This window comes from Harmonia axyridis, chromosome X, assembly GCF_914767665.1.
Source record: "Harmonia axyridis chromosome X, icHarAxyr1.1, whole genome shotgun sequence".
Taxonomy (NCBI): Eukaryota; Metazoa; Arthropoda; class Insecta; order Coleoptera; family Coccinellidae; genus Harmonia; species Harmonia axyridis.
The window spans coordinates 4667169-4955526 of NC_059508.1; the positions used below are offsets into that span (position 1 = coordinate 4667169).

The window sequence follows — 288358 nt, forward strand, 5'->3', positions numbered from 1 at the left end:
CAAAACTTCAAAAATTGAAATCATTCGGTGGATTTCTTGAAGAGTTATTCAACTAAAAAAAATTCACTCATAAGGGAATGTTTATTGATCACCCTGTATGACCGTGTCAAGGATTGATTTAGAATTTTTATAATGAATTGATTCTGTGTTGTTCCGAAAACGGAAAAAAATCATAATGTTCACGTACAGGGTGATCCAATATTCACGAAAATAGGAAAAGTCTGAAATTTTCCTAGTCCGGGTCTGATTTACTCGAATTCAGAAATATTGAAGGAAGGCGATAGGAAAGGGTGACAAAACTTCAAAATTTGAAATTATTCGGTCGATTAGTTAAAGAGTTATTCAACAGTGAAATTTCACTCGTAAGATGAACATCACCCTGTATATCCCAAACGAAGGCACTCAGGCGATTGAAACCTCTAGATACGGGTTCTCCATGATGTCCTTAATTCATGGTATTCGTTTGTCGCATTCTTCCCGGGACACCCTGTATAATGTTGTCTTTGTTTGATTAAAATCTAGATGAAATACTCAAATAAACTAATAGATGAGTATTCGAAATTGATACAATGAAGTTTCACTATTTATTGGATCGAAAGCAATAACAATAACACAAACTGAACCATATTCAATATTGTGTCAATGACATTTTCAATACCTACTAACCCGAATTCTCCTATTCAAAATATTACTGAATGAGCCATTACCAACTTAATTGCGATTTTCCACAGCCAACCGGGATGTTAATAATTCCTGAACGGACTTATAAGATACATTTTCGATTTTCGATAGCTGTCCGATTTGGAAGTTTTTTTTTTAATGACAAGTATTTTTCTCCTGAACGTTAGAGCCTAAACCGTATGCGCATAAAAACCTCTATTTTATAAATACCGGGTGTAGCCTTATTTTTTTCAACATTCCCTTATTTAATTCACTTCATTATCTTCCTTATTAGGTACCTACTCGAGAAACACCATTTTATATAGCATAACATGATTTTAAGGAAAATGAAGATCCAAATTTATCATTCTTCTCAAATTTTCTATATGATTCCTCATATACTATCCACCCAAAATTTTGTATGAAGATTAAAATGATTCTACATATACAAGAAAAATCTCAATATGATTTTTCCAATTCATTTCCCAATATTCTTGTTGAATTTTTTATGGTTCAGATGATGTGATCTCGCACAAAGCTTGAAATTGTTATTTCATAGAAACATCTGAAGTCTCAATTGCGTCACTCCCAAATTCCACTCAATTAACGAGCGCTCAAAAGCTCTTTACCCCAAGTCAGTCCATTTCTCGATTTTTTTCTTCGTTCATTGGGGTGTAAAAAATGTATGGATGATAAATAATTCGAAAATTATCGGTTTTGTGGGAAGGTACCTTTTCGACATATCCATAACCCATATTTATCGAACTGATATGTATATTATATGTTAGTTTTGATTTATTAGATGTCCTTTCTGATAACATTTTGTCACTCAAAGTGAGTTACGAGTATTTCGATTGATTGACTTCTGTGTTAGCATACCTGTCTAATATTTGTCCAATTACTCTCGAGAATTGTCAACTTTAAATCGGCATCATGATGTTATTGATTTTAACATGTGCGCATGGATTCTTGAACTCAATTTTATACAGGTCCTTTGACAGATTTCAATTAATTATTCACAATGATTTGTCAGAATTCTTTGAGAACTGAAGTTGAAACAAACTCCTCAAAGATGTCACAGTTGTTAATATCCTCTTACATAAGAATTGGCACTGAAACCAACATCAGAAACAAGTTGCCAGTATTTTTTACTTTTATGGAATTTTCGTCATATCAATTGGGATAATATTGATGTATTTTATAAAAAAATCGTCCTAGATATTCCCAATGGTTTTTTTCCCAAATTTCATGAGTATAGTAAAATTGGAAGAAATTCGATATCTCAGAATTTATTTGTCAGTGTTCACTGAGATTCTGTTCATTTATAGAGTTCATCGCTAAAATAACGAATTTTACAACAATTCAGCAACTTTTCATCTGTCATTTTCATTGTCAGTATTACTAGTCTTTGCCTTCATTACCCCCAAATTTTCTTCCTAAAGCCTTCTTTTGAGGTCTGCAAAAAGCCAGATCTGGAGAATAAGCGATCGTTCAATTTGACCATGGTTTTCATCGAATTGAGAAATGGGGCATTGTCAATACACGAAAGTCGTTTGTATTCACTTTTCAAAAAACAACAAATGTAGTGTCACTTAAGCATTCAATACCTCGATCCATACTTGACTCTATGTGGGAGACGTCAAAACTCTATCTCAATTTTTATAAACAGTTTAAGACTGAATTAACAGGCCAATTGAAAAGTCCTCGGTCTACCATAGTAAAACACATTTTTTTGGCATAATTCGATTTTATTATTCAACATAGTTGCCTTCGAGTGCGATACAGCGATTATAGCGATTTTCCAACTTTTCGGTACTATTTTTATACTACGATTTGTCTTTCGCTTCAAAATAGGCCTCAGTTTCGGCGATTACTTCTTCATTGGCGCTAAATTTCTTTCCAGCGAGCATTCTTTTGAGGTCTGAGAACTGGGGGCCAGATCTGGCGAATACGGTGGATGCAGAAGCAATTCGAAGCACAATTCATACAATTTTGCTATTGTTTTCACGGCGCATTGTCTTGATGAAACGGCACCTTTTTTTTCTTCAAATGGGGCCGTTTTCTAACGATTTCATCCTTTAAAAGATCCAATAACGCTATATAATAATCACTGTTGATGGTCTGGCCCTTTTGGAGGTAATCAATGAATATTATACCTTGCGCATCCCAGAATACTGATGCCATAACCTTGCCAGCTGACTGTTGTGTGTTTCCTCGCTTTGGATTCTGTTCATTGTGTGCAGTCCATTCAGCTGACTGTCGATTGGACTCTGGAGGGAAATGATGGAGCTATGTTTCATCCAATGCCACATCTCGCAAAAATTCAAAAATTTCGATTTTGCACTTAAACAGCTTCAAACACTGCTCAGAATCATGAACAGGTTGTTTTCCTAATGCAGATCCCGGAAAATCTTCATCAAGCCTTCTTCAACTGTATTTTGTTCCTTCAAAAAGCAATATTTTATCAACACACGTAATTCTTTTTTTTTAATCTTTTTACGAATAACAACGCAATATCATACAAACTGATGGTCAGACTGCTGTCAAATTTTGACACGTATCGTTTGAAGGTTGGTACTAACTAAAATAATATGGATTTAATACTAGCACCCCCATCTGTGAATCAGACCAGGGACTTTTCAATTGGCCTAATTTCTGGATGATTGCTGATTTGGAGTCAAAAAACTGAACAATAACCTATTAATTTCTGTAGAATTTTCACATACCTACATATATATTTTTTTCTTACGATGCTATGGAGCTCAATTCTCATCGTAAGTGTTCACTCCATGAAATCAGGACCAGGATTCTTTCAAACTTGATGTATTTCAGAAATAAGTAAATATTCTTCATATTTACGATCGTTCGAAGAAATATCCACATTTATGTCCTCTAATTAATAATGGTCGAAGTGAATGTTTATCGAAACACAAATTAACTATGCCGAAGGAATGATCTTAAGATTCATTCCGGTAAATTCACATCTATTGAGAAAATTGATGCTTTCCAAGTTATCATTATTACACTATTGTGGATAATAATTAAAGATTCTCGGTTCATTCAGTATTATGAAATAAGTAAGTATAACGAGTTATGAAATTCAATTTCCAATCCAAATATGCCATAAACGGTGACATGTCAATTACACCCGTATACCATATTTGAATACCATGAAAGAAAGTTGTGATGAAATTGTTTTTGGTGGCCCGTTTTGGTGAAGTCATTGCAACATAATCCGTACATTGATGTAGAACTAATCGATGGACATTTTGGGGCATTTTTTATACCACTAAATTTCTAGACGTTATAATTCTTGCTCCAAGTTTTCAAACTTCATAATCTCTCGAACATAAAATATGAAGCAGTGTAAATTGTAAAAATAACTTTGTAAAAAGTTTCCAGTCATAAATTAATATTTAAATTCTGATTCTCATCAGTAATAGGCCAATTGAAAAGTCCCCGGACTACCATAGTAAAACACATTTTTTTGGCAAAATTCGATTTTATTATTCAACATAGTTGCCTTCTAGGGCGATACAGCGATTATAGCAATCTTCCAACTTTTCAATACCATTTTTGTAGAACGATTTGTCTTTCGTTTCAAAATAGGCCTCAGTTTCGGCGATTACTTCTTCATTGTCGCTGAATTTCTTTCCAGCGAGCATTCTTTTGAGGTCTGAGAACAGGAAATGTCTCTAGGGGCCAGATCTGGCGAATACGTTGGATGCAGAAGCAATTCGAAGCCCAATTCATGCAATTTTGTCATTGTTTTCATTGACATGGCGCATTGTCTTGATGGAACAGCACCTTTTTTTCTTCGAATGGGGCTGTTTTTTAACGATTTCATCCTTTAAACGATCCAATAACGCTAGATAATAATCGCTGTTAATGGTCTGGCCCTTTTGGAGGTAATCAATAAATATTATACCTTGCGCATCCCAGAATATTGATGCCATAGCCTTGCCAGCTGACTGTTGTGTTTTTCCTCGCTTTGGATGCGATACATCCTGTGCAGTCCACTCAGCTGACTGTAGATTGGACTCCGGAGTGAAATGATGGAGCCATTCTTCATCCATTGTCACATATCGACGCAAAAATTCGGGTTTATTGCACATAAACACCTTCTAACCTTCTAACGCACTGCTCAGAATTATTTACATGTTGTTGCTTCTGATCGATTGTGAGCTCGCGCGGAACCCATTTTGCACACAGCTTTCTCATGTACAAATATTCGTGAATGATATTATGATGTACACGTTCAGATGATATCTTCACAATGTCTGCTCTCTCGATCAACTTCACTTTACGGTCATTAATAATTATTTTATGAATTTTTTTTTATTTTTTCGTCGGTGACAGCCTGTTATGGGCGTCCATCAAGCCAATATTTTGCTTCAACTGTATTTTTTCCCTTCAAAAAGCAATATTTTATCAGCACACGAAATTCTTTTTTTTCATCTTTTTTTAAATAACAAAAGTAGCTACACTCACAACGCAATATCTCACAAACTAATAGTCGGACTGCTGTCAAATTTTCACACGTATCGTTTGAAAATTGGTACTCACTAAAATCCATATGGATTTAATACTAGCATCGCCATCTGTGCATCAGACCGGGGACTTCAATTGGCCTAATACATCGAGATAGGATATTCTATCTCGATGGCCTAATATAATCGATGGACATTTAGGGATATTTCTAGACCTTTTAATTCTTGTTCAAAGTTTTCAAACTTCACAATCTCCAAAACATGAAATATGAAGCAGTGTTAATTGAAAATTGAAAAAAGTTTGTAGAAAGTTTCCAGTCATAAATTAATAGTTAAATCCTGGTTCTCATCAGTAGAACTGATTATTTTTACTTTTGGTTTTTTATTTCTAACTTTGAAATTGTACGAGACAAAAAATTTCGAACCCCATTGAAATTCTCACAGTTTTGAAATGTGCGAAACCAAAAATCGGAAAGAAAACACACAAATTTTGCACTATGATTTATTATCTAGCTCAAGAGAAAAATCCAAAAAATTAAGAAAGAAAAAATTTAAATAAATTCATTTATCACGAATTTGGTTACTTATAAACATAAAATAATGAATATTCATTGCTTTGATGATACTAAATACAAAATTTCCGCTGAAAGATTGAACTTCAGTGTAAAATTTGAATTGGATTCGAATTTTTTTCTCCTCCTTTGATTTCCTGAGATGAAAGAAGAAAAAGTTGATGCTATTCAGATTTTGAACGTGTGGATTTCTTGAATATAGCGATAAAAATTTCACCCAAAGTATTCCATTTCATGATTTTTATCTGATATCATGTGAAAATTGTTAATTTTCATGGTAGCTACTCTCTAATGTATATAAATAAAATAAAAAATGGTTCGCTCATTATTTGGACGTCTGGGAGAGTGAAAGCATTTCCATTGAATGAAATTAATTTTAACAGATCATCTGAGAAAAATAATCATTTGTATGCGAGTTTAATATATTCGAGTTTTACTAGAACAGGTGAAATTTCACTGGTACAAAACAACAATATGTGCACGATTCACAAACCGACTTATTTTTGAATACGAAAGTGCTTCAGATATAAATTAATCATGTTAATTAATGGTCCGATATTATGAATAGGAATTCACACTTCCGTTGTCTGAAGGCTGAGGTGAGAACACTCTCTTATTTCAATAGTAATCTGAATCGAAATTCTTCTTATTAGTCTCGAACTACTATATGATTCCGAAGATTATACACATAAATAAAAGAATTCACCTCGATTATCACCGAAAAAAATTATTCTGGAGTAGGTCAAATGTTATACTAGATATTAACTTTGGTCTAGGTATTATTTTGTAACCTTTGAAATCGTTGAACATCAAGGAAACCTTTAGATTGGTCACTTTGAGTTCACTCCTTCCAATAATAAAAGGTTGAAATTATGTAGTAGGTATGTAATATTTCTTATTTAAGTAAACATGTATAGAACGATCTCAGACCTCAGATCTCAGGGTGTTTCATCATGAACTGGAAAACCTATATAGTTGCATAGATAACACCGGTAAAATCATTTATTGCCTTATGGCGTATACCTCGTTTTCGAAGCATAAGCGAGATACAGGGTGTTCAACGTCATTTCGTAGCTACATTCTATTGAGTGTGGTCAAGTATGTAACGGGTATTTTTTTTTCGAGGCTTTAAGTTGGCATTACTGTTCAAGATGGCGACCGATTTAACAGCTGTCAAGTGATTTATTCTCAGTTTGGTTTGGCAATTCATCATGAATAGACTCACGCCAGAACAACTCTTGCAAATAGTGCAAGTTTATTCCGAAAATAATGGTTCTGTGCGGAATACGTATCGCGCACTACGTCCATTTTATTTTGTTTAGCGATTAAGCGCACTTCTGGTTGAATGGCTACGTCAACAAACAAAACTGCCGCATTTGGAGTGAAACTTATCCTCAAGTGTATGTTGAAACACCGTTACATCCAGAAAAACTGACTGTTTGGTGCGCTTTATGGGCTGGTGGAATCATTGGTCTGTACTTCTTCAAAAACGATGATGTCCAGAACTTTACAGTCAATGGTGATCGGTATAGAGCCATGATTACTAACTTTTTCATTCCTGAATTGAACAACTATGATGTCCAGGAGCTGTAGTTCCAACAGGACGGCGCAACATGTCACACAGCTCGTGCCACAATCGATTTATTAAAAGACACGTTTGGTGACCGCCTAATTTCACGTTTTGGACCTGTGAATTGGCCTCCAAGTTCTTGTGATTTAACACCGTTAGACTACTTTCCGTGGGGCTATGTAAAGTCATTGGTCTATGCGGATAAGCCACAAACCCTTGACCATTTGGAAGACAACATTCACCGTGTTATTGCCGATATACGGCCGCAAATGTTGGAAAAAGTCATCAAAAATTGGACGTCCAGATTGGACTACATCCGAGCCAGCCGTGGCGATCATATGCCAGAAATCATATTTAAAATGTAATGCCACAAGATTATCTTGCGGATAAATAAAATTCATGTCAATCGAATAATCCATCGTTGTTTTATTGCAATTTAAAGTTCTATAGCTCTAAAAAAAACATTTGAAGTCGCGATTTCTTGTCACATCAGAGTAGTTTTGAGTGCTCAATTCAGAAAAAGTGAAGAAAAAATTCAAAATGGCAGAAAACCTGGAATGTTCGTGATTTTTTTTGTTTTCAAATTGAATTACATCTTTTGAATGAACTCAATTTTCTTAAAATTTCTTAGAAAACATTTTTTCATAAATCGAACAGAAAAAAAGGAAATTTCACCCAAAATTTTTGAAATGATTCAGGAATTTACTTTTTTTATACCTAAAACGAATATGAAAACAGGAAAATATGAAACGGTTCCTTTATCAAAGGATTAGATCAAATTTACATTCCATAGGTAATACCTCAAGGTCGAGAGTTTGACTCTCAGCAGAGATACATTGAGATTGCAGTAAAATTTTTATTGTAATAAATTTTTATTATCATCTGAAATGTTTCGACAGTCCAATTTCAAAATTTTGGTCCTCATATCCCATCCAATTTTTTTTCGTTTATGTCAGACGACCGAAGGAGAAATTTGGATGGCTTCAATGAAGGAACCGTTTGGTATTTTTCGATTCTTTTGTCATATTCGCGTTATGTCTAATGAATAGTACAATCGTCAAACATTTCATCAATTTCGGGTGTTTTTATTTTTCGCTGTAGACATGTAAAAAAATTTGTTGTACGATTTATGAAAAAAATTTTTCACAGAAATTCTTATGAAAGTTGAATTCATTTATTACTCATAAGACAAAAATAATTCCCGGTGTCATCTACACGACTATATCTATATGTTTGTCTAGTTTATGATGGAACACCCTGTATATATATATGTTAATTTTCCCGATCTTGGCTTCCATTAATTGGTATTGGATCACTCATTAGAGATAAGTTGGATTATATTCTATTGTCGAACACAAATTACTTTCATACTCCAGTTCATATAAATATATTCGGTGAAACTATACGTTGAGATCACTAAAAGAGAAAGTATTCAAATTCTGGAGGCTAATTATATTTGTTGAAAATCATGTTCCAGAATGATTGGAGAAATTTAGGGAAGGTGAATCATTTTGAATTTCATTCAGTATTTATTTCATATTTCTTATGTGCGGGATTTTTTAATTGCGTTTGACGTTGTTTCGACATCAATGTTATCATCTTCAGAAACGAAAGATCAAACAAAATGTCTAAAAATATCAGGGGCCGAAGATAAAGACCAAGTTCGTTAATTTTGAAATCCGTTGAATGGTCCAGGAGTTATCACTAATATAAAATTTTGTTTTTTGAATAACTGAAAAATAATCGAGCTGATTGAACTGAAATTTAGAAATCAGTTGCAAACTTGTGAACTAATGTTCATTAGTGTTTCATGAGATTCTTGTCATTGAAATTTTGTAATATTTTATGGCTTTTTAGAAACAGATAAACAGTTTTAGCGCATGATTAGCAGCAATAGATTCATCGATTTTATCCTTTTACGACCCACATATTCTTTATTGTAGCACTTCGCTCATTAAGTCCTGGGCATAACGTAGTCGCTTACATGTACAGGTGTCCCAAATTCGATACTCACTGAATGCATCTCGAAAACTATGAGACTTGGAGAAAAAATGTTCAAGGAGCCCCGAGCTCTTTTTTCGAAATATTAAGATATCAGAAAAAAAGTCATAGATATCTCGGTTCGTTCTCGAATTACAGGGCGTTTTTAAAAAATGACTGTTTCAAATATTTCGCTATATCTTGGTTTCTGTTCGAGATAATTAAATAATTCTTAAACGTTTTTTCAGTAGTTTTAATGGTTTATAAGATACTAATAGCAGATGAGAGAAATTAATTACCGTTTTAGAGATATAGAGAAAAGTTGGTGTTTCTAAAATGGGATACCCTATATTTTTCAACGGAGTTTTTTAGCCGCAAATTTGTAAAAAGTATATTCCGTTATCGGTTTTTCTAGAATGTCGTCCGTTTCGAAGATATTGAGTTTTTCGACCCTATACGTATATAAATATTCTTCATTTATTTCGAGATTCAATTAAATTTGTGTTCATTGCATGATTGTAGTCCAGTCATATATGGTGTTCCATTCAAAAAACACCAACACACCTCTATATCTCTGAATCCATAATTAATTTCTAATTGAATGGGAACACCCTATATATAACTATAAATAACGACGGACAAAAAATGAATTAAATCTCGGAATAAATGAAAAATATGTATTCTTTATATAAGGAGTCTCATCAAGAAAATAAACTCAAAAAACTCAATAGTATGACATTTTTCTAATACCCATATCAGGTAGGTTCTCGACAAAAAAACTGCTTTGAAATATATAGGGTGTTCCATTAAAAAAGCGCCAACTCTTCCTATATCTCAAAAATGAGAATTTATTTCTATGATTTGTTATGGGTGTTATGGGTGTATAAATCATAAAAATTATCCACTGAAAAAAACGTTTCAAAGTTTCCCAATATCTCGAACAGAAACCAAAATGTAGTGAAAGATTTGAAAGAGTCATTTTTCAGAAACGCCCTGTGACTCGACAATGAATGAAGATATCTATGATCTGCTTTCTGATATCTTATAATTTCGGAAAGATTGAAGATTGTTTCTCTAAGTCTTATGGTTCTCCGAATGCTTTCAGTGTGCAGCGAATTTGGGACAATGATTTGTCTTTGTTTCCGATATAGGTTTGAACATAGGCAACCACTTCTTCATTAGAACCGAATTTTTTTTCCTGAAGCACCTTTTAATGGAGCAGATTATTAATAACACTTATCAAACCATTGCTTTGCTGGCACAGTAGTTTTTCTCTTCAAAAAACACGAAACTCGTTATTACCCATTTTTCAAACAACAATAAATGTAGCGTCCGTTATCCCCCAATATCTCCATCCTGACTCAACTTTCATATTCCAAAATTATGGCACTGGGAGTGCCATCATGAGAAGTTCAAAGATGTTTTTCAATTAGCCTCATATCAATGATAATTGATAAGTAGTTGCCATAATCATAGAAAACGTCTACTCCAATTGTTATTAATTGGAAAAAAACTACCGATTGAATTCACAGTCCACATGTTGTCATATGGTATTCAGCGACACAAATACTCTGTGAAGATGAAATAATTAAAGCAATGAATTAAGAATTTCCATCTTTCGAATTGGTGAATCCAGGTTACTTTCTACTATTCTTTCTGCTCGCTGTACAAATGTTATTCAATGTCTATTAATTGATGGTCGCATAATCCAAGCAACACATAAATCACAATAACGTTATCCTCAACTACACTAGTGCTTTAGACACAAGTGACCAGTTGGTGGGTGATGATTGTAGAAATTTTGCAATAACCTAGAAACCCAATGACTCATTCATAACTCTGGGGCTCAATGAGATAAACACTACAAATTTTACATTATGGTTTATTACATCCTTATGGAAAATTTAAATTATTATAAAAGCTAGGAGAAAAATTATAAAAAAAGTGTTTGGAAGATGGTAGACTCGAACCCAGGTATTTCGGGTCAAAGTTTGACCAAATCAAGTCAAAATTTTATTTGAAATATTATTTGAAAAAAAAAAGTTGAGGGATGTGGAGCTTAAATTAAAAAAAAGCATAGGGAGACCTGCTTTTGAAATTAAAAATCCATGAATTCCTGAATTTCCCTTGGTAATAATCAGTAAAAGAATAATGGTCTGATTACTTTCTAATCACAAATTGTGAATTTGTGATAAGCACAACCAATTCTAGTTTCAGCCACATCGCTGTATAGGCAATCAAATTACCTTTCATTTGATGTATCACAATCCATATATTCCAATTTTAAAAAATTAATTAGAGGGGTGCCACCCTCAGATGGTTTTTTCGGAACAATATCGTCATAGGAATTAGTCCTCCCTAATATAGAACTTGAAAACTATTTTTGGATTCTTCAAAACTCTTCACTCTCATCACCTTTTGCCGATAAGTTCAATATTATATTATTTTGATTTTGGAAATTTTAACTGCGTTGTGCACAGAACATAAATAACTTTCAATTTAACCAACACTCGCCATTTCTTGCCTATTCAAAAAATGTTGGGGGTGGATACCCCCTTCATGGGGGTGGTTTTTTCGAAACAAAATCATGATGTAAATTCGTCCCTCGCAACACAGAATTCAACCAGTTTTTTAAAATCTTCGAAAATTCTTCGTTTCTGAGTTTTGGGGGCGGGTCAAATTTTCTTTGAGACATCCTGTATACCTAAATACACATATACTATACAGGGTGAGTCTTTGACTTGTACATATATTTCAACTGAAGGTTCCTGAAACACTTTTTCGTCTACCATTTTTTCCGATTCGCCTCGGTTAAAAAGATACAGGCTGTTAAAAATCCATAAGAATATCTAATTTTCAGTTATATCTCGCAAATGTGTATATATAGTAGCCATATGGGAAGTTGTGAATTCGAGTGCTCCATATTATTTCGTGAATTAAAGACGCAATATATTTTAAATATTGGCGAAATTATAAAAGGATAAATACAAGTAGAAAGTTCATATTTGGCTGAGTGATTTTCAAATCAATTTAATTTTTTTTCGCGTGTATTTGCGATTATTTGAGTGGAAATTTATCATTCATTCCGGGATATCCTGATTATCACACGACATCTGGAGGTATCACAAGCAAGAGTTATAAAGCGTAACATACACGTCGAGATATCGAAAAAGGAGGATGGCAGTAAATGAGGAACTAGCGAGGTTTTTAAAGACTGAATTTGCCAATCAAACCATCATTATCAAGGAGGAACTTGCGAAATTAAGAGAAGAAATAAAGCAGGTGGGGATAGACACGGGTGAAAGATTGGAAAACTGTGAACAAAGACTCTCCAGAGTAGAAAGCGAGATATTGGAGATAAAGAGAAGATCGTTGAAGAATAATATCATCATCTCTGGATTGGAACCCGATAGTTCCAATTTGGTAAAGTGCGTTGTCTCCAAACTGAATGCCATTTTGAATATCAATCTGCTAGAAACAGAAGTTAATAATATATATAGATTGGGAAAAACTAAACCAGTGGTAAAAATCGAATTTGTATCCTTCCTGGCCAAGTCTAAGGTTATAAAGAATCGACACAAATTAAAGGGATCCCGTATTTTCATAAACGAAGACCTTTGTGAAGAAGATCGTGACGATTTCAAAATACTGCGCCAACAACTGAACTTGGCAAGAGCGAACAATCAGAGGGCATACATCTGGCAAAAGCTCCTTGTCGTAAATGGTGAGAAATTTTCTGTGCAGCAACTTAAGACTCAAACTGTATTGGAACTACAGACTCATATTGAAGAAAATCCATCTAGCATACCAACTGATTTAGTAAGCAGCGCACCTAATAGTCCGGCCCCCATATCCCGTATTACACAGATGTTAACTGAACACGAACACTTGACAGTGGAAGAGGACTCTAAGATCAGCAAGGAGATTTCAACGATAAATCAGGTGCTGGAAAGGACCAAGGAGTGGGAAATAAAGAGCAGAACGAGATCACAGTCTTCGGGGAGTAGTAGTGCCAGGAGAGAGCAAAAACTGGTAACAACAGAACCAAAGCAGTCATCAGGTAGTGGAGTTGCCAAGAAAGAACAAAAAGCTGATAACAGTGGAAAGAAAGGAAAGAAGGGTGGTTAGAAAAGCTAAGGTAAACTACTCTTTATTCATCTATTTTAAGTTTTAATTGTATATACATGGATCAATTCTTGAGGGATTTTGAGGGGGAAACACATGAAGCAGAATATATAGATTATGTTGGGGATCTCAAACATTATAACATAGAATCAAAATTTAAAATCATTCACAATAATATCAGAAGTATCGACAGGAATTTTGACGAGTTCAAATTAATGTTGAGAACATATACAGATGATTTTCATGTGATTGTTTTAACGGAAACATTTATGATAGATAACGTGGATCTTTATAAAATCGAAGGATACACATACATGTATAATTATGGAACTTTCAACAAAAATGACGGGGTTGTGATATATATCAGGAACGATTTGATGTTTAACGGCAAGATAATAAGTATAGGAGAAATTAAAGCGGTGGAACTAGACCTTGTATTCGAAATGAAAAAACTTAAAATAACAGGAATCTATCGTTCTCCAAAAGGATGTCCAAAAAAGTTCAATAGAGACTTAGCTGAATACATTGGAACAACAACAAGTAATGATAGTACGTGGGATTATCATTTAATGGTAGGAGATATTAACATTGATCTTTTATCGAATAATGAAATAGTTGATGAATACATGAATGTCTTCAGTTTTTTTGGATATAAATCCTATATAAATAATGTAACTAGGCCTTCTAGTGGTAGTTGCCTTGACCATATATTTCTGAGATGTCGCCAATCTGTTGTAAATCAGAATAGATCGTTTATTATTCGTACGGACATCACTGATCATTATACAATTAGTTTATGCCTCAACCTGAAAGAAAAACCTCCCGAAAAAGTTATTAAATATAAAACTTATATTGATTATCAGAAATTAAAAAATGATTTAAAGGAAATTGATTGGCACGAATTGATGAAAAATAAAGATGTAGACTCATTCGCAGAATTGTTTATTGATTTATTAAAATATTACACACAGAAACATACAACAAAAATTGAGTTGAGCCATAGGAAATCTGGGAGAAGCAACTGGATCACTCAGGGATTACTAAGAGCCATAAACAGAAAAAACTATTTATACAAGGAAATGATGAAATATCAATACAATACTGAGTTGAAACAACAATATACAAGATACAGAAATATTTTACACAAGTTGATCAGGAATGCTAAAAGAGATTACATGAACACCTTTGTCACGAAATACACTTCAGCAACAAAATCACTTTGGTCTTACGTGGATAACCTCTGCGGTAGATCCAAACCTGCAACAGAAATAAAATCTATCATTAATAATGAAGGACAGGAAGTAACAAACACGGAACAAATTGTAGAGGAATTCGGAAGATATTACAACGAAGTAGGTAAAAAGCTAGCAGATAATATACCTTATAGTTTAGAAAAGAAAGAGGGTGAAATTTTTTGTAATGAGACATTTTTTCTATTCCCAACAAGTCCAAATGAAGTGAAAGAAGTGATACAAAAACAAAAAAACGGAGGATCTCCTGGCGTTGATGGAATTAGATCAGAACTGCTGAAGAATATTCAAGAAGAAATTGTTGAACCCCTTGTATTAATGACGAATATGTGTTTCGAGTCAGCTAGGTTTCCTAGAATTTTCAAAGTGGGGGTTATCAAACCAATTTTTAAATCAGGAGAAAAGGACAAGATGACAAATTATAGACCGATATGTCTTATATCGAATGTAGCCAAAATTTTAGAGAAATTATTGAAGATCAGAATTGTCAAGTTCCTAGAAAAAAATAAAATTATATCTGAACACCAGTACGGTTTCAGAGAAGGTAAATCGACTGAAGATGCGATTAGGAGAATGATAGCGAGGATATACGGTTGGTTAGATGGTAGAAAAACTGGTCTGTGTGTCTTTGTAGACCTTGAAAAGGCCTTCGATACTGTTTCACACAAAAAACTTTTAGATAAACTCTACCGAAACGGATTCCGGGGTAAATCATATGAATTATTGAAAAGCTATTTAACTGATAGAGTCCAATTTGTAAAAATAAAGGATTATTCTAGTAAGGTGAGGAACATCAAATGTGGAGTACCCCAAGGAACAGTGATGGGACCGATATTGTTCTTAGTTTATATGAATGGTTTATTACAAATGGAGAAGAAAGGTGAGGTTATCAGTTTTGCGGATGACACTGCCATATTGTACGAGGGAAATTCTTGGCAAGAACTGAAATCTGAGTCTGAAAAAGACCTTTTCAAAATAAAACAGTGGTTTGAGATGAATGAATTAACAATGAACGTGAAAAAAACAAAGTACTTACCGTTTACTTCCTATGAGTCAGGTCTTCCGTACTTGGGTCCTCTGAAAGTCAACGATTGCACAATCATACCCGAAACTGACTCCATCAAGTATCTCGGCATTACCATCGATAGACATCTAAAATGGAACTTACATATAGACAATTTGGTAAGAAAACTTAGATGCCTTCTATCAAAGTTTAGATACCTTAAAAAGTATTTGGAAATAGAAAGGCTAATGCAGATATATAATGCTCTATGCCAATCGCTGATAAAGTATGGAATTATTGCCTGGGGTGGAGCATACGAATGTCATATAAAAAGAGTAGAAGTGGTCCAGAAATGGTTGCTCCGTGTAATCTACGGAAAGCCCCATTTGTTTCCTTCAGACGAATTATACTTCTTATCGCGGGCAATGAATCCTCAACAGTTATTTGTATCCCAGATATTAACGGCCATCTGTTCTAGAAGAATACAACTCACATTAAGACAAACCGATTGCAGTTATGAAACAAGAAGTAAGATAATTCACGTGATTCCTAGAGCAGAAAAGCGAATTGGACAAAGATGCTTCACATACCTGGCTCCACGCATTTATAGTATGATCCCGAAGAACCTGAAAGACATAGGACACAATAAAAAACAACAAATTATGATAAGGAAATGGATTTTTGAAAAAGGAAGAAAATATATTCAATCCATAATCAATGGTTGAATCATGGATGAAACCTCATATCCAAGAATTCCTGCCTACCTTAGATCGGCCTCTAGATGATGCACCGGTAATCCTCAACTGCATGTCACCAAGGTTACAACACTAAAGAGTCATCACTGAGTTCTCGACACTTCAAGTTATCCTCATTTTGATATGATTCGATCAATTCCATTATTTATTCAGTTTTTATTCAGAATTAGATTTATTTCAAATGTGGCTATTGTAATATTGTTCATATGTTAATTGTATATCGCGTACAGGCTTCAGCCTCTGCGATTTATGTTTATGTCACAATAAACTATTATTTATTTATTTTTTATTTAAATGGAAGAAAATGATTTTCAAAATATAGTTTTTTATTGATGTGATGAATGTTTTCCGAACATAAGATTCCATCAAAGTCCGGTCAACTCCAGAGTGGCCGCTATACTGAGTGAGAAAAAAAATTGTAGGGGAAAAGGTGTTTCTTTTGATCACAGGAAGTTTCGTTTGAGGCATTTGTGCAAGTCGAAGACTCACCCTGTATACTATATAAAGGATATTGCTGAATTGGAGGTATAAAGAAAGTCAGAGATTTCTTGAATAATTTTGAGAAAAAAGTCCTATAAATGCTTTGTTTTCGATATACCGGGTGTTTCTTGTAATCCTAATTTTTTGTGATGATTTAACCAGTTTATCGAATTTTCATTATTCTTCGCTATAGAGAGGATAAATGAGTAACTTATAATTAATTTATTCATTCACAGCTGACTAACTAAATCTTCATACTAATTTGGAATTTTCTGGGGATTACTAAAGAATTGTTTTAATTTTTTTCTCGAAATCGATAGCAGATAATACAAAACTACAAGAAAACAAAAAGTGTAGCTAGTACTGTTCCAGAAAGGTATCTCCCTGAATATTTGCATTCAAAATTAGCATATCACAGGATGAAATATAAATTGGAATATTTGTATGCCAATTTGGAATGCGATATCTTGTGAAAAGAAGGTGCTATATGAGAAAAAAACCTGAAAAAAACCAAACTTTAACACCCCGCATCTCGAAAACAAAGCGTTTGAGGTCCCATGTTTATAGGACTTTTTTCATCTTAAACTAATTCGAAGAATCTGTCATTTTCGTTTGTAAAGGGTGTTTTTTTAGAGCTATAGAACTTTAAAGCTAGCGGTGTTAAATCACAAGATCTTGGAGGCCAATTCACAGGTCCAAAACGTGAAATTAGGCGGTCACCAAACGTGTCTTTCAATGAATCGATTGTGGCACGAGCTGTGTGACATGTTGCGCCGTCTTGTTGGAACCACAGCTCCTGGACATCATGGTAGTTCAATTCAGGAATGAGAAAGTTAGTAATCATGGCTCTATACCGATCACCATTGACTGTAACGTTCTGGCCATCATCGTTTTTGAAGAAGTACGGACCAATGATTCCACCAGCCCATAAAGCGCACCAAACAGTCAGTTTTTCTGGATGTAACGGTGTTTCGACATACACTTGAGGATTAGCTTCACTCCAAATGCGGCAGTTTTGTTTGTTGACGTAGCCATTCAACCAAAAGTTTGCTTCATCGCTAAACAAAATAAAATGGACGTAGTGCGCGATACTTATTCCGCACAGAACCATTATTTTCGAAATAAAATTGCACTATTTACAAGCGTTGTTCAGGCGTGAGTCTATTCATGATGAATTGCCAAACCAAACTGAGAATAAATCACTTGACAGCTGTTAAATCGGTCGCCATCTTGAACAGTAATGCCAATTTAAAAATATATACCTCGAAAAAAAACACCCGTTACCTTCAAATTAGGAATACCTTGTATGCAGATGCAGGTATGTGGTCTACAACGGCGCAATTGGTACATGAATAAACAAGCTATATTTTTGTATTTGCAGCTTGTATTTTTGAGCTGGAGCAACAGCTCGTTACAATTCAGCATTCACTGATTTGTTTCTATTTGAAAACAATAATAAAATTCTTCATACACTCCCACCCAGAAACGACCAATTCGAACCGGTAAACATTCTGAATTAATCAAAACGTTTCTCGAACTAATCGAGATGAACAATAATCTATTATTATCCCAAATTTGACCGGACAAAAAATTCCGCAAGACAAATTTGATAGTTGCCTTGAAATGAATCAACAACAGAGTCCGTTGGTGTGGTCAGACAGTCATCTGCGGTATGGTAAGAGGTAAGGTAAGGCATGCCACGGTTTCGAGGCTATTCATAATAATAGAGTATTGTTCGGGTTTAGTGACACTTTCTCTTATCCGGGTGCACGGATATGGGTACCAGATTTTGTAGAGTGAAAGCGACGAGTGTATTCAACTTGACGTCATTTGGTTCCGCTTAGAACCTACGCTCACGTTCGTCTACATAGGGCTGGGCTGGGAGAATAAGAACAATCGGGAGATAGATCTCTAAATTTCATACATTCAACGGTTTATAAAATAGCACTTGTTTAGTTTTACTCATTAAAATTTCATAAGCCAACTGTTTCACCTCTATACTTAACTGGCAAATTGAAAAGTCCCCGCTCTACCATAGTGACACACATTTTTTCGGCAAAATTCGATTTTATTATTCAACATAGTTGCCTTCGAGGGCGATACAGCGATTATAGCGTTCTTCAAACTTTTCGATACCATTTTTGTAGTACGATTTGTCTTTCGCTTCAAAATAGGCCTTAGTTTCGATTACTTCTTCATTGGTGCTAAATTCATTTCTAGCGAGCATTCTTTTGAGGTCTGAGAACAGGAAAAAGTCGCTGGGGGCCAGATCTGGCGAATACGGTGGATGCAGAAGCAATTCTAAGTCCAATTCATGCAATTTTGCCCTTGTTTTCATTGATTTGTGACACGGCGCATTGTCTTGATGAAACAGGACCTTTTTTTCTTCAAATGAGGCCGGTTTTTAACGATTTCATCCTTTGAACGATCCAATAACGGTAATAATAGCTGTTGATGGCAGGCCCTAGCGGATTCCACATCATCAATCTGGGGTCTTCTAGCAGATTTTTTTCAACCAGCACCAATCCTTTCTAGTCTTTGACAAGCGACAGTTGCATAATGGTTTACCTTTAAAAAATAATTAATATTAAACCAAACCATAATTAATATTATTCTGAAAATAATCCCTATTCATAAATTTGACTTCTTGGAGGTTAAAGCGATGAAAGACTCAGAAGAGACAGAATTGAATTGGAACACAGGTATCATCCGTGAGTTCGAGAAATATAGAAATCGTGACAAAAATACACAACAGGCCAATTGAAAAGTCCCCGGTCTACCATAGTAAAAGATTTTTTTGGCAAAATTCGATTTTATTATTCAACATAGTTGCCTAATGCCTTCGAAGGCGATACAGCGATCTTTCAACTTTTCGATACCATTTTTGTAGTACCTACGATTTGTCTTTCACTTCAAAATAGGTCTCGGTTACGGCGATTACTTCTTCATTGGCGCTAAATTTCTTTTGAGGTCTGAAACAGGAAAAAGTCGCTGGGGGCCAGATCTGGCGAATACGGTGGATGCAGAAGCAATTCGAAGCCCAATTCATACAATTTTGCCATTGTTTTCATTGATTTGTGACACGGCGCATTGTCTTGATGAAACAGTACTATTTTTTCTTCGAATGGGGCAATTTTTTAACGATTTCATCCTTTAAACGATACAATAATGCTATATAATAATCGCTGTTGATGGTCTGGCCCTTTTGGAGGTAATAAATGAATTTTATACCTTGCGCATCCCAGAATACTGATGCCATAACCTTGCTAGCTGACTGTTGTGTTTTCCTCGCTTTGGATTATGTTCATCGTGTGCAGTCCACTCAGCTCAAGGGTGGTCCTAGCCTTAAATTTGATAGAATTTTTGATAGAATGATTTCGTACATTGTCTGCTTGAATAGCATATTAAGTGTTAGCTGATTCCATTTTGGGGGGTCATGACCCCCTTGAACACCCCCTGGGACCGCGCTTGACTCAGCTGACTGTCGATTGGACTCCGGAGTGAAATAATAGAGCCATGTTTCATCTATTGTCACATATCGACGCAAAAATTCAGGTTTATTGCACTTGAGCAGCTTCAAACACTGCTCAAAATCATCAACACGTTGTTGCTTTTGATCGATTGTGAGCTCGCGCGGCACCCATTTTACACACAACTTTCTGATTTACAAATATTCGTGAATGGTATGATGTACCTACACGTTCAGATGATATCCTTACAATGTCTGCTATCTCGATCAACTTCACTTTATGGTCATTCAAAATTATTTTGGGAAATTTTTTGGTTTTTTCGTCGGTGACAGCTTTTTTTGGGCGTCCACTGCGTTCGCCGTCTTCGGTGCTCATTTCACCACGTTTAAACTTAGAATACCATTCAATGATGATTGATTTTCCTGGTGCAGCTCCCGGAAACTCTTCATCAAGCCAATATTTTGCTTCAACTGAATTTTTTCCCTTCAAAAAGCAATATTTTATCAGCACACGAAATTCTTTTTTTCCATCATTTTTCAAATAACAAAAGTAGCTACACTCACAACAGAATATCTCTCAAACTAATGGTCGGACTGCTGTCAAATTTTGACACATATCGTTTGAAGACTGGTACTAACTAAAAATCATATGGATTTAATACTAGCACCGCCATCTGTGCATCAGACTGGGGACTTTTCAATTGGCCCAATATAATGTTCCTGAATTGGAGGTACTAAGTAAAATGAAAGATTTCTAAGATAATTTGAAAAGAAAAAGTCCTCTTAATATGGTCCCGCAAACGCTTTGCTTTCGAGATGTTGAAATTCGGTTTTTTTTTCAAGTTTTTTTCTCATAGCACCTTCCCTTCACAACAGTGGCCGTTCCTCAACTCCAGAACTTTTTTTTGTGAACCACTGTTAGTTTAGGGTGTTTATAGGACTTTTTTTCTCAAAATGATCCGAGGAATCTGTCATTTTCATTTTTTTCTTTCGTGTGCCGAAAGACTTTACATGATTTGTGTGAAGAAAAATTTTGCGTCATGATAAGACTTGAAAGAGTATTTCACAGCAAACTCATAAAGACTCTAAAGTCTAGTCATAGATTATTCTTATTCCTTTAGTTCGTTAATGTATTTTGAATCTTTATCATTCTGAAAACTGAATGAATGAAATACAATATTCTACATTAACTGGAGCAGTTAAATGAGAGAAACTCAATAAGTTGGATAAGTTACTATATCGAACTGCATAAAAAGTAGGTGAAGTAAATTCATACCGTACATTTTTGAAGATTAAGAAGAGATTTATTAACTAAGCATTTGTTCCTAACGTTCTCACTAGTTAATTAGTGGATGGTACATTGTTATGGTCCAAATAATACCAATTTTGATTCACTGTATGAAATTTAGTTTATCTTGAATCATTTGATACGTTTCTTATTACAATGATAAGTGATCGACATCGATATGGTCACTTGGTTCTTCAATTCATTGAAGATTAATTCTAGTAGATCTTCAGGTCTAGACTAATTCACAATTCTAAAATTCATAAATCATTCAAAAAATTGCAAATGTATAGTCAGAATACCAGCTATTTTCAATTTTCATTCGATATAAAATTGTCTCACTGTAAGGCTCTGTGAAACATTATTTGTGCAAAAGTCCAACCGTTTCCATTCATGCATATATAAAATATATTGCATCATATAGTCTGCAGAAGATTAAGGAAATGATTTGATCTCATTCGGGATGAAGACATTTTTGCATTTCAGAATATCCAGTGGTGTATATAAGTTTCATGTGAATTCGGTACTGTGCGCACCCCTACTTAAAGAAATCCTGGATCTGCCACTGCTGAGAACTTCCTTGTAAAATAGCCCTAACTTTTGCTATTCTCATCTGATTCTGATTAAATCTGGTGTGGGTATTAGGCTAGTAGTCTAGTATAAAATCCACAGCTTTTCTAGATGAAGGGTCCACGTTGAGCATGAACATTGTTATGGATATTCTGATCGAATAGTACGTGGTTCCATGAAGTTTGGCTCTTTCAGGTGCCTCGCTCATTCTCAACCGGAAAATAAATTGGGATCTCAATATTTCGCTTTCTATTAGAATAATCAAATAAAATTTCGTAGGCATTCAAGCTTTTTCGATCATAAACTCTTCATGCGTATATTGGGTATTCTCGGAAGATAATAGTGACCAAACTGAAATTAACCTACTGCGGAGTGATAACTTTTTAGGGGCGAAGGAATAGGAAGCAAAGTGCCATCTATACCCATTAGCATAATCGGAAAATAAAGATAACTTTTCGGTACCTTCAAACTCATTACATGCTGTCTCAACATTATTCATTGTACATTTTGTTTCAAACTTATTGAAATCAAGCTGAGTGCTCTGGAGGTGTTTTCTTTCCTTTTCTTTGGAGCTCATCATTAAGATGTACGCTTTTATGGCCAATAAACCCATATAATAAACGTAATAACACATTTTATGTAGGTACAACAAATAAAATTTTTAGCATTTCGTTGCATGAGGATATGCACCCACATAAGTTATTTCAGTTAAATATTTGCAGCAATAAATTATTGATGATATAATGAGAAGAACGAAAAAATTTTAATTATATCCTATATACATATACTTTTGAAAAAATTAAACAAAAATAATAATATCAAACCTAATTTTTGTCTTATAGAATCTTTTACCAAAAATTTATCAGAATAGGTATACCTATCATATAAAACAAGTAAATATGTTAAAAGCACCCCGGAGATTTATAAAAATTTTTGGCTGAAAATTTCTGAAATTATATTCATTTTCATGTTTTTTTTTATGATATTTTTATAAGGTGATATTCGATACATAAGTGGAAAAGTAAGCTTTTAGAAGCATATATTGAGGGTTAATATACCCTAGAAGCAGTTATTTAAATACTGAAAACAATTGATTCAAATATTTACTTCGGAAATCCAAAAAATTTCAAAGGAACCGAAAAAACAATACAATTCATTTGGTTTTGGATAATTAATAAATCAAAAACACATTTGCGCATGCGCAATATTATTGAATAATATTGTTCAAATAATAAAAAAATATTATCACGATAATAAATGCAATGAAAGACAAATACAATCTATATATCTCAGTATTCATCTTCAATTTGAAAAAAATTTAGTTTCCACATTTTCCTAACCTCAATAGGAAAGTAATCAAACAAACGCGTTCAGTTTTTTATACCCTGCACGTATGGAATATTTCATGCAATCAAAACAATACTTTTATGCAGTTTTACGCGCATCTTTGATACTAAATAAATAAGTGGTCTTGAAATTTTATCACAATATTAAGCGTCAGTATAATTTGGCACTAATTCTGAAATGTTGCACCAGAAATAGAATAGATTTAACGCATTTTATTTTGCAATATACATAGATCGTGTTGTAATGTGAATAACAAAACTCAATCCAATGAATAAGTTATGAACTGGGGACTACTGATCATATATTTGACCAATTAACAGTTTTATTTCTTTCTGAATTACAATATGATCCTACGAAAGCATTTCTCTCAACAATTAATCTCGAAATTTTCTGATAAAGTTTTGCCTAGAGTGCTTGTCAGATTAAATTCATCTCAAAAACTTGAGGAAGCATATAAAGCAGTAAGAGCAAAATGTGAATGTAAGTACTATTAAGTTAATTTACTGGATATATATACGGATATCCAATTCTGAGCCTTATGAGGTTACCATTACCACAACGTTAAATATGTATCTCAAATTTTCTCTATAGCTAAGAAGCTGCCCAAAGATGTTAATTCGAGTGCTGTTTTTGCCTGCAATGAACTTGATTTAAAGGAAGTGAAAGTGTATGGATTTGACTACGACTACACTTTAGCCTGCTATAAACCTTCACTTGACTATCTTCTATATAACTTAGGAAGGCAAACTTTGATAGAACACTATAAAGTAAGTAAATGGAAGGTTTGAATTATGAAAACATTTTTATTATGGTATATAGCTGATCAGTCAAAGGAGAAACCATTCAGTCAGAAATTAAAATCTGCCTTTCAATACTTATGCAACAGATGATGGTAATGATTCTTGAAAAAAGTCAGTTTCTTATAATTGTCCATAATTATTCCAATTATTATACCAGTCAAAAATTCCAGAAAATTTTTAACATAAAAGTTTCCATTAACCATATAGGTACGTTTCTTAGGTATGTATCGATTTAGCTTCCATCTTTCACTGATTCCAGTATCATATATCCCTAAATTAATTCAGATCCAACACTAGGATTTCATCAAATTTGTAATTCAATATATTTGACATGAATGCATTAATTGCAATGAAAATAGCAATAAACATATTATAACTCAATCATATTTTGATCTGATAATATCATCCTTAGTAACCAACAAAGATCTTTGAACTGATTCCTAGATCTTAGGAACAGAATTAATCGTTATAAAATTGTTTCAGTATCCCAAAGAAATTGCAAATCTTGAATACAAACCAGGTTTTGCAGTTAGGGGCCTTCACTATGATATTCAAAAGGGAGTCCTAATAAAATTGGATTCTTTCCTACAGATCCAATTTGGAGCTGTATATAGAGGACTTAAGCCATTATCTAACGAAGAAGTCCTTCAGCTATACAAAAATCGAATATTACCAATTGCTTATGTGGAAGGAAATCGTAATTCTTCGGTGAGGAAAAGCGGGAAAACAAATTGGTTAGGAATTTAAAATTACTTCAAATTACAGGATGGCCAATCTCAAATGATCCAATTAGCTGATCTTTTTTCTGTGCCAGAAATGTGTCTCATTTGTGATGTTACAGACTATTTTGAAAGAAATCATATAGATTATCACCCTGAAATTTTATTCAGAGATGTGAAGGTAAGCAACACTAAAAAATCACTTATTATTTATCCTTTCCTGCATACATCAGAGAGACAATTTCTCTGACATACAGACGAAGAAGAAGAAGAGCTTTGTTGAAATCATAGACCTAATATCCATATTAGGTCTATGGTTGAAATCAATGAATAAAGGTTAGTTTTTTATAACCACAAAAAAATACAATTGTCTTCAGTAGTTTTTATCTTATATTCAGTTTAAGAAATAATAAGAACAAAAAAATAGATATGATCATCCCTTTATTTAGGTTGTCTCAATCCCCGGATACAGTCACTCTGCAAATCACAGCCAAATACATAAAACTGAAAGACTTAGAGTTGATCGTTGAGGGTGAAGAGATATTTTTTTATTGTAAACCGTATCATTTGAAATTGCACCTACCTGGGTCTCTAGACAGTGAAATATTGAATTCTAAATACGATGTAGACTCTGGACTCTTAACATTCGAAATGAGGAAAACTACACCAGGGGAGAATTTCAAAAATTTAGACCTCATTACACGACTATTAGCTCCAGTAGAAGAAAAAAAGAAAACCGATAAGATATTGATATTGGATGATGAACATAATGTTTTGTGGGAGGATACTCCGGAAACTTCATTTGAATATGGCTTCGCCATGAAAGGATTATATGATTTTCATCGTGTAATTGATGAATATGGTGATATCATCAAAGTTGACCCTAGAAAGATAGATATAGAAGAACGTTTCAAGTTAATGAGATTAGAAGAATGCCAAAAATTTAATGCTGATCATTACATAGCTGATTTTGTGGAAGAGGAATCACTTATTCAGGAACTTGTAGATCTAGAGTCTCCTTGGAGTTCCAAATCAAAAAGCTCTTTGGAATTTGACGATTCAGAAATTGAAATATTGAAAAATTTATCTAACAAGAACTACAATCTTTCAGAAGAACAAAGAAAATATTGTTACTACAGCCTCATTGATATTTTATTTGCATATTGCTATGATTCCCGAACCACATCTTTTGAGGGAAATTCAGAATCCGGATGGACTATTCTTGAGATATCTGCTTCTCTTAGATGGCTTATTGGTTTTAAAGATGCAAAAAGCACTCTTTTGAGCGCTTATAGACGAAGTTTGATATATCCATTATACCGCAATTTTAACTTGTGCAATAAAATACTTTCAGATTTGAAGACTATTCTTGCCTTAGGAGTAAAGGGCATTGTGAAATGTTTTTTGGAAATTTACAACATTTTTCTTTCTGGCGATGAGTGTCGCTACATTCTAAATGACATTTTCATAAAAGATTATTTGGTGTATATGGCAAAATGGAGTGAAGAAGAGTGGAATAATGTAGTGAAAGAAGTTTCAGATATAGTGATCGATAAAAAGGATTTGAATATGTCCCTTTATGAGATTGAGAGAGATTTTTTGACTAAAGTGTTACAAGTTAATGAATTAGATTCTGATGATGAAGTCGAAAATGAAGAGGAAATCACAAAGGACTTAGAAAAAATATTCACGGAGAAATTAGTGTTGGTTGAAAAGGAACTTGAATTACAGAAAAATCCAACTTCCACAAAGTAATGATAATGATGAGTTTGTTGATTCCTGATTTCTAAAATTTTCATTGAATATAGAATGCATATTACAGAAAAAGTTTTTTTTTTGTCATTCTTACTTTCAATCCCATTGATAATGATAATTAGCAAAGTTTATGTAATCAATATTAACAAAAAGGTTATTCCAATAAGAAACCTGTTATCAAAACTTCTCTGAAAATTTTTTACTGAATTAGGAATGGTGCTAGTAGTTTTATTTTATCTTCACTGCACCAAATTACAAACCTAAAAGATACGTGTTCTTTGAGACCTGGAGTTTGATAATGTCAGGTGTATCACACCTTATAGAAAGTAGTTTTTTTTTTAAAAAGAAAAGTTAACATTTTCAACTTTGAGCATGTATTAGTAACAAGTACTCAATTTTTTGTGAGTATCTGTATGATACTATGCATTTATCTTTAATTTGTTTATTCATAGGCTTCTATCAGATTTTCTCATCCTGTGATGCATTCTATTGTCTCTCAAAATGTGTCTGAATACATTGAAGCTCATGATTTGAAACCTCTTTTTGCCAGACTGAAAGAAGCTGATAAAAAGCTATTTTTAGTGACTAACAGCCCTTACAAATTTGTGTGAGTACATTACAACATAAAGTTTGTTTAATTTAATTTATTTGAGGATTTTGTCATTTTCTAGAAATAAAGGAATGGAGCACTTAGTAGGTTATAATTGGAAGGACTATTTTGATGTGGTTATAGTGCAAGCTAGAAAACCAAAATTCTTCACAGATATATCCAGGCCTATCAGAGTTTTCGATGAACAAAGTGGAATGCACATATGGGATAAAGTAAATAAATTGGAGAAAGGTGTCATATATTATGAGGTGACTAGTTAAATATATTTCGACCAAATATCAATATCATTTTGTATATTCCTTTGAACGTAATATTCATATGTTATGCTTATCATAATTTCTTGCACACTGAATATTGATTAGCACCTCTCTGTTGTAACTGTTTAATTGTGTTTTCAGGGAACTGTTAAACAGCTTCAAGAACTCACAGGTTGGAGAGGTCATCAAGTTCTTTATTTCGGTGATCATCCTTATAGTGATTTGGCAGACGTTACTCTTGAACATGGATGGAGGACTGGAGCAATCATAAACGAACTAACGGTGAGTTATATGAAACTGAACAGAGGAATTTTTATAGATGTTCGAAGGGAATACTTAATTTTTTTTTTTATTTCAGCATGAAATAGCTACACTGAATAATCCACAATTCAAGAAAGATGCGAATTGGCTTCAAATGTTAACTCAACTCATTGAAGATCATCAAGATTACGAAGGGCCAGAAGCAGAAGTAATTTTATCGAAATGGATGCAGGAAAGAGACAAACTAAGGTATGTTTTCGGGTTTAGTAAAGCAGCTTTCTCGTAAACTATGCATCTTTTCGAAAAAGTAACATTTCAAAAACTCCTATCATAAATAACAAAATTATTTTTATCTTCAAAGACCAATTATTTACTTATTAGTTATTCCTTTTTATGAGCTTCCGACATATTTATGTACATCTCTCATGTAACTTCATACTTTGACTTTCCATTATATTCAATAAAATTCATGATAATTTTTGTCCATAGGAATAATATCAAGTGTGTATTCAACGAACAATTTGGCAGTGTATTTCGAACCTACCACAATCCAACATATTTTTCAAGAAGACTATTTAGATTTGCAGATATATATACATCGAATATAAGCAATTTAATGAATTACTCAGTAAATCACACCTTTTACCCAAGGAGAGGTGTGATGCCACATGAATACATTTCCTACTTTGTTTAGTAGTCCATTATTTAATTTTTAATTATTTCACTTATATTAAGTATTTTTTTTATCTTAAAATGATCATTTCAACAGTGCAATGATTGAGTTATCTGAACCACTATCCCTTGAACACAATCACGATAAAATTAAAAAACTCAGGGATTCAAAAATGGACTGAAATATTCCATGAAGTCTTTTTATTTAGCCAGTTTTGTTCTTGAACGGTGTTGATTTCTTATTATTCGTTTCATGAATAATAATTATTATTGAGTTTATTTTAAAGCTTAAATGGAATTATTGTTAAAACTTCTATTGTATGAAGGTCAGGAATTGTTTTCTTTTAAAAATCCATACCTCCATAATATCAGAAAATATTTTCAGATTCTACTTTATCCATTTATATGGGTGAATAACATTTGAATAGAAATATTTTGGCTGTGTATTTTATTGAGTGTCCAAAGAAAATGTGACAATAATATATAGTTGGTACTTAAAAGTGAAAAATGTAGACGATATCTTTACATACCTAGAAGTTAAAATTAATAAATTGCAAGCTAAAGAAAACAAATGAGGTTCAAGCTGTGACAATTTTTGTAGGGGACAATATGAAATTCTATATAATTATAAAAGCTTTAGTTGGTCCTGCATAATGAAATGTAGATGAAGATTAATTATTTCTCAATATTACTAATTATGTGATAAATAGCTAGTTTCAAATGTTACTTATATTATATTTTGCTGAAATAATTGCCCTTAAGATTTTAATTATATCAATTATTTGGATTAACACAAGAATTTATAGGCAGTAAAATGATTTGAATTTATCAAGAGTCTTTTGGAGTCACATTGTAGTCTAATGAATCGTTTAGAGTCTTAATTTAGTGATATGTACCACATTTTATTATTATTGAACAGAAGTATTCAAGTAATGGAAAACATTTAAAAAAACTGATATACAATAATGTAGTTGAATATGATTCTTTAAATTTATGTAAAATATTGTATCAATAAACATATCTTGAAGAATGATAATAACTCTACTTAATGTGAATTCATTGGGTAATCAATTTTATTCAAATTATACATTGAAGATGTTTTCTCTGTATAATGGTATATATATGACGTGAATTTTTCCCTAAGAAATATCTCTAATTTTGAGTGGGATTTTATAAGAACTCCTTTGTTCGGCAAAAAATTATTACTGTTCATTAATCATTATTAACGATTTTTCCATAACAATTTCGAATCAAGTTAGATTTTGGATGATTTTTAAAAATTTTAATTGATTTTTTATTGTCAATTATAATCAAAAAATGGTATCTGGCATAGGATTTCTCAATTTCAAAGGAAAATCACACCAAAAAAATATTCAAAATGTCACCATTTATTCACAGCAAAAATACATTCAATAAAGAATCAAAAAGGTACACTACCATCATCGGTGGCAATTTCCCAAATTTTTTCCTTGTTTTTTTTGCAAAAACGAGGCTATTAAACCTTTGGGTGTTTTGGTGACAGAAAATTTTCGCTTAAATATAAAGAATTGCCTTGACCATCGGCACTCAAGTTTCTCCTTAAAATGTAATTATAAAATATTTTGGATACATTTTCTAGGCGAAAATGTTTGTCCCAGGCAACTTAAAAACTTGATATGAAAAAATTTTAAGACAAAAGCTTTCTGCTATCAATTTCTTCCTACAAAAACTCAAAATTTCTTGGGATTATTTGAGAGAAAAAATGTTCACGAATCACTTTCGAAAGTTAACATCATGACGAATTGTCCAAGCTGAATACCTATCTGCAATCAGTTTCTTCCTAAAACAGACATTTTGTAGAAAAATAATGCAAAATTTAACATCTAATTGTGTTGAACTACAACACATTTAAGCTGTTCATTTCTCCGTTTTTGAATGTCAATCAGAAACAAATGGATCTAATGACAAAAATAAATATAAAATGACAGGAGATGTGAGAATCTGTGGTTGAATATTTCTATGAATTTATTAGTTATCAAAAAATCCACCTAAAAAGCGATCGCCACGCCATATATTACTCATTACATTAGAACCATTGGCTTTAAGTGTCGAACATTTCACAGTTGATTTTAAAATTCTGGGCCAATGTTGTCTAATAATCCGTAGCCGTATTAACACCCTGATGCCCCGATGGTCTTTTCTGATCATATCTCTTACACTCATTTGAGGTTTTGAGGATGTCATTTATGTTTCGTGGATGTTTAATACACTCTCATCCAAAGATTAAGGATCTTGCTCTCATCATAATCAATTTAATAACGAATAGTAATTAGGTCTGCTACGACCACAACTCTCCCAACTGGTTAGAATTTTGAATTTTTATGTCATTACTATTTCAAAACAAAAATCCTATCGTTAATTCCATGATTTATTCATTTAGTTCTAAATTATTATTGGATGACCCCTGTATACGGTTGAAAACTTTTTGGTCACCCCAAATTTATTCATGAGGTTTGGTCGCCACCCAAACAAGCGATCGCAGCGCCATATTTCCAGTTCATTTTGTCCAACTTTTGCGGAAAAAGGCTGAACTAACGTAAGAATTGCCTACTAATTTGCAGCCTCGGAAATTTCATGGGTATAGACCTAGGAAATTTTTTGAACTTGTTTTTTGTGGTGGATTTTAATTTTTAGGAATTCTTTTGTACGACAAAATATGATTCAACAAATATTTATGTTAGGTTTTTTTTATTTTCATCGTCCAGAGACAAATGAAAATTGAAGAAATATGATACAATTCGGTTGAATTTTTTGATTAAAATTTCACCAATAAAGAGTATGGTTTCATTCATTTTCATTTTGATCATAGTATCCTATGTGAATTTACAATATGAATGATAGCCTAATTTTTGTTTTCTTCCTGATATTGGTTTTCCTTTGCATTGGAAGTCAATGTAGTTGTTTTCTTTTACCTGAGAATTACAATTACAGAATTTCCTCAATTATATTAATTCAATAGAAGACTGATTCTTCTTCAGATTTCAACTGTTCTGCTCAACTGGAGGATTCGTATCTACGAGAACCCTCTAACGCCAATGGTATTTCAATTTTTGAGGAAAATATCAAATTTAATTGTTTACAAAAAATGTATAAACTTAATTTCTCAGAATCCTAAAAACATCCAGAATTCCATATTATTTCGAAAATTTTCAAATGTTTTAATCGTTGAAAATGTGTTATCATATTTCGCCGTTCCTAAGAAAAAATCGATATTCCTCACAAAAAAACCAGTTAAAAAAAATTCGAGAAACTTCCTAGGTCTAGACCCATGAAATTTTCCAGCCTTCAAATTAGTAGGTGATGAAGTTGGACAAATTGAACTGAAAATTTGGCGCTGCGATCGCTTGTCTCGAATGCGACAAAAAATTCGAAAAATGTGAGTTGTCCGAAAAGTTTTCAACTAAAAAAAAATTTCAAGTTTAAAGGGTCGACTAATAAACATATTCAATTTAATAATGACATGCACGATACACCCCCTCATAATTGAGGAAATGGTAGAAATCCAGGGTAACATGAATATTTAACTCCTAATGAAACTCCATCATCAAGGTTCATTATCATCAGTAGTTACAGAAGACGACCAATACCAATACGAATTATAGGGAGAACACCACTGTTTTATAATTATCATGCTCGCTTTACGATCACTTGAACGTAATTTAAAATAAATAAAACACATATGCTTATCAGCGTTTTTATTATTATTTTCCTAAATTATATATACAAGAATATTTACAAGGAGAAATATACAGGATAGATAAATTTAAATTATTAATTAAAAATTAGTACCTGATCTCTGGGATCGTAATTTAAAATAAGGTTCGCTAATCGTTACTTAAAGCTAAAGGTTTCAATGTATTGAGTAATATACAATGGCAAATGGCATGGCGATCGCTTTTAAGCGGATATTTTGGTAACTAAATAAATTCATAGAAATATTCAACCATAGATTTTCTTATGACCTGTCATTTTGTATTTATCATACCGTAATTTCTGCTCAAAATTGAAAAGAAAGAGGGACACGCATCAGATGCAATGTGAAATATTTGTTGAAATTGTTATGAATAAAATAATTATTCGTAATAATATGTTTGGATGTCATATCTGTCATTCGTCTTTGTGAGAGCAAATGGTATAAAAAAAACTCTTACTTAATATTGAATACCGTGCCCAGTGTTGAAAGTTGACACTATTATAAACAAATGGCGATTACTATCCTCAATTTTGAAATTTTCATTAAGTGTCCGTACTAGACTTAAGATTTGCAAATTTAACATGCTTTTAGGGATTTCATCTCTGCATCAATTGAATATGAAATATTTTATCTGTAAATTAAGACTTCATAAATGACCATTATTTCCTCTGATAGTATCTTAAGATTTTAAAAAATATGTGAAAAAAATGGCCTCTAATTCATACAGGTATTCAATCGATATTATATATTGACACACCCCTATAATAAACATTATCATTTCAGGGTAGAATGGGTAGAAATAATAGAGCCCAAAACTGGGGAACATATGTATGCCAATTTAGCTACAGGAGAATGTGTTTGGGACCCACCTGAAGGAGTACCTGTTAAACGTACAGATTCAAATCAATGGTGGGAACTCTTTGATCAAAATACTGCTAGGTTCTATTACTATAATGCCACAACACAACGTACTGTATGGCACAAGCCTACTAACTGCGATATTATACCATTGGCTAAGCTTCAAACTCTGAAACATAACACAGATTGTACTCCGACACAAACTAGTAATCAGTCTACCCAAACAGGTCAGTGGCTAGTATTAAGTAAAGCAGCATATTTTATTGATTTCAATCCCAAATTATTAAAATTCATCCTGTGTCTTGTCGAAAGTCAATGGATTTTTAGATGATTTTTTTATATTTAACGTATTCTTTCATAAATACAATAATTCACTGAGTTTAAAAACTTTTGGTGGGTGTTATTCAGTCATAAAGATTTACATAAATAGGAAAAAAGAAATTGAACTATTTTAGTTTGATTAGATTTCGTTTTTTATGATGATTTATAATTCATATTCTCATTAAACTACTTGCATTAGGATTATCTTCTTTGAATTGGAACATTTAGAACCCTTTGAAAATTTCACAATATTCTTTATAAAAGTGAAAGAATATATGAACTAATTTTTCCACCAATGACTTCCTAATTATTTTCTTCATTTTATATTACTGTAGTGACTATAATTCCAAAATATAAATCTAAAATTATATCACAAACGATGAGAAATTATGTCAATTTCAGCTGAATGAAATCATGAACTATGAACAATTTTTTTACTGAAAGAAATTTATTTCTGGTCTGAAACCTGTAATTCGTTAATGTGATGTTTTGATTTTATATTATGGTGAATTATCTTGAATATTTTTTTAGGCAAGGGTCAGATGCTGAGCTTGTCTGCTAGCACTCCTCAACTTAGAAGAAAGTCTAGTGATCTATGCAGAAGTAGTAGTTTTAGTCAACATGGAGCTGAAGCACCTCTTTATTCCAATTGGCATGATTCTCATCTACTCCCCCTTGAACATTTCTTGTTGAACAATAGTCGTGATTCTGATAGTGAACATTCTGATAGCGGAAGTGAATCTCTAACAGGTCATGAGCCGGATAATGAAGATTCTGATCAATCGGAAGGCAGCTATTTACCTCATAGATTATCTCATCGCCCTGTAGAATATTTGAATCTCCCAACAGGTGGGTGGCTACAGAATTTTCAAATTCACTGCTCTAAGTTATTAATGCATGACTTAACAACCATTTTAAATAGTTAATTTTTGTTGGATCTCGGACAATAACTACTTTCTTCAGTTATAGTTCCAACATTCCAACAGTCATATATTGTAATGAAAAGAAATATCCATTTGTATTTCATGAGCACAAGATTGCTTCATAATAAGTGAATGCGTTAATTTCTTGAAGTCTATTTGACGTTATTTGATACTTCAACCTTAATTTTCTCAACTAGCTTCAAGTGAACCACGAAATAAAGAAACAGATACCAAAGACAGCAGACTTCCAGCTCCAGCCTTGAAACCATCTGCTGAGCCCCCTTTGCAACCAGAAAGAGAAGCTGATATGGAAAAATTTGCTGCTGATAATCTGAATCTTGGGGGAAGGGGTCTCTTCAGACGAAAGGCCAGTGTTCGTGATCTTCTCAGCTGGTCGGAAAGGAGTCTTCAGAGACCCTTGCTGGCATCCAGTAAACCAGTTGCAAGACAAGCATTAGAGATGTTCAGACAAGTGCAAATGTACATGGGGGATCGGAAGGCAAGGCCTGGAACTTCCCTGAATTCTCTAGTTATGGATATATTGGGAACAGCGCATGCACAACCACTACTTCGAGATGAACTTTTTGTGCAGTTATGCAGGCAAACTACGGATAATCAAAGGCGCGAATCGTTGCTAAGGGGGTGGGAACTTTTAACTATTGCATTATCTTTTGTACCTCCAAGCCCGGTGTTCCAACCAGCTTTGCTTGGTTACCTGAATCGCCACAGAGATCCTTCCTTCTCAAGAGTTTTTCCTGATGTCAATAGGTGGCCTATTCATGTTCAGGTAAGATCAACTTCTATCTGTTTATAATTAATATAATTTTTGAGCGCTATTAGGATAATTGAAAAGTCCCCGGTCTGATGCTCAGATGGCGGTGCTAGTATTAAGTCCATATGATTTTTTTAGTTAGTACCAACCTTCAAACGATACGTGTCAAAATTTGACATCAGTCCTACCATTAGTTTATGAGATATTGCGTTGTGAGTGTAGCTACTTTTGTTATTTGAAAAAAGACTGAAAAAAAGAATTTCGTGTGGAGAAAAAATATTGCTTTTTGAAGGGAAAAAATACAGTTGAAGCAAAATCTTGGCTTGATGAAGAATTTCCCTGGTCTGCACCAGGAAAATCAACCATCATTGATTGGTATTCTAAGTTGAAACATGTTGAAATGAGCACCGAAGACGGCGAACGCAGTGGACGCCCAAAGGAGGCTGTCACCGACAAAAAATTCCAAAAAGTTGAATGACTGTAAACTGAAGTTTATCAAGATAGCAGACATTGTGAAGATTTCATCTGAATGTGTACATCATATCATTCACGAATATTTGTACATGAGAAAGCTGTGTGCAAAATGGGTGCCGCGCGAGTTCACAATCGATCAAAAGCAACAACGTGTTAATGATTCAAAGCAGTGTTTGAAGCTGTTCAGTGCAATAAACCTGAATTTTTGCGTCGATATGTGACAAGGGATGAAACATGGCTAAATAATTTATCTCCGGAGTCCGATAGGCAGTCAGCTGAGTAGACTGCACACGATGAACCGAATCCAAAGCAAGGAAAAACACAACAGTCAGCTGTCAAGGTTATGGCATCAGTACTATGGGATGCGCAACGTATAATATTCATTGAGAACCTCCTGCCTGACTGAAGGGCCTGACCATCAACAGCGATTATTATATACCGTTATTGGATCGTTCAAAGGATGAAATCGTTAAAAACCGGCCTCATTTGAAGAAAAAAAGTTCCTGTTTCATCAAGACAATGCGCCGTGCCACAAATCAATGAAAACAATAACAAAATTGCATGAATTGGGGTTCGAATTGCTTCTGCATCCACCGTATTTGCCAGATCTGGCCCCCAGCGACTTTTTCCTGTTTCAGACCTCAAAAAAAATCTAGCGCCAATGAAGAAGTAATCGCCCTAACTGAGACCTATTTTGAAGCGAAAGACAAATCGTACTACAAAAATGGTATCGAAAAGTTGAAAGATCGCTGTATCGCCTTCGAAGGCAACTAGGTTGAATAATAAAATCGAATTTTGCCAAAAAAAATCTTTTACTATGATGGTAGACCGGGGATTTTTCAATTGGCCTGTTATGTATTTTTGTCACGATTTCTATATTTCTCGAACTCACGGATGATACCTGTGTTCAATTCTGTCTCTTCTGAGTCTTTCATCACTTTAACCTCAAAAGGTCAAATTTATGGATAGGGATTATTTTCAGAATAATATTAATTATGGTTTGGTTTAATATTAATTATTTTTAAAGGTAAACCATTATGCAACTGTCGCTTGTCAAAGACTAGAAAGGATTGGTGCTGGTGGAAAAAAATCTGCTAGAAGACCCCAGATTGATGATGTGGAATCCGCTAGAAAGCAAATATTTCAAGCAAGTTTGTTTGGTAATACTTTGAGGGAAGTTCTGCAACTTCAAGCTAGTCGTTGGCCGAACAGAAGACTTCCCTGGCCTCAAGTTGAGCTTTCTCAACAAGTACTTCGTCTGCAAGGATTAAGTACTGAAGGTAATACAATATTACAAAATTTCTGATGAATCACATTAAAATTCCTTATTGGAGGCTTGAACAAAAAACATTTTTTCACAATTCCAAAAAAAATTAGTATAATTCATGAAATGTAAAAATCGCATTTTTTTTCGTTCTGTATTTTCCGGAAGTCACAGACTCACACAGTGAGGAATTGCGGTTTTTCCTCATTTAAGGTTCTTCCTCGATAACTCTTAAAATATTCATTTTAGGTATAGGGTTTGCTTAAGTAACCCCCACTATTTTTGTACGCGGAATTGACTGAAATAATAAAAAATATAGGTTTTAATTCGAAAATCTTGAGTTTTGATGAATTTTAGTTATCCAAGTTCATGATCTTCTTCTAAACACCGTGTAGATTTTTGGTCCAAGCAGCAAACAGTCTTATAATACTACTTATTTGCAGAATCGAAAAAGGAAAAAAATTAGGAAAAAAACCTTTTCTGCCGAAATATTCAAAAAAATGTGAGTCCTCATCGTCACCATTTTTTTCGTAAGAATTCCATTAACTCATGAATCGTTGAGTCCATAACTTGGGTAAAAACCCAAGTTATGACATATTGCCGAAATTGGCATCAAAATTGCTATCTAATGATGCAATAATATACTGGGTGTACCATTTGAAATAAGGAAGTAGTAGTCTGTTTACGGTATAACCGGAAGTTGTAGAGATTTGAAATATTTTAGGGAGAAAGATCATTGTCTCAAACCCCAATATGCAAATTGTCAGCTCAAAATTATGATTAGTTTTCCATAAACGTTTAATAGGCCATCCTGGTGAATCACCCTGTATAAGTGTACAGGTATAGCTAATGCTTAAAAAAACTAATGTAAATGCTTGAATGATGAAGTGTAAATTTTTCGTTCAAGGTATATTTCGTGTCTCAGCTGATGTTGACGAAGTGAACAGACTGAAAGCTCAGATGGACCGATGGGAACTGTGCGAACCTAGCGATGCTCATGTTCCGGCAAATCTGTTGAAGCTCTGGCTGAGAGAATTGTATGAGCCTCTAATACCCGATTCTCTTTATCCAGAGTGTGTAGCTGAACCAATGACACCACGCAGAGCTTGTGATCTAGTATTACGTTTACCAACATTGCACAGATTAGTATTGTGTTATCTGATAAGATTTCTTCAAACTTTTAACAAGCCAGATGTTATACAGCATACTAAGATGGATGCTTCCAATTTGGCCATGGTTTTCGCTCCAAATTGTCTGCGTTGTATGGCGAGTGATCCACGCACTATGTTCGATAATGCAAGAAAAGAAATGACTTTTATGAGATATCTAATACAAGAACTTGATACCGAGTGTGTGAGAGATATGATGTGACCTATACTTGTATATAACGTATTTATATAATGAAGCAGTACATTTTGTATAATGCAATAGAAATTATAGGTTTCATTAATCAATAAGGGTTGAAAGTGTTATTGATTTTTCACTTTCTTTTCATTGTAGATAAGCAATTATAAGCAGGTTTTTGAAGATTTCTTGTTTGGGTTCGAAAATTTTTAAGCTCAAAACGATAAATGCAATCTTGTATTCTAATTTTTAGGATTTCATCCATCATAAATTTCGACAATTCAATTAATGAGATACACCCTTTAGGTGTATGTATTGTTGCCAATATTGACATTTCTAATTTGTTGCCAAAGTGCCAATAATTTGCACATAATTTTTAAATTGTCTAGAAAAACTTATGAATCATTTGCTGGTTTATTACAAAATACAAATGATTCTTTACTGGACCTTTAACAGTTCATATTGAACAGAAGTAATAGAAGATATATCGCCACAAGTATTTCCAGCAATATTATTTATTAAACTTGAATGATATATTCAAGGTGACTCGACTAATATCAGAAAAACATTTAGATAGTACGATTTTAGTTTCAGGTGGAAAATTTTGCATCATTTTTACTTTGACAGTGGTATGTATACGTTCCTTACCAAAAAACAAAAAAAATTTCACAAATTGACCAAATATCGAAAAACCGCATGTAATGGAAATTTAAAACACATTTTCTATGTGAGCTGAAGAGGCTATTAAGACTTGTACATACTGAAGTTGAAATATACTAGCATTTTTTGAAGCAGTTATCACCTCCCATCTCAAGGTTTTTTGAGCCATCTTGTAGAAGGAATAAAATGTTCAAAATTTAAAAGAGAATTATATAGATTTCAAAATATGTGACTATTAGAGGAACATGGTGTTTCTATCAATACACCAAAAGAACCAAATAATCGATATTGTTTCTTCATGCAATTATTCCAAAGCTTATACAATATTCATTTAGAGGTAATTTGTATTGCGTACAGGCTGAATTGTAGAACAAATTATAATTTTTTTCCTGAATTTGTGAGCAAGTTCTTATATTTCATTAATATTGTTGAATTTTCACAGGTTATTTTATCTGTTTTGTTTTAATAATTATATGACAAAGAATATTTCGAAATTTTTTCATAAATGCTACATATTTCAACAATTTTCAGTCGTAATAGTTTTAGTAATAAATAATTGAATTTTTCTAAATTCCACGAATTAGATTTTTATTCATTGTTCTCTTTACAATTTGTCAGATTTTCGAGAATTCTATGAGGAACAGGCTTGATGAATGTTTTAAATATTTGGAAAACTACCTTAAAAATATCGCAATGCTTCAATTTTTCTCATGAGCCCTATTTGATCTGATGCAACTCCTTTATAATCTCACATATCATGGCGAAGTTTGTTTAGAAAATTTTCTGCTTCATTAATGCAGATCTATTATCAATTCAACGTCTATTTTTGAGACGCCAATTGAAGATTTGGAGTAAATTTACCATTGTCATCATTTTTAGTATGTGAATATCAACTGAAATTTTTCCTTTAAACATTATAGCTTTCCACAATATACATATAAACTTTATTAAAAACTGACAATATATTTGCTTATTATTTTATATTCATTTGTATTATAGATTTGTATATTTTCATAGTAAACTTTTCAGATTTTATTTAATGATGATATAAAGAGGGCTTTCTCTTTGTTGAGTATTATGGAAAATTAACTAGTCCTAGTTATTACTTATAAAAAATTGAACTGTCAATCTTTTTAGGTTTATATGTTGTTTTAATTACGAATAAATCTCGATGAAAATTATTATATTCGTTTATTTTACTAAGCTAAAAACAACTGTGTCCACAGGTTGTGTTGCACTTCGATAATTGGTTCCAAATTCAAAAGAAATTGCATTAAAATGATATAATTATTTCGCCTCCTCTCCAATTATATTTGAATGCTGTAATTTCACATTTCATTCATTTACTGATTGGCTATCATTAAAAACTAATGATTTTCTTCATTTTATCATCTAGTTTTGACTGGAGAATCTATTTGTTGTGTCTTTGAATCATATTTTTTTCTTTCCACAGTTGTTGGGAAATTTTTAAATCCAATAAAACCTTCTATTTCAACTCTGAATCTACCCCAGAAATAAATTGATATCAACCAATGATTTTCATTAAAATCAGTAGGAATGGTACTAAAGTTACTAAAAAGTACTAAGAAGGCAGTGGTTTCAAAATTAACAAATTTCGGAATGCTAATAGTGGTAAGATGAAATAAGTTTATAGATTCATCAAGTAACTTTATAAAGTAATAAAATAATGTTGTTGCCCTGTATTCAGAACCAAAAATTTCTTCGGAAACCGGGAAATGATAATTCAAATGAGAAAGGGCTCCCTCTAGCATTGTGCTGTGGAAATATTAATTGCAATCAACTTTATAGGAAATAAATATTTGATATATTGGCAATTGACTTTCAATAATATACTTTCAGTTTGTTGATTTTTTTAATATTTAATGTTATTTCACTTTAGTTGGTATCTTTTTTAGTTTGAATATCAGGAGGTTCTCATGTTACGTAGTTCAAATGAAAACTTCATCCTCTAGTTGCCAAAATTTGCCAAAAAGAAAACATTTATCTGTTATCTCTCCTTTCGCGTGTAGCAGTTGCAAATCTGATAAGAAAATATTTTTTGGAAACAGTTTGTTCAATTCAATTTGTATCTCTGAAAAATCAATTTTTTTCCCCTCAGTTCTAAGTCTATTATAATTTTACAAAATATTGATTTTTCCGGTTAACCTAACTTTTGCACACGTGTGATTTTTCTTCTACGATTTCTTTGTTATCAATAGCAAGGTAAATGATAATGTTTCCTTTAATCAACTTTGGTTAATCCATTTATAATTACTGACCGGAAGTAGTGTAAATTCAATCGATTCACTCTCGTGTTAACACAATTATTCTCATTTTCCTGCACTTGCGAAAAGGTGTTTTTCATTTAGTGTTTGTAGTTTCATCAAACGGTAATTTACAAATATATTTTTGATTATGCCATAAATTATCCAGAACTCTTATAAAAATATTCAGACTTGTGTTATAAACAAAAGTGTGGTTTTCTTCCTATGACTATTTTGCGACACAATGTCTTAATGACTTAGTCTAATTTGCCGCATTCAATATTTTTTTCATCCTTTCACATAATTTGAAAAATTCGGATATTGAAATTTTGAATTCAAGATAAAAAATAATATTGCTTTGCCATTTAGGTATTTTATCAAGAAATTATTGTATTAATTTTATTCTTACATACAATATCGAATTTAATTTCAGATGGGTGACTCAAAGACAATTTCACTTGAAGATGGTATGTCTGCAGAAGAGATGATTTCCACAGGAAATGGTTTGACTTACAAGTGAGTAGAATGAAAATTTAATGATTTCTAGATTTTCTAAATGCGCGTTTTTCAGTGATTTCATCATATTACCAGGATTCATAGACTTTGCCCCAGATCAAGTTGTAAGTAATTCTTAAACATTGAATTATATAAATTGAAATATCACAAATGTATTAGTGTAACATTAATACTTATTCAGTTTTTTCGCATTTTTAAGTAGAATTTTTATCATGCTTTCCAGGAACTTACTTCTCCCTTGACTAGAAAAATTAATTTAAAAACTCCCCTTGTGTCATCCCCAATGGATACTGTTACAGAGGCAGATATGGCTATTGCTATGGCAGTAAGTATTATTTTGAGTAGCTGAATGCATCTAAGTCAATATTCATTTAAAAAATTTCAGTTGTGTGGAGGTATTGGAATAATACATCACAACTGCCTCCCAACCTATCAAGCAAATGAAGTATTGAAAGTGAAGAAATACAAGCATGGGTTTATTCATGATCCTGTAGTGTTGTGTCCTACAAATACGGTAAGTATAATGTTTGCTCTGCTTTTGAATATATTCTCACAAGGAAGTAATGAAAGGTTGCAGATGTGCTCCTAGTGAAAAAAGAAAAAGGTTTTTGTGGTATTCCAATAACGGAAGATGGAAAGCTAGGTGGTAAACTTGTAGGAATAGTAACATCAAGAGATATTGATTTTGTTGACGAAGAAAATGGAGATGGGATTAAGCTGGAAACTGTAAGTACTTCTTCGAAAAACCAGGTGAGGGCTTTTTTCTTGACTTGATTTCGTTCATTTTCAGATTATGACTAAATTGGATAACTTGGTAACTGCACAAGCTGGTGTTACTCTGTCTGAAGCAAATGCTATATTAGAGAAAAGCAAGAAAGGCAAATTACCGATAGTAAACTCTTTGGGGAATTTGGTCGCTTTGATGGCTAGGACAGACTTGAAAAAAGCAAGAAGTTATCCTATTGCTTCGAAAGATGATAACAAACAATTAATAGTTGGTGCTGCCATTGGCACTAGAGAAGAAGACAAACATAGATTGAGTCTGTTGGTACATGCTGGTGTTGATGTTGTGGTACTTGACTCCTCTCAAGGAAATTCAACATACCAGATAGAAATGATTAAATTCATTAAAAAAACTTATCCAAATTTACAGGTTGTTGGTGGAAATGGTAATTGTTCTGTTCGTGAAGGCAAATAAGATAGCTAACAATTTTTTTACAGTTGTTACGATTAAACAAGCTAAAAATCTGATTGATGTTGGAGTAGATGCTTTAAGAGTAGGTATGGGAAGTGGTAGTATTTGTATCACCCAGGAAGTTATGGCAGTTGGTAGGCCTCAGGCTACAGCAGTTTTCAAGGTGTCTCAGTATGCTAAGCAATTTGGGGTACCTGTAATTGCAGATGGAGGAATTGCTTCAATAGGACACATAATTAAGGCATTAGCTCTTGGAGCATCAACAGGTAATTTATATAAATTTAATTGATTAGTTAGGTATATATCAATTCCTTTTTTTTATAGTAATGATGGGTTCTCTACTTGCTGGAACTTCGGAGGCCCCTGGTGAATATTTCTTCTCTGATGGCGTGAGACTGAAGAAATACAGGGGTATGGGTAGTATTGAAGCTATGGATAGGAGAGATGCTATGGGTTCAGCAATGAACAGATATTTCCACAAGTAAGTAGAGATTTCTGCTTTTTAACAACACTTTCTACTTAGATATCAATCAAAAATTTTTCTTTCAGTGAAGTCGATAAAATGAAAGTTGCCCAAGGAGTAAGTGGAAGTATTGTAGACAAGGGTTCTGTGCTTAGATTCGTACCATATTTGCAGTGTGGTATAAGACATAGTTGCCAAGATATTGGCACAAGATCCCTGCATGGTCTTAGGTAAGTTTATAACTCTGAGCATCAAATCTATGAAGTCTAAAAAATTTTTTTTTTTTAGAAAAATGATGTATGACAAAGAACTAAGATTTGAGCTCAGGACTGAATCAGCTCAGTTGGAAGGAAATGTACATGGATTGTTCTCATATGAGAAGAGATTATTCTGAGGAACAATACATTCCATATAGATGGAGTTGGTCATTTTTCATTAATCTCGTTTGTCAAGTACCATGACATGAAATATCGAAATTATCTAATTTTCTAGGAATTCATTTTGAAATTCACGCGACGAAATTAATTGTCAACTTACAAAATTTTAAATTAAGTTTTTCAATTATTAAGTCCTTTTAGGAAGGTAATAATATCTCTGTTTTCAAAAAGAAGTTTTGTAACTAAAGGGTCGTCATATACATTATTACCTTTATCTGCATTAATTTTGATTTCTATATTCAAAGTAATTTTTGTTTCTTGGCCGTGAAGTGAGTTGGAAGTAATAATGCCTTCCTTATGCATTTTTTTTTCATATGATATAGATTTCAGTAGTTGATAATTAGGTCAAAAGTTGTCCAGTATAAATGGATTATAAGCTAGATCTTTGAAATCTTGCTGGACACAATTTGCCCGTGTTGAATCGAGGTAGCATTATGTTCCTTATCGTAAGTGTAGCTTCTGTGTCTGTTTATAGGTCTCTAAATTCTTGTATAAGAAGTTTAGTTAGAGGCTACTGCCTTAGTAAGTAACCAATAATTTCCCAAATAACCATTGTAATGTTGAAAGATTTGGGAAAAACTGTATTTTGCATATATTGAAGGTAATAAGTGATGTAAGCAATTTGATATCTTTTTTGATCAACCTTTTTTAAATTAAGATGGAATTTCAAAATATTGCTGGATACTCTTGGTTTTATATTTTAGAAATCTCTATATTTCGAATACTAAGCATTATCCGACAGGATATTTATGTGGAAATATTTTATTGTTATATTATAATTGAAAGTCCTTATTGGAGAATATGAATTATAGTTTTTGGTATTGTATGATGAGATTTTTCGTGAGAAAAGATTTGGAAAATTATTTTACGTGATATTTTCACATGTTATTTAATTGCAATTATTATTAATTGAACCATCACATATATTGTATAATTAAAACTTCAATTGTAAATACTGAATAAAAGCAAATATTTTTGTATAAACCAACTGAATTGTGCCACTACTGAAATTTGAGATATTTTTATATTAGGTTTATTGATGAAATTATTCCATATCGAAATAAAGTACAGCAGTTATAATATGTTTTTTTTTTAATTCACATTGCTATAACATTTTTCCTAGGAAACATTTCCCTATAAAAATAGAATTTTTGTTTTGAAGTTATTGATATTTCAATGGAAGGACCATCTATAGGTATCAAGTATCAATTTGAAAATATAAATTGAATAATTGATTTATTTTCACGAAAAAAGAGAGAAATTTGTCATCTGCACTAATATAAAATCTAAACTGTATTCAGTTTTTCAATAGAAGAACCAATTTCGAAGATTCAATATTTCTATTATATTTGTTAGGACGAAATATTGAACACCGTATCTTTCAAAGTGACCTCATTAGGAACCGGAAACGTTCATAACATCCGCCAATATATTTATTCAGATGGCGTTACGAGAAGTGAAGCGCCATGGAGCAGAATACATTCTGGCATCACCCCTATGAATTGCTCACTCACACTGCAATATCGATTTTACTTTGGATACCAATCTAACCATATCAAACAAAAAAAAAATATTTTACAATGGAATGGACCATATTTGCCAACCACCTTTTTTCTCGTATTTCCCAAATACATAGTTAATTGCTATTTCTTGAGCCGTTTTCCAATTATACAGTTCAGATTATTGATTCGAAATTACCAATTAAATTTGAAATAGAGTTGATACGATATATAATGCTATGGAAACAAGACACTGATTTTGGAATTCAGAATTGGGTTTGTTTGTTTTATTCTCTTGCTTCTATAGCATTTTATTGTGTTCAAAATCCATTGGAAATTTTGGTTCAATAATAAGTAGCACACGGCACCCGAAAATAATGATAAATTATATTTTTAGAAATAGCAGTAGAAAAAATTATTCCAACCGATTCGAAAATATATATGTATATGGTGCATTTGAAGAACATTGTCAATTTTACAAAATGGTTTATTCCCTTCTCGAAAAATATTCCAAATCTTTCGGAACGAATGATCCCGATTTCGAATCCCGACATTGGATGCTCGACATATTTTTTTATACAGATATTTATTATATTCATTCACATATCAAGATGCAACATAAAATCTATAAAATAATAACCATACTCAAAAACAAGAGTTAAGCACATATATATTCAAGAAACATAAATAAAACTATAATTAAATCTACCGAATAATGACCGTACTCATAAACAGGAGTTAAGTACAAATAATAAGTACAAAAAGAGTTATTATAACTTACCTTCTAAGTGCCAGAGGGTTCCGGCTAACAAAAGATACAAAGCCAACGGCTAATGTTGACAAAAGTAAATAATTATTTCATTAATATTCAATTAAACATTAATATTTAATTGTGTATTTGACTTGATCCTGCTAGATCTGTAAACTGCAAGAAATAACTTCATATTTTCATTGACCGGGGAGTCCCTGAAATGTAAGGCACTGCTACCAACCGAAAATACATTTTGTCTTGATGTGCGTGTTATATGTGAGGTACGATGGAGATTTGAATGTGCTTATTTCATTATTATTTTTAAAATTTTTTAAACATTTACGTGGCCGCACTGATAAAAATCTGGACATTAGGACTTTGAGTCGTGACGCAAGAATTTTAAGCTAAAATCGAGACTTTCCCCATTAGAAATGAGCTGGATGGCATATGTGGAAATAAAGGATACTGTTTTAAATTTATAAAAATTTTTGCCATGATTTAAAAATTTTTCAGGCAAAGTCTAATGGGAATTTTTATTTCAAAGATATTTCAAAGTAGATATTGGTTTAAGGTATTTCAATAATAATTGTATTTCATTAATCTTATCGACTTCAGAATTTACAGATTATCTTGAATTTATCTGGGACCCGCATAATAATGCATTATTTTCCAGATCGACTGCTAGAAGTTATTGCTCTCCACATATTAATTCGACGATAACACGAGAATCGAGTCGATATTTAATTTTATTCTCAAGAAAATAGAAAACCTAAAATGTTTAATCCCAAAATGGTGAATGCGCCAGCCTTGGACAGTCTGCCGACATATTGAATACAATAGTTTCTCATAGATGGCGCAACGTACATCAATTACATACAATGACTATATTGCCATAGTCATAGTCACTGTACAATTACATTCAAAGAATAATATCATGAAAGAAGAAAAAATCTTTACACAATAATAATGTAGTCATTGTAATATAAAGAATGCACTATGTACCTATACAGGGTGTTTCACGAATAACTGTACAGGCTGTAGGACATTCTTCGGAGTCTGTAATCTCTGAAACAGTAGGGGAAAGTCGGGTAGTACGGGACACCTAAGCTTTTTAATTTTTTTGAGGAAAAGTACATACAAAAAAATTGGCATAACTAGATCATCCCAAGAAAAGGAGAATCAATATTTTAAATGAAATAATTTTTAAGAAATGACTCCAATCCAGTTTTCAATGCATAACAAAACGCCACATTTTTTGAGACTCTTAATTGTGGAGGGTAGCATGGGACAGGTAATCAAAGAAGAAAATGTATCAAATAACTTTATTGAAAGAAGCAATTTAACTGGGATAATCTTTACAAAAGTCGCATGTATAAAAAGATGACTTCAAATCGAGGTCTGCGCAGTCTTCATGTGCCCATTCTTTACATTTCTGACATTGTATCCAATCTTCTTCAAAATTTTCCTGGCAAATTAAGCAAGAATAATCTTTATTTGAACTATCATTATTGTTGTTCATATCATTTTCTTTATTCAGTGTTGTGCTTTTATTCATCATTTTTGTTGTTTTATTTTTAGCTGTAATTCCATCGAATTTTACTTTTTTTGATACTTTTTTAATTTCGGCTTCTTTAGATCGCACCTCTCTTCTAAAGAATTTTTGTAAGGGGTAGATGTAAGAATTTCACTCCTTTGGGCTTTCCTTCTTCTCTTGTCCAATCTTCTCTTGCTACAGCCCGGAATAGGTCAATCTATTATCCATATCTTTGACATGTTCAACAAGAAGGTTTTCATATTTCAAAGGAAACGTGGCATCATACCTTCCAATTTTAGGTTTTGAATGTATTTCCAAACCATTGTTTATAGCTGTAACTCGTCTGTGTAAGGTAGATTTTGATACATCAAACCTTTTAGCTGCATCTCTTATCGCGTGGTGCTCTTCTGTTACATATTTTATAGCCCGAATGAGGTTTTCTTCAGTCCAGGAACCACGATCAGTCGTCCTGCCCTTGAATTTTGGTATTCTGTAAAAAAAATACAAAACTAAACATTATTTAAATTGTCCCAAGGTACCCGAATTCAATATGTCCCAGGTTACCCGAAATGCAAACAATCGTTAGGGCAGTGACGACTTCTAACCACTCGATTTTTTGGCGGATTTTAAATACAAATCGATTTTAGAATCCCTAAATTATAATCTCCATAAGGTAGAAACACATTAGCTTACCTGACCAGCTCCTAACACACACCAAAAGTTTACACTGAACGATCAAAATTGCGGGGAAAATGTAAAAATATTGTTAACGTCACACTCGCTTGCCCCAGCTACACCAACTGTCTGAGACTTGTTTTTCAATAGTAAACTTACATCCCGCCAAGCACAGATTGTACTATAGGACCTAAGAACGTAAAAAAATTTGAATGTCCCGCGATACCCGATGTCCCGGGGTACCCGACTCTCCCCTATTCATAATATCTGCGTAGTATATTCCTTCAAGAGATTAGTCTGTTTTATGTGATCATTATGATGATTATTATGATCAACATAGCTTTAGAACGGCCTCTAAGATTAAGATTTAAGACGTATTTATGGATATTCATGAAAACTTCACGAAATGAGTGATTGCCCAATAACATTCATCGTAATTTTACATACATCTTTGATTTCTCTCCATTTCTTGATAAGTAGGTACTTGAGCATTCAATTTCATGTATTTGTGTTGCCACGTTCCCGAAAAATGATTTTTTTTTAATTTTCGTTGATTTTTTGGCTGTAAAATGGGAGGATCATTTTTTCAAGCTAGGAAGATAAATGCGCTAAAATAAGCGATTTTTTTTGTAAAATTCCATGCGAATATTTCTTATGGTTTACGAAAGGTACTTGGATTTAAGGGATTACCTACCTATTACTTCCAATAAAAACTTTTAAAATAGTTCGAGGAAAAAACAATCTTACCAGAAATTTTCACTATGTTTACCTACATTTTGATATACAGGGTGATTCACCACGAAGGCCTATTAGACGTTCATGGAAAACTAATAATAATTTTGTGCTCAAAATTTTAAAATTGGGTTTGAGACAATGATCTTTTTCCCTAAAATGTTTTCTGATCTCTACAACTTCAGGTTATACCGGAAACAGACTACTACTTGCTTATTTCAGAAGGCACACCCAGTATATTATTTCATGCTTAGATAGTTTTTTTGATTTAAATTTCAGCAATATGCCATACCTTGGGTATAAGCTCAACGGTTCATAGGGCGTGCTTATGAAAAAAAATATGGCGACGAGTACACACATTTTTTTTGAATATGTCTACAAAAAACGTTTTTTTCCGAAAAAACCTTTTTCGATTCTGCAAATACACAGTATTATAAGACTGTTTGCGGTTTGAAATAAAAATGTAGAGGGTTTTTATCAGGAGATGAACGAAGATGAACTTGGACAACCGTCCAAGTTCATGATCACCAAGTTCATATTCATCAAAACTCAAGATTTTCGAATTAGAACCCATAATTTTTATCATTTCAGTCAATTATATGTATAAAAAGATCGGGGTTACTTGAGCAAACCCTATACCTACCTAAAATGAATGCTTCTAGTGTTACAGAGGAAGAACTATAAATGAGGAAAAACCGAAATAGAAATTAATATTATAAGTTACCGTTTCAGAGATGAAGAGCAATGTTGGTGTTCCAATGGGACACCCTATATATTTTTCAACGCAGTTTTTTGTCCGCAGATTTGTCGTTATAGGTTTTTCAAAAATTTTATCTGTTTCAAATATATTGAGTTTTTTGACTTTATTATTTTGATGGGACACCTTATATATATAAATATTTTTCATTTATTTTGAGAATTAATTCATTATTTGTTTTTTAGTATTAAATATTATATTTTACGCATGACACATCTTAGAAATCAATAACCGTTTCATAGATAAAGAGAGTCGTTGTTTTTTAAATGGGAGACCCAACTTAACTTAAAACTTGACTAAAATCATACAAGGGAAATAAAATGAATTAGATCTCGAAATAAATGAAATCTGTTGTCTGTTTCGAAGATATTGAGTTTTTCGACTTTATTTTTTTAATGAGACACCTCATATATAAATATTTTTCATTTATTTCGAGCTTCAATTCATTTTGTATCCATCGTCATATTTTAAATGCAGTTATACATATATAGGGTGTTCCCATTTAATTAGAAATTTATTATCTATTCAGAGATACAGTTGCTGTTTTTTTAATGGGTTTTCAAATATAAATGGATTACAATACTGCAATGAACACAAAATGAATTAAATCTCCAAATAAATGGAAAATATTTATATATAGGTGTCCCATAACAATTCAGACGAAAAATTCAATATCTTCGAAACGGATGACATTTTTGAAAAAGCGATTACGGAATACTTTTAGACAAATCTGCGGTTAAAAAAACAGCTTTGAAAAATATAGGCTGTCCCATTAATGAAACACCAATTTTGCTCTATATCTCTACAACAATACCTGATTAATATCTATGATCTGCTATGACTCTCATATAAATCATAAGGACTACTGAAAAAACGTTTTAAAATTTTTTGAATTTATTGCACAGAAACCAAGATATAGCGAAATATTTGTAACAGTCATTTTTCAGAAATACCCTGTAAACTCGAGAACGAATCGAGATATCTATGATCTGCTTTTTGATATATTATTATTTCAAAAAAAGAGATCAGGGGTCCTTGAAGTTTTTTTCTCTAAGTCTCGAAAACTGTAGGTACAGTTTTCGAGATGTTTTCAGTGAGCATCGAATTTGGCACACCCTGTACATTGACTACCTTGACAAAGGTGATCTCCTTTTTATATGAGTACAGTACAATTCAGTTTGACACAAAAGGTTAGGTGCATATCTAGCAAGTTCCGCGGTAATTTTTCATGAACCTTTCTTTTTTCATTATTTGAGATATTCTATGAGATATAGGAGAAAATAATGAACCATGGTGTACAAGTTGTAGAGTCTTTGTTTTTATTCGATTTTTGTATTCAACACTTATCATCACAAAGAAAATTTTATGGTGGTTTCCAATTTTTTGTTTCAACCATTAGATACAATTAAATATTAGATATGTACGACTTTTGTAACGTTCGAATTAAAATATACTGCGCGAAGATGTGCAAATGATCGAGCGCAAGTTTCTAATAACCAGAATGAAATCTTTCATCTTGGTTCATTATTATATTGAGAAGTATTCTTGTGTCTTGAAATGAATACAGATTGGAAATTTTTCTTGACCAAAAGTGTGGGGTTTGATTAAGTGGCGTACCCAGACATAAGCCTGGGGAGGGGGGTTATAAAGAAAACAAAATTTCAAATTTTCCTTCTTTTGAAGAAGTTTTCCAAAGAATTTTGCTTACTCATAATAAGATTGTGATATATGAGGTTGTTACATATAATGGATATTCCTCCTGGGATATATCATCCTAAAACCATGAATAGACTCACGCCTGAACAACGCTTGCAAATAGTGCAATTTTATTTCGAAAATAATGGTTCTGTGCGGAATACGTATTGCGCACTACGTCCATTAGCAATAAAGCGCACTTCTGGTTGAATGATTACGTCAACAAACAAAACTGCCGCATTTGGAGTGAAGCTAATCCTCAAGTGTATGTCGAAACACCGTTACATCCAGAAAAACGGACTGTTTGGTGCGCTTTATGGGCTGGTGGAATCATTGGTCCGTACTTCTTCAAAAACGATGATGGCCAGAACGTTACAGTCAATGGTGATCGGTATACAGCCATAATTACTAACTTTTTCATTCCTGAATTGAACAACCATGATGTCCAGGAGCTGTGGTTCCAACAAGACGGCGCAACATGTCACACAGCTCGTGTCACAATCGATTTATTGAAAGACACGTTTGGTGACCGCCTAATTTCACGTTTTGGACCTGTGAATTGGCCTCCAAGATCTTGTGATTTGACACCGCTGGACTACTTTCTGTGGGGCTGTGTAAAGTCATTGGTCTATGCGGATAAGCCACAAACCCTTGACCATTTGGAAGACAACATTCGCCGTGTTATTGCCGATATACGGCCACAAATGTTGGAAAAAGTAATCGAAAATTGGACGTCCAGATTGGAATACATCCGAGCTAGCCGTGGCGGTCATATGCCAGAAATCATATTTAAAATGTAATGCCACAAGATTATCTTGCGGATAAATAAAATTCATGTCAATCGAATAATCCAACGTTGTTTTATTGCAATTTAAAGTTCTATAGCTCTAAAAAAAACACCCTTTACAACATAAATCGAGGAAAACTCCTATAACTAAAAAATTATTGAAGTTAGAACAATAATCATTGGAGAATACTATAGCATTAGTGTTCCTCGCAAAATCCAACTCAATAATTGAAAAATAGGGTTCTACATTGAAGAATGAAATTATGTTCACAATTTTCGACACAATATTGGAAACACAAATAGACCTAGTTCTCGAAAAACGTCTAATAGGACCTGGAACTTGGAACACCCTATATAAAAAATAAAATTTCTGAAAGAGGTGGCTTTCCAGACTGAAAATATTGCTTGATCAATGTTTCTTTCAGACAATTTTTCCCCAGGGCGGCAAAGTTGTCGACTGTTTTACAAAAACATTAACTTGAAAAAAATCATCAAAACATTTCATTGATGACAGGAAGTTATTAAGGAAAATAATGAAATGTAAGTCAATTCTGAGAAAAAAAAAATTTTTATTTACAAGAGTGCTATTTTATTAGGTTTCTTTCTACCATTTGAATTTATAACTTTATCTAGGTAATCTTCATCTGGAGTTTCAATACTTTGAGCATACAATGTATTACATTCTGTTTTTTAGTATTCGTCGTACTGAATGATATTTCCACGGATGCAGTCATTGACGTAACTAGAGTTGTTGATTTTGAAAAAGCAAAATCTTTAAATTTTTTATGAATTTTTGTTTTGTTTGTTACTTCTAATTTTTTTCATTTCTTATAATCAATGGTTATGTCCCCAATAACCCACCCTCGTTACGATTATGCATGCAGACGTTACTGGGATAACGAGAATTATTTCACACATCCGCTTCCGAAATCTTCGAAATCGGATTATCATCCATCCTCACCAAATCAGTATTGAGCATTACCTGAATGAAAAATTTAATTGATTTCATGTCTGTTATTACAAAATCTGCATTGAGACTATTGATACTTGAGAGAAGGGAATTCGATACAGAATTTCTTGATTTAATCTTATGTAGAGTCATAAATGATTGGAAGGTTTCAAATTTGCTTGAAAAAGTCATAACAGTTTCAATCGGTTTAGCATTAAATCTGTCATCTAATTTATTGACTACGCTGTCACAGTACGTTTCGAGACCTTTAATGTTAATGAATGCATCTTTAATTCAATAGACTTTTTGAGATTTGAGATTCCAACCACAATTACAATTTTTGATTTATGGTTTTTTGTAAGGGGCTTCTCTCATCATGCTTTGCGCTATATTTTAGTGCAATTTCGTTATTGTAATTGACGGATTCACTTTGGTCAGGCACAAATCTTTTCTTTGCAAATCATTGCTGAGATACGAGAGTTCATTCAGCACCTCATTCATCACATCGCAGGTGACAATGAAAGTTTCACTTTTGATTTCAAACAAAATGCCTCCTGCAAGCGATGACAAATCTGATCCTTAAGGAAGGTGCAGAAATGGACTTCTGACGTTGATAGCATTCACCATCTAATTTTTATTCATTTGAGATTTTCAAGATAGGATCAGTCAAAACGGATTGAATTTCGTGCAGAATATTTTTTTTTTGGTGGCTTGGTGAGCAGCTTCAGTGTATAAAGAACCCTCTAATTTTTTATTTTTATTAGTGAAGGAAGCTGCAGTTAATGCCAATAAATGCTCTCGACAATGCATATAGACTAGAGCATACATTTTCTAATTTTTTCAGAAAGTTTTCTTCTTACTCCACCTACATTTGAATTTTTTGTTGTGAAGTAGAACAACCATCGAACGCCGTGACTGAATCTGAGCGCACTCGATTTTCCCCCTGGGGGACACTCAGTGTTCCCAACCTTTTGAAATGAAAATTACATCAATGCGCAAAAAAATTAACGCACATTCTGAAAATCTCAATTTTAATGAAAGTTAACTCTACATTGACTTTATAACTTATTTTTTATGTTCTCTCGGGAAGTTTTTGAACGAAATAAGACACATTAAATTAAATGGAAGAAAAATTCAGGATTTCACCGAAATTTATGTGAAAGAAGAGAAATAAACAATTTTCAAAATACTGGAATGCTGATAAGTGATTTAATACTTGGTATTTCCACCCCTTGCGTTAATTACAGCTCGGCAACGACGGTTCATACTCAAAATGAGTGATCTTAAAATGTTCTGATCTAATCCTTCCCAGATTTCTCTGAGTTGGATTCCTAAGTCATTAAGAGTAGCTGGATGATTTTCTGAACTTCTCAGCCTTCTATTGAGGTTATCCCAAACCTGCTCAATCGGATTGAGATCTGGACTTCTTGCTGGCCATTCCATTCGAGAGACTTCAACCTCTTCAAGGTACTCCTGAACGATGCGCGCATGATGGGGTCTGGCATTATCGTTCATAAAAATGAAATTTTCACCAATGTATGAGGCAAATGGCACTACATGCTCTTCAAGAATGTTCCTTATATACCTATCAGCATTCATAGCTCCATTATCAACGACCACTAGGTCTGTGCGAGCAGTCAAAGATATTCCACCCCATACCATCATCGAAACCAGTAGTATTCAGGAAATTGCACTGAGCATATCTTTCATGTGGACGTCTGTATACAAGGGAACGTCGATCACAATGGTAGAGGCAGAATCTGGACTCATCTGTGAAGAGAACTCTTTCCCAATCAGCCTCTTCCCAATGGATATGCTCTCTCGCAAAATCCAAACGAGCCCTTCGATGGGCTGGGGTAAGAGCTGGGCCTCTTGCCGCGACACGAGGCCTTAAATCATATTCTCTGAGGCGATTTCTTATTGTCTGAGTACTAATTTGCACCCCATGAGTGTTTGCTCAAGCTGATTTTGAAGGAGGCGAGCGGTTGCAAACCGTTGTCTCAACGAAGAAACTCCCAAGTAACGTTCTTGAATGGCAGTTGTTAGCCGTGGTCTACCCTATCCTGGTCTTCGGACATTCATACCTGTCTCCCTGAATCGCTGCAACATTCTGGACACACTTGTATGGGAAACTACAAACCTTTCTGCAATTTTTGTGTATGTCCACCCTTCTTCTCGCAAAATTACCGCTTGGGCACATTCCTCTTGGGTCAAATTGCGTGTTTCGCGTTACATAGCGATCGAGTGTAGAAAATCAAACGAAATAAAAACTATTGATCACTAGAATTGATCGAGAACAACTGATTTCAGAATGGAGCCAATACATTCAAAATCTGATAATCTCATCTTTTTTTATTCCTGCTGGGAAAAAACATATGTATTGAAGAAAAACATTGAAAGTGGATAACATATGCATGCATAATTCTGATAAAAATAATTATCATTGAGAACACCTTCAGTTGTAGAATAAATTTGAGATTTCCATAATGTGCGTTAATTTTTTTGCGCAGTGTATTTTACAACAAACAATTTCCGAAACCCTAATATTGATAATAAATACCGAATTACTTATTAGCAAGGTATAAACACAAACAACGAATAAACCGTGTTTTTTGATGTGACATAACGAAAAAATGAGCTATTTCAAATGAAATTGTTGAAATTTACAGAAAAAAAGTCCAAAAATCACTATTACAGATTACAGAAACCCAACCTCTTGGTTGACAAGAAAATGTGAAACGAAATATAGATAAATGTAAGGATGTTTGATGTTATATATGTGATCAAATCACATTAGAAGTTAATTGACAGAAATGAAAAACTGAAATTTGAATTGTAGAAATAATTGGTTTTGAAGATTGGATGAATAATTAACGTTGAAGTTTGTTCTTTAATTTTCAGGTATGATTTATAATTATAATAATATAATAAACTTTAATTTTCAGAGAAACACTTCTGTTAGTTATTCTGGAACAGTTTTTTGGGATATTAACATTATAAAACAACATTCTTATTAATATCATTAGAATGGACAAGGTACCGTTTGATTTCAAGGTATGTGTGGAAGATTCAAAAACAAATGTTCTCTGCATAACATAGATTGGAACAACTGATGGCCCTACTTATTCGATTCCTGATATGTATCAAAAAGCAAGTTTACATAAAGAAGTAATCAAAACTTCAGCATATAATAAAGTTAAAAGTTCGATTTCCAAAGGAACCAAGGATCAATTTAATTGAGGATTCGGCTGCTACCTATATTTGGATGAAGGTGGTAATCTCCAGTTTGAAGATATCTTCTAAGAAGAAACTCTTGAAGATCAGTTGAATATTGGTGATCTTGTGAATGCCTCTAATCATCCACAAATGAAAGCGTTAAAAAAATTATTCGGAGAGAATGGAGGTCGAACTGCAGTTAGAAAAATAGGCGAAATAGCAGATAAATTCGCAATCGAAAAATTTAATGAGAGAATTTCGAGCGCAGATGAATGGATAACTATCGAGAAAGAATGCGAGCGATTTCACATATTATCATGGGGATGAAAAAAAATTTAGATCCCGAAATCATTTATGGATAAAGGTGCTATGGATTGGTAGGGTTTTACACTAATGAAACAAACCATTGAATCAAAATGGGAAATATGGAGAGAGAGTTTTTGTAAAACATTCACAGGTAAAGGTTGGACTTCTATAAGATTTGCGTTCTCATTCAAATACCAACAGGGCTCTTTATTAGAATACGCGATAAAAAAAGAAAAACTTCTGCTAGAAGCAAAAAAGTATTGATAGTGGAACATTGATAGATCTGATTGCAACAGGTTTGCCAAATCTTGTTATCAACATGATTGATAGAGGAAATTTAGAAAAAAGTAGAAGATCTTTATGATGAAATAGGAAACTTAGAACATTTGGTATAAGTATAAAAAAAATTTTGAAAAGAAAAATTACAAATATTACTCTAACAAAGAAAATATAGTGAAGTAAACTTTTATTCGTAAAAATAAAGGTAAAGGAATACGTTTTCATCCTACAGCAGAATGCTAGTTCAAAAAAAAAGAAGAAAGAATGCAATACGTTAATAATTCAACATTAGACGTAGAATTTAATACCACAAATCCAAAAAACTACTCGTAACATTGAATGACACGTTGGAAGTATCCGCTATTTATGATACAGGATCAAATGTTTCTTTAATAAATTCGAAACTCATACATCTAAAATCAAATGGGAGATGTAAGGAGACCGTTGTTTTATATGTGATCAAATCACAGTAGATGTCAAATTGACAGAAATATAAAAAACCGAAATATAAATTGTAGAAAGTAGAAAAAATTGGTTTTGAAGATTAGGTGAATAATCTTAATATAATAACGTTGATTCTTGTTTCTTTAATTTTCATGAATGATTTATAATTGAAAAATTGTGTTATTACATTGTATTTTCTTTGAGAAAATAAAATAAACTTTAATTTTCTGAGAAACACTTCTGTTAGTTATTCTGGAACAGTTTGTTGGGATATTAATATTATATGAATATAGGGATCTTATTACGTATTAGTGTGGATACCAGGAGTTTTATACATCTCTAATGTAATAGAATTTTATCTTGAAAATTTCTCCAATTCAGCGATTAAAAAAAATCCCTCTTAGCTTTTGGGTGCCAAAATTCCCTAAAAATGGAAAATTCCCTGTAGTTGGGAACTCTAGGGGCACCTGAACAACTACAGGGGAGGCACTATCACCTCAGAAACTCAACTGAAAGAACAACTGTTTTCACCTTTGGATCCAGAAATCAGAAATATATGCCAAGTACAGCCCTGACTTGATCGGGACAAAAAGAAGAAATTGGAATATTCACATAGAAATAGCGCAACGCAATGAACCTGTCTTATTATCCGCCTTTTTCAGGAATAAATATAAAAGATAAAGAGCCATGTTTCTGATTAGAGAATTTTATTAAAAGGGCGTACAATTCTAAAAAGCACGTGCTGCGCGCGTCCAAAGGGGCAGTCAAAATACAAGTAGGAGGGGGTTGGCTCCGACTCCTCTCCTGTCAGCCGAGTCAGTCGCTAACGTGTTGCTATTGAAAGATGTGTGACGTTTGAATTTTTGTGTGAAAAGGTCGCGAATATTTTGGAAATACTTCAAGTGGTGAGTGAATTTTTTTCACTGGTTTCATCCCCCTAGTAGTTTTCATAAGAAATCTGGTGCACAACATTTCAAGGGTTGTCACTGAAAAAAAAAATTCAAAACAAAAACTAGAATATGTTGTTATTGTTCAACTTGAATGCTTTGAAAAATTTTCAACATAAAAAATTTCCACGTAGAGATAAATAAAACATTGTTAATTTTTGTTTTTACTTTTTTCCATATCAATTGTCAAAGGTTTCGAAATTGAATTTATTTAGCCATTGCAATAAATTATTTTGATGATGAACATCTTATAATACTAGTATTATAAGTGCTCTTATTTCAATTATATAATTCAAGATATTTTTACTGCTTTTTTGAATGAGTTAATTTAATATTTGTTCACTGTAACCAAATATCACTCATACAGCATATTCAATGAATGATCTCCTATTTATAAACAAAAATGAATTGACATATTTAATCTCGAAGAAATAGCCGACAAAAACATCGAAATGATTACTTTTAGCGGACGTATACTCGGAATATTCAAATATTCACATTAAAGTCATCTAGTCTATCCAAAAACACGCTTCGGCCAGATATCGAGTTATATTTCACTAAAAATTAACATATTAAATAAAAATACGACATTATTTATAAGTCCAGGTTTCGCTGAATTCCAAAGTAAATATTTCGGGTTCGCGGTTGAATTCAAAGCATTTCAATGTCCGAAGAATTCTAAAGCCAGAAACGGTTTCTTCTTCTTGTATATCTCGTGCTCTTTAGCAACATTTCTTATTGTCACAGATATTCCTGATTTATTCCTTAATGTTATCTGATCAGGAAACACAATCTTTTCTTCGTTTTAAAGCTGAATTAACTGATAAGCGTTCAATTCACAAACATCGCATTCATTCAGAGTATGAATATTTCTAAATTTCTGGCATAATTTCAATTGATAATTGTTGCATCTTTCACCCTGTTATTTTTATCTATTCATATTTTCACTGTCAAGTTTCATTATTGATAAAATTCCATTCATTCTTTAAAATTGACCAAAGGAAAAATTCTAACACTACTAAATCTGGAGACCTTTGTGGCCAACGAATATTTTAATTATCTGAAGTTCACAGATTATCGAGATAGGCACTTGGATCATTCTGATATATCATGATCCTTGATCGAATTCTGCGCTATTTATTTTTATAATATTGCAGTGAGTTTTTGATTTTCAGTTAGAAAAATGGAAAACTCCGCCTATGTACCCAATTCTGCACATCTGAATTCTCCAGCTTTAGTTGTATTTTCACAAGCAGGAGGTTTACAAGATGCATTAAGGATACAGAGGCCTTTCAATTCACAGGTGAGTGAAAAAATTGGAATTGTAGCGATTAAGATTCTTTTAAATGTTGGGTGTATGCAACAATTTCAAGTAGAAGAAGGATAATACATTCATGCCCTTCTTCTGCTTTCAAACTTTCATATAAGATTACATGTATTTCGCTATTTTTCATCTCTTTCCTAGAATCACAATTGGAATTGTTTTAGCTTTCTGTTTCAGTTCGTCTGAACAGAAGATATTCGAAGTGATTCTTAATAGTTTGTCTAGTGATTTTTAATCTTAAAATTGTATGATTCTCAATCTTAAAGTTATGATATGCATGCAGGAGCAGAAATTATTTTAGAGCCAGCTCCTCGCTTTGAATTTCGTTCCAAGACTGATTCAAGATTTCGAACCCTTTCTGACTCGGTTCGAAACGGAATACCTAGATGTTGAACCAAATTGACAGAGTTTTCGTGACGTTAAAAAAATGTTTGTTTTCAGTTCACGATGTCAGACGCAACTAAAAACCTCCACAGACCGTTCGACGCTACAAGTTTTGGTCTTCGTCACATGGAAGCTTACAGCGGTTTGCCTGCACACATTCTGAACCATCTGCAGCCTCAATTTCTGCATCCCGGCCTGTCTTTAGGCTCCAGTGCTTTTCGGCCACTCGGTGACTTCAAGAACTTTCCTTCACCTTCGGCTTTTGCGCCACCAAAGTGTTTGAAAATCGAGACTAGTAGTGAAAATCAAATCGGTCGCGGTATTTTTTCACCTTCTGATGAAAGGTTCTTGGGTCCTAGCCCAAGGGCTGATTCATGTTCTCCTGCAAGTGCTTCTTTGTCCCCTCAGCCTCAGTCTCAGGTCAAAGAGGAGAGTATGGATGCACATATGTCGGAAGATGGTGAAGGTCATCGTGGAAATGGAACCGACAACGATTCACCCGGTATCATTGAGGAGAACAGGGGCTTCAGAAGTGAGTGCTTTTTATGTTATCTCGAGTTGATTGTGTGATTGGTAAAGAAAACATGATATAATTTACCAGAACTAGTTTGTCATTTCATCAAAGTCTGTTGGGGAGCACCCTGTAGCTTTTTGGTTTCCTTATATTCAATAATAAACCTTTGGAATCGGTCAGGAAAAAAAATTAACCCATCCTGAAAATTTCACAGTTTACTTCTTGGACTGTTTTTAACGCCTTGGTCCACCAAGGTTCAAAATCTTATCGATATTTGATTAGAAGCTGTATAAAAACAAAATACAAACTAAGTAATTCCTAAAATTCTTTAGGACATTAAGTCATGAAATTGAAAAAAGATAATGAACCTTGAGCTTGATATGCTTTTATAGCAAAATCATGCTTCTAACTGTTTCGGAGTTGAAAAAATTTGAATATTAGGGACAAAAAACCTGGGTTAAAATCCTCCGGTTTAATATTAGTTATGGAGTTATAAGTTGGTAAAAAAAGAACGTTTTTTCATATAAACTGAGAGAAATCGATTTTCGGAAAGAAAGAACAAAGTTAAATCACAATATCCATTATCCTTATTCATATTTCCAAGTTAAGAACACTCCTTGATAAAAAAAGCAATATATCTGAACCAAATTTCAAATATTCATCAGAAAATATATCACAACTTCACAGAAATTTGTAACTTTTCAAAATTCGTTCTTCCCTTATTTTAATTCAGGATTGAGGAAACGAAATTAAAAGAAATAACGAAACGTTGAGTAAAGTTTGTACTTTTTGAGATAACCATATGGATTTTATTATTTACCCATCTCTCTAGCCGTCGCTTGTGAAAATGATAAAAGTTTAGTTTACGATTATTTTTGAGCGTTTGTTTTCTGAACCGATTTCTTTGTTATTTCGTCAAATTGTCTGTAAAATTTTCGAATTTTAAGCCGAATTTAACAGTATCAAACGATTAGATCTGATTCCATCCTAGAATTCGATTCTGTCCGTCCGTCGAACGTAAGGACGTGGAAACATTTGCAGGATAGGTTTGGATCTTAGTGAACCATGAAGAAAATTCAAAAAGAATACTGGAAAAAAAATAACCAATATAATAATAAGATTTTCTCAATATATACATAGATAACCATATGAGTTTTGAACAACGATTATCATATACGAAAAAATATATCGTTAATTTTTTTTAAAAAATAACTTCAAAATGAACCTGATCATTTGAATTACATTTGTGTGTGACAATAAATTCATGATTCATATTAAAAAAAAATAATTCTAACAATAACCATGCTTTTGCATGGTAGACAACTGGAATGGAAAATCGATAGTCAACTTGCCTGGTGTTGAGTCGGAGAATGATAATTTGATTTCCAGTATCGAATTAGGGTGTTCAGTTGTCTATAAAGTGACAACTTGAAATGTATGTCATTTGCAGGGTCACTTTCACATAGGGTGCAGAATGAATTAGGAGTGTTAAATCTACTATATTTTACCGAATTGGGAACTATTCATTCAGTTTTTCGCAAGAACAGGGTGAATCAGATGTTAGAAGTTGCAGCTTACTCATTTTTTTATGGGAGTGACCGAAGCTCGAAAGATTCCATAATAATAACTTTTTTGCTCAACCGAAATTTTTTAGAGTCGTTTCTTTTGACATATACATGTTTATTTGCCTAGAAATCTCAACAATGATAAAAATTATTTCATCAAATAAAGAAAATATAATTGTCGAAAGTACAATTCAAGAAAATAACTGATGAATCAAATTAGTAAAGTAACAAAAGAATTCTATTTGTATGATATTATTTTTATATACACTGTTTCCGTAAAGTAAGGAACAAATTCATTTTTAGCTAAACAGACCTTTTAAGAAATAATCCTGAAACACATCGATTTTTGATTTTAATTTACCGTATTTTAAAAAAATGATCTAATATACAGGGTGAATTACTTTCGAGTAATGACGTCACCGTCATTTTTTTTAAATGAAACACCCCCATTTTCTCTCAATTTTCCGATTACTCTAGCTGAGCTGATTCCAAAAATGTATCACATGTTGATTCCAATTGGTACAGGGTGGACAAAAATACAATAGTTTTGTGTGTGCTCATAAGTAACGCGTAACATTCTTTATTAGTTGAATTAACAATATTATCAACAATACTTATTGTCTAGCGCCAATTGGTTTGAAGGTAACACCCTGTAGTTTGCTACATTTTTAGATTAATAAGAATGAGCTGTTTCCAAATATGTTTGGTACTTGACAGACAGAATATGAAAGAAATTATTTCTTATCTATTTAAAAAAAAACATAGTCGTCTAGTTTTTTGTGAAATGTCATTATTTGTTTAGTAATTTATTGGTGTTCAATGACAGTTTAGTACTACAATATTTTTGGTATTCGTGAATGTTTCAATTATTGCTTAGATTTAATTTATTATTTTTGTCCACCCTGTACCAATTGGAATAAACATGTGATACATTTTTGGAATCAGCTCAGCTAGAGTAATCGGAAAATTGAGACAAAATGGGAGTGTTCCATTCAAAAAAAAATACGGGGACATCATTATTCGAAAGTAATTCACCCTTTATATTAGATTATTATTTTGAAATACGGTAAATTGAAATAAAAAATCGACGTGTTTCAGGATTATTTATTAAAATGGTCTGTTTAGCTAAAAATGAATTTGTTCCATACTTTACGGACATAAGGTATACTGTGATGGCTCATTCAGACTGAGCTTTCTCAAAATGCTCATCTTCTAGATGAGAAAAATTCAATTTTTCCAAGCGTAATAGACGGGATGATATTTTCGATAACTTATAATTTTTTTCATTTTTTTTCATTATGATTCCATTAGGGAATAGCCTAATAGTTTGACACCTGGAAAATCTTCACAAATTCTTTTTTAAAAATTCGATATTATTATAGAAGTTATTATATAATTTGGCTGAACTTTGTGTTAACATAGAGGGAATTGTAAAAATGCATCTTATCAGAAAGAAATTTTGTGCCCAAATAATTTCTGCTTTTTCAATGAATTAATGATATTTTACATCAAAATTGATAAACATAGATATGTTATTAGTTGTCATTTTGACATTTTACGCATAAATGAAGTAGAAAATCATAGAGAAACCACGTTTATGATAGGTACAACAGGTAAATCGTATTCATTCAACTAAATAGTGCTTTTCTGGAATTTTTTGATATCTGAAAAAAAAATTGGATTATTTCAGATAACGCAACCCCTATTTTCTGACTCTTCCAATGATTGAAATTCACCGTCGTCGAAGGAAGAAACTGAACCGTTAAGAAATCCGCTTACAAATGTCTCATTCCTCGTTCAAGTGACAGTTTTATGAATAACCGAAAAATCCTACCGGTTAAGCCGCAATCCACACTTAGGTGGAAGTTTCCCAAACATGGGAAAAATCACATTTTCGCACTCAGACGAAATCTGGATGAGAGAATCCCCCTAGGCGAGAAGAACCGTTGCCAGATTGACGAATGTAATTGAAACGACTGAGTTTGCACCACACAGCGGTCCCCAAAATTAGAACAGAATGAAGATATTAACGTCTTTCGAATAAATGAAAATATTGTTAAAGGAATAAGAAAAGCACTCCCGTGAAGTTAAAAGCTTTATTTGCGCGCTTGGTGAAATTCGTATTAAATCGAAAATAAAATGATAGTTAGTCTATTTACACTTAATTCTATTTACACTTCTCCTTTATATTTTACAATTTCAATAACTGTTAACTGTTAATAACTGTTATTACAAATGTAAATTGTTAACTGTTGATAACAGTTATGAAAATTGTAAAATCTAAAGAAGCTATTTTACAATTTGAATAACTGTTAATAACAGTTATTGAAAATGTAAAATCTCAAGAAGCTACTGTGTAGCGAAAAAATTGTAATTTGAAGAATTTGAAAGGGGAAATAGAATAGTTGTCATTTTGTTTTTGATTTGAAATGAAGTTGATTAAATATTGTCATTCATATTAATTCTCTCATAAAATTTCTCATGAAAAATCAAATCGTCATTTAACAACGAAGTAATAGATTTCTTCTTGATCGTATCGATAATTTTGGACATTATTCAAATTATTTCATTTTTCCAATATGTTTTTCCATAATTCTATCAAACTGATATATGGTTAAATTACTTAATTGATCTGTGAAGTCACATGGCATGAAAATATTACTTGTTATTTTCAACAAAGTTAGGATTTTAGTTTCATTGATGCAAAGTTGTTTTAACATAGTGTTTATCTTTATGTATTCACGAATTTGGTTGCTTTCTCTTTCGATATGAACAGACTTATCCTTGCATTTCTTTTGAACCCTAATTTTCCTGTCGGGGGGAAAAGTTTGGGAAACCCTGTACAAAATTATGCAAGTCGGGAGCGGTGGTAAGTTGACAAAACAGGAGAATTTATCATTTACTCTAAAAATGCATACCTAACCAACCGTGGCATTCGTTTTGGCAGAAAAGTTTGTCGCATTCACGCATATTTTAATTAAAAATAGGCAAATATTACCACTCTCAGATTTCATTGCGTAAATTCAAGAACTGGATTGAATGGTATTCATTAATCATTTTCGCAAATAGAAAGAGTTTTTATTGTGAATAATTCATGTTGAGGGAAGAACATTTTTGGCGAACTTCTCGCATATTGATGAAATTTTGGACCGAAAATGGTTTTAGGTGATTGCGTTCGACTCATTGATGAAGAATGAGAGGTCAAAAGCAATTCTGTCTGCCCGATCAACCTGGAACGGATAACTGTAGAAACTTGAAATTCTCAGGGTATGTTCTTAACTCAAATGCTGTGGTTAAGTTCGCTCATTGGCGAAATTCGACTAGAGGTTCTAGCTTGAGATTGGGATCCATGAATTTTAAAGGCAGAATTATTCAATTTCAAACGTGTTTTGCTATCGTTATACTGAATATAATATTTTTAACCGCAAAGTTCTACATCAATTAGTTTCGGAGGTATATAAATTTTTTAATATTTCTCTTTGAATATTATACTGATATGATCGGCATTACAACCCAATACAAATAATAATTAGAAAGCCTAGTTGGCTACAAGGCATGCCAGTAATCTCGGGGCCACAGATTCGATTGGGAAGGTGTAGTCTTTTTTTTTACCATTTCACAAGTCGTTATTTACTCAATAATCTTTGGGTTTGGAATGATTTTCGAGATAATGGGTGTTTTTTTGAAAGCTTGAGAACTTAAAATGATAATACAAGACAGAAATATTGTTGAAATAAATTTTAAATATTGAAATCTGGGAGATAATTTCATAGCATTTATTTTTTGAATATGATTTCTGGCATATTAGGCCAATTGAAAAGTCCCCGGTATGATGCACAGATGGCGGTGATAGTATTGAATCCATATGATTTTTTGTCAGTACCAATTTTCGAACGATACGTGTGAAAATTTGACAGCAGTCCGTCCATTAGTGTGCTGATAAGATATTGCTTTTTGAAGAGAAGAAATACAGTTGAAGCAAAATCTTGGATTGATGAAGAGATTCCGGGGTCTGCTCCAGGAAAATCAACCATCATTGATTGGTATGCTAATTTTAAACGTGGTGAAATGAGCGCCGAAGGCGGTGAACGCAGTGGACGCCCAAAGGAGGCTGTCACCGACAAAAAATCAAAAAAGTTCACAAAATAATTTTGAACGACTGTAAAGTGAAGTTGATCGAGATAGCAGACATTGTGTAGATATCATCTAAACGTGTACATCATATCATTCACGAATATTTGTACATGAGAAAGATGTGTGCAAAATGGATGCCGCGCGAGCTCACAATCGATCAAAAGCAACAACGTGTTAATGATTCTGAGCAGTGTTTGAAGCTGTTTAAGTGCAATTAACGTGAATTTTGGCTTCGATTTGTGACATTGGATGAAATATGGCGCCATCATTTGACTCCGGAGTCCAATCGACAGTCAGTTGAGTGGACTGCACACGATGAACCGAATCCAAAGCGAGAAAAACAAAACAATCAGCTGGCAAGGTTACGGCATCAGTATTCTGGGATGTGCAAAGTATAATATTTATTGATTACCTTCAAAAGGACCAGACCATCAACAGTGATTATTATATAGCATTATTGGATCGTTAAAAGGATGAAATGGTTAAAAACCGGCCCCATTTGAAGAAAAAAAGGTGCTGTTTCTTCGAGACAATGTGCCGTGTCACAAATCAATGAAAACAATAGCAAAATTGTATGAATTGGGCTTCGAATTGCTTCTGCATCCACCGTATTCGCCAGATCTGGCCCCCAGCGACTTTTTTCTGTTCTCAGACCTCAAAAAAATGTTCGCTGGAAAGAAATTTAGCGCCAATGAACAAGTAATAGCCAAAACTGAGGCCTATTTCGAAGTGAAAGACAAATCGTACTACAAAAATGGTATCGAAAAGTTGGAAGATCGCTATAATTGCTGTTTCGACCGCGAAGGAAAATATGTTGAATAATAAAATCGAATTTTGGCAAAAAAAATGTGTTTTACTATGGTGGACCGGGGACTTTTCAATTAACCTGTTATGTCCGCCGTGGCTACGAGTTACATAGTCCATTCGACCAGTCCACTTTTTCCAATAAATCTGCCAAACCTTACTGAACAGACATTTCAAAACAGTTTGACATTCTTAACTGGCAAACCATAGACAAAACAACAACCATCGAAAATTCTCATGCAGATCAAAAAAAAAAAACCGTTTAAAAGGAATGATAGACAATTGAGTGTAATTTGCAGTGTTTGATGACAATTATTACCAGGTAACCGATATATCCATTCGAAATAGTCTGGACCAGTGAAATAATTCAGCAACAACCAGAACGGGACTCAAAAACCGATAAACATCCAACTAAAAATGTTCGAACAAACTAAAACTCGCATGCATACAAACCGCTAGAGCCGTTAAAATCACCACCCAAGCTCAATTTCCCTCATAACTCCACGCATTATGTTAGCATTACACAGACAGTTAAAATCTGTTAGTAAAAGCTTACATATGATTTGTTGTTGCGGCTCTTCATGCCGCAAAACACATTCGCATCGAATATTTCCCTGTATATTTCCCTATTTCTGTTTGCATTCCATCCTTATATTTCCTATGGATTGGTCAATTTGGCCAGGAAGTGTGAAATTCTCCTCATTCGTGTGTTACACGTTGTCCCATCTGTAAGGAAAAACGTTTCATTTGCGGGAAATTAGATGCTTAATTGTGTACGATGAAACATCCACATCGAACCCAATCATTTTCTGACTGACGTATACTGTGCGTCTACTCTTCACCTAACTTTACAAGTGTTTCGAAATTGATTTTTGCGCCTAACTGCTGTTTTGATTTTTTTTAAATGGAGGAGAAAAAATATTTGTAATAAAATTTTTGATATTCTCTGATCTTCCTAACTTGTTTTTCCATAGGAAAAATCCGTGAGGCTTCAAAACGATATCTCATATATCATAGTATGGTAAAACACATTTTTTTGACATTTTATTATTCAACTTAGTTGCCTTCGAGGGCGATACAGCGATTATAGCAATCTTCAAACTTTTCGATACCATTTTTGTAGTACAATTTGTCTTTTGTTTCAAAATAGGCCTCAGTTTCAGCGATTACTTCTCCATTTCTTTTGAGGTCTGAAAACAGGAAAAAGTCTCTGGGAGCCAGATCTGGGACCGTATTCTCGACAAGTGATCTGAACACTGAATGAACGTATACGTTTTGAAAGATCACTTGTCGAGAATACGGTCCCTGGCGAATACGGTGGATGCAGAAGCAATTCGAAGCCCAATTCATGCAATTTCGCCATTGTTCATTGATTTGTCATACAAATGTCTTCAAATGGGGCCGTTTTTCAACGATTTCATCCTTTAAACGATCCAATAACGCTATATAATAAGCGCTGTGGATGGTCTGGCCCTTTTGGAGGCAATCAATGAATATTATACCTTGCGCATCACATACTGCTGCCATAACCTTGCCAGCTGACTGTTGTGTTTTTCCTCGCTTTGGATACGGTTCATCGTGTGCATTCCATTGGACCCCGGAGTGGAATGATGGAGCCATGTTTCATCCATTGTCACATATCGACGCAAAAATTAAGGTTTATTGCACTTAAACAGCTTCAAACATTGCTCAGAATCATTAACACGTTGTTGCTTTTGATCGATTGTGAGCACCCATTTCATACATTTCTTTCTCATGTACAAATATTCGTCAATGATATGACGTTCAGATGATATCATCACAATGTAGCAGACATTGATCAACTTCACTTCACGGTCATTCATAATTATTTTGTGAATTTTTTTTATTTTTTCGACAGTGACAGCCTCTTTTGGGCTTCCACTGCGTTCGCCGTCTTCGGTATTCATTTCAGCACGTTTAAACTTAGCATACCAATCAATGATGATTGATTTTTTTGGTGTAGACCCCGGAAACTCTTCATCAAGTCAAGATTTCGCTTCAACTGTATTTTGCCCCTTCAAAAAACAATATTTTATCAGCACACGAAATTATTTTTTTCCATCTTTTTTGAAATACCAAAATTAGCTACACTGACAATGCAATATCTCACCAATTAATGGTCGGACAGCTGTCAATTTTGACACGTATCGTTTAAGGTTGGTACTAACTAAAAATCATATGGATTTAATACTAGACCGGGGACTTTTCAATTGGCCTAATATTGTCATTCTAGTTTCAGAAGAATCATCCTGGTTTGGTAAAACTAAGATCGAAATATCTTTCAGAATTTGGTTTGGTTCAATCTTTCAGAATGTATTCCTGTTCTGATTTATTTCAACTGTTTCATAATCGAATGGGACACCCTGTATGCATTATCCGAGTTCGAGGACAGAACATTCGAGGTTAATCGAAGTGAATAAACGCAGGCTGATACACGATTCAATAAAGCCATTTGGTGTTGTTGATCCTCACCTCCATATGAATGCAGACATCGTAGGTCCACCATAAAATAGTGGAATTCAGTAACCATAACAACGTGTTTTATGGCCTGTTCCCATCACTCCAACCCTATTAACGAATTTTTGCAAAATGGAATGTTTTGGGACTTTATCGAGAAAGCTCAACGTCAATTATTTTTATGCGTCCATAATTCCTTCAATGATGACAGCCATTCGTAGAAATACTTATGGGACTCTATAGGAGACAACAATGACCGAAAAAACTTTATGTTTAATATTTTTCTTTTGAAGAAAAGTGCAACTTTTGTTTTTATTCACTCTTAATTTAAGCTGACAGAGGCACAGCAAACACTGGGAGTAATAATAAATAGATACATTTCTATAGTATTTGCCTGATAGTTCAAGCAAAACAGCAGGCTCTCATTTTGTGGAACTGTCTGTATTTTAGAATTTCGAGCCGAGGATGGTCTTGAATAATCAGGTTAAAATCTCTGATGTAAGATTCGACGTCAATATCAAATTTGTAATAATTATTGAAAAAAATGCCCAACCGATCTAACCTAAATTTATAAAGCAGTTGCAAAATAGTGAAACTGATTTTCATGCGAGTTTTGTGAGGTTCGTAGATATTATTGGGCGACTGAACAATTTTTCTGGTAGGAATTGGTGTCTCAGAATCTATCCGTTTGATTCCACTGACATATGGTGTTCATAAAGTTTATTGAAAAAAAAACAGCTCTTACACCTAGAAAAAAATATGATAACCTTCTGAAACACAGAATATCTTTCGAAGAATGTCAATTTTTTTCTGTTATAAAAATAACATCTTCGATCGTACCTTTTAAGGTACGAGAGAAAGCAAGAAGATACAACAAAGACGTGATTCAATAAAAAGAATGATTTTAGTGAACAGACAAATTTCAATGCCCTTATGTCCATAGTATAACAACAACAAATGTCTTTATTTCAAATCACTTTACCCACAGCAATACTTAGGCTCTATGAAATGAAACAGTGTCAAAATACATATTCAAAAAAACAATTCTCATCATACAAACTCTGAAATATAATAAGGTTCCAATTCTATTAGGTATTTAAATGAATGTTTCTTAAATGATTTTGTTTCCTTAATGGCCTTCAATGATGTGGGCGAATTTTTATAAAACTTCAAACATCTGTATTCCAGTTGTTTTTGTGTGGTTGTTAGATTACACTTAGGGTGCTTAAAATCGAAGGATTTTGAGTAGCTGTGCTCAATTTCGAATTTTTGGAAAGAAAGTGGATTTTTGTGGAGAAATAGGAGACATTCTTGAATATATACAGCATATATTGTCAGCAGTCCAATTTTCTTGAATATTCCTCTGCAGGATTCTTTTCATTTCAATTTTTCAATATTTATTTTCAAAGAATGTTAATGCCCACAATGACACTTTGTTGCACGTCATTTCATTTTTTCATGGCACGTCTCAGACGAGGTAGTTTAAAATTCAGATTTGTGTTCAGAAGACTGAGTTTTCTACGTTTATTGAAACAAGGACCTACAAAAGTTATTTCGTGAAAAATTAAATAGATACGAATTTTTGCAGCTTTCAATATAGGTATTTTATTTTGTATATAGAATTTGCGTTTAAATTTTACCTTATTAGTTTTCGTTGATCAATGATTCAGATAGTATCTACAATTTCAATTCAGTAATTCACTTCATATTTCATTGTTGCCGTTGAAGGAGTGGAAAAAATGAAATATTAAAAATTTCTTTTAGAAAAACCATTGTAAAGCATCCCGGTCCCCCTCCTATGTTGTTGATAGAGATAAAACGATTACAATTCATAGTAATGTTTAAAACGAAATGAACAATTGCGATTTAAAGGGAGAATATTCTGATTCGGTATTCAAACGTTGTCTGTACTTGTTAGTAGCGTCGCAACGCAAAAGTTGAACGGCGCGTTGTGCCTACAATGTGACCGGCTGCAACACGTAATCACTAATTGCATTCTGATGGATACGTGGTCTCCACTCTTTTGCAAATGTTACGGTCGAAACCAACTACATACCGCAATTAAATGACTTAATTTCATGACAGAAAATCCATGATGGGACAGGAAGAAGTGATTTCGGTGAATTATTTCCGAAAACGAGTAAAAATTAATTATACGTCTATCAGACCAATTGAAAAGTCCCCGGTCTGATGCACAGATGGCGGTGCTAGTATTACATCCATATGATTTTTAGTTAGTACCAACTTTCAAACGATACGTGTCAAAATTTGACAGCATTCCGACCATTAGTTTGTGAGATATTGCGTTGTGAGAGTAGCTACTTTTGGAATTTGAAAAAAGAAGAAAAAAATTCATGGAATCGTGGATATTCCTTAATAACAATTAGTAGAAGAATTACGTCTGCAGTTACTCTTTGATCACAAATTGTAAATTATTTGCTGATTGTTCAATAAAAAACGGCACGAGGTGAGAAATATCAAATTAAAAAAAGCACAGGATAAATTGCTTTTGAAATAAAAAATTGACTAGTGTGAGGTTTTCCTCAATAATTCTTCGTACAAGAATTATTGACAAGTTACGTTACTTTGTTTGCACTCTGTATTTATTGTTTTTTAATAATTAGAGATATTCTACGAATAAATAATAATAATTCATAATGTAAAGTTTGCAATGTTTTATTGTGATGCATTCCTTGACAAAGATTATCAAAAATTGAACGATAAAATTCCCCTGATCAAGATGTCCAAACTGAACTGATTCACCGCAACTGTTAATTTCTAGAAAGGTGTAAATTGCAGTTCCTAGCGGGGGAAGAAGTCAATAAAATCGAAGGTTGTATACTGACATTTCTAAAGCGTCATTTTCAACGTTAACTATTGCTTTTTGGGCAGACTTCCGGAACAGGTATTGTAAAACTGGATGCCTTTGAAAATACAACAATTGAGTGACCAGATGGAAGCTTCAGGTGGTTGAAAACTGATTTCAATGAAGACCAGACTCTCAATTCCAGATTATATTATTACTTTGAGGAGAAGCATTGAAGTAAGAAATCGATCCATAATAATACTATACAAAATGGATAAGTAGATTATGGAATTACGTTAATTCATTTTGTAAGTTTATCTGGTGAACTTGAATGAAAAAATATGATTGAAAGTTTCAATAATAATATATTTTCATCAAAATATAAATTTAATTACTTTTTAGCAATATTATTCTTATTGAACTAGCAAATACAAAGATCATGAGTTGTATGAAAACTTCCAAATAATCAGCGATATAATTTTTAATTATTTCATTTTGAAGGGTGGTCATTGATTTCCGTGATTTTCGCAATTAAAATTTTCGATACAAACAAATTTTTTTTGAGGAGAAACTATCAATAAAACTTCATACTATATCCATAGTGAATAATTTCAGCATGAAATGTAAAATAACTTGGCAAAGGAAATAATTATTCAAAAAATTGAGCTCATCAATAAATCTGAATGTTTTTGTCTCTCCCTTCACTTCAATTTGGATAAATAGTTCCAGATATTAGGAACAGGTGCATCCACATGTTCTAGCGGAAGAACAATACTGGAGTGTTTACACAAAAACGTTCAGACAAAACCCATCTCTTCACAATTTGTAAATACTCGCTTCAGTGTTTGTTAATTCGGCTCTTGCATAAACAGACGAAACTTTGATGGCTTTCTGGAGAGAATGTTTCATTTTTCGCTATTTATTGCTATTATATTATGACTAATACTGTAAGATTTTCATTTTTCCTGGTTTAAATCCTATGGTCTTGGACTTCAATAGTTATTTTTGATCCGATATTCGTAAATATGATATTGGATCTAAGCCACAGTTTACGCAAAATTTTGATACTGTATTGAAAAGCAAGGATGGTCTACCATTGTAAAACAAATTTTTTTGTCAAAATTCGATTTTATTATTCAACATAGTTGACTTCGAGGGCGATACAGCGAATATAGCGGTTTTCCAACTTTTCGATACCATTTTTGTAGTACGATTTGTCTTTTAGCTTCAAAATAGGCCTCATTTTCGGCGATTACTTCTTCATTGGCGCTAAATTTCTTTTCAGCGAGCATTCTTTTGGGTCTGAGAACAGGAAAAAGTCGCTGGGGGCCAGATCTGGCGAATACGGTGGATGCAGAAGCAATTCGGAGCCCAATTTATGCAATTTTGCCATTGTTTACATTGATTTGTGACACGGCGTATTGTCAGCACCTTTTTTCCCCAAATGAGGCCGCTTTTTAAAGATTTCGTCCTTTAAACGATCTAATAATCGCTGTTGATGGTCTGGCCTTTTTGGAGGTAATCAATGATCATTATAACAATGTTTGCATTTCCTCGCTTTGGATTCGGTTCATCTTATGCAGTCCACTCAGCTGATTGTCGATTGGACCCCGGAGTGAAATTATGGAGCCATGTTTCATCCATTGTCACATATCGACGCAAAAATTCAAGTATATTGCACTTAAACAGCTTCAAAAACTGCTCAGAATCATTAACACGTTGTTGATTTTGATCGATTGTGAGCTCGCGCGGCACCCATTTTGCACACAGCTTTCTCATGTAAAAATATTCGTGAATGATATGATGTACACGTTCAGATGATATCTTCACAATGTCTGCTATCTCGATCAACTTCACTCTACGGTCATTCAAAATTATTTTGTGAACTTTTTGGATTTTTTGTCATTGACAGCCTCATTTGGGAGTCCACTGCGTTCGCCGTCGTCGGTGCTCATTTCACCACGTTCAAACTTATCTTACTAATCAATGATGGTTGGTTTTCCTGGTGCAGACCCCGGAAACTCTTCATCAAGCCAAGATTCTGCTTCAACTGTATTTTTTCCCCTCAAAAAGCAATATTTTATCAGCATACGAATAGGTAATCAAATAACCTTTCATTTGGTCACAATCCATATATTCCCATTTGAAAAAATTAAGTAGATTGTTGCTTGGCGTAAGGGGTGAGTAATATCAAATTCAAAAAAGCACAGGATAAATTGCTTTTGAAATTAAAAATCGACGGGTTCGAGGATTTTCTCTAATAATTCTTCGTACAAGAATTATTGACGAGTTACGTTAATTTTTTGTCAAGCTGTATAACTACTGTTCGTTTTATACATCAATCAATTGGATGATAATTTTTTTTTGAATTATTGATCAGTGCACAATTGTTATTTCTTTTCAATTACAGAATTACATAACAACTATTTCGGACTTTTCAGATTGAAAAAAATTATCAAACGAATTTTTTGAGGTTCAAAATTGAGAACCTCGTATTGAAGTCCAGTTTTTATATTTGCGAAAAAACAAGGATTGACAATAGTTTTTTCAAACTGCAAATGCATCGTTCAATTTGATTTATATAACGGCTTTGCGATTGAGTCTTTTTGCGTATCACACGATATTTGGGAGGGTTGCAAAGTTAGGTTCGAAATTAAAAATCAGCCCAGTGCAGGAACGTATTTCAAAGGGATGTCAACTTTAGGGATAGGACCGAATTAACTGAACTGAAAATAATTCCTGGACCCAAGTATAAAATTGATTTAAATGGCGTACGAATTCAAAGGATAATAAAAAGTTGTAACGCGGTGGTAAATAAGGATCACACAGTATCAATTAGAGCTCTATTTGTCAAACTTTTACAACACATAAGTGACTTCTGGACACCTGCTTTCCAGTTCAGTGCACTAAATAGTCGTTTGCTATGCTCATTTCAAGTATGCTAGCACAGGGGTAGGCTTTCTTTTCACCCCTCGTCCTTCTCACTGTCTCTTTAACACGCTCCAAACGAGGGTTAATCCTATTTGAGTGATAGCATAAATGAAAGCACGGAAGAAGCACATGCTTCAGTAACATCAGCGATCCCCATCTTTTAGAAAAAATATTATCTTTTATCGAAAATATTTGCAATATTGGAAGCGAGACGAAATTGTATAGATAAATCTTTTTTCATGCATATTCTTCATTTTAATTCTTCAGTTTGTTTTTCCATAATTTCTGTTGACATGTTGATAAATGATGTATTCTACAATACAAATAAGGACAGCAATTAGGCAACCTTTTTATTATTGATTGAAATATGTACTTGGCTACTGCTACTCCAAATTTTTTTAGTTCAATATTAAATTGATTCTCAACAATAATACAATACGTTTTATTCTTAAAAAAATAAAAACTGATTTTCTGAAAGAAAAATTAACAAAATCATCCTTATACTGATAAATTCATGGAGAAATTGAAATTGTAAGAAACAATACTTTATAATGAAATACATAATACAAGGTGTTCCTAAATTGGTAGTAAATAAGCACATACTTCGGTGACATCAGCGATTCCCATCCTTTAGAAAAATATAATCTTTCATCGAAAATATTGCAATATTGAAAGCGAGAGGAAATTGTACAATTAAAGAGTAGAATCTTTAAAAATGTATTCATAAGAGAACAGAGAACTCACAAAATCAGGCAGATTTTTTTTCTGTATATTCCACATTTTAATTCTTAATTTTTTTTCCATGATTTCTGTTGACATGATGATAAATGATGTATTCTACAAAACAAATAAATGAGAGCAATTAGGCAACCTTTATATTATTGATTGAAATTTGTACTTGACTACTGCAACTCTTAATTTTTTTGTTCAATATTGAATTGATTCTGAACAACGAACTAAGAAAAATGAACGAAATAATCCTTATAGTGAAGATATTGAAATTGTAAGGAAAAATACTTTATAATTAAACACATTATACAAGGTGTTCCTGAATTGGTAGTACAAAGGAAAATTAGAAATTTCTTGGATCACTTCAAGAATAAAACTGCTTGCCAGAATAAGAGTTTGAGCGTGAAAATGAATTCTCGGAAGGCCTCTCAAATGCCCGATTTGAAAAGATTTCTTTTGAATATATTCTCCTAACCACTGAAGATATGTAGAGGGAGGGATATAAACCACTATTAAACTCGATAATGTATTTCTTTAATTATCATCAATATCTTTTTGTGAGTTTTATGTTTTGGAATTTCAGATTTAATGTTGATATGAAAACGTTTAGTTGACACGTATTTTTCCATTTACCGTTATCTTATTTTATTCATTTTCTCTTTTATTCAAATATCCAGCACTTCTTCAAGTAGCACCAGCTATTTCACCTAAATTTTTTGAATTATCAGTCCCAAATCGAAGGATGACATATGGGAGTATACATTATCATATAGTCTTACAAGAAAAAAATATTTGTATATTCTCATCATTTTCAATGGAGCTGGCTCACCCAGGCGCTATAAACGATTGTTGTCACTTCTCCTCTGGTAATTATGATGGAATGGTATTAAATTTCGAAGCTTTCATGATCAGCGTAGTAGCTCTGTTAGTTTTAAAAAAAATTTGTCTTTGGAAACATGCTGAGTGAAGACTTATCTGTATTAGATTCCATTGGCAATACGTGTTAGGCTAGAGTTCATATGCTTCTTTTGGTTGTTCCAATGTGAATTCTATTGAAAGTATTCTTGATCACATACACAGAGTGTTCCTAAATTGGAGGTACAAAGGAAAATGAGAGATTCCTTGGATAATTTCAAGAAAAACAATCCTATGAACGTGACCCCGCAAACGCTTTGTTTTCGGGATGCAGGGTGTTTCTTGTAGTCCAACTTATTTATTATCGATTATACCAGTTTATCTAATTTTTATTAATCTTCACTATAGATTGGGTGAATTAGTACCAAAACTTATAATTAAATTATTCATTACAGCTAACTGCATCTTTATAATGATTTGGGTTTTCCTGAGGAATTTTTTTCTCGAAATTGGTAAATTTCGGTTACTAATACCTTTTTAGTTGATTGATTGAAATGAATATGTCATTACTTATTTTATTATTCAGAATACCTTAAAAAAGAGGAATAAACGAAAAACAAAATTGCGTTTAACAATAATCGAAAGAAAGTAAATACAACGTTATCTAAGTTCTCAGAAACTAGAATAATATAGTCATTGTAAAGAAGCCTTGAATCGAAGAGATAGACAACAAGAGTAAGGTTCTCCCTTCTCCCTGCATTTTCATCGGTTAATCAAAACCATTTCATTATGCTAAGAATTTTCATTGACATCGAAGATTGCAATATACATACATACTTTGATCTTTACGCATCAACAACAATGGAGTCAACCCTCTTATATAAGCCAGTAGCAGTAGGGCATTGAAAATATGTGTTGTATTAGTCACTCATCTGTGAATAACTTGCCATCGTCCCATTGAAATCGATAACTGCATTTCAACATGGAAAATTTAACCGATAAATTGTCTCTTCTAAAAGTATTCTTGATGGGAGGAAAACTCTTTGGAAACATATTACAAATTAGTAAGTATGGTTTGTGAAATTTTCATTCCATTTGTTCAATTTATTGACATCCTCATAGATTCGACTTTTGAGGAATTAAAAAAAAAATACGTTCTCTAACATGCATAAAATCTCTAAAAACTCGAATAATTCATACTTTGTGGAAAACTTATGTGCTGAAAATTTTTTATATGTAAAATAATTATTGGAGCAGTTTGAACAGATTTGTTTTCTCTATAAAAGAGTCCTTAGAAATTTCGGGAATTCAAAGCAATATTAAATTTAATCACAAGCAGATTACTACTTAGTAACTATGTAACGAATCAAAAATTATTTATATATTTACAGTTTTGAATGATGAATAAGTTTATAACTTGGATCACAATGATCTCCACAAAGTAAACTATTGAATCAGTAATGAGAACAAACGCTGACGTATATGACTCTGGTTCCAAGTGACGTCACTGACGCTATGTTGCATAAAATTACATTTTTTCGACCTAATAGAGATATTTTTAGAAATCCAGAGTATTTGAAAAATGTGTTAAATAGAATAATGTTGTGGGCAAAAAAGATGAATTTCTGGGCTTTATGAAATAGTCCAATTTATACCATACTTTTTCAGTTCTTTTTCCCGATTCGCTACAGTTGAATGGTTCAGATTTTTTGTACAAGTAGGCTCAAAGCATGCTCAATAAAACAAATGCATAGTAATGTTGGTGAGAGGGTAACCGAATGACGAACTCAAGGTAGTCTGTAGAACCAACTCTGAGAGAGATATTAAATTCAAAAATAAGGTTGACTTTATCCTTGCGAGTAGAAATACAACATAAATAAAGGGAACATGACCATTCATAGATTTATGGGAATATAGTTAACGTTCGGAAAAAATCCAAGACGAATGCCTGACAACGGAAAAAGCAACCAGAGTTCTAGAAACAACCGATCAAAAATGATAAGGTAATAAGGAGAACTCAACCTGATATTTAAATCCATGAATTATTTAGATACATTCTTATTCGATTTGACATATTGATACTACACTTGTTGTTATTAATAGTCACAATTTACACACAATAAGATACCGAACTACCTGTAACGTTTGAATACAATTTATAGTCAAATGAAATCTCTTCTTGACTCAGCAGAAAACTGCAGTTAATCCAGGGACTATCGGCAAATCGAAAATTCCGTTACAAACTTACAACCTGTAACTACATACTCAAGAGGCACAATTACTCACGTTCTTTGCTTTGTACTTGGAGCTGATATTTATTTTATGTTGACTCACTTAACTCTGACTTATCCATTCGTTCTACGACTGTGCGTTGTGCTTCCATAAAAAAACTTTGAAACTTGGAAATATACTCTTTATTTTCATCATTTGGAATAGATAGATAGATGGATAGATAGATATTTATTCTCAAATTTGCTATAAATAACAAAATGAAAACAGGTCATAATTAGGGAAAAAAAATCAACTAAATAATACAACAACAGAAAAGAAGGTATTCTATCCATAAAAAACATATTCTAAATTTTATTTTTACAATACACTTCAAATTCTAATATCGAATATGGTTCACAGTCAATTAAAATTGAAGAAACAGTTTTCTTGAACAAAGTAAAATCAGAAATATCTCTTATTCTTCTAGGAAGATAATTATAAATCTTAATGCCACAATAAAATGTACTATATTCAGTAGCTGACAATTTATGAGGAGGATAAAAGTACTCATACATCCTCCTAGTAGCATTTGTATTCACACATTTAAGAAAATAAAATCTATTTTTACGAAAAAATAACAGAATTCTGTATACATATAAACCTATTGTGGTCATAATATTACATTTTTTGAAAATATTCCGACATAATGATCTATATGTTATCTGATTCATTGTTCTTATAGCTAGTTTCTGTGCTATGAACACTCCCTTAGCTTGAGTACTACCTCCCCAAAAAATTAATCCATACGAGAGTAAAGATTGGAAGTTCGCAAAGTATATAGCTTTCAAACAATCTAGATCAACTTGATTTCTTACCACCTTTAACATGTATATTACTGAATTAAGCCTACTTATGAGGGAGTTACAGTGCATTTCCCAATTCAGATATTTGTCTATTGTAACTCCTAATATATATAATATACAGGGTGGCCATTTGAAAACGAAACAGACGAGATTACAGACGAAATAAAGTTTTTCGATAGAAATGCTCGGACAGGTCGATTTCTGTTTCGAGGGGGACAACTTAAGATGTAGGTTACGGACGCATAGCGCTTCAACCCTTGCTGCTACAACCCCCACCCCCAATTTTTGAATAGGGAAGATGGGGTGAGTGATACCTCAATTTAAAGGTATTTTTATACTGATTTCAGCACAGTAATTGTTTTTTCATTTTATGCATTAGTTCTCGAAATATTCTTAACTAAGTATTTGAAAATGTAGTGGTGTTTTCATGACACTTGTAGTGTTTTGTGAAAAATCGACATTTTGAGCTTCAAAACAACCATGACTGTGGCTTCCTTCCTAACTAACTAACGCATGAATATTTCGAGAACTAATGCATAAAATGAAAAAACAATTACTGTGCTGAAATCAGTATAAAAATACCTTTAAATTGAGGTATTACTCACCCCATCTTCCCTATTCAAAAATTGGGGGTGGGGGTTGTAGCAGCAAGGGTTGAAGCGCTATGCGTCCGTAACCTACATCTTAAGTTGTCCCCCTCGAAACAGAAATCGACCTGTCCGAGCATTTCCATCGAAAAACTTTATTTCGTCTGTAATCTCGTCTGTTTCGTTTTCAAATGGCCACCCTGTATATAATATATATGATATATATAATATATATAATAATAATTAACCTATATGGAATAATTAAAAGAAAATAATTCATACATTACTGAAATGTTTACACGTAATGTGGATAATGTAGAAACTACAATTTGAATGGAAAAAATCACAGAGAAGCACATACACCAGGATAGAAGCTATTGTAAGCTAGTAAGCTAGTTTTGTAGTAGTTGCACATGCTTGAATTGTGATGTTTCACACTCCATGTATGTATCAGATGTTAAACTGACAAATTAAATTGAATATGCTTTTATGAATATCATCTATCTTTACTAATTTTGTTACGTGTAGGCGAGATATTTATTCAACACTTGGGTACAGAACTCGAACGAAAAATCAAAGAAATCTTATATTTCTTTCCGATGAAGGATTTATGAATTGTTATTCAAAGAATTATTTCGATGCCCTATACATTACAGGCCCATTGAAAAGTCTACCATAGTAAAACACATTTTTTTGGCAAAATTCGATTTTATTATTCAACATTTATTCATTTATTTATAAAGGATCAAGAGTTGGGGCAAAGCCTATAAAACTCAAAAAAATTAACATATACATTCTACGCGAAAAATATATGGAAATGAGTTGCCTTCGAGGGCGATACAGCTATTATAGCGATCTTCTAACTTTTCGATACCATTTTTGTAGTACGATTTGTCTTTCGCTTCAAAATAGGCCTTAGAGAACAGGAAAAAGTCGCTGGGGACCAGATCTGGCGAATACGGTAGATGTAGAAGCAATTCGAAGACCAATTCATGCAATTTTGCCATTGTTTACATTGATTTTCGACACGGCATATTGTCTTGATGAAATAGCACCTTTTTTGTCTCACAAACTAATGGTCGGACTGCTGTCAAATTTTGACACGTATCGTTTAAAGATTGGTACTAACTTAAAATCATATGGATTTAATTCTAGCACCGCCAAATGTACATCAGACCGGGGACTTTTCAATTGGCCTAATAGCATGTTGCTACAAAGTTCAAACGAATTATTTTTGGGATATTGAACGAAATCTGCTATCACTTATGATTTCTATATGAAATATTGAATCATTCGTATGAACTGTAATTTAATTAGGCGATTATACCCGAATTGACTTGAAAAGTTTGGCAATAAATGTGTTTAGTAATTCAACCTATTCTGAACGATAATTTTTTGCATTATCAAGACGATTGTAAAAGTTAATTTCGTTTCTCTGAATCGTTTCATCGTTAACAAATTTATGATCACAAGTTAGGATATTTTCGAGCAGTTCATTGAAGGACTCATTCCATGAAAATTGATTTATAGATTACAAGAAATTTCAAGGATATATCTTACTCAATAAAGTAATTTTTTTGTTTTTTTTTCGCTTTCGTATATTTTTTATTTAAGAATATCATTCTAGAATGGTTGTTTTGTTCTTCGTTGAAACACTCGAGGATCTGCATGAAGACAAAATGTCTATTCGCTCATTCTCACGCATAAATGATAATAACATATTCTTCACTCGAAGAAGATCCCTATCCAATTTATTAACAATGGGTTGTAAAACACAATTTAGTTACTTTTAGTAATACGCAACAGAACTTCATTATGTGATTTGGTTGTTAATGAGTGAACGTTTTTTTTTCGTTTTATTCCCTACAGCAATCAATTTTGTTTCTCACCTTATTGACAGTGCTTGGGTGAATTCTTAAAATATGTTTCGATTGTCATATTTTCTATTATGGTCATCATATCATATTGTGTTAGATTTTCAATATTCTAAAATGATTATTTTAACAGAGTATAATAAGTTTTTCTCAACTGCCTATTTATCATTTTGGCACATCGTTCTACAAAACAATTGTTATTTAAATAATATAGTAGTGGAAATGAGAATGATTTTATGTATGAAATGAATTTAGTATGAAATATATGGTTTTCCACCAAGTTACGACCAAGTCGATCACATACAGTTTTTCTCTGTATATACAGGGTGATTCACCGAGACCTATTACGTTTATGAAAAACTATCATAATTTTGTTCTGAAAATTTGCATATTGGGGTTTGAGACAATGATCCCTGTTCCTGAAATATTTTCAGATCTCTACAACTTGCGGTTATACCGGAAACAGACTCCTACTTCCTTATTTCAAATGGCATACCTAGTATATTATTGCATTCTTAGATAGCTTTTTTTGAAGACAATTTCGGCAATATGCCATACCTTGGATAAAAACTCAACGGTTCATGAGTTAATGAGATTCTTATGAAAAAAATGGTGGCGATGAGGACTCACATTTTTTGAATATTTCGGCAGAAAAAGCTCTTTTCAAAAAAAATTTTTTTTTCGATTCTGCAAATACGTTGCATTATAAGACTGTTTGCGGTTTGAACCAAAAATGTACAGGGTGTTGATAGAAAAATCAAGAACTTGGACTACTCAAATTCATCAAAACTCAAGATTTTCAAATTAGAACCTATATTTTTTATTATTTCAGTCGATTCTACGTACAACAATAGTGGGTGTTACTTAAGCAATAAATAATGAAAACAAAATTCATACTATGCTATGAACTATAAACTGAAAATAATTAAATATAACATTATCTGAAAATGATCAGCATATTGAAAAAACAAAGGGCAACTTTAATTTTAATATACCTAAACCGAAAGTTGTAGAGATCTGAAAATATTTTAGGGAGGAAGATCATTGGCTCAAACCCCAATATGCAAATTTTCAGCTCAAAATTATGATTAGTTTTCCATAAACGTCTGATATTCCATCCTGGTGAATCACCCTGTATATTCTAACCACGTTTCAATGTTTTTAAGATTTCCATATGAAAACTTTACCTATTACTCTCAAGAGATCGTCTCAATTAGTTCAACATCCTTGTTAATATTTCTCATGTTGAATATTCTTCTCATTTGTCATTTCCGAGTTATCCGAAAAATTAAATATATACCAAAAGAGGGATAAACACTCATCGGGATGCCTTGAAGAGCGGCTACGTGTCAAAGTAAAGGATTAACAAATTTGAGCCGAAGAAGAGTCGAAGAGTGCTAGAGTGTTTAACAGAGCATGAAGAGCAACATTGCCACTCCACAATTTTTCGTATCGTGATTCCAGAAGATTCCGTATATACCTTTTCATAATTTACACTACACAGCGGTTTGAAATTACAAACAGTAGTGGGAACATGTCAGTATTTCGAAAACAATCCAAACATAAATAAGTTGTCTACTGGTTTGGAGCCCTTGAGAATGCGAGATGCTTCAAGCCGCTTGCTCCTACACGAACACAGCGAGCATTTGGAATAAATTCTAGGCGTTTAAGTTCTGTGTATACGTTCCAAGTCTCATCGTTAAACAGGGTTAATTTTTTTCTGCGTCTTTATACGTATGCGATACTTGGGTATCTCAAACATTTTTGTGTGCTTTTTCCAGTTGTCGTTTAATTTAGAATTTTTAACGATTCTGCTCAGTGATGAAGAATTTGAAGTCAAATATTATTCTGTCCGTCCGTTCGCCATGAACACGACAACTCTAAAACGAAATGTGCTAGTGGCTTGAAATCTTCAGGGTAGATTCAGCATCCGAATATCTCTGATGAATCGTTTTGTTTTTCACTCATTTAATCCATTCGATCGAAGTGGAATTCGAAAAACAGCTTTCTGGCGGAATTTTATGAGTATCGTAGTGTTAGAAGATGAAAAAATAAGTTTTTGTAAAATTTCAATATCTCACAATCTATTTCATTAGATTTCACTATAGAGTTCATCGATATGGTGTCTTATTTATAATAATATAGCTTCTCACAGGGAAAAATAATCAAGTTCTTCTGATGTAAAATCCCCCCCTGAACCTCAGAATATCGTTTCTTATTTTCAATTATAAATAAAAAAAAAAGAAATGAAAATTTTCACATTCTACGTTTTGGAAAATAATATCTATTTACATGAATATTTCCCTCCTGTCAAAAATTCTATGTATATGGAGAACAATTATCGAAAATTACAGCGATAATTGCATTGTAGGAAGCGAAACTGCACTGCGATAATTGTCCTGTTCATAGATGCATAGTTTCTATGCATCTTACACAGTTCGAATCTATGGCAATTCCATTCTACATCAGTTTGACAAGTAATGTGACAGTTTATTCGGGAAATATTCCCCCGAATTACACTCGTGCATCAAAATGACCGGATAATTTCGCATTCCAGCGTGTTTTCTTTGAAAAACTGCATTCGGTCATTTTCATTTTTGGAGAAAGAGCCCTCCACCTTCGGTGTCGGGCTCTTTCTCCAAAAATGAAAATGAACTCATGCAGTTTTTATGACAACACGCTGTCATGCAAAATTATCGGTAATTTTGATGCACTTGTGCAATTACCTACGATAATTGACACATTGACTGAACCTCATTGATACTCCTCCGAGCCAAATTCTCATCATTTGCGGGAGGTTTTAATTTTCTGCTTTAATTTGAGGAAATCTGCGGCTGAGACTCATCATCGATTGCTCTCAAATACCGCTATTAGAGAAAGAACGTGCCGAGAGTGGATTCAACGCTTCAATAAGGTTGATTTTGACGTCGAAGACCAGCGGAAGAGGGAAGGTTTTCGAATTGGAGGCATAACTTGATCAGGACTCATGTCAAACGTAACAAGAATTGGCAGGATCATTGGGAGTGATGCAACAAGCAATTTCAAAACGCCTGAAAGTCATGGGATTCATTCAGAAACAAGGAAATTGGGTGCCGTATGAGCTGAAGAGGAGATATGTTCAACGGCGTTTGTTTGCTTGAGAACAGCAGCTTGCAAGGCAAAGACGAAAGGGATTTCTGCATTGTGATTTGAGACGAAAAATGGGTTCATTACGATAATCCCAAGCTCAGACAATCATGGGGATATCCCGGCCATGCTTCCACGTCGACGGCCAAGCCGAACATACTCAGTATTTGGTGGAACCAGCTCGGCGTAGTGTTTTATGACTGAAACAATCACAGGCAATCGTTATCGAAAGCAATTGATGCGTTTGAGCCGAGCATCGAAAGACAAACGGCCGCAATACAACGAGAGACATGATAAAGTGATTTTACAGCATGACAATGCTCGACCCCTTATTGCGAAAGTGGGCAAGACATACTTGGAAACGTTGAAATGGGAAGTTCTTACCCATCCACCGTATTCTCCAGACGTTACTCATTTGTTTCGATCAATGGCACACGGCCTGGCTGACTAGCACTTCTGGTCTTATGAAGAATTAAAAAATTGTATCGATTCGTGGATCGCTTCAAAAGATGACCAGTTTTTTCAACGCGGGATTCGTACGCTGCCCGAAAGATGGGAGAAAGTAGTGGCCAGCGATGGACAATACTTTGAATCATAAATGTATGAAGAGTTTTTTACAATAAAGCCTCGAATTTCGGAAAAAAACGGCGGAAGCAAAGTTGTACGGCTATGTATAATTTCCAGACAAACAATCCTGAGATCGAATTTCTCCCCAAAATATGTATTTGTCAAAAACATGAAAACAAACCGAATATAGATAAAATCACGAGTCCGTAAGGACGAGTGATTTTATCTATATTCTGTATTTTATTGTTTGAATGTTTTTGCCTCAAATACATCAGTTTGAGTGATGAAAATAAAAAAAATATCTGATAAAATTTGAAGAACGAGTTGTATTTGATTATTTTTTTCAACAATTTAAATGGTCAATATTCTCTTGGGTGATGGCACTGAATCGGTTTGTGTTAATTATTCAATAATGCACTTTGAGCTGTCAATAGTGACGAATTCAAAGTGAAATTTTTACATTTCAATGTAAACAAGGTATATTATCGATGAGGAAGTGGTATTATCAGTATAATCTTGAATGATTGGCTGGAATTATGCATATTTTGACATGAGAAAAAACAAACTTTTTAGTACTTTAATATACTAATTATAGGATTTTTTTTCATACTAGTTGAGTTATTTTGCGATAAGAGGAAAATTAATGAATCATCTTTCAAAAAATTGAGAAATGAGAAAAATGAGATTCATAGTTCTTTTGACCTTTGAAAACATGGATGTGCGAAATGTTTTTCATCCAGAAGACTTCGATACAATATAGGGCGGATTAGTTTTTTCCCAGTGAACACTTTCACCGCGTCCTAAATCATCTGGGAAGCGGATTTTAATGCGAAAACAGGTTGTAGGGAACCTAGGGGAAATTCCGCCTTTAAATTGAAGTTTTCTCTAACACGGCTGCACATATGATTAGACTGTCTATAAGCTCCTTTATGATAAAAAGAGTCTTTTCCAGTGGCTGCACATAATGTGCAATATTAAAGGAGCCGCATAGTTGGGTCGAGCTTACAGGCTTTGAGTCCGCCAAACACGTGTAGATTGTACCGATATGAGCAGAAAAGCCGTATATTTAAATCTACTGAATATGGAACGATGGTGTTTTTCGCTTTTAGCCTCGGTCCCAACATCAGTCGCTCTTCAGATATATAGGAGACATGAATTCAGCGAATTTTCCAATACACAGTTGCCAGATGAAGATGGAACAAAATGTTTTGTTGATTTTCATTCAAAATGTCTCAGTTTTTGGTTTATTGAAACGTTACTCAATCAGTTCCGGACCTGGTCCACTTTTTTGTTGTTAGTATCGAGCTTCAAAAGATGCGTGTTGAAATTTCGAAACGTAGAAATAATACTACAAGATGAGGCAGAATGTGAAACTGTCATTCCATATCTGAATGCAAATTTTCATTACGATTGAATGAAACTTCGATAGGTCCAAGGCCTAAGCAGTAAATATATATTTTCTCTTAACAAAACGTCTTTGTTTATCAACATAGTCACCTTCAAGAGTGGTACATGTATCCAATGAACCTCTGAATTTTCAATACCTTTTCTGTACAAAGATTTGTCTTTGCTCAAGAAATAGGCTTCAACCTTGGCAATCAATTCTTCATTACAGCCAAATTTCTTTTCCCAGATCACCTTTTAACAGTTTATTGTCAATTGTTTTGCTTGCACGATATTTAAGCCTATAGAGCATTTAATTGGCTCACATGAATCAAATTAACGCAAATAATATAATCGAAAATTTCATTCAGATTCCAATCTTCTATGTTGCTTGCTGACACATCTAGTTTGATAAGTTTGAGTTGAAATTCTAAGTTTGGAAAATGTGTTCCAAAGTACGAGCAATGCTGTCCAGTGCCCGATGCTAGTTCTAATACTTTACCTTGACCATCAGTTTTTATACCTCTAAAATATGTATTTCATTTCTATCAACCGAAGGGTAGTTTATTTCCTTAGAACTCATTTTTGATGGTGCCAAATCTGATAATTTTTCTGTTATTGGAGTTTTTTAATTCCAAGGGATTCTTCAGGAATTACTAGCCTAAGGGCCCGTTTCAAAAAGTTTATATTTCATATTTTTGTCGAAATCGATAGCTGAATAAAGATAAAACTTTTTTTTGTTTTTCTTTTTATACCAGTTTATATTTCAGTTGACGTTGAGAGAGATTGAGGTTGAGCTAAGCCGGAGAATAGAGATAATAATAATAAGTGATTAAAACGTTTCGATAAAACATAATAAAATAGCTTGATTCTCGATAAAATGCATATTGAATACCATCAAGACTCAAGAAATATTCGATGTAACCTATATACTGCGCGCATCGTAAGGTTAAGAAAAAGGAAGAATTCATCAGATATTCCAAATTTCCACGTCCAGCAGCAGCATATGCGAGTGGACAGCGGCAAAAGAAAGCATCCACGAAATGCCATCGAGTTTGAGACGACGAATGTAGTACCTTCAAACCGACGACAAATCACACAATTCGTATCTATAAATCAATTAACAGGACTCTACCTGATGGTAGCTGGCTTGGCCGGTTGTTTGGAATTGAGTTCTACCTATCTCCTTGTAAGTTGCCGATGTTGGACTTCCAATAATTCTTGGAAAGGTGCATCATCTTTCCTGCTCTCTTTGAATGCTCCGAATATATAAAACGCATATAAAGAGTTGATTGACTCAAAGGGGCACTCCAAGGTTTTTTTCGATTTATGTCATCAATTTAGGTATTTTTTTCTATTATTGTTCCTCAGAAAACGTTTGAAAATAAATATAATTCGGAACTCGTTCGAAAAAATAAAATTTCATTATGTGTATAATGTTTGATATTGTGTCTTCCTGTTCAAAAATAAAACTACTCTTTTATCAAACACTCGGTGCTTTCCAATTTTCATAATCCACAAATTGTATGACATTTCATGGATATTCAAAATGAATATATCTATGGCAATATGTATTGCCATTGGGATGAAAGGTTGCTTTTAATAAGAAAACCTAAGAATTGAGCCAAAGGAACATTTCATTTTCTTTCAATAGATCTTAGGTTATGCAGGCCATTCCATTTGAAAGAACGCACTTTTTGTCATTTTAGTTTGCCTCGTTGAAGCCTGCGAATTTGAACTACCCTGTATGATTAGAGACGCTTTTTTTACACGTAAATGAAACACGGGAAATTTAAGCTTTCTAGAATTCCATGCACCGAAGTGATGACTGTTTAATTGAAGCTATGTTTTACGTTGAAACAAAAAGTAAATCAATCAGCTACTCGAAAACCTTTAGAGATAGGGACTAGGAGGTCAATACATAAATAATCAAGAGGCTACGACAAAACGAAAGAAGTAATAATATACAGGGTTTTTTCATTTGATTGTTAGTACTTTTTTATATAAGCGACAGCCGGCAATACCGCAGCGCTGAAAATATTTTGAATCGATAGAGCAGTGGTTCCTGACCAAGAAATCTATTTTCAACAAAATCTTCTCCGTAAAAGTCCAGGGTCCCATCGACCGTGGCACATCCTGTATGTCCTAACAATCACTTTATCATTGTATTGCGGCAGTTTGTTTCTCAATACTCGGCTCAAACGCATTAATTGCGTTCTATAACGATCGCTCGTGATTGTTTCACTCGGTTTTAACAACTCATAATACACTATGCCGAGCTGGTGCCACCAAGTACTGAGCATGACCTAACCCATTTTTCGTCTCCTGTCACAATGCGATGCAGATATCCCTTCCGTATTTGCCTTGCAAGCAGCTGTTCACAAGCAAACAAACGCCGTTCAAAATCTCTCGTACGCCACTAAATTAGCTTGTTTCTGAATCATTACCCATGACTTTCAGGCGTTTTGAAATGGCTTGTTGCGTCAATCCTGATGATCCTGCCAATTCTTGTTGCGTTTGACACGACTCTGGATCGAGTAATGCCTCCGATTCTGCATTTTCGAAAACCTTCTATCTTCCACCGCCATGCTGGTCTTCGACGTCAAAATCACCGTTCTTGAAGCGTTGAAACCACTCTCAGCACCTTCTTTCACTAATACCATAGGTATTTGAGATCATTCGATGAGCCTCAGCCGCTGATTCCTTCATATTAAAGTAGAAAATTGAAACTTCCCGCATATGACGAGAATTTGGCCCGTAAGCTGACTTGTTCAATCGAGAATAACTTCATGATGCAGACACAAATCGACTAATATTTCAATGGCGTTATGTTTACAAATGCCTTAGCTTATTGTATGACATCTGCGATCTATTTATTTCGACTACCACTTACCGCTAGAGCGATTTTTTGCAAAATGGTGTACACGTTCATTTGAAAAATTCCCTTTCCAAATCGCTTTGAGAGGAGGAAGGTTCATTAAGGCTTGTTTGATATGGAAGGAAGCAAAATTGACAGATTCTCATAGTTTAATTTTGCGCTATTTTCATGGTAACGGCTTGAACGCAATTCGACAAAGTTGAACAGACACAACTTACTTGCCCAGGATAGGCAAAATTCAAATACCATTTATAATATTTTTTTTTAGAATGACGAAAAGCAACAGTCTCTCAAAAGGTTAAGTGAAATGAAAATGCTGAGACATCAATATCCAGAATAAGAGGATATGCTCTCCTCTCTAATTAAGGATACACTGTTTGTGGAAGGGAAGGGGGAAAAATTTGTCAGTCTCCGTTTGGTTTTTGGCATTCTTTATGCATTTCTTTCTAAAACATTGCTATATTACCATACCAAGCTACCGTCTTACCAGAACTGTATACGAAGATTATATTTATTAGATATATCAGATATATGTAATGAGTGTCCATGAATATTGATGATATTGATGCATTTTGGTAAAAGAAAATTTTCTCCCAGTAGGTCACCTGTTTGGAGGCGGTTTTGGTGGAGGGGGAGGTGGGTATGGTTTCTCCATGCCAGGCCTCCCATCAGCTGCACACGCTCTAGCCAAGACGACCTTTCTCTTCGACCACGGTAAATATTCTTCTAGCACCTAAGTTCACCGTCAAATCATTTTAATGAGAAATTTGAATTTAATTCGAGCGACTTTTGAAACGTTTCTGCTGTATTTTAATTATGTATAATGATGTTATGATTACGTATATGCAGGATGTACATTAATAACTATGCACGAGTGAACCACTATTGGAATATTTGCATGTCTATTAGGATGTGTTCAGTCAAATCATTAGGATGCTAACTAAGAAATTGCTCGTTACATGGATTTTGAATTGAATTTCAATTGAAGTATGGGTACATTTAAGATTTGATTTTTCAAATGTTTATCATTTGAAAGTGATCACAATATGAATACGACAAGCCTAGCTGAATCGTTTATTTCTTAAAAATCAATGTTCTATTCAGCGTAAATTCAACTATTGTATTTACCTATACGATTCATAAAAAAATCTTGGTTTCATACTGGACACTTATACTTATACTTATGATTGAAGTTATTCTTTTCCACTGAATGTTTGAATGAGTTCAATACTGTGTCGACAACGATGTTGTCATCAGTTAGTTCCTGAAGATGAAAACATTGTTATGCAAACGGTATCTTGACTTTTCAGTTGTCCGTATTATATAATGTGGTTTATGGGATCATCAAACTTAAATTATAAAATATTCTTTTGAGAAAGAACAATACAAAATTTGTAAACTTCAAACAATGAAGCACGTGTAGATAAATCTTAGTATTAGCAGAAAAAATGTCAATGTGGCATCATACATTTCAATGTATGATACAAGAGCACATATATAAAAACCTTGGTAAAAACTGTCTCCCGGTATATAGGCGAGCTATATAGCTGCATTTTTAGGTAACCTACTTTATCGATGAACTTTATATGTTCGCATGAAATTCCAGTGAAATCTAACTGATTGGTTCTGAGATATCGAAATTTCACAATTATGTTTTTATCTTCGTCACGAAAATTCTTATGGGCATTCGTTCCGATTTTAGGAACCCGATTTCCAAATGACAGTTTGAGTGGATCGGTATTTTTTTAAAAATTGAGAAAACAATATTTCATATGAGTATAACACCGGAAGTATAACACAGATTTTGCCCGCTAATAAGCTGAAAATGCTGAAAATTTCAAGTCGCCAGCACATTCAGTCTGAAAGATATTGTGTATAGCATTCGAGGCCACTCTCGCTTCAAAATTTGGCAATTTCAGACAGTTTGGCGAAATGATAGATCACCATTATCTTAAAAGAAGTACGTATTATGCTAAGAATCTCTAGGGGGTTACCAAATAACTGTGAAAGTTTAGAGCGGTGGATTGTTTTAGAAAATTAAAGGTCTTACATGTGAACAAAACTTTTAGAAGTAAAGTTATTGGAAAGTTAAGCGCTTCCAAAATGAGTACATTTTTGTACATTTTTTTTTTAAATTACAGAAAACTTGAAAGAATGGATTTTGTGGAATGCTTTACCATTGAATTTTTTTTGTGCAATTTTGAAGGGATGAAACATGCAATCCCTCTTCAATTTTTTTAATAGAACTTTTTAACGAAACAAAATTTCTCAATTGAAAAATATATGTTGAAAAGAACGAACCCTCCTAAATTTTTTGACTCTTGAGATGTGTCAGTAGAAGGGATAGTTTACTAATGAAAAAATAAATTCTATGAATGGAATCGCAAAAACCTAGTAGGTAGCTGTTTGTACAATTTAATTGGTAGAACATGACCATAAAAGTCATTCCTTCAATTTTTCAGCAATTTCAAGAAAAAAAAATTCTTTTGGAAGCTTGTAACTTTTCAAGGAAAGAGCTTTTGGTTACATGAAAGACCTGCTTTAATTTTCGACAAAGATTGAGAACTTTCGCACTCATTTGGTCACAATCTGTATAAATTATGAGAGTTATAAATACATAGACATATTTTCACTGTAACGTAAAACGATCAGTTTTGTAGTTATTTAATCTGGAATATTTAGTCTGATTGAAGTAATTCCGTAGAAATTAATGCAGAAGTATTGGAAAAAACGAACCAAAACGACAATATCGGATAATTGCCGCAATCTTATCGAATTAATCTAAAATTTCTTGGACCTCGAATGTAAAAATCTCATCACTTAAAGCGATCATTGAATACAGTTTCAAATCTGACCGGGTATCCAACCCCTGGTCTGAAAGAAGGGAATTTAATTAAGTGAAATTACCCTGCTTGTACTTTAATTATGTTAGTATCTGAGTTTTTACGGGATGTGTCCCCCAGCCGTTCTCGCTTATTTTCGAGACGATCAAAAGGTGTCGCCCCGGCTGGGGAGCCCTGTAGGGGGCGCAACTTCCGGATGGAAGAGCCTGCCGGTTCCCTCTGAAGTCGGTCTTGACGGAAGAAAGACCAATTAAAGAGATAAGTAGTTGGAAGCAACAATTTAAAAATGTAATAAAACTGCTGCTAGGATAAGAATTTGAGGGTGAAAATGAATCCTCGGAAGGCCTCTCGAATGACCGAGTTGAAAAGATTTCTTTTGAATATATTCTCCTAACCACTGAAGGTACGTAGAGGGAGGGATATGAACCAACATTAAACTCGATAATTTATTTCTTTAATTATCATTAATATCTTTTTTCGAGTTTTATGTTTTGGAATTTCAGATTGAATGTTGATATGAAAACGTTTAGTTGACAACGTATTTTTTCATTTACCGTTATCTTTTTTTTATTCGTTTTCTCTTTTATTCAAATATCCAGCACTTGTTCTAGTAGCACCAGCTATGAACAATATGTTCATTTCACCTGAATTTTTTGAATTATCAGTCCCTTATTATTTTATTCAGATAAATCTCTTAATTGATCGCTATTCACATTGAATGATCCAAATCAAAGGATGACATATGAGAGTATACATAATCATATAGTGTTACGAGAAAAAAATATTTGAATATTCTCATAATTTTCAATGGAGCTATGAAAGATTGTTGTCTCTTCTCCTCTGGAAATCATGATGGGATGGTATTATATTCCGATAGCTTTCATGATCATCGAAGTAGCTCTGTAAGTTTGAGAAAATTTTTGTCTTTGAAAACATGCTGAGTGAAGACTTATCTGTATTTGATTCCATTGGCTAGGGTTCCTATGCTTCTTTTTGTTGGTGCCTTGTGAATTCTATTGAAGGTATTCTTGATCACATAGACAGGGTGTTCCTAAATTGGAGATGCAAAGGAAAATCGGAGATTTTTAGGATAATTTTAAGAAACAAATCCTATAAAAATGGGCCCGCAAACGCTTTGTTTTCAAGATACAGGGTGTTTCTTGTAGTCCTACTTTTTTCTGATAATTATACCAGTTTATCGAATCTTTCTCAATCTTCGGTACAGATTGGGTAAACTTATAATTAATTTATCCATCACAGCTTACGAATATCACATTATAAAAACTTTAATTGGAATATATATGCCAAATTGAGTTGAATATCTTGGGAAGGGAAGGTGCTATGAGAAAAACATTAACTAAAATCAAACTTTAACACCAGGTATCTAGAAAACATTTTTTTCTTAAAATGATCCGAGGAATCTGTCATTCCCGTTTGACCTACACTTTAAGAACACCCTCGAGGTCTCTGTCAGAGTGTCTTGATTATCCACTGTTTTTGTTGTGACTTTGCAAATATTTGTTTCTGCAGGAAGGTTTTGTAATCCTGTGCTATGGTATTCCGACTTTATTTACTTATACCTCCAGAAATAACAAAGCAGCAACTCTTTCAACTTCCATAGTGATTTTTTGAGGGAGAAATACAGTATTGAACAACAACGACTGAGGAACCTCTGAAAATGTGTACTGCAGTTGCAGGCGAAATGTTAGGTAAAAAAACCGATTATACCACGGCTAGAAAAGCCTGAATTTTCCAACCTTTCGAACCATCCGATCGTGAAAGCCTTTAGCATACCAATACAGATCTGTGAATATTTCAGGGAGAAAGATCATTGTCTTAAACCCCAATATGCAAATTTTCAGCTCAAAATTATGATTAGTTTTCGATAAACGTCTTATAGGCCATCTCGGTGAATCACCCTGTATATAAGTCGTATAAAATAAGATCTGTTTTATCAAAAGCTGAAATACAACATAAATATATGTTTCTGTAATTCCTAATTAATTGTAATCGGCGTTTCTAATTTTCTTCGTCAAATCACGAGTAGAAACTAAGCATCTTTTGATATTCGTTTATCCTACAGCAGGAGAATACTATTATTACTACGCTCATGCATTTAATGATTCAGATACTGAATCCGTAAAATAATTAACCATCACCCAAGACCACTCATTTTCAAAATAAACGAATGCATGTAACTGATCGAAATGACAGAACCACCAACACGAATCCAAAGCAGGACAAGAGTGTCTGTCAAAAACTGAAGCTGCATTATCCTGTTTCCCTATTAAATGCATCCCCCGTTTTATCGCTTCAACAACATGTTTTACAACTTGATGCCCCGCGTACACGACTTGTTATCCGTTTAAAAAAGATACGTTTTGTTGCATGTTTCATTAGTAGTATTAGTGGTAGGAAGAATCTTTTAGATGACTGTATCGTTCAGCTTTTGATTGGGTTCGTTCTATATTCGTGAAGGTATAATGATTATTAGACAATCAAATGCACATAGAATGATTATTCATAATACAAATGTGGAGCGTAAATTCAAAATACATAAGGAGACCTGCTTTTGAAATTAGAAATCCATGGATTCGTGGATTGCCCAAATAATAATTAGTAAAAGAATAATGTTCTGATTATAGTTACTCTCTAATGACAAATTGTAAATTATTTTCTAATTTTTCAATAAAATCGGCACAACCAATTCTACTTTTAGCCACATTGCTGAATAGTCAAAATAGTCCAAAGAGTCAAAATACCTTTCATTTGATGTATCACAATCCATATATTTCAATTTTAAAAAATTAATAAGAGGGGTGCACGGCTTAGTGGGTGAGAAATATCAAATTCAAAAAAGCACAGGATAAATTGCTTTTGAAATTGAAAATCGAAAGGGTGCGAGGATTTTCCCTAATAATTCTTCTTACAAGAATTATTGACGAGTTACGTATTTGTTGTACCTATTCATCCGATTTCCATTGATTTTTCAATGTATCCTTCCATTTTACTGATAAATCATGAAAATATACCAAAAAAAACGTTACAAAAATACAAAGAAAATATGACAACTTCGAATGAAAGGTCCAATTTGAAAATACTTTCATATAAAAATGTTCGAAGAATCACATCAATGATATACTAGTCTTTCCTCTTTCCCTATTCAAATTAAAGAAGAGGTTGTTCACCCCCCTTTTAAGGGTTGAATTTGGTGCCGGTTTTATCAAGTGTTTATATCGCTCTCTTGCTTTCTAAAACTTTTGGGCAAAATTGGTGAGACCTGAACTACATTTTTTCAACCCTAAGAAACTCTTTTTGGGAAAATCAAAATGCCGTTAATAGGTCAAAATTGAAATTTTGATAATTTCAACATTGATTTATATCTCGGTCCCTGTTTGTGGTACGATATTGAAATAAAAACATTATAAAGACACTTTTCGTTAGAAATCCAATGGCGTACCATGATTATCTTCAAGAGATTTCATTACAGCGCTATAACATAAAGTTTATAAATACTTGGAAAGAATAACCATTTCTTTTTCGTTTGAAAAATATCAAATATATTATATATCGTCCTAAGATCCATTCAGATATCATGGAAAATATGAAAAAATATTCAACTTTATGTAGCATATTTGATTAAGATGATCTTGATGATTTTTCTCCAAAGATTCAGAAAATAATTTTTGTCAAAAAAGTAATGATCTTGAAGAGAAATCTCGAATGATAGCGTTAACTTCGGATCAGATTTCCAGTAATTTTTTGAGGATAATCAATTAAAAATAATTGAAAATGTCATAACGAACATAACTTGGCTTGAAATTTGACTTGATTTCAAGTTAAGCTCAAGTCAAGTATTTATTTATCAAGTACTTGAATCTTTCAAGAAGTTTTATTGTGTAGTGTCACATCATTAAAAAAAATGATGAAATGAGAAGGAACCTTGCAATAAGCACTTTATTTGTTATACTTATAACTTATTAATATATTTATTTGAACATAATAATAATACATTTAATTACATTATAGAAAGGAATGTCCAATTCAAATAAACAATCAAGAACAGAGGCTCATCCAAAACATTGTATGAATGAACCCAAAATATCAACTTATTTGAAATATAAACATTAATTCACTATTAATCATAACAAAATTAAAAATTATACAAAATAAAGTTTCTTAACATTGAGAAGCCTCCAAGCTTTGTTTGATTTCATAATTTTCCATCCAGGATCTAAGACACATGAGGCATCTTACAGATTTGTCGCCTAACCTATCGCGGGTTTTCGTAACTGTAAGAGCAGCTCTGGAAAATTGTTTTTCAACAGGAGCTGAAGATGCTGGCGTTGATGAAAAACCTTTGACCATTTTGGCCAAGTTTGAAAAGATATTTCGAAAACTACCAAAATCTACCAATAGATTTCATAGAAATGTGAGAAAACTACTAATAAAGTCACACTGGCGAATGCTTCAGTCTCTCGGCGCTCGAGGAATCCCCTTATTTAGTCTAAGCGTGCACGAGATTTCAGAAATATATGCCGTGCGACGCGTGCATATCAATCTGAAGTAATATCAAGTAGCTTGATATCAAGTCAAGCAATAAATATCTAAAAACAAATTAGGTCAATCTCAAGTATATAATTTTTACGAGCTTGATTTTCAAGTCAAGTAGTTGGTTAAAATGTCAAGCTACTTGGCTTGATGAATGTATGCGAAAAATGTAATTGTTTTTATAGATTCCATAATTTGTTTTGTGATCTGTAGGTATGAATTATGTTACATGGGTATATGCAAGCAGCAGTATCAAATAATTTATTCTAATGTTTCCACACTTTGCTGCGCCTTGCAGCAGATATGCAACATAATATATTTTCATTTTAAAAACTTGCCTATTCATATTTTTCATATGAATATACTAGGTACTACATCCATAATCCTATTGAAAAATATGTTTATTTTTTGTATTTGGAAAAATTGCTTAGTGAAAGGTTAATTTGCGTCATAGACTATTCAAGGACGACTATGCCGTCTATGCTAACAATCGTACCTTTTTCGAATATTGACCAAAGCCGTACCTGGGAGATCTCTGACAAACAGACGCAAGGTTACCCTGTAATCGTTCCCTGTTTTATGATGAAGATCGTTCGGAAAGAACCGATGAATAAGTCATTAAAACTTTTACTTTTGAACCTGGCGGTTTTGTGTCGAAGTCAACAGAACGAAATGAATATTTTCAACTTATAGGTCATAATTGTCGTTGACAAAAAAAGTGGTGTAAAGTTAGCACCTGGCCGTCCGCATTTTTACAACAACTTACAGGTCGAGAATGTTGTATTTAATTTACTGCACGTTGTCATGTTTAGCAACAATTTATTGTAAAAAAGCGGGAGCAGACGCGAAACCGAAACAAATGGTTGTCTGCGTAGTGTACTTAATATCACCGGCACAGAGGTTCAATCAAGAGACGATTTATGACCTCTAGCCAACAGGATGCTCAGATGAGAAGCTAGAGCCGAAGTAAATACTTGCGCTCATTTTATTTTCTTTAAATTGTGGCTTTCACTATTGTTGTCACAAGGTCTATAAATACGTTGGTAATTGTGGGGGCTGGGCTTGGAATATGCCAGCAACTTTAGTTGCTTTTGATTTACACATACATATTTAGCTGCCTCAAACTAACATTTCCCTTGACAAATATTATTACTATATCAATCAAAAGGAAACATTTCAATCTCAAAACTGCAATTCAAGAAAATGGCTCACAAATGAAATAAATGAAGCATATATATAAAGACTGAGGTATTTTTTATAATGTTTCTTTATGAGATCCAAAAAAGCCTACCAAATTCATAAACAGAACTAAGGATGCACTTTTCATCGACCTAACCTGAATTTTATGAAAGTCACACTTATTTTTTATAGCTAATGGAGTGAATTCATATTCATTATATGTATATTGAATCATGAAATTCATGATTTGAATTTATCTGGATACCATTAATCTGGAACTTTCTCAAAGTATTGAAGGAACAGGAAGGTCATGTACCTAATAATTTATTTTCCAATGAGAGGTTTACTTTTGAAAAGCCCGCTATCTGGGCGGGTGTCCCTTTTGGAGCTGCCTTCTTTTGATATTTGGCAAATCTAGAGTATTTTTGGGTTGTTTAAAGCACTTTCTGGGCCGGAAATTATGACTGGTGGAAAAATTTGAGCTATTGGGACAAGTTAGTGATGTAAAGAATAGAAAAAAAACTGAGAACATGGCTGCTGTAGACCCTAGTGTTGGAAGAACCCAAGTTTGTCGATTCCTTGTCAATCTTGGGAGTTAGGCATTCTGTAAACGACATACCACCGTATAAAGACTAAGGCCTTAAGGCTTTTAAAGTTCAGTTTCACAAGAATTCAAGCCAGTCGTATCTTCGCTGGTCAGGTCTTTGAAATGCATCAAAATGGTCCAGATTGTCATCGAAAATTCATAATAGGTGATGAGACCTATGACCTTGAAGGCTACATTGATAGGAAGTTGAAATGAAGAATTGTTGCATTTGGGGCTCAGAAAGCCTGTTCATTCTCAACGAGTCACTGTTTGGTGCTGTTTATAGGCTGTTGATGTGATTGGACCTTACTTATTCAGAAATGAGGCTGGTGCAACTGTTACGGTAAATTTACTGCTCTAGCGACCTCTAAGGTGCGAATTGGTTATGAAAAATTTGATGGAAAAGATATGCTGGTGCAACCGTAGCTGTGGCTGATATAGTTTTTTATTGTTAATAACATACTTTCTTCTTTACAATGCAATACTCTCAAAATACATACTTTTTTTCCATATCCTCATGTAACAGGATAATGAAATACATTTTACGTATCTAGAATATTTAATAATGGAAAAACATGATATTGATGAGCATCTTTAGAATTTATATAGAAAACACAAAAGTCTCATTTAAGTATGTTTGAAAATCAATCCTTTGAGATTAGTTTTTCAAATCAATAAAATAACTACCATCTTTGAATATTTATGCAGCTAGCCTATATCTCATAAACGAAGATACTTGAGGCAATTCTAACTCTATCAGTCTATCCAAATTGTCCTGCATTCAAACAGAAAGCATGTGAAGTTATTATAATAAAGTTTATTACATGTGTGTAAGTATTGGGTTTTTGCTCTGAAATCCAACAATTTCGCACCACTCAACCTATTGCAGTGTAACAAGCAGAGAATCTTAGTAGATGACGCTATAAAAACGAAACGTTTATATGAATCTTTATCGGCCTATCTTCCTCAATCTCCTATTTTGCCCCTGCCTGACAACTCAGCTGTAGCAGGTCACTTGAGCTGATTCTGACCCCTACGATTGTAATCGAATAACGAAAATGCATTAACATCAACGCCTGTGTCAACTCTAGACAAGCCCTGTCTACACGCATTCAGCTGCATGGAGAGGAATTAACAGAATTTTTACGCTGTATCCCATTTTCTAATTGGATTTTTCAGTTACAGGTCTGAGCTGAATTTACAGCCAATTACATCAAACCGCTCATAAACAGTTTGGTTCGAACAAATGGGGCCGATAGAAGACAAAACAGCTATAAATAGCTCTGTTAATTCTCAATAATGATATTGGTTAGGGTTTTCCAATGAGAGGTTTCGTTTTGAATAGCACGCTTTCTGGTCAACTGTTATCTTTTGACGTTTGACAAGTGAAAAATGGAACGATGCACGCTTCAACAATACATTGACTACAAAATTGGTTGGGAATTTTGCAGTCACAGTTTGCGAATCTGAAGCCCTTGAAAATCAAAAGACCTTTAATTCAGAGTGGTATAAAACAATTTGTTTGCCTAAAGTTTTCGGTAAATTGGGAGAAATGAATCCAAAACAACGAATTATCTTGCATCATGACAATGCGACCTCACACACATCAAATGCAACGAATGGGTATTTGGACACACAAAAAAATCAAATTAATGGGTCACCCACCTTACAGCCCCGACTTGGCACCGATTGACTTCTACTTCTTTCCTGAAATCAAAAATAAACTTCGTGGACAAAGATTTTCATCGCCCAAAGATGCGGTTGAGGCTTTCAATACGCATGTTTTAAAACTTCCATCTTCTGACTGGAAAAAATATTTATAAAAAGTTTAATGAGTCTTCTTGATGAAGGATATTTAATATAAATCAAATAATTTGACAACTTTGTGTCTAATCCTTCACAATAATATATCTGTATGATATATTCAGTTTATTTTTGTCTTGGAATATATTCCAATTCTAAAAATGACAAATTTAATAATCAACCAAAAGAAAAATTCAAAATGACTAAAACTGTACAAATTGAGTAAACGGTTAATAAATTGAACAACTAAATTAACATAAAGACAGACGTACGTCTGTCTTTATGTTAATTTTGAATTTTTCTTTTGGTTGATTATTAAATTTGTCATTTTTAGAATTGGAATATATTCCAAGACAAAAATAAACTGAATATATCATACAGATATATTATTGTGAAGGATTAGACACAAAGTTGTCAAATTATTTGATTTATAAAAAATATTTAAAAAAACAGTAAAAATATTTCGCATCAAAATCGTTTGTTTATTTTTTGTATTCTCAATAAGTAACCCTCGTTAACACCCAGTATTTCAGTCGAATCTAACAGATAGATTCGGAGCTAGTGAAATTCGATAAAAAAATTACTTCCAATGATGCGATATGATTGGTTTTTACCTCGAACTCTATTCATCAGTGAGTGGAACTCAATTGATTAAAACCTTTGTATGCTTAAAATTCGAGATATTTGGGCAAAATGATAGCTAGCTGAAACAAGTTGATGATGATAAATCATGATGCTGAAAACGTAATCTCATTAGTTTATGCATTAGAGATGTGATGGTTACTGTGAAATTTGCAGCTTTTTCCTGCTGAACTCCATTGGATTAAAACGCCGCCAGAGTGATAGTACATTCACCTTTAATTTGATGGCCAAATTGACGATCTAAATTATGAAGTCGCTTCAGGGAATGATCGTCCTGTTTTTGAGTTGGTGTCTTTAGTGACAGATTCTATTCGCAGCGAGAAACATCTCGGCATTTCTTTTTGCTTCCCAATAGATGGCTCCTTGCAGAGAGAGATGATGCCGACTGTTTTTTCGCATAAATTCTGACACGAACTTTCTCATTGTCATTCGGACAGTTATACATCACGGTTCCACCAGTTGATTTTTTCAACAAAGATTGCTGAACTTCGATGGCCATTGGAAGATAATTTGGAGATGTCTCAATCTGTTCATTTTTTTTCAGCTAACAGTCATTTTTGTCCGTGGGTATAGCTTTTGCTCCTTAATCTCATTTAGGTCAGAGTAAATTTTGATGAAATTATCGTTAAATGGTTAATGGAAATAGAAATAACAGCTCAAGAAACGAAATGAAATGGCTAAATTTCTACAATTTGGATCGGTTGTCTTCAGATTTTTTCTGTTTTCCATTGTGTCATTTTTTTCTTATGAACGCTATATTGGTTTTCCTTATGAGGTGATAAAGAAAAAAATTACGAATTCAATAATGTATCACACTCTACAAAAATATCGAGTCCAGCTACGCAAATTTGAACTTTTTTTTTGTTCAAGTAGTAGGCTGGTCAGAATGGTCAATTTACTTGTTACTTCGTTCAGTTGTTATGTGAAACCATCACTTAATTTTTGTAAAAACCTAAATCCTGTATGATAAGTCCTAATAATTACATAATCATGCTGATACCAACACTCTACATAGCGTACAACTGGCAATGCCTGGAGAAATTGTTCTACATAATATGAAAAACTCAAGTGATGGTTTCACATAACAACTGTCAACAGAGTTTTTGACAATTGTGGCTCCAGCCTACTGCGTATATCATTTATCATGTTGATATAACAATGTATTTTCATAACTCTTTCCATTTGAAATATCAGAATTGTCAAATAACTTTATTGACAGTTGTTATGTGGAACCATCACTTGCGTTTTTTTAATTATGTGAAACAATTTCTCCAGACATTGCCAGTTGTACACTATGTACAGTGTTGGTATCAGCATGATTATTTAATTTATAGGACGTTACTTATCAGACAGGATTTAGGTTTTTACAAAAATTAAGTGATGGTTTCACATAACTACTGAACAAAGTAACATTTTATTTGACAATTCTGGCACCAGCCTACTACTTGAACAAAAAATAAAAAAGGAAGTTCAAATTTGCGTAGCTAGACTCGATATCTTTGTAAAGTGTGACACATTGTTGAATTCGTAATTTTTTTCTTCATCACCTCATAAGGAAAACCAGTATGACGTTCATAAGAAAAAAAAATTGACCATCGCATCTCTGAAACAATGGAAAACAGAAAAAATCTGACGACACCATTAGAGTCTCCATATTGGATAATGGCTGCAAACCTAACTTCGTGAAGTTATCTCCAGAAACAAATGAGTTATACAGAAAAAAAGAAAATCGCGGTTTTTAGTTTTTCCGAGTTATCTCGAGAACCATCGGAGATATTTTAGATCTGTTAACACCAACACACTAAACCCTGAATAGCGCAACTTTTTTGTAATTTAAGCCACCCTCTATTTCTAACGGTTTTCGATATCCCTGTAGTGCCCCTCTAAATAATACTAACCCTTTATATTAAATCACGTTTAGAGTTGACAAAATCTCTTTTTTGGCAATCATCTGCCGATCGTAGAATTTTTTCGATTCAACTGTGAATTTTGAGTCTAATTTTCGAAATTGTATAACTGTGAAATCATAAGGAATAAGACCCTTAAAATTCAATTGAAGGATTCTGAAACCTAGCGTATCAATGTTGATTTTGAATCTCATGCATCTAATTGTAACTTTCCGAGACCCTTCTGAGCCCTTAACTGTGTATAATCAAGAATGAAAATGTGGTTACTGGAAATAGAATCCCCTTCAGAATTGTCAATGAAAAATATAGCGCATAACTCCACTGAAATTCTTCAGTGGCGGACGCTTATCACTTTCATCTGAAGAAGGCAAATACAATTGTGTCGACTTGAAAGGACACAGCAGATTCTTCCTGAAAGATCCTTCCCGTCTTCGAACGCCTTCCCCAGTTTAATTTAATCAGTACTTCAATGAGGTAACTTTCCATTTATTTTTATACTTTCGACTTTCGTCCTCGTGATATTCCACCTCTTCGCTGGTTTTCTCGTTCCCTTTATTTCATTTACTCATTTATAAAATGTTCGTTTAAACTTTGAACTTTGAAATTTAAAGCGTTTGTTTTTCACTAATTGATTAGCAAATTGGAACATTCAACGAGTCTCGAAAGTTACACCGGTCCTTTGAAATCAAATAAAAAATCCGAAGGATCCGGAGAAAATTTTTCGATTGGAAATTGTAAAGGATTTTTCAATAGAAGTTTTCTTTTTTCATTTAAAAAAAAGAATTTATTTTAAAAGAAAACAATGGATGCTTATTTCATTGTAAAAAGAAGGTATTCCAAAGATTACAGCTGAAAAAGTGACAAATTTTTCAAGTGTTGTTTATTCTTCTTCTTCTTCAAGTGCCATATCCGCGGCGGATGTCGGCAACCATCATAGCTATCTTGACTGCTATCTTGTTTATTGACATGGGAAAATAATTCAGTTCAGTTCACATTCGAAAAAAATTGTAATTGTGAATATAGTTGTGAGTATTATTACTACACATTAATACCCATGTTGCATCAAGTGTTGAGCGAGGAATCAATTTCGATGTTTGAGCTTGAGTTCATAAAAATGGATTTTTTAAATGCTCAAAAGTGTAGCCATATGATCAATTGAGTGTCATATAAAAAAGCTTTTTTTTCTGTTACTGACTCATAAACTTATCATTAGTTCATTTCAATTTTCATCTCAATCAAATCTGCACATATTAACAGGAACACAAAATTTTGAACTGATATATTAACGGAAACCTTCCTATATTCGAACCTCATCGTTTGAGACCATTCCCTGCTCAAAATTCGGAAAGTATAGACTTTGTGACGAAATGATACGCACTCTAAAATTAAAAGAAGACACTTGAAATAAATTATGACACAATAGAATACTGTAAACAAACGACAGATGTTTTAGAATATGGAGAACAGTTGAGTCAACGCAAAGTGCTTTTCAAATGTTCGAGTCCTTCACCAAGTATATGATTATATTTACTTTATTTCGTCATTACATAGGCGTACAACTTTGCATGGCCGGGATATCCCCATGATTTCCTGCGCTTGGCATTATCGTAATGAACCCATTTTTCGTCTCCAGTCACAATCCGATGAAGAAATCCCTTACGTCTTTGCCTTGCAAGTAGCTGTTCACAAGCAAACAAACGCCGTTCGACATATCTCGGCTCCAACTCATACACCACCTAATTTCCTAGTTTCAGAATCATTCCCATGACTTTCAGGCTTGAAATGGCTTGTTGCGTTTGACACGAGTCTTGATCAAGGAATGCCTCCAAACCTGCATCTTCGAAAATCTTCTTTCTTTCACCGCTATGCTGGTCTTTGATGTCAAAATCACCGTTCTTGAAGCGCTGAAACCACTCTCGGCACGTACTTTCTTTGAGAGCATTCGACGAGCCTCAGCCGCAGATATCTTTATATTAAAGCAGACAATTGAAACCTCCCGCAAATGACGAGAATTTGGCTGTCAAGCTGACATGTTTAATCGAGAATAATTTTATGATACAGACACAAATCGACTTATATTTCGAGACGTTATTTTTAGAAATACCTAAGTTTATTGTATGACATCTAATATATATTTATTTCGACTACCACTTACCGCTACAGTCATCTTTTGAAAAACGAAGGAAGCAAAGTTGTACACCTAATATATTTCTGGAAATAACTTTGTTTTATTTTATTTTTGTTGATATGTTGATTCAAAGAATTTTTTCAGAATCTACTGATGTTTATTACTAATGGTGTCTATCGTTCATTGATATTTTTTTTTAAAACCATTATCACTCTCGATTCTAGTTGAACGAAGGGCTGGATGCCCTGCATGCTCTTCATAAATATGAAAATGTAATAAATAGAAGTAATAAATCAATTTCTTCCAGCACAGGTATGAGAAATATCCGAACAACCTCACATAGGGAATACTACGATGGTTATTCACCCACATACAAACCCCAAAAAATAACGGAGACCCTCCGTGAAAACATACAAGCTGTCAGGATCATTGTTACCATTAGGGTAGTTCATAATGTTTTCTCGGTGATATTAAAATTTCTCTTGATTGATGAATCCTGGGCCAACAAAACGCGACCGTACAGAAAAGTGGGGTCTCCTGAATAACATTTTATTACGGCCCCTCAACAATCTGCCTAACTGATGGCATTTTTTTTTTGTAGGAGGAAATTTATAAGCTTGCGAGGAAATTGCGGTCTCCTATCTGTTAAAAACTTTGCGGTTAAAGAATAAGTGGCCTTAACTGCCTTTGTTTCGGAAACTGTGGTTTGTTGGACCATCCTGTATTATCCAAACTTTTAAACGGAAGCCATCATTTGGATGGTGGTCCTTTCAACCATACTGTACTACTGTAGATTGTGATTTACTGACAGGAATATACAGTATTGGCAACTATACATCTAGATATTCTATACGAGTGATTGAGACAAAATTCTGTTAGTTGAATAAATATAGTATGATGCGGTCATTGTAACGGGTGTTTTTTTTCGAGGTATATAACTTTTAGTTGGCATTACTGTTCAAGATAGCAACCGATTTAACAGCTGTCAAGTGATTTGTTCTCAGTTTGGTTTGGCAATTCATCATGAATAGACTCACGCCTAAACTACGCTTGCAAATAGTGCAAGTTTATTCCGAAAATAATGGTTCTGTGCGGAATACGTATCGCGCACTACGTCCATTTTATTTTGTTTAGCGATGAAGCGCATTTCTGGTTGAATGGCTACGTCAACAAACAAAACTGCCGCATTTGGAGTGAAGCTAATACTCAAGTGTATGTCGAAACACCGTTACATCCAGAAAAACTGACTGTTTGGTGCGCTTTATGGGCTGGTGGAATCACTTCTTCAAAAACGATGATGGCCAGAACGTTACAGTCACTGGTGATCGGTATAGAGCCATGATTACTAACTTTTTCATTCCTGAATTGAACAACCATGATGTCCAGGAGCTGTGGTTTCAACAAGACGGCGCAACATGTCACACAGCTCGTGCCACAATCGATTTATTGAAAGATACATTTGGTGACCGCCTAATTTCACGTTTTGGACCTGTGAATTGGCCTCCAAGATCTTGTGATTTAACACCGCTAGACTACTTTCTGTGGGGCTATGTGAAGTCATTGGTCTATGCGGATAAGCCACAAACCCTTGACCATTTAGAAGACAACATTCGCCGTGTTATTGCCGATATACGGCCACAAATGTTGGAAAAAGTCATCGAAAATTGGACGTCCAGATTGGACTACATCCGAGCCAGCCGTGGTGGTCATATGCCAGAAATTATATTTTAAATGTAATGCCACAAGATTATCTTGCGGATAAATGGAATTCATGTCAATCGAATAATCCATCGTTGTTTTATTGAAATTTAAATTTCTATAGCTCTAAAAAAAAACACACTTTAGAATTCCCTTTCCAACATCGCTTTGAGGAAAGGGAAGTACTAGTTGATTCTTTTTAAATTTCCTGAAAAAACCATCCGAATTCAGTTTTTAAAAATGGTAAAATCGCTTTTTTACAGCTGCACAAAGTGACAGCCAAACGCTTTAAATTTAAAATGTCCATTGCTATTTTTCCTTTTCAATCAAAGGTAAATTTTGATTTTTTCTTTAAATAAAAGGACGAAATGGTATGTTTTATTTGAATTGGGTATATTATCGATGGTCCATAACAAATGCTTAATATTCGTTTGAAGGAATCATGTTGATCACTATTTTATTCGAGGATAGTATTCAACATTTGAATTTTATTCGAAAATTCTAGATAGTATTCAGCAGAATGAAATAAAAATTGGCATTCTAAAACAATCTTTTAGATTTTTTCTCTTTGATTGGATTTTCTTGGCGAATGCCATTCTATAGGATTTATACCCAAGTTTTTTCAAAATATGTCTAACTGTGCCGTCCGGAATGCTAATTTCTTGAGTAAATTGAGTACAGAAGGCTCATTCGCCTATAAAGGCACATACGTTTAAATCACTTTCGATTCTTTCTTCTTGTGGAGGTCAGGTCTCTGCAAGTGGATTTCATGTGAGACTAAATAGAAAATAAACATGAGAAAGAGGCAACGAGTATGATGCTGACACTAGAGACGAAAATTTGCATTCCTCTCTTTTCTAATTGAAACTATCACTGCCCGGGCTTTGCACACAGATGGCCCCACCAGTGACTCATATAACTATTTTTTCTCCTTAGTACCAAACCAGAAGGGATGAGTATCAAAATTTAGAATAATGGATGTAAACGAGTTATCGATGGAAAAAAATACTGTGCCAGCTAGGCAATGACATGATAATTGTTATTCACACTCTGGTCCATCGACAATAATGGTTAAGGATTCATTAAACCAAGTAGTTTGACATTTTAACTACTTGACTAGAAAATCAAGCTCGTGAATATTACATACTTGAGCTTGAGTTAGATGTTTATTGCTTGACTTGATATCAAGCTACTTGATATTACTTGAGCTTGATATGCACGTGTCGCACGGCATATATTTCTGCAATCTTGCGCGCTTAGACTAAAATAAAGGGATTCATCAAGCGCCGAGAGACTTGAGCATTGGCCAGTGTGACTTCAATAGTAGTTTTCTCATATTTCTATGAAATCTATTGGTAGATTTTGGTAGTTTCAGAAATATCTTTTCAAATTTGGCCAAAATAACAAAGGATTTTTCATCAACAGCAGCACCTTCAGCTCTTGTTGAAAGACAATTTTTCAGAGCTGCTCTTACAGTTACAAAAGCCCGCAACAGGTTAGGCGACAAATCTATAAGATGCTTCATGTGTCTTAGATTCTGGATGGAAAATTATGAAATCGAACAAAGCCTGGAGGTTTCTCAATATTAAAAAACTTCATTTTTTATTATTTTGTTATGATTTATAGTGAGTCAATTTATGTTTCTATTTCAAAAAAGTGGATATTTACGGTTCTTCCATACAATAAGTTTGATGAATAAAAGTTTTTTTTGCAAGGTTCCTTCTCATTTCATCATTTTTTTTTATTGATGTGACACTACACAATAAAACTGCTAAAGATCAATTAGCGTAATATGATCAAGTACTTGATAAATAAATACTTGACTTGACTTGAGATTGAAAACTACTACTTGACTGGAGCTTGACTTAAAATCAAGCCAAGCCGTGAATCCCTAATAATGGTTATAAAATGGTATGCTGACTTAAATTTGACTTTAACGAAGAGTAATTACCGAGGTTGAATCGTTTTTCGAAAGCAAATTCGACAATCTCTACAGAAAAGTATCAAAAACTTAGAGGAACGTTAGAGTACATGTATCACTCCCGAGAGTGATTATCATAGTCACGAAAAAAAAAATAAAAAGTAATGGAAAGGTTTACTTAAACATTACGTCATAAGCGTAGGCAAACCTGACATTTCCTGATATTGCATGCGCACTCAAACGAGCGCCCAAAAGTATTCGATACCGTGACAAACGTACAATTTCTGAGAATACGTATAAAGCAGACAAGGATCACGTAAATCGTCTTGTCAACGAGATTTAATCTGCATATCTTAAACAATAATCCGCAAGGAGTTATACTTGAAGATTCCAATAGGGGATCAACACCCTATTACCACATAATAGTCTGGAGCGTCCCCAACACAGCCCCTGTAATAAGAAGGCATAAGATATGCAAAGAAGTGTGTTTGTTTATACCGTATCTTAGTGGCATATGTAGCCATATGTCAGCCCCTGTGTTATCAAGGCACTTTGGAGCAAATTGCCACTATCCTGCCTCAATTTTCGGGATAAGAACAACGTGAGCCGCAGGCAATCTGTGTAAAAGAGAGCGTGAAAAGATCATCCTTCCGCAAATTCAGACCAAAATTGCCTTCGCGAAATATGTGAGGAGGGGTTACTTTCTCTAGCACTCTTATATATAAGTTTATATTGAAGTGCATAATATGGGCTCATATCATTTTCTGAAAATGCCGCCGAGTAATTTCCTCTCGGAAAATTCGTACTTAGCGTGGAAATTCGAAGCCAGAAACAGGTTCTAAAGGGTCCACAAGAATTTCTTCACAGAATAATCTTTATTTTATTTATATCAAATTTTGGAGTACAGAGTATAACAAAATTACAGTTTTCATTAAATATGCCAGCAAATTTTAACGGTACAGTTTTCCTACATAAACATATACTAACTGACCAAGAAACTGCAACACCCAGAAGGAGCTGTTTAAATTAATTTTTTTTTTTTTTGGTAAAACCAGCTGTTCAAGGAGATCCATAGTCGATGTTGTTAAAATGTCTAGAGCACGTATACGCTAAGTGAATTTGAAAGAGGTCGAAATATAGGTCTACGTGAGGCGGGGTTGTCATTTCGACAAATCGCTAACCGTACAAACAGAAATCCAACTACTGTTATGAGATGTCAAGCGTGGTTTGAATGCCCAAAATCGAATAATAGTATGCACCGGACGTCGAAGGGGCACAAATGAAGCTCAATATCGACCTCTAAAACTTTTAAAGACCGATTTGCGACAACTCGATCTTTGGCTGATGAGTGGTTAGCAGAACAAGGACATCCTGTAACTAACCCAGCGGTTTTCCACCGGATAAGGTCTTTTGGACTGCAGCATTATCGACCCTGTCTTGTGTTATCTCTGACGGTTGAGCTTCGCCGGCAACGATTAAAGTGGTGCAGAGAACGTCAACATTGGAATGTGGAATGGCTTCAGGTCGTCTTTTCTGATGAATCTCGATTCTCCTTGGGTGCACATGATGGCCGAAGAAGGGTAAGACGACGTCGGAGAGAAAGACGTGAACCTCAGTTTGATGTTGAGCGTCATGTACATCGGACAGTAGGCGTTATGGTATGGGGTGCTATCGCACATGCAAGTTTGTTACCTTTAGTATTTATTCGAGGTAACATGACAGCGCAGTGTTAACTTCAAGGAATAGTGGAGCCATGTTCTCCCTTACATTAACCGGCTCGAGAATCCAATATTTCAGTGAGATAATGCCCGACCTTATGTTGCCAGAGTTAGTTTGAACTTTTTCGAAGCGACCCATGTGAATCTTTTGCCATTGCCGCCCAGATCCCCCGATCTTTCGCCCATTGAACATGTTTGGGACATCATGGGTAGAAGGCTTGGAAATTTACCCTAGCCCCCCACGGACTTTGGCGGTTCTGAGACATGAAGTACAGGTAGCTTGGGATAGTATCCCTCAAGAAGAAATAGACCATCTTATTGCATCAATGCCGAGACGTTTTGGGGACTGTGTAGATCATTTACATAATTGCTTTACTATCTATATTTTACCAGTTTCTTTGTCAGTTAGTATATTTTAGTAAATAAAATATTTTCCACAAAGCCAATGATTTTCTATGTACAAAATTTCTTCGCCGAAGTGAATATCAAACAATTGAAAATTCATAACATAAATAACACACACCTAGAAAATTTTATTGATGCTGCGAATGTTGATATGGAAAATAATGAGTCTATTTCTAATTTTTCCCATGTGATCATTAAAGGTCGGTAGAATATATACCTCAAAATGTAAAAATGAAATTGTAATATAATTTATTTAACAATGTTGCGAGAACTCAGGTGTGACCTAAATTGAACATACATGGATTTTAAGTGCGTTACAATATAATTATATGGATAATTCTGTTGAAATTATCTATGATATATTGGCATAGTTATGCTATCCAACCGATAATGAAATTAATTGTATTATGTATGTAACCTAGCGTCAATTGAAGAATTTATATAGGTAGCCCACTTACAACTGTCCAGTTGAGTTTTCTAGGAAAATGCCAAGACAAGACAATTTTTAATTTGCTATCTAAAGCATTAAGTGGTCAGGTTTCTGGACGTTTTTATCTCTTTTTTTTTCAACAGTTATTGTGTCTTTATTCAACATTTTCACTTACATTCAGTAACATTTCAATTGTTATTTCATTAATTTTGAAAAACACTCTCGCAGTTGATAAGTTTGCTGTTAGAGTTGATCCCTCATTGCTGTTTAGAATTTTTATTTCATCCTAGGGATTCACGGCTTGACTTATTATTTAAGCTACTTGGCTCAAGCTCAAGCTCAATAGGCTGGAGCTTGCCTTGAAATCGGCTCAAGTTCAAGTCAAGTAGTTTTTCAATGTTTAGTCAAGTACTTAATAAATGAATACTTGACTTGAAATTGAGCCGATTTCAAGGCAAGCTCCAGCCTATTGAGCTTGAGCTTGAGCCAAGTAGCTTTAATATCAAGCCAAGCCGTGAATCTCTATTCCATCCTGCCTCAGGGGATAATCGTAAATGTCTTCCTCTAAACAAAAATTGACGCCTCGCGTCATTTTCCGAAAAAAAAAATTATATTCACCGAAATATTTGGTTCGACGGTTTAATGTGGACATCCTGAATACAAGACAGACAAACTACATTGTTTTTGCCATTTTCAACCTAAAACCTTAACATTCATTACGAATAAGAATAACGGCAACTAAAGGTCAAATTTACAAAAATTTTACTTACGCGGAAATATTCTTCTTCTTTCTTTTTTTGAAGGCACATTGCCTGTTTAGTTTCAGTTTTTTCCTCATGTATTTGAAATATTCGTCTGCTGGAATACCTCAAAAAAAAAGAAGATATTCAGAGTAATAATATCAGATTGAAAATTTTCCTCCTTGAATATCATCTAAGTTACTCTTTGGTAATTTCATCAGATCATTCACCTCTTTCGGAATATCAGAATGTTATTTTTCTTTTCAGGAATATTATCAAAACACTGCGATTTTCAGATTAACATCCAGTTTATGATGTTTCTAATTAGCATAATGAAATATTCTGATGATCGATCAGCGTCAATCAAAAAATCATTTTTTCTACTGAAGCTCGGAAATTGAACTAAAACAACAAGAAGAAAAATTGGAGAGCTGTAGACTGAATGGGGTTTTTCTGTTAATCCCATCTTTCTGATAATATTCTTTTCAGAAACTCCTCTGGGTTGGATTGACCCTAATAAAAAGTTTCATTTTCTCCTCGAACACTACTGGTCTATCATGAACAACCTTTGTGTTTTATTGCAGACAGGATATGTTATATTGTATGTTCAGTTAACCTAGAGGCGGTACAAGGCGGGGCTTCCTGAAGACGGCGACGCCGCCGCGACGGCTGAGGCGGTCAGAAGACGCCCTAGTTTCCAGATGAAGGCGAATACTAGAAACAGATGTTCATAGACATCTTCTTCTAGGATCGAAGACAAGACACTATTTTACTGGAAGAAAGAAGTAATTGCATTCCGAATGGAATTTTATTACCGTCTATCATTATCATTACGTATATATACATACAGGGTGTTTCCAGAATTGGTATTCTATTTGCTCTTAAAATTATCATCACCCTATGAATTTTTTTTCTTTATTATTATTTAAAATAAAAAAGCAACAAAGGAAGAAGATGTTACATCCCCCTCTGTAGAGTCATTCGACGTTTTGTTTGTTTTATCCTGACTATTAGGCCTTTCCATAATCTATAAAAGGCGATATATCGAGCAGAACTGTCGATTTGATCTGATAACGAAAATAAGAAATGTACTGCATACTTTACAATTGAATCGAACGACCAAACCTGAAGATGGAGATCTGACGATCCAAGACCTGATGACAATGGTAATTTTCACTATACATGTTCAGTTCAGATTTTTATACCTTGAATTTTCCTTTTAAAACACCAACAACTGAGTCGAAAATCTAGACTATCTATTCAACTGGCAAAGAATTGAAGAATCAGTTTGCTGTCATAAGGAGAAATAAGCAATTGCAGTATCTTATAATTAAATTGAAGCAGATGGTTTGTAAGTGTTTATGGTTTCTGAAAAATTCTGCTTGCAAAATACATTTGAGACCATCCTGAATAACTTTAGTTTCTGTGTTCCTCTGTCGATCTGTATATCCGAAAACCATGAAGTAATTTCAAGCTAATAAACACTAATGAGCGCAGTTATTGTTGGTCTTGCCCTTGGTTCTGTCCCTTTAGGATGGACCACGAATACCCAACTTCCTGTTGAATACAGTGTGGGTTATGGTCCACCATTTTCGATGGTCAGGATGCTGTAATCAAAATAAACACAACCAACTTTTATTTTAACATCAGACTTCTATATTAACGCTTGCCATCAATAGTGAATTGTGCAGTCTTGAGTCTGGAATTCATCAATTCTTAGTCTGATCAAATTTAAACCTACTTCTTCAATAACCAGAAGTTTAACTTGGCTATCCAGTATGGTTACCCTTGGTTATCTGCGGTCCAAATTGGTGACATTGAAGGATTTGTTCATGACGTCATTTGATATAACCAAAAATGAGCAAAAGCGCTTGAATGCAGTTGGTTATTGTTAGTAATTACGATGATAACCAGGTTATTCCTTCGAAACCGCTTATGCTTTTTTTCATAATAATTTCAAGGATCTTGTCCCAAAAGAAGCTATAAAGACAACACTTCACAACATGAAGGCAACTCGTATATTGTTAATCTGTCGATTGACTGAATATCCATTTTTTGTCTTCCTTTCAAAATCTCTCATGGAACCTGGCAACTGAAGATTTTGAGCAAGGCAATTGTATACACGAGGAGGCAAAAGCACATGTGACTTATGCCTCGTCATCCAATTCATCACTGATATCGCAACAAATTCACCTCTGATCTGGGTACTATCTTCAATTTGTATAGATGGGATATGCCTATATCATCCTAGGCAAGCGAACCATACGATAGATGAGGCTACACCAATACCAAATAAAGAGTTCTGAGTAGATTTGCATCACAGAAACATTTGAGGTACTTGAACTTCATTATTATCTTCCACAGCTTATTTACCATGTTGTCTACATGTAGATTCCATCTTATAATATATGCCTTGTAAGAATATGCATAGAAATTTGGGCCCTTCTGGATAGGACCTTGAAATGAATATTCGGGTTGGGCATAAAATGTTCCATGAAAATTTCAGCTGAAGCACAAGGAAGCATAGGTCAGAGTATTTTTTTCTCTGGTTTTCCCCATCAGGAATTTTCATTTTAAATATATTCAGTCAGACTTGTCTGATTGAAGCAAAATTATTCATTCCCCATTCTGTTCTGAAAAAGCTTCTGATGGATAAAAGGAATATCTGCCTAATTTGCAAAAACATCGCGGAGTGCACTAAAGAACACACTTCGCTCGACCTTCCTTGTAACAATTCATGAAAATGGAAGGAACAATCTAAAATGTAGATGTACGATTGCACCTGTGGCATCTGAAATCCTCTTTTCAGGAGTTATATCCTCCAACACCATATTTTTCCTGGCTTTGCGCGGAAATAATGCATCCGAGATAAAATATTCTATTCTCATTCTCATTCGCCCCCTTAAAGCGTGTTCTGGCCCTATTATTACAATCGGATGACCCCTTTGCGGGGATAGATTACCTTATCCTTGGGGTGTTTTCGTATCTTTCAACTTGGCAGTTCGAGGCGTTGAATTTTGAACATTCGAAGTGTTGTCCTGATTCATCGTGGGGATTTGTGACACACTACCCCAGATTATGCTAGTGGAAGATACATACCACCCCTCTGTATTGGTGTTTATGTTTCGAGCTTCGACGTAGCACTTAAATCTTTCCGATAGTTTGAGATTTCGTATTACAAACTGCCAATCGTTTTTCTTCAAAAGGAATTCTAATTCGTTTTTCTTTATCGATGCTTATCGCTAAAACTATATATTTTGGCCAAATTTCTACAAGTTTCGAGTTTTCAGTAGTTTCAAGGTACATTTCTATCGATTGAGTTCGTTTATGGGCAAAAACCGCTAGTATGTTCCAGAGTTATGGAATTTTGTTTCTCTAATTCTGTTGTTATTCCGTTCATTCTTCCACATCTTGTAGAACAAAATCGTGCGAGAATATATCAAAAACGCACAGTTTTCATGGTTATATTTTATTATTCTATGTTGGTACTCCGAACTTTCCGCCACGGCTTTAGCTGTCAATTCATCAATTTGCCTTAAAGAAATCAGTTCTGCCAACCAACAATTTTCAATGCAAAAATCACTAAAATATATTTATGGAAATATTTCATTAATTTCAATGAAAATGCAATGAATTAGAGAAAATAATGTATAATACTCGTACAGAAGGCTCATTCTACCACTCGTTCATTCCAAAACTCGCCACTTCGTGGCTCGTTTTTGAATTTTGAACTCGTGGAAGAATATCAATGCCTTCTGCACTTGTATTATAAATAACTATTCTCACTGATTGGAAAATGATCCATCCATGATCATACTGGAATTTAGAAATCAGTTGCAACTAACCAAATATTCATTAAGAATTTCGTGAGAACTGTATGATTTGTAAGATTTCACTGAAGTGAAATTTTGTTGGTATTAGGCCAATTGAAAAGTCCTCGGTCTAATGCACAGATGGCGGTGCTAGTATTATAATCCATATGATTTTCAGTAAGCACCAACCTTCTAACGGTATGTGTCAAAATTTGACAGCTGTCCGACCGATTAGTTTTTGAGATATTGCGTTGTGAGTGAAACTACTCTTGTTATTTGAAAAAAGATGAAAAAACGGAATTTCGTGTGCTGATAAAATATTGCTTTTTGAAGGGAAAAAATGCAGGTCAAGCAAAATCTTGGATTGATGAAGGGTTTTCGGGGCCTGCGCCAGAAAATCTACCATCATTGATAGGTATGCTAAGTTTAAACGTGGTGAAATGAGCACCGAAGCGAAAGCAGTGGACACCCAAAAGAGACTGTCACCGTCACCGAAGAAAAAATCAAAAAAGTTTGCAAAATATTTTTGAATGAACGTAAAGTGAAGTTGATCGATATAGCAGACATTGTGGAGATATCATCTGAACATATAATTCACGAATATTTGTACATGAGAAAGCTGTGTGCAAAATGGGTGCCGCGCGAGTTCACAATCGATCAAAAGCAGCAACGTGTTAATGATTCTGAGCAGAGTTTGAAGCTGTTTAAGTGCAATAAACCTGAATTTTTGCGTCGTTATGTGACAATGGATGAAACATGGCTCCATCATTTCAGTCCAATCGATAGTCAGCTGAGTAGACTGCACATGATGAACCGAATCCAAAGCGAGGAAAAACACAACAGGCAACTGGCAAGGTTATGGCATCTGTATGCTGGGATGAGCAAGGTATAATATTCATTGATTACTTCCAAAAGAGCCAGACCATCAACAGCGATTATTATATATTATTGGATCGTTTAAAGGATAAAATCGTTAAAAAACGGCCCCATTTGAAGAAAAAAAGGTGCTGTGCCATCAAGACAATTAGCCATGTCACAAATCAAAATAATGGCAAAATTGCATGAATTGGGCTTCGAATTGCTTCTGCATCCACCGTTTTCACCAGATTTAGCCCCCATCGACATTTTCCTGTTCTCAGACTTCAAAAGAATGCTCGCTGGAAAGAAATTTAGCGCCAATGAAGAAGTAATCGTCGAAACTGAGGCCTATTTTGAAGCGAAAGACAAATCTTACTACAAAAATGGTATCGAAAAGTTGGAAGATTGCTGAAATCGATGTATCTCCGTCGAAGGCAACTATGTTGAATAATAAAATCGACTTTTGCCAAAAAAATGTGTTTTACTATGGTAGACCGGGGACTTTTCAATTGTCCTGTTATAAGTTATTTCAATCATTGGAATGCCGAAAACCTTCACGGAAGTATACTCAATAATATCCTAAATATTCATGCCAATTGGATAAATGATGTAGTAATGGATAAAGGACATCAGACAGACATATATCACTACAAGATTTTCAGTTTACCTTATGATTATCAGAAAAATGAAGCACTCTAGTTGAAGTACTGGCTTCAACTTGTAGAGTGTGTCTCAAAAAAATCAGATGTTAAGCTAACCTGCAGTAAAATAGGTCTCTCTTGAAAATGAAGGGAATATGAAAGGGATATTGCTAATTTCAGAAATGAATATAATTAATTTTGTGGTGTTTCTGAAATCCAGTAAGAGCTTTGTAGGAATACTCTCACTTTCCTAAACAGAAAAAAAATTGCCAATAAGGGAAAAAAATGAATTGATGGACCGAAAGGAAGAGTTGATGATACTTGGAGAGATGGTGCCAGCTTGTCTGCTTGCACAGACCTAAAGCGACGATCTCTCCTGGGGATGCTGCATAAAGATCAACACCAGACTACTTTACGTGTAGATTCTTTGAATCTAGCGGCCAGTTTTTAACTCATGGCCACGAGTGGGGAATTGAGGCGGTGTTAACATTTGGGCGGTCTTCATGCGCCGAACACGCCTACGCGACCGTTCTTACACCTGTGCCGCAAGGTATATAATACACAATGCATTATATCCGGCAATTACCGAACACCGCAGATACTCCAACTCCTGCAGTTGTTAGTCGGTAGATTGAAACCATCTTAGATATATATCCCCACCGATCAACCTCGGCTATGATTACACGAAGCAATTCTTTATGCTCTTCTTTCCATTTCTGAATATGATAAAAGATGAAATGGTTTTCATTCAATTTATTTTTATCAATTGGAATATTTTTCCCATTAGGATATTTTTCTCACCAGAATATTTTTTTCATCAGAATATTTTTCCAAGAGAATATTTCTTTAAAGAATATTTTTTCAATATAATATTTTTTTCAATGGAATATTTTTTCACCAGGATATTTTCCATATCAGAATATTTTTCTCATCAGAATATTAAGAAAATATTCTGCACATACATCAAAATATCATATTCATCAAGAATAATATCAGAATATTATTTTGCCATTCAGAATATTATTTGTACTTCAGAATACTATCATATATTATTCTATTCATCGAAATATTATTTTGCTCATCACACTGTTATGCTCATTAAAACATGCTATTAATTGAAATATTCTTCTTTATAGAAATATCAAGTATTTTATGAAAATTGATATCAGAATATTATTTTGCTCAGAAGAATTTCTGATGAGGGTAATACCTATAATGCCCTATCTAATTTAATGATATTTATCTCATTGAACAAAAAGAGAAAAAAAAAGCATAGTATGAAGAGTCTATTCTTATAGAATCTTTATAGTATATTTCGTTACATTCCACCTAAAAAAATGAAAAGCAATAGCTTGATTTGAATCAATCAATGAGACCACTGCAAAAATTCAGTGAATATTAGCTGATCTCTCGTAGCAAAACCTCAGTGCTACTGTTCATTTTCTGTCATTGCCTTTATTCATGACGAAATCATGATTAATTTCATGTCAATTTTTACTGATTTATAACAAAATCATACTGAATTTTACAACATAAGAGTACATATTGAAACAAGGATATATAATTTAATGTTTCTAGATCATAATGTCTTATAGTGCTCTCAGTTTCATGTATTAAGAATATAGAATATTGACTACCAATTTCTGAAACACATACCTATATGAACTATAAAGATCGGTTTGGTTTAAGATCATCACAGTCAAATTATAAATATTTCTGTTCTATAAAAAACCTACAAGTACCTATGAGTATAATGAAAACCCGTAGTAGTATCAATGAAATTATTATGGTGCTAGACGTTATAGTATGAACGTAACAATCTATTATTTATCATACTATGAATAGTAAGCTTTTCAGTTCTATGTAATCATGTCATGAAATGGGACATACAGTATCTGTATAACTTTATTGATCTTATACTGTCCGAAGTGTTATAAAACTTTGGACCGAAAATTCTACGCTTCATTGTATTATGTTCTTCTCACACTTCGGTACCATAAAGCTATTTCCACTTCCTCTTTTGTATGATCGACTTGCTTTAGGGGCAATTTTTTCATTGAATGACCAGAGGCCATGTCTGTGAAAAACGATTTGATTAATTTTTGTCTTTAATTTTTGTATGAAATTAAGTATTGAAATCGCTTGTAACAACACAATGATACTTCTATAGCTTGAGAACACGATCCTGGAATAAATTCTGAAGGCAAAAATGAAAAAAAAGAATTCCTTGGAAATTTAACAATTCATAATCATAAAATTGTGGATATGAATTCCCATAACGATATTAGATACAATACTCCCACAAATTCCTAACCCTCACAGTTTCGAAGTTCCCATTGGCTTGAGCTCAAGTCAAGTAGCTAAAAAATCAAGTCAAGCCCAAGTCAAGTAGTAGTTTTTCAATCTCAAATCAAGTATTTATTTATCAAGTACTTGAATCATATCAAGCTACTGGATTTTTGGCAGTTTTATTGTGTAGTGTCACATCAATAAAAAAATTATGAAATGAGAAGGAACCTTGCAAAAAACACTTTTATTTATTAAACTTATTGTAAAGAACCGAAAATATCAACTTTTTTGAAAGAGAAACATAAACTAAATCATTATAAATCATAACAAAATAAAAAATAAAGTTCCTCAATATTGAGAAACCTGCAGGCTTTGTTTGATTTCATAATTTTCCATCCAGGATCTAAGAAACATAAGGCATCTTAAAGATTCATCGCCTAACCTATTTCGGGATTTTGTAACTGTGAGAGCAGCTCTGGAAAATTGTCTTTCAACAGGAGCTGAAGATGCTGGCGTTGAAAAAAAAATTCTTGGCCATTTTGGACAAGTTTGCAGAAGTATTTCTGAAAAATGGCTTGATGAATCCCCATTCGCAACGAATGACTCCAGGTTCGAATCCCGCCGCTAAATATTCTATGAAATTTCTACATTTTCGTTTGTATATTTTTTTCACTCATCAGGATATTTAGCATTGAAGGATGAAATGATAAACATATTTTAAAATTGGTTCTTATACCATAGGTTTTTTTTGGTTGCATGAGAAGTTTCGATGGTTGTTGTCTATAGTTTTAACTGTATAAACTTTAATAAGATTCGGACAGTCAAATCTAAAAATATTGCTGAAGAAATTAGATATTATTTTTCATTCACTAATAACTTTTCGTATCTGCATTAAAATATCAAAACTTTGATTTGATTTGAAATTGTGGTAATTTCTCTATCGAACCCAATTTTTGTGAAAAAAACTGATAGAAATTCCGCATCAAAATTCACTTTATGCCGATATAAACCGAACGTGCGCAGCAATTATTACACGTTTCGTTAGGAAAATTAATTATATCGAGTTTTCCTTTGGCCTTCCCTACTCCTGATTGTAGCGGTCTAGATATGAAATAGCAGAGTATTGATGTGGAATAATAACCCCCAGTTACATGCCGTAATAATTCCCTGGAATGTGCATTCCTCTGCGATGATAAATATAAACGACAATATCTCCTTCAAATAAAAAGACCATTTTGCAAACCCATCCCGCAATATGTTTATATCTTCCGCAATAAGTTAAGAGGGGATATCTGTAATAAAAAGCCTTTCATGGATGTCATTTTTTATTATTTCTAATAATAAACATTTGGAATCGTTCGAGGGAAAAATTTCAACTACCCCGGTATATTCACAGTTTACGTTTTCGATTGTATAGGATACAAAAATCGAATGAAAAAAAAATCTAGCGACACTGACCTTTTCATATGAATGGTGGACATTTAGTGCAAAACAGAAAAGTAAAATCCAAGCTGTGGAAGAGAAGTACCTCAGGGTTAAGGGCAAAGCCAAAATGCATAAAATAAGAAATGATAAAGTACGTCAAGACCTAGAGATAGAACCTTTATAGCAATTAATATATAAATGATAACTGGTGTGGACATTTTAACAAAATCGAAAGACCTATTAAACAAATATGGGAAGCCTAAATACAGAAGAGGAAAAAAGGAGGAAGACCAGAGCAAACGTGGAATAACACAATTACTCAATTATTGTAGTCGGTTTTTGTTTTTTCATGTAAACAATTTTTGTTAGATACTTTAATATTGTAGTCGTTTTTTGCAAGTTTTATAAATTTTACAACAAACCAGCTGTTCGAGTAGATCCAAAGTCGATGTTTGTTGTTGAATTGCATAGAGCACGTGTACGCGGAATTTATCTACAGCAAAGTTAATTTGAAAGAGGTCGAATTATTGGTCTGCGGGAGGCGGGGTTGTCATTTCGAGAAATCGCTAACCGTACGAACAGAAATCCAACTACTGTTATGAGATGTTGTCAAGCGTGGTTTGATAATGCTCAAAATCGAGAAGAGTGGTCACCGGACGTCGAAGGGTCACAAATGAAGTTCAAGATCGATATCTAAGACTTATGGCCATTAGAGACCGATTTGCGACAACTCGATCTTTGGCTGATGAGTGGTTAGGAGAACAAGGCCATCCTGTAACTGTCCGAACGGCTTACCGCCGAAAAAGGTCTGTTGGACTGCAGCATTATCGACCCCATCTTATGTTACCTCTGATGGTTGAGCATCGCCGGCAACGATTACAGTAGCGCAGAGAACGTCAATATTGGAATGTGGAATGGCATCAGGTCGTCTTCTCTGATGAATTTTGATTCTCCTTGGGTATACATGATGGCCGAAAAAGGGTTAGACGACGTCGGGGAGAAAGACTTGAACCTCAGTTTAATGTTGAGCGTCATGTTCTCCGGACAGTAGGCATTATGGTACGAGGTGCTAATGCACATGCAAGTAGGTCACCTTTAGTCTTTATTGGAGGTAACATGACAGCGCTGCGTTACCTTCAATGCCATATGTTCTCCCTTACCTTAACCAGCTCGAGAATCCAATATTTTAGCAAGATCATGCCCGACCTCATTGTGCTAGAGTTAGTTTAAACTTTTTCGAAGCGACCCATGTGAATCTTTTGCCATGGCCGCCCAGATCCCCGGATCTTTCGCCCATAGAGCATGTTTGGGATATCATGAGTAGAAGGCTTAGAAATTTACCCTAGCCCCCAAGGACTTTGGCGGATCTGAGACATGAAATAGCTTGGAATAGTATGCCTCAAGAAGAAATAGACCATCTTATTGCATCAATGCCGAGACGAGTTGGGGAGTGTATAGATAATCGCGGAGGACAAACACATTATTAACAAATTCTTCGAAAAAAAAAATTGTGAACTCTTCGTTTTTTCTCCAAATTTCAATTATTAAGTTCTTTCTATACTATCTTTGTTTCACCAAAAAAAAATTAAAATTTAAACAGCTCCTCCTGGGTGTTGTAGTTTCTTTGTCAGTTAGTATATTTGAGTGTAATAAGTTTTTCAAAAACTTATATTCTCATAACTTTTTTTTTATTTGTATTTCTTTATTCTTCAGAAGAATTGTTGAACTACTCATTGCTGTGATCTATTAATTTTGAAAAAAAAATTATTCAATTTTCATATGTATATTATTCGGAAATCTTCAAACAACATTTTTCAATTGAAAAACGACTGAAATAGTAATCGATGTGTCCACTTGTATTGATCGTAGGTTTCTAAAGATTGGCCCTCACCAAATTCTCCAGAATCCATTTGTCCACTGCAATGCCCGATGCCACCCTTCACAAGTTCATTTTACTCATTTCAGCAATGTTTTGTGAATTTATGTCCCCAAATATTAGGATTTTGTCCTGACAACGAAAAAGGTATATCGTCCTGGTTGACTGCTCCATGCAATAACTGCCGTCTTACTTGCCCAAATAAATAGCAATGATTTAAACAGGTTATTAGTGGTTGGCGGGTCCCTTTTTTCTTCTCCCCCTATTTCCTTGACATTCCAGTTTTATAGGGCTATGATTTGGTATATAAAGTTGCTGGTGAACACTTTTCAGAATGTCAGGTCTGTTGCTTCCGACGAAAAACGTACATGTTCTGAAAATTTAGGTATTTATTTTGTTTATAAGGTTTTCAATTTTTTCGACTTACTGTTGATTTTCTGGTCATCAATGTATTTACATGTACAACTTTGCTGCCGCCGTTTTGCAATAGATGGCTGTAGCGGTAAGTGGTTGTCGAAATAAATAGATCGTAGATATCACACAATAAGCTTAGATATTTGTAAACATAACGCCATCGAAATATTAGTCGATTTGTGTTTGAATCATGAAGTAATTCTCGATTAAACATGTCAGCTCACGAGCCAAATTCTCGTAATTTGCGGGAAGTTTTAATTTTCTGCTTTAATATGAAGAAATCTGCAGCTAAGGCTCATCGAATGCTCTCAAATAACTATGGTGAGGCCGCTATTAGCGAAAGAACGTATCGAGAGTGGTTTCAACGCTTCAAGAACGGTAATTTTGACGTCGAAGACCAGCATGGCGGTGGAAGAGGGAAGGTTTTCGAAGATGCAGAATTGGAGGCATTACTTGATCAAGACTAGTGTCAAACGCAACAAGAATTGACAGGATCATTGGGAGTGACGCAAAAAGCCACTTCAAAACGCCTGAAAATCATGGAAATGATTCAGAAGTTCGAGTTGCAGCCGAGATATGTTGAACGGCGTTTGTTTGCTTGTGAACAGTAACTAGCGAGGCAAAGACGGAAGGGATTTCTGTATAGCATTGTGACTGAACACGAAACATGGGTTCATTGCAATAATCCCAAGCGCAGAAAATCATGGGAATATCCCGACCCTGCTTCCACGTCGACGGCCAAACCGAATATTCACGGTTCCAAGGTCATGCTCAGTATTTGGTGGGACCAGCTCGGCGTAGTGCATTATGAATCTTTAAAACCGACTGAAACAACCACAGCCTTTCGTTATCGAACGCAATTAATGCGTTTGAGACGAGCTTTGCAAGACAAACGGTCGCAATACAACGAGAGATATGATGAAGTGATTTTACGGAATGACAATGCTTGACCCCATGTTGCGGAAGTGGTCAAGACATACTTAGAAACGTTGAAATGGAAAGTTCTACTCCACCCGCCGTATTCTCCGGACGTTGCTTCCTCGGACTATCACTTGTTTCGACCAATGGCACACTGTTGGCTGACCAGCACTTCCAGCACTTAGGAAAGAAGTAAAAAATTGGATCGATTCCTTGATCGCTCCAAAAGATGAACAGTTTTTTCAACGCGGGATTCGTATGCTGCCCGAAAGATGGGAGAAAGTGGTGGCCAGCGATAGACAATACTTTGAATCATAAATGTTCAACCAGTTTTTTACAATGAAGCCTCGAATTTCGGAAAAAACGGCGTAAGCAAAGTTGTACGCCTATGTGATGCGTTGTCAGACATATCATTGAGATTGCTTTCTGTTGACGCTTTTAAAGTTGTTCAGTGATAAAACTAGTTAGATGTTATAGTTTTGTATTAATTCAATCTTTATGTATTCTGAACTATTTTCTTCTTTTATGATTTCTGAAAAAATATACATATTATCTACTATTTCCATAAATAACCATTGTAATCTTTTCCCTTTCTTCCTTAAATCTGAGCACTAAGAAATATCTGACTCACGCTCTGCTAACTAGAAGGAAAGCATTCAAATTCACTCCACAGAATCATAATGATTATGAGGATTAAATTACCTTCGGTCCACTTTTGATGAGTTAATCCAATTCACCACATTCTCCCAAAGCGAATTTTTAATTTTTTATCAACTTGCTCGATCTCAAACGCCCTCAGAGAAGCCACTTTCCTGTTCACTTATCTGTAGCAGGATCAGAAATAATGCCACATTCCTTTCTCTTATCCCTCTACTACTTTTGAATTTAAACTTTCCGCTCCAAAGCTGAATGTAGGGGTGTACTAACAGATTTTTCCTCTATCTCCTTTTCAATCTGATGAATTGGATCCAATATATGGATGCAATAAATCTGGAGGTATTCTACCGAAGGGACGCTGCTTTTATTGCAGTTCTTCGCTGAAAACGAAACAATTTGGAATTTACTATTCGCAGAGGAAGGAGAATGTTAGATTTGTAGTCAGCTCACCTTTTTTTTCATCAAGTTTGAAGTTTGTTTGTCAGGGTACATCAACAAATATTATATTCATTAGTAAAGGGTGTTTTTTTAGAGCTAAAGAACTTTAAATTGCAATAAAACAACGATGGATTATTCGATTGACATGAATTTTATTTATCCGCAAAAAAATCTTGTGGCATTACATTTCAAATATGATTTCTGGCATATGACCGCCACAGCTGGCTCGGATGTAGTCCAATCTGGACGTCCAATTTTCGATGACTTTTTCCAACATTTGTGGCCGTATATCGGCAATAACACGGCGAATGTAGTCTTCCAAATGGTCAAGGGTTTGTGGCTTATCTGCATAGACCAATAACTTTACATAGCCCCACAGAAAGTAGTCTAGCGGTGTTAAATCACAAGATCTTGGAGGCCAATTCACAGGTCCAAAACGTGAAATTAGGCGGTCACCAAACGTGTCTTTCAATAAATCGATTGTGGCACGAGCTGTGTGACATGTTGCTCCGTCTTGTTGGAACCACAGCTCCTGGACATCATGGTTGTTCAATTCAGGAATGAAAAAGTTAGTAATCATGGCTCTATACCGATCACCATTGACTGTAACGTTCTGGCCATCATCGTTTTTGAAGAAGTACGAACCAATGATTCCACCAGCCCATAAAGCGCACCAAACAGTCAGTTTTTCTGGATGTACCGGTGTTTCGACATACACTTGATGATTAGCTTCACTCCAAATGCGGCAGTTTTGTTTGTTGAAGTAGCCAATCAACCAGAAGTGCGCTTCATCGCTAAACAAAATAAAATGGACGTAGTGCGCGATACGTATTCCGCACAGAACCATTATTTTCGAAATAAAATTGCACTATTTGCAAGCGTTGTTTAGGCGTGAGTCTATTCATGATGAATTGCTAAACCAAACTGAGAATAAATCACTTGACAGCTATTAAATTGGTTACCATCTTGAACAGTTATGCCAACTTAATGTTATATACCTCAAAAAAAAAACTCCCTTTATATGTACACCTCAGCAAATAGTGTTGGAAAGTATGGATTCACGGCATGACTTATTCAAGCTACTTGACTTGATATTCAAGCTACCAGACTTGGGCCTGACTCCAAATCAACTCAAGTTCAAGTCACGTAGTAGGTACATCAACAAAAATTATATTCATTAGTGTATGTACACCTTAGCAAATAGTGTTGGAAATTATGGATTCACGGCATGACTTGATATTCAAGCTATTTGACTTGGGCCTGACTCGTAGGCAACTCCAGTTCAAGTTAAGTAGTAGTTTTTCAATGTAAAGTCAAGTATTTAGTTATCGAGTACTTGACATTGAAAAACTATTACTTGACTTGAACTTGAGTTGATTTCAAGTCAAGCCTTAGACAAGTGGCTTGAATATCAAGTCAAGCACAAGTCAAGTAGCTTGAATATCAAGTCAAGTAGCTTGAATATCAAGTCAAGCCCAAGTCAAGTAGTTTGAATATCAAGTCAAACCGTGAATCTCTAGGAAATATTTAATTTCATCAGGTTGTATGGTAGAATCTCTGGTAGGAATTCTTTTTCAGTGTCAAACCATACTCTACCGGTACTCCGGTACACATTCTTTGTATCTACATCTCTAATAAGATCTAGTGTTTCTTCATCTGCCTGAGGTGGGAGGAGAGTTAGTAGATATTGACTGAAGTGGTATTGGGCTTTTGTAATGTAGACATAATATACCAAGGAAGGTATCAAGCTCTTGATATAGTTTAAGAATGAAAACTTTTCAAGCATATCAGTCTTGACTGGACTAGAGATAATCATTCAAATCTCCGAAACTATTGTTTGTTAAAGTTAAAGAGAACTGTATTTAAAATTAGAGATACAAATTACCGTTTATACGTAATTAATTTGTTAAACTCGTACTCATGTGAAAGTAAGTGTTGGTTATTGTGATTTCAATTCCCCAATTTCCCTCATCCCTATTCATTAAATGAATGAAGTTTGCATTTTGATATTTCAATGGAGAGTGACGCATCCAACGACGCTGCTGACGTGTGGTAAATCACGTTGACTTGTCAACCGTTCACTTGATGGATGCCGAATGCTAAAACCGACGCCAGTGACTGGCGCCCTGATTATGTATATTCCAAATCAGTGTAAACTACCCAAATTAATAGGTCATACTTTGTGGGAGGATTTTAGGTACACCGGTTTGTTTGTTTGTTTCGCATGGGGGATCTATTTGTCTATTTGCCCGTACGTGAATTATGACCCCAGTGTCCTAGACTGAAATTGATTCTCTATGAAAACGAAAACATCATTGCCAACGTTGCACTTTATACGATGCCAGTAAATTTTGTATAGAAGTGTTTTTCTTGTTCACTCAATGGAAAATTTGAATCTGTTTGATATTTTGCTTTACTCACTTGGCAAGGGGATATTCTTTAATGAAGTATGTACTTTAATATTGATTATTATTTTTGGTCGGAAAGCGAAAGTAGACCAGCCAATTTTTTTGGCCTTATATGAAAAATTATGCATTTGCGCATTATTGATAAGCTGTCCTAATGCGCAGTGTTCATGTGGTCAATTTCCAAAAGTTACAGGCCAATTTTTTTGGCCGCTCTCGTAACAAAAATGTGTTTGCACAAGGTAATGCACGGTGGTGAATGAAATAGTCGAAAGTATTAGCAGCCAATTTTGGCCGCACTATCTAGGAAAGAGCTTTTGCTTATCATCAGTGCGTATTGTCGAATATACCGGCCAATTTTTTGGCATTACTGTGATAAAATATGCACCTGTGCATTACTAATACGTTATATTAGGGTACTTGATTCTTCTTTGAATTTCAAGGTCCACATGGAAAATTTACGTTTGAAATTGAAGTCGAGGCATGATATCCTTCAAAACTTAGCTGGTTCTTCATGGGGTGCTGATGCCAGCACTCTTCGTACGGCAGCTTTGGCCTTGGTTTTTTCTGCTGCTGAATAATGTTCTTCTGTTTGGTTAAACAGTGCTTATGTTCATAAAATTGATGCACAGCTTAACGCTTCTATGGGAATGATCAGTGGAACTATTAGATCTACACCTCTACATTGGTTACTAGTGCTATCACATACACTTCTGCCTTAAATTTGTGGACAGGTCTCAGTCAAGAAATCTTGAGAAAAAACCTCCCAAATACTAGAACTGCCAGAATTAAAGTCACGCAAACCTTTATGGATTCATAATTTCCTTCAAACTAATGAATGTGACAAGGACATTTGGCGGTCGGAATGCAGTTCTTGTAATGTCTACAACAAAAGTCTCATCGTTGATCCTTCAGAGAAAGTTCTAGGTTACAATATTTTAAGGAAAATTTGGTGTACTTTAAATCGACTTAGGACTGGTCATGGTCATTGTAAAAATATGCTCTTCAAATGACATTCTATTGATAGCACACTATTTGAGTGTGGTGTAGAAGAAACCATTGACCACTTGGTGAATACTTGTCCAATTTATAAATTTCATGGTGATTTCTGAGCTATTTATTCAGTCTCTTTTAGCATTCAATTATGAAGTCGTCAACCGTTGGTGAAGAGAAAAGATGGAGAAGATTTTGTTTTGGATGCAGAGGAAGCCTTTCAATATAAATATTTCAGCTTATTGTGTAAACGTAATAACAAACCAGTCACTACACATATACGGGAGACAGAGTTTTTGCTGAGGTTTTTATCTGCACTCTTGTAGCATACGTTGAAATGTATGACGCCCCCTTAAAATTTCCTCTACTAATACTGAGATTACATCTACACATGTTTTGTTGTTTGAAGTTGATAATTGTAAAAATGATCGAAGTTTTGTCGAAAATTTAGCAGTCAATTTTTTTGGCCTCATATGAAAAATTATTCATTTGCGCATTATTGATGAGCTGTCTATTTGCGTAGTGTCCATTTGGTTAATTTTCATAATTGGCCTTGAGACCAATTTTTTTGGCCGCTCTCGTAACAAAAAAGTGTTTGAGCAGGGTTAATGCGCGGTGTCGAATGAAGTAGTCAAAAGTGTAGCAGCCAATTTTGACCACACTGTCTAAGAAAAAGCTTTAGCTTATCATCAGCGCGTATAGTGTCGAATAGGTCAAATTTTCTAATATATACCGGCCAATTTCTTGGCATTACTGTGATAAAATATGCATTATTATTACGTTATATAAGTGCACTTTGTCTAATTGGTGGATACGGTTGTCAAATTATTGATCATAAAGCAGCCAATTTTTTGGCCTCATTTCAAGTACAGAAACGTTTTGAATGAGCTTGTCACATTATTATCGGCCGGTTCGGATTGAGAATATAAATGGCTGTTCCGATATGGAACACAGGCTGAGTTATTTTTCATTAAATTTGAATCGGTATCATAACCCAAAAAAAGGTGAAAATTCCATTGTCGGCGCGGCGAGTCAGAACGCGCGAGGGGGGGTGAATCAACGATTTAATAATAATCGTCATTGATGTCAGTGAAAAAACAATAATACCACCGGGCCCTTGGTCCAAGTATAACAAATGGCAACAAATACCGAACAAGTCGGTAACGGCGAGATTTAGGGACTTTCATGGCTGGCAATTAAAACATTCTCTGCCGCTTTAAGAGTGATATAGCGCTGAGATGGTGCATTTTGAGTGGGTGCGAAGCGGAACGCGAACGGCACAGCCCTTATAATTGGACTGTTTAGGGGATGACGGCTGCCGCAGCGCGACACGGAGAAGGAATGTAAAGACCAACGATTTCTGCCGCTTTCGCATTGTTTTATATTGGTAATTTATTGTATTGCTTTGTGTAGACATCGCCAGATTAAATTTCGGCGAAATAGGTCGTAAAACGTAACAAAGCTGTAAACTGACGTAATTCGGTGTATATTTGTTGTCAAATCTTGCCAGTAATTGATTCGATGAGCGCGGTTATGCCTAATTCGTCGTTAAAATGATTGCACGGCCCTCTCTGTTCCGGCATGCGGTGCATATTAAAGCGCTCCGCTTGGAAGCACGTGTTGCAACAATTAAAATGATACTATAGGTGAACGCGGTCATTCCGTATCTCTAATCCTATGAAAAATTGCTTTTATTACTTTTTAGCACCGAGCATCATGTCCGCTGGTTACTTCAAGGGAATAGGAAAGCTTATACAGGGTGTTTATTCATAAACTGGACAGAAATACTAACTGACAAAGATACTGCAACACCCGAAAGGAGCTATTTAAATTTAATTTTTTTTGGTATAGCAAGGAGTTAATGATTGAATTTGGAGAAAAAAACAATTGTTGTTACTTAGATTTAGATTTAATTAAGGAGGTTACGTTTCACTGCGACCTAATGGTCTATTGTGCTATTGAGCTATTTTCTCCATAACGTGATCTACAGCTCGCCTTCCAGTTCCAGAGTTCTGATGAACTCCAATCTCTGGGATGGCTTCAAGGAGGCTAATTCCTCACTTCTATAAGTTTCGTGTCCAAGGCAGGTTTTGCGTTGGCTAGCGATGGCGAGGCATTCCGTCACCAGGTGATCTGGAGTTTCTTCCTCCTCCCCACAGAATCTGTACTCGTCGTTTTCTGTTAGACCCATTCTCATGAGGTGTTTCCTAACGCGGCAATACCCTGTGAGGAATCCAGTGAGGAGGTGTAGCATATTCTTACTAAGATCCCGATACTTCTTGGCTCTTGTAGAGTCAAAGTTTCGAAGAAACTTTTTGAAGTGATCCAGACCAGGAAGATTCCGCCAGAGTTTTTCTCTTTCGGTTACTTCCTTTTCCTGAAACTCTTTCTTGTAGGTGCATTTGTCTACACCACAGAAAGGTTCCAGGACGATGAAAGGAGTTTGTGTTCCTTTTCTGGCAATTGTGTTGGCCTCCTCATTCCTCATATTGTAGTAGTTTTTTGCAAGTTTTTTACATTTTACAACAAACCAGCTGTTCGAGGAGATACAAAGTCGATGTTTAGTTGTTGTTGAAATGCCTAGAGCACGTGTACGCGAAATTTATCGCCAGCTAAGTGAATTTGAAAGAGGTCGAATTATTGGTCTACGGGTGGCGGGGGTTGTCATTTCGAGAAATCACCAACAGAACAGAAATCCAACTACTGTTATGAGATGTTGTCAAGCGTGGTTCGATAATGCCCAAAGTCGAAGAATAGTAGGCACCGGAAGTCGAAGGGGCACAAATGAAGTTCAAGATTGACGTCTAAGACTTATAGCCATTAGAGACCGATTTGCGACAATTTGATCTTTGGCTGATGATTGGTTAGGAGAACAAGGCCATCCTGTAACTGTCCGAACGGTTTACCGCCAGATAAGGTCTTTTGGACTGCAGCATTATCGACCCCATCTTGTGTTACCTCTGACGGTTGAGCATAGCCGGCAACGATTACAGTGGTGCAGAGAACGTCAACATTGTAATGTGAAATGGCAGCAGGTCGTCTTTTCTGATGAATCTCGAGTCTCCTTGGGTGTACAAGATGGCCGAAGAAGGATTAGACGAAGTCGGGGAGAAAGACGTGAACCTCAGTTTGATGTTGAGCGTCACATTCAATATAGTAGCCATATGGGAAGTTGTGAATTCGAGTGCTCCATATTATTTCGTGAATTAAAGACGCAATATATTTTAAATATTGGCGAAATTATAAAAGAGTAAATACAAGTAGAAAGTTCATATTTGGCTGAGTGATTTTCAAATCAATTTAATTTTTTTTCGCGTGTATTTGCGATTATTTGAGTGGAAATTTATCATTCATTCCGGGATATCCTGATTATCACACGACATCTGGAGGTATCACAAGCAAGAGTTATAAAGCGTAACATACACGTCGAGATATCGAAAAAGGAGGATGGCAGTAAATGAGGAACTAGCGAGGTTTTTAAAGACTGAATTTGCCAATCAAACCATCATTATCAGGGAGGAACTTGCGAAGTTAAGAGAAGAAATAAAGCAGGTGGGGATAGACACGGGTGAAAGATTGGAAAACTGTGAACAAAGACTCTCCAGAGTAGAAAGCGAGATATTGGAGATAAAGAGAAGATCGTTGAAGAATAATATCATCATCTCTGGATTGGAACCCGATAGTTCCAATTTGGCAAAGTGCGTTGTCTCCAAACTGAATGCCCTTTTGAATATCAATCTGCTAGAAACAGAAGTTAATAATATATATAGATTGGGAAAAACTAAACCAGTGCTAAAAATCGAATTTGTATCCTTCCTGGCCAAGTCTAAGGTTATAAAGAATCGACACAAATTAAAGGGATCCCGTATTTTCATAAACGAAGACCTTTGTGAAGAAGATCGTGACGATTTCAAAATACTGCGCCAACAACTGAACTTGGCAAGAGCGAACAATCAGAGGGCATACATCTGGCAAAAGCTCCTTGTCGTAAATGGTGAGAAATTTTCTGTGCAGCAACTTAAGACTCAAACTGTATTGGAACTACAGACTCATATTGAAGAAAATCCATCTAGCATACCAACTGATTTAGTAAGCAGCGCACCTAATAGTCCGGCCCCCATATCCCGTATTACACAGATGTTAACTGAACACGAACACTTGACAGTGGAAGAGGACTCTAAGATCAGCAAGGAGATTTCAACGATTAATCAGGTGCTGGAAAGGACCAAGGAGTGGGAAATAAAGAGCAGAACGAGATCACAGTCTTCGGGGAGTAGTAGTGCCAGGAGAGAGCAAAAACTGGTAACAACAGAACCAAAGCAGTCATCAGGTAGTGGAGTTGCCAAGAAAGAACAAAAAGCTGATAACAGTGGAAAGAAAGGAAAGAAAGGAGGTTAGAAAAACTAAGGTAAACTACTCTTTATTCATCTATTTTAAGTTTTAATTGTATATACATGGATCAATTCTTGAGGGATTTTGAGGGGGAAACACATGAAGCAGAATATATAGATTATGTTGGGGATCTCAAACATTATAACATAGAATCAAAATTTAAAATCATTCACAATAATATCAGAAGTATCGACAGGAATCTTGACGAGTTCAAATTAATGTTGAGAACATATACAGATGATTTTCATGTGATTGTTTTAACGGAAACATTTATGATAGATAACGTGGATCTTTATAAAATCGAAGGATACACATACATGTATAATTATGGAACTTTCAACAAAAATGACGGGGTTGTGATATATATCAGGAACGATTTGATGTTTAACGGCAAGATAATAAGTATAGGAGAAATTAAAGCGGTGGAACTAGACCTTGTATTCGAAATGAAAAAACTTAAAATAACAGGAATCTATCGTTCTCCAAAAGGATGTCCAAAAAAGTTCAATAGAGACTTAGCTGAATACATTGGAACAACAACAAGTAATGATAGTACGTGGGATTATCATTTAATTTTAGGAGATATTAACATTGATCTTTTATCGAATAATGAAATAGTTGATGAATACATGAATGTCTTCAGTTTTTTTGGATATAATTCCTATATAAATAATGTAACTAGGCCTTCTAGTGGTAGTTGCCTTGACCATATATTTCTGAGATGTCGCCAATCTGTTGTAAATCAGAATAGATCGTTTATTATTCGTACGGACATCACTGATCATTATGCAATTAGTTTATGCCTCAACCTGAAAGAAAAACCTCCCGAAAAAGTTATTAAATATAAAACTTATATTGATTATCAGAAATTAAAAAATGATTTAAAGGAAATTGATTGGCACGAATTGATGAAAAATAAAGATGTAGACTCATTCGCAGAATTGTTTATTGATTTATTAAAACATTACACACAGAAACATACAACAAAAATTGAGTTGAGCCATAGGAAATCTGGGAGAAGCAACTGGATCACTCAGGGATTACTAAGAGCCATAAACAGAAAAAACTATTTATACAAGGAAATGATGAAATATCAATACAATACTGAGTTGAAACAACAATATACAAGATACAGAAATATTTTACACAAGTTGATCAGGAATGCTAAAAGAGATTACATGAACACCTTTGTCACGAAATACACTTCAGCAACAAAATCACTTTGGTCTTACGTGGATAACCTCTGCGGTAGATCCAAACCTGCAACAGAAATAAAATCTATCATTAATAATGAAGGACAGGAAGTAACAAACACGGAACAAATTGTAGAGGAATTCGGAAGATATTACAACGAAGTAGGTAAAAAGCTAGCAGATAATATACCTTATAGTTTAGAAAAGAAAGAGGGTGAATTTTTTTGTAATGAGACATTTTTTCTATTCCCAACAAGTCCAAATGAAGTGAAAGAAGTGATACAAAAACAAAAAAACGGAGGATCTCCTGGCGTTGATGGAATTAGATCAGAACTGCTGAAGAATATTCAAGAAGAAATTGTTGAACCCCTTGTATTAATGACGAATATGTGTTTCGAGTCAGCTAGGTTTCCTAGAATTTTCAAAGTGGGGGTTATCAAACCAATTTTTAAATCAGGAGAAAAGGACAAGATGACAAATTATAGACCGATATGTCTTATATCGAATGTAGCCAAAATTGTAGAGAAATTATTGAAGATCAGAATTGTCAAGTTCCTAGAAAAAAATAAAATTATATCTGAACACCAGTACGGTTTCAGAGAAGGTAAATCGACTGAAGATGCGATTAGGAGAATGATAGCGAGGATATACGGTTGGTTAGATGGTAAAAAAACTGGTCTGTGTGTCTTTGTAGACCTTGAAAAGGCCTTCGATACTGTTTCACACAAAAAACTTTTAGATAAACTCTACCGAAACGGATTCCGGGGTAAATCATATGAATTATTGAAAAGCTATTTAACTGATAGAGTCCAATTTGTAAAAATAAAGGATTATTCTAGTAAGGTGAGGAACATCGAATGTGGAGTACCCCAAGGAACAGTGATGGGACCGATATTGTTCTTAGTTTATATGAATGGTTTATTACAAATGGAGAAGAAAGGTGAGGTTATCAGTTTTGCGGATGACACTGCCATATTGTACGAGGGAAATTCTTGGCAAGAACTGAAATCTGAGTCTGAAAAAGACCTTTTCAAAATAAAACAGTGGTTTGAGATGAATGAATTAACAATGAACGTGAAAAAAACAAAGTACTTACCGTTTACTTCCTATGAGTCAGGTCTTCCGAACTTGGGTCCCCTGAAAGTCAACGATTGCACAATCATACCCGAAACTGACTCCATCAAGTATCTCGGCATTACCATCGATAGACATCTAAAATGGAACTTACATATAGACAATTTGGTAAGAAAACTTAGATGCCTTCTATCAAAGTTTAGATACCTTAAAAAGTATTTGGAAATAGAAAGGCTAATGCAGATATATAATGCTCTATGCCAATCGCTGATAAAGTATGGAATTATTGCCTGGGGTGGAGCATACGAATGTCATATAAAAAGAGTAGAAGTGGTCCAGAAATGGTTGCTCCGTGTAATCTACGGAAAGCCCCATTTGTTTCCTTCAGACGAATTATACTTCTTATCGCGGGCAATGAATCCTCAACAGTTATTTGTATCCCAGATATTAACGGCCATCTGTTCTAGAAGAATACAACTCACGTTAAGACAAACCGATTGCAGTTATGAAACAAGAAGTAAGATAATTCACGTGATTCCTAGAGCAGAAAAGCGAATTGGACAAAGATGCTTCACATACCTGGCTCCACGCATTTATAGTATGATCCCGAAGAACCTGAAAGACATAAGACACAATAAGAAACAACAAATTATGATAAGGAAATGGATTTTTGAAAAAGGAAGAAAATATATTCAATCCATAATCAATGGTTGAATCATGGATGAAACCTCATATCCAAGAATTCCTCCCTACCTTAGATCGGCCTCTAGATGATGCACCGGTAATCCTCAACTGCATGTCACCAAGGTTACAACACTAAAGAGTCATCACTGAGTTCTCGACACTTCAAGTTATCCTCATTTTGATATGATTCGATCAATTCCATTATTTATTCAGTTTTTATTCAGAATTAGATTTATTTCAAATGTGGCTATTGTAATATTGTTCATATGTTAATTGTATATCGCGTACAGGCTTCAGCCTCTGCGATTTATGTTTATGTCACAATAAACTATTATTTATTTATTTATTTATTTATTTATGTACACCGGACAATAGGCGGTATGGCATGGGGTGGTATGGCATGGGGTGGTATGGCATGGGGTGATATTGCACAAGTAGGTCACTATTAGTCTTTATTCGAGGTAATATAACAGCGCTGAGTTAATTTCAAGAAATAGTGGAGCCATATGATCTCCCTCACCTTAATCGTCTCGAAAATCCAATATTTCATCAAGATAATGCCCGACCTAATGTTGCCAGAGTTAGTTTAAACTTTTTCGAAGAGAATCATGTGAATTTTTTGCCGTGGCCGCCCAGATCCTCGAACCTTTCGCCCATAGATCATTTTTGGTACATCATGGGTAGAAGGCTTGAAAATTTATCCCAGCCCCCACGGATATGGCGGGTAGCTTGGGATAGTATCCCTCAAGAAGAATTAGATCATCTTATTGCATCAATGTCGAGACGTGTTGGGGAGTGTATGGATAATCGCGGTGAACAAACACATTATTTATAAATTTACTAAAAAAATTGTAAACCCTTCGTTTTTTTCTCCAAATTTTAATCATTTACTCCTTGCTATACTATCTATGTTCTACCAAAAAAAAAATTTAATTTAAACAGCTCCTTCTGGGTGTTGCAGTTTCTTTTTCAGATAGTATATTAAGAAGGCAATAATAATAAACTAATTCTCGAATCGCATCGGAACAGAGTCTTCACTGATATTTGACTCTACCACGCATGACACCGTTTTGGCTCGAAAACCAAAATAAGATAAACTTAGATGATTATTTCTGATGAGTTCGTTGGAATATAGTGGGAAAAACATGAACAATGTTCTAAATCATAGGGATACTTCGAAAGGAACTGATTCAGCATCGAAAACGTCAAACTATTGAGTGCAACAACCAGGCATCAAGTTCAGTGCGGCTTGAATAAATGGAGTAATCAAACTTCGCAAAACCAGTAGACGTCAAACTCTGCAGGTTGATGTTGGGGACACGGTAGGTAACAAAATGAGCCCAGAGATCGAATTTCAGGATGGGTGTTGCTGGATGTCAATCCTGCTAATGATACTGCACGACCACACAAATTACCAAACGAGGAGCAGGGCAACTGACTGGAACCATATGGCGCATATGCGAGTTAGTTTTCCCGTTTGTAATATTCCTAATGACGAACGCACCCGGGCCCTAGCTGTAACACACGTACTACATGAAAACTCAACTTTTCTCCCGCTTTTCCTTTGCCTTCCTAACCGGCCTGTATAATGAACATGATTGCCAACTTTTCGGCGATCGATTTCTCTAGTCCCTCTTCTGAAGTGTGCGATTTCATTAGCACCGTGTGATCTCTGATTCAGATTCGCTAGAAGGGTGTCGGCCCTAATGTTTTTCCAACGCTTGTTTCCCGAACACAACGATTTTTATTTTTCGAATTCTGAGCCGGAAAAAGTTTTAATAATAATAACGAGAACTATAAAACTTACAGAAAAAGGCTGAGGGACTCTCGATAACGTTTTTCTAAATAATGAAATATCAGAAAGGGCAATTCTGAAAAATTACTGTTTCAAATATTTCGCTATATCTTGGTTTCTGTTTGAGATATTCGAAAAATTCTGATACGTTTTTTTCAGTAATTTTTATGGTTCATATGATACTCATAACAGTAAGTAGATTGACATTTCAACCAACTACTTGACTTGAAAATCAAACTCGTGAAAAATTACATACTTGAGCTTGACTTGACTTGATTTTAGATATTTATTGATTGACTTTATATCAAGCTACTTGATATTACTTAAGCTTGATATGCACGCGTCGCGCGGCATATATTTCTGCTATCTCGTGCGCGCTTAGATTAAATAAGGGGATTCCTCGAGCGCCGAGAGACTGAGGCATTCGCCAGGTGACTTTATTAGTAGTTTACTCACATTTCTTTGAAATTTATTGGTATATTTTGATAGTTTCAGAAATATCTTTCCAAACTTGGCTAAAATAGCCAAGGATTTTTTATCAACGCCAGCTTCTTCGGCTCCTGTTGAAAGACAATTTTCTAGAGCTGCTCTTACAGTTTCAAAAACCCGCAATAGGTTAGGCGACAAATCTATAAGATGCCTTATGTGTCTTTGATCCTGGATGAATTATTATGAAATCGAACAAAGCCTGGAGGTTTCTCAATAATAAGAAAATTAATTTTTTATTATATTTCATTTTGTTATGATTTATAGTGATTTAATTTATGTTGATATTTTCGGTTCTTTTATGAAATAAGTTTAATAAATAAAAGTGTTTTTTGCAAGGTTCCTTCTCATTTTATCATTTCACTACACAATAAAAACTGCTAAAAATCAAGGAGCTTGATATGATTCAAGTACTTGATAAATAAATACTTGACTTGACTTGAGAGTGAGAAACTACTACTTGACTTGAGCATGACATGGAATCAAGTCAAGCTCAAGCCAAGCAGCTTGTAAATCAAGCCATGCCGTGAATCCCTAATATAGGGTGTCCATTTAGATAGAAATAATATTCGTTTTGAGGAGATATAGAGGAGAGTGGGTGTTTTTCGAATGGGACTTGATTATAATTATACAAAAGCAATGAAAAGAATTAAATCTCGAAATAAATGAAAAATAATTATATATAAGGTGTTCCATCGAAAAAATGTAGTCGAAAAACTGAACAGTGACGGTTTGATTCCGTCCTGGATTCCATGTCTAATTATGGAAAAATAGCACATCTACTCACTGGCGAGAAATCTGTGGTCAAATTCAAATCTGTTCTGATAACACTGGAACGAAAAAAACATAAAAACTTGAAATTTTCTTGTCGGCCGGTCGTAAAGACGAGAACTTCATCATTCATGCACCAATTGCGCCCTTGGATATAACAAGTTCTTGATATCCAAGGGTGTAATCGGCGCATGAATGAACTAGCGTTCAAAAACTCCTGACTCCATGTCAAATATACTTTCCTTATTTTTCTCATGGGGCTGTAAACGCTCGCTGATTTCTTCTTCAAGCAAACATAAAAATACAGATATAGTCATCATTGTACTGGGAGTTACTATAATAAATTTTGACTTCGTCTGACAAGCTTCGAGCCTCAAATTACAAAACATGATTGAACGTATAAGACACTTAAGAGTTCACGACCTTTAAAAGGATATTGTTATTTACCCAAATTCAGTCGTAAATTTCAAATTTTAGAGTGACAAGATATATGCTGCACGAGAGGAGAGCTCTTTCAAGGCAAGGAATCAAAAGGAGTAAGCAATCGTTAAAGAACAACAGCATGAATCGCAACTCTTTACATTGTAACACTTCGGAGTTCATTTCGGTAAAAAATCATTTTGAAATCAATAGGAGGGAATGGTAAGATTGAATATCGACTGGTGTGGTCATTCTCATTTTTCTGATATCTTATTTTTTCGAAAAGAATGCGAGATGCTAATTAGGGATACCCTGTATATATACAGGGTGATTCACCGGGATGGCCTATTAAACGTTTAGGGAAAACTAATCATAATTTTTAGCTGAAAATTTGCATATTATATAGCTTTTTTGACGACAATTTCGGCAATGTGCCATACTTTGGGTGAAAACTCGACGGTTCATCAGTTAATGGGATTCTTATGAAAAAAATGGTGGCTATGAGGGCCCACATTTTTTTTCATCTTTCGACAGAAAAAGCTTTTTTTGAAAAAAGTTTTTTTTCGATTCTGCATCTCATTCCATTTTCAGTAATGCCGTAGATTTAACTTGTCAAATGTCAAAAAAAAAGTAGCTTCAAAAGTGACAGCGGGCTATCCAATATGAAACCTCTTATTGAAAAACTTTCTATAACTCAATATCACCTGACCTTACCTAACACCTAACCAAAGAAAAAACTGTGAAACTGAATATGTTAATGTCTTCAACGGTTGTACAAACACCTTATTCAATTATGAATGGGGAAATAATTGGTTTGGATTTGCAAACATTCCACTTAGACGGAAACTCACCCTCCTTATATCCGCTCTCTCTATATATCCATTGAAAACATTTCTTGGGAATGAGGCAAATTACCCCCAAGTGAAGAAAGTTGGTTACAAGCCTTAGTGAGCAGCGGTTAGTGAATTGTCGTTGAACTGTTGGTTTTAATGATAGTGGCAAGACTGCGGTTGGAACAAACCCAGTCTGCGAAATGAATTAAGTTTGTCGATTAAGAAACCCTTCTCGTATTAGGGGTTCCGTGTAACTGATGTCACGTATTGTCAAACTTTACTTTACTTAAGACCGCTCTACTTGTAAGACATCGATGTCTCTGAAACTTTCATATTGAAGGTTTTGTTCGAGAGAAAAAATCGAAACTGTTCATCTTGTTGAATCGAAAATTAGCCCACATAAAACGGTCCAGTCAATTGGCGTAAAAATGAACAAGCCCTTAAAAGAACTCTCATTTTTTCTCAATTAATTGTAAATGCTCGCTAGATTCATCTTCAAGCAAAAATGATGATTTTTGTACGAAGAATTATTAAGAAACATTCTCAGACCCGTCGATTTCTGATTTCAAAAGCAATTCATCGTATGCTTTTTTGAATTTTATATATCTCACCCCCTATGCCCCACATCCCTCTACTCATTATTTTCAAATGAGAATATATGGATTGATGTGTACATCAAATGGAAGGTTTTTTGATAACCTATTCAGCGATGTGGCTTAAAGTAGAATTGATTTAGCCTTTTTCTATTAAAAATTAGGAAATAATTTACAATTTGTGATTAGAGAGTAACTGCAATAAAATGAAATTTTTCCTTAAAATTCTTGTAATAAAAATGTTACGAAAAAAAAGGAGAATTCATAGACAAGTTAAAAACAGCTGAGAATTAATGTATTATATCGCAAATTATGTGCAATCGAATGTCCTTTCATTTGATATATTACAATTCATATATTTATATTCGAAAAAAACAGTAGAGGAATGTGTAGCATTTTCCTTAATGATTCTTCGTACAAGAATTATTGACGAGTTACGTTACTCTTTTGGCACGCTATATATAATATACACTGTGTCCGTAAAGTATGTAACAACTTAATTTTTACCTAAACAGACCATTTTAAGAAATTATACTGAAACACGTCGATTTTTTATTTTAATTTACCGTATTTTGAAATAATATTCTAATATACAGGGGGAATTACTTTCAAGTAATGAAGTCACCGTTATTTTTTTTAAATGGAACACCCCCATTTTGTCTCAATTTTCCGATTACTCTAGCTAAGCTGATTCCAAAAATGTATCATATGTTGATTCCAATTGGTACACGGTGGACAAAAATACAATAGTTTTGTGTCCGCTCATAAAGTAACGCGTAATATTCTTTATTAGTTAAATAAGCAATATTATCAAAAATACTTATTGTCTAGCGGCAATTGGTTTGAATGTAACACCCTGTAGTTTGTTACATTTTTAGGCTAATAAAAATGAGCTGTTTCCAAACATGTTCGGTACTTGTGGTCTAGCACACAGAATATGAAACAAATTATTCCTTATCAATTGGAAGAAAATATAGTCGTCTAGTTTTTTGTGAAATGTCATTATTTGTTTGTTGCCCTTAAACAATAAGTATTTTTGATAATATTGTTAATTTAACTAATAAAGAATGTTACGCGTTACTTTATGAGCACACACAAAACTATTGTATTAACTCTTATCTTAACTCATCAATCTAACCAGTAAATTAGCTCAATGATAAGAAGAACATAAAAAAATAGAGAGTTCCAAAAGCATTGATGTTTCTCTCGAATGATCCGAATGTTCCTCTCCAACATTGGTTACCATGTAAGGGAGGTTGAATAATGAGGGGTAGCACAAAATCTAGGGGTTTTTGAAATGATATTAACTTTATGATATTTGCTGCCGCTTGGAATGCGCAATTAATAACCTCAAATTAACCCTTCCCCTCAATTCCTGAGACGCTATAAATCTTCTACGTTCATTTAAGTGGTCGATGCCAGTAATCGTACATGGATGCAGCAGCTGTTACACAACTTCCTACTCATGATGGTAAAGCAAATTTCGAATTACGAATGGACCCGCTTTGATGGCAAAAACTTTGCCCAAATGTATAAGTCAAGGGCTGGCAGTTCATTGAAATGCTTTTTTAGGTTAGTGACAAATGGCTCAGTAGGAATTGGATATTGCAAAATTCTATGTAACTGGAAGCTTATTTTTTGATATAATCGCCATAAAATAATAATAGACATCATGATAGAACAAAAAAAAATGCCACTAGCCTGACTAGTAGGGAGTTATCAAGCCAAGTAGCTTGATATTTTAGCCAACTACTTGACTTGAAAATCAAGCTCGTGAAAAATTACATACTTGAGGTTGACTTGACTTGATTTTAGATATTTAATGCTTGACTTGATATCAAGCTATTCGATATTAATTGAGCTTGATATGCAAGTGTCGCACATCATATATTTCTGCAATCTCGTGCGTGCTTAGACTAATAAGGGAATTTTTCGAGCGCTGAGAGACTGAAGCATTCGCCAGTGTGACTTTATTAGTAGTTTTCTTCCATTTCTATGAAATCTATTGGTAGATTTTGGTAGTTTCAGAACTATCTTCCCAAACTTGGCCAAAATGGCCAAGAATTTTTTATCAACGTCAGCATCTTCAGCTCCTGTTGAAAGACAATTTTACAGAGCTGCTCTTACAGTTACAAAAACCCGCAATAGGTTAGGCGACAAATCTATAAAATGCGTCATGTGACTTAGATCCTGGATGGAAAATTATGAAATCAAACAAAGCCTGGAGATCTCTCAAGAAGAAACTTTATTTTTTTATTATTTTCTTATTATTTTTTATGATGCAATTTATGTTTCTATTTCAAAAAAGTGTATATTTTCGGTTCTTTTATACAATGAGTTTTATAAATGAAAGTTTTTTGTGCAAGGTTCCTTCTCATTTCCTCATTTTTTATTGATGTGACTCTACACAAAAAAACTGCTAAAAATCAAGTAGCTTGATATGCTTCAAGTACTTGATAAATAAATACTTGACTTGATTTGACTTGAGATTGAAAATCTACTACTTGACTTGAAATCAAGTCGAGCTCAAGCTAAGTAGCTTGAAAATAAATACTTGACTTGATATTGAAAAACTGCTTGACTTGACTTCAGCTTGACTTGAAATCAAGTTGAGCTCAAGCCAAGTAGTTTGAAAATCAAGCCAAGCCTTGAATCCCTACTGACTAGTTGAAGTAGAAATTTACCTTTATTTCGATAATGAGCAGTCTCTGTTAGAATAAGATCATCGATGAAAAACGGAATTCTAATGACATGAACAATGAATTCTGATCCATTCTTTGAATACTGAAAAGAAAATCAGTATACAGAAGGAAACATAACATAAGGGTATAGGAGTTAGACCTCGAGGTAGACATCCTTCAGATATACATTGGAAGAATTGGGAAAACCTCCCGTTCTGTGGTTTCAAGGATAAGTAATTCGATTTCCGGTCGATCATTTCACTGCCAATTCTGTAATCGAATTAACTTCAGGCTAGTGGCTAAATTCGGCTAATTGTGAGATGTATATACCGAGGGAACATAAATCGAAATACGAAAAGTGATTCAGAACCCTTACATTGATTTGGGTGCAAGTAAGTATGTATAATTGATAAAAGGAAGGAAAGTCTTTGTTGTTGATTTGCGAGCAAAAAGGTTTCCGTTCTTATTCATTGGGATAAGTCATCTAGAACAAATATATTAACTCGAAACGTAATTATATGATATTTGTGAGTACTGCCCGAAAATAATAAACCTATAAACTGAGAATTGGAAATGGGAATTTTACCTCTATAACACAACCTTCAATCAGTTTTTTTCTAAAATGAGCAATAAAGGAAAGAAATAATTGAGTTATGTAATTTCTTCTGAAATTTACATGACACTATTTTCTTCTATGGATATTCCCTATGAATATTTTTATATTTTTTAAATCTGAACTTCTTCTTTAGTACAAGGGTACAATTGCTCAGTAATTTTTATGTTACATATTTCTTCACTTAATAAGTCTCGAATGTAACCAGGAAAAACACATTTTTTCTTAAAAATTCGGCTGTATACATGTACTATAACGTTCCTCTAACTTTCCAATATTTTTTTTTTGTAGAAAGATTTGTCTTTATTTTCGAAATTGATTTCAATTCTTCATTATAATCTAATTTGAAGTCAGAATACCATATTTCAAGCGTTGTTTTAGATGGAGCAGAGCCTAAAAAATACTTATAGGAAGACATTACTTTGCTTGAATTTTTTCTCATCAAATTATAGTTTTTTTTTATCAAAACAAGAAACCTTTTTTTATCAACAATGAGAAATCACTTCAAACAAGAAATTACTTACAAAAATACTCATTAATTCGAAATGAAAATTATAAATCGTTTGCAGAATATCAAAATGAATGTTCATGACTGAGTTTGTGAAAAATACATATTTGCAGCATCAATAAAAGTTTTTTGTGAATATATACTGAAGTATGAGCTACACAAAAATTCAACTGTGTAGCTTTTACACAAAAAAAAAGTTTTTACTGATCAGAACCACAAAATCTCTTTCGGAGAACGAACTGATTTGTTTTTGGTTATTTGCCGGGAGTTCTGAAGAATCAGCAAGAATATACAAGAAGGACGGAATTTTGAGCAGTGTCAAGTTTACGACAAGAGGACGGAGCATTAATTTGTGAAGGATTTGTAATTTCATTAAAAATAAATTACAAATTTAAATAGATGTTTAATAGAATGTCCTTCTTCCATGATTTGGTGCCACTAAATAATAATAATGGTATTGAGCTAAAATAGCCTGTTAAGGCAAGTGGAAGGACGATCAGTCATCCACTTATGATGTATAATAAATAATAATACATACCTATATCTTAAGGGAAAAATCGAAACTTCGAGGCATGTGTTTCCTAATTGCATATGCTATTTCCTATTGTCGATGAATTTGTTGCAAGAAAGTGATAAATGACATTCTATTGTATGTTTTCATGTTTTCATTCAATGTCACTCGAGTCAAGTATAAGATTCATGCGAGAATTCTCGAAAAATTACATGAAAACGAATTTGAATAAGAGTGTTAAAGCCTTCTGATTTTACGTCTGTGATTTTCCATCTTGGCTGTATGTTATACAAAAGAAGATAGTGTCACACTAAAAGCAATTCCTCTAAAACTTCAATCTTATATTAACTATTAAAAAATAGGTTTCACAGATGAATTTCTGCACAATGAATAAGCAGAAATGAATAAGTATAAATCTACCGATCTACTCAACTATGATATTCAACTCAACATTTGAAAAATAATGGAATAAAAGCATATAATAATAATGAAGTTCATTTCATGAATTAATAGTTAAAATCTAAGAAGTATATATTATATACCGTGTATTTGATATCAACATAATTACAAATTCTGAAAATGGTTGCATAGATATAATTGAAAAAAAAATCTCTATCTGTTTCTGAACTTGGAGAGTATAGGACCCTTATCTTATTAACATGGTTTTTTATGTGCTCATCCCATCTTAGATGTTTGGGGTTTTCCAATAAGAGGTTTCATTTTGAATAGCCCGCTATCTGGCAGCAGTCATATTTTGACATTCCACTAGTAACAACTACGCCATTGTCAAAAAAAGATCTGAAAACGCCTCAACAACGCAATGAAATTGTTGAAATTCACTATAAAAATGTTGAATAATTTGCAGTGGTGGAAAAAATTCGAACTGTTGGGACAAGTTAGTGATGTGAAGAGTAGTAAGTGTGTGCGTCGTTCAAGAACAAATGAGAATATTGCAGCTGTAGCCTGTGGAGTTTACGAAAAGGGGTGCAACTGTTACGATGAATGGATTGTGCTACCGAGCTATGATTAATGATTAATGATATTGATATGAACGACGTTTGTTTTCAACGAGACGTCTCTACCTGCGACACAAGCAACGAAACAATTAAAATTTTGCAGGAAAAGTCTCCTGGTGAAAGTGATCACAATTGGCCACCGAAATTTTGTGAGTTAATACCTTTAGACTTTTTTTCTCTTGGGGCCACGTGAAAGATAAGGTTTATGCTTTATAATCGATTTAAAACCTTACAGATGGAATTCTTGCAGTAATCGAGGATAAACAGCCTCAAATGTGTGAATTGGCCATGGAAAATTTCATAGAAAAAATGATAGCGCTGCAACCGTAACCATGGCAGTCATTTGGCTGATATCGTTCTCCATGGTTAATGGCACCTTCCTCTTCACAATTCAATAAACATCCATTGATATCTCTTGAAATATACTCGTTTTGTTGAGATCAAAATGAAATCTCTTATTGGAATACCTTAACTTGACATTTTTTTTTGTAATGAAAGTGTCAATCTCCATTTCTAAATTTTTCATCTCCGGCAAATATGAATTGTACGGACTAAAGACTATATATCCAGTTTGATCAACATTGAGAGTGAGTTCATTATTTCTGAACTCATTTCATCCCATGACCTTGTTCTATACTGAACGACCAAATAAGGTATATGTTCATCAGGTGTCAGATGAAATAACCATATCGAATATAAGAGTGTCAAATCAAATTCTTGATACGTTTTCAATTAAGCTAGATAGATTAAAAAGTTGTAGAGGTATTAATTTCGTTGTTGAGAGCTTAGGTGATTTGTGACCGAGAAATTCCGTAAACAGCATCTCGGTGACATTGTGGTATACAAATAGTGTCATTTATGGATGGAAACCGACGGTTGAAGTCGAGTAGCAGGCTTTGGGGATGATTGACAGGGGAAGGATCAAGCATTCGTAGAGACCTGACCGACTGATCCTCGTTGACATTCAAATTTCCCGAAGCTTTGAATACATCAAGAATGAAATATAATAAAAGGAGCAAACGTCGTCTTAGTGAGTGACAGGGGATACGGATGGGATAACATACACGGTTTATAGCACCGGTATTCGGCGATTTCATTTTAAAGCGATTGTAAAAACTGAATATATTCCCCGATGGATTCAGTGTGGAACACTATTCAGATATCTCCTTCAAGAATTTATAGATTACGTCATTTTATCAATTTGGTTTTTATGGTTTAACAAGGTTTTGATGAATGAGGGGTTGAAATAAGTCAAGTTGCTATTTTTGATACGACTCAGTCGTAAAATGTCTATGTCACAATTGCATACACATGAGGAGAAGTTTGTAGCGTTCTACATTGCGAATTTTTTGGCTGGTTTCTCATTTCATCAAGGAGACAGTTTTTTTTATAATAATAATAATAATAATAATAATAAGTTTATTTACCATAAACTACATACATCCACAGAGTCATTTCGACTGTACGTGGTAGGAATTCGTTTACAGGTTGCAAACTTAAAACTAAATGATCTATTCTGACAAAACATCACTTTGTGTAAAAAAAAAAAAAAAAAAAACAAGATTTTCTATTTAAGTCGTAATCGGTTTAGAAAGTCACAATCGGTATAAAAAGTCATAATCGGTTCAACAAGTCGCAATTGGTGTAATAAAAAGTCACAATCAGTACATAAGGTCACAATCGGAACAAAACATTGAAAAAATTACATACTACTCAGGTTAATGATTCCGTGGATAGTTTTTTTATCTGTATTCAATATCCATTGTTTAGCACTTTTTTTGAATTTCACATAGTTCTTAATTAACATGAGTTCTCCCGGAATGAGATCCATCAATCTTGGGGCAATATGTGCGTAGTACCGCTGCCCAATTTTTTTTTTGCTCCTAGGCCTGCCATATCTATTTTCTCCTCTTGTGTTGTAGTGATGCTGTAATGTATCCATGGGAAGTTTTTTCTTGTATATATCGCATACAATTTTGAGAGTGTATATTTGCCGGGCGTCCAAAACTTTTGACAATTCATATATCAGGTGGCTGGGGTAAGTAATTTCTTTTTGATACATTATTTTCAAAATGCGTTTCTGCAATATGTTGACTTTTTTCAGTTGATTATCATAGAGCCCACCCCATCCCAAAATTCCATATGATATTTGCGAGCTCACCAAACCATCGTATAATATATGCAAGTTTTTTCTGTCCTCCACATATCTTGTAACATATTTAAATCTATACAGCAATCCTCTCAGTTTTCTGTTTATATATTTCACGTGCTCATCCCACTTCAAATGTCGGTCTATAACAATGCCGAGATATTTTATAGAGGCTGTTTCTGGAATAGATACTGTAGATGAAATATTCAGTTCTTTGAAATTTGGTAATCCTGGGGTGTATGACGTGAACGGCAGGTATCTGGTCTTTTCTACATTTAAAGTGAGCAAATTATATTGAAGCCATTGCATAATTTCCGAAAAGTCTACCTCGCTTATGTGTTTGAGATTTTCCCAAGTTTCACCTTGATGGAATACGGCAACATCGTCAGCAAACCCAACCATTTCCCCTCTAGTCCGTAGCTCGAATAGGCTATTCACATATATCAAAAATAATAGTGGTCCAAGAACAGTTCCTTGAGGAACTCCATAAGTAACCACACGCTCTCCACTTCTATGTCCGTTAATTTCCACTATTTGTTTTCGGTTAGACAGGTAACTCTTCATCAAATTATATGCGACACCACGAAAACCATATGCATAGAGTTTATCTAAAAGTTTATCATGAGATACCGTATCAAATGCTTTCGAAAGATCTATAAAAATTCCCAAGCAAGGTTGTTGTTCATCCATACAATTATAGATCTTTCCTATCAGAGCCTTCAGCGCATCCTCTGTAGATTTACCTTCCCTAAACCCAAATTGATTTTTTGAAAGAATCTCATATTTCCCCAGAAATTTCACCATTCTTACCTTCAATATTCTTTCAACTACCTTAGCTAAGGTGCTCAGCAGTGTTATGGGTCTGTAGTTGTTTATTCTGGATTTATCTCCATTTTTATAAATCGGTCTTATAATGCCGATTTTAAGTATGTCCGGAAAGATTCCCTCAGATATATAAAGATTCACCAGATGTGACAGAGGTTGTGCAATTTCTCTTCTTATCCGTTTTAAGGTTTCTGCTCGCAATCCATCAAATGCCACTGCCTTTTTCGATTTCAACTCAGCAATTATTTTTTCCACCTCAGTAGGATCAGTCGGGGAAATGAAGAACGAATGCGACAAAAATGGTATTTCAGGAGGGATTTTTTTTGGCGATTGAATTTTCTCAGCGTAAGACCTGCCCAATGAAGTGTAGTAATTATTGAATTTCTCAGCAACATCAGTACTATCAGAGATTTCATCATCAAGAAGCTCAGCAAACTGAACATCTGGTTCGGGTTTCCTGTCATTACATAAATCTTTCACTTGGGCCCAAAGTGCCTTCGAGTCAGACTGTTCATTATGTATATATTCTTGCAAGTATTTTTTCTTTGCTCCAATTATTTCATACTTCAATCTGTTTCTGACCGATACATATTCCTGTTGAAGAGATTCATCGAGTGGTGTTCTTCTCAGCCTCATGTACAGTGAATTTTTCTTATTTATCAACTTGAGCAAAGCAGGTGTCATCCATTTCTTCCGTCCGACCTTCTTGTTATTGAATTGAATTGTCTTGGTGTTGTCTTCTATATATTTTTTTAAAATGTTAATAAATTTTTCCGTTTTATAATGCACATCTCCTTCCCCATAGATCTCTTTCCATTCCTCATTCAGCAGACCTTCCCTCAAACCTTCATAATTGGTGTATTGTTTACACTTTCTCTTACACATTTTCTCGGATTTCTTAGAGATTTTCAAATCAGCACACATAATGACTGGAAAGTGGTCAGTTATCAAATATTCCAGGACAAGTCCGTTAAGCTTATTGTGTTGTGTATTCACTCCTTTAACAAATATGTGGTCAATGCAGCTACCGGTTTTCGGACGGGTGCATCTGTTTATTATCGATTCGAACCCATAAGTGTACATATTATTCAAATATTCCTCAACGACAATTTCATCCGATAAAAGATTAATATTGATATCACCTGCTATAATATGTTTATTGCATTTTTCCGTTTTATGAAGGTAGTTAGAGATTTCTTCGTTGAAAATTTCGATTTTTATCTGGGGAGATTTATAAATAGATGTTATCTTTACTTTTTGATCTTTTTCCCCCACGTCCGTTTCGATCGCAGCTATTTCCCCAATCATCACTATTCGGCTAGAATGTTTAATATCCTCCCTAACGTAAACCACTATTCCATCATTTCTATTGTACTTTCCTTCATTATAAATACAGTTGTAGCCACTCAAATGAAAAAGTTCTAATTCTTCTATTTGAAAAGTTTCCGTGAGAATGAGTATATCAAATTTATGTGTTGAGTGCTCTAAAAAGAGAGTAAACTCTGCAAAGTTCATCAGTATGCTCCGGATGTTCATCTGTAATATTGTGAAATCTTTATCAATGGCATATTTTTTTAAATCCTCAGCATCTCCGATGACTTCGGTTACGAAATTTTCGTTCTGATATTCCCTTACGTATGAGTTCATTCTGGCAGATCGAAAAACCAATCAGATCTCCAATGCTATTCAGATAGTTCGAACGTAAAATATTGTATACATATATGAGTAATAAAAACAAGGCCAAAAACCCACTCCCAAATCTCCTCAACAAAAACAAAAAATAAAGCAATACAACAGTCCCAAATATAATAGCAATCTACCACTAGAATTAAAGAGTTAACCCCACTCAGCAGCAATAAAAATAGTGAAATTTAGTCCAGCTGAAAAGTATTTCACAGTTTTCACTACACTTAGGACAACACTTACTGTTTAGTCGGGTTATTTCTCAATTTCATTCCACGCGTGACTGGTAGCCCTGGGGAAGCTCTATTCAGGTACAGTAAATTTTTGGCATGGGTCTTTAGAGTGGGTGTTTTATTTGATGCCTGTGCAACAGCTGATGGCTCATTTAGAATAATTTCTTCATGGCTATGCTCAATCTCGGTTGCATTATCTACTCTAATTGGGGTTTCAGGGGCGCTATTCGGTCTCTTTGTAATTTCTTGCTGTTCCAGCTCATCCAAAGTATATACTTCTTCTCCTATCACCAGAGTTCTTCCTTTAATGTAAGATATGCAAGAATAATTGGCCCTTGCTTCAGTTAGATGCTTCTTGAGTTTTCCGAGGTCATCCCGCTGTTGAGAAGTCAAATCACTTTTTATGGAAATTCCAGTGCCTTTTAGTTTCTTAGCATTACTCAAGATTGCCCTCTTTGTGGAATAAGACACGAGCTCCACCTTTAAAGGACTTTCATCAGATCGTCCTAATGGATAGAAGTCACTAACATCTTCTCCCTTGATCTTAATATCTAGCAAGTTTGATAGCTTCTGACAAAGGTTATCCGCAGTTATATCAGTCGTCTTTCCTCCGATGCCAAAAATTATTAAGTTTTTCTTATTTGATGATCTCTCTACTCTCTCCAATCTTACTCTTAAGGTTTCGTTTTCCCTTTCCAAATGACTAACTTTGCTCTTAAGTTCCGTAATTTCGAGAAGCAATCTAGTTTCGCTGGCCGAAATGCTATTCCTCAGTTCGTTTTTGGTTGATATAATTTCACTTTTTGCCGATATAATTTCATCGAAAACATTTTCCAGCGTTATACTCCTTCCTTGTTCTGACATCATCAATCAAATATGTCAGGCTATGTTCACCTTTAGTTATTGCGACGAATATCAACAACTTCTTGAATGGAATCGAAAATAACACTATTATTTCTTTTCCTTTATTTTCTGGGACCGCCTACAGTTAACTGAACCAAAAATCTTTACTTAATAACCTTCTCTTCAACTTATAGTAAAATTCAAATTTAGATTCTGTAAAAACCGTATTATTTTCGCTGTTATTAGTCAGAGATATCACAATGCAACCGCTTTGATCGAGTATACACAACATATACGGCCACAAATGTTGAATGAAGAAAATTCTTAGAATCTGTATGTCAATGTGTGTGTCTGAGGACATTAATTTTTTGATCTCGGTCGAATATGTTGTTACTGAAATTCAATAATTTTATCATCTTTAATTTCATATGGTGCTGGTTATGGGAAATTTTGCACAAAACTGGAAATTGTTATTCTAAAATCTAACGCAAAATCTAAACTCGATCGAATCTCTAATAACGGTAATATTTAGTACTGTTCTGCTTCAATTTTCTATGGTTTTGACAATGTGATCAGCTGTGAACACCCAAAATCTCAACTCTATCGCTTTTGTGGTCACGGAAATTTTGGGTAATTTCTTGATATTCTTCTTGAATTTTCTAGGGTTGTGGTTAGGCGATACACTTATTATCGTCCAAAATTGTCGTACTCAAGAATGGAATGGAAATACATAATACTTTTTTCTAATTCTCCAGCAAATCCGTTCATTCTACCATATCTGAGATGCACACAGATTTCATGGTTATATTTTGTTATTTTATGTTGGTTCTTGGAACTCTCTTGCCAAGGATTTATATATTACATATCTCTGAAATTTGTGATACAGAAAACAGTTCCGGTAACCAACATTTTTCAAATCAAAAGTTACTAAACGGCTTTTATGGAAATGTTCCATTGATTTTAATGAAATTTCAGTGAGTTAAAGAAAATAATATATGATACTCGTACAGAAGGCTCATTCTTAACACTTCCAATTAAAATTTTGGACTTGTGGAAGAATATCAATGCCTTCTGCCCTTGTTCTCAGGCCTTCCTTTTGTATAAGGACTGGAATTTTATTTCCTACTCCTCTACTTTCATTTCTCTGATTTCCTACTGTTGTCTAATTGGGAGACTTTTCTCCCTACTGCATGTCACTTTTTTCTTCTATTCGGTTCTTTGAAAGAGTTATTTCCTCTTCTCTGTCTTTCTTATTTTAATTTGTAGTATATTTCTTAATTCCTTACTCTCATGCTCCTTCATCGTCTTTATTGTCTTCTTTCTTTGTTTGTTATCTATTTCCTCAATAGTTTCAATTCTTCTCTGATTTGTTGGTTGCTTATACATATAAAGGGTGTTTTTTTTAGAGCTATAGAATTTTAAATTGCAATAAAACAACGATGGATTATTCGATTGACATGAATTTTATTTATCCGCAAGATAATCTTGTAGCATTACATTTTAAATATGATTTATGGCATATGACCGCCACAGCTGGCTCGGATGTAGTCCAATCTGGACGTCCAATTTTCGATGACTTTTTCTAAAATTTGTAGCCGTATATCGGCAATAACACGGCGAATGTTGTCTTCCAAATGGTCAAGGGTTTGTGGCTTATCCGCATAGATCGATGACTTCACATAGCCCCACAGAAAGTAGTCTAGCGGTGTTAAATCACAAGATCTTGGAGGCCAATTCACAGGTCCAAAACGTGAAATTAGGCGGTCACCAAACGTGTCTTTCAATAAATCGATTGTGGCACGAGCTGTCTGACATGTTGCGCCGTCTTGTTGGAACCACAGCTCCTGGACATCATGGTTGTTTAATTCAGGAATGATAAAGTTAGTAATCATGGCTCTATACCGATCACCATTGACCGTAACGTTCTGGCCATCATCGTTTTTGAAGAAGTACGGACCAATGATTCCACCAGCCCATAAAGCGCACCAAACAGTCAGTTTTTCTGGATGTAACGGTGTTTTGACATACACTTGAGGATTAGCTTCACTCCAAATGCGGCAGTTTTGTTTGTTGACGTAGTCATTCAACCAGAAGTGCGCTTCATCGCTAAACAAAATAAAATGGACGTAGTGCGCGATACGTATTCCGCACAGAACCATTATTTTCGAAATAAAATTGCATTATTTGCAAGCGTTGTTCAGGCGTGAGTCTATTCATGATGAATTTCCAAACCAAACTGAGAATAAAACACTTGACAGCCGTTGAATCGGTCGCCATCTTGAACAGTAATGCCAATTTAAAGTTATATAGGTACCTCGAAAAAAAAACACCCGTTACCATGGAGCGCCAAACGCTGGCGCTGTTCTGATAACTGTTTTTAGTGTACTTTGCAACTGCTCTTTATTATTGTCTTTCGTATTATACCAGGTTACACCTACATACGTGATGCTTGGCATTAGTACTGTTTTTATTAGCTTCATCTTGTTTTCTAAGGAAAGTTTACTTTTTGGGTTGAGCAGCGGGTACAGTCTCCCGTGCAATTGTCTTGCCTTTTTCTGTTTTCTTCTATCTGTTTGTTAAAGTTCATTTTTCCATCTAGAATTACTCCCAGATATTTCGCTTTCTTTTTTTCCATATAATCATACTGCTTTGCATCTGCCAGCGTTCAATAAGGTGCCTGCTATTTCGTTTGTTTATCATCTTTGGTTGAGTCATGCGGTACTGATGATCCCTAACAAGGGTGAAACCGGTATATCTCTACTCTGCCTCGATGTCATGCATTCTCGTTGGGTTACTTTCGATTATGATTTCTACGTAATGCCGTGAACATCTTCTGTTTGACAATAGTTATGTTAATGGCAGTTGTGCTGATACATTTACCAGATAGATAATTAATATCGTATGATATTACACACTTGGAAATCGTATATCTTTTTCATTTTGTATTTTCGAGAATAAAAAAGATTGGGGAATCTCCAAGAAGTATAATTCGCTTCATTTTTCCAGCCTCCCATGTGAAAATTCCAAATTGTGACGTTTTCTAGCACTGATACGACGCCTGGCAGCTTATTAATTCCAATATTCGAATAGAAAATTCCATTTCGTCTCTTCAAAATCGGGTTCACAACTGTAAATTAGATCGAATCGCACCCCCAGGGATCAGAGTTAGTAAAAACGACGCACGAGGAGTTTTTTAGTCCGCATAAAAGAAAATTGTTCTTGTAGCTTGAGGGCTCTTGGGAAGATTTAATGGTTCAGTGCGGAGCGAGTTAAAACGGTTGGCACATCGAACGTATATTTCTGTATATCGCAAGACGACGTGGAAATTGCTACGGTAACAGAATTTGGCTTTTCATTTTTCTGCTACACTGGTCTTATGATAGGTAGTTGTGTCCCTTTCCAGTCGTCGCGTCTTATACGATTTTTGTCTGGCATTCTGCCGCTTCCCCCAACCAGTCGTTTCGACGTGGTAGATGGAAAGGGTTAAGATGGATATTACAGAAGCGGATATTACGAAAAATCATCAAAGTGTAGAATACAGCCTCAAAATTTTGAAAACAAAAATTAAATAAGCATGATGTGAAGTCCTGAACCTTTGATTACTCGTTAATGTATGCACCAATGCAGACTTCATACATAAACATAGTTCTGGGGTATCCAAGAGCGCAATTGGTGCATGAATGAATGAGCTCTCCAAAGATATTGAGTTCACGTTGGTGCTCTTCTCATTTTTATTCGATATTCTGTTTGAATTCTCTATGGCTCTGACGACGTTATCAACACGAAATTCTGTACGAAGATAGGATATGAATATATACCTAAAATATACGTTTTTGGTTTCCGAAATTTTGAATGATATGAATATTTTTGAAATGCATTTTTTGTAATCGAACTTTGATCGCACCTGATGTTGCCAAATCAGGGAAATATGGCGTCCTTTCAATTTATTTCTTGAGTTTTTCGATATAACTCAATTATTATAGTGCAAAATCTCTTCAAAAATTGTTTTTGGAGAATTCTTTGAAGTTTTCTGGCCCATTCGAACCACGAAATGCAAGAATATAATCAAATAACCTTCATCAAGAATTACTCCAGGTAATTGAAATAGGTATTCACGGTTTGGCTTGATTCTCAAGCTCAAGTAGCAGTTTTTCAATGTCAAGTCAAGTTAAGTATTTTTGTATCAAGTACTTGAATCACATCAAGCTACTTGATTTTTAGCACTTTCATTGTGTAGTGTCACATCAACAAAAAAATGATGAAATGAGAAGGGACTTTGCAAAAAACACTTTGTTTATTGAACTTATTATATGAAAGAACCGAAAATATTTACTATTTGCAATAGAAACATAAATTAAATCACTATAAAACATAACAAAATAATAAAAAAATGAAGTTTCCTATTATTAAGAAAACTCCAGGTTTTGTTTGATTCCATAATTTTCCATCAAGGATCTAAGACACATGAGGCATCATATAGATTTGTCGCCTATCCTATTGATGATTTTTGTTACTGTAAGAGCAGCTCTGGAAAATTGTCTTTCAACAGGATCTGAAGATGCTGGCGTTGATAAAAAATCCTTGGCTATTTTGGCCAAGTTTGGAAAGATATTTCTGAAACTACCAAAATCTACCAATAGATTTCATGGAAATGTGAGAAAACTACTAATAAAGTCACACTGGCGATAGGTATTGACGACATATTTCTGTTATTGAAGGGCCTATTTCCCGACCGCAAATTAATTATAGGTTATACTTATAATTGAGTATCCCGATCCTAATTACTCAATGACTACACATTGTTAGAGTATCAGAGATTGAAATCAGACAACGTCATTAGCTCACATGTAAACGAACTCATCTCATGTCAACTCGCTGAAAGAAAACAATACCCTATTAAAAATAAATTATCCCAAAGTGATAAAACTATCACTGCAACGTATAAGTTTCTTTTTGTAAGTTGTAAAATGAAGAAATATTATACAGGTCTGTGACCATAATGCCAGAAGCCTTGTCACAATGGAAGACGTTTCTTGCAGCTATTATGTTCCGAATGATTGATACTTTATTCAGCTATAGGTATAATAATTGAGCTGAGTAGAGGCCTCAAAAGAACACGAACGTCCGAGGTGTTTTCTTGAAAATCGAGTAATCGTCCTTCGAACTATTGTTTTCGGCAAAAACACAAACGTTTTGATCTCGAAATGAATTTAGATTGAATCTTAGCATACACGTTGAATAAAATCGATGTTTATTGAATATTACTACAGATTTTCGTCTTATGTCAAATCAAACGTATTATTTGCAAACCAGGATATTATCAATTGAAGAATCTGGCTTAACATTAATAATTCAATTTGCATCATCTACAAAACCCGTTATTTAATTGCAGTTCATAGAGATAGAAACCTATAATGAAGATTAAAAACAACATTAGTCCTAATACGCTGCCCTGGGGCACACCATATCGGGACTAGAAATATATATCATCACATAATTTATTCACTTCGAATAATAATGAGCTTTTATTCCATTGAGATCATTAACGAGATATTATAAAAGTTAAGATAAAAGTTAGAAGAGAAAAACTTATAAAATATGTTAAAACGTGAATAAACATATAGAGAGATCCGGATGCTGTGATCAAACCAAGCACAGTCGACTTTTATTTCAACTTCATCCTTCTGTATTAACGCTAATTTTGTAGGTTTGCAAATCATTGAGTATGGAATTGATGGAAGTCTTATTTCGATCAATTTTAAACTGACTTCTTTAATGACCAAAAGTTTAACTCGGCTCTCAAGTGTGGTTACCGTGGGTTATCAACGGTAGATCATGACGTCTTGTGATATAACCAACAATGGCCAAAAGCGCTTGAACGCAGAATGCAGTTGGTTATTGTTGGTAATTACCAATGATATAACCAAGTTATTCGCTTGAAATCGCTCATAAATTGTATAAGGATCTACGCAATTTTCTAGTAACCCACTTATTTTCAACTTTTGGATACATGGACACAATTTATCAATAGCAAAATAAGTAAAAAGATCTCTTTCCGTTAAAAATATAAGAGAAACCTTCATGTTGCAAGTAATGACTTGAGCCAGCCATGTTATAGTTATTCAGTGATCTGTTTTTTAACAGGCTCACCACTATCACCAGACAAATATAGATGAAGATTAAAAACAGAATTGGCTCTAACACTCTAACTTGGGGCATGTCATTGTCGTACTGAATATATATCGAATGGAATTATATTTTATCCCTAAATGCATTCTCTTCGAATATATATGGAGAAAAATCAACGTTGTATGGAAATTCACATGCAGAGATTCGAACAAACATTGTAACAATCCACCAATTTGCCGAAAGCATTTACATAATGCTGTCAAACGTCCGGAATTTATGGATTTCCATAATTCACAATCGAATAAAATCCGCCAATTTCCATAAGCTCAAGAAAACTCATACGGTCTGCGATAAAATGTGTTGCATTCTTGTTTACGATGTGAAAATTCCGGTCTTCATAAAATGCTGTTATGATTGTAAGTGGCTTCTTCCGACAGGAGGGATAATCCCAAAAAAATGACATGGGGATTTATGGAACTGGGAATGTTTGAAAAAGGGCGAAGTGTCCGTTGTTTTGGCGACCACTGGAGATTGGCCAGCTTAGGAAGCCGTGTACAGAATGGCAAAGAGGGATGCCAACTGTACAGAATATTCACGCAGGAGGGACCTAGCCCAGATTAGCGGAGGAAGTAAAGAATAAGTGGATCTTCTTTCCTCCTGCTACTTGGTTTTAGGAGAATCTTATGTTGGGATTTACTATTCTGAACTCAATTTAATATTGACATAATGTAAGCTTTGATGATTCGAAATAATCCATATGCTTCTATTTCTTATTATTAATCTATTCTTTGGAATGTATCTCTTTAGGTGAAGATTTACTTGTAAATTAACATGAAGAAGTCTTCAATCAATATCGATACTCCTGTGTGATACTTTAGTTAAAGTCAAATCTAATCTTCTGTTGTTGAAGGGATTCTGAGCCAGTTGGTCTATGATGCTGTTGTCATGTTCTTCCAAGTTTTGATGGTATTTAATTCAACGTATTCTAATTTCATCGTTGACAATTATCATTAAATCATTATGTATGTTGGATATATACCATGGCGCATCTGCTATTGAGTGTTGTATTTTGGATTGAAGTCTCTTCTTAGCACATTTCCGGAATTGTATATCGTATGTCCATATTAGTTCCATTATTGCTTTATAGATCAGTATCTTATTCTGAAGGGAGAACTTGGAATTTCTCCCTATAAGCAAATACATCTGTCGGATTTTCATGTTGATTTGTGTCTCTTTGGCTAGAATGTGTGGTTTCCAAGTGAGGCGTTGGTCCAGATGGATTCCAAGGTATTTTGATTGTGTTTCAGTTGGTAAATAATTACCATTTATTCTGACTGGGGGACATACGTTACTTTTATTAGTGAATGTGACTTGTACTGATGGTCAGTTGCCATTTACGATACCATTTTTCCAGCTCATTCAGGTGATTTTGGAGATTTTCTGAGGATATATGTGCATTTTCATGAGATGTAAGTGTCTGCAAAAAATTCTTACATGATGTTTGGATTTCGTGGAATGTCAGATGTATAGATTAGATAGAGCAATGGACCCAGTATACTTCCTTGTGGAACCCCTGCTTTTATTTTATTAGGGCTTGATATAGCATCACCATATTTTACAGCGAAGTATCGATCCGTCAAATATGACTTCAATATTAGATAATACGGCTAAGGAAGAAGTTTTTTTTAATTTGAAGAGTAGACCACTATGCCAAACTTTGTCGAAAGCTTGAGATGAATCAAGAATACAACAGTACAATATTTGTTGTCTTCTAAACTTGTTGATATAGTGTCCACTACACGATGTATTTGTTGTAAGTAACTAAATGATGAAAATAAATGAAACAAATCATGAGGAATATATGTAGTAGAAATCAGTGACACATCTGACCAAAATAATTCTGATTATAAAATAAAAATGGCATTCTTGAATAATTTTGAAGCAAACAACATCTTGATATATCTAGGGAATTTGTTGAAGACCAGAAAATGTTAAAACCACGGACATTTGGAGAAGTGAAAAGAACAATAAAGTAACATTGATAAGGAGATCAGATGTTATACACCTGATTTTCAGTTTTTATTCGATATGATCTAATAACATAATTAATTGCACTATGAATATATTAATTTCTTGCCTTCAACATCTTACCATCTCCATAGCGTTCATCTGATGGATAGCTATATGGTTTTCTATATATAATTTTTAGGTTAAAATTTTGACATATACACAGTTAGTTTTTTGAAAATGTTATCGTATCTAACACTCCATCTGAGATTTAAAAACTAAATATTATAGTACATCAGATGCAAAACTACCCTAAATGCATAAAAATTGCGTTGAATAGTAGGAACTCTTGAGAATCGAATTAATCGTAGTCCAAGAATCTTCCCCTGAAAAGAAATACTCATAAGTTCATTCAATTTCAAAACAAAAAATAAAAAAAGCAATATCTCGAAAAATGAAGAATCCAATCAACACCTCTGATTGCAATTGAAGAATTCGGGGGTTAAAGGTAGGTATCCCTGTGTGGGAGTTGTGTGGTCGTGTAAATCTGTCCAGATAAGTTGGACTAGACGGCAGGAACGGTACACCGAATACGCAATCCTGCGGTGAACCCAACCGAGCTTAACCGAGAAACGATCGTTAACACGTTCAGCCGAATCAGTAAGCAAAGGGATCAGAAAACCAAGGGTGAACGAATTGTATTTAGGGTTTTATTGTACTACAAGGCATCTTGTTGGATCGGTCATGTTCGTTTGTCCTTCTGTCATACCGTCTTCATCTCCTACAGCTATGAATCGGCACCAATTTCGGTTTATAAATTTTATGTACCTTTAGAAATAATCGAAATCGTTTCAAGATTTGAAATTATCAACTTTGAGAAAATCATTGTTATGCATGGAAATTTGAAAACATCACAAATTTCGAATTATGGTTTATTGTTTTCTATTCTATCACTGATTTCTCGACACTTTTGAAAAAAATTGGCAACATGATAAATTTTTTCGTACCTAGGATAACCTTCCTCAAAATCTGAATGAAAATGTTGAAAATCTTAATTCAATTGTGATTTATACAATTAAAAATTATACTAACTGACAAAGAAACTTTTTTTTGGTAAAACATAGATAGTATAGCAAGGAGTAAATTATTAATTTTTTTTTAATTAATTTGTTAATAATGTGTTTGTCCTCCACGATTATGTATCTGTACTCTCCCCAACACGTTTCGGCTTTGATGCAATAAGATGGTCTATTTCTTCTTGAGGGATACTATTCCAAGCTTCCTGTAATTCATATCTCAGACCCGCCAAAGTCCTTGGGGGCTGGAGTATAATTCCAAGCCTTCTACCCATGATGTCCCAAACATCTTTTATGGGAGAAAAATCGGGGGATCTGGTCGTTCATGGCAAAAGATTCACATGGGTTGTTTCGAAAAAGTTTAAATTAACTCTGGCAACGTGAGGTCGGGCATTATCTTGCTGAAATATTGAATTCTCGAGCCGGTTGAGGTGAGGGAGAACATATGGATCCACTATTTCTTGTTACCTCGAATGAAAGACTGAAAGTGAACAACTTGCATGTGCACACTTACCTAGTATCCGGTGTACATGACGCTCAACATCAAACTGAGGTTCACGTCTTTCTCCCCGACGTCGTCTAACCCTTCTTCAGCCATCATGTGCACCCAAGGAGAATCGAGACTCATCAGAAAAGACGACCTGATGCCATTCGACATTCCAATGTTAGCGTTCCCTGCACCACTGTAATCATTGCCGGCGACGCTCAACCGTCAGAGGTAACATAAGATGGGGTCGATAATGCTGCAGTCCAAAGACTTTATCCGGCGGTAAACCGTTCGGACAGTTACAGGATGGCCTTGTTCTCCTAACCTAACCTAATCTAATCACTCACCAGCCAAAGATCGAGTTGTCGCAAATTGGTCTATAATGGCCATAAGACTTAGACGTCGATCTTGAACTCCATTGGTGCCCCTTCGACATCTGGTGCCTACTCTTCTTCGATTTTGGGCATTATCAAACTACGATTGACATCATCTCATAGCATAGCTTTACTATTTAAGTTTTATCAACATAAATTTTAAATTTAAACAGCTCCTTCTGGGTGTTGCAGTCTCTTTGTCAGTTAGTATATTATTGTCATAACTGTTATGTCATTTCGATTTAAAACTTTGTTGAAAATACTTAAAATACGTAGATCTCCTTCCGAACTGTGAAATTTCTCTTCATAATAGATTCAAATGTTTGACCTGCGAAGAAAACTTGCTTTCCCAACTTCCGTATACGATCAATGCCTGACCACGTACTTCAGTATAGAGTTCAAAACAACTTTTATAAGCGATGCTCTAATTGATGTCTTTTTTGTTGGGTATAGATGTCCACGACCTAAACTTTGTTAATATCTAGTTTTGCAGAGACAAGCTACGGTCGTGATGAGGAAATAAACTATTTCCTGTCACAACTGAAATTTTGATGAGTTGAGAAAATCATTATTCTCCTTCCATCCATCCGTAGACTTCGAAGGATTTGCGGAACAAGGGTTCCGTTCCAACCACATAAGTCATAGGAATATATTAATATCAGAAAGAAATTTGTAGGATAGATAATTTGAAATTATGAAAAATACAGCTTATTCATTGACAGCATACAAGATTAGGATTTGACGAACAATAAACAACAATTTGATAAAAAAAAATAAAATACTTTTATGAGAAATGCTCTGAAAACCGGAAAAATCAAAACCTACTATCACGTGATGAGGAAAGGACTAGATTTTGGATTAACTTACAAGGGTGTCAATTTACTAAATAATATATACAGGGTGAGTATGTGACTCGTACATATATTTCAACTAGATTCTTGAGGTAAGAAGAAAACACTAAACCATTTTTTCCCATTCGGCTCGGTTAAAAAGATACAGGCTATTGAAAATCCATAAAAAATGCAATTTTCAGTTATATCTTGCAGATGGACTGGAATCGATGGAAATGATTATGGGAATATAGTTTTTCATTAATGTGATTAATCTTTTCCTATCATAAAATTCCATCTAAGTTCGGTCAACTTCAGAATGCCTGCTATACAAAGTGAGAAAAAAAATCGAATCGGAAGAAATAGTAAAGGAGAAAGGAGTTTTTTTGACCTCATGAATCTTCGGATGAATTAAATGTACAATTCAAAGACTCACCCTGTATATGTAGTCTTTTGAGATAGAGCAATACGAAAAATGTTAACTTGACGTTTGATAGCTTTATCTGAATCATAGGAAATTCAAGCTAAATATCGATAAAAAATAAGAAAAGCATAGACATAAAGTCAGGAGCTTCTCAGGGCTCGTAATTCTTGCGTCAATTACGCCTCTGGAGACCCTATATACAGTTCTGTGGTCTTCAAGGGAGCAATTGGCGCATGGATGACGAGATCTCCTGATCTGATGACTTCAGGCCAGTGCTTTCCTTGATCTTGATTACCTACTATCTTATTGAGAAGTGTTGCTAATCTCCGAAACATCGGGCACGAGAAAGACAGATAGATATTGTTTTGAGAATGATAATTTTGAAACAACTTTTTGAACTTCAGATCTTGCTCATCAAATAAAATAAGACGTCCTAACAAATTTTGATGATATGTATGTTTTGGGTGATGTGGACAGTCTGGATTATCTATCTTTTCGAGTAAATGTATCGATTCACAAATATACAAGTAGAGCAATGAATAGAGAAATAGGAGATAGTCATACTTATCCATGCCAATACCTGGGCTTTATTAACCACCAGTTGAACGGCACATGTTCAACATTAGCTAATCTCACCTAGGCCAATTACCAGTTGACGTAGTTGGATAACCATATGTTGTTTCCAATATTACGAAATTAGATACATATGGCAAACTGGAGTAGCTGGTAATGATGTCCTTTATTTCTTGATTACATGTATATTGTAAACCGTGAACAGGGACTAAACAGTAGATGATTTTATGAGAGTAACCTTTAATTGGATTAATATTCAGATAACAAATCGTACAACAATGTTGATTCACAGATAAAAAACGTTTGGGACTAAATTAGGGGGTCGATAATCACTAACATGTGCGAAAACCATTGATTATTATTGATAACATTGATTATGAACCTAGAAAAAATACACTAGCATTTAATGGTATTTGTTTGCTCTTCAAAATCAAATTGAAACATCATTGATTGCATTCTCCCTGTTAATAATTCAAAAACCCCAACAGGAAGTATCGTTCAAGAAGAAAATCAATTCAGTTTTGGTTAGATAATATAATACTATTGAATAAAGAATAGAAGAAGAATATTCCTTATAAAGGGTGTTTTTTTTTAGAGCTATAGAACTTTAAATTGCCATAAAACAACGATGGATTATTCGATTGACATGAATTTTATTTATCCGCAAGATAATCTTGTGGCATTACATTTTAAATATGATTTCTGGCATATGACCGCCACGGCTGGCTCGGATGTAGTCCAATCTGGACGTCCAATTTTCGATGACTTTTTCCAACATTTGTGACCGTATGTCGGCAATAACACGGCGAATGTTGTCTTCCAAATGGTCAAGGGTTTATGGCTTATCCGCATAGACCAATGACTTTACATAGCCCCACAGAAAGTAGTCTAGCGTGTTTAATCACAAGATCTTGGAGGCCAATTCACAGGTCCAAAACGTGAAATTAGGCGGTCACCAAACGTGTCTTTCAATAAATCGATTGTGGCACGAGCTGTGTGACATGTTGCTCCGTCTTGTTAGAACCACAGCTCCTGGGCATCATGGTTGTTCAATTCAGGAATGAAAAAGTTAGTAATCATGGCTCTATACCGATCACTATTGACTGTAACGTTCTGGCCATCATCGTTTTTGAAGAAGTACGGAAAAATGATTCCACCAGCCCATAAAGCGCACCAAACAGTCAATTTTTCTGGATGTAACGGTGTTTCGACATACACTTGAGGATTTATTTTATTTAATTTTAATTATTTTATTTTTTTTATTATCTTGTCAAATAAGCTAGATATTGCCTGTATACGATAAGTTGGGACACCCGGTATAGTGAAAATTGGTATAAAAACTCTAAAACTCATACAGAAGTTTTTACAGCTTTTAGCTACCTCAACAAGCATATAGTAAAGTTCGGTTAAATCATATGTGTTCAAATTTAATCAACTCAATCAATAACGAAACGCCAGAACTTCTGTTTTTGGACCTATGATGAATTTTCGCAATGCTTCTTGAAACAAGATCTTAGTCTATTCGAAGAGATTAAAAAATATTTCCGGAAGGAATCTCAATGTCGGTTTCCTTTGGCTTCACAGTAGCATGTGTGGCGAAAAAGGATGTGAAACGTAAAGTCGATGGAATCTCGTTTCTTATTTTCCACAGGCGCAGGTTGCAGAAGGAGCTGATGAGCAATTGATGATTTCAAAGTGTCGGTGCCATCTGAACCAATTACACTGGCAAATCCTCCTCGGCCTCTCTAACTTTCCCACTGCGGTTTCCCTAGATCCACCGGATTATTGTCTCTGCTATCTGTTGAATGAATAAACAGAATATATTCCGTGATGACAGTTGCTCCAGGGGCATTCATCATCCGACGATAGTCGTTTTCACATGTTACAGGAGGCAACATTACGAGGGGATGAACAAGTGGAATAACAATTGGGGAATTTTCATTCGCTTAAAGGGCAGGCAAATTTCGATGTTTTACTACCGCAAACATTCTCTTCATTCTCAACAGTGGTTCGTTGTTCGATTTTATGGCTGGAATAGTCATTATTTTGAATTTCGATTGAATTCGAGTAGATACATCAAAAAGTAACTATGAAACGTTCGAATTTAATTAGTAATTAGTTAATTAGTTCATACCCCCCGTGAATAAACATATTTTTAAGAATATTAAAATATTCAGGTCAAATGTTTCAATCAGTAAATTCACCTGAAATTCGATTGTACTGGCAATACCTGAATATAATTTTGCTTCCGATTTTATTGTGAACAATTGGTTATACATTTATGATTCAAAGTATTGTTCATCACTTGCCACTACTTTCTCCCATCTTCCGGGCAGGGTACGAATCCCGCGTTGAAAAAACTGGCCATCTTTTGAAGCGATCCACGAATCGATCCAATGTTTCACTTCTTCATATGACTGAAAGTGCTGGTCATCCAGGCCGTGTGCCACTGATCCAAACCAAAGATAGTCCAAGGTAGCAACATCTGGATAATACGGCGGGTGGGGTAGGACTACCCATTTTAACGTTTCCAAGTATGTCTTGACCACTTTCGCAACATAGGGTCGAGCATTGTCATGCTGTAAAATCACTTTATCATGTCTCTCGTTGTATTGCGGCCGTTTGTCTTTCAATTCTCGGCTCAAACGCATAAATTGCCTTCGATATCGATCGCCTTTGATTGTTTCAGTTGGCTTTAGCAACTCATAATACACTATGCCGAGCTGGTACCATCAAATACTGAGCATGACCTTGGAACCGTGAATATTCGATTAGGTCGTCGACGTGGAAGCATGGCCGGGATCTCCCCATGATTTTCTGCGTTCGGAATTATCGCAATGAACCCATTTTTCATCTCCAATTACATTGCGATGCAGAAATCCTTTCTATCTCTTCCTTGCAAGCAGCTGTTTACAAGCAAACAAACACCTTTTAACATCTCTCGGCTTCAACTCGTACGGCACCCAATTTCCTTGTTTCTGAATCATTCCCATGACTTCCAGGCGTTCTTAAATGGCTTGTTGCTTTACTCCCAATGATCGTGCCAATTCTTGTTGCGTTTGACACGTGCTTGATCAAGTAATGCCTTCTCTCTTCCACCGCCATGCTGGTCTTCGACGTCAAAATCACCGTACTTGTAGTGTTGAAACCGTTCTCGGCACGTTCTTCATTAATAGCGGCCTCACCATAGGTATTTGAGAGCATTCGATGAGCCTCAATCGCAGATTTTTTCATATTGAACCAGAATATTAAAATCTCCCGCGAATGATGAGGATTTGGCTCGTAAGCTGATATGTTTAATCAAGAATAACTTTATGATTCAGACACAAATTGACTAATATTTCAATGGCATTATGTTAACAAATACCTATTTTTATTGTATGATATCTACGATCTATTTATTTCGACTACCACTTACCGCTACAGCCATCTTTTGCAAAACGGCGGAAGCAAAGTTGTACACCAATACTTAGAATGTGAGCGAATTCATCCCAAAAAAACTCACTGAAATTGGGATCAATTATATATATTATTATTTGTAAATTGAAGTTCACATACCCGAATTCACTGCTGGTGAACTCAACAAAAATGTTGCTATTGGAAAAACCACCTAAAATCCATCAATTAGAAATTCCTCTTCGAAGAACAAAAAAATAATTCTCCTTGTTGCAAACCAACCTGTTTTTCTACGGAATGTTTCAATATGTATGAGGATCAAGATGCTCTCGAGAAAAGAAATGCTGATTTCCTTTGACTGTCTAGAAGGGAAAGTTAGCAATAAAGCAATTCCTCCAGTCTGAATTAGTGAACAGATGATGAAGGGTGTCTAAATTAAAAAAGGTTAAGGTGTAAATCGATTCAATAATCAAGTTTCAAGATAAAAAGGAACCGTAATGAGCGATGAGAATTTTAATAAGGAGCTGAAGTATAGGGATGAAAGAGCAAAGGATGATGATTTTGTCTTAGCTTCTAGGCCACTCGGGTTTATAGCAGATTTAATTAATTAATTTAGCCGCTTCACAGTATTTCCTAATCTTACAGCCAGTTATTACTTTGTAAGTATAATAACTGTAACACAACTCGACAATTCGAGAATTAATATCTTCATAAAATGATCCCTGCTGCGATCTGCCTTATTTTATATATTATATGTTACCGCCTTGGCTTTTACTGAGGATTATGTTCTTACGAAGTCATGTCAACAGAAAATAACATTATGTCCCTAACCTTCGCTAACGTTGAGACTTGTAATTAACCTTAAGCCTTATGAATTTCATAAGAACATGTCGAGAATTTTCGTTATTAAAAGTTCCTTGTTGCTTCCTTTGGAAGTACTTCAAATTGCCTTCAGAGTGAATTTTCTGGTTTGTAACTGATCTTCTATTGATAATTGTTTGCAAGGGAGTGGGTCACTGATGAAGAAATAAAGGTCAAAATTGATTCTGTCCGTCCGAACCTACAATTTAACCTTCGAGCTGTGGTAGAGACTTGGAATTTTCAAGATAGGTTTGTTGAGTTTAGTAATGGACAAAATTCATAGAGTTTCGTTTCTCAAAAAGAATTATTAAAAAAAACACGATTATTGACATTGTGTTGAAATTATCACGTCATTCTATATTTTCATGTCTTGCCACAGACTAGGAAGTTTTGACTTGAGTAAGGTATTATACAGGGTGATTCACATTTATGGAAAACTAATCATAATTTTGTACTGAAAATTTGCACGTTGGGGTTTGAGACAATGTTCTTTCTCCCTAAAATATTTTCGGCAATATGCCATACCTTGGGTAAAAACTCAACGGTTCATGAGTTAATGGGATTCTTATGAAATGATGGTGGCAATGAGGACTCACACCTTTTGAATTTCTCAGCAGAAAAAGCTTTTTTCGGAAAAACTTTTTTCTTTTTCGATTCTGCAAATACGCAGTATTATAAGACTGTTTGTGGTTTGGACCAAAAATGTACAGGGTGTTTATCAGAAGATTGGAACTTGGACAACTCAAATTCATCAGAACTCAAGATTTTCGAATTAGAACCTATATTTTTTATTATTTCAGTCGATTCTACGTACGAAAATAGTGGAGGTTATTTGAGAAAACCCTATACCTAAAATGAATACTTTGAAAGTTATCGAGGAAGATCCTTAAATGAGCAAAAACCGCAATTCCTCACTGTGTGGAGTAGTCTGTAACTGTAAAACAAAGAGATTAAAATTCGATGTTGGGATAACTAAATACCTATTACATTTCATGAAAGATCATTATCTCAAACCCCAATGTGCAAATTTTCAGCTCAAAATTATGATTGGTTTACATAAACGTCTAATAGGCCAACCCGGTGAATCACCCTGTATACATGCGAAATTTCGTGAAAAACTACACGAATTTGGTCAAAAGCACCTGACTTTTTATTCGAAGTGGGACACAATTGATTGCCTCCGGATTTTTCAGACAAACCTTGTTTCGCGATAAAAACACGTCTGTATCTGTTGCGAAGGGTGAACCTACCCCCCAAGAGAGTTTTCTACAAATGACATTACTGATATGGAAATGCGCAGGAGGGTTCAAATATATTTGCTGCGTTTAGTTTCGAAGGGTTACAGCGAACTTGAAAGAGAGAGGGCGCTGGGTGTTAGAATGATAAATGGACAGTTATACAAATCAGCCTTCAGACCCCAGCTAGTTTACAAATCCGTGAAAGGATTTACAATGGTCCAAAGGTGTGGAATCCATTTGATGGCTTTGTCTAACGGAATCCCTTGTGTGGAAACTTTTTTCATTTTTTCGGGACCCGGGATCTGCAGGCTGATGACCTTCTTCCTACTTGGAAACTTGAACGCTCACTCATCTGAAATCGATTCTAGTTTATTATTTTCGATAAAGAGCATTGAAAATCTTTCGAGAATAAAAAAATATTATATTTATAATATTATATCTGGTAATCTGATAATTAAATGGAAGATCGTTCCTTTCTTCAGTCATTTATACAGGGTGTCGGATATTTCCGTAAGTATTGGTACTAAATACAAATAAAGGGAAACTTATACTACTAACGGGTGTTTTTTTAACTGCATGAGAAGTTCCGCTGGTTATTATCTAAGGTTCGACTGTTGATAATGTCAAACTGTGTTGATATTTCTGTTCAATAAGGTAATCGGCCTATTGAGCAAGCAATTCGTCCACTTTTTCGCACTAATTACACTTTTCTCTATTTCAAACCATCAACAAGACAAAGAAATGTGCGCACCGTAAAGATAATTGCTGCTGAAGCACGAATTGTTGCAGAATACGTCGAAATGTGATTACGTCGCCGTTCTCAACTTGTTGGTCTTTGTCCTTTGACTATGTGAATTTTACGTAAGAATCTTGGGTTATGTGTCTATAAAAGGAGAAAAAATCATGCTAGAATTAAAGCCATCGTTTACATCAAATATTTGATTAAAAGGGTAATTAGGGATTCATCAAGCCAAATAGCTTGACATTTTAACCAACTACTTGACTTGAAAATCAAACTCGTGAAAAATTACATGCTTGCGCTTGGTTTGACTTGATTTTAGATATTTATTGCTTGATATCAAGCCACTTGATATTATTTGAGCTTGATATGCACGCGTCGCACGGCATATATTTCGCGCTTAGACTAAATAAGGGGATTCCTCGAGCGCCGAGAGACTGAAGCATTCGCCAGTGTGACTATTAGTAGTCTCACATTTCTATGATATCTATCGGTAGATTTTAGTTGTTTCTGAAATATCTTTCCAAACGTGGCCAAGGATTTTCTGTCAACGCCAGCTCCTGTTGAAAGACAATTTTCCAGAGCTGCTCTGACAGTTACAAAAACTAGCAATAGTTTAGGCGACAAATCTGTAGGATGCCTCATGTGTCTCAGATCCTGTATTGAAAATTATGGAATCAAACAAAGCCTGGAGGTTTCTCAATATTGAGAAACTTTATTTTTTATTATTTTTCATTTTCTTATGATTTATAGTGATTTAATTCATGTTTCTATTTCAAAAGTGTTGAGATTATCGTTTTTTTCATACAATAAGTTTAATAAATGAAAGTGTTTTTTGTAAGGTTCCTCATTACATAATTTTCTTATTGATGTGACACTTCATAATAAAACTGCTAAAAATCAAGTAGGTTGATGTGATTCAAGTACTTGATAAATAAATACTTGACTTGAGATTGAATAACTACTACTTGACTTGAGCTTGACTGAAATCAACTCAATGAAATTATCTACCACATTATAATCATAAAAAAATCAATACAAGAATATTTCTGTCTTATACTATCATTTAAAGTTCTCTAGCTTTTAAAAATCCCCCTTTACATAACTGCCTAGAATTCACGATAGGCAATTTCCAAGGAGTTTTTACTGAAACCTACGCCAACAGATTTTTATACACACGAATTTGCAATCAAATGGTGTCCCCCTTCAAATGAAAAAGTCTATCGCGTTATTTTCTGAAAAAACCTTTTTCTCATGGAAATACTTGGCTGAATCGCTTTGGAAAATGTTCAAAATACGAATAAAAAGATGGGTCGATAAAAAACTCACATGACGAATTGGAAAATTATTATCTATGAGGATTGATTATCATGACACACTTTGAACAGATCCCAACGAATCGATCAATTCTTCTCAAGCAAAATGTTACGAAAATGCGAATTTGTAAGCATGCAAATAATAACTGTTTTGGGATGCCCAGACGCAATGCATTCAAGCAGAACGTGTTATATTCAAGATATAAATGCCATGTTCTGGTCAATTTGAGGCTACAAGGGATCAGACAAACAAAGGGTGTGAAATGTAGCGCAAGAAGTATATATAATAAAATGCACCAACAAATGGGTATGAGGAATTGCGAAGGATATGTATAACAAACGTTTGCGTCGACAGATGTAATCGGATGTCAGAATTCCTCGGGATATGTAAAATCTAGCTGGAAGCGTGAAGGTCTGCAATTTTTCAATTTATGGGTTTCTGCTTCGATTCAGATCAGGACATTTTGCCAGACGGAAACTCCATAGTCCTATTACTTCTGAATAATGGAAAGGTATACTTCTCATATTCATCAAATAGATAATTGACGAGTATAATATTTAACACGGTGAAGGTTTTTCTTCACAGGGTGTTTCTGAAAAATTACTGTTGCAAATAGTTTGATATAACTTGGTTTCTGTTCAAGATATTCGAAAAGTTCTTCAAGGATTTTTTCAGTAATTTTTATCGATTATATGATACTTATAACAGATCATAGAAATCAAATATCATTTTAGAGAAATAGAGAGGAGCGTTTTTTGAATAGGACACCCTATATTTTTCAACTGTTATTGAATATCTCACTTTAGCGATATAATTTTCACTGAAGGACATATTTTGAGAAATCGAAATTATAAATCTCTTAGTTATACGGATATTCACGAAAGTATGGTTTTTCCATTACACAACTCATGTCTTGATTTAAATCCAATCAGAAGGGTATATTGTCAATTGTCGACAAAACAAAACTTCGAATGTGAATGACTCTAGAACCATCCAATAGATTTCGACCATCAACGAAATCAATTGAGATATTTGAACTCCCAACCCAATCTGAAAATTTGGAGTATGTACCATATACTAACTGACAAAGAAACTGCAACACCCAGAAGGAGGTGTTTAAATTTTAATTTTTTTTTGGTAAAACATAGATATTATAACAAGAAGCAAATTATTGAAATTTGGAGGAAGAACCTTGGGTTTACAATTGTTTTTAATAAATTTGTTAATAATGTGTTTGTCCACCACGATTATCTATACACTCCCGAACAAGTCTCGGCATGTATGCAACAAGATGGTCTATTTCTTCTGGAGGGATACTATCCCAAGCTACCTGTACTTCATGTCTTAGAGCAGCCTAAGTCCGTGGGGGCTGGGGTAAATTTCCAAACCTTCTACCCATGATGTCCCAAACATGCTCTATGGGCGAAAGATCGGGAGATCTGGGCGGCCATGGCAAAATATTCACATGAGTCGCTTCGAAAAAGTTTCTAACTCTGGCAAAATGAGGTCAGGTATTATCTTGCTGAAATATTGGATTCTCAAGCTGGTTAAGGTGAGGAAGAACATATGGCTCCACTATTTCTTGAAGGTTAAGCAGCGCTGTCATGTTACCTCAAATAAAGACTAAACTCTTCTTCGGCCATCATGTGCACCCGAGTAGAATCGAGATTCACCAGAAAAGACGACCTGATGTCATTCCACATTCCAATGTTGCCGTTCTCTGCACCACTTTAACACAAGATGGGGTCGATAATGCTGCAATCCAAAAGACCTTATCCGGCGGTAAACCGTTCAGGCAGTTACAGGATGGCCTTGTTCTCCTAACCACTCATCAGCCAAAGATCGACTTGTCGCAAATCGGTCTATAATGGCCATAAGTCTTAGACGTCGATCTTGAACGTCATTTGTGCCCCTTCGACGTCCGGTGCCTACTCTTCTTCTATTTTGGGCATTATCAAACCACATTTGACAACATCTCATAACAGTAGTTGGATTTCTGTTCGTACGGTTAGCGATTTATCGAAATGAAAACCCCGCCTCCCATAGTCCAATAATTCGACCTCTTTCAAATTGATTTATCTTACGATAAATTCCGCGTTCACGTGCCCTAGGCATTTAACAACAACTGAACATCGACTTTGGATCTCCTCGAACAGTTAGTTTGTTGTTAAATTTAAAAAACTTGCAGAAAACGACTACTATATTTAATATTTAAACAAATATTGTTTACATGAAAAAACCTTCACGATATTTTTTTCCAAATTCAATCATTTACTTCTTGTTATACTATCTATGTTTTACCAAAAAAAAAATTAAAAATTTAAACAGCTCCTTCTGGGTGATGCAGTTTCTTTGTCAGTTAGTATATTTTTGCGCATATAATTTCAACTGATTATGAATTTTCTCAGGCTATATCATTTCCATCCCGAAATCTTTACGTATGTGGTTTCTATATCTGGAATGTGAAACAGCAAATGCGTCCTAATTCCCCATAGTGAACCCAAAGTAGGAGTCTTCACTAATTTAAGCCAGGATTGAACATTCCCATAAATTACCTACGCTGATTTCAGAATTCAAATGTCGTATCGATCTCCAAAATCCCTTAAGTCTACCAACTATACCCTCACTAATAATTCTAACGTGATACCTACCTACTTCTACGAATATCATATTGGGGAGCAGTTCTATAGGAAGAGCACACTCATTTCCACCTAATTCTCCAACCAGAATTATGCATTCCAAATATAAGTTTCCACCCTAGTCTAAAGATTTGAGTGGGTAAGACTATAATACCGAAGCTTCTTACACTATAAAGACTTCAACGAAGTTGATCAATTGGTTGAAGTATAATAAACAGATCTTTTCTAGATTAAAATAATAAAATTACGAACTCGTTTTTGCGACTGATTTATTCAATCAATATAACTCAACTCAACTCTCTTTTATTTTCACAAACTACTATCTTTTAAAAAACTAATCAACCAAGTTCTATGTTGACATACGAATATTCAATGATCCAAAACTTCAGGCTTCAATACCTTCCCTCATTGAATCATTGTTGTCAATCCCATTGCATTTTTTAACATTTGTAGTCTGGGTTTGAACAAAGGTTTCGTCATAATATCTGCAAGCTGGTATTCTGAAGATACCTTCTTCACTTCAATTATATTGTCAAGCACCAGTTCACGCACAAAGAAATGTCGAATATGTATGTGCTTTGTACGACGGTGATATTCTGGGTTCTGCGTTAACTTGATTGCAGCTTCGTTATCAAGCATCAATGTTGGCAAAGATCTCACATCGATCATTTCTTCAAATAGACGCTTGAGCCAAACAATTTCTTTAGCGGCTTCACTAGCAGCAACTATTTCTGCTTCTGTGGTAGAAATTGCTACTGAAGTTTGTCGCTGGCTATACCAGGATATAGCTCCATCTGCATATATACTTAAGACACCTGTTGTTGATCTACCTGTAGAATTATCGCCACCATGATCTGCGTCACTGTAGATCTTAAGCTGATCTATGGTACCAGCTTTGTAGGATATTCCGAGCTCGACTGTGCCTTTCAAATACCGGAATATTCTTTTCACTCTTGAACAGTCAGTATTGGAAGGGTTTTCGAGCTTTCTTGAAACTATACTTACTGCAAATGCAATATCTGGTCGTGTACCAGTCATCAGGTACATTAAAGCACCGACTGCTTCTCTATAAGGAAAAGTGCAATTCAATTCATCCTTATCTTCCTTCCCTAATTGAATGTTCTCTTTTACAATAGGCGTTGAAACAGGCTTACAGTCCTGCATCCCAAATCGCTCGAGTATTTTCTTGGTGTAAGCTGATTGATTCACTTGGACAATTCCAGCTTCTTGTTTTATTTCTATGCCAAGAAAATAAGATGCAGGTTTTGTTGTGATTTTAAATTCTTTCTTTAAACTCAGCAAGAATTGATCTTTCATTTTTTCATTTGTAGAAGCTACTAACCCATCATCAACATAAAGAGCCAGTAGCAGCAAGTCTTCCCCATTTTTTTTTATAAATAAACAGGGATCAGCATCAGATCTTTTGAAGTTGAGTTTTTGAATGAAATCACTGAATCTCCGATTCCAACACCTTGGTGCCTGCTTCAGACCATAAAGACTGCGTTGAAGTTTACATACATGGTTGCTACCATCTTCGTACCCCTGAGGTTGCTTCATGTATACCTCTTCACTCAGTTCCCCATATAAAAAAGCTGTACACACATCGAATTGAGTCAAAGACATATTTTTGCTAGCAGCAATACTCAACAATGACCTTATAGTCCCACCTTTGGCTACTGGGCTATATGTTTGGTCATAATCTTCGCCTTTTCTTTGTGAATAACCCTTGATTACCAAACGTGCTTTGTACTTGTCAATGGATCCATCTGGATTTGTCTTGAGCTTAAATATCCACTTGCAAGGTATTGCCTTCTTTCCTGCTGGTAAATTTTTCATTTCCCACGTACAATTTTCTTGCAGTGATTTTATCTCTCTCTCCATAGCTAAAATCCAATTTTCTTTCTCATTGCAAGATATCGCCTCTTTGTAGGATAATGGTTCTCTAGGCTCATTGACTTCTGCTGCAACTGCCATGACATAATTCTCAAAATGTTTAGGCAACTTCGTTTCTCTTCTATTTCTCAGCTGTCTCCTCAATTCGATGTCGTCTTCTTTAATCTCATCAAAGACAATTTCTTCAGTTATATGTTCGTCTTCTAGAACATTTTGCTTTGCTTCTATAGCTTCTCTCTGTGTGTTTCTCATTTCTGGATCTACATGGATATCTTCTATCATTTCTTCTTCGGATTGATCTTCAAATTCATCATTTTTCAGTGAATCCTTATTTTTTATGAATTCAAGAACATTTTCTTGTGGAAGTGTAGAAAGATTCTCTTTCTCAGTCTCATTCATTTTCTGTAAGGATTTACACTCATCAAAAATGACATCTCTTGATCTGAAAAATCTCCTTTTTTCAAATGACCAAATTCTGTATCCATCGTCGTTATCATAACCCATGAGAACACCTTTGACTGCTTTCTTATCCATTTTCTTCGGAACATGAGCATAGCAAGTACTACCTATAATTCTAAGATGCTTGAGATTAGGCTTCTTCTTGTGCCATACCTCAAAAGGTGATTGATTATCGATCCCTGAATTGCTTGTTCGGTTTAAAATGTATGTAGCTGTATTCACCATTTCTGCCCAAAAAGTCTGATCGAATAATCCTTCTCTTGCGTGCATCAAAGCTCTTGCTGTCTCTACAATTGTTCTGTTCTCCCTTTCAGCACAACCGTTTTGTTGAGGCGTGTATGGCATAATTAGTCTCTGTCTTATTCCATGATAGCTTAGAATTCTTCGTACTTGCCTATTGTCGAATTCACTGCCGTTATCTGACAAAATCTCTCTAATGCCATATCCTTCAGCTTTGATTTCAGCAATTACTGTTTCCAGTTTTTCCACAACTTCAGATTTGTGCTTAATAAAATAGACAAAACGGTATCTGCAATAGTCATCTTTGAATAGCACATAGTAGCGGTAACCAGATTTTGACTTGCTTTCGAAAGGTCCACAAACATCTGTATGTATCAGTAAACCAGGTGAGCTGGCTCGTTCTCTTGTACCAAATTTGAGTACATGAGCTTTTCCATAAATACACCCCTCGCAAACGTCACTATCTAGGTTGACTTCAATGCCTAGTTCACGCTTCAATACTGTTCTCACATGTCTTTTATTCTGGTGGCCAAATCTTTCGTGGTAGAGCTGTAATGCATTTTCCTTATTAATAAAATTGATTTCATTCGAAGTTTCTGCTCTTATGGCTTGCATATCAAGTTTATATAAGCCCCCTGAGAGACTTCTCGAATATTTCTTGAATTAATAAAAAATAAGGATTCACTGAAAAATGATGAATTTGAAGATCAATCCGAAGAAGAAATGATAGAAGATATCCATGTAAATCCAGAAATGAGAAACACACAGAGAGAAGCTGTAGAAGCAAAGCAAAATGTTGTAGAAGACGAACATAAAACTGAAGAGATTGACTTTGATGAGATTAGAGAAGACGACATCGAATTGAGGAGACAGCTGAGAAATAGAAGAGAAACGAAGTTGCCTAAAAATTTTGAGAATTATGTCATGGCAGTTGCAGCAGAAGTCAATGAGCCTAGAGAACCATTATCCTACAAAGAGGCGATATCTTGCAATGAGAAAGAAAATTGGATTTTAGCTATGGAGAGAGAGATAAAATCACTGCAAGAAAATTGTACCTGGGAAATGAAAAATTTACCAGCAGGAAAGAAGGCAATACCTTGCAAGTGGATATTTAAGCTCAAGACAAATCCAGATGGATCCATTGACAAGTACAAAGCACGTTTGGTAATCAAGGGTTATTCACAAAGAAAAGGCGAAGATTATGACCAAACATATAGCCCAGTAGCCAAAGGTGGGACTATAAGGTCATTGTTGAGTATTGCTGCTAGCAAAAATATGTCTTTGACTCAATTCGATGTGTGTACAGCTTTTTTATATGGTGAACTGAGTGAAGAGGTATACATGAAGCAACCTCAAGGGTACGAAGATGGTAGCAACCATGTATGTAAACTTCAACGCAGTCTTTATGGTCTGAAGCAGGCACCAAGGTGTTGGAATCGGAGATTCAGTGATTTCATTCAAAAACTCAACTTCAAAAGATCTGATGCTGATCCCTGTTTATTTATAAAAAAAAATGGGGAAGACTTGCTGCTACTGGCTCTTTATGTTGATGATGGGTTAGTAGCTTCTACAAATGAAAAAATGAAAGATCAATTCTTGCTGAGTTTAAAGAAAGAATTTAAAATCACAACAAAACCTGCATCTTATTTTCTTGGCATAGAAATAAAACAAGAAGCTGGAATTGTCCAAGTGAATCAATCAGCTTACACCAAGAAAATACTCGAGCGATTTGGGATGCAGGACTGTAAGCCTGTTTCAACGCCTATTGTAAAAGAGAACATTCAATTAGGGAAGGAAGATAAGGATGAATTGAATTGCACTTTTCCTTATAGAGAAGCAGTCGGTGCTTTAATGTACCTGATGACTGGTACACGACCAGATATTGCATTTGCAGTAAGTATAGTTTCAAGAAAGCTCGAAAACCCTTCCAATACTGACTGTTCAAGAGTGAAAAGAATATTCCGGTATTTGAAAGGCACAGTCGAGCTCGGAATATCCTACAAAGCTGGTACCATAGATCAGCTCAAGATCTACAGTGACGCAGATCATGGTGGCGATAATTCTACAGGTAGATCAACAACAGGTGTCTTAAGTATATATGCAGATGGAGCTATATCCTGGTATAGCCAGCGACAAACTTCAGTAGCAATTTCTACCACAGAAGCAGAAATAGTTGCTGCTAGTGAAGCCGCTAAAGAAATTGTTTGGCTCAAGCGTCTATTTGAAGAAATGATCGATGTGAGATTTTTGCCAACATTGATGCTTGATAACGAAGCTGCAATCAAGTTAACGCAGAACCCAGAATATCACCGTCGTACAAAGCACATACATATTAGACATTTCTTTGTGCGTGAACTGGTGCTTGACAATATAATTGAAGTGAAGAAGGTGTCTTCAGAATACCAGCTTGCAGATATTATGACGAAACCTTTGTTCAAACCCAGACTACAAATGTTAAAAAATGCAATGGGGTTGACTACAATGATTCAATGAGGGAAGGTATTGAAGCCTGAACTAGGCATTGAAGTCAACCTAGATAGTGACGTTTGCGAGGGGTGTATTTATGGAAAAGCTCATGTACTCAAATTTGGTACAAGGGAACGAGCCAGCTCACCTGGTTTACTGATACATACAGATGTTTGTGGACCTTTCGAGAGCAAGTCAAAATCTGGTTACCGCTACTATGTGCTATTCAAAGATGACTATTGCAGATACCGTTTTGTCTATTTCGAGAATATTTCGAAAAAAAAAAACTTCAGGCTTCAATACCTTCCCTCATTGAATCATTGTAGTCAACCCCATTGCATTTTTTAACATTTGTAGTCTGGGTTTGAACAAAGGTTTCGTCATAATATCTGCAAGCTGGTATTCTGAAGACACCTTCTTCACTTCAATTATATTGTCAAGCACCAGTTCACGCACAAAGAAATGTCTAATATGTATGTGCTTTGTACGACGGTGATATTCTGGGTTCTGCGTTAACTTGATTGCAGCTTCGTTATCAAGCATCAATGTTGGCAAAAATCTCACATCGATCATTTCTTCAAATAGACGCTTGAGCCAAACAATTTCTTTAGCGGCTTCACTAGCAGCAACTATTTCTGCTTCTGTGGTAGAAATTGCTACTGAAGTTTGTCGCTGGCTATACCAGGATATAGCTCCATCTGCATATATACTTAAGACACCTGTTGTTGATCTACCTGTAGAATTATCGCCACCATGATCTGCGTCACTGTAGATCTTGAGCTGATCTATGGTACCAGCTTTGTAGGATATTCCGAGCTCGACTGTGCCTTTCAAATACCGGAATATTCTTTTCACTCTTGAACAGTCAGTATTGGAAGGGTTTTCGAGCTTTCTTGAAACTATACTTACTGCAAATGCAATATCTGGTCGTGTACCAGTCATCAGGTACATTAAAGCACCGACTGCTTCTCTATAAGGAAAAGTGCAATTCAATTCATCCTTATCTTCCTTCCCTAATTGAATGTTCTCTTTTACAATAGGCGTTGAAACAGGCTTACAGTCCTGCATCCCAAATCGCTCGAGTATTTTCTTGGTGTAAGCTGATTGATTCACTTGGACAATTCCAGCTTCTTGTTTTATTTCTATGCCAAGAAAATAAGATGCAGGTTTTGTTGTGATTTTAAATTCTTTCTTTAAACTCAGCAAGAATTGATCTTTCATTTTTTCATTTGTAGAAGCTACTAACCCATCATCAACATAAAGAGCCAGTAGCAGCAAGTCTTCCCCATTTTTTTTTATAAATAAACAGGGATCAGCATCAGATCTTTTGAAGTTGAGTTTTTGAATGAAATCACTGAATCTCCGATTCCAACACCTTGGTGCCTGCTTCAGACCATAAAGACTGCGTTGAAGTTTACATACATGGTTGCTACCATCTTCGTACCCTTGAGGTTGCTTCATGTATACCTCTTCACTCAGTTCACCATATAAAAAAGCTGTACACACATCGAATTGAGTCAAAGACATATTTTTGCTAGCAGCAATACTCAACAATGACCTTATAGTCCCACCTTTGGCTACTGGGCTATATGTTTGGTCATAATCTTCGCCTTTTCTTTGTGAATAACCCTTGATTACCAAACGTGCTTTGTACTTGTCAATGGATCCATCTGGATTTGTCTTGAGCTTAAATATCCACTTGCAAGGTATTGCCTTCTTTCCTGCTGGTAAATTTTTCATTTCCCAGGTACAATTTTCTTGCAGTGATTTTATCTCTCTCTCCATAGCTAAAATCCAATTTTCTTTCTCATTGCAAGATATCGCCTCTTTGTAGGATAATGGTTCTCTAGGCTCATTGACTTCTGCTGCAACTGCCATGACATAATTCTCAAAATTTTTAGGCAACTTCGTTTCTCTTCTATTTCTCAGCTGTCTCCTCAATTCGATGTCGTCTTCTCTAATCTCATCAAAGTCAATCTCTTCAGTTTTATGTTCGTCTTCTACAACATTTTGCTTTGCTTCTACAGCTTCTCTCTGTGTGTTTCTCATTTCTGGATTTACATGGATATCTTCTATCATTTCTTCTTCGGATTGATCTTCAAATTCATCATTTTTCAGTGAATCCTTATTTTTTATTAATTCAAGAACATTTTCTTGTGGAAGTGTAGAAAGATTCTCTTTCTCAGTCTCATTCATTATCTGTAAGGATTTACACTCATCAAAAATGACATCTCTTGATCTGAAAAATCTCCTTTTTTCAAATGACCAAATTCTGTATCCATCGTCGTTATCATAACCCATGAGAACACCTTTGACTGCTTTCTTATCCATTTTCTTCCGGTTTTTCTTCGGAACATGAGCATAGCAAGTACTACCTATAATTCTAAGATGCTTGAGATTAGGCTTCTTCTTGTGCCATACCTCAAAAGGTGATTGATTATCGATCCCTGAATTGCTTGTTCGGTTTAAAATGTATGTAGCTGTATTCACCATTTCTGCCCAGAAAGTCTGATCGAATAATCCTTCTCTTGCGTGCATCAAAGCTCTTGCTGTCTCTACAACTGTTCTGTTCTCCCTTTCAGCACAACCGTTTTGTTGAGGCGTGTATGGCATAATTAGTCTCTGTCTTATTCCATGATAGCTTAGAATTCTTCGTACTTGCCCATTGTCGAATTCACTGCCGTTATCTGACAAAATCTCTCTAATGCCATATCCTTCAGCTTTGATTTCAGCAATTACTGTTTCCAGTTTTTCCACAACTTCAGATTTGTGCTTAATAAAATAGACAAAACGGTATCTGCAATAGTCATCTTTGAATAGCACATAGTAGCGGTAACCAGATTTTGACTTGCTCTCGAAAGGTCCACAAACATCTGTATGTATCAGTAAACCAGGTGAGCTGGCTCGTTCCCTTGTACCAAATTTGAGTACATGAGCTTTTCCATAAACACACCCCTCGCAAACGTCACTATCTAGGTTGACTTCAATGCCTAGTTCACGCTTCAATACTGTTCTCACATGTCTTTTATTCTGGTGGCCAAATCTTTCGTGGTAGAGCTGTAATGCATTTTCCTTATTAATAAAATTGATTTCATTCGAAGTTTCTGCTCTTATGGCTTTCATATCAAGTTTATATAAGCCCCCTGAGAGACTTCTCGAACCCACAATCAATTTTTCGCCAGATAATTTGAAATAGCATTCTTCAGCCTTAGAAACAAATTCACTGTCAGGGTTTTTATCTTGTGCTGATAATGTTGAAAACAAATTTTTTCTTATACTTGGGACATACCATACTTGAGATAGAAAAAACTCGTATTTTTCTCCATTCACCCAAGATTGTACACGAATTTTACCAAATCCAATCGCTGGTACGGAGTCCCCATTTGCTGTTTTTACTTGGTGATTTTGATCAAATGGTGTGAAGGTTTCAAACAACTCACTTTGGTTGGTGATGTGGTTTGTTGCCCCATTATCAACATACCAATTGTCATTATCATTCTCGCAAAACAACACATCACTGGAGACTGTTAATAAAGAAACATTTTTTGTTTTCACTTCATTGTTCTTCTTAGGTTTCACAGGTTTTGGTGGCTTACCATCTGCTTTCCATTTTGAACAATCTTTCACTTTATGCCCTTTCAGTTTGCAGTAATTGCATATCAAGTTATTTCTTTTGTATGCACCACTATAAAGAACCTCTTGTCGGCTTTCAGACTTTGTTGTTAGTGCTTTCTCATATACACATAACTGGCTTGTCAAATTGTCCACATTTTTGTCTGTATCGGACATTAAGCTCCAGCTAGACTTGAATGAGAAATACTCTGCAGGCAACGTGTCTAATATTTTACAAATGAGAAGAATTTCAGGTAACTCACAATAACATGTCTTTCCATTTGTAATTTTATCTTTGGAAATTTCTTTTTGTAAACTGTTCCACAAATTCTTCAGCTTCGAAGTATGCATTGCGATATCATCATCTGCTTGTTTTACGTAACTGAAAAATTGCATACAAACATCATATGTCTTTTTCTCGACATTTCCATCCATAAGTCTGTGCAATTCCAGCCAAACATCTCTTGCAGTCGAAAAACGCATGACTTTTTCCAAAGTTTCTTGTGTCATATTGACAGTCAAAATTAAAAGAGCACTGCTATCAGCTTGATTGAATTCCATAAGATTTTTGTCATACTCGGATTTGTCTTCTTGCGTTGCATTTTCTTCCAAGGGTTTAGGAGCTTGAAGTTTGCCCTCTAAAACTTCCAATCCTCCTTTCACTGACCTCAGTAAAATACCAATCTTGTACTTCCAAGTCGACCAATTTTCTTTTCCCTCTAGTAAGCCTATCTGTACTTTGCTGGCATCCATTATTTACTCCACCAAAATACTTTTTTACTTCTTATTGAAGGAGAAAGAATTTCTGTCACAAATACCTTTTACGGAACTTTTTTTTATTATTTTATTTTTCCAGATGTAGACTTCTGTTCTATAATCTACAAACCGCGCTCTGCTACCATGTTGAAGTATAATAAACAGATCTTTTCTAGATTAAAATAATAAGAAGTACGAACTCGTTTTTGCGACTGATTTATTCAATCAATATAACTCAACTCTCATGAGTTCAAATGAGAAGAATTTCAGGTAACTCACAATTACATGTCTTTCCATTTGTAATTTTATCTTTGGAAATTTCTTTTTGTAAACTGTTCCACAAATTCTTCAGCTTCGAAGTATGCATTGCGATATCATCATCTGCTTGTTTTACGTAACTGAAAAATTGCATACAAACATCATATGTCTTTTTCTCGACATTTCCATCCATAAGTCTGTGCAATTCCAGCCAAACATCTCTTGCAGTCGAAAAACGCATGACTTTTTCCAAAGTTTCTTGTGTCATATTGACAGTCAAAATTAAAAGAGCACTGCTATCAGCTTGATTGAATTCCATAAGAGCAGAAACTTCGAATGAAATCAATTTTATTAATAAGGAAAATGCATTACAGCTCTACCACGAAAGATTTGGCCACCAGAATAAAAGACATGTGAGAACAGTATTGAAGCGTGAACTAGGCATTGAAGTCAACCTAGATAGTGACGTTTGCGAGGGGTGTATTTATGGAAAAGCTCATGTACTCAAATTTGGTACAAGAGAACGAGCCAGCTCACCTGGTTTACTGATACATACAGATGTTTGTGGACCTTTCGAAAGCAAGTCAAAATCTGGTTACCGCTACTATGTGCTATTCAAAGATGACTATTGCAGATACCGTTTTGTCTATTTTATTAAGCACAAATCTGAAGTTGTGGAAAAACTGGAAACAGTAATTGCTGAAATCAAAGCTGAAGGATATGGCATTAGAGAGATTTTGTCAGATAACGGCAGTGAATTCGACAATAGGCAAGTACGAAGAATTCTAAGCTATCATGGAATAAGACAGAGACTAATTATGCCATACACGCCTCAACAAAACGGTTGTGCTGAAAGGGAGAACAGAACAATTGTAGAGACAGCAAGAGCTTTGATGCACGCAAGAGAAGGATTATTCGATCAGACTTTTTGGGCAGAAATGGTGAATACAGCTTCAATATATATTGATTGAATAAATCAGTCGCAAAAACGAGTTCGTAATTTTATTATTTTAATCTAGAAAAGATCTGTTTATTATACTTCAACATGGTAGCAGAGCGTGGTTTGTAGATTATAAAACAGAAGTCTACATCTGGAAAAATAAAATAATAAAAAAGTTCCGTAAAAGGTATTTGTGACAGAAAGTTTTTCTCTTTCAATAAGAAGTAAAAAAGTATTTTGGTGGAGTAAATAATGGATGCCAGCAAAGTACAGATAGGCTTACTAGAGGGAAAAGAAAATTGGTCGACTTGGAAGTACAAGATTGGTATTTTACTGAGGTCAGTGAAAGGAGGATTGGAAGTTTTAGAGGGCAAACTTCAAGCTCCTAAACCCTTGGAAGAAAATGCTACGCAAGAAGACAAATCCGAGTATGACAAAAATCTTATGGAATTCAATCAATATAACTCCACTCTCTTTTTTTTTTTTTTCAAACTACTACGATTAATAAACTAATCAACAAGTTCTATGTTGACATACAAATATTCAATGCTCCAAAACTTCAGGCTTCAATACCTTCCCTCATTGAATCATTGTAGTCAACCCCATTGCGTTTTTTAACATTTGTAGTCTGGGTTTGAACAAAGGTTTCGTCATAATATCTGCAAGCTGGTATTCTGAAGACACCTTCTTCACTTCAATTATATTGTCAAGCACCAGTTCACGCACAAAGAAATGTCGAATATGTATGTGCTTTGTACGACGGTGATATTCTGGGTTCTGCGTTAACTTGATTGCAGCTTCGTTATCAAGCATCAATGTTGGCAAAGATCTCACATCGATCATTTCTTCAAATAGACGCTTGAGCCAAACAATTTCTTTAGCGGCTTCACTAGCAGCAACTATTTCTGCTTCTGTGGTAGAAATTGCTACTGAAGTTTGTCGCTGGCTATACCAGGATATAGCTCCATCTGCATATATACTTAAGACACCTGTTGTTGATCTACCTGTAGAATTATCGCCACCATGATCTGCGTCACTGTAGATCTTGAGCTGATCTATGGTACCAGCTTTGTAGGATATTCCGAGCTCGACTGTGCCTTTCAAATACCGGAATATTCTTTTCACTCTTGAACAGTCAGTATTGGTAGGGTTTTCGAGCTTTCTTGAAACTATACTTACTGCAAATGCAATATCTGGTCGTGTACCAGTCATCAGGTACATTAAAGCACCGACTGCTTCTCTATAAGGAAAAGTGCAATTCAATTCATCCTTATCTTCCTTCCCTAATTGAATGTTCTCTTTTACAATAGGCGTTGAAACAGGCTTACAGTCCTGCATCCCAAATCGCTCGAGTATTTTCTTGGTGTAAGCTGATTGATTCACTTGGACAATTCCAGCTTCTTGTTTTATTTCTATGCCAAGAAAATAAGATGCAGGTTTTGTTGTGATTTTAAATTCTTTCTTTAAACTCAGCAAGAATTGATCTTTCATTTTTACATTTGTAGAAGCTACTAACCCATCATCAACATAAAGAGCCAGTAGCAGCAAGTCTTCCCCATTTTTTTTTATAAATAAACAGGGATCAGCATCAGATCTTTTGAAGTTGAGTTTTTGAATGAAATCACTGAATCTCCGATTCCAACACCTTGGTGCCTGCTTCAGACCATAAAGACTGCGTTGAAGTTTACATACATGGTTGCTACCATCTTCGTACCCTTGAGGTTGCTTCATGTATACCTCTTCACTCAGTTCACCATATAAAAAAGCTGTACACACATCGAATTGAGTCAAAGACATATTTTTGCTAGCAGCAATACTCAACAATGACCTTATAGTCCCACCTTTGGCTACTGGGCTATATGTTTGGTCATAATCTTCGCCTTTTCTTTGTGAATAACCCTTGATTACCAAACGTGCTTTGTACTTGTCAATGGATCCATCTGGATTTGTCTTGAGCTTAAATATCCACTTGCAAGGTATTGCCTTCTTTCCTGCTGGTAAATTTTTCATTTCCCAGGTACAATTTTCTTGCAGTGATTTTATCTCTCTCTCCATAGCTAAAATCCAGTTTTCTTTCTCATTGCAAGATATCGCCTCTTTGTAGGATAATGGTTCTCTAGGCTCATTGACTTCTGCTGCAACTGCCATGACATAATTCTCAAAATGTTTAGGCAACTTCGTTTCTCTTCTATTTCTCAGCTGTCTCCTCAATTCGATGTCGTCTTCTTTAATCTCATCAAAGACAATTTCTTCAGTTATATGTTCGTCTTCTAGAACATTTTGCTTTGCTTCTATAGCTTCTCTCTGTGTGTTTCTCATTTCTGGATCTACATGGATATCTTCTATCATTTCTTCTTCGGATTGATCTTCAAATTCATCATTTTTCAGTGAATCCTTATTTTTTATGAATTCAAGAACATTTTCTTGTGGAAGTGTAGAAAGATTCTCTTTCTCAGTCTCATTCATTTTCTGTAAGGATTTACACTCATCAAAAATGACATCTCTTGATCTGAAAAATCTCCTTTTTTCAAATGACCAAATTCTGTATCCATCGTCGTTATCATAACCCATGAGAACACCTTTGACTGCTTTCTTATCCATTTTCTTCGGAACATGAGCATAGCAAGTACTTCCTATAATTCTAAGATGCTTGAGATTAGGCTTCTTCTTGTGCCATACCTCAAAAGGTGATTGATTATCGATCCCTGAATTGCTTGTTCGGTTTAAAATGTATGTAGCTGTAGAAGCAAAGCAAAATGTTCTAGAAGACGAACATATAACTGAAGAAATTGTCTTTGATGAGATTAAAGAAGACGACATCGAATTGGCGAAAAATACGAGTTTTTTCTATCTCAAGTATGGTATGTCCCAAGTATAAGAAAAAATTTGTTTTCAACATTATCAGCACAAGATAAAAACCCTGACAGTGAATTTGTTTCTAAGGCTGAAGAATGCTATTTCAAATTATCTGGCGAAAAATTGATTGTCGGTTCGAGAAGTTTCTGCTCTTATGGCTTGCATATCAAGTTTATATAAGCCCCCTGAGAGACTTCTCGAACCGACAATCAATTTTTCGCCAGATAATTTGAAATAGCATTCTTCAGCCTTAGAAACAAATTCACTGTCAGGGTTTTTATCTTGTGCTGATAATGTTGAAAACAAATTTTTTCTTATACTTGGGACATACCATACTTGAGATAGAAAAAACTCGTATTTTTCTCCATTCACCCAAGATTGTACACGAATTTTACCAAATCCAATCGCTGGTACGGAGTCCCCATTTGCTGTTTTTACTTGGTGATTTTGATCAAATGGTGTGAAGGTTTCAAACAACTCACTTTGGTTGGTGATGTGGTTTGTTGCCCCATTATCAACATACCAATTGTCATTATCATTCTCGCAAAACAACACATCACTGGAGACTGTTAATAAAGAAACGTTTTTTGTTTTCACTCCATTGTTCTTCTTAGGTTTCACAGGTTTTGGTGGCTTACCATCTGCTTTCCATTTTGAACAATCTTTCACTTTATGCCCTTTCAGTTTGCAGTAATTGCATATCAAGTTATTTCTCTTGAATGCACCACTATAAAGAACCTCTTGTCGGCTTTCAGACTTTGTCGTTAGTGCTTTCTCATATACACATAACTGGCTTGTTAAATTGTCCACATTTTTGTCTGTATCGGACATTAAGCTCCAGCTAGACTTGAATGAGAAATACTCTGCAGGCAACGTGTCTAATATTTTACAAATGAGAAGAATTTCAGGTAACTCACAATTACATGTCTTTCCATTTGTAATTTTATCTTTGGAAATTTCTTTTTGTAAACTGTTCCACAAATTCTTCAGCTTCGAAGTATGCATTGCGATATCATCATCTGCTTGTTTTACGTAACTGAAAAATTGCATACAAACATCATATGTCTTTTTCTCGACATTTCCATCCATAAGTCTGTGCAATTCCAGCCAAACATCTCTTGCAGTCGAAAAACGCATGACTTTTTCCAAAGTTTCTTGTGTCATATTGACAGTCAAAATTAAAAGAGCACTGCTATCAGCTTGATTGAATTCCATAAGATTTTTGTCATACTCGGATTTGTCTTCTTGCGTTGCATTTTCTTCCAAGGGTTTAGGAGCTTGAAGTTTGCCCTCTAAAACTTCCAATCCTCCTTTCACTGACCTCAGTAAAATACCAATCTTGTACTTCCAAGTCGACCAATTTTCTTTTCCCTCTAGTAAGCCTATCTGTACTTTGCTGGCATCCATTATTTACTCCACCAAAATACTTTTTTACTTCTTATTGAAAGAGAAAAACTTTCTGTCACAAATACCTTTTACGGAACTTTTTTATTATTTTATTTTTCCAGATGTAGACTTCTGTTTTATAATCTACAAACCGCGCTCTGCTACCATGTTGAAGTATAATAAACAGATCTTTTCTAGATTAAAATAATAAAATTACGAACTCGTTTTTGCGACTGATTTATTCAATCAATATAACTCAACTCAACTCTCTTTTATTTTCACAAACTACTATCTTTTAAAAAACTAATCAACCAAGTTCTATGTTGATATACGAATATTCAATGATCCAAAACTTCAGGCTTCAATAGATTACACAATGGTCAAATAACACCCGGAATACATTTGAATAATACGTACTTGTTAATTTTCCTTCAATTGTAAATGTCTCTGCTTCTATTTCTAATAGATGGGTTTATTTTGATTGAGTTGAAGAAATATTTTCTAATCACCCTCATAAGAACAATTGTCTATCAAAATATAGGGTTTCCAATAAAAGGTTTCATTTTGAATAGCCCGCTATTCTATAATTTCTCGACTTTTAACAAGGACAAATCACTAAAAATGGAACGACACACGCGTCAACAACGCATTGAAATTGATGAAATTCACTACAAATATGATGAAAATGTTGCAATCCCAGTTCACAAAACTAAAAGTACTTTTGGTTCGTCGTGTAGTAACTTCTCGGACAGCAAAATAATTATTCTCAATGGAAATGAAACATTCGACATTTCCTGACAATAAATATTTTTGCCACCTTCCTTATTCTGAAGGAGTAAGTATTTCTAATTCCGCTGTCACTGTCCCTAATATGAATACATCCGATATTTTCGAAAAAAACTTTCAGATACTTCATAAGTTGTCAAACTATAATTATTTTGGACATATAACGGTTTTTTTTCGAGGTATATAACTTTAAGTTGGCATTACTGTTCAAGATGGCGACCGATTTAACAGCTGTCAAATGATTTATTCTCAGTTTGTTTTGGCAATTCATCATGAATAGACTCACGCCTGAACAACGCTTGCAAATAGTGCAATTTTATTTCGAAAATAATGGTTCTGTGCGGAATACGTATCGCGCACTACATCCATTTTATTTTGTTTAGCGATGAAGCGCACTTCTGGTTGAATGGCTACGTCAACAAACAAAACTGCCGCATTTGGAGTGAAGCTAATCCTCAAGTGTATGTCGAAACACCGTTACATCCAGAAAAACTGACTGTTTGGTGCGCTTTATGGGCTGGTGGAATCATTGGTCCGTACTTCTTCAAAAACGATGATGGCCAGAACGGTACAGTCAATGGTGATCGGTATAGAGCCATGATTACTAACTTTTTCATTCCTGAATTGAACAACATGATGTCCAGGAGCTGTGGTTCCAACAAGACAGCGCAACATGTCACGCAGCTCGTGCCACAAGCGATTTATTGAAAGACACGTTTGGTGACCGCCTAATTTCACGTTTTGGACCTGTGAACTGGCCTCTAAAATCTTGTGATTTAACACCGTTAGACTACTTTCTGTGTGGCTATGTAAAGTCATTGGTCTATGCGGATAAGCCACAAACCATTGACCATTCGGAAGAAACCATTCGCCGTGTTATTGCCGATATGCAGCCACAAATGTTGGAAAAAGTAATCGAAAATTGGACGTCCAGATTGGACTGCATCCGAGCCAGAAATCATATTTAAAATGTAATGCCACAACATTATCTTGCGGATAAATAAAATTCATGTCAATCGAATAATCCATCGTTGTTTTATTGCAATTTCTATAGCTCTAAAAAAAAAACACCCTTCACATTTCCATAGCAACCAACATTCCCACAATTGCGATTTCTATCAAATATCGTTTTAATTTATCACTACAGCAAAAATAAAATTATTGTGAGAATTGTAATAATTTGCAAATACAATACCCTACATCTATCATTATCGAAGAAAAATTATATGTTCAACTCGGCAGCAAAATAGATTAACTGCCTTGCTACGCTCGGCTATGAACTATCTGCCGCGGAAGTCAATCAACTATTTTGCTGCCTAGTAAGACGAATAACTTCATCGCATCGTTTATGGTATGATCAATAAAGGTAGTTGTAGTCGATTTTTCCGCTGGAAAAAAATCATCTTGAAGCTGGCAAGTGTAAATTCCAGTCTGGTGATGACTTAAGCTGGTTTATCCCCTTTTAGCCGCTTCTGATTTACGTTTGGGGTTCACACAGGCACGGGTCTAGTGGGGCAATTAACAAGGTTAGCCCTGCTAATCCCATGAATGATGTGCTGTGCTGACGGATCGGCAAAACGGCCCTAAGCGGTAACTAGGCCCGCAGGTGTGGCGCTAATGCGGGCAAGGGGGTCTCCACCCCCTTCTGAACAAATTCGCCAATCTGCTTTGCCCCCGACTATTAACATGACAAATGCTAATATATTTCACAGGTTCTAACGGATAAAACAGATGAAAGTGATATATACACGTATATATCTGTTTCTTACTACTTTTTCTTTCTTTTCAAAACTTCAGCCACGAGATTATTGCCTGACATTTGTCTCGAACAACACCCCCTACCACAATAAAGCTTTCCATAAGTTTTTTCGTTCGAGAGATGAGACGGTCCTACGATTCTCACCCTCGCGAGTATCTATATCATCATCCAAATTTGTTGAGCATCCATTTCATCTGATGTTTTTTGCGGTTGACCTGGTGGCGAAAGACCTAAAGAGTGTTTTTTTTTAGAGCTACAGAACTTTAAATTGCAATAAAACAACGATGGATTAGTCGATTGACATGAATTTTATTTATCCGCAAGATAATCTTGTGGCATTACATTTTAAATATGATTTCTGGCATATGACCGCCACGGCTGACTCAGATGTAATCCAATCTGGACGTCCAATTTTCGATGACTTTTTCCAACATTTGTGGCCGTATATCGGCAATAACACGGCGAATGTTGTCTTCCGAATGGTCAATGGTTTGTGGCTTATCCGCATAGACCAATGACTTTACATAGCCACACAGAAAGTAGTCTAGCGGTGTTAAATCACAAGATCTTAGAGGCCAGTTCACAGGTCCAAAACGTGAAATTAGGCGGTCACCAAACGTGTCTTTCAATAAATCGATTGTGGCAGGAGCTGTGTGACATGTTGCGCCGTCTTGTTGAAACCACTGCTCCTGGACATCATGGTTGTTCAATTCAGGAATGAAGAAGTTAGTAATCATGACTCTATACCAATCACCATTGACTGTAACGTTCTGGCCATCATCGTTTTTGAAGAAGTACGGACCAATGATTCCACCAGCCCATTAAAACGCACCAAACAGTCAGTTTTTCTGGATGTAACAGTGGTTCGACATACACTTGAGGATAAGCTTCACTCCAAATGCGGCAGTTTTGTTTATTGACGTAGTCATTCAACCAGAAGTGCGCTTCATCGCTAAACAAAATAAAATGGACGTAGTGCGCGATACGTATTCCGCACTATTTGCAAGCGTTGTTCAGGTGTGAGTCTATTCATGATGAGTTGCCAAACCAAACTGAGAATAAATCACTTGACAGCTGTTAAATCGGTCGCCATCTTGAACAGTAATGCCAACTTAAAGTTATATACCTCGAAAAAAAACACCCGTTATTATAAAGTGACTTATAGTTAAACGATTACATAGGCGTACAACATTGCTTCCGCCGTTTTTTTCCGAAATATTCGGATTGGCCGTCGACGTAGAAGCATGGCCGGGATATTCCCATGATTTTCTGCGCTTAGGATTATCGTAATAGACCCATTTTTCGTCTACAGTGACAATGCGATACTGAAATCCCTTCCGTCTTCGCCTCACACTTCACAAGCATACATATCTCGGCTTCAACTCGTACGGCACTCAATTTCCTTGTTTCTGAATCATTCCTATGACTTTCAGGCGTTTTGAAATGGCTTGTTGCATCACTCCCAATGATCCTGCCAATTCTTGTTGCGTTTGACACGAGTGTTGATCAAGTAATGCCTCCATTTCTGCATCTTCGAAAACCTTTACTCTTCCACGGTCTTCTACGTCACAATCACTGTTCTTGAAGCGTTGAAACCACTTTCTGCACGTTTTTTCACAAATAGCGGCCTCACCATAGGTATTTGACAGAATTCAATGAGCCGCAGCCGCAGATTTCTTCATATTAAAGCAGAAAATTAAAATTTCTCGCAAATGACGAGAATTTAGCTAGTAAGATGACATGTTTAATCGAGAATAACTTTATGATGCAGACAAAAATCGACTAATATTTCGATGGCGTTATGTTCACAAATACCTCAGCTTATTGTATGACATTTACGTGTTTGGAGATACTCTGGACACTATTGATCAATTATTTGTCTTGAAATGGAAGAGTTTTGATTCAAGTATTTCGACTATCACTTACCACTGCAGCCATTTATTGCAAAACGACGGAAGCAAAGTTGAACACCTAATAACAACGCTGGTACTGAAATTATGATAAGATACAGTAACAAATCCTGCACAGATAGGTCAAGTGGCACCTCAACTCACTCACTCAAGAGGTCTCACAGAAGACTAAAAGAGTCTGGATGAAAACACTGAATATCTCTTTATGATTCTAGGAAAATTACATCTCATTCCCAAATGAATTCCGTTCTTCCTTGGATCCGTTCATGTCTTTAAACACCTTGCATATTCATTTACTTGAATCAAAACTCTTCCATTTCAAGACAAATAATTGATCAAAAGTATCCAGAGTATCTCCATATACATAGATAATCTTGAGATCTAAGCTGAAAAATATACTTTGATGTCTATCGAAGATCGTTTCCCAAACTCAAAACCATCATTTTGTTATTGCAGACTTCTCCACGAAGCAGAAAAAAAGGGACCCGTCTAGTTGTCCAGTATGTGGCTCCACCGTCGCATCAGGAGATATGGAATCACATTTTATGTACGAATTAGAAAGATTGTATAAACTCAGTGGAACAGGTATCGCGGCAACTAGAAAAAGGAGACCAGAAACTGGAAGGCCACCTGCATTACCTGGAGATAGTGGACCTGAAGGTAGATGGGAGGTAAGGAAGCCTTTATTAAATATATTCCTCTTTGGTTCTATTGTGAAGAAATTGGTAGTCTGTAATACAACCTTCCTTGCAGACATTTCAAAGGATTAAAACTAACAGACAAGGACGATTACGATTGAAAATAAGGAAGAGGAAAGCAGATGAGAATTGTTTGATATGCATAGGCAGATTACACAGTCCTGATAGGGTCAATATACACCAACAATGCGTGAAAAAGGTAAATATATTGGACCGAAACATCCAAATAGAAAGATATCCCTCAAAATCAAATCCTTGTCTGAAAAATCTCCAGAATCCACTAACATCTCTAAGTATAGCTTGATTTGAAGCTCACAAATAAAAAAGCTTCATGTTTCCATAGTACAATCAGCAAGATCTTAGGTACTTATAGCACTCTCTATATCTGATATCCTTATCTTCAGGTTGCTACAGATGACGACGAAACAGTAGATGTTGAAGGAGATTCAGAGTTAGAAGAATGGGCAGAAGGACAGAGAAGACGAACAAGTCCTTTAATTTCTGAATTGACGAGGACGCCATCAAGCACAGAAAAAATAACAGATATAGATAATGAAGCTGACGATGTAATTGTTGATGGTGAAGATGAATCGATGTTTGGACCTTCGCAATACTCCGAATCAGATGTTGAGCATTGCAAAAAGTAAGTAAATGAAGAAGTGTAGTCCATTTTTATGAATTCACCTAAAATCTATTTCGAGTTCTCATTTTCTTGTTTTTACAGTGACGATGATGGCAAAGATAGGGAAGGTGTTCAATCACAAGTAGCGACAGTAAATTCAAGTGGTGATGTGGAAATAAAACTCGAGAGTGCTGTAGGGCAGCAATGTGATAGTAACGTGAGTACATCAGATGCTGAACCAAGTAGTAGAGCCCATATGATTGAGGAGCTCAGAAATCGAATAAGACAGTTAGAATCTGAAAGTGGGGGTGAAACCACAACTACGAGTTGTGAGCCTGAGGATTACAAGTGCTTGATTTGTTTGGTAAGTTCTCTTGGATATTCAAGTTAACATTTTAATGATTCCAAATTCAAGAAACGAATACCAAAAATATTTCTTCAATTTTTTTTTCTAGGAACATTACAAAAAACCTGTTATCTCAACGGTTTGCTGGCACGTTCACTGTGAAGAATGCTGGTTACACACCTTGGTACGTTTTGATAATCATTGAAAAACTGTAGATGTAGAACTGCAAATTTAATTTCGTTCTGTATCGAAAAATTTCTCAATAAAATGCGGTTAATGAAATGAAAAAAAAATCAAACTCATTTTTAAAAATAGTAACCATAATTGAATGAATATTTAATAGATCTTACTGGAAATATTGATTGGAAAAACGCTTGCAATTTCTTTAGAAAGTCAATTTCTATCTTTCATTGACCTAGCTTGAAAATGATAACTAATTATCTTTTTTTTTACAGGGCAGTAAAAAGGTATGTCCACAATGCAGTATGATAACGTCAGCATCAGATTTGCGCCGTATATACATGTAATGTGATTTCATTAATTTATTAATGTTAAATATAATTCACACTGTACTCAGTCCCCCATGAAAACTGCTTAGCAATAATATATTCGAATTTCATCAGCTCATTTCTCATGAGTAGCTAAATAACTTTTTCGCTAGTTTTCTGGCGAAAAAATAAGAAACTGTGATTAGATATTTCCAATTTTTTTTTCAATTGTCACTCAATGTTAAATCGAATGAGAATAAATATGGGCCTCACTCGAAGGAAATATGTTGTAGATGTCGGAAAATCTGATAGAAAATATAAAAATCAAATTTTCCATAGACAATTAATAAGTGGTGCTAATTGTGATGAAGGTTGATCCTTGAACATTTCTAAATCACTTAAGGCGATGTTGAACTTCGAGTTTGGACTTACCTTGTGATGCTTAAATATAAACAAGTACTTTTAATGGTGGTGTGCACTAAAATATTTCTCACTAAGCTATCGAGTATAATTAATATATTTTTTATTTATTGAAAGCATATGGTGATAGATCAATCATCATCCTAGATTTTTTTTTCAATTTTTTTCATGCTTCTGGATGTACCTCTATTTTTATTTAATTCTCTCATCGAAAAAGTCCTTGATGGCCAAACTGACTCAAAGAAATTTATTTCCCTATCAGAAATCTCTCAATTGCCTCTTTAATCTATATTATATTCACTTAAACATATTCTCACTAAAATATTACATTTATAGGATGTCATAATGTTAATATTGTAATTTATATTTAATTAGCTTATGCGAATTACTGAATGACTATCGAAACGTTTCAAAAATTCGTCTTCACCTTGTTTTCTGTTGATATTGGCCTTCAGTAGTTTGCCTAAGCGCTTTATATGTTGAAACGTTTGGAACTTAATTCATTATATTGTTATATCGTAAATATTCTGTTAATATGTATCATAAAATATGTGTATATTGTAGATATTTAATTCTCGAATAAACCTGAACTGAATGTCCATTTGAATGAATGTTTTTCTTCAACCCTTCATCCTGAAATCTCAAACCGCATTTAATGTTGAAAAAATCAATCATAGAGATCACATTTTTTAACTTATTGAATAAAAATTAAATATTGAAGGATTCTCTTCTATTTCAAATCTCTGAGCCTCACCAGTGAAAAAACTAAAGTTCACTTATCACAAATGCAAAAGGGTCATAATGAATATTTCAAATACATGAGACGTTGCCTAAGGGTAACAAATTGGCGAATGCACTACATCCAATATCGATTATGCTCATAACGCGTAAAATAAGAATTTCATAAATTTAAAATGAGCAGTTGATATAAATCAGTTCATTTCGGATGTTTTCCTTGGCAATCCACTCAAAGTTCTGTAACTTTCTATCTGGGAAAAACTTCAAAGTATACAACTTCAAGAAGAAAACTGATCAAAAAGCAATATTACAAAATTGAGCCCTGGCGCATTCGCCAATTCGTTCATCAAGTTAGGTGGCAACTTCGTCAGCAATGTCAAATATATACCACTACACTCATAAAATTCCTGACCTAACCAGTGAAGACACAATTTTTCTTCGATTTCAACCTAGTCATGTTCAACAGTGGTACCTGTACTTGAACGCTTCTATAACATTTCTGTAGAAATATTGTCCTTTCTTCAACAATCTAGAGGGGTATACGTACATATATAAAATCCTCCTTTTTGTATTCAGAAACAAGCAAAAACTCTTCATAGGTTCAGATCATAGATATGTCACCGCAGAGATGACATTCTCTTCCCAATACATAGTTTAAGTCTTCTATAAAAAAATCCATATTAAAGTAAGCATCAGACAAATTGAAGAATGAGTTGAAAAATATAAAAAAAGAAAAGCAATTCAAGCAGAAGTTGAAGGAATTCCTTATAAATCTAGAACCCTATAATAAAAGGAAATACATGAACCATACACGATACTTGCTGCTAGAGATATTGAATTTGACGTCATTTTATTTTATTATCTATTTTCACGTGTGTAAATGATCCTAAGCTGAAATAAAGATATTTTGAATTTGAATTTCTTTCCCTGGAGCATTTTTTTGAGGTCTCTAACAAGCTAGTAATCACTGGGGTGGTAGATCTGCAGAATAATCTGGGTGTTCAAACAGTTGGAAAGAGAATTTGTTCATAGTTTTCATCGATTTGTGACAAGGAGCTTCGTCTTCATGAAGAAAAATTGTTTTCTTTTGCATTTGAGGACGTTTTTCTGAAATTCTGCTCTCAAGCAATCTGAAAACGTTATGCTATATTCATTGTTGAAGATTCCATAACCTTACCAGCTGATGTAAGATTTTCTTCCCTTTGGACCGCCTTCTTCGACTCAGGAATGTAGTGATGAATCCATATTTCATTCATTAACACTAATTGACGCAAAAATTTTGTTTATTACGCTTAAATAGCTCCAAACAAAATGGCATATACAGGGTGATTCACCGCGATGGCCAATTAGACGTTTATGAAAAACTAGTCATAATTTTGTGCCGAAAATTTGCACATTTGGGTTTGAGACAATGATCTTTCTCCCTAAAATATTTTCAGATCTCAACAACTTCCGGTTATACTGGAAATAGACTACTACACCCTTATTTCAAATGGCACACCCAGAATATCATTGCATCATTAGATAGCTTGTTTGATGACAATTTCAACAATATGCCATACCTTGATCTCAATTCAACAGTTTATAAGTTAATGGTGGCGATGGGGATTCAAATTTTTTTGAATATCTCGGCAGAAAATTTGTTTTCGAAAATCCTTTTTTATTTTCGATTCCGCAAATACGTAGTATTTTTTGCAGTTTGGATCAAAAATGGACAGAGTGGTTAGAAGATGATCATGAACTTGGACAACTCAAATTCACCAAAACTCAAGATTTTCAAATTAGAACCTTTTTTATTCCTTCAGTGGATTCTACGTAAAATGAAAATAGTGGGGGTTACTAAAGCAAACCCTATACCTAAAATGAATAGTTCAAGAGTTATCGAGGAAGAAATTTAAATGAGAAATTTAAACTGCAATTTCTAACTGGAATAGTCTGTGACTTCCGGAAAACACAGAAAGAAACTAAAATTCGATGTTTGGATAACTAAATTTCAGATTTCATCCCTGCATTGTTCTGGCAGTGATGTGGTAGGGATAAATGAAGATTATAGTCTTACAATAATAATAGTTTAGGTATTCATCATAATACACGTACAGTTTTCGACAATGTTAATGATGCTATGACCTGAGCTGACTCCTATTGCCATTTAAGATTGTCCCCCCGCTTGGTGGGTTGATGGTATACCCACGAGTTTAAAATTATATTTATCTCTTCAAATAAAAATTGAAATTTCTCGATGTTTATCGTAAGTATTCAATATTCAGCGGTCCATCCTAAATACTAATAAATAAAATGAATCCTTGTTTCAGTTCTAATCAAGAAAAAATTAAATTATACAGAACTGATAACGTTGAAAATTTGCATATTTCAAATCTTAAAGAGTAAAAGGCTGATAGTTCCAGTTCTGTTCAGATCCCACGAATTTCAATCAAATGTAGATGAACAAACGAATTTAAGATGCTGTAGACTCCAAAAGCTATACATAAATATGAACTGCGATACAGGGACGATTTGTATTCAGATTAATTCACTAGATTTTCTGGAATAAAATTCAAATCGGGTGTTTACAAGAAAGTTCCACGTTGTGGAACAATTTGAAACTCTATATAAATGTGGGGATTTTCAGAAGGAGTATGTGTATGGGAAAGAAAGACATTCAACATATAAAGTTGGCGTATTCTTTCCAGGCAGTGAAACTATAGACACATATAGGACCATTTTAGGGTTTCTGTGGGGAGAAATGGAGTGCGTCCCATTTGGCATGAGGGTCCCATAACTGTTTTCCACATACAAGAGTTCACACATTCAGATATTCACAGACATTATTATCACGATTTGTATTTCTTGTCTACGATATATTATGCGGCATTTTTGAACGGATAAATATCTTTCGATTATTCTTACGCAGTATTAAATTTTAGATTCATGTTATTGAAAAAAAGATATAATGGGTTTCCACAAATTGTAGCTAATCAATTCATAAAAAAAAGAATTCGGTAGATGAGGCACTAATAAATAGAATTTGTTCATTCGGTATGTCCGAAATTCGTTGTCTAGTGAGAGAATCTCACAATCTCTTTGAGCTAAAAAAATATTTGGCACATTTTTGGGCTCAATTTTTGAGGGGAATTAATTTAGTGAAAACCGCAACCTTCCAAGTTCAACTTTTTCCAAGCTATAAGGGAAAATTGGAAAATAGCGTGAAATGAATGCACTTATTTAAGTAGAATCCATTGTCATTGATAATTGTTATTGTTGTCAAGTACTCTTCAAATAAACCCACAGAAAATAGTCAAGAGGGTTCAAATCTGGAGTTCAGGGTGACCATTCAACTGATCCTCCCCTACCAATCCATTTCTCAGGATATGTATCATCAAGATACCTCTCCTCACTTCAATTCCATAATGCGGAGGCGTACCATCTTGTTGGAACCAAATTAAAAATCCATGGATTCGTGGATTTCCCTTAGTAATAATTAGTAAAAAAATAATGGTCTGATTGCAGTTACTCTCTGATTACAAATTGTAAATTATTTCCTAATTTTTTAAGGAAAAACGGCACAACCGATTATACTTTAAACCACATCGCTGAATAGGTAATCAAATTACCTTTCATTTGATGGATTACACTCCATATATTCCCATTTGAAAAAAATTATGTAGAGGGGTGAAAAATATCAAATTCAAAAAAGCACAGGATAAATTGCTTTTGAAATTAAAAATCGACGGGTGCGAGGATTTTCCTTAATAATTCTTTGTACAAGAATTGTTGACGAGTTACGTTATACTTTTTTGGCACGCTGTATAACATGATATACATGAAGAACCAGAAAAAATTCTCACCGGTTAATTTTTCTGAATTTTTTGTATGTTGTAGAATATTACCTCCTGAACAAGAAAATCTATGGAATTACTTCTTATAGAAAAAAATCTTGCGTTACAAATATTACCTACTTACCCATAAGGTAATAACTCCAGACTGGTTTTCAATAAAAATTTTGTTAGATACCGGATGAGTAAAAGATTATTTGAAATGGAATTCGTACAGTTCAAAATTCACCCTGTAATTAAAAGAGTCGTTTTTGGAATGGTTCAATTTTTTGTCATTACTCTGAGTTTGAGTACAATATTATAATGTCAAACAGTATTGGCTTTGCTATGACCAGTTTTTGAGATAGACAGGGTAATATATTAAGAGGGGCGACCACTATTACAAAAGTTTTCAAAAAGTTGTATGTATACAATGAAAATTTCATACAGAGTAACGATAAGAGGCACGTTGGCGTTTAGTTAGGTATTCTTATTTTGTCATATGTCCCAAATTCGATGTTCACTGAGTGCATCTCAAGTACTATAATTTTGAGAGAAAAAATCTTCCAAGATCTCACTTCTTCCAAGATCAAAAAGCAGAGATTAGATATCTTGATTCGTTCTGAAGTAATAGAGCGATTCTTGAAAAATGACCTTCAATTATTTCGCTATATCTATGATGCGTTGTGGGTATCATATGAACCAAAAAAGTACTGAAAAAAAACGTTGTAGAACTTTTCAAATATCTCGAGAAACTAAGATACAGCGGAATATTTGAAACAGTAGTTTTCCAGAAACGCCCTGTAACTCGAGAACGAATCAAGATATGTATGATCTGATGATATTATTATTATTTCGAATAGATAGGAGGTCTTTGAAGATTTTTTCTCTGAATCTTATAGTTCTTGAGTTGATTTCATTGAGCATTGAATTTGGGACACCCCGCACAATGTCTTTCTTTGAACAATGACAAAATAACAATTAGTAAAAGCTAACGTGTCTCCTACCGTTATTCTGTATGAAATTTTCATTGTAAACAACTTTTTGACATGTCCGGTCTTCGTCACCTCTCTGGTCCTGGTGCCTATCCGTTTCCTCCAGGGAATTTTTTCACAATCCTTGTTGTACCTAAAAAAAAGCTTTCTGTATATATTACACATACCCACTAAGTCCTAGCTCCCTGATATTTCTTTTTATATTTTTAACAACTCCCGTGTTAGGATAGTTCTTGTTAAAACGCAAGGTACGTATGTCTTGAAATTTTTTTCACCACTTTTCAATGCATTTTGTAATTGTTGTTTTGTTATTTGGATTGATAAGTCGATGAGTATTACTGCCTTTTGATTTTTATCGACAAATGATATATATGGTCTGTTGTTTTCGTCTGTGATAACTTCATAGTAAATGCGTATGAAAATTTATAGAAAAACATTATTATCATTACATAATTTTGAAAAAAGTTCATATTTTTCAAAAATACACTTCAATCGATCAAAGTCCTGGGCAAAAGAAATTTCCCAATAAAAATCGTAGGAGAAATACCTGAGGAGATTTGAACATTTTTTTCTTGTACAATTTTTGTTGACAATTTGTTGAAATTTATAATTTCCATAACGTAAGTTCTGACAAGGCTGAAATTCAGTTCCAAAATGCTCACTCGAATATTTCAGCCTAATTTCAGGAGGATTTTAACATCAGAATATCTCATATGGATAAACTAACCGACAACAATAACATCATATACATGATATCTCATATATATGTATAAACGGCTTTGTGGGGGCACTTGACGCATGAATGAACGAGCGCTCAAAAGCTCCTGATGCCGAACCATTATTTTTATCGATTTTTCCTTATGGAATTCTAAAATTGAATACCGCCACCTGGTGTCGGATAGGAGAATGAGGTAAGGTCAGAAAAAGATACCATTTTCTAATAGCGTAGGGGTGATTCTTGTTTGGAGAAGGGAGCTTTTGCAAGCTTGGAAAAATCAATAGTCAGAAAGCTCGAATAGAGGAAACACCCTCAGTGTTCCTGACATCTATTGTGAACTGTTGCAACTAATAGTGTGCTGAAGACATACATTGGAAGATGACGCTCTGTTTTCTCTGCATATAATTTTTCAGCTGCGATCAATTAGTATATTCTCTTCATTTCCCATTCGTAGGGGAGAAAAATAGGTCTAAAGTTAACTTCGAAATAGGTCAATGCCATATAACGAATAACAAGCAGAATTCCTAAAATTTTCAGGCTATTCTCGAATTATCGTATGATAGATTTCGTTTAATACATTTCTGTCCTTCCCCTGTACATTTGTATAATTAACGAGTTATGTAAACAGGACATAGTATTGTACTCAGGAAATTCTGATACAATGAGATGAGTTTCCATACATTCCTGACAATCTCAATTGTAAAAACTTTCTTTGGTTGCTGCACTCGGACATTTATAGCATCGTATTGAATAAAATCCAGTCATCCCTGGATGAAGTTGATTTAACTTAACTCTGTTTTAATTAATGAGATTGTTAAATCGGATATCAAAACAATATATACAAAACAAAACTCATTCGGAGTAAGCTTGCTATATGATATTTTTTTTTTAATTTACAGTTGTTCATGATACGAGTATATTATTTTTTTTGAGATAGAGCAATACAAAAAATTGTTAACTTCAAATGATAAAGCATGCAGTATTAGCAGAGCAAGGTGAACGGGGCATCATACATTTCCAAAGTATGATTCAAGAGTAAAGATGAAATCCTCAGCAAAAATTCTGCCCGTATAGGTTAATTGGTAGAAGAACTTCTTCTTCATCCAAACAAAATCTTCCCATCCTTCCTTGTCGCCAAAAATTGACGACGCATATATTATAATTAAATCTAAAAACAAAAAAGAAACAACCAAACGTAGTTGATAATAAATGTTATTGTTTTCATTGAATACCACATTAAATGATCACAATTGGAATTAACACAATAAATTGAAGGATGAGAGTATATTCAAGTATGAGCGTTCTGCATTGAATATTGATATTCCTATCTTGGGAGTCAGTGAATTTTGAAGATTAAGAACTCAAAAAACTTAGTGAAAAGTGTAAAAGTTGAAGATACAATTAAAATAACTGCCGTCTTCAGTCTAAAATTTTTATTGGCGAGCATTCGAGCTCTTTGAATCAACTTTGGTTGAATTTGAGCGTCTTGAGAATTTGTGGATTCAAAAAGCCTAAAATCAAGTTTGAAGAAACCTATAATTGGGAAAAAACTAGCATAAGAACTTTTCGCATAAAATTTGATAAAACAATGCTATTTCTAGCTTGAAAATCAGGAATTATGGAGGCTACAACAAACAACGCAAAATACCTTTAATCGCAATAGTATAGAAATATAAAATGAAAAAACTGCTATCCGTTATCCAGAACTTTTCTCGACAGATGTAGAAATTAAGAAACAGCTTGAGAATCAGTATATATTGAAGGCTGAAAATCAAAAATTCAAAAAATTAGATGAGTATTAAATCAAAAAATCTTCATACGTCTCTCAGAATATTTATCGGATAGCATAATAGCTATTCGCTAATTTGGTTGAAATACACGAATTCGACAAAACTAGGATTATAATTTGATTTCTATTCATCGCAAAGTTTCTGAGTAGCAACGACTTCCCAAAAACTTAAAACTTTATAATCGAACTGAAATGACTGGAATATATTACGAAAAATGAAACAAGGACGTTGGCAATTTCAAGGACATCCAAAAAAACACATAAAGCGCCCAGCCACGCGTAAAACATCCCCTAATTTTCAACCGAAAAAAAAAACAATTAACATTCCATCGCAACAGAAATTTGCAAGGAATCGAGCTGGACAATTTCCTCGCCTATTGTGGCATTCCAAGAAGGGTTCCTCTTTGTCGAAAAACTTGCAGTTCGCGAATTATTAGGCCATTTTCCCACATCAGTAAAAAGTTTGCCAAAAAATCTATCGGAATAGTCGAACATTGCGCCTCCTTTCTATGTTTACGCGGCTGCGCGAGCGAAACGTTGCGGGCGAGTCAGTTTCCGCGGAAAAGCCGACGGGTTTGGCACGTTTTCACGCGTGAAGAAAAACATGTTGGTTGGCTGAAGGTATGAACACACACGAGCACACTTCAGACACCGAATAAGGTAAGACCATTTCTGTACTATCATCAATTAAAGATAATATCATCAAGTAGATTCTGGTGTTAACCACGTGACCGATTACATTTTTTGAATTTTATTCAGAAAATGAGATTCACGTGACATTGAAGGTGAGAAGTTAAGGTGGAAATGAGGTTCGCCGAATTCAGACCACCAATGATTTAATTTATTTTCAGTAAATCAAGGTGGAAATTATTGGATTAATTTTTAGCCATACCTGAAATTAAATCAAGATTAATTTCAAGTTGTTAGATCACATGTTACGTACGTAAATTGGATCCAATCAAAGTTTTATTACATCAAAGCCGATAAAATTTAAAAATCCCTCTTTTCAATGCAGGACCATTCAAAGATTTAATGAGAAAGTTTGACCATTGTTTGGCATTTTAATCGGATTTTATGAGGTTCCAATTCAATGAAGAAAACGAATGGCACTAGTCATCTTAAGGGATGTATTCTCAAACCATCAATTTATTGAAATGAGACCTTTACCTGTCTTCACAATATCTTCTAGATATTTGTATCTGAGCACATCGAGATTTATGTGGGTTAATAATTGTGCCGGTATGTTATTTATTCGATACATTTTCCTCCCCATTGTCAGTTGTAGCTCTGGAAATTAATTGAAGACAACAGAAGATTGCTTACGTGAAGAAATTGGAGAGAAACGTAATTCGGCATTTTTGTGGGTTTTAAAATAGATTTACATAATCCGTCGGCTCATGCTGAAGATGCTACGTGAATTATTAACCATTATTCTTGTATTGGTGATATAAAATTCAGTTCGTTTTGTTTTTGCTTCCTACATTTGATTAAAACATATTTCCATGCATATATTCTATAGCTAGCGTTCTGAATTATCTCATAGATCAAACATTCTCTAAGGACACATGAATTCCACTACTCCACGGTCTCTGCGAACTTTATCCCCTTATTCCTTTTTCGCTTGTCACGTGTATGTATCACTTTATCTCTTGGTGACTAGGGGAGTAGGGTTTCCAACTCAACCTCCCTCGTAAAGCTACGGCCACAACACAACACGTTCGGCTTGGGTTAATAGTCACCTGCAAATATTTGCCTAGAATATATAAGCTTCTGCTTTTAAACATGTTCGAAAGGGCAGCGATACTTGAGGATCATAACTACTAATAACTGCTACAAATCATTCATAAAATTGTTTTGGAAGGAAAGGGATAACAATGCGATATCCCATTTGGCAGAATGAAAAAAAATCTAGAATCGAATATATTAATTTCAAAAGTTCAACACACTATAAATTTCAGAGCATAATTGATTATTTCAATTCTTAAAGCAGAATATATCGACAAGTGAATACAAATATTTGAGAAACTTCGGAACTACTCAATATTTCACGCAATATGTACTCAATTTTATGATAAAATGTTGGTAAGATCACCGAGAAATGTTATTTCTGAAATTAATCCTGATTTTGCCAAAATGTCTGAAAGTTAAGCTGAAAGAAGTTACTTGATTACGTTCGTCCGTTTGGCCGCCGTGTACAAGATAACTCTCGAAAAGAATGTGCTAAAGATTTGAAATTGTTACTATAATCAGTTCCAGAAAAATATCCATATGACATTCAGTTTTCTCGATAATTGAAAAAATATCCATCTGACCGAACTAAAATTTAGAAATAAATTCAATAATAGTGGAGCTAATACTCATACGAAATTTTATAAGACTTTTATTATTGAAAGTGAAAAAAAAAATTCAATTCTGGAAAGTTTCCATATTCCAAATTCGTCTCATTCCACTAAAATTTGTGTTATTCAAACACTCAACGAGATCAGAAGATTTCAACGGAAAAAAAATCAAATTTTTCTGATCTGGTAACACTCTTAATAGTCTTATGAAGAATATTATTTTTTTTTTTCAATTTTGTCGGTAATTTGCAGATAAGTTCGAAGAAATACAAATATGCATTAATATACAAGATAAAATTTTTGTGGGGTGTCAAATGCATGCTGAGAGGAAGAAACATAATGTTAAAATGCATATAAGGGCATTTATCGAAAAGGAAAATATCGAACCTTTCATTGTTCATTGTTCTGAAAAAAAGGATAAAATTTGCTGAAAGTATAAATTTATGTTTTCGTGAAATATAAAATTTCAGGTGATAAAATTTCATGAACACGCGCCGAAACTCTTGATTCACGTCAGTGCCTTACTCAGTTTTTCAGTCGAATTTAGTATTCCACACATTAATTAAAATTTCGTTTTCCCCAAACGATTCTAAAAGTTTATAATTCCATGAGAGGGAAAATAATGAATCCCCGAAAAGAATTTGCGGAGTTTTAATTTCAATGACCCTCGGGATTAAAGGTTAGAGTTTGTTGGTCAAATAGTGAGACAACCTCTATAAATTCATATAGAAGTTTCTAATTCCAAGGAGAATCAAGATCCCTCTTCGAGTCCAACTAGTTAACCAACTCAGCGCGTATCAAACTTTATCAATAAGGAAAAGCCTATGATTAACTGTTAATACTTTCATACTCACGTTGTGGACAGAGCGAGAGCGCATCTTAACTATCACTTCTGCACTAACAATGTTCCACCTGCTGTTAGAAATAGATTGATCCTTACTCAATAAACTTCCCCTTGAGGTCTCCAATTAAAAAGTTCCATCTCAGCTCACCAAGTTGAACACCTTCATTGATCCCTAATCTTTCTTATACGGTGCTGCTTATAAGTTTCTTTTCTTCCTTCTTTCGACAATTCGAACTTGGATTTAATGAAATGAAATCCACAGTAAAATCCTTGATTACCACAATAACTCGCGCATGTATTCCGTTTTTTCTTCTTATTGTCTGAGGCATCATCAAATGGGAATAGATCAAGCGGTCGAGCAGGCCACTCAATAAATTTATAATGAATCTCAAGATAAAGATCTAGTGTGCTCCCCATCAGAGATGTTCTCACCACTGCATTATTCATAGCTCGCCTTTGAAGATCTAATGATCTTCAGTAAATTTCAGAAATTTCTCGTCCAAAGAATTGTTTGCCTTGGCTAGAAATGAGTGGCTATTCTATGGTCAGGAGTTTCTTTCTTCTGTATCCACAGAATATGCATTCGTCAGTTTCTGAGAACCCTATTCTCATTAGATGTTTCCTGGGGAGGCAGTGCCCTCTGAGGAAGCCAGTGAGGAGGTGTAGCGTGTTCTTACTGAGATCAAAATACTTTTTGGATATTGCTGTATTAAAGTTCCGATGAAACTTTTCGGCGTGATCGATCCCTGAGAGATTCCCCCAGAGTATTTCTATTTCGGTTTCCTCCTACACTTGGAACTTTTTCTTTTAGATGCATTCAATTGAAGGTGTTCGTGCTCCGTTTCTGACAAGTGTATTGGCCTCTTCATCTTCTTTTATTCCCGATGACCAGGAAAGCAGATTAAAAAATCATGCCTAATTCATCAATTTTCTTTCGGCATTCCTATACATTGGAGCTCAGTGTTTTGATGACAGCTCGTTAATCAGAATGGATTACTGTTACATTTAAAAATAATAGTTTCTTTCTAGGTTCGTTCAAAAGTTTGGATGGTGTCTTCCTCTACCCAGTTTTTTTTTTTTGCTTACTGTACTGATCCTTTCGTCACTAGGCAGATTCACTGATGTGCCTTGTTCGAAAAGCCCAGACTATCTAAAAGCAAGATACCTATGTATCACCTACATCCTAGCATCATACCAATTTTCATTATCTTGATCTCAATTATGGTTCGTTAGAATATTCATCGTCAATTCAATATTTGATTAATTAATTAGAGCTGATGTTGGTGTAGATGGTGTATAAATCAGGATAAGGATTCTGCTAACGAGTATTTCATTTTCAACTTTGACCACAATATCTATCCTCTCCGTGCACTTCAATTCTGACTGAAATATGTAGTTATTAAAATGATGCACCAACTTTCTGTAATACTGTTTAGGAGTAGTTTCCTAATTAGGATTTTAATGATCAATGTTTGTACTCCTGCTCAACGGCCTGAGATTGAAATATTATCAATACTACCTGTGGCAGTTAGGAACTAATTTCCTATAATATTTCCATCAAATAAGACTATCTGGAAAACGGTTATCGAACAACCTTTAATCTTCGAGGAAATTACATATTTTCAAATAAATTCGATCTCCTTTGCCAATAAGACGAAATTTACCCAATGAATTTCTAGTTCAAAGAGGGCATAATAACTAGGAGGGTATAGAATATTCTTAGGACTTTATTTATTTATTCAATGGATGAATATTTGATGAAGTGATGTATAGGGTGTTTCACGTAAGCGGGTCACTGGATTTTGTGGTTTATTCTTTGAGCAATATGGTAAAGTGACCTATCACAATGATAGTAATTTTTTGGGGCTATCCAAATATGTTTTCGGAAAAACTATCGAACTGAGGCATGGAAAGTTATTGGGGAAAAACCATTTTTCCAAAAAAAATATTATGCAAAATTGACTGATTTTCAAAATGAGAAGGTCTTGAGACAATTTCTCAATAATTGTTTCTTCATTTGAACTTCCGGTTTACTTATATAGTCTTATATTTATTTCAAGCAATTCCATTCAAAATCAACCTAAGAAAATTCATATTCCATATTCGGAAAATATATCCATGTTGTCTATGATTCTATAAATATTTGATTATCAAGTGTTAAAGTTTTCATTCTCGATTATAATAGAAGCGCAAAGATAAAGCCTGAATTTTCATTCAAAGCTCTCAGTGTGTTTACTCTTGAAGGAAAAAATGTTATTTTGGAGGTAGCTCTTCCAGGGTGAACATATTGAGAGCTTTGAATGAAAATTCAGGCTTTATATTCGCGCTTCTATTATAATCGAGAATGAAAACTTCAAAACTTGACAACCACATATTTATTGAATTACAGACAACATATATATTTTCCGAATATTAAATCTGAATTTTCTCAAGTTGATTTTGAATGGAATTGCTCAATGAATGAATAAAAAACTACCACTATATTTACCTTTTCGGATTCAGAATCGATTGGAAATTCAGAAAATATGGGATATATTATGAGGTATGTTTTGCTAGGAATAATATTCTGTTCCTCAATAACTTTCCATGCCTTGGTTCGATAGTTTTTCCGATAACATATTTGGATAGCACGTGAAAAATACTATCATCATCTGTTTTTCGAATTTTGAAGGAGCATTCATATTATTTAAGTGTCATTGATTAATACCGGTCTTTTTTTACCATGAGCTACTGGAACGGGTTATTTAGATAATGTTCCAGAGCTTCATTTGAAATTGAAAGACTTCTCAAATATAATTTCATATCCTCGTGAATAATGATTTGTTTGGGCTCAGGTAACTTGGTGTGCCCCTCAAGAAACAACATTAGTTGAGCTCAAGAGTCAGGATACATTATAAGGGAATACGCTGAATTTTAACAAAACATTTATCTTCCTCAGCGATTCCCAACAGTTCACGAACTCGAATTGGTGGTTGGCATAATATATTCGAGGCTTTTCCTGTCAGAACAGCTTAAAGTCATTTGAAACCATCAGCTTTAAGGAGTCCGGAGATTTTTCCTTTTTTTAATAACTAATTGCGCCAGAGATCTAACTGAAGAAGTTTCGGTCGAAAGAATCACACAGAGCACGATATCTCATTCCAAATTGTACTTTCCGACCATCCCTAGAGGCTAAGAGTCTTGAATTATAGCCGATTTCCACACAAGAATTCTCATTCGTGAACATACTTGCCTTTTAACCTCTTGAAGAGGCGGGCAAGGTGAACAAGGAGTCCCATCAATTTGCCGGGAATTCCCGATATAAATGGTGGCCAGGGAACAATAGGGAACGAAATTAATTTCAATAAAATTGAATTTCCGCAGAATTAAACCGAATTCTGTCCGCGGAAAAATTGAGAGAGATCCGAATATTCAACCGAGATTTACACCTCTACGAAATATTATGGCTTTGAACCCTCAATTCACGTTTCATTTGGAACTTTTTTCAAATTCATGTGGTGGCGAATTTGTTGAAATGCTCAACTTTGACCTGAGCAAAGCGTTCGATACTGTTGAATGCAGTTCTAAGAAATTGTTCAGAATTGTGTGAGGTGAAAATAGTAAAATTGTTGTAAAAGTTCGTAGAAGAAAATCCAGCACTCATGAATCTCGAAAATGCACAGATTCTCTCTATAGTTATCGAGTAAATCGATATTTCGGTATTGTAATATACACTGCGCAAAAAAATTAACGCACATTATGGAAATCTCAAATTTATTCTACAACTGAAGGTTTTCTCAATGAAAAATATTTTTATCAGAATTATGCATGCATATGCATATGCATATGCACTTTCAACGTTTTTGTTCAATACAGATGTTTTTTCCCAGCAGGAATTAAAAAAGATGAGATTATCAGATTTTGAATGTATTGGCTCCATTCTGAAATCAGTTGTTCTCGATCAATTCTAGTGATCAATAGTTTTTCTTTCGTTTGATTTTCTACACTCGATCGCTATGCAACGCGAAACACGCCATTTGACCCAAGAGGAATGTGCCCAAGCGGTAGTTTTGCGAGAAGAAGGGTAGACATACACAAGAATTGCAGAAAGGTTTGGAGTTTCCCATACAAGTGTGTCCAGAATGTTGCAGCGATTCAGGGAGACAGGTATGAATGACCGAAGACCAGGACAGGGTAGACCACGGGTAACAACTGCCATTCAAGAACGTTACTTGAGAGTTTCTTCGTTGAGACAACGGTTTGCAACCGCTCGCCTCCTTCAAAATCAGCTTGAGCAAACTCATGGGGTGCAAATTAGCACTCAGACAATAAGAAATCGCCTCAGAGAATATGATTTAAGGCCTCGTGTCGCGGCAAGCTCTTACCCCAGCCCATCGAATGGCGCGTTTGGATTTTGCGAGAGCATATCCATTGGGAAGAGGCTGATTGGGAAAGAGTTCTCTCCACAGATGAGTCTAGATTCTGCCTCTACCATTGTGATCGACGGTTCCTTGTATACAGACGTCCACATGAAAGATATGCTCAGTGCAATTTCCTGAATACTACTGGTTTCGGGGGAGGATCGATTATGGTATGGGGTGGAATATCTTTGACTGCTCGCACAGACCTAGTGGTCGTTGATAATGAAGCTATGAATGCTGATAGGTTTGTAAGGAACATTCTTGAAGAGCATGTAGTGCCATTTGTCCCATACATTGGTGAAATTTTCATTTTTATGGACGATAATGCCAGACCCCATCGAGCGCGCATCGTTCAGGAGTACCTTGAAGAGGTTGAAGTCTCTCAAATGGAATGGCCAGCAAGAACTCCATATCTCGATCCGATTGAGCAGGTTTGGGACAACCACAATAGAAGGCTGAGAAGTTCAAAAATCATCCAGCTACTCTTAATGACTTAGGAATCCAACTCAGAGAAATCTGGGAAGGATTAGATCAGAACATTTTAAGATCACTCATTTCGAGTATGAATTGTCGTTGCCGAGCTGTAATTAACGCAAGGGGTGGAAATACCAAGTATTAAATCACTCATCAGCATTCCAGTATTTTCAAAATTGTTTATTTCTCTTCTTTCGCATAAGATTCGGTGAAATCCTGAATTTTTCTTTCATTTAATGTGTCTTGTTTCGTTCAAAACCTTCCCGAGAGAACATAAAAAATAAGTTATAAAGTCAATGTAGAGTTAACTTTCATTAAAATTGAGATTTTCAGAATGTGCGTTAATTTTTTCGCGCAGTGTATAATAAATAGAGTTGAAAATATAATTGAATTGCGCGTAGGGTGAATTTATCCGATCAACTAAAATTCTGGTTTTAATCTGCGTATCAATCAATTAACGTTACATTTTGAATTTTCGCTTCGTTCGACCAATTCGCATAAAAGATCAACTGGAATTAATGCTGCCGCAAGCGGATTGAGTTAAGTATCAATTGGAAAACTGTTGAAAAATGCATCCGAATTGCCCAACACTCGAAGCCATAACGATACTTGATTAATCACTGACAATTAAATAGATTCTTCGATCATCGATTGATGGGTGTCCGTAAGAGCTATAAACTGATTCAGTCTTCGGCGAAAATCGATTTTCCCATCAGCCAAACGGAATACGAGTAATGAATGGTCTTGACAGGAAGCTGCCATTTGCCCCATACATTGGTGAAAATTTCATTTTTATGGACGATAATGCCAGACCCCATCGTGCGCGCATCGTTCAGGAGTACCTTGAAGAGGTTGAAGTCTCTCGAATGAAATGGCCAGCAAGAAGTCCAGATCTCAATCCGATTGAGCAGGTTTGGGACAACCTCAATAGAAGGCTGAGAAGTTCAGTTCAGAAAATCATCCAGCTACTCTTAATGACTCAGGAATCCAACTCAGAGAAATCTGGGAAGGATTAGATCAGAACATTTTAAGATCTCTCATTTTGAGTATGAACCGTTGTTGCCGAGCTGTAATTAACGCAAGGGGTGGAAATACCAAGTATTAAATCACTTATCAGCATTCCAGTATTTTGAAAATTGTTTATTTCTCTTCTTTCGCATAAGATTCGGTGAAATCCTGAATTTTTCTTTCATTTAATGTGTCTTGTTTCGTTCAAAACCTTCCCGAGAGAACATAAAAAATAAGTTATAAAGTCAATGTAGAGTTAACTTTCATTAAAATTGAGATTTTCAGAATGTGCGTTAATTTTTTCGCGCAGTGTATAATAAATAGAGTTGAAAATATAATTGAATTGCGCGTAGGGTGAATTTATCCGATCAACTAAAATTCTGGTTTTAATCTGCGTATCAATCAATTAACGTTACATTTTGAATTTTCGCTTCGTTCGACCAATTCGCATAAAAGATCAACCGGAATTAATGCTGCCGCAAGCGGATTGAGTTAAGTATCAATTGGAAAACTGTTGAAAAATGCATCCGAATTGCCGAACAACCGAAGCCATAACGATACTTGATTAATCACTGACAATTAAATAGATTCTTCGATCATCGATTGATGGGTGTCCGTAAGAGCCATAAACTGATTCAGTCTTCGGCGAAAATCGATTTTCCCATCAGCCAAACGGAATACGAGTAATGAATGGTCTTGACAGGAAGCTGCTCAGTGGAAACAGCTTTCGCCGATGTCAATATTAAAATGAAATTTTCAGATGTTTCGGAAATCATCATCCCCAACGTTTACTCGATTATTTCCAACGAAGTATGATTGGGGTGAAAAGGAATGGCGTCTGGATATGTCTATACCCTGTGGCAACGCCATATCGACAAGAAGATGAAATATGTATATGCGATACAGAAACAGAGGGACTGCCGGTTTTGATCTTTCTACTTCAGTGGTTAAGAACTGATCGAATTGAAGGCATCGATTATCCGGAGGATGGCGTTCGCCAGCCGCCTATATTTGGGACTGTATTATTCCATTATTATACAACCGAACATGAATGTTTTAAGCAGCTTTTCTGGTATTTAATAATAATAATCGTCTATATTGGGCGAAAGTTTAGCTTACGCTACTCTTACACTTTAACCCACAATATAACAATGTAGGGTTTTTATATCGTTGTCTAGGGGTTTATACAAAATGCCACCGGAACTTAACTATTGTTTATTTACACTATGTACAATTCAACTTCAATTGAATGTACAGCCACTGAACTTTCGTCTATCGAACTATCGAAGCTATTTTATTCCGTCTAATTGTTAATCGTCTAATTGTCTGATTATTCTAGTAGATCCGTCTATATCTAACGTCGAATTATCTAACCATGTCCGTCTACTCTCGAACGTCGAATTCCACCCTCGTTCGTCTGTATCGTACCTCAGTCCTTAAGTCTCAAGTACCTCTACCCCTTACGTCTCCCTATATCGATAAATCTGCATGGTCCAACCTTTTAGGGTCGATCGCGTAGTTTTCATAGTCAAGTAAGTAGCGTATCATTCAGTTGGGTGTTAAGAATTTGGATCCCACAACAATATATCTCTTAATCCTTAACAAAAAAATCAACATTTATGATTAATTAGAACAAAAAAAATTTCAAAAATTATATACTGGCATTTATGAAGCAGTAGGTAGAACCCTGACTGAATAGAAGTGATTTTTTAATTTCTGACTTAAAAACATTCAATGATGTTGTTTTCATATCATGATCGATATCATTGTGAATAAAAGGGGCCCGATATGAGAAGGAACTCTTAAATTTAGATGTTATGTGGCGTGGGATACTGATACCTGATGAACTGCGGACATTGACACTGAGCACATTTCTTCTATATATGATTTTTTGATGCAGATATGGGGGTTGTCTCAGCTGAATGATTTTATGAATGAAACATGATAGATGAAGTCTACGGCGATTCTTCATGTTTATCCAACCCATAGAATTTATGTAGCCTGAGGTTGGAACAGTCCTCCTCAAATTCAGCACTAACCAACAACAACGATTCTGAATGCCCTGAGTCGAACGCATCAAGAAAGTGGCCATAAACAACATCACAGAAATTAAAATATTATAAGACGAGTTGATCACAGAGCATCATTCTCATACGTTCATGAAGAAAATTTCGACTACTATAAATAAGTCGGAGGGATCAATAGGCTCCCTTGATGTAAGCAGAGACATGATCTGATAATTTCAATTGAGAATCAAAATACAACCCAAGATTTTTAACTGTTTTCAATGGCTTTAAAATCTTGTTGACAACTCTGGCAGAAAACGCACCAAGCTTGAAAATATAGTTAGCGCTTCCAATTATCAAAAAATTTGACTTATCAGGATTCAACTATAGATTATGATTCCTCGCCTTCAATGCCAAGGAACTTGGATCTTCATTTATCTGAGAATATGTCACTGCAGGCTGATCCGGTTTGAAACCAATGTAAATCTGAATATCATCAGCAAAATTATGAAACCGGGAGAATTTAACAGTCTCACACAAATCAGCAGTATAGATCAGAAACATGAGTGAACCCAGAATCGAACCCTGTGGTAATCCCTTTGTAACACGAACACACGATGATCTACCTTCCTCCACCCTCACATATTGACTTCTATTACACAGAAATGTTTCGAAAAAATTCAAAACAATTTCGGAAAGTTGATAATATTCCAGCTTGGCAAGAAGCAGCAAAATGATCCATAACTGTATAATAATTTGTTTCACAAGTTCAAAAATTCTTGAAACAGCTCCAAAAATATGAGCGACAGCTCATTGGATTTCGAATGACGAGTAGAAAAAATGGAAAAGCTGACGTTTCTAATTTTTATTCTGGTCATTCCTCACGAAATTTCACATCAACCTTCAAACCATTATGTCATTCTCTAAATTGAGAAAGAAGCCATTAAAACATTGATCCTCTCATCACAATGTCATTTATAATTTTAAGAAACAAATTTTCTTGAGGAAGAAAGACGTAGGTACCTAAGAATAAAAATAAGAAATGCATACTTGGAAAATTTTTCCATTCGATAGATGTCTTTTCATCGACACCAAATGCATTCTGCATCCGACTATTTCTAATATAATCGATCTGTTTGATGAATGTTTCAAAGCATAAATGCTACGTTCTCTTGTCATGAATAATCAATGAAAATTCCGTCATTCTTGTATCTTCTTGCATCTATTTTCTCATCTTGGGATGACACAAGCCGTACGATATTATGCATCAACATTCGTTCCACTATTTTGCAATTCATTTTCAAATTTCAGTTATACCGAATAGGTTTTTTCAATTATCAAGAAAACAAAATTTACTTGGCTATGACTACAGAACCTTCTAACGGATTTAGCCCATTAACAAATTTCACTGAGATATTCACAACACATTTTCTAGCATATTTCAGTCTGACAAACGTAATAGGTTCAACCCCAAGTTCTTCATTGGTAAGTAGAACCCAATCTTTGTAGCAGTTTTATTGTGAACCTAGTGTCACATCAATAAAAAAATTGATAATTGATATGAATATGGTTTATAACTCACAACAGTAACAGATAATTGAAATCTGAAAAATAATCATTAATAAGAAGATCTATTGTTTCTTGATTTTTCAACAATATCATTTCAACGATCATTATTCAATCAAACGTTCTCCGTACTAATGAGAATATCACGTTAAAATAATTCGAATCTTGATTTGTTTTTAATAATTTTGTAATTAGTAATAATCTATAGGTTTTTTGCTTGCATCCAGAAATAGCCAAGCAGAGGCTTATTTTCAAAGCTTGAGTGGAATAAACAATTTTTTTTCAGAGGTAATATTCTTCGGTATACCAAAAAAAACTTTTCGTTGAAAATTAGTCCTTAGTCTGAATAGTTTTGGAGCTATGAATTATTGAGATTGTATTGCACCTCAGTGATCAGGAATAAATTCTTATTGAAAGTTAAATTTGATATTTTTTCAAACAAGATGATTCCACTGTTGTTTCCCTCGGTGATGCAGAGCTAAAGAAAATAGCATTCCGTCTAAAAATGATATTTCATATTCAACTCTCGAAAGCCCTTGTTGCGCTTTCAAAGGGGTTTCTCTCTTTACATAAGCAGCGAATTTAGGGCGAGAATGCTCAAATATGAATAAATATTTAAGTTTCTGACAAAATTGCGAAAACAAAGCTTTCCCTTTGAAGTCGAATAAAAGATGCCCATATTTTTCCCGAAAGCTCATTATTTACGCACAACAGCGAGTGCAATAATAAATAACAAATGAGTTGAAGAGAGCAAACATTATATTCTGACGCAGATTAAGTAAACTCAGTTCGAACAATTTCAAGATCAACTTCATCGCATAAAACGAGTAATTTTTCTTTATCCACCTCCACTCGGAAGGAAACGAAATGAATTCGACGCTAAGAAACACTAAGACATTCAATGAAATGAAACCACAGGTGCTAAATAAATTGAGTTTTTATTTCAGAGAGTGGTTTGTTATAACCTGAACTTAATAAGAATCCCTCATTCTGAAGAATGATGGCAGAAGCGAGCTTGGATATACCTTGGCTTTTAGCAGTGAGAAAGGTCTGACGGCTTGATGCTTGTTTTCATTAACGTATCAGCAAATGAATACCACAATCCCTTTACCCTAGTTTTTGCTAGTTTCGAAATTCATAGTGCTGATAAATGGGAAAGGGAAACATGGAAATTGAATTAGAAAACGTTCATTGATATTAAATACCACTTATTCTAATTTCCAGAATTTCATTATGTATATAAACATTGTTTTGGTACATAGTATCTTCTTCAAATTTCTTATATTTCAAATTACTAAGCTTAGTGATGGATAATTAATTCAATTTCTCTCATTAATTCACATCTCTCATTATTCAATAACCTTCACAATGGAAGTTGAGTTGGGAAACAGCATAAACGTTCTAGATTTAATTATCACATATTACATGAGTGAACAATTCACATAACAAATAGAATTACCCATTCCATCAAAAACTATGAGCCTTCAATAATGATACTAGTATGATTAGTAAGTAAGTAAACATTTATTCATATCAAGTAAATTACAAAACTGAACATTGAAACAAATAGCTGTAAATAATGCAGATGATATGAAATTAAAAGATCAAGTGTCGATAAATAAAAACCACAAAAACTCTATAAAAATTCAATCTCCAAATGAAGAGAAAATCTTAAATACATATCAATGAATTACGAAAGAAGTATTTCTGAAAATCTTGAAAATGAAAACGATCTGAGAACCTCCTTTAAAACCAATTCAAACCTCAGTAAATTAATTAAAAATGATAAAGTCATTGCGAGAAAATTTGATTAATCAGAATTTTAAGTTGTCATCTCGGTTGTCATACAGTGATTGCTAAAAGAAAACCAAAATCGGTATAGGACAAACTAGTAGATCTTCTCATGAAAGAATTATCGGAGATCCTAATTGCTTTCTTAACAACAAATAAAATCCAACATATTCCAAGCATCTATTAGATCTAAGATATAATTTTAACCACGATTTTGATCTTTTACATAACGAATATTACCCTTACCTGGCTATAAAGGCCTTGAAAATAAAATGGGAATATTTCTCAATGACCAAACAGATGTAAGCAGCTCAACACTGTTTTCTAAAAATTAAACATGTACATACTAGAAATTTTTGTTATTCAAAATGTAAGAAATCTAAAAAAGCTACCGTGTGGCGAAACAATTGTTATTCACATAATAAAATGGCTTAAAACATATTAACTTGTATTGATATTGATTAAATGGATTTCCATTAAAGACCAATTTAGTCAGATACCTCCATTTGTACTCTACATTAATATGCCTTTTTTGAACTATTCTTCTCGATGAAATGTTATTATTCTGTTGTACAGAACAGTACGTTCATTCTGCTTATATCAGACAATGATTCTTTTTTTTTCTCCGATTGACAGCCAATATTGATTTTACAGACACATATCAATCAGCAAAGTATTACTTTTCCTGCCTAGGCAGCAAAGTGATTATTCTCAATGCGAATAAAACATTCGACATTTTCTGATAATCAATAATTTTTGCCACCTTCCTTATTTCTGGAGGAGTAGGTACTTCTAAGTCGCTATCACTGTCCATAATATACATATATCCGATATTTTTCTAAAAAACTGTCAGATATTTCATAAATTGTCAAACTATAATTATCATGGACATATACATTTACATAGCAACCAACCATTTCAACAATTGCGATTTTTTTCAAATTTCGTTTTAATTTATCACTAAGTACGGTAAAAATATTGTGGGAGTTGTAATAATTTGCAAATTCGATATCCTACATATGTCATTATAAACAATCGAAGAATAAAATTATATTTTTAACTAGACAGCAAAGTAGATTAACTGCCTTGGCTGAAATGAGCTATCTGGCAGTCATGCTGCCTAGTAAAACAAATAACTATTCTCTGATCCAAATATTTTTTTCGATTTTGACATACCAAAATTTCCGGATGTTGTCCATCAACGAACTCAATGCACCCCGAATCTGCTTTGAGATTGTAGGATTTGAATCCAGGAGCTTGCTTTGAAATATTTTGTCAGAATTTTATGTAAATAGTCGTAATTTTTTTCCCTGTACTCATTAATTTTAAATTGGAAATAACAAGGCAGCATCAGTTGAGAAGATAGCGTCAATTCCAGCTTCAATTTCCTAATGAACAGGGTATTTGTCTAATTAGTTTCTGTGACGTGATATGAAAATATAGAATATATGAGCGAAATGCTTTCAGATAATAAATATGAAAGGAGTATCCACTTCAGCAACTCAACGAAGTGGACACATATATACGTTCGGAATGAACTCCTTTAAACACATGAAATGAAATTGCTTCCATATAAAATAATAATCATCACTTTTCCATCTTTTTCCTAAACGTAACGATGAAGTCCGTGAAACACTCCCATGCGTTAGTTTTTTTTTTCGTTTCAACGTTTGAACTTTCAAATTAGAGCAGTGAGTAGAGTCCCCTACAAAGAAGAGGTTTCAAACCAGGATGAAATGAATTTATTGTGCCGAAAATAAAGTTAGTTTGGGAGTTTGAAATGGTAATACGCTTAACTCGGCAGGCAATCGACGATGGCTCTGCCCTCAGCAACATGCAGATTTAGACGCCTTTAGAGCCGATTTTCTTCTTCTCATTCCGCAGAAAGTTTCGTAGAGATATTATCCCTTGGTTCAATAGACCAACCTACACTTCCGTAACGGTTGATCCGCATTTGAAGTAGTATTGCCGACTCTCCTGGTGAAATCTACATTTTCAATCATGCATTTCAGACAGATGCATAAGTCGAGACGATATCGTTGACTTTGTGAAAATTTATCGTTGGATTAGGATTTCTTGGAATTGAGCGCCTTCTCGAAGAAAAGTAATCCCACAATTTAAATTTATACCGAAGCGTTTCCCATTCGTAGGTAGTACAATGTATGGGATAGAAAATATTGAACAATAATATCTTCCTGAAGACTTTTAACCTTAACGACATCCTTCAAATAAAATGCAATTTCTAGTCTAGAATATAATATGAGAAAGTGGAATCCGTTGTAGGTATTAGTTTTCCTACACGGTTATGGATGCGGAAAAACTTCATTTACAATCATGCATAGGGATTCATCAAGCCAAGTAGCTTGACATTTTAACCAACTACATGACTTGATAATCAAGCTCGTAAAAAATTACATACTTGAGCTTGACTTGATTTTGGATATTTATTGCTTGATTTGATTTTGAATATTTATTGCTTGACTTGATATCAAGCTACTTAATATTACTCGATCTTGATATGCACGCGTCGCACATCATATATTTCTGTAATCTCGTGCGCTTAGCCTAAATAAGGGGATTCCTCAAGCGCCGAGAGACTGAAGCATTCGCCAGTGCGATTTTATTAGTAGTTTTCTCACATTTCTATGAATCTTATTGTTAGATTCTGGTAGTATCAGAAATATCTTTCCAAACTTTTATTTTTTTTATCAACGCCTGTTGAAAGACAATTTTCCATAGCTGCTCTTGAAGTTACGAAAACCCGCAATAGGTTAGGAGACAAGATGCCTCATGTGTCTTAGATCCTGAATATGGTAAATTATGAAATCAAACAAAGCCTAGAGGTTTCTCAATATTGAGAAACTTTATTTTGTTTCTATTTCAAGAAAGTTGAGATTTTCGGTTCTTCTAAATAATAAGTTTGATAAATGAAAGTGTTCTTTGCAAGGTTCCTTCTCATTCCATCATATTTTGTTATTGATGTGATACTATACAACGAAACTGCTAAAAATTAAGTAGTATTGGATAGAAAACATTCATTTATGAGGCCGCTTTGAACATTTCCGACAATTTTCACTTTGTTTGAAGCCAAACAAATTGCAATATACTGTGGGAAATCCTTTTCTTGCCAAGAATTCCCCAAAGGTAGTACAATCTAGTAGTAATATGGGGTAGAAAACAGAAAAACCATATCTATACGAAGTAGATTCAACATTTTTGAGAGTATTCGATATTGTCACAAAAAAGTTGCTTTTTCTGACCTATGATGAAACATGCGAAAGTTCAGCCGAATATTTTCTTTTGAGGAAATATTTTTTTTCAATCACGCATATTCAGAGTAATGCCTAATTCAATATAATTTTGCTGACTTTGCGAAAATTAACGCTTTTCGTAATTTAGCACCTTTTCGAAGAAGAGTAATCTTATAATTTAAGTTTATTGTCAGGAATTTCACTTCCATAATAAAATGCATGGCATTCAAGAATATTTAACAGATAACTTTCAGCATTTTCGACAATTTTCACTCTTATTCAAACACAAAAAGGTTGCTATCTCTAGTCTATAATAATATGTGGTCATGGTTCAATCATACATGGTTTTCTGTGGGAAATATATACTTTCAATAACGCATTTTAGGCTAATGCATAATTGGAAACGATATTGTTGACTTTGCGAAAATTTTGGGTAGGATTAGAGAATTTAGAGCCCTTTCAAAGGAAAATAATCACATGATTCACGTTTATTGCCAAAATCAAAAGGTTGAAGAGTCAAATATATTTTTCCGTGGGAAGGATTGATTTATAATCATACTTTCGGTAAGGGATTCATCAAGCCAAGTAGCTTGATATTTTAACCGACTACTTGACTTGAAAATCAAGCTTGAGCTTGACTTCACTTGATTTTAGATATTTATTGCTTTACTTGATATCAAGCTACTTGATATTTCTTGAGCTTGATATGCACGCGTCGCACGGCATATATTTCTGCAATCTCGTGCGCACTTAGACTAAATAAGGGGATTTCTCGAGCGCCTAGAGACTGAAGCATTCGCCAGTGTGACTTTATTAGTAGTTTTCATTTCATTTTCATTTCTATGAAATCTATTGATAGATTTTGGTAGTTTCAGAATTCTGAAAGCTGGAGCCACTTTGAAAATGAAAATTTGAAAACCATTGAAATTAATTAATGTTTTCATTCAATAAGAAAAAGACTCAAAAAAAAAGAATATTAGAAACAAGAAAAATATATAGAATCTAATCAAAAAATATTACACACTTACATATATGTGTTTATATAAAGAATTTTTTCTCATGAAAAAACAAAAATAATTTCACCGAAGCGGCAAAAATTGGAGGCGGCATTTTCTACTTTTTCCGAGAAATCCGAATTCCTAGAAGTACCTATGTATTGAATAAATTTAATTTCGAAAATTAATTAGGATTGGCCGTGGGCGCATTCGAATTCAAAATTCTGGTTCATCCGCATCATCCGATTGTTTCACTCAATAATCTTGAAGAGAAAAAACAAAATGTTCAAGCGTTTTATAAAATCGAAACTCAGCAGGAGAACTTGAAGACGCAGGGCCCGCTCTAGAGGGGCGGCAAATATTGGAGGGTGGCATTTCCAACTTTTTCCAAGAATTCGGAATTCTTACAAGAATGGATTGAAAAAATGACTATACTTTTCACATATATGATTCTATTTTTCTGTCTTCTATTTCAAAAACGTTGATATTTTCGGTTCTTTCACACAATAAGTTTAATAAATAAAAGTATTTTTTTGCAAGGTTTCTTCTCATTTCATCATTTTTTTTATTGATGTGACCCTACACAATAAAACTGTTACAAATCAAGTAGCTTGATATGATTCAAGTTCTTGATGAATAAATACTTGACTTGAGATTGAAAATCTACTACTTGACTCGAGTTCGACTCGAAATCAAATCAAGCTCAAGCCTAGAAGCTTGAAAATCAAGCCAAGCCGTAAATCCCTACTTTCGATAAAAATCAATTCCAGAAATTGGCAGTGCAAAAATTCATCTTTGGAATTAAGTACAGAACAAAAATGAAGCGCTTGCCGACCTATAACACAAACCGCAAAGAAAAAAGTTTCTAAGGCCCAGTTTCACCAAACAGCACTTGATCCCAGATTGATTAAACTCCGCTTGTTACTAAAGCAGGCTTAACAGTGTCTTCTGTTTCACCATGCATCAACCCGTCCGAAGATGATCGCGATTAACCAAATCGCGATTAAATAGTCAAACCATTTGGCAACGTTGTGAACAAAAAGTTATATAGTGTTTTGTATCGTATTAGCAGTGATGACCACCATTGGCGCTAGGTGTCAGGTGTCATTCATTCATAACTTATAACATTTCAAAACATTTGTCATCTTATAAACAAAAACCAAAGTTAATTTTTGCCGAAAATGTCGAGTGATGTGCTTCGAAATGTCGGAAACTTGCAGAAGTTAAAAAGATATCATCCCATTTCACAAAACCACACATTCTGGAAGAAAAACTATATAAGTAATTTTATTAACTTATTTATTTTTATTAACAAGTTTAACTGCTTCTTAAATAATATTTCAATCAAACATATCAATAAATTATTCTTTGCAATAAATTTCATAAAACACAAAAACAAAGTTTACGTGTATTTTAAATGGGAAATATTGAGCCTATACATATAGTCATATTTTGATAAAATTGACCCAAAAATTAGAAATTTCCGGAAAAATAATTACATAGACAAGAGTTCACTACTGATAAATAATTATTAATCTCAACTTGAAAGGTTATAATCCTCCAAAAATGGCCGATTAGTGCTAAATCGCGATTGGTCGATTAAATGGCGCTTTGGAGTGTGGTGAAACGCTACATTACATTAATCGTGATCTAAGGCCTCACTTAGGAGTCAAGATTGAAGCATTTGGTGAAACTGGGCCTAAGATGCCTCAGATACTGCTCAAATGAAATGTAGTCTGTAACTTAAAAAAGTATATTAGATACCTCAACGCACGAACTCGTCTGATGGAATAAATACCTTATGACGTGTATAAATTGCCAGTTGGATCCAAAATAATTAAGTATAATCCTTTATTCGCTCGGGAAAACAGGAATTTCGCTTAGTATTCCTGAAACCGAAATTCGTTAGGTATAGACAAAAGAATAGTCCACCGAAATCAAGGGAAGGTAAAAGTTTTACCCTTGTAATTGCTCGATAAACATCATCCTTCGGCGGCAACTTGGACGTGGAATTCAGCCTAAAATAGAGCCTTCATGGCGGATTTGAATATTCATGAGGGCATCCTAATGGAAAGCTTCTATTCAAACATTATTCGTATATTCTGCAATTAAAGTACTCAACAGAATAGCATTCAGAACTGCTGAGCAGCTTATGTTAGACGCTGACACAATAATATATGAGGTATTCAGGTATTCTTCTTTCATTATGATCTCTGATTCGAGGTCAATTTTGTAGGAATTGCTGTCCCTATTGGAATTTTATCTTTAAACGTACAGTGCATCCCATTTTGGGTGAGACAGCCAGGTTTCTCACTTGTTATTTAAGATAGAGCCTTGCAGTTTTCACGTTCCTGTCCTACTTTTTCGTGAAACCCAAGTTGGTCTAATCAGATTTTGCATAACTCTTTCCGTTCAAGAGATACAGGGTGATTTTGGAAATTGATACTTTTCGGACCCCTCCTTTATCTCCGAAGTTATTAGAAATAATGCTGAGGTAAAAACTACGTCTGAATCAGAATTCTGCGTAGAATCCAGTGGCGTACTAAATTTTTTTTTTCGGGGTATGGTTTTGAAGATTCAACACAAACCTATATTTTTTTTAATGGAACACCATGCATATCATTATTTCGTTGAATTCGTTATTTTTTTCCCTTCAAAATGATGTATGATACTATGTAGGTAGGATGTTCAAAAATGTAAAAAAAAACACTAAAACATCAAATAATGATAATTTTTTGGTAATGGACAAATGGATTTCTCATATAAAAGAAGAATAAATAATAATAACAATAATTCATAGCGATGAAAGCTAGATCAGATTGATTTTTTCCCTCTAATGCCTACTTGATAAAACAATGCTCCCAAATGCATAGTAACCATAATAACAACAAGGATGTTTGTATCATCAATGACCTACTACTTTTAAAAATCGAAAGTTATAATCCTCTTATTGAAACATAGAAAATTCATGGCCCATTTACAAAAAATCATCATTATTTGATGTTTTAGTGTTTTTTTTTAACATTTCTGAACATCCTACCTACATAGTATCATACATCTCTTTGAAGGGAAAAAAATAACGAATTCAACGAAGTAATGATATATAGGGTGTTCCATTAAAAAAAATATAGGTTTATGTTGAATCTTCAAAACCATACCCCGACAAAAAATTTTGAGTACGCCACTGGATTCTACGCAGAATTCTGATTCAGACGTAGTTTTTACCTCAGCATTATTTCTAATAACTTCGGAGATAAAGAAGGGGTCCGAAAAGTATCAATTTCCAAAATCGCCCTGTATCTCTTGAACGGAAACAGTTATGCAAAATCTGATTAGACCAACTTGAGTTTCACGAAAAAGTAGGACAGGAACGTGAAAACCGCAAGGCTCTATTACAAGCGAGAAACCTGGCAGTCTCACCCAAAATGGGATGCACTGTACAATAACAACGTCCTATTTTGACTGACCAGATTTTATAATGACTTAGGTATACTTCATTCATAATGATCTCCGATTCGAGGTCGATTTTGCTGGACTTACTGTCCTATGGGGATTCATCAAGCCAAGTAGCTTGACATTTCAACCAACTACTTGACTTGAAAATCAAGCTCGTGTAGAATTACATACTTGAGCTTGACTTGATTTTAGATATTTATTGCTTGACTCGATATCATGCTACTTGATATTACTTGAGCTTGATATGCACGCGTCGTACGGCATATATTTCTGCAATTTAAGGGGATTCCTCGAACGCCGAGAGGCTGAAGCATTCGCCAGTCTGACTTTATCAGTAGTTTTCTCACATTTCTATGAAATCTATTGGTGGATTTTGGTAGTTTCAGAAATATCTTCCCAAACTTGCCGAAATGGCCAAGGATTTTTCATCAACTCCAGCATCTTCAGCTCCTGTTGGAAGACAATTTTCCAGAGCTGCTCTTACAGCTATAAAAACCCGCAATAGGTTAGGCGACAAATGTATATGTTGCCTCATGTATCTTAGATACTGGATGGAAAATTATGAAATCGAACAAAGCCTGGAGGTTTTTGAGTATTAAGAAACTTTATTTCTTATTATTTTTCATTCTGTTATGATTCATAGTAATTTAATTTATATTTCTATTTAAAAAAATCTGATATTTTCGGTTCTTTTATACAATAAGTTTAATAAATGAAGGTGTTCTTTGCAAGGTTCCTTCTCATTTGATCATTTTTTTATTGATGTGACACTACACAAAAAAACTGCCAAAAATCAAGTAGTTTGATATGATTCGAGTAAGATAAATGAATACTTAACTTGACTTGAGATTTAAAAACTATTACTCGACTTGAGCTTGACTTGGATTCAAGTCAAGCTCAAGCCAAGTAGATTGAAAATCAAGTCAAGCCGTGAATCCCTAACCACATGGAGAGGAGGCCAGGCAACTTAAGGGCAAGTGGCTTGTTTTGCACCTATCCTTCTCTTCGACCTGGTTAGCTATCTATAAATCTTCTCAAACATCAATATCCAACCTCATTTGAAATCTCCTTCTATCTTAAATACAAAATCAAAAGCATATGCATGCACACCTACCAAAAATAGATTGTTCAATAATATAAATGCTCACAAAAGTGACATTATCAACTCATTATTGATGGTAATAAACTCTTCCACCATAGTTTGATCAAGTTGACATATTTCCCTTATTTTTATTGATATTACATTTTACAATTTTGGTCCGAAATGAAAAATTGTTTCTGAGTATGACTTGTTTCGAAGAGAGGCACGTTCACATGGAGTTTATGTACATTTAGAGTGTTCTTTTCATTGAGTTTGTATTTTAGTTTATCGCTAACTTGTATTGATTCAATAAGTCTCTGAGTATTCATCGAAAAGTTCTACTTTTCCTCCACAGAAGGGAGAAGTTTTGCCTAGCAATGAAAACTATTCTACGTAGTTTATGACAAGTTTCCTTGAGGGGCACACTCACTAATTTTCATTCACAAGATGTACCTTCCCCCTCCAAATAAAAACTATCTCGTAGTTTTCCGAAAAAACACAAATCCAGGGAAATATTCATGAGCCACCCTGTGTATAAAACGCCCAAACTACCTTGTTTTGGCACATTTTCACCCCAAAATGTTAACATTCATTACGATTACGAGCAAACGTCAACTGAAGGGACAAAGTTGAAAGGTCAACAAATACAATGGTGCAGAGGACTCAACAACCAGGATCAGAAAAACAAGAATTTCAATTTGGACCTGTCATTCTCAGTATAACGAGTATTCATCTGCAATAATCAGATAGCAAAACAAACTCTCCGTCATTAAGTTCTAAGCAGGAGCATTTAAGGTATTTCAAAAAAGATAAGGGCAAACCGAAAGCACTTTGAACTTGTCGTTTTATCTTTACATTAATCAGACGAATGGATTCCTTTCCAATTATCTAAATAAGTTTGAAGATTTTAACGTGAATCCGGAGTGATCTAGAAGGGAATGAAATATCCCTCATTTGAATCCTTGTTGACACTTCAAAATCATCACTTCAATTAAAATGGTTAGGTTAGGTTAGGTTAATTTAAATGGTTAGAATCTCATCAAATTGATGAGAATTGTACCAAAAACTAAAATTCAAGAAAATAGAGAACACATCCGTGTCGATTTATGATTTTAATTTACTGTATTTTAAAATAATAATCTAATATACAGGGTGAATTACTTGCGAGTAATGACGTCACCGTCATTTTTTTTAATGGAACACCCCCATTTTGTCTCAATTTTCCGATTACTCTAGCTGAGCTGATTCCAAAAATGTATCACATGTTGATTCCAATTGGTACAGGGTGGACAAAAATAATAAATTAAATCTAAGCAATAATTAAAACATTCACGAATACCAAAAATATTGTAGTACTAAACTGTCATTGAACACCAATAAATTACTAAACAAATAATGACATTTCACAAAAAACTAGACGACTATGTTTTTCTTTTAAATTGATAAGAAATTGTTTCCTTCATATTCTGTCTACTAGACCACAAGTACCAAACATGTTTGGAAAAAACTCATTTTTATTAATCTAAAAATGTAACAAACTACAGGGTGTTACATTCAAACGCTAGACAATAAGTATTTTTGATAATATTGTTAATTTAACTAATAAAGAATGTTACGCGTTACTTTATGAGCACACACAAAACAATTGTATTTTTGTCCACCCTGTACCGATTGGAATCAACATGTGATACATTTCTGGAATCAGCTCAGCTAGAGTAATCGGAAAATTGAGACAAAATGTGGGTGTTCCATTAAAAAAAATGACGGTGACGTAATTACTCGAAAGTAATTCACCCTGTATATTAGATCATTATTTTAAAATACGGTAAATTAAAATAAAAAATCGACGTGTTTCAGGATTATATCTTAAAATGGTCTGTTTAGCTAAAAATGAATTTGTTCCATACTTTACGGACACCGTGTATACAAATTCTGCAAACATGTCGATTTCTTATCTCAAATGATTTTCATGAAGAATAACTCATTCGAATATTATAATCTTTTATATATTTGTGAAATGAAGAACAAGGACTTTTTTCTGTTGAAAATTTTTTCATCTGATTGCAGATTTCATCATCATTATGCAAGACATCTTATGTTATCTTGAGGATTGGAACTGCGGCAAAATGCACTGAGGGATTAAGATGATAAACCATGTACAGTGAAATAGGGAAGGATCCCACCACAAGGTTGGCAGACTGTTTGCTCGAACAGTAAAAACTAAGATGGGAATTTGTGAATTGCTATATCGTACCATTTTTTTGTGGACGCTATGGTTTTTACTACCCCTAAGTGCACAACAGTTCATGTGGACCACCATATATGTTGACGCCAACAGTAAGTTCCAAATAACACGTGATATTAAATCAGAACAAATAAAGTAACCAACAGGTGACACATTAAGCTTGCTGTATCTCCTCTATTTCCCGAGGAAATCCCAACAAATAAGCCTGATCTGTTTCCTGATAAGATTAGGAACTGTTTCACATCCTGCAGCGTACCTTTATTGCCAAGAATTTATCTTTCCAGATCAAATCGACCTGTGGACTCAAAAAGCAGAAGGCTGCCAATGCCCATGGGACAAAAACAGCTACGAGTGTGCATGCTGTGTAGAGGATGGAGGTTGCCCCTGTGGAAAACGCTTTCCCAATCGCTGTGCACAGTGCGGACTTGAATTTTATTGCGATCATAGTAAGTATGGAGTGAAATTTCCTTGACCTTATAATGGAAATGAAATATTGAGGAGCAGATCCCAACAGGATCAGTATCATCCCTCTTCCTAAAACCAATTTATTGATCTGGTATATTCCTGACTGGATAAGAGAACTTTCATTCCGCATTTCCTGACAATTGAGAATTTCCGATGGCTATACGTTAGCTCTTACATAACGAATGACCGTTTTTCTTGGTCTGGACGTCAATCAACTCTCCAATAGAAAACGACTAGTTCATTTCCATTAGTGTATAATTCGACTTGAAAGGATCCTAACTGCCGTAAATAGCTTTTGTTATTTGTACTAGTTTTCATGCAATTAGCTTTCATTGATTAGAGAGAAACTGCGAAGCTGGAATAAGAGACGACGTTTTTATCCGATGTTGGAGTTTTCCACTCATGAATAACGAGAAACTCGATACTCCCCGAAAGCTACTCACTATTAAAAGCTCTCATTTTTCGAATAAAAAAGTCAGAATATTGATGGCAATGATATCTTGTTCGAAAATCCCTTGAAATCCGATTTGCGTAATGATCCAAATAGCCAAATAGGATTTATTATTCTCTAACTCTCGAAAAATACAGCCATCCTGATAAAATAATACCATCTTGAAAATTTTTTAATAACAATAAAATTGGTATCTTTTAGCCTTCCGGGAACTGCGATCAAATTGATCTTTTGTTCTCAACCCGATATCTGACGATAGACTTGAAATAAGTTCGGAACTGTACGCTTATACAATATATCCTCCAATGGACTAGTTTTCATTTTTTTGTTAAGGATTAATTCTAAAAATGTAAAATGAAACAAAAATGTGGAAGAATCATTGAAATATCTCTAGAAATGAAAAAGTTATGGGACTTTGAAGTTGCGCTTGGAAGAATAATTTCATAGTCTAGTGTGTGACGTCACGCCACTTACACGAGGCGACTGGTATTCGCAGAGTGCTTAAGAATTCATTGGTGTACAATCACTTGTGCCGTTCGTGTCATGTTTTTTTCGTTACACGATGGCTGAAATAAAAAAAAATCCTACAAATATTGTATTGTGCCTATGCGTGCAAGCACGACAATTAAAATCCCCAATAAATTGTTTTTTCATGAACCAAATGACATGAATCAAAGGAAGAAGTGTTGCAAATTAGTGAGGCGTGACTTAATTGGACCTAAAACTACTTCATATGTGTGTGAAGATCTTTTTGATGTAAGAACCTATCAGTACTAGCTGTCTATTTCTGATAATAAAAATAAGTAAGTTGTTTTGAAATAAGTTATTGAGTAAAAATAACTTTGTCCTTTCACGAAGCCTTCTTCCATTATGGTGACATGAAAACAAAACTCGAGTTAAAACTACACTGTACAACTACAAACGGCGCGAGAGCCGTGGCGCGGCTAAGTATTTAAACGTAATTTATGGTGTAGCGATCACAGGCAAGTGGCGTGACGTCACAGACGAGTCGGAGACCAAAGACGTTCCGCGCTAAAATACGTAAATTTAAATAATCTATTTCTCAGTCATTTATTGATGGAATTTCAAAATTTTTTCACTGATTTATCAGTTTTGCTCTATATTTTAATTATATCGTGTCAAATATAGTATTATCAACATCACTAAACCAGTCCATTGTTGATAACCCATCTCATTGGTAGGAAAATCATAGAAAATATAAAACTTGTTCTGATTAAGAATTAATAATGGATCAATGTTCCACAGTTCTAGCGGTGAAAATTTCGTCATGAATGAAACGGTGTAAGAGAAGTAAAGCCTTGAGGAAATTCTGCAGCGTTTTTTTTATAGATACTAAGTATTCCGATAGAGTGGTTCTACAACTGTGAAAATCGAGGTTGAGAATACTCGAGAGATCTTGAGTTCTGAAGAGATCTCAAGTTCCTTGGAAGTAATTATATCGAGTTTCGTCTTGGATGATCGGTCGGTATCTTCTGTATCTAATTTTGTATGGATTCGGAACAGATAAAACTTCTGAATGTCTCGAAAGGATCATAACAACTTTGGCGGTGATTTGATAATTCGCCTTTCTTTAAAAATTTCTATGAACTGATATTGTAGTGAATATTATCATCGATATAATCAACCTTAGGTATACCTATCTCTGAACGATTTCAAAGGTAGAAATTTCCTAATCGAATCGTCGAATCAGTTGAAAAAATTGAAAAAACCACTTACGTGTAGTCAGGAATTTTTGAGTTCTCATGCATTAAGCTCGAATTCAACACTTGGAGACCGTTAAATTGTATATAGGTAAATCCAAGGGTGCAATTGGCGTATAAATTAACAAGAGCTTTCCTCATTTGGTTTCTGGCAAGAGTTATCATGTTTACGAATGGCCGGCCGACTGAACGGAATGAATCGAATTTGAGAAAGGAAATCAGTGAGTCGAACCTTAGCATTCGATATAATCAAATTTCGAAAATTACAGACATTGTGACAAGCGTCCCCAAAAGTATTTATAATGTTTTTTTTTCTTTTAGTGTGTAACGTGAGTATCGTTTCATCGGAGCTGAAAGAAAAGTCGGGAAAATCCTTCGGTCAGATAAAATCTCCTTCTTTACAAGGACCAGATGCTTGCTCCTACACTTTCATTCCTGATAGAACTGAGAGGGTGGAAATTCAAATATACAGGGTAGTCAACATTGGAAGGCACAATGGAACGATGTGAGTAAATCAAATATATTATTTGGGAAAAATGATTTCACATCTAGTGAAAAAAGTAATTTCAACCTCTTAATTTGTTTAAATAGAGCTAAACAGTCTTTGCACATAGGTATCTACTGATATCATGGAAAAATCTAGCTAATTTTTTATGTGAACTGTCTATAGCACTGCTGTCAGTAAATTTTGGAATTTTCCATCATCCACATTTTTTTTATCTTGTGCCAGAATCAAATTTTTAACTTTTCAAAATTAAATTCTAAATAACATGGAAAGCATTTAAAATTTTGACGAAATATAATTCTGATTTGAGAAAAATGATCTTAATTTAAAAAATTTTGTTTTAATTTTGAAGTTAAAAATAATCAATAGGTTTTTCTTCCATTTCAATTCTGATTCTGAAAACATAGCAGTAGCTGCATAGGGCATTTTTTTTTTCAGTTGCAATGGAGGTTTTCTACAACTGGCTGCTGGAACTGAACCAATGTATAGTATTAGCGATTATCAAATTTGTGGTGTCAACGAAAGGTATTCTCCTCCTGTTGTGTTCTACTCTGACGATGATATAGCAACTCTTCTTATGCAGTGAGTGTTCATGATTATTATAACTGGTATTGCTTCTCATTCATTCAAATATTCTTTGTCAGAAAAAATTTATTTATAATGCAAGTGTAAAAGTCATTGTAATAACTTTTTTGAATGAACGCATGTTAGAATGAGTCTTGTGTACGAATATTATACATTACGCCTCTAATTCACTCAATTTTCAATTGAAATTAATGGAATGCTTCGATAAATATCGCTTAGTTTTTTTTTCATTGGAAAATGTTGATTGGCAGAACTGTCCGACAGAATATACGTATTTGCTACAGAATTAGAGAAAAGCTCGTTAACGAAAAACAAAAAATATTCGGAGTGAATTATCAAGGTGAAAATTTTCGAGGAGATAACTTCAAATGAAAAATGTATAGTTAACTTTCCTATCGGAAAATTCAATACAAAAATTAATCATTTTCACGTCAATCGTATCTTCAAACGCAGAGACTGTTTTTTTTTAAGAGATAACTATGTTGAAAAAATTTACGCGATTTTCTGGTTGCACTTGTTTTAGGAATAGCCAAATCTCTGTTATTTGCCCGACGAGTGGTAGGACTCGCTGATGAATAATTGGTGGTCAAAATCGATTCTGTTCGTCATTCTTAGCCCCGAGTACACTATTGCTATCAAATGATTTGTGCTAAAGACTTGCTTAATGGGTAAATTCTGTATATTCATATGAAATTCTGATTCTCCAATCATTTAAAATATTTCCTTTCATTTTGATACGTTACAAAATGGTAAAACAAATCTTCATACAAAATTTCTTCATTTATAGATTTGTAAAATATTGGTTTTTAATCCGTCGGATTTCACTGAAATTTTGCATGTACCTATTGAAAATTCCAGCGATGAAGTGAATTTTCTCAAAATTCAGATATTCATCTGAGGCACGGAAAAAATAATCACAGAATATCTCTCGAATAATGGACTGATTTGTTTCAATTTTTCGGTTATTTGAAGAGAGAGTCAAAAAATTCCAAGATACAAGAAGATCAACGAAGAACGGAATCATCGCAAAAAAAATTGATGTCATCTAAAATAGACGAATAAGAAAACCTACAGAATGTCATTCCCCCATGATCAGGGGGAAATCGAACGTCACAAGCATGCATTTATTATTTTTATATGTTTGCTCTTTTTCCGAAGCAGGGCCGTATCTAGGGCGTGCAAAGGTGGCACTGGCCTAAAATAATTACAAGATGAACAAAACTTTAAGGTAAGAATATAAATATGGCTATGGTCAAGAGTGCCGTAATCTAGTCATAAATATTACGGTCGCGCGTCGGCATATGTGCTTACCCCTATTTTGACGAATTTTTTGCGCTTCATCAAGCTTGTCAGTATTTCTTCTTTTTCTTTGATACAATTTAATAACAATCGGTTTTTTATATCTTCAAGAGTTATCTCTTTATATGTATATGAAATGTGTATTTCAATGGTTTCATTGAGAATAAGTAAATATATACAGGGTGTTCAGGAGAATACATAGTTGCGAAAAAAATTAAGGATGATTCCTTGTCAAAAAATAGGGTGGGTCTTTCATATAAACCGTTTTCTTTGAGCCTCTTCCCGCTTAGTTACAGCCCTCTAAAGATGGCGCCTGAAAAGTGTTTTTTAATTTTCTTCTTGAAAACCGAAAAATTCACAAAAATGAAATCAAACTGACATTTTATTCGGACGAGAAGGCATTCAAAAAAACAGTTGGTGGTGCTCCTCAATGATTTCAAGGGGTAGAAAAAGCCACCCCTAAAACTTGTTTCGCAATTAATTTATCTTTATTCATATTTTACAAGAAGCAAATTAATTTTGGATAGACTGGTCCATTCTGAACGATTAAGATCTCAACAGATAATACGCCTGAGTTGGGGAGGTTGGAATTATTTTCGACCTCAAATTTATCCAATGGGCGGATGTCAAAACGTTTTATTTTATTGAGAACTGGTACAAATATAGAATAACTCTAACAAAAAAAAAAATTATAAACTTTTCACAAATTAAAAACAACTTTTCGTGCGCCATCTTCAAGGAGCTGTAACTAAGCAAGGGGTGGCTCAAAAAAAAAGTTTCAATGAAAGACCCACATTATTTTTTGACAAGGAGTCGCTCCCAGAATTTTTTCGCAACCATTCATATACAGCCTGTATAATTTTCTCGCGATTTATAAGGTAACAAGAATAATGAAATAATGAGGGTCCTCCACCTGAATTGAGAATGTGATGTGATTGTTATTTCGCTAAGAAAATTGGCGTCATTACCTACTTCTTCAAATCCGTTCGAAAATATAGAATCCGCATTATTCGCAGAAAAGAGAAATCTCAATAAATACCGTGGCAAGCGCAAAATAACAACTTCAGTCACGATTGAAAATAAAGGAATATTTTGGGGACGGAATAAATCCCTTCCACTTCCAAATTAAATACACCGGCTCAGTGCAAAGTTCATAAAAAATAACGAATAGAGTTGTACTGTGTTATTCCTGTATAGTTTATAGGATCCTGGGATCAATAGCTCGCCATATCAGGCATCAATAAACAAAACAAATTTTGAATGCTTCAATTTAATCATCACCTCCTTCTCTTCGTCACGCTGAGGATCACATCATAGTCTGTTTATATTTCGCTGCGCTCATTCGTAGAAATATTTACAAATCTGGCTTGTTTGCGATTGTCAGAATGAATCAATATTTAATTTGGTCCAAAATACTCCAAATAAAAAAGATCAATTATTGTTATTAATTTGTTTATTATTATTATTGATTATACAGCCGAAATAATATTGTGTATAATTTTAAAATTTCAACGAAAATTATGAACAGAAAAATACTATAAGAAAATATAATGGATGAAAAAAAAATCTTCCAAAATTGGGGACGCTACCTATTATATTGCCACAGGCGCAAGAGTACGTAGATACGGCTCTGTCCAGAAGAATATTTTTCCATAAAGGTGATAAATGTGTCTCATGATTTAAAATGATCTCAGACAATTGAACTCGACTAACTGATGAAGAATACGAGGTCAAATTCGAGTAAATACGTCTGACCATCCATATCCAACATACCTTTCGAAGGAAATTAACTTGTGAATATCTAATGATTAGATCAGTTTGAAAATTTCATTCCATATCAACGCCCAAAATCCAAAATTATCCAAGTAATGGATAATTTTCTTTCGATATTGTTTTTGAATATTTCATGAACCTGATAATTTTACTAATCTAATTTTTCACACCAGGATCTATTCCTTTGCCTTTTCAATTTTAGTGAAATTTAGATTGCGAAATCTACCTACCTAACTTATAACGAAAAGGAATAGCTGAGAGCTAATTGTTATAAATAGTGAAACCAATTATTCAATTACCTTGTAGGTATGGACTTCTTTAGATATTATTGGATGCTCGACCATCTGCACTATATTTCAATAAAGTTAGTTCTCAACTAGAAATTTACTCCATAGCCATCGAATCGAATCATGTCATTCTATGTTTTCACGGCATCATGTTACTTCGCAGGTTTATTGAAAAATTAATTCAGTTCATTAGTAATTTCGTGAAAAATTACGTGAATTCAAATTCAAACAAGCGCCCATAAGCTGCTTACTTCACGTCATTGATTTTCACATATTGTTCTATTTCGGGTGTCCGTTTTCAGTTGGTAATTATAGAGAACTCTATATATAGGATTAGTTTGCGATTATCGATTGATGCCGATTCTTGATTGATCCCCCTAACCTAACCTAGCCTTCACCCGTGGAAAACTCTGGAAGATGAAAGGAATTCTCTGGTTGATTCTTAGATTTCATATCTACTCAATATATCTGAGAGTTTTGAGTACGGCTTCTCGAAGATTTTTTATTATAAATAATATACTCCACCCGCCATCGACAAAGTAAAAAGAATACTGGACTTATAAGTGTCCATTCTCTACCTAAATTGAGAATGTGATTGTTATTCCCTAAAGAATTGACGTGATTGACTATACTTCGTCAAATCCGTGTGAAAATATAGAATCCGTATTTTTCGCATAAAAGAGAAACTCAACAAATACCGTCTGCGATGTAACTACTTCAGGCGCGATTGAAAAAGAAAATATTTTGGGGACAGAAAGAGAACCCTCCACTTCCAAATTAAATTCGAAGGCTGAGTGAAAAGTTTATAAAAAATAACGAAGAGGGTCCCACTGAGATGTTCCTGTTTAGGTTCCTGAGAACGTCAGCTCTTGCTTCGGTAAACAAAACGAATTTTGAATACTCCAATTTAATCATCACCGCCTTCTCTTCACATTTTACATGATTATGATTCGATTAAAGTTCATGCGATGCAATGCTGCTGAAAAAGCCATCTTCACCTGAAGAAACAACACCTACTAAAATTTGTGCACTTTGGCGAAATAAGAAATGCAGCGCATTCCTGTAATCAACGTAAAATCAACTGACCAGCTGTCAAAAATATGGTCAAGTGTTATTTGAGTAGCTGAAAGTACTTTGATTCGATCATCCTGTCAGTTAACACGTTGGTAGAATATGACACGTGAATTGTACGTCAAGCTTCATTTCGGGTTTCTGAAACGAAGTTTAAAGCTTAATCAAAGATCAAAGCTATGTGTCGAAGCTATGTTCAACTAATTGGTTATGTTTGGCGAATTAACTTGCTAGAGATATTGTTTATTAACGTAGTTTCCAAGGAAATCTTCATTTTATCGGTATGTATAACAATAATTATACATAGACGTACAACCTTGCTTCCGCCGTTTTTTTCCGAAATTCGAGGCTGTATTGTATATTACTGGTTGGATATTTATGATTCAAAGTATTGTCCATCGCTGGCCACTACTTCCTGCCATCTTTCAGGCAGCGTACGAATCCCACGTTGAAAAAACTGGTCATCTGTTGAAGCGATCCACGAATCGACCCAATTTTTTACTTCTTCATAAGACCGGAATTGCTGGTCAGCCAGGCCGTGTGTCATTGATCGAAACGAGTGATAGTCCGAAGGAGCAACGTCTGGAGAATACGGCGAGTGGGGTAGGACTTTTCATTTCAACGTTTTCAAGAATGTCTTGTCCACTTTCGCAACATGGGTTGAGCATTGTCATGCTGTAAAATCTTTACTTTACCTTGTCTCTCGTTGTATTGCGGGTGTTTTTCTGTCAATGGTCGCCTCAAACGCATTCATTACGTTCGATAACGATGGCCTGTGATTGTTTCAGTCGGGTTTAACAACTCATAATACACTACGCTGAGCTGGTCCCACCAAATTCGGAGCAGGATCTCAAAACCGTGAATTTTCAGTTTGGCCACCGACGTAGAGGCATGATTATTGTAGTGAACCCACTTTTCGTCTGCAGTGCGATGCAGAAATCCCTTTCATCTTTGCCTTGCAAGGAGATGGTCTCAAGCAAACGCCGTTCAACATCTTTCAGCTTCAACTCGTACGGCCCCCAATTTCCTTGTTCCTGAATCATTCCCATGACTTTCAGGCGTATTGAAATGGCTTATTGCGTCACTCGCAATGATCTTGCCCCACCTTCAACTTTGTTACTAAAAGAGGTACAAAAAAAAGTTTTCTACAAAAGTTTTTTAAAATGATTTCACAAAACGAAATATATACAGGGTGGGCAACATTGATAGCAACTTCATTTTTTCAAATGGAACACCCTGTATATTTCTCCATATTTGACTAGCTCTTTTTCCCCTGATTTCGAATATATAACATATGTTTGGCCTATCTCTCTTATTCTGAGTACTACAGAGTTTCAAATTTTAAGAACCACCTGGCAAGCCAAGTAATCAGTTTTCAAGTGGTAGACTGCGATAACTGAAAATGCCCTTTTTTGATTTATCTCGTTGGCAACGATATGACATACATTTTTCACTATAAATTGGAATTGGATGATTTGAATGCAATTCCATGTATTCTCTCCTTGTAGCTTTCTTATTTTTATTGTTCTTCACATAAAATGAAAATATTTCAGATTTTTCCGCTTCTGTTTAGTGCATATTCGATGAATAGTTTCATTCAATGACAAACGTATGTCATAAATCGTTGCCCACGAGATAACTCAAAAAAAGACATTTTGAATTATCGCAGCTTTCCACTTGAAAACTGATTACTTAGCTTGCCAGGAGGTTCTTAAAATTTGAAACTCTGTGGTACTCAGAATAAGAGAGATAGGCCACACATATGTTATATACATATTCGAAATCAGGGGAAAAAGAGCTAGTCCGATATAGAAGAATATACAGGGTGTTTCATTTTAAAAAATGAAGTTGCTATCAATATGTTGCCCACTCTGTATATATTTCTTTTTGTGAAATCATTTCAAAATACACTAGTCGATTTCGTGGAACTTTTGTACAAAACATTTTTTGTACCTCTTTCAGTAACAAAGTTAAAGGGGGGGGGGTCAAATTATGGTGAAAAACCCGGTACTTAGTGTCAATAATATAATTTTCTCTGGAAAGCCATTTTTATAACATATCTATTTGATGCTTTTTCCGAATTTTATTGTTCATATAAAACCAACAAAACCATAGGAAACTTGAGCTGAGTAGCGAAAAAATTATCTTATGAGTCCGTAACAAAATATTCGAAGGAGATTTTTCAGGTAAATATAAAATAACAATTTTAATTACTTATGAAAAATTCACCAAGAATTTTGGACAAGAAATAGGTACCCAATATCTGTGTAATTGCAAATCCAATCTGGTTGAGTTTGTGGCTGTTCTCATAATTTTTGGGATAAATAATGAATGGGTGAAATTTAATTAAGTTAACTTCTGAAAATTCATTGTGTAGATTTTTATCACGAATTTATCTTTTAGAAAAAGAATTGAAGAAGTGGTTTAATTTTTTACTTAATTTTTCACTGAACAACTTCTCAGAAACCCAATCTGATTTGACATAGCTGTCAAGTTGAATGTTATGTCAATTGAACTATTGAACAACGGTTTGATCAGTATTTCAGAAATCGGAGGTTTACTCAAATTTTCATGAAAATCTATGAAAGCGTTCAAGAGCTATACCGGTTGGAAAGTTTCGATAAAATGCAAAAAACACCCTGCAACTCATGGATTTGAACATAAAACACATCGTATATTCTGATGAGAGTGTTCAAACAATTTTCTGAAGATTTTCTATCAGAAAAAATAAACGAGAACCACTCCACTCACAATTGAAAAGGTAACAAGAATAATGAAATAATGAGGGTCCTTTCTCCACCTGAATTGGGAATGTGATGTGATTGTTATTTCGCTAATAAAATTGGCGTCATTACCTACTTCTTCAAATCCGTTCGAAAATATAGAATCCGCATTATTCGCAGAAAAGAGAAATCTCAATAAATACCGTGGCAAGCGCAAAATAACAACTTCAGTCACGATTGAAAATAAAGGAATATTTTGGGGACGGAATAAATCCCTTCCACTTCTAAATTAAATACACCGGCTCAGTACAAAGTGGATAAAAAATAACGAATAGGGTTGTACTGCGTTATTCCTGTACAGGATCCTGGGATCAATAGCTCGCCATATCCGGCATCAATAAACAAAACAAATTTTGAATTCTCCAATTTAATCATCACCTCCTTCTCTTCGTCACGCTGGGGATCACATCCATGGTCTGTTTTCATTTCGCTGCGCTCATACGTGAAAAGATTACAAATCTGGCTTGTTTGCGATTGTCAGAATGAATCAATGTCCAAAATACTCCAAATCCAAATATCACGCTATCGGTTTTAATTTTCTGCTTTAATATGAAAAAATCTGCGTCTGAGGCTCATCGTATATTCTCAAATACCTATGGTAAGGCCGCTATTAGTAAAAAAACCTGCCCAGAGTGGTTCAAAACTCGTGTCAAACGCAACAATAATTGGCAGGACAATTGGGAGTGACGCAACAAGCCATTTCAAGCCTGAAAGTCATGGGAATGATTCAGAAAAAAGGAATTTGGGTGCCGTATGAGTTGAAGCCGAGATGTGTTGAACGGCGTTTGTTTGTTTGTGAATAGCTGCCTACAAGGCTAAGACGGAAGGGATTTCTGCATCGTATTGTGACTGGAGACGAAGAATTGGTTCAGAACGATAATCCCAAGCGCAGAAAATCATGGGGATATCCCGGCCATGCTTCCATATCGACAGCCAAACCAAATATTCACGGTTCCAAGATCATGCTCAGCATTTGGTGGGACCAGCTGGGGGTAGTGTATTATGATTTGTTATAACCGATGAATTTTTTGGATGAATAATGAATGAGCATTTAATGTAGTCAACTTCTGAAAATTAATTTGCTAGATTTTTATCACAAATTTATCGTTGAGGGAAAGAAGTGGGTTAATCTTTTAGTTAATGTCTTACTGAACAACATTACAGAAACCCAATCTAAATTGACATCGATATCAAGTTGAATGTTGTGTCAATTAAACAACTGTTACTCTCTCAAATTTTTATGAAAATCTATGAAAGCGTTCAAGAGTTAGGAATGCCGGTTGAAAATTATCGATAGAGTGCATAGAACACCCTGCATCTCATGGATAAATGTACTGAGGAAAATATTCAACACTGATTCAGACTATCCAAATTGTTCCGAATTTGCACTGAAAACATGTACACTTATTGATGAAACACATTGTATATTCTGATGAGAGTCTTTAAACGATTTTCTGAAGATTTTCTATCAGAAAAAATAAACGAGAACGACTCGCAATTTATAAGGTAACAGAAATAATATAATAATGAGGGTCCTTTCTCCACCTGAATTGGGAATGTGATGTGATTGTTATTTCGCTAATAAAATTGGCGTTATTACCTCCTTCTTCAGATCCTTTCGAAAATATAGAATCAGTTATAATATCACAAGAGCCTAGACAATATTCGATTATACACCGATTCACAAGACGTAGTTCGCGAAACATCACGAGAGCGCATCTCGAGTGGTGTTTTGCGAAGTACGTCGAGTGAAGAGGTTCGTATAATCGAAACATATTGTCTATGCTCGAGTGGTAGTCGTTACGATGATATAACAAATAATTTCAATAACTTCAACCAAAGCACTGCATTTTGATAATTCAATGATCATTTCACTGAGCTTGACTTTCATTTTTTGGCGAACGCCCGAGAATGTTACTATGGGAATGATCACAATATGGCAACAGGCGATTATACCACGTCGTCAAGTATTATATTCACTTATCAATACGACGTAACTAAGGGAAGTTTACGGATTATATTGGTTCATCAGAACATGAATTGTATAATCTGCATTATTCGCAGAAAAGAGAAATCTCAATAAATACCGTGGCAAGCGCAAAATAACAACTTCAGTCACGATTGAAAATAAAGGAATATTTTGGGGACGGAATAAATCCCTTCCACTTCTAAATTAAATACACCGGCTTAATGCAAAGTTTATAAAAAATACTGCGTTATTCCTGTATAGGATCCTAGGATCAATAGCTCGCTATATTCGGCATCAATGAACAAAACAAATTTTGAATGCTTCAATTTAATCATCACCTCCTTCTCTTCGTCACGCTGGGGATCACATCCATGGTCTGTTTTCATTTCGCTGCGCTCATACGTAGAAAGATTACAAATCTGGCTTGTTTGCGATTGTCAGAATGAATCAATATTTCGTTTGGTCCAAAATACTCCAAATATCACGCTATTCGTCTCTACCTCACAGGTATTCCGAATTTCCAGATCAATTCCTTCCGCTGAGCGCTCTGGAATTATGTCTATTTCCTTTTCATCCAGATGGGGTTTTGAAGTTATTCGAAAGTCAATACGACCGTGCATTTTTGACGCAACTGGTTATTGCTCAATGAAATGTGCTTCATTGAGGTTGACACCAAGTCGCTTTTTTCAGTATTTTTCCTGTTATTCGAACTGGAATCTTCATTTATGTTTAACGCTCGGAGCAATAAAATACATAGAAGTACAGAGTATTGTGAAGTCAAATTTTTTTCATCTCCATCTAAACTTGAAAGTTGAAGTAGAAGCATTCTAACCTAGATAATTTTTCAATTAGTGGTTGACGCTTATTCCACAACCACTAGGTGTGGCAAAAATCTCATGTGTCCTTCGCTCCTTAAAAAAATTATTATTTATTTCCGTTCTTGTTATACTATTATCTCCCGAAAAGATCTAATTCATGCATCTTAGAGCCATTTAAAGAAATATCTTGCAATCAATAGAATTCCCTGTTATCTTATATTAGGTGTACAACTTTGCTCCCGCTGTTTTGCAATAAATGGCTGTATCGATAAGTGGTAGTCGAAATAAATAGATCGTAAATGTCATACAATAAGCTTAGGTATTAGTAAACATAACGCCATCGAAATATTAGTCGTTTTGTGTTTGCATCATAAAGTTATTCTCGATTAAACATGTCAGCTTACGAGCAAAATTCTCGTCATTTGCGGTAGGTTTTAATTTTCTGCATTAATATGAAGCAATCTGCGGCTGAGGCTAATCGAACGCTATCAAATACCTATGGTGAGACCGCTATTAGTGGAAGAACGTGTCGAGAGTGGTTTCAATGCTTCAAGAACGGTGATTTCGACGTCGAAGGCGATGGAAAAGAGAAGGTTATCGAAGATGCAGAATTGGAGGCTTTACTTGATCAAGACTCGTGCCAAACGCAACGAGAATTGGCAAGATCATTGGGAGTGACAACAAGCCATTTCAAAACGCCTAAAAGTCATTGGAATTATTCAGAAAGAAAGAAATTGGGTGCCGAGAGATGTTGATCGGCGTTTGTTTGCTTGTTTGTTGATTTTCAGCATGGCAATGCTCGACCTCATGTTGCGCAAGTGGTCAAGACATACTTGGAAACGTTGAAATGGGAAGTCCTACCCCACCCGCCGTATTTTCCAGACGTTGCTCCCTCGGACTATCACTTGTTTCGATCTATGCCACCCGGCCTAGCTGAAAGCATTTCCAGTCTTATGAAGGAGTAAAAAATACGATCGCTTCAAAAGATGACCAGTTTTTTCAACACGGAATTCGTATGGTGCCCGAAAGATGAGAGAAAGTAGTAGCCAGCGCTGGACAATACTTTGAATCATAAATATATGAACAGTTTTTTAAAATGAAGCCTCGAATTTCGAAAGAAAACGGCGCAAGCAAAGTTGTACGCCTATGTTATTTGATATTTATTCGATTGTTCGAAATATATCTTAAACCGTCTGTTTTCTTCAGTTTCATCTTGTCGGAAAAACCAATGCGTTTCGATACTGAATAAGTAGAATAGAGAATTTTGATCCCGTTGTTAATTTTTCGATGATTCAAGTTTTTTCTCAGTTTCCGAGATTGAAATCAGTTTCCAATTTAGACCAATTTCGACTATTCGTTTTCGTTACTTTCGCATGTGGATTTCTGATGAAAGAACTAAATTTCAATCAGAAGAAGCAGGCCTCTAAATTGGAAGACCAAGTTGCAACATTCCCGATCTCTAGCCAATTGATCTCCGGAAAAGAGTCAGAATGTATACAAACCTCAAGTCAGAAAATCCAGGTAGGATTAAATATTTTTCTTGGATGATTCTTGAATTTCCGGGTCTTAAATAGCGTCTGCGAACCAATTATACAGTCAACTCGAATCGTCAACAATGCATCAAAGCCCCAACCTGAATGCATTGTCAGCTTTTATCAAAATCGGGCAAGAAGAACGCGAAATAAGATCCTAGGAATTTCACGTTTGGGCATGAGCAAAGTGCAGGATATATCAAAATAAGATGAAATTTTTATCTAACTACTTATTAACTGATTCAAATAATCATACCAATTTTCATTAACATCGGACGCGAGATATAGAAATACCAGGTATTTTCCGTTTACGCATACTCGACGTACATCCTTCATCTGGAAAAGATTAATTTCGTATGTAACCATCTGCGCCCCAAAATGAATTCTACTACCAAATTCCAATTAGAATAGAATAATCATTGTAGAAGCTTCCACTACCATTGATGCAATCAGATGCAACAATACAGGGTTTTCCAATAAAAGGTTTCATTTTGATATTGAGAAAACACGAGTATATTTCAAGAGAACTCAATGGATGTTTATCTCGATGCAACGAGGAACGATGGAAAAGGATCTCAGTCAAATGATATTTTCTCTATGAAATTTTCCATGACCCATTCGCCCATTTGCGGCTGTATGTCCTCGATAAATTTACGAATTCCATCTTTAAGGTTTCAAATCGATTGTGTAGCAGTGACATAGAGTTGATTTTTAGGTAGCCCCTACATGTGTAGCAGTGACATAGAGTTTATTTTTAGGTAGCCCCGAAGAAAAAAGTCCAAAGGTGTTAAATCACAAGACATCGGTGGCCAATTATGATTACCTCTTCGAGAAATAACACTGCCCGAAAACTTTTCTGGCTAGTGCTGTCCTCCATAGCAATATCTTCCAATTCCAGCAATACAAGTCATTAATTATAGCTTGGTACTCTTGGTAGGAAAATCTATTCTCCGTATTAGTTACTCCCGCCTCATTATCGAATAGGTAAGGTCTAATTAAACTACCAACCCAATAACTGTACGAAACAGTGACAGGTTGAGGAATTATTCTTGGATTTTTCGAGCCTCAAATCCGACAATTCTAACATTACTAACTAATTACTAACGTAGCCTCTGAAGTAAAAATGTTTTAACTAAACTTGAGACTTAAGACAGACGAGGAATCGACAAACCTTGATTTTCGTCAATTCTTCAAACTACAGCAGCAATATTCTCAGTTTTCATTGAGCGACGCGAACGGTTTCGATACTTAACATCACTTACTTGAACCAGCATCTCAAAGATTCCTTCAGGTTAACTATTGTCGGCCGACAAGGTGCCAGCAAGCTGAGCCAAAAATGCTAATTTTTACTGCAAAGTTTTCACCATCTTTTAAGATGACTTCTAAAAATTTCAATGCGGTGTTGAATTGTGTGTCTTTCATGATAGACGTGGCGTAATTTTCACTTAAAAGTGTCAAAAGATGAAAGCTTGAAATGTTTCAGCTGCCTTATACCAGGTTATTCAAAATGAAACCCTTTCACGGGCGTAGCCAGGTTTCAGTTTCGGGGGGGGTTTTACATATTATAAAAAAAATCTTATGTTTTTTTTTTTAAATATATCAACTTTAAAAGAGCCAACCCATTCAGTCTATTTTCACTAGTTTTATTTTTCAGGTATGTTTTGAGAAAAAAAGCATTTTCAAAATCACTTTTTGAAATTTAGTTTATTTCTTCACATCGATTCCTATAAATATATTTAGGAAAAAAATACCGTCGTAGTATTTATACAACAGGGTACTCAAATTCAAATTTATGAGTAGAAAGTTTATATGCAAAAAACCGGTAAAAAATGATAGTTATCACCTTTTTTGCATTTTTTTCAATGTTTTATCATGAAATTTTGGTGGCAAACTTTAGCTTTGAATTCTGTACCCCAGAAACAGAGATAATAAATCGAAGAAATTAAAACTACCCCATCAACTGAGTTTCAGCAGAGATAGATATAATACGCCAATTTTGAACTATCGTTTGAGCCAGGTTTTTCGGACAAAAAACTTTATGGAAGAAAACGTCAGAAGATTAAATTTTTTTTGTATTTTTTTTAATGTTCCGTCACAGAATTTTGGTGCTAAATCTCAGATTCGGATTCAGAACCCAAAAAAAATAAAGGGGGTTTTTTTTTAGAGCTATAGAACTTTAAATTGCAATAAAACAACGATGGATTATTCGATTGATATGAATTTTATTTATCCGCAAGATAATCTTGTGGCATTACATTTTAAATATGATTTCTGGCATATGACCGCCACGGCTGGCTCGAATGTAGTCCAATCTGGACGTCCAATTTTCGATGACTTTTCCAACATTTGTGGCCGTATATCGGCAATAACACGGCGAATGTTGTCTTTCAAATGGTCAAGGGTTTGTGGCTTATCCGCATAGACCAATGACTTTACATAGCCCCACAGAAAGTAGTCTAGCGGTGTTAAATCACAAGATCTTGGAGGCCAATTGGTCCAAAACATGAAATTAGGCGGTCACCAAACGTGTCTTCCAATAAATCGATTGTGGCACGAGCTGTATGACATGTTGCGCCGTCTTGTTGGAACCACAGCTCCTGGACATCATGGTTGTTCAATTCAGGAATGAAAAAGTTAGTAATCATGGCTCTATACCGATCACCATTGACTGTAACGTTCTGGCCATCATCGTTTTTGAAGAAGTACGGACCAATGATTCCACCAGCCCATAAAGCGCACCAAACAGTCAGTTTTTCTGGATGTAACGCTGTTTCGACATACACTTGAGGATTAGCTTCACTCCAAATGCGGCAGTTTTGTTTGTTGACGTAGCCATTCAACCATAAGTGCGCTTCATCGCTAATGTAAGTAGTGCGCGATACAAATTCCGCACAGAACCATTATTTTCGAAATAAAATTGCACTATTTTCAAGCGTTGTTCAGGCGTCAGTCTATTCATGATGAATTGCCAAATCGAACTGAGAATAAATCACTTGACAGCTGTTAAATCGGTCACCATCTTGAACAGTAATGCCAACTTAAAGTTATATACCTCGAAAAAAAACACCCGTTACATACGATCGAAAAAATCAAACTAACCCATAACTTTCCTTTGAGGGGCACATGTGAGCACAAATTGACTGGATTACGTAGAGGTAATTTAATTCAAATTTCACATTACAAATTAATTGAACTGAGAGTGATAATTTCATTCACTTTTTACAAATTCCATTAAAAAATATTTTCGAGATTTTGAAGAAAAAAAGGTTTTTTTGGCATCTTTAACATTTCGGGGGGGGTTTGAACCCCCAAAACCCCCCCCCTGGCTACGCCCGTGAACCCTTTATATCGTCATATGTATATCGAATGGAGCAAAATCGAAACTTCCAATTCCTATACTTTTATTATTTTTATATGCTTTTCCGTTGCCTGAACACTATTATTCCGTAGAAGTGAAAATGGCATTTTATTGAAGGTATCAAGTTGTTTTATGTTTTTTGGCTTGTCACTCTGCAGGTTGAAATAGATGAATACGGTCTCAAACAAACACGCAGTGTTTTCCTTATTTTCTTTTCTTTTCCATTGTTGAATTTCCTCGTGTTCAAAAACTGCATGTCTATATTCTACTCGAAATACAGAACTCGTTTGATTCTATTCCTGTGCTGCAGCCTTTTGTTTGAATAACACAAAAGTGATCTAGTTAGAAGGAATCAACTGAATAAGGAACTCCATTCCTTTGAATTGAATTAAAACAAATGTTTCGAATGAAATTCTAACTACATAGAGGTAGTAAAAAGCATTGTTTGAAACGGGAATTGTAACCCCGTGAAGGCACAATCACAGAATTAAGACGCTGGGTAAACTAAATTCGTTTGTCGGTAATTTCTAAACCACTGAGAGTAATCTTGCATGCAGATTCCATCATAGATTAATTACGGTATAATGGAAAGCCCCCCTGCGATGAAGAGGCCTCTTCGAGTTGTCCAAGATCAAGTGGTAGTAGTTGGAAAGTGAGAATTGCAGAACAAAAAGAAGCTTTGTTGAACTGAAATATGATTGTTTGGAGTTTTTGAAATATGTTTAATTAATTAATGCAATTCTGTGGTTGACAGGACGAATGGAAATATAATTTCTTCTGGCAAGAACATACTTTGACAACATTATCATCCGAGTTAACTGTTTTAATTGTGAATTAGCTTTATGGTCACGGTGAAAAGTTGTTTCAAATTGGACCTTTTTGTTCGTTATGGAATAATGCATGATAATCGGGATCATATGGATTTTATGAATTTCAGGGAGACATAAATTTGAATTTATACAAGCTAATTTTGTGTTTTTAATTGGGGTGATATCAATTTATATTCAACAAAATATTCATTATGAAAGATTCCAACTTCACAGTGGACTCATTCAGAAAATTTTCATTAATCATTTCTGATGATGCATCGTTGTTAAAACGGCGTTGAACGCAAATAAACATACCGTGGCTAAGAGAATGAAGTCAACTTGAAAATATTTGTGTATCATTTTTATTTCCTATAATTTCTTCTAGTTTTTAAAAGAATCAGTATGGATTGAAATTGCTAATAATTTCTCGACATTTCAAATATCTTAGGAATTCTTTATTGTATACGAAGTCAGGAGCTTCTGAGAACACTCATCGTTCATGTGTTTATTTCATACATTATTTTTTATTTGTTTCATTTACTCTATTTCCTCTAATGCAAACAAAAAAATGTGTAGGATTTGTCAATACACCAAAAATGATGAACTAAAATTAAATATAAAGCAAAATCTGAAGCAACAAATAATACAAATATTTTAACTCATTAAATTTTCGTGTACATAATAAAATCTTAAAGCTAACAAGGAATTCCTCAAACCCAACTTATTCTACATTCTTTGTCCAACTATTGAAGGTGAGTTTAAATGTGTATTACTCCTAGAAAAGGGCGTATGAAGATTTCTATTCTATCTTGTATTAAAACTGCATATATGAACTTGATTGTTTGTTAATAATTTATCAAGATTTGAGTGTATGATAACACAAACTTCAAAACTGTGCAAACATGGCAATGTCAGAATCATATACTTACCTCTGAAAATAATTCTTACAGACGGTTGTCTCAGAAACTCCAGCAATAAAACGAATTAGTTTTTTCTGGGAAACAAATACGCCAGCAAGCGAGATTCCGCCTCGGCATGATGCAACATAATCAACTGCTTTACATCTTCTAAGGCTTCGAATTCATATCTGAAATATCTCCATCACAGTGCTTCATCATATCAAAACACTCGTCAACATGAAGACCCAAAAATTTCAAGGAATTTACCTCCTCGATTTATCTTGCATCAATTTTCAGATCCATATCCGACAGTCGCTTCTGCCTTTTATGAAAATTAATAGCGTGTGTTTTCTCAGAATTGAGATACAAGCTGTATGTGGAAAACCATTGGCGAGCGCATTCAGCAAGTAGTAGACGTATATTTGCATATTAACATATAAAATTCCGTATGAAATTTATGTAATACATAGTGATATAAACGATTAAAAATTGTGAAACAAAGCGAAGTAGGTATACAGGGTGTCCCGTAAAGACCACGTCAAACGGAGGGATAATGTAGATCAAAGGATAACCCACTTGCTATGACAAAATTCCCACTATAAAAGTCTTACCGTTTTCGAGATATTTTTTTTTAGAAAATAATGAATTTTTGCCCCTTTCAATAGTTTTGTCCTTACGGTTGGTACAATTTTACACCTCATTGTTTAATTTTTTCAGTAAAATATTGCTGAAAAATGATTTTAACCATTACACTAAAAACATCCTCCGAACATTTTAAAGGGGGGCTATGAGAAATATTTTTATTGGAAATTTTGGTAGTGGATTATTTTGTTCATAAAGTTTAGCCCATCGTACTGGAACCAAAATGAACTGAGCTACTGCTGCATATTACACAAATAAATTGTCTATTTTATAGTGATTTCAAAAAGGTATCACACAAGTCATTTGTTATTCAAAGAACAAAGATATTTTATCGAAATTGTTACGTTTCTGACAAAATCAAGTTTGTCAATTCTGTTGAGAAATTAACCAAAAAGGTGTAAAATTGTATCAACCGTAAGGACAAAACTATTGAAAGGGGTAAAAATTCATTATTTTCCAAAAAAAAAAATATCTCGAAAACGGTAAGACTTTTATAATGGGAATTTTGTCATAGCAGGTGGGTTATTCTTTGATCTACATTATCCTTCGGTTTGGCGTGGTCTTTACGGGACACTCTGTATAATACTTCACTACTAACTGACAGGGAAACTGCAACACCCAAAAGAAGCTGTTTAAATTTTATTTTTTTTGTTGGTAAAACACAGATAGTAAAGCAAGCAGTAAATGATTGAATTCGGAGAAAAAATGAAGGGTTTAAAATTTAATTTGAATTTGTTAATGATTTGTTTGTCCACTGCGACTATCTAAATACTCCCCAACACGTCCCGGTATTGATGCAATGAGATGGTCTATTTCTTCTTGAGGGATACTATTCCAAGCTACCTGTACTTCATGTCTCAGAGACGCCAAAGTCCGAAGGAGCTTAAATAACTTTCCAAGCCTTCTACCCATGATGTCCCAAACATGCTCTATGGGCGAAAAATCGGGGGCTCTGGGCGGTCATGGCAAAATATTTACATGGGTCGCTTCGAAAAAGTTTGAGCTAACCCTGGCAACATGAGGTCGGGCATTATCTTGCTAGAATATTGGATTCTCGAGCCGGTTAAAGTGAAGGAGGACATACGGCTCCACTATTTCTTGAAGGTAACGCGGCGCTGTCATGTACTGTCCGATGTACATGACGCTTAACATCAAACTGAGGCTCTCGTCTTTCTCCCCGACATATTCAAACCCTTTTTCGGCCATCATGTGCACCCAAGGAGAATCGAGATTCATCAGAAAAGATAACCTGATGCCATTCCACATTCCAATGTTGATGTTCTCTGCACCATTGTAATCGTTGCCGGCGATGCTCAACCCTCAGAGGTAACACAAGATAGTGTCGATAATGCTGCAGTCCAAAAGACCTTATCCGGCGATAAACCGTTCGTACAGTTACAGGATGGCCTTGTTCTACTAACCACTCATCAGCCAAAGATCGAGTTATCGCAAATCGGTCTCTAACGGCCATAAGTCTTAGACGTCGATCTCGAACTTCATTTGTGCCCCTTCGACGTCCAGTGCCTATTCTTTTACGATTTTTGGAATTATCAAACCACGCTTGACAACATCTCATAACAGTAGTTGGATTTCTGTTCGTACGGTTTGCGATTTCTCGAAATGACAATCCCGCCTCCCGTGAACAATAATTCGACCTCTTTTAAATTGACTTAGCTGGCGACAAATTCGGCGTACCCGTGCTCTTGACATTTTAACAACAACTGAACATCGACTTTATATCTCCTCGAATAGCTGGTTTGTTGTAAAATTTAAAAAACTTGCAAAAAACGACTACAATATTTGAGCAATAAAAATTGTTCTATCTATGTTTTACCGAAAAAAGTTTGAAATTCAAACAGCTCCTTTTGGGTGATGCAGTTTCTTTGTCAGTTACTATATGTTATGCGCACGGTTTAAACTCCTATCTGACAAAGTGAATACTCTTCATAATACCTACTTTCCTACGCCTCCTATATTTCAAATCAGTACACAAAAGAAAGCCCTCGTTTATATATCAAAGCCATTGACGAAAATTCAAATTTCCCTAGATCGCTCGGCTATATGAAATCAAGTGAAACATTCCCTTATCGAGTGATTCTAGCGATGAAACAATCTTCTTTTTGTCACTTTGATGTGGTAATATTGTCTGCCTTCTCGGAAAAACTGCGTCCTCGGTTGAATATGAGAGTGTAAGCATCCGAGGAAATAAACTGACGAAGAGAATAGCATGAAATGAACGTGCTTTAAATTCTTTAGGAGTCAAAGGAAAAATGAATACTTATGCTGAGAATTGTGCCGCCGCTTTTAAAAATGAAGTGCCTGGGAGAAAAGGGAAACGTTTCGAGGAAATTTCGCAGATTCGATTCTAATAGGCCTCCGTATGTACAGATACGGAAATGGAAAGATCGCCTAGAAGTTTTCGCAACAAACGGGACCCCGCTTCTGCCTCACAATGTCGATAATTTGGTATACATGCTGTTATGCTGTTTATCGTTGAGAAACATGAAAGTTGCTTGCAGATAAACAAATTGAGTTATAAACGCTCCTTTTTCGCCTTCTTTTGACATACCTACAGAATGACGACACGGTCCCGCACTTTTGTGAGCAACAGTTAGATAAACTTCAACATCCATAACTGATCAACATGCTGCAGGCATTCTTTTCAACTTTATTGAGCGGGGTTCTTTTCTGCTATTCCCGGAACTATGTAGCATTTTCAAGGTAGCTTCTGTGATATTTCAGAAATTGTTTTTATGTATGTCGTTCACCGAACATATCGCTCTATCATATTGTCACTTGTCACATTCAGCAAAAAGATCGGTAACGCTAGTAGCTCCGCTCCTGATAGATATCAGTTTGGTGACGTTACTTTTCTCTTCTGGATGGGTGGATCCTTCTTGAAGGTAATGTTATGATGAGGGACAATTTTCTGTTATACTATCGATTTCAATTTCCAAGTTTGCTTTCGGTATTATATTTCGGCTGGCTGAACTCTCGCCTAATATATAGGGTGTCCCGGGAAGAATGCGACAAACGAATACCATTAATTAAGGTCATCATGGAGGACCCGTATCAAGATGTTTCAATCTCCTGAGTGCCTTCGTTGGGGATATACAGGATGATGTTCATGTTATGAGTGAAATTTCACAGTTCAATAACTCTTTAACTAATCGACCGAATAATTTCAAATTTTGAAGTTTTGTCACCTTTTCCTATGGCCTTCCTTCAATATTTCTGAAATCGAATAAATCAGATCCGGACTAACAAAATTTTAGACTTTTTCTATTTTCTTGAATATCGGATCACTCTGTACGACAATATCATAATTTTTTTCGTTTTCGTAACCACAATGAATTAATTCATAATCAACATTCTTAAACTCAGCTTGCCACCGTCATACAGGTTGACAAATAAACATTCCCTCATGAAAGAAGTACAACCGATTCAACCGAATAAGATAGCGAAATCTGTGAAACAACTATATCATATCAACGTGCTCAAAAATGCATTAAAACAGAGGAATATCATTTTGAACAATATCTGCTGAACTGAAAATATTTTATTTTTGATTAATTGTTTTCAAGATCAAATATTTTCAATTTATTTGCTGTTTTTGTTCTATTCCTTATACAGCTTGTTGATTGAAAGTTTTCCTAAATAATTCGAGGAAAATTTAGGTGAGACATTCGTGAAGGGTGAAACAACTTCAATTATCGAGATAATTCTACCGATAAATTGAAGATATCTTGAACTATGAAATTTCTTTCATGAAGAAATGTTTATTGATCACCCTGAATATTGGCGCCAAGCAGAGATTTGAAATTTTTATTATGAATTAATTCTTTGTGATTACGAAAACGAAAAAAAGTGATGATATCAACATACAGGGTGATTCAATATTCAAGAAAATAGAAAAGGTCTTAAATTTTCCTAGTCCGGATCTGATTTCATCGATTTCAGAAATATTGAAGGAAGGCGATAGTAAAGGGCGACAAAACTTCAAAAATTGAAATTATTGAACTAAAAAAATTTCACTCATAAGGAAATGTTTATTGATCACCCTGTATGACCGTGCCAAGCCGAGATTTAGAACTTTTATAATGAATTATTATTATTATTATTATTATTATTATTATTATTATAACGTGATACAGAGTTGAGGCTTAGCCTATAAACTCTAAAATATGTTAAAATAAGTAATGTTGTCACAAATTACAAGCTTACAAAAATATTGAAAAAAAATTATAAGAAGAAAGGGATGAAAACAAAATTCGTGCTATTGAATGAAAAAAGATCACAAAAAAAAAAAAAACAATTCAATTTCACAAACACAGTGCATTCTGTGAGGCCCACAAGTCAAGTTTGTTCTTGAAACTGTTCACACTAGGCGCACAAACTATCTCGGTCGGCAATCTGTTCCAAACCTCGAATACTCTGTTGGAGATGAAGTACTGCCTGGTGGTGGTAAAGAATCTCTCACGTGAGAGTTTGAACATATGTCCTCTGAGATTATTTGAGTTGAGCACAAAAAGATGACTGAGGTCACAACCGAAGAGACTATGTAGCGATCTATAAGTTATTATGAGATCGCCCCTCAACCTCCTCAACGAGAACCTGGAGATATTCATTAGGGCTAACCTACTTTCATAATCTGGACGCACAAAGCCATACGGTATTCGGGTGGCCCTCCGCTGAACCGATTCTAGTAGAGTAGCATCCCTGATGAGGCAGGGATACCAGACAGGACCGGCGAACTCCAGAACTGGACGAATGTATGTCTTGTACAATTGCGCTGCAGTCATAGGATCGCAACCAGCAAAGGACCTCCCGAAGAGATAGAGAAGCTTTCTTGCTCTGCTCGTGCAGTGTGCTATATGCTGACTCCATGACAGATCCTCCGTCACAATCACACCCAGATCATTGTGAGCGGATACATTTTCAATCAGCTGCCCCTCAACATAATAAGAAAGTCTTGGATTCTTCTTTCCTAAATGTAACACCTTACACTTTTGAACATTTAACGGAAGCAGCCAGTCATCACACCACCTCGCCAGGGTGTTGAGATCCTCCTGTAGGACAGAACGATGGGTTGGACAACTGAACAGCTTTGTATCGTCCGCGTATGAACAACACTGAGAACTCATAGATGCCGGCAGATCCGAAATATATACAAGGAACAGAATGGGGCCCAGTACTGAACCCTGAGGCACGCCACTCAAAACATCCCTCATTGTAGACCTAGCTGAGCCCACTCTGACCGAAAACTTCCTGTTTGAAAGGAAGCTCCCAATCCAAGCGACCACATCGCCTCGAACGCCCACATGCCACAGTTTATGCAACAATCTTCTCAGAGGAACTCGATCGAAGGCACGGGCGAAATCAAGGTATATTACATCAACCGATTCACCAGCATCAACAGCCTTTGTCCACACGTTGAGACATTCCAACAAATTAGTGATTATAGACCTACCTGGAATGAATCCGTGCTGACCCTGAGGTAAGATATTATTGGACATTAAAAAGGGCAGCATAGCATTAGAAATGATCTTCTCCATTACTTTAACGGCTATTGAAGTTAGAGAGATAGGTCTATAATTTTCAGAAGACAGTCGATCACCTTTCTTGTATATAGGTGATACAGATGCCATTGTCCAACAACTTGGTAAGCGGTGAGATGTGAGAGAGGTTTTCATTATATCAGAAAGTGGGCAAGCAAGAGATCTCACGCAACTCTTAAAAAGCTTCATAGATAAGCCATCCACACCAGGTGCAGTGCCAGTCTTGAAGGATCCGATGACTTGTTGTACTGCCTCAGGAGTTATATCAACAGACTCAAAAGATAGCTGGGCACTTGGGGTCGCAATCTGTGGAAGAGCACCATCAGGCTCTCTTGAAAAAGCACGAGCGAAAGTATCAGCAAAGGTGTTAGCAGTACTCAAAGGGTCGTCACAAAGATTTTCAGATTCATCACGAATTACCGGAACAGAAACAGTGGTATTAAATGTTTGACGGACATATTTGAAGAAACTTTTCTTGTCACTACCCGACACCAACTTCGACTCGAACATTCTTTTAGCTGATTTTATGGTAAGAGAAAGATTATTTGAGTATCGCCTATGGATATCGAAATCAGCCTCACGCCCACTCCTAATATAGCGTTGCCACAAAGATTTTTTCAATTTTATTTGACAAATGATTTTCTCGTCGATCCAAGGTTTGACCGTATTCTGCCTCACTGTGACCGAGCGTGTGTGTCTTTCAACAGTCTCTACAATAATATGCTCCAACTTTTTCCACATATCCTCGACATCATTAGCATCCCAGAGTGTGCCCCAGCTAACCAACATAAGTTCCTCATCAACCTTCTGAAAATCGGTGATCTTTATTTTCTTTCTGGACATTGACGACCTATTCTTCACATGGAATTGTAATTTTGAGTACAGAACAACATGATCTGATTTGCCCACTGGTGATTCATAGTCCAAGGAGGATACCAAGTTTCTGTCATTCACAAGAATCAAATCCAAAATTGACGGATTTTGACCTATGCGAAATCTCGTAGGCTGGCTCACAAGCTGCTGGAGATGACATTTATTGATCATGTCAAGGAACCCAGCTGAGGGTGAGGCATTAGATGGTGAACTTATGACGGGCCACCTCAAGTCATTTAAATTGAAATCGCCTGCAATGAAAACATTCTTCTTTGAGTTCGATAAATCCTCAATCGCTTTGAACAAGAAGGAGTCATACGGACATGGTCTAGGACGATAAACACATCCTAATGTAATGGAGAAATCTGAAGTAGACAAATCAAGGAAAATATTATCTATACCAGGTGAAGGATAAGAATATGAAACAATGGAGTATTTATTTATAATATTAACACAAATATATATGCAGCAGCCCCCATGACCTGGAGTTGTAACACTATCGCACCTGTAAATGACATATCCCGGAATATTACACGAAGCATCAGGGATGTTTGAATTTAACCATGTCTCTGCGATCATAACAAAGTCAGGTTTAGCAACATCAATAAGCACCATTAATTCATTCTTCTTTGCCGATAGAGAAGCCAGGTTTGTATACATTATCTTCCATTCTTCAGGTAGTGTTAGTTTTTTGGAGGAGAATTGTCAAGTGCAGTAGAGGAAACAATTGTAGGCTCGCCCCTCATATACCTGATTGTTAAATTTTTCTCACCCCCGGCAATCCTGCTCTTGAGTTCATCTCGCATGCGATTAAGAGTTTCAAGCTGTTCGTGTGATTTATCGTCGGAAATGCGGAAACCCTTCAGCACAGGATTGCAGGCGATCACCTTCTTATTTTTCAGAATGTTGAGAGGGGTATTCAAATTGTTGAAACAAATCTTTACTGGACGGGGAACAGCAGATTTCTTCACCTTACCAACTCTAGATATAGCTGTGATGTTATTAGAGGCAGATTTTTCAATCTCGTTCACAAGTTTTTCAATGATTACGGCATCCTCCGTATCATTCACCTCCGGTATGTTCCTTACAATAATATTGTATGACCTCTTTATCCTCTCAATCATCTCCCGTGCACCACATGGTTCGGGACGGCCCACAGCCATACCGTCGGCAACTACAGCGGAAGCAGCCATCTGACCTCCAATGTCAGAGACCTTCATACGAAGCTCCATCACATCATCCGCTACGGATTGATTCTTTGTGGTTCCGAAAACGGAAAAAAATCATAATGTTCACTTACAGGGTGATCCAATATTCACGAAAATAGGAAAAGTCTGAAATTTTCCTAGTCCGGATCTGATTTACTCGAATTCAGAAATATTGAAGGAAGGCGATAGGAAAGGGTGACAAAACTTCAAAATTTGAAATTATTCGGTCGATTAGTTAAAGAGTTATTCAACAGTGAAATTTCACTCATAAGATGAACATCACCCTGTATATCCCAAACGAAGGCACTCAGGCGATTGAAACCTTTTGATACGGGTCCTCCTTGATGACTTTAATTCATGGTATTCGTTTGTCGCATTTTTCTCGGGACACCCTGTAGAAAGTGAAAATAGAGCTGTTATTCCAAGGAATGAAAATGGTTATGATAATACAATTCCTCTGTATACAGCAGATTTATTCAGAGAACATTTCAGAATGTTATTAAACATATATGTTTCAGTTTCCATTATTGCTATGTTTGAAATCTAAATTTCCACTGTCACAACTGTCACTTGTCAATTACTCAACATGTTACTAAAAAGTATCATAAGATAAATTGGCGTACATCCGTCCGTTCACAAGCACGATTGCTCTTGAACGGAAAAACCTAAAAACTTAAAACTTTCAGCGTAGGTTCGGATCTCGAATGCAATGTTTGAGTTCGTTAGAGGGCAAAATATGACTGATGCGGGTTCCGTAAATATGGATAATCGGAATTGTGTCTTCCCTATAATTTCAAGGCTACAGATTCTATAGAAATGAATTTTTGGGGCTACGCCACTGGATATGTAGAATTTTGGGTTATGAAATAAGATTTCTAAAAACCTGCAGGAAATTTGCAGATGTAATACGAATTATGTATTGTTCTTATCGACATACGCTTTTTAAGGAATCAGATCAGTACTACAAATTCTCTTTCATCTTCCATCAACTGAAAATAGTTATTTCAAAGTGGTTATTTGAGTTTTGTGATGTAATATTAGGCCAATTGAAAGTCCCCGATCTGATGCATAGATGGCGATGCTAGTATCAAATCCATATGATTTTTAGTTAGTACCAACCTTCAAACGATACGTGTCAAAATTTGACAGCAGTCCGACCATTAGTTTATGAGATATTGCATTGTGAGTGTAGCTACTTTTGTTATATTGCTTTTTGAAGGGAAAAAATACAGTTGAAGCAAAATCTTGGCTTGATGAAGAGTTTCCGGGGTCTGCACCAGGAAAATCAACCATCATTGATTGGTATGCTAAGTTTAAACGTGGTGAAATGAACACCGAGGAGGACGAACGTAGAGGACGCCCAAAAGAGTCTGTCACCGACAAATCAAAAGAGTTCACAAAATAATTTTGAATAACCTTAAAGTTGATCGAGAGATCAACATAGTGAAGATATATGTACATCATATCATTCACGAATATTTGTACATGAGAAAGCTGTGTGCAAAATGGGTGCCGCGCGAGCTCACAATCGATCAAAAGCAACAACGTGATTCTGAGCAATGTTTGAAGCTATTTAAGTGGAATAAACCTGAATTTTTGCGTCGATATGTGACAATGGAGGAAATATGGCTCCATCATCTCACTCCAGAGTCCAATCGACAGTCAGCTGAGTGGACTGCACATGATGAACCGAATCCAAAGCGAGGAAAAACACAACAGTCAACTGGCAAGGTTATGGCAGCAGTATTCTGAGATGCGCAAGGTATAATATTCAACTATCACCTCCAAAAGGTCCAGACCATCAACAGCGATTATTATATAGCGTTATTGGATCGTTTAACGGATGAAATCGTGACAAACGACCCCATTTGAAGAAAAAAAAGTGCGTTCCATCATGTTTCTTGTTAACTGAGGTGGCAAGTACAATATTACTTATTTGTTAATCTAATTTTTGTATATCACTGTTGATTGTTTTTGATTTGATTTAATTGGAGATTTCATTTTGTTTCATTCATAATTCGGCAATAGTTGTCGTGCATGTGTAGTATCTGCTACATATGCGGCATTTCTTGCTTGTGTATTTGAGTTGAATATCATACGTATGTACGAGGGTCATTCATTTGAAGGGATTACGGAATTGTTTTGTTGGTGTGCTGTTGGATACCCATCCTGTTATTTTTATCTTTTCTCCCGCGGCCCTTTTGTGTGTCTGTTAGTCAACGGCTATCGGCCCGGCCATTGTGAATTTACATTTATATTTTCAGTCATGTCTTGTCACAAAATAATTTTGAATGACCATAAAGTTGATCGAGAGATCAAGATAGTGAAGATATGTGTACATCATATCATTCAAGAATATTTGTACATAAGAAAGCTGTGTGCAAAATGGGTGCCGCGTGAGCTCACAATCGATCAAAAGCAACAACGTGATTCTGAGCAATGTTTGAAGCTATTTAAGTGGAATAAACCTGAATTTTTGCGTCGATATGTGACAATGGATGAAATATGGCTCCATCATTCCACCCCGGAGTCCGATCGACAGTCAGCTGAGTGGACTGCACACGATGAACCGAAAGCGAGGAAAAACACAACAGTCAGCTGGCAAGATAATGGCATCAGTATTCTGGGATGCGCAAGGTGAAATATTCATTGATTTCCTCCAAAAGGGCCAGACCATCAACAGCGATTATTATACAGCTTCATTGGATCGTTTAAAGGATGAAATCATTAAGAAACGGCCCCATTTGAAGGAAAAAAGGTGCTGTTTCATCAAGACAATGCACCCTGTCACAAATCAATGAAAACAATGGTAAAATTGCATGAATTGAGATTCGAATTGCTTCTGCATCCACCGTATTCGCCAGATCTGGATCCCAGCGACTTTTTCCTGTTCTCAGACCTCAAAGAATCTGTGGCTTATTTTGAAGCGAAAGACAAATCGTACTACAAAAATGGTATCGAAAAGTTGGAAGATCGCTCTATCGCCCTCGAAGGCGGTTGAATAATAAAATGAATTTTGCCGAAAAAAATTTGTTTCACTATGGTAGACCGGGGACTTTTTAATTGACCTGTTATGTCACATTTCGTGAAAAAAAAATGAGATAAATACGAATATGAACAAGCGCGCAAAATCACCTGATATCACGTCATTGCATTTTCCATTTTTTCAGCAAATTTTCGGAGTTGATTAAAACTATATTGCATATTGCGTGATGAAAGGATAATGACCAATTTCAGTCTGACCAATTCACATATGTACCGAGCATGACGAGCCTCTACAGATTATTGTATTTCGTCTAGTCTCAATATTGTTGTTTTATATGCAAATCCACAATACTATCCTCGCATACAATGATTGATGAAGAAGTATTTCGGTGTCCGTAATTGGAATTTCTCTGATGAATTGTGGTACGCAAAAATAGTTATCAGGACAAAATAATGAATTAATATTCAGTCGACACTCGACACTGTTAATCAGCTTTGTAGCTTGCGGTGAATTTGAAATTTTATTATTGGATTCGACTCGCTGGTTCAAATATCAAAGGGATCTCGCGTCGATGTAATTAGGTGTCAGTACACATATTGTTCCAACCAGGGTAAATATCAACATCGGATAAAATACGAAATCATTGTTTTACACCTACGATTATTATCCAGTATGTAACAATAGGGCGGTGTGTTAAATGAATGTTTGTACAAAGAACATGATTTGATGTGTTGTCCTTTCGTTATTAGACCGATCGGAAATTAAAGTGGTCAAATTGGAGTTTATTCTTCAATGCGTAAATGCATGGCAATATGTTCAATTATCCAGAATTGATCCCCCATTTGAGCTCATAATAGTCGATAATCGGATTAAAGAGAACGCTATTGCATTATACAATCTGTCAGGAACGTCACCCCGAGATGTCACCTGAATTAGTGATTTAACAGGCCAATTGGAAAGTCCCCGGTCTACCACAGTAAAACACATTTTTTTTTTGGCAATATTCTATTTTATTTCTTCATTTGTATTTTTTTCAAGTTATCTCATGAATATCTGTACATTATATGTTCTCTAAGGAAAAAGTAAGATGTTTTGAGTTGATTATATCAAAGTCTTCTTCACTTCATCGACTCTTGTTCACAAAATCGATTATTATCTGTAAGCTGTTACAGGTGAAGTGAAAAGCAATGTGGTATTTGTTATTAAATCTGTTTTTTTCTCTCGTTCAAACACATAAGGTGACAATAATTGAAGAAATGAGAACAATATCAGCTTATCAGTCATGCCGAGAAGACGTTTGGCTCCTGTGCAACTGGACCAAATCATACGGTGGACACAGGAAGGTTTGTCCTAGCGAGAAGTGTCCCGGCGGTTGAATGTTTCGCAAAGTGTCGTGAGTCGGGCTTGGAATAGGTTCATCCAAAACGACTCAGTAGCTTATGTTCATGGGGGAGGTCGGCAGCGCAGTACAACAGCTGCCCAAGATCGTCTTTTGATCGTCAATGCTAGGAGAAATCCCACTTACCCGGCGTCGCGGCTCAATAGATCACTGAGAGTTGCAATAGGAGTTCTAATTTCGAACCAGACTGTAAGACGACGACTACATGTTCGTGGGTACAACATCCCCGTTTGAATAGGGAACACCGGGTTCATCGACGGCAATAGGCTGAGGGGCACCGAAATTGGACACTTGAAGATTGGAGCCGATGTTCATTTACGGATGAGTCTAGATTTCGTTTGGTCAACTCCGATGGACGTATTCTTGCTTGGAGGGAAAGAGGTCGAAGGTATGGTACCCACAACAGCTTTTGGCGGAGGTTCTATATGTGTATGGGGAGGCATTTGTTTAAACCAACGCACAGAGTTGGTTGTTCTGCAGAACACCACCATGACCAGCCAGAGATATCACGATATGATTATTGAACCCATAATTGTTCCGTTTGCGGCTGCCGTGGGCGAGAATTTCATTTTAATTGACGATAATGCCCGTCCACACCGTAGTCGTCTGGTTAATGAAGCGCTAGAAACTCATGCTATTGATAGGATGGACTGGCCAGCTCGCTCTCCAGACATGAATTGCATCGAACATGTCTGGTCTGAGATGTCTAGACAATTGTCAACCTTAGAACAACCGATCAATAACCTGGAGGACCTTTCTAACGCTTTACGGGATATTTGGACGAATTTGCCCCAAAATTTTATAAATCGTTTGATCGAAAGTATGCCTCGTAGGGTAGAATGCTTGAGACGAGCTCGTGGGGGACCAACTAGATACTAGCTTAACCGAAACTTCAGCCTTCTTGTGGTTTCATCATAAAATTTTTATGTTATTCAAACACAGAATTTTGAGTGTTCCTAATAAAGTCTTTTTTTCTCTCCAACTTTCCATTTTTTCATTCTTTCCTCAAGTGAACCATATTATCAACTGAAAATACTCTGATATCTGACTAAATTTATAATCTTGGAGCGAATATTTCAGAAATAAATATAGAACAAGTACCTAAGTGATCCCTATCAATTGTTGAGCAGTGTAATAATCGTTGTTGATGATCTGACCCTTTTGAAAGTGATCAATGAATATTATACCTCGTCCCATCCCAGAATACTGATGCCATAACCTTGTCAGCTGACTGTTGTGTTTTTCCTCGCTTTGGATTCGGTTAATCGTGTGTTCAGCTGACTGTCGATTGGACTCCGAAGTGAAATGGATTTGATACTAGCACCGCCATCTGTGCATCATTGGCCTAATAAACTTTCAAACCGTTATTTCACAACCAAATTCATACTTCTGAACACTAAGACTGCCACTTTCTCAAGTATTTTCTGAAGGCCACGAATATCTTCGATGTGGATGAATTTTTTAAGATCATTGGGGATTTGGTGCTCTTAGTTGAGACTGAGAGCATGTTCTTGTATTCATTGTAGAATAATTTTTTGATTTTATTGCATCTTCATGCCTTCTTTGACATGTCGTGGAATTTGTATTTTGTTTGGGTAACTATATTTTATAATATGATAAAAAGTTGAAGTCAAACGTTCGTGGTAATTGCTTGAATTGAATCAATTGACCTGCAATGTGACGCTGACAAAGTAATACTGTCAATAGAATGTCATTTATCATTTCTTGAAGGCACGAAAAAGCAAATAAAATAGTAAATACAAGTTTGGAAAGTTCGATTTTTCTCCTTTAAAAATAGTTATGTCAATATATTATATCGGCACCAAACCATGGAAGAATGTATGTATTTATTTAAATTTATCTATTGATCTTTTGATTGAAATAGATATTTTTTTTTTCTTTGTGTCAGCAAGTTCACAAAACTGTCATCTGTCATTTAGTACGTTCTCGGTGCTCCATTTTTGCGCAATCTAGCATTTTACCCAAATGTCTATAATAATAATAGTTGTTTCAATTTATTATACAGCCGGCCTTGAAATTGTCAGATTGGTTTCAAAAATTTCAATAAGCATTTCGAAACAAACGTTTCCACTAGAAATATAATTCGCGACGAGTAGTGAAGAGTATTTCTGAAAATTCGTTAAAAAAATATTCAGATTATAACACGTCACATCGTTAGTAGCAAGCTTCAAAATACGGTTTTTAAAATGTTTGTTTTTTGATTGTTATGAATAAAGATTATGAGATTTACATAAAAAGTATTGGTTGAATGGAAAAATTATCATAAACTGCAATTTTGCCAGTGGCCTAGAATTTAGAGAGGTTCACTTGCCCCTGTTTCATCCCTCTGGTGGTAGCCAGAAACGTTTATTTATCAGAATTTAATAGAATTTATAATACCTACATAGGCATCTAACGTTTTTCCGAAATGCGAGGCTTTATTGTGAAGAACAGGTTATACATTTATGAATCAAAGTATTGTCCATCGCTGGCCACTACTTTCTCCCATCTTCGGGCAGCGTACGAATCCCGCGTTGAAAAAAATGGTCATATTTTGAAACGATCCATGAATCGATTCAATTTTTCACTTCTTCATAAGACCGGATGTGCTGGCAAACCAGGTCGTGTGCCATTGATCGAAAATCATTCCCATGACTTTCAGGCTTTTTGAAATGGCTTGTTGCGTCACGCCCAATGATCCCTCCAATTCCTGTTGCATTTGACACGAGTCTTGATCAACTAATGCCTCCAATTCTGCATCTTCGAAACTTATTCTCTTCCACCACCATGCTGGTCTTCGACGTCAAAATCACTGTTCTTGAAGAGTTGAAACCACTCTCAGCGCGTTCTTTCCCTAAAAACGGCCTCATCATAGATATTTGAGAGCATTCGAAGAGCCTCAGCCGCAGATTTCTTTATATTTAAGATGAAAATTAAAACCTCCCGCAAATGACGAGAATTTGGCTCGTGAGCTAACATGTTTAATCGAGAATAACATTAGACACAAATCGACTAATATTTCGATGACTTTATGTATACGAATACCTAAGCTTATTGTGTGACATCTACGATCTTTTAATTCCGACTACCACTTACTGATACATCCATCTATTGCAAAAGCAAAGTTGTACACCTAATATATTTCCAGCAAATATGAAAATAATATATAAAATAGTTTCAATGTACGAAGCACAAATAATTCATTAATCTTAAATAAAACGCACTGTATCTCAGACAGGACACACATTGTATCTATGAGATTTGGGTTAAACCTTATATTGTGCTCGAGATTCTATTGTTGAGAAATTTCCATTTGGATGCATTTCTGTTGAATCTTTACTCCAACATACCTAAACGTGTTGTCTAGGACATGGAGATGAGATTTTCTTAAAACGTTATTAGAGTGCAGCAGAGCTGAAATTTTCATTTTCTTTTTCAGAATAACAGAAAAGACGAGCAGATCCCAGTTCTTAGCGTATTTCAGTTTCACTGCTAAAAATAACTCTGATGGTTTATCGTATCGGCCTAAAGGAGGAATGAGACTCCAAAATACAGGTAAAGTCATAACACCAATTCCAACTGAATTATTTACGTTCCATTATTTTGGCCGAAGAAAATGACTGACATTCCGCAAAATGTTTTTATCAACTTGATTCACAGATTGCGACTGGCTTTATCAGGATTTCGCTTGCAACAAATCCTCTCTCTCTGGAATTCCATGTACCCTTGCCAGCCCTGGATACCCTGGAGTATACCCTCCTCACAGACAGTGTAAATATCACATCACTTCAAGCCACGAGAATGTGTCAGTGAGGATAAGTCTCACTGCTTTATCTCTACCAACGTAAGTTCGAACGATTTTATTATTTCTATCAACACATCAGGTCTCATGGATTCTTCATTGAATACTATTGTTTTACAAAAAAAACTTTGCATGAAAATTTGATATCACTTTTTTTCGAAGTGTCTTAGTTTTTTTGCAGCTACTGTTCCTTAGTTTCTGCTATTTTGAGAAGTTATTGATTCGATTTTCAAATAGCCTGCCTATTTTACGCCTAAATGGATCATACATGCCAAAAAAAAAGCTATTTGGCAGATTTTCCAGATCCGCTCATAAATGGAATGCGATACAAAAAACTGCAAAGCAACACGAAGACAAAATCTTCGTCACTGAACCTGAAGATAGCTTCTGGAATTCTGTAACAGAAATAGGAAAATTATAAGTCAAGTGAGTTTTTATTTGGACGACGCATTCATAGAGTATTTCAATTGCTCTTTGTACAAACTTTGTATTAAACTTGCTCACAAAAAAGGCTATCAGATTTTCCAAATCCTCGCAAAAATGGAATGCGATAAAAAAACTGCAAATCAACACGAAGACAAAATCTTCTTCACTGAACCTGAAGGTAGCTTCTGAAATTCTGTAACAGAAATAGAAAATTATAAGTCAAGGGAGTTTTGTTAGCAAACTATTTAAACGACGCATACATAGTGTATTTCAATTGCTTTTTGTACGAACATTGGATCAAACTTGCCCACAAAAAAGGCTTTGTGGCAGATTTCACAAATTCTCGCAAAAATGGAATGCGATAAAAAAACTACAAAGCAACACGAAGACAAAATCTTCGTCACTGAACCTGAAGCTAGTTCCTGAAATTCTGTAAGAGAAATAGAGAACTTATAAGTCAAATGAGTTTTTATTTGAACGACGGATTCATAGAGTATTCCAATTGGAGCGATGAACCTAAAATAATCATAATTTCACCATGATAATCATTGCTAATAAAAGTTCCAAAGTTCAACTAATATTCAGTTCTCCCTCACATTGTGATATCAGCTTTTCTGAGGTGACATATACTGAGGACATCATATCATGAAGATTGAAGAGTGTTCCTTCGTTTTTCTAGGCATCCTATTTCATGAACATATCGACCATAAAGTGATCACGATTACATGGTTCGTTGATGGCGTATCCTCCAGGTAGTAAACTGAAATCTGAACTACCAAAATGTTAAATTACACGTTTAATTAACTGACATCTTGTGTTTTATCGCTGGTCTCACAGCAACACTATTTTCTACGAAAATCTGTTAACATCTTAATTTTCGACGTAACTAGAATGTTGGCAGATTTTATCATCTTCAGGATAATTAGCTGTGCCACTCAACTGTGAGTTGGTGTATTTTTTACTGAACTGACAGAATACTCACTCTCAAAAGGCACTTTTGTAATTTGCTGGAAAAATTAACTCTTTAAATCAATGCACCTCTCTTTGTGGATCGTACAGTGGATTATTCTGTTCACTGAAAAATTCCTCACTTTCGAAAAATTCAAAATCTGGTCCTGTGTGAAGGAATTCTCAAATCTTCTCTTGTCTTAGATATTATGAAATCGGTTTTGAGCATTTCTAGATTTTTGCAAAATTTTATCTCTATCGCGTACCCAGAACCAATAAAAATTCGATATTTCAATTAATCCTACTTAATAATACAGGGTGTTCCTAAATTCGAGGTACAAACGAAAATGTGAGGTTCCTTGCATAATTTTCAGAATGAAATGTCCTATAGGGTGTTTCTTGTAATCCTACTTTTTTGTGATGATCATAAGAGTTCACCGAAAATAAGCACCAAAACTAATAATTAATTTATCCATCATAGCTTACTGATTGGATTTTCATGATAATTTGAATTTCGAGAGAATTATTTGAATTTTTTTTTTCGAAATAGTAGCAGATACGATAAAACTACAAGAACCCGAAAAGTTGAGTAGAAGACTACAGTTTCTTTTTAAATTTTTTCAAACAACCAGTGGTCTATCAAAAAAAAATTCCGGGGAGAAAAATCGAGCATATATCACCCTGTAGATTTTCTATCGAAATTGGTTTATGACATGATGTAAACTCTAAATTGGAATGAAACAAAATTCGAAATTTAAGTTAAATATATTCCGTTTTCCAGATCCTATGAGAAAATTTGAAAAAAATCAAACTTTAACACTGTGTATCTAAAAAACGCAGTGTTCGCGAGTTCATGTTTATAGGACTTTTTCTAAAATTATTCGGGGAATCTCTCATTTTTGTTTGTATCTCTAAGTTAGGAACATTCTGTATAATAAACACATCTGATACGTACTCCAGGTATATGGTCTTGAGAAGGAGCGCTGAAAAGCAAACTCACACACCCAACACTTTTCTTTCATATTATTTCATCACTTTTTTTTTCGAAATCGTATTATCCCGATAATTTTGCATGACACCGTGTTGTCATAAAAACTGCATGAGTTCATTTTCATTTTTGGAGAAAGAGCCCGACACCGAAGGTGGAGTGCTTTTGATGCACGAGTGTAATTCGGGGGAATATTTCCCGAATAAACTGTTAACTTGTCAAAGTGACATAGATTCCATAGATGCTATAGATACGAACTGTGTAAGATTCATAGAAACTATGCATCTATGAACAGAACAATTATCGCAGTGCTATTTCGCTTCCTACAATGCAATTAACGCTGTAATTTTCGATAATTGCATTCCATTTACATAGAATTTTTGACAGGAGGGAAATATTCATAGAAAGCTGAAACATGCGAAATTCAGCTCTCTAGCCTCTATAGTTTCAGGAATAAAAATAGTCGTTCGAGGCCCACCCTGTATACAACGATGAATGTCTCGCGACGTAGTAACAGAAAGGCAATTTCAAACTGAGGAAAATCTCTCATCTCCAACAGAAAGATGGAAAAACGGGCGGAGCTACGAACAAAATTACAACAACTTACATCTCAAGGGAGCAACGGAATTACTTTTTTTTTCGTTCGGGGATAGTTTGAGGAACAGGGGACATTTTTTATCGTGAAAAAATAAATCATTCCGAAAGAGAAATGCGGAAATAGCGTTCTATAAAATTGCGTCATGAAAATTATCGCAAAAACATTTCTACAATAAATTCGCAAGAAATAAATTGTAGATGAGGCTGTAAAAATAACACATATACATGGTGGTCCATTTAAAAAGGTACATATTGACTAATTGTGTACCATAGTTTCCTTAATCGGGATGAAATAATGTCAAACGACAATACCGGTCAAGTTACACACTTACATGGGTTATTCGATAAGTTTTGTCGCTACCAGCGTAAAGTTTTTTCAAAATGTGAGTGCACTCTTCATATGAACGTTTCATTTAAATTCATTCTTCTCTGTTTTAAAGTCATTTTTAGAAGGTTTAGAATGTTTAGATTAAGACAAACAAAAGCCTTAAGAGTGGTGAGACCCTGGTTCTTCACCTCCGAAAAGATTGCGTTTCCAGAAATCGGCCAATCAGCTGTTAGCAAGAATTTCGTTTGTGGATTACTTACAAACTAATAAAACAATAAATTCTGAATATAATTGTAACCTTTTATACTAGCTGAAGGAAAAAAAATCGTGAAAAAAACAGCCGTTTTGCAGGTTACAAGAGCATTTTTACAATAGCTAAAATACATCAATTCAAGTTCGAATTATTAGAGCATCCACCGTATTCACTGGATTTGGACCCTATAGCGACTTTCATCTGTTTCTCAATATAAAAAAAATCATTCATCAAATGATGAGGTTATAACAGCTGTAGAAGCGTATTTTGTGAACCTTCCAGATTCTCACTTTAGGGATGGAATTCATAAATTGAAATCTCGTTGATGTTGAGGGGGACCATACTGAATGAAAAAGTGTATTTCAAACCATAAAATTCTGCTTTTCTTATCGAATCGCAGAACTTATTATTATTTTTATGAATATGTTGTGGGGCAATAATATGCAATGATCGTTTTTCTGAGAATTAAATAGGAAGAAGGGTAAGAAGAGTTCGTATTAAATGGCCTCCAACATTTCCTGACTCGACTGGACTTCATCAGAGAATATTGTACCTTAGCATGAAATGTCATCTGAAATGTAACAGCATGTAAGCGAAAATGTTGAAAAAGGCAGACAATTTTACAAATGAACATTTAGAAACTGAATCATTCAATACTCTTCCCCCATCAGTTTTTACACCAAAAAGAACGCGAAAAAAATAGTTTTTTCAGCATATTCATTCATATGATTGCAAAATTATAGGTACTGCTCTCCAAAAGTTAGGGAACTCTGAATTTTTCGAACAACGCACGTATATAATGTTCCGAAATGTGTGTATGTAACTAAGTACATAAAAACACATAGGTAGTTTTTGTGGTTATGTCTTTCTTTAACTTAAAACAATTTCAAAAGAGTAAATAAATATCAATTTTTTCCTTAACTTTTGAAGAGCAGTTTATATGAAATATTGCCTAGGCTTCTAGGAATAACTCGTATTTACGGAAATATTCAGCTCTATTTGTTTAGTTGGGCCACCCATCGCTAGACGAATGTATCAAACAGAAGTACAATTGAAGAATTTAATCATTTAAGAATTTGTTCTAGTTTTATCAGAAAATATTGAAAATTCCATAAATTAGGGATGAAAGTGAACAATGGAACTCCCTGTAGAGTGTGGAATGGACCTTTACAAAAGCCGAATGCGGAAAAAAAGCATTGTTTTCGTCAGATTCCATTTCGATTCCGTTTTTTCCGCGAATTCATAAATCTGCATATGTTCTTTGTTTTGCAGGAACTGTAAAAATGATTACATATCGATTTATAATGGTTCTACTAGAAGTAGCCCTCTTTTGACTCGAATATGTGGCAATCAACGGAAAACAGTAGAATACTCATCGACGAATCTCTTATTGGAATTCAGGTGAGAAAAAATAAATACATTTTTGGGGATATTCCATGGATACTATAAACTTTTCGAACGGATAACCGAAAAATTTCAAACTGATTCTGATATCAGCTAAATACTTCCTGCCTCATTAAATATTGGATATGTTGAATTGAGAATGTCCAATTTTTTAGAGTGCGATTCATTTATTATCTACCTTTCTTCGAGAAAATATTTAGTTCAAGGTCCCTACAAGGTCAAGTTCTCACTTTCAAATGATAAAAAGGCCATAAGATGCATTACGTGCTAGAATATCCGAAACTGCGTATTTATTCAAGTTTCAAAATATTTGTTTCAAAAATGGCATCACAAAAAATGGTAGGGATTCATCAAGCCAAAGTAGCTTGAGATTTCAACCAACTACTTGACTTGAAAATCAAGCTCGTGAAAAATTACATACTTGAGCTTGACTTGACTTGGTTTTAGATATTTATTGCTTGACTTAATATGAAGCTACTTGATATTACTTGGACTTGATATATTTTGATATATTTCTGCAATCTCGTGTGCGTTTAGACTAAATAAGAGGATTCCTCGAGCGCCAAGAGACTGAAGCATTCGCCAGTGTGATTTCATTAGTAGTTTTCTCACATGTCTATGAAATCTATTGGTAGATTTTGGTAGTTTCAGAAATATCTTTGCAAACTTGGCCTAAGGTCCGAGGATTTTTTATCAACAGCAGCATCTTCAGCTCCTGTTGAAAGACAATTTTCCAGAGCTGCTCTTACAGTTACAAAAACCATTAATAGATTAGGCGACGAATCTATAAGATGCCTCATGTGGTTTAGATCCTGGATGAAGAATTATGAAATCAAACAAAGCCTGGAGGTTTCTCAATATTAAGAAACTTCATTTTTTCATTATTTTTTATTTTGTGATGATTTACAGTGATTCAATTTATATTTCTATTTCAGAAAAGTTCATATTTTCGGTTCTTTTATATTATTGTATAAAAGAAAGAAAAGAGTTTAATAAAAAAAGTGTTTTTCGCAATGTTCCTTTTCATTTCATCATTTTTTATTGATGACACTACACAATGAAACTGCTTAAAATCAAGTAGCTTTATATGATTCAAGTACTTGATAAATGAATACTTGACTTGACTTGAGATTGAAAAACTACTACTTGACTTGAGCTTGACTTGAAATCAGTCATGCTCAAGCCAAGTAGCTTGAAAATCAAGCCAAGCCGTGAATCCCTACTAATGTGAGGCACACTTTGTGTATTCAGATATCGGAAGAATTATAAAGGAAAATATTCGGACGAATTATAAAGGAAAATATTCACACAAAAATTAATGGATGAACAATATTGGGCAATTGCATTCTTTCGAATGATTTTTCAGCACGGGGTCACAAAAACCACCATTTTCCTTCAATGGATTCGTTGCGAATTTGAAATTCTATTTGAAGAATTCAACAAAAGTCATACCTTCAACAGAACCATCAGTTATAACAGACGTCATCACAACAAAATCTACCACATCAACTTCAACTGGTAAGTTTTAATTAAATGGCTTATTTGAATTCCGACAAAACAACACGAGTTGGATCGATATCGAAAATAGACATGTACTTTGTAGGTGAATTCAATTAGGCATAGAAGAATTTTAAGCTTTATCCAAATTGAATCAATTCGAAATCTATTCCAACTTTTGAATTTCATGATTTTATATTGTATAGTTTTTTCAAAGGAGATTTTTTGCCTTTCTTTTTAAGATTAACTACAGAAAATTGAGAGTGGGCTTTTCGACAAATCCACGAAAATAATTCAGTGTTAAATATTTTCCGAAAAAAATACAATCAAAATATAAAGTTAAATTCAAAGTGTACCGCAGACGAAAGCGTTTTTTTTTATATATTAATTTTTTTTTCGTGAAAATCATTCTGATTAAGTCGTGAACTTAGTATTATTTGATAGTATTTCATTGTAAGGATGATTTCCATTCATTACATTCTTACTATAGTAATATGGTTGACGTTTTTTTCAATGTCCTTTTCAAGAAAAAATTAATCTGTTCAGACTTTCAAATTAACTAGCATATTTCATTATAGAAATTGATGGAACACTCTGTATAGTATTTGTGATGATTACGTTGTTTTATTTCATTTAAGTTCATATAATGAATTTCCATCAAGGGAAATCCATCAAATAACCATGGTTTTCTAACAAATTCATGAAGTTCAAATTAGGACCTTAATCTAGATAAAAGAAGCTTTTCTCATTAGTACATATAGGTATTATCAACATCTTTGAACGTAATGGATTTAATTTCGAATGGCCTCCCTTCTCAGTTAGATTTCCCCCGGGTAAGCAAAGTCCTAATTTTTGTTTCATGTTACGAACTATACTAACTGACAAAAAAACTGCAACATCCGGAAGGAGCTGTTTAAATTTAATTTTTTTTTTTGCAAAACATAGAAAGTATAGCAAGGAGTATATGATTGAAATTTGGAGAAAAAACGAAGGGTTTTTCTTTGATGAATTTGTTAATATTGCGTTTGTCCACCGCGATTATCTATACTCTCCCCAACACGTCTCGGCATTGATGCAATAAGATGGTTTATTTCTTCTTGAGGGATACTGTTCCAAGCTACCTGTACTTCATATCCCAGAGCCGCCAAAGTCCGTGGGGGCTGGGATAAATTTCCAAGCCTTTGATGTCCCAAAAATATGACATGGGCGAAAGATCAGGGGATCTGGGCGGCCATGGCAAAAGATTCACATGGGTCTCTTCGAAAAAGTTTAAACTAACTCTGGCAACATGAGGTCGGGCCTTATCATGCTGAAATATTCGATTCTCGAGCCGGTTTAGGTAAGGAAGAAGATATGGCTCCACTATTTCTTGAATGTAACGCAGCGCTGTCATGTTACCTCGAATAAAGACTAAAAGTGACCTACTTGCATGTGCATTAGCACCCCATACCATAACGCCTACTGTCCGGTGTACATGACGCTCAACACCAAACTGAGCTTCACATCTTTCTCCCCGACGTCGTCTAACCCTTCTTCAGCTATCATGTGCACCCAAGGAGAATTGAGATTCATCAGAAAAACGACCTAATCCCATTCCACAATCCAATGTTGACGTTCTCTGCACCACTGTAATCGTTGCCGGTGATGCTCAATCAGAGGTAACACAAGATGGGGTCGATAATGATGCAGTCCAAATGACCTTATCCGACAGGTAACCGTTCGGATAGTTACAGGATGGCCTTGTTCTCTTAACCACTCATCAGCCAAAGATCGAGTTGTCGCAAATCAGTCTCTAATGGCCATAAGACTTAGACGTCGATCTTGAACTTCATTTGTGCCCCTTCGACGTCCGGTGCCTACTCTTCTTAGATTTTGGGCATTGTCAAACCACGCTCGACAACATCTCATAACAGTAGGTGGATTTCTGTGCGTACGATTAGCGATTTCTCGAAATGACAACCCCCGTAGACCAACAATTCGACCTCGTTCAAATTCACTTAGCTGGCGATAAATTCCACGTACACGTGCTCTAGACATTTTAACAACAACTAAACATCTACTTTGGATCTCCTGGAACAGATGATTTGTTGTAAAATTAAAAAAAACAATATTCAAGTAACAAAAATTGTTCGCATGAAAAAACCTTATATACCTTGCTATACTATCTATGTTTCACCAACAAAAATTTTAAATTTAAGCAGCTCCTTCTGGGTGTTGTTGCTTTGTCAGTTAGTATAAAAAGTGTTGGAGGAAGATTGTTAAAAAGATGATGTAGGTAACTAGCTGATACCTCCATAAAGTTGTTCCATCTCGGAACTGTGCACTAAAATTGCATTTTTTATAGTAGCCACGAGCAGAACGACACCAACTACAGCTACTTCTGGCTGCGACATATTTATCTCCGGCAATAACAGCCGTTATGGATACTTCGATAGTAGAGAATACGAGTGGTATCCAATTTGTCGTTTAGTATTCTTTGGACGTTCGAGCGATGTCGTTCACATCTCTTTGTTCAATTATCGATTGAGGTGAGTTTGTCATTCCATATACTGACCTCGATCTCGTGAGAGAACGATCTAATCAATCACTTCCATTTATCTTTCATATAAAATATTTCATCTGAGAAAAGAGAGAAATTCTCTTGGCCTCTTTCATTCAGACGAAATACGCTCTCCAAATTCTACAGGAGGGTTTATTATTTTCACATCATTCTGTTCAGTGGAATGTAACAACTTGTTAAAAGGTATACGGTGTGTTTTGAACATAGTAGGATGCATAAGACAACAAGTCAATGTCAAAACTATTTATTTCGATAATTAATTAATTATGTAGGGTAAACTTACCAGTTATTGGACAGTTGAGATTATTTTCCAATTCAAACAAACGTGAAAATTCCATTTTTAGGCCTCTTGATACCAGAAAATTACCAATAAAATGTTGGTTTTGTGGTCTTCAAGCAACTCTCTTCACATTTACTTTTCAATGAAAACATATTTTTTTTACGGACAAACTGAAAAGTATTTACATAAATAGATCGTAGATGTCATACAATAAGCTTAGGTATTCGTAAACATAACGCCATCGAAATATTAGTCGATTTGTATCTGCATCATAAAGTTATTCTCGATTAAACATGTCAGCTTACGAGCCAAATTCTGGTCATTTGCGGTTTTAATTTTCTGCTTCAATATGAAAAAATACATGGCTGTGGCTCATCGAATATTCTCAAATGACCATGGTGAGGCCACTATTAGTTAAAAACATGCCGAGACTGGTTTCAACGCTTCAAGAACGGTGATCTTGACGTCGAAGATCAGCATGTCGGTGGAAGAGAGAAGATTTTCGAAGACGCAGAATTGGAGGCATTACTTGATGAAGACTCGTGTCAAACGCAACAAGAATAGACAGGATCATTGGGAGTGACTCAACAAGCCATTTCGAAACGCCTTAAAGTCATGAGAATGATTCATGAACAAGGAAATTGGGTGCCGTACGAGTTGAAGCTGAGAGATGTTGAACGGCGTTTGATGTTTGCTAGTGAACAGCTGCTTGCAAGGCAAATACGATAGAGATTTCTGCATCGCATTGTGACTGATGACGAAAAATGGATTCATTACGATAATCCCAAGCGCAAAAAATCATGGGAATATCCCGGCCACGTGTCCAATAACTAGTTTGAATAGGAATATTTCCGAAAATTTCATGTTTATTGAATCAGCCTCAAAAAACGGTAGAGCTGTTGTATAAACCCAAAGAAAGCTAAAGAGATCACTTATTCGACAGGTGTCCAGCAACCAAAACAAATGGATATTTTCTTTCAGTTATTGGACACCCTATACAGTTATAAAACTTACCTTTCTTCACGATAAAATACCTGTAGAACCTCAAATCCACCGAATTTTCTTCAACGAACTTTCAATTCAAAAAAATTTGAATTATTATCGGCAGTATTTATTCGCGCTTGAACTCAAAACCACCTCAAAATAACAGAAATGCTGCAAACATTGGGATTAATAGCAAAAACATAAAGATATAATGATGCAACCTAGGGAATTGTAGATGAACTAAAATGTTGATTAGATCTTATTTTTGATTATTATTGTCCAACTGTCCAATAACTGGTAGGTAGGCTTTAAGGCATAGCCGCCTTTACAAATCAATAATTATATTCATTACACAGTTCCTAAATACATGCTTACACTGTGTCATAAAGTTGATAGGTATATATACATTCAGATACAGTTATTTGAATTAACAGGAAAATAAAAATAAAGGACCTGTTCTAGGGCATTAGACAACACTTGTATTCTAGCATTATATAGGCTTAAACATGTAGAAAAAATGAATGGCACATTTTTAGGCTCGATTTTCAAGAGAATTAATTTGGTGAAAACCGCAACCTCATAAATTTAACAGTTTTCAAGCCATAAGAACAAAATAGAGAATTGTGTGAAATGAATGAGTTGAGATTTTGGATGAAGATATGGTATAACAATTTCAAAGTTCGCCTAAAATTTCAATTTGATCACATCATCAGAAAAATAGTAAATACAGTTAGTTGGCATATGCGAAATCAAATTACATCCCATTCAGTTCTGTCGTCTCCAAAGGCGCAATAGAGGTCAAGCGCTCCAAAGACCTTGACACCAATGAAACAATCATAATCTGAATATTCCGGCAGATATAACTTGCAATAGTTCCCAAACAATATCTGTTGGAAGCTAAAGTCAGTTCCTATAATCTCTAAACTATGAACAATCAACAAGTCATGGCCTTTTGCAGGGCACCTTCCTGTAGGTCGGTGATAGAAGTAATAGACAGCAACGTGGAAGACAAAAGAAATATGATAGAGAGAATATGCAGTCCTAACACAAAGCAGATGAGAGAACAAGCTGATGAAACAACAGCCCAGAAAACTTATTTATCAACTGGAAACTCAATCATTATAACATTCCGCAGAAACTCCAATGCAGCTAGCACAAGTGAAGCTGAATTCCTTTCTGGAGCTTTCTATTTTCATGACGGTAAGACGAATTGAGCTTTATGACATACCTAGGTTTAAAGGATTCAATTTTGGTTTATTATTTTCATTGTTAAGGTTAGATTTCAGAACTTATTAACCCGGGTTCGAATCCCGCTAATGGATATTCAGTAATTTTTTTTTTACATTGATAGTTCTATAGTTTTTTCATCACTCGTTGAGATATTCTGCTTTAAAAGTAGAAATAAGAAACCATAGTTTGAAACTTCCAGTGTTTTCGTTTTTATGCTCAAAAAACATTTATCAATCCTTGTCTTGTAGGTATCATACATATAGCATTCTCATTCATCATCAGTGTTATACTTTATTCCGTTGGTTATAGATCGCCACTCCATCAAGTTTTGACTATGTTCCAGGATTATAGTCAGATTGGTATTAGAATGCTGAAATCAATACCTATCTTATTAGGTGTTCTACGATAATATCTCTTCATTCAAAAGTATTCCAAATAATACTCTGAGAAAAGTCTTGGATCATTGAATTTGGGGGCATAATCAGTTTGAACACTACCCTTATTTTTCTCAGTAGATTCAATCGCAATCATAAAAAAAAATTGGGTTCTAATTCAAAAATCAATAATTATGATCGAGTTTTGCTCAAAATTTTTGGCACAATATTTGAAACATTGATTTCTCAAATTCAAGAGATCCACAATTATTCTACAGCATTCTACTCAGAAAAAGTGAATCGAATTTACGCATAGGATATTTACAATTAAAATAATGGACATAATAGTTTCTAGAAATTTTTTTCGATTTTTTTTTCAATTTTGTTAGGACTAATGCGAGAAATTATGAAAGGAGTGATTGAGAATGGAGATCTGGATAATATCTAAGAATTAAAAAGAAAAAAAGTGTTCTTTATAAAAAAAAATTTCTCATTTCTTGTAAAGGGTGTTTTTTTAGAGCTATAGAATTTCATCTGATGTTTTTTGCGGTTGACCTGGTGGCGAAAGACCTAAAGAGTGTTTTTTTTTAGAGCTATAGAACTTTAAATTGCAATAAAACAACGATGGATTATTCGATTGACATGAATTTTATTTTTCCGCAAGATAATCTTGTGGCATTACATTTCAAATATGATTTCTGGCATATGACCGCCACGGCTGGCTCGGATGTAGTCCAATCTGGACGTCCAATTTTCGATGACTTTTTCCAACATTTGTGGCCGTATATCGGCAATAACACGGCGAATGTTGTCTTCCAAATGGTCAAGGGTTTGTGGCTTATCCGCATAGACCAATGACTTTACATAGCCCCACAGAAAGTAGTCTAGCGGTGTTGAATCACAAGATCTTGGAGGCCAATTCACAGGTCCAAAACGTGAAATTAGGCCGTCACCAAACGTGTCTTTCAATAAATCGATTGTGGCACGAGCTGTGTGACATGTTGCGCCGTCTTGTTGGAACCACAGCTCCTGGACATCATGGTTGTTCAATTCAGGAATGAAAAAGTTAGTAGGTAATCATGGCTCTATACCGATCACCATTGACTGTAACGTTCTGGCCATCATCGTTTTTGAAGAAGTACGGACCAATGATTCCACCAGCCCATAAAGCGCAACAAACAGTCAGTTTTTCTGGATGTAACGGTGTTTCGATTGAGGATTAGCTTCACTCCAAATGCGGCAGTTTTGTTTATTGACGTAGCCATTCAATCAGAAGTGCGCTTCATCGCTAAACAAAATTCGCTTATGAAAATCGGGAACAACGGCAATCTCATTTTGGGCCCATTCGATGAATCTACGCCTACGCGAGTCTATTTAAGATGAATTGCCAAACCAAACTGAGAATAAATCACTTGACAGCTGTTAAATCGGTCGCCATCTCGAAAAAAAAACACCCTCTATAACCGAAAATATATTAGCGGCATAGGGAATCACGAAGAATATCATATTTCCAATTTTCAGATTTCAAACAAACCACGTTCTCCAGATACGTCTAATAGACAGTCGAACTTGAAACACCCTGTATAACTATAGAAATGAAAGATGTTTCTTCCTCAAAAAATCCTAAGGCAGTCCTTCGAGTTCAAAATAATATGTTTGTGAAGTAGGTAGGACAGGTCAATTCTATTCAGGAAGAGGGTATTTTCTGAAATAAAAATCATCATTATTCATTCCACCCCTTTGCACAGCAACCCTAACCCTTGAAATTTCAATAGAGGGGAGCTTGCTTGGTATATCTCTGCAAGGAAAAAAGAATTTTTGATTTCTGTTTTTAAGGTCTCGAAATGTCCAGCTCCATCTCGGAAAATTATGTATAAGAGTTACACGCCAATATTTATGCATTTTTAAGTCAAGTATTTACCGTCATTTTTGATATAACATTTAGACACATGAAATTCAAACATAATTTAGCTATTACACAATAAGTTAGTCTCTAGGATTTTCTTCGAACTATACAGGGTGATTTCTTACTACGCTACGAAACTTCAGAGAGTGATTACTTGGGTCGTTTTAAGAAAAAGGGGACTACGAACGTATGTCGTTGCTTCCTTTCCGTGATACAGGTCGTTAAATTAAAAAAAAACGGTATTTATTTATAAATTATCGTAAATATTTTCAAACCGATTTGGTTGAAATTTTGTGTAATTATTTGAAGAAATAAGGCGCTTATTCAGCCATAACTAGATTGAAATAATTAGGTACAGTGCCTCAGTGGGCACAATAGCCAGGGCCGGCGCGAGTATTTTTGACGCCTGAAGCAAATGATTTTTCGGTGCCCCTGCTGAAAAAGCATTGACCCCCATCGAAATATTGCTTCGAAAACTAATTGGGATTACAAACAAAATTGTAGGAATTTTCCATATGCTGAATGTGTGACCATCAGCTTCCAAATAATTCTAAAACGAAGATAGTGTTGTTTTTCGTCAGTGTGAAATACATGATGATTTTATACCTCCTTCAATGAGGGTAATAGGATAGGGAATTATGTTTATATCGGTTGGGCTGTCATGTTTTATTTATTATACAGGCGGTTTGGAGATTTTCGTTGAAGGGAATGTTGACAAACGCAGCGGAGCGGAACAACCTTATGTTGTTTTTAAGAATCAAGGATGAAATATGAAAAAGGGCCAGCAAACTGGGCCGAATTGCCGCCCCTCAAAGAGGAGCGCCTAAGATGGTCGCTTTACTGTTCCACCCCAAACAGCGGCCTTGACAATAGCCATCACTATTGGGGGAAAAAGCACGCCACTGACTTTTTTGTCGTTTTTTTCAATTTTTTTTTATTGAGAAACTAGAAGTACAACTTTTTGGTCTTCTGTGTTTTCTTCATATCTAGCTTCGTTTTCGAGAAAAAAACTGAAGCATATCTTGGAGACCATCTGACACTTATGTTATAGTATCCTATGGGTAAAAGTAATTTTTTTTCCAAAACGGAGCTAGATCTAAAGAAAACACAACTGACCGAAAAGTTCAATAACTCTTTGACTAATCGACCGAATTAAGTTTTGTCATCCTCTACTATCGCATTCCTTCAATATTTCTGAAATCTAATAAACCAGATCCGGACTAGGTAAATTTCAGAAATTCTCTACTTTCGTGAATATTGGATCACCCTGTACGTGAACATTATGATTTTTTTTCGTTTTCGTAACCACACAGAATCAATTCATTCAGAATTTTTGGCACAATATTTGAAACACCCTGTGATTTCTCAAATTCAAGAGATCCAGATACGTCTAATAGACAGTCGAACTTGAAACACCCTGTATAACTATAGAAATTGAAAGATGTTTTTCCTCAAAAAATCCTAAGGCAGTCCAAAATAATATGTTTGTGAAGTAGGTAGGACAGGTCAATTCTATTCAGGAAGAGGGTATTTTCCTCTACTATCGCATTCCTTCAATATTTCTGCAATCGAATAAACCAGATCCAGACTAGGAAAATTTCAGAAATTATCTATTTTCGTGAATATTGGATGACCCTGTACGCGAACATTATGATTTTGTTTCGTTTTCGTAACCACACAGAATCAATTCATAATAAAAATTCTAAATTTCGTTATGGCACGGTCATACAGGGTGATCAATAAACATTTCCTTAAGAGTGAAATTTTATCAGTTCAAAAACTCTTCAAATGCCTTCCGATCAGATCCGGGCTAAGACCCTGTACGTTAAAATCATGATTTTTTTTGGTTGTCGTAACCACAAAAAATTTATTCATAATAAAAATTCTAAATCTCTGCTTGGCACCGTGACACAGTGGCAAAGGGTGATTGATCACCCTTTGCCACTGTTGCCATGAAAGAAATTTCAAAGTTCAAGAAATCATGAATTTATCGATAGAATTATTTCGAAAATGGCAGTTTTTTCACCCTTTACGAATGCCTTCCTTCAATATTTCTGAAATCGAATAAATCAGATCCGGACTAGGAAAATTTTAGACTTTTTCTATTTCCATAAATATTGAATCACCCTGTACCTGCACAATAAGATTTTTTTTAGTTTTCGTAAACACAAAAATCAATTTATTATAAATCTCCTGCTTGGCACCATCATACAGGGTGATCAATAAACATTCCCTCATGAGTGGAATTTCATAGTTCAATAAATCTTGAACTTTTCGAAAAAGTTATTTTGAATTTCGCAGTTCACCATTCAATAGGAATATTTATTTTTTTCGTAATTTTCAAGTATGGACTCAGGATAATCCATAATCAGTGAATTCATAAAAATTCGCAAGTTATATGATAGATTCTCCATAAATGTTTGATGCGTTATCTACAAAAATCGTTTGATTTTCCCTAATATTTTGGAAAATAGGTAGACAGGACAAATTTATGAAAATTTTTAGAAACATAATTTTGTTTTTCAGAAAACATTCCATTGGAAACATTGTGGTTGCAACATGATGGAGGTTATATGCGCACTAACCAAAAAAAGTGCGCGAATATTTCACTAAATCTTTTGAAATTTATGAATTAATTCTTTGCGGTTATGAAAACGAAAAAAAAACATGATATCAACGTACAGGGTGATCCAATATTCACGAAAATAGAAGAAGTCCAAAATTTCCTTAGTCCGGATCTAATGTATTATATATCAGAAATATTGAAGGAAGGCAATGGTAAAGAGTGACCAAAAATTAAAATTATTCGGTGGATTAATTGAAGAGTTATATTGAACAATTGAACTAAAAAAAATGCCAAACCGAGATTTAGAATTCTTATTATGAAATAATTCTTTGTGATTATGAAAACGGAAAAAAAAATCATAATTTTCACATACAGTGATTCACGAAAATAGAAAATGTCTGAAATTTTCCTAGACCGGATCTGATTCATTCGATCTCAGAAATATTGAAGGAATGCGATAGTAAAGGGTGACAAAACTTCAAAATTTGAAATTATTCGGTCGATTAGTTAAAGAGTTATCGAACTATGAAATTTCACTCATAGGATGAACATCACCCAGTATATCTCAAATGAAGGCACTCAGGCGATTGAAACCTCTCGATACGAGTCCTCCATGATGTCCTCAATTCATGGTATTCGTTTGTCGTATTCTTCCCGGGACACCCTGTATAAAGACTCAAATATTCCTCTTACGATTTCCAATATCCTTGTTTAATAATAAGGGATATCAAAACTTTTTTTATATAATATACATACAATAAATTTTTAAGCTTCTATCGCATTATTAATTCTTTACTTGAAAAGGAAAATTGATTGTTTTGGTTTATTTTCCAGAACAACTAAGTGGAACAATGATACCCAAAACTTTATGTGATGTACGATATAATGGTGCAACCAGTCCACTTGCTGGTATGATAGACAGTCCTGGAAGCCAGTATTTATTCAAGTCTTTGGATGGTCCTCTGGTAGGTCACTGTAACATTCTCGCTTGTCCTTTCTTGACAAATTTTTATTTCAGACATGTCGTCAGCAATTCCTTCCAGCTCCCAATCAAAGTGTCACCATTAAGGTACAGATTGTAGAAAATTCTCCTAAAGAACCAACATGCACCACTCAATGTGGAGATCATGGATGTAGATGCGTCTGGAAAACCTCAATGAAAAACGTAGATTATCTTGTGCTTCTTGGAGAAAACGACTTCAATATAGCTTGCCTTTGCGGTCCCTCGCTGGTAGAATGGCTTCCTGTAAGTGTTAGAACGTGGGGTCCTTTGACAATTTTGTATTCCATAGCAAGGTACAATTGGAACAATAAAGGATTGTCATTTTCTGCTTCCTATTCGTTCAATACTGATGGAATTTGTGGTGAACACGTTTACACTGTTCACTCAGGTAATTTCTTGAGACACTAGGTATCTTTTATTGATTCTATTCATTCTGCAGGAGAGATTGTAATGAACCACCATAGTCCTGCTGAGAATTTAAATAGTTTCAATTACCAAAGCTGCACATGGATTTTGCACTCAAATGTTGAACGTCAGCTTGAGTTAGATATTTCCTCAACACAAAACCGTATGTTTTCAGTGATTATGGGTTCCTATGCTAAATATTGTGACTTTCATTCTTTTGCAGGTCCTTGTACTGCCTGGAATATAACCGTTCACGACTATGACCCTGATGCCCTTAAGAAATATTTAGGAAGCACACTGTACACTTTTTGCTCAAGAGATAACAGCAAGCTTTTTGTATTACCTTGGAAGTTGAATACTGTTGTTGTTAGGTAAATATAAATGTCCGATATCTGAAAGATATGCTAATATATGTACCTAATTTGTTATTAAAATAATGAGTTCTTACCTATAAAATCAAGTAATATACAAGGTGTCACGTTTTATTTAATGATTTTCCAAATGTTTGGTATCAGTGGATTTGTCGTTAAGTGTATTATCTTTAAAATTAATTCTAATGTTTTTTTTTAGATTATTTTCGATCAGTAGGACATTACCACAATTTAAAGTTAAGTGGAAATCACAAGTCATACGTGCAAGATACCCTTCTTCACCTGCACCAATTGGTGATCTATCAGTACGTGTGGAACCAAGTTTAATAGGCCTTTTATACCTGCTGTATCTTTTTGGAAGACTGTGTTCTGTATTTTACGGATATAGGGAAGTTTTTAGATGAATCATTGAAGCGAATCTACATCGTCCTTATTAATAAATGGTCATATTGGCACCTCAATAGGAAAAAAGCTCATTGGAAAGGAGTAGTATGCCTCGACACGATATGTCTTATGTAAACAGCTAAAAATCCCAAGTATTGTTTTTTCTTCTTGAATGGAGTCCTTCATTGCTACCATCATGATAGGCATCTGAAATTTTCAGAACAAGAATTTAAGGACCCAAACATCAATGTTGTGATGTCAAATTGTGAGAAAACAAGAACGGAGGTGCTTCTAATTGATGTTTTCATTGTCAGCACAACCGGTACCCCAGCTCCACAAGATTCCTACAGCAATTTGCAACATTTTTTGGTTGTAGTAGTCTATTTGCATTTTATGTGATGATATAATAGGTAGGAATTCAAAAAATTGTAATTATATAAATGTTGAAGAGAATCAATGACTGGAAAAGCACACAAGATATTTTCATTCTCACGATATGATTTTCTCAAACATAAATATCCTTGTGAGAAAAATAAATTACATATTTTTAGTGTTGTTTAATGGAAATAAAAGTATGTCGTCAATTTGGGATTACGTTCATCGTCAATTATAGATTAACATACACATTCCTATGAAGTGCATTTGTTGGAAATAAACTCCCTAAAAGTTTTGCAGTTTTTCATTCACCTTGTACGTTAAGAAAAAATAACACCTTTGAAGAATGAATATAAACATATAACTGGAATAATTATATTCATTAAATTTATATAACGTTAGGAGAAAAACTATTAACAAAAAAGTCCATTCTTAATATCAGATATTGAAAAGTGATCAGCAATAAATATGAGCTTCATTTTTTAGAAAATTTTCTTTTCTTAGCAGTTGTTTTTACTTCAGTTAGTGATTTACTTTTATTATTTCCATATTTAGCTTCTAAGTTGGAAATCATGTTCATAAAGTTTGATGATGCTCTCTCCTGTATCTCATTAGATAAACTCTCCTCATCTTCCACTGGAAAAAAAAATTATATTATAATGGTAGACAAAACTGTAGTAGAAAATAATGACAAGAGATATTCAAATCACCATATTTTTGATGTTCAATATCTCAACAATACTATAACACAGGTATATATAAATCCAAGACAAAGTGTATCAAAATTATTTTTCAGTTGGAAATTTGGAAAACAGCAGCTTATTGACACTAAAATTCCAATCCATTATTGTTTTGAAAATATTTTACAAAACTCGTGTCGATTCAAGAAGTAACCCTCATAGATTTCAAGTTTCATGGTCACATTAACAGAAATGAATATTCTCAAATATTTTGTATACAACTTCTGAAATTTCGGGAATATATTAACCTGTTCCCTCAGTTCTTTAGGAATGAACTTACATAGTATAGCGTCAGAAAGAATTGATTATAGTTAATTAAAAAAAACCCTAAGGCAGAGAGAAATGACATATTACTCACTAGAATATCTTTCTATACCCTCCCTTTCATTCTTGAGCTTGTGATGCCGTTTTTGTTTTTTACTAAGAGGTTCATTGAAAAATAATTCATATTTTTGTACTTCCTCACGATCAACCATTCCTCGGACTATTTCAATAATTCTTGGTTCATTTTCAACATTAGCAAAAGGAATAGTATCCATCATTTTAGTAATATCTCCTTTCCAAGATTCATAAGCATTTTTAATATCTGTATATTCATCTTCTGAACCAATATAATTTTTTTCTAAATCTGAGTATTGTTGAAATTTAGCTTTCTTCACACCTGGAAGAATTATATGGACTAGATCTCAGGACTCTTTATTTATCAAAGATGTTCCTCTACTAGCAGCAATTACTTTGAAATGTTTAATGTAAGTCCCTTCATTATAATCAAAAACTGGTATATAGCTTGAAATTGGATTATATATAGAAATATCACAAAAAGCAATGTCAAAATAACATTTAGCTGTATCCCATTCGTCACATTCATGAAAAAAGAGATTCGTTTCAGCTAAACAAACAATACTCACTCGATTCCTTTTCAACTTCTTCCTTTTCCTTTTGATATTTCTTATGCCTCAATCTTCGTCTTTTAGCAGGTTCATTGAAAAACTGGTCATATTCTTCAACTTCACCTTTATCAACTAAACCCCTTATTACTTCTATAATTCTTGGTTCAGTTTCTGGATTGGCAAATGGAATATGCTCCATCATCTTTGTCATGTTACCTTTACAAGATTCATATGCTTTTCTGATATCTCTTACTTCCGTTTCCGAGCCAATGTAATCTTCTTCGAAATTCTGAATATCTTTGAGGCTTATTTTTTTAAAAAGACTCCTCCAGTATTCCATCCAGTTGAAATCGCCATCACCTTCATCGTCAAACTCACCGGAGTCATCATAAATCTTACGCTTATTTTCATCTTGTAAGATGGAATGGATTTTTCCAAGAACTTTAAATTTCTCAGTAGCTTCCAGCTTTTGACTATCATCAACTCTGTCAGGATGAACCAACAGGGACAATTTATGATAGGCTTTCTTTACTGGAAATTGATGG

The 288358-nt window shown here is 34.7% G+C and overlaps 7 protein-coding genes across 9 annotated transcripts in view; 6 read left to right on the forward strand and 1 right to left on the reverse strand.

Annotated features, from left to right (window-relative positions):
- Window positions 1-23562: 23562 nt before the first annotated feature.
- LOC123686441 (5'-nucleotidase domain-containing protein 3) lies at window positions 23563-29731 on the forward strand. The gene is made up of 9 exons (XM_045626582.1): window positions 23563-24036; window positions 24148-24323; window positions 24840-25064; window positions 25122-25256; window positions 27283-27437; window positions 27502-27688; window positions 27839-27979; window positions 28056-28207; window positions 28448-29731. Exons 1-9 carry the CDS (start codon window positions 23901-23903, stop codon window positions 28650-28652), a joined length of 1512 nt encoding a protein of 503 aa, XP_045482538.1. The 5' UTR covers window positions 23563-23900; the 3' UTR covers window positions 28653-29731.
- On the forward strand, window positions 25224-26902 carry LOC123686442 (protein SHQ1 homolog). The gene is made up of 2 exons (XM_045626583.1): window positions 25224-25353; window positions 25392-26902. Exon 2 carries the CDS (start codon window positions 25505-25507, stop codon window positions 26828-26830), a length of 1326 nt encoding a protein of 441 aa, XP_045482539.1. The 5' UTR covers window positions 25224-25353; window positions 25392-25504; the 3' UTR covers window positions 26831-26902.
- A 3104-nt stretch (window positions 29732-32835) lies between the features above and the next one.
- On the forward strand, window positions 32836-40160 carry LOC123686439 (rho GTPase-activating protein 39). The gene is made up of 6 exons (XM_045626579.1): window positions 32836-33090; window positions 33147-33448; window positions 34074-34391; window positions 34663-35252; window positions 36739-36991; window positions 37883-40160. The coding sequence occupies exons 1-6, from the start codon at window positions 33071-33073 to the stop codon at window positions 38344-38346; spliced, it is 1947 nt and encodes a 648-aa protein (XP_045482535.1). The 5' UTR covers window positions 32836-33070; the 3' UTR covers window positions 38347-40160.
- A 787-nt stretch (window positions 40161-40947) lies between these two features.
- On the forward strand, window positions 40948-44936 carry LOC123686440 (inosine-5'-monophosphate dehydrogenase). Of its 2 annotated transcripts, none has more exons than XM_045626580.1 (11): window positions 40948-41202; window positions 41677-41759; window positions 41815-41863; window positions 41983-42084; window positions 42145-42273; window positions 42330-42485; window positions 42550-42928; window positions 42981-43220; window positions 43279-43435; window positions 43504-43647; window positions 43706-44936. In XM_045626580.1, exons 2-11 carry the CDS (start codon window positions 41677-41679, stop codon window positions 43809-43811), a joined length of 1545 nt encoding a protein of 514 aa, XP_045482536.1. In that variant the 5' UTR covers window positions 40948-41202; the 3' UTR covers window positions 43812-44936. The 2 variants fall into 2 exon arrangements, with proteins under 2 accessions (XP_045482536.1, XP_045482537.1); XM_045626581.1 differs by lacking the exon at window positions 40948-41202 and adding an exon at window positions 41225-41369.
- A 13358-nt stretch (window positions 44937-58294) lies between these two features.
- On the forward strand, window positions 58295-197604 carry LOC123685863 (E3 ubiquitin-protein ligase RNF220-like). Its single transcript, XM_045625722.1, has 10 exons — window positions 58295-58383; window positions 59601-59728; window positions 60191-60665; window positions 91036-91152; window positions 194886-195100; window positions 195183-195326; window positions 195532-195770; window positions 195852-196113; window positions 196205-196279; window positions 196551-197604. Exons 2-10 carry the CDS (start codon window positions 59609-59611, stop codon window positions 196620-196622), a joined length of 1719 nt encoding a protein of 572 aa, XP_045481678.1. The 5' UTR covers window positions 58295-58383; window positions 59601-59608; the 3' UTR covers window positions 196623-197604.
- A 7978-nt stretch (window positions 197605-205582) lies between these two features.
- LOC123685937 lies at window positions 205583-286478 on the forward strand. 2 transcript variants are annotated; one of them, XM_045625827.1, is made up of 16 exons: window positions 205583-205715; window positions 230334-230603; window positions 230796-230957; window positions 233470-233653; window positions 234092-234235; window positions 266942-267057; window positions 267163-267346; window positions 272117-272245; window positions 273615-273766; window positions 276090-276273; window positions 278528-278769; window positions 284480-284610; window positions 284664-285036; window positions 285088-285216; window positions 285277-285424; window positions 285624-286478. In XM_045625827.1, the coding sequence occupies exons 2-16, from the start codon at window positions 230492-230494 to the stop codon at window positions 285826-285828; spliced, it is 2595 nt and encodes an 864-aa protein (XP_045481783.1). In that variant the 5' UTR covers window positions 205583-205715; window positions 230334-230491; the 3' UTR covers window positions 285829-286478. The 2 variants fall into 2 exon arrangements, with proteins under 2 accessions (XP_045481783.1, XP_045481784.1); XM_045625828.1 differs by having other exon boundaries at window positions 276093-276273.
- A 66-nt stretch (window positions 286479-286544) lies between these two features.
- LOC123685938 (J domain-containing protein CG6693-like) overlaps window positions 286545-288358 on the reverse strand; it is a 2125-nt gene continuing 311 nt past the window's right edge. The window contains exons 2-4 of the mRNA XM_045625830.1: window positions 287832-288344; window positions 287282-287584; window positions 286545-286819 (exon numbers count right to left, since the gene is read on the reverse strand). Coding sequence (XP_045481786.1) covers window positions 286659-286819; window positions 287282-287584; window positions 287832-288344 — 977 coding nt within the window. The 3' untranslated portion in view covers window positions 286545-286658. The remainder of the gene's footprint in view (window positions 286820-287281; window positions 287585-287831; window positions 288345-288358) is intronic.

Bases quoted from the DNA above. Each gene is read 5' to 3' on its own strand.
- LOC123686441 (XM_045626582.1), top strand. From the start codon at position 23,901: ATGATCCTACGAAAGCATTTCTCTCAACAATTAATCTCGAAATTTTCT. The intron at 27,980-28,055 runs GTGAGTTATATG...TTTTTATTTCAG, and splicing joins CAATCATAAACGAACTAACG to CATGAAATAGCTACACTGAA. The intron at 28,208-28,447 runs GTATGTTTTCGG...TTTTGTCCATAG, and splicing joins CAGGAAAGAGACAAACTAAG to GAATAATATCAAGTGTGTAT.
- LOC123686442 (XM_045626583.1), top strand. From the start codon at position 25,505: ATGATCATCCCTTTATTTAGGTTGTCTCAATCCCCGGATACAGTCACT.
- LOC123686439 (XM_045626579.1), top strand. From the start codon at position 33,071: ATGGCCTCTAATTCATACAG. The intron at 33,091-33,146 runs GTATTCAATCGA...TTATCATTTCAG, and splicing joins ATGGCCTCTAATTCATACAG to GGTAGAATGGGTAGAAATAA. The intron at 35,253-36,738 runs GTAAGATCAACT...TTATTTTTAAAG, and splicing joins GGTGGCCTATTCATGTTCAG to GTAAACCATTATGCAACTGT.
- LOC123686440 (XM_045626580.1), top strand. From the start codon at position 41,677: ATGGGTGACTCAAAGACAATTTCACTTGAAGATGGTATGTCTGCAGAA. The intron at 43,221-43,278 runs GTAATTTATATA...TTTTTTTTATAG, and splicing joins AGCTCTTGGAGCATCAACAG to TAATGATGGGTTCTCTACTT. The intron at 43,436-43,503 runs GTAAGTAGAGAT...TTTTTCTTTCAG, and splicing joins ATGAACAGATATTTCCACAA to TGAAGTCGATAAAATGAAAG.
- LOC123685863 (XM_045625722.1), top strand. From the start codon at position 59,609: ATGGAAAACTCCGCCTATGTACCCAATTCTGCACATCTGAATTCTCCA. The intron at 59,729-60,190 runs GTGAGTGAAAAA...GTTTGTTTTCAG, and splicing joins AGAGGCCTTTCAATTCACAG to TTCACGATGTCAGACGCAAC. The intron at 195,327-195,531 runs GTAAATATATTG...CCTTATCTTCAG, and splicing joins ACCAACAATGCGTGAAAAAG to GTTGCTACAGATGACGACGA.
- LOC123685937 (XM_045625827.1), top strand. From the start codon at position 230,492: ATGGGAATTTGTGAATTGCTATATCGTACCATTTTTTTGTGGACGCTA. The intron at 230,604-230,795 runs GTAAGTTCCAAA...TTATCTTTCCAG, and splicing joins CATATATGTTGACGCCAACA to ATCAAATCGACCTGTGGACT. The intron at 267,058-267,162 runs GTAAAGTCATAA...CTTGATTCACAG, and splicing joins AATGAGACTCCAAAATACAG to ATTGCGACTGGCTTTATCAG.